This window comes from Opisthocomus hoazin, chromosome 6 (genome assembly GCF_030867145.1).
Source record: "Opisthocomus hoazin isolate bOpiHoa1 chromosome 6, bOpiHoa1.hap1, whole genome shotgun sequence".
NCBI classification, from domain to species: domain Eukaryota; kingdom Metazoa; phylum Chordata; class Aves; order Opisthocomiformes; family Opisthocomidae; genus Opisthocomus; species Opisthocomus hoazin.
Window position 1 is genome coordinate 49,472,977 of NC_134419.1, and position 244,553 is coordinate 49,717,529.

Here is a 244,553-nt window from a genome sequence, read left to right on the forward strand (position 1 = left end):
AAGTTTTGACCGCCAATATTCCTAAATTTTCCGCCTGCCTCCTTCACCAGGCCTCCCAGAGGAAGAAACCCGCGTAGTGGCTTTGAGTTGTGTTTATGTAGACAAAAGCCCCGCTCTGCAGTGGAGAAGCATCTTCGTCTGCCGCAGCCTCGTCACTAGCAGCTGGGCGCGCTGCCAGGGTGAAAGCCCGGCTGACAGATGCCAGCCCAGGCACGGCAAGGGCCTCGGCGCCTGGCTAGACGCAGGACGTGAAGACTCCAGTACGTTTCCCCAGTAGATAGCAGAAAGGCCTTTTTTTAAAAATAAGGAACAACAGCTGAAGCTTTTGTGTGTTTTTTTTGCCTGAACTTAAATGTACCAGCTACATTAATGCGTTTATTCTTAGAACAATTTGAAGCATAATTACTCCCCTGTGGTACAGGAAGAAAAAAAATAAAGCCAGCAGAGAGAAATTAAATCTCTTGTGCAAAGCTGAAGGGATAGGAAAGCCAGGAAATGAACTCAGATTTCCTGAGTCAGGCGTCATTGCTTTAACCACAGTCATCTTTTCTTTCAGTCATTCTCAGTTTCTAAGCATTAATGTAAACATCAACTGCATTCGTATAGATTTGATTTCCCCTACTTTGTTCATCAGAACGGCTTCACCATTCCCCCTGAAATTTCCTCCCAACTAACTTTCTTCTCTATTTCCTTCACAAAAGTAAAAGAAATTGTATTACAGACTCACTGGGAGGGTGAAACGATTTTACAGACTCACGGGGAAAGTCTTAAATTTCCCGCTGCCTTTCTGTAGGCACCGGCAGGTGTTTCTTCAACCCCAACACAAAGCAACTGTGGAGCGTCCATGGTGCGTCTCTAAGGCAGTTACCCAAATGCACAGGGAACGAGATCAAGGAACAAATGGTTCCCTGTCGTCATACTTTTCAGCTAGATCAGAGGACTAGCAGACCAGAGGACTAGCAGACACACAAGCAGTGTGCCCAGGTGGCCAAGGAGGCCAACAGCATCCTGGCTTGTATCAGGAGTAGCGTGGACAGCAGGAGTAGGTAGGTGATCATGCCCTTGTACTCGGCACTGATGAGGCCACACCTCAAATACTGTGTTCAGTTTTGCGCCCCTGACTACAAGAAGGACATTGAGGTGTTGGAGTGTGTCCAAAGAAGAGCAACGAGACTGGTGAAGGGTCTAGAGAACAAGTCTTATGAGGAACAGCTGAGGGAGCTGGGGCTGTTTAGTCTGGAGAAGAGGAGGCTGAGGGGGGACCTTATGGCTCTCTACAAATACCTGAAAGGAGGTTGTAGTGAGGCAGGTGTTGGTCTCTTCTCCCGACTAACCAGCAATAGGACTAGAGACAATGGCCTCAAGTTGTGTGAGGGGAGGTTTAGATTTGGTATTAGGAAAAATTTCTTTACTGAAAGAATGGTCAGGCATTGGAACAGGCTGCCCAGGGAGGTGGTGCAGTCCCCATCCCTGGAGGTGTTCAAAAAACATGTAGGTGTGGCACTTCAGGACATGGTTCAGCAGGCGTGGTGGTGTTGGGTTGATGATTGGACTTGATCTTAGAGGTCTTTTCCAACCTTAATGATTCTATGATTCTATGAGTCAGAATGCTTGTGACCAACACAAAGGAGGCACATAAGCTTTGTGTACTGACCTAGAAGTGGGGGTATAACTACCTTTTTTTAACTCCAGCTCATACTTTTGTTATCTGAACATGATTATGAAACAAAACTAAAAGAAAACTACATATATAAAAGAAGAAAACAACCTAGAGGTATTTTAGGATAGATTTGAGAGCCTCCACTACCAGTTTAGACGTTTAACAGATTTCCGCCATGCTTGTGTAGCCTCAAGATTAAGATCCAGTCTTTAGGCAGAACTCATAGTTCTTGAAAATAACTTCAAAAGTGGGAAGCATCACATACACAACTCTAGCTGCTGATTACTTAACTCAGAAGGCAGTCTTAAAAATCCTACTGACAGCCTACAGACTAAGATCAATGAAAACTCAGTACAGTTGAGTAAAAACATTAAAATATATTTGGCATCATATGGCTTATCCTTATGTAAACGTTGTTACAAAAGTTCCCATTTTAAATGTATGCTAATCCTAAACTGATTGATGTGGATAATTTGTGTTTTTGCTAATTTTGTTATTTAATAATATTTCAAAGACTACAATCCTTAAAATGTTTAACAAAGATGAAATGCAGCCTTTTTCGTTTGCATAGCTAGTGTCTTCCATTTTACAATATCACTACAGTTTTTAACCCTGAGATTTGCAGAAGTAATAATCTATTTATAATCAGTACACGATGCAGTGGATAATGTAGTAATAGAGCTATACCTATTAAGAAATAAAATGTAAAAGCAAAGAAAGCATATAGGAAAAGAATATATGCAGTAAGAGCATCACAGTTATGTGTTGGTTTTCATTTGGCTGCTCAAAGTTCAGCATTCATATGAATTCATCCACGGGGAAGACTGTCAGCATCACTCAGCAGCTGGCAGTGAAGAGCTGAACATGATCCTTCTGAGTCTTGTTCAAAAAGTATTTAGAAATGACGAAAGACACCTGGATGGAATGGTGACCGAAGATTTCTATGCGCTATTAGCACACAAATAAATGCAATATGCAGAGTGCAGTTGTTCAGTTACACCCCCACTGATGAGTCTGTACCTTGAACTGACAAGGCAGCTGAGACACACCAGTCTGATTCTAGGCAAACTTGGGGTTACTCTCTCTGCTAGGATTGCCAATAATTTTACCCGTCCTAACAATGGTTTGGTTATATGGTGTTTCACCAAAACTCTTCAAAATAAAATTCCTGCCTTGCATTACCTCCTCATCTGTTTCATTGTAACGCTTGTTATTTTACTTTAGAAGCTTGAAGGAGTGTACAAAATTACCTTCGTGAGCTAATAATTTTGTTTCTTTAGATACTGTTTTTACCAATGACAGATACTCTCTAATATGGTGAGAGACTATGTAAGAAACCTAAAACAGACAGAATTATAGATTAATCCCACATTCTCTTCATAGGGAAAATTCTCATTGGCTAGGGAATTATATGGAAAAAGTATATAGTAAATGAAAGTAGTAAATTAGATGCTTATGCATACTATAAGGAGGCATGAATGATTAAAATATGTGCTTTCATGAATTTAATTATCTACTTAGCAGTGCAGATAGATAGCAGAAAAGAAAACAGAGAGATCCTGCTCTGTGGCCGAACTTCACAGAGCTTGTGGCCATAGCAGCCTGAAGCGGTGAGGCTTTACACGCTGCGGGAGAGCTGAAAGAACAGCTTAGACCTTCACCCGGCAGATGCGGACCATGTTCCACCGCCCTGAGCTTGGTTCATCCCTCAGCCCAGTCAGATGTCCCTGCTGGCGGTGACCACGGGACAGTCCTTGGCTGAGCAGTTCGCAGAGGAGCTGTACGTTGTGCAGGATTCCAGCTTACCAGAACCCGGCACAGGGGATCCTTCCCGCTTGCTCAGACGAAATGCTAATTCATTCTCATTTACCTCATCCTAGAGAGGATCTTCTCAAGAGGAATCGTACATTTTCTGAGCCCTGATTCATAGCTGAAACAGACTGAAGAAAGGAATTAAACAGAGTGATATTGTTTCCATGAGTATGACTTCATATTTTTATATGCAAATAATTAATTTCAATTAACTTACAGACTTAAAGAAAAATACAGTCAGACTCTCCAGTAGTAAACAGCACTTTCAAAATACAGGTCAGGACTTTAAAAAGAGTTTTATTCCATGTATATATATGACCCTAATCTTTCCTGTCTGAACATGTGAAAGCATCAGAAGATAAAAAATGAAAGTTGAAATTCCATTTTTCAGTGATTAGATTACATTTCCAGTATTAAATGGCAGAGAAAAACAAAGAGCTCAAAGATGCAGATTAAAAGATGCAATTGCTTTTCCTCTTTTTGTGCACATGGCAGTAACGTGCACTGAGAAAAGAGCTGGCCTTATCCATAATTATGTATGTGACCAATCTAGCTCAATAATTAACTTAATTTTTCAGAGCTCCACAGGAACATCAAGGACAGTAGCACTACATGCTCAAAATCATAGTTGCTTGGAAACATCATGAAGTATTATCTCAGAAAATGTTTTATAATGATTTTTTTTTCTTTTATCCTTACTCCCTGCCTCCTTTATTATTAGCTGTAGTTACTCAGGAAGCAATGCTTATATATGTATGTGTTTATAAATAAAAATACATTTATATAAAATGTAACTTTGACATATACCCTGATATACACATATGTGTACATATATATGCGTATGTATGTGTGTGTATACATATATAAACAAAGCTGTTCTAGGCATTGGGAATCATCTGGAGAACCTAAGTGGATGATTAGATGATTCCTAAGTAGTGACCCTGGGCCACTGGAGATGCAGTTTGCACGGGTCACTCCTGAGTGTCCCTCCACGCAGGGCGGGTTAGCCCGTGGCAGCGTAGGCTGGAGAATGAGCTGCCAGCCTTCCTCCAAGGTCCTTCCTTAACACTGCATCTTTCTGGAAACTGTTTTCAAAGTCAGACATAGTTTAGTTGCAAGGAGCGGTAAGTACTGGCTTTCCTGTCGAGTAAAAAAGCTGGATTGTCACAAAGACAAAGTAGAAGTTTTATTCTTATAAGCTGGCACCTGCCTCTGATTCATGGACTTCTGAAGACATTATCCCAAGAGATTCTGACAGTTTCCTGAAATACTGGCACCAGAGATTCAATCACTGCTCTATCTAGTAAGGCACTTTGCAAGCTTCTGGTGTGCTTTTAAACCAGGAGATTCTGAAGGTGTTTTTCTCGGCATTAATGATGACTAACTGTAGATAGCAGCAAGTCTGAGAGAGAGAGACTGAACTGTTTTAGAAATGCAGGCGATAAATAATAATGGGTATGCTTTAGATGGTTGTCACAAGGCTCAAGGACACGTTCTAAACAGCATGACTCTGGCATTTTAATGGCTAAAAGTATGTCTTCAGTCTCCACTGTGAAACAGAAAATGCTGGCAGACAAAAAGTTACATGCAAAATTCTAAGTGAGTAAAACTGCTGCTCTTTCAGTCTCGCTAAAAAGATAGCTATGAAAAATATTTTGCGCTCTAGATCCTTTGAAATCAAGGAACTCCTGCTGCTCTGCAAACCTGAATGTATCCTCAGAATATGTTTTCATAGAGTTAAGGCTACTTCTAACTTGTTTTAAATCAACTGAGGTACAGAAAGGCGCCAGGATCAGACTGGCAAGCTAGTGGCAGAGACCAGGCTGGAATCCACCACTCCTCCCTGCCAGCGCAGTACGTTTAGGACTGAACCATGCGATGCCCTGTGTGAAACTCTATCCCATACCAAACTGATGTACAGAAAGACCATAAAATCCAATACACTGAGTGTAAGAAAGCTTTAACAGTAACAACTGCGAGTAAATTAAGACATATTTGCGGATATTCACCTAAATGTTGGTGGTTAAAACAAGAGGTTCTGAACAGAGGTTCAGAGTCTCAGAGGTGCAGAAAAAGAAGACAGCACAAACAAGCTGAAGGATCTCTCTTTACTGAGAAGGCAGTTAAGGTGCAGGACTAACTCATGCTCCAGTGATGGACATAAGGAAAGTATTATTAGATAAGCACTTAGAAAATGATAAACCTACAAAGAATGCACAGATAGGCGGATAAACTTTTAGGGAATGTCTGGCTTTCTTCCATCCTTTAATATAATTTTAAACTGCATATTTGATTGCAGACATTTTTTTAGATGTCTGTTGGGGTTTTTGTATGCTACATTTTTCTGATCCATTGCAATCCTTTTTCAAGCACAGTATGATACTCTGGCAACATGACTCTCTAAGTTGCAAGAAAAAAGCAAGGACAAATATTTTAGAAAATTCAATCAGTAATATAATGACATCTGCTGGGTTTGAATAGGGTGTCTATGGCTAAAGGAGGATCTTGGTGGAAATGGAATGTTCTTCTGAATAATTCACATATTAAAATGAGAATGGTGCTACCCGAACTATGGCTTTTCCAATGCATGCAATGACATCACAAAATCACAGCATCACAGAATGGTAGGGGTTGGAAGGGACGTCTGTGGGTCATCTAGTCCAACCCTCCTGCCGAAGCAGGGTCACCTACAGCAGGCTGCATGGGACCTTGTCCAGGTGGGTCTTGAATATCTCCAGAGAAGGAGACTCCACAACCTCCCTGGGCAGCCTGTTCTAGTGCTCTGTCACCCTCAGATGGAAGAAGTTCTTCCTCATGTTCAGACGGAACTTCCTGTGCTTCAGTTTGTGCCCATTGCCCCTTGTCCTGTCGCTGGGCACCACTGAAGAGCTTGGCCCCATCCTCCTGACACCCACCCTTCAGATATTTATAAGCGTTTCTACGGTCCCCTTGCAGCCTTCTCTTCTTCAGGCTGAACAAGCCCAGCTCCCTCAGCCTCTCCTCGTAGGAGAGATGTTCCAGTGTCCTCACCATCCTTGTAGCCCTCCGCTGGACTCTCTCCAGTAGCTCCTCATCTTTCTAGAATTGGGGAGCCCAGAACTGGACAGAGTACTCCAGATGGGGCCTCACTAGGGCAGTGTAGAGAGGAAGAAGAACCTCCCTCGACCTGCTGGCCACACTCCTCTTGATGCATCCCAGGGTGCCACTGGCCTTCTTGGCAGCCAGGGCACACTGCTGGCTCATGGTTAACCTGTCGTCCACCAGGACACCCAGGTCCCTGTCCGCAGAGCTGCTCTCCAGCAGGTCCGCCCCAAGCCTGTACTGGTGCATGGGGTTGTTCCTCCCCAGGTGCAGCACCCTGCACTTGCCCTTGTTGGACTTCATCAGGTTCCTCTCTGCCCAGCTCTTCAGCCTGTCCAGGTCTCGCTGAATGGCATCACAGCCTGCCGGTGTATCCACCGCTCCTCCCAGTTTTGTGTCACCAGCAAACTTGCTGAGGGTACACTCTAACTCTTCATCCAGGTCATTGGTGAAGAATAAGACCGGGCCAAGTACTGGCCCATGGGGAACACCACTAGTTACATGCATTTTGTTTATAGTATTTAATTCCTACTAAGACTCCAGATTCCACTGCCGTGTAAGTGACATACAATGTTAGATACCTTTGCATGGAATATGATTTTCTTTGTGTTCATCAGAAAACAGTTAAGGAAGAAAAGATCTCCTTTTGGAGTCAGAATTTCTAATCATAATTGGTTCAAGATACACTGTGGTATCCAGACGGAGAAGGGTTTTGGAGGCATTTTCATTATGAAAGGGATACCTTATTAGTCCTGTGAAAATCTTCAAAGATGACAACCCTCATTAATGTGAAAATTCAGCAACTGAAATTCTCTTACTGATTCCAAAATACTTCACAAGAGAGAAATTAGATGGGAAAAAAAGTTTTTATGCTAATTTTCTTCAGGACAGAATTCTTCACAGGTATAATCACCTAAATGAATAACTGTGCCCTTCATCCTGGCAGAGGCAGTGTGATAGTGTGCATTTAAAGGGATGTGTTTCAATACTAAGAAAAGAGTAGCATGTGCAGCTGATGCGTCTAAATCGTGAGCAATATTGCAGACTCTAGCTGAGAGATGAGCCTTAGTTTTCCCTGGAGTTGTGCTTCTCTTATAGTCCCAGTGTCCTGGAAGTCTTTTCCTTGTGGAAAACATAGAAGCAGCTGCAGATAAAAGTATTAAGCATTATTTCTCTAAAAGCAGATGAGCTGGAGTGGTATAAAGATGGGCAAAACCAGAGGGGAGTAAGAGATTAGAAAGAAGGGGAAAAAGAAAAATACAAAATCAGACATAAAAAGGTTTTCCAAATCAGAAGGAGAAGGCAACCCTGTTAGTCAGAGGAGATCAGGTCTCATGAAATATTGAAGACAGAAGTCAAAAAATTAGGCCTGCCGTTTTCCCCTGGAGTGGTGGAAGCCCCTACTTTGCACTTGCTGCACGCTGCTTCGAATTCCTGGTGGTAATACAGGGGTGTTCCCTAGCTAGATAGATGTGCAAGAGTATCACTGGGGAGACACAGTTACGGTCTCTGAAATTTTACACCTGAGGCCAATTTTAAGTGCTTAGCTAAATATACAGTTTGCATATTCAGTGAATGAATTAAAATGTATGGATTGGGTAGAAACGATGGCCCTTAGATCTGTTTTTTAGTTGGAGTTTATAGGTACATGTGAATCTCATGTAGTTTGTTAGTTGCTGAATGAATAGGTGCCATTTCACACATCGTGGAAGTCTGTTGTCATTTTAAGTGCAGAAATGCTTACCTGGCAACATTAATACATTAGTACCCAAGGTTACTGGCTTTTTTAGAAAGGCTTAAGCAAGGCTCTGCAGTCCTGTGACACTTCTAAGTTCGGTCCTCCTCCTCCAGGTGCACATAGTAGATTCAGTATCAGCTTGCGTAATATTTCAAATATAATTTAAATGAATGCATTCTATATGCTGATTTTCTGTAGGTTCATGGTGGATATGAAAACATTTACCATCCTCATAAGTTTTTGGCTTCAGCACAATGAATATACAGGATTGTTGCTTAAGTTAATGTGGTCCCATAAATACATTTTAAACATTAGGATTTTGGTTAATGGCGTGTTGGAAGACATTAACATTTTTCCTGCAACCCCAAAAGGTCTTTATTAAAAAAAAAGCACCTAATCTCTTACTACTGTTAGAGATCATAAAAATCACTCAGCTGCCTGCTTTCTTCATCAAGTCTTTGCACAAAAGTATGTTGAGAGCATCTTACAGAGGGGTCCACAGCTGATGGCAAACATCAACTCTAACAAGAAAAGTTAATTTGGAAGCAAAACAATGCACAAATATATTGATGGATCTTTTCAGATCTTTCCACAATTAATAATTCAGCGGAGGATGATTTGAGCCTCTTACAAATTTAGAAAGCTATGATGATAAAGGTACCGTATTAAGAAACCTGAAAATCAAAATCCTATATTTGTACATGAGTTAGAAACAGCTTTAAGGAATATATTGCACTGCCAGCATATTTCTTCTCTAAGCTAAGAATCCTCTTCAGAGGAAAAGACAGTTCAAGATCCGTGTCTAATTAGTCTATGGCCTTTCTGTCTAAACTACTAACATAACATTCAACTTTGTAGAATAAAGAGCACGTGGTCAGAAGACAGAAATATTGATAACCACTGGGAATACCAGTTTTCACTGGGAGTTTGATCACTGAGGACTAGACTAGGACTATCAAGCATACTCTGTTGCTCTTTTAATAGCCACCAGACCATATAGTCTGTCAGAAATAATACATCTTCTTCACTGAGATGTGACCCAGTTGGTGACTGTCAATTGAATCTCACTATGTTCCCTTTACTACTCCTTTGAGATAAAGATCCTATTATCCATTACCTCTGTCTTTGTAGAGCATGTAATTTCTTATGACATTTACTCATTCGAAAGCTAGTAACATGCTTAAAGCTCTATATTAGACTGTCTTCAGTCACTGCTAGGAGGGAACACTATAAGTCATCAACATGTACAGTAAACAGAATGAATAAAAACAGATTAATGAGTGTGGTTTTTACATTTGTTCTGCAACACTGAGTTCTGCAAAAAAATATATACAAGTCAGAAAAAATTTATCAAAATGCAGTCTACAGCAGAAGACTATATTTTGGTTGGCATGGTAAATTCTGTGCTGGTCAGTTTACAAATAAACTGGTGGGAAGAATGAGAAGGAAGGAATATACTGGAGATCTGTCTACAAAGATGTTTCTGTTCTTACTGGAGGGAAAAAATTATTATCACAGGTCTGGTACATTCTTGTTTGCATTTAAATTTAAGAATATAAACTGAATCCATATTTTGATTTTATGTTATTTTTATCATTGATTCTCCTGCCTTGATTTTTCCATCTCTTTATATATATAAAAATATATATCATATATATTTACATATATACCTTGCCAGCTTGTTCTTATAGGAATCAATTCAAGCACTCAGTCCTATTGGCTACTCGGAGACTTGGCAAATATAGACCGTCGCTGAGCCATTTCAGTCATTGCTTTTAACTGCTTTACAGGCCATCAGCTTATGGAAATACTGAGACAGAGTAAGGCATGTCTTGCTAATGCTGATTTTTTTAAAGTAAAAGATGGGAGGAGAAAAATAAGGCAGAGAAGAAAAAAGAGGTCTTCCCAGGTTTTGATTGCTGGTGGAGATGAGACAGCAATCTGAATATTCTTTATCTCTGGCTTAACTAATCTATGCATATCTCTGGATCGGGCCCAGCAACGATGCAGTTTTGAGGAGGGTGTGGGGGGAAGCAGGTGGACTTCTCCAAATCCCAAGGATACAAAAGATGGCAAAGATGACAGTAAAATTCTTTCCATCCTCCCAGGCTTTCTCCACAGCCACTTCCCACACTTTTTAATGACTTCGAAAAACAGAGAGAGCAGAGTCACTTCCCCATTACCCTGCCTGCTAGTTGTCTCTAATTGCCAGCACATCAATTATGATCCATTAATTTCTGGTTCCATTCCTCCCTTGTTTACCAGACATTATGTCAACCCAGTCCTCGGGTTGTATCAGTAGATGTTTTTGTTTTCATTAGTTCAAGCCACCCTCTCCACCATCTCTCCCAACAACCGTTGTTGCAGGCAAATAGGACATTTTATGAAATGTCTCTCACTTAAAAATCCAGCTTACAGTTTGGTTCAGCCACAGAAGACTTCAGCAATTACAAGAGAAAATCTAGTATGCGAGTGTCTCCTAAGAATTGATCATCTTCTCTCTATTTAAATGTTAACGCTAATAGCATTACAAATTCAAATTATCCTGCCCCCTAGACCTGTAATAACATTTAAGTAGGAAAAGTATTATGCTCTGCGTTCACTTTGACAACTGTCTCACTCCTGGGTGCTCCTGGTACCGAGAGTGTTTCCACAAGGGCAGTACTGGTTTTATTCACCCACTGTGTGCAGCACGTCAAGTCATTCTTTTCACATGATGTGCTAATTAAAATATAAACATGTAGTATGACAAGTTAGGTTCAAAAATCTCTGAAGGCCAGACATGCATACAGCAAATCAGCTGATAGTTTGTGCCCTCAACTATGACTTATTCCTATTCTCTTAAATTACATTCTGCCGGCTGATCAGTACATAAAGTAAATGGACAGCTGCAGCAGGGAGCAGACATTTTAATAGTAGAGTGCTGTCGACATGGCTGGCTGCCAAAGAACACATTGTTAAAGCAAGCAGCATAAAATGAAAAATTAAGATATTGGCACCAAGACCTACTGGTAAGAGCTGAGAGTCAGTAAAGGACATGGCAATAATCTAAACAGTTTTTTCCACTAGATTAAATTTAGGACAGGCAAAGCATCCTTGCTTTGGAGAAGTGTTCTGCAGTGCTGGGAACTGAGGCGAGTCTCAAACCAAACATAAAAAGCCCTGATGGCTGTCCTGGCCACCGCATCTTCTCTTCTTGGCCAATTGGCGCTTTGGTACAATCCTTCTTTAGTGCACCACTGTCGCAGCTGGACATGACACCACTCAGCTCAGTTCTGAGATCTACTTTGTCAGTAGGCAATACATATTTAATGTACATGCTTCATTTGATACTCCATTTTGTTTTGTTTATTTGGAAATCATCAACAATTTCTCGACATTGCCTTTTGCCTGAAACAGATGCAGAATAATAGCAACAAGGCAAAAAAATGTATTCAGATGCTCCTTCCTCAGTAGCTGCCACCATTATCACCAGTTAACATACATTGCATATGAAAATGATTTTGAGAAATTCTGTAGTTAAATGGCTGAGCATTCATTATTCAGGAAACTCCAAGCATATGATTGCACATCTCTTCCCCTGGGTACATACATTGTGCTCCAATCTTTACTTACTTATCATTAACTGAGAAGTCTTTTCTAACCTTAATGATTCTGTGATTGCATACTGTTATTCAAATAGTATAATGATTTTTTTTATTGCTGTCCTGTACAATGACTACAGTATAGCCTGTGATGTGTCTTTATTCCCCTGAGTAAGTCTATTGTCACTATGACCTGCTGCCTCTTTATTGACTCTTGACTTCTTTGCTTAAGTTGTGTTTTACTCCATAGATGCATTTAAATAGTTTGTCAGCATCTGTATACCATCCCTTCTTCTTTCCTCTCCAAGAAAGGAGAGTACTCCTTCCTTTGGAGCAACTTAGAGCTGAAGCAATTAAGCAAACAGCTACAAACTGAGATTACAAGACTCTTCAACAATGTCTTATAGGACCTAAGACTTAATATTACAGTATAATCCTAAACATTTTTTCGCTTGTTTGTTTACATGGAGTCTGCCTAGGAGTATTCCCAGAAGTCCCTGGAGACCACAGCTAAGAATTAAGAGGTGTCTTCTCGACCTGTGACTGTGGACAAGCAACAGGCAATCAGAGCTACAGATTTTATTATTTAGAATCATTTAGCCAAAACCAAAGGTATGAAATAAAGCCTGTATGTGTGCCAGGAAATCTTGTCAGCTCAACGCAGTGAGATTTTCTCTCTCAAAGCAGAGCCACTCTGAAATTTCTAAGGTGAATCATGAAGAGTGTCCTGTGAATTTTTATTATAAAGCAGGAGCATTACTCTTTCAATGATTTACAAAGTGAATCGGGACTGAGCCTGAACATGTTCAGCACAATATTCATTATTCATCCGTGTTAGTCGAGCACAGCTCAGCCTGCCCTGTGTTGCATTGGGCAACAAAGCAATGCGTCTGCGATTATCAGCAAAGGCAGAGCCAACCCCGCCGCGCGAGGTGATGAGCAGAGGGAGAGGGAAGGGGAGGTCTGCTGAACCACGTGATGGCAAACACGTCGCTGGACGTGGGAGTTTTTGTGCCACATCCAACCGTGCTCACGTGGGAGAAGGAGAGGTGGATGCCTCCCTCGGGTTTTATTCTTTCCTCTTCACCCCACCTAAATCCAGCATATTTACCTCTGGGTGCAGACTGTAATTGCTGCCTCATTGGACAGATTGCAATTCTTACACTTTAAGGTTAAGACTTTAATGTAAGGTGTTTGTCTGATCTTGCTTCAGATTGTTTTTAGACATCAGGAGTGAATTACTGTTATGAATAATGGTGCTTTCAGACATTTTGTATTAGGAAACTATGCAGAAGAGCTTGGGAAATATTACTGATTTCTATTCAGCAGCTTAATACAAGCAGATGAAACCAATGGAAAAAAATTAGCCTTTTTCACGTTACACATTTTAACAGGAAAGCATGTGGCGTTTGTATCATCATCTAATTTCTCTTATGCAAGTCATCTCAACAGGGTATGAAATGAAAAGTCATAGATTCATTCTCCTAAACTTCGTCCATTAAAGTTTCAGCTTGGATAGCCCTGTGTCTGACACCCTAATCACAAGGTGTATAAAAATGCAACCTCTGAGATACATAACCAGATATAGATGTTTTGTAACTGCATCCATATGGATTTTTGGGGCTTCTCCTTACTGGCCCTAATTGATTGTGACTGTCCACTCACTTTATTTGAGAGCAGTCAGAGAGCGTGGGTCAATTTCTCGTTGGAAGATTGAATTACATTTGCATTATGTTAATACAGGATGAAGAAACAGGCGGAATATAAGGAAAGGTTAAAATCCGGCACAGAAAAAATCAATCTGACTCAGCTTATGCAGGGCTTCCGTGTCTCAGGCTGTACCAATCAGGGCTGATACAAATACAGATATTAACCTTCCTTCCATTTTAAGCAGCATTATTAAAATGAACTGAAAAGTGGGACAACTTAGCAGCTTAATATCACTCCAACACAACGTGGAGACTAATCTCTAGTATCTTTATTTGGGACGCTCTATCTCTCGGTTCTCTGCCAAAGCACTTTGCCTCAGCCCCGTCTCAGCAAGGGAAGATCTAGGTCCTGGAGTGATTGAGGTCACTGGGGCAGCCAGCCCCAGCGAGGTAATCACAGGACTGCAAACCACAGGCGTTTGAGCCTGCCATAGCTGACAAACTCACAGCCGCTGCCTGACCCACACTGGGGCAGGGAGGAGACCCAGATAGACTCACAGCTGAGCCACCCATCGACACCGACAGCCCGGAGCCCCAAACAAACAGAATTTCTCAGTCATCCTCAGTCTCTTTGAGAGCAGGAGGCATTTTAAGCATTGTTTGTCACTAGGATCTCTGAACAGAAAAACACTGGTCATTAAGTGAATATATTATAAAGGCTAAAACAACAGATTCTTTTCTGAAGGTTGTACAGAGTAGGCTAAGTCTAATCGGGGGCTGAAGATTGAAGGCTAATATGAATAATCTTTATCCTAATACCTTCTACACATATTATTGTTGATAAAGTTGAGCTATCAATAAGAAAGGCAATTTTAAGGAAAGAAATTGAAACACAGGCATCAATCAGTGAAGCTGGAGTCAAATATAACAGTTACAACAATAATGAGTGCAATAAAAAACATCAATTTGCTGCATTTTGTAGAGATGAGACTCTCAGAGTAGTAAAAGTAATGTACATACTAAGTATGTTCAAGGTTAAAGTAACACCAAGGCTTGCTTACTCCAGTTCCTCTGCCTTCTGAAATCCTTTCTTAAATGTTAAGGCTTCAGTGACATCTGCTGTCGAAGACCTAGTTAATTAATTAGTTGTAATTTAGCAGATATTCCCCTCTATGTGAACACATCTTCCACCGAATTTCTGATATTTTATTCTATTTGTAAAGTTCCCTGCCACCAGGGAACCCTTTAATCTGACTAGAAAACCTCTTAGACTGAGCTCTGCTGTTGTTCTATTCATCCAACAAGCAGTTAAATCACTCTTGTTTTCTTCAAGCAACAGAAATTTACTTTCTGTCTTGCTCCTGCTCTCCCTTCCAATTTTAATGTGTGGAAATTGCATGAGCACGTGTTTAACTGCCAGTAAAGCTATTCCCTATGCATTCAAATCCGTCAGTAGAATGCCAAGATGAAGTTTATGATCAAAAAGCCACCACGACAAAAGGCTCTGGGTAAAACGATCCCAAAACTTAGTAAATTAGTGCTTCTGTGGTCTCACAATAGCTTTCAAGGAGGACTAGCAGAAAAGAGTACATTAAAGATGACCCTCATTAATTAATCTGTGGTTCCCTTTCGTGTGCGAGCTTAACGCTCCTGAGAACAGAACATAAAGGCCAACCGGCTCCTGTCAAGCCCCTAATCGAGACAGTTCGAGAAAGGCTCAAAGTAAGGCTAAGAGTCTGATTCTTCAGCTCAGAGCCGAGACAGAAGAATTCAGAATTAAACGCACTGCATTGCTCAGTTGACACCACCAGTTATGTGCTATGGTGATTACTATCCTGGATAGAAGGTGTTGTGTCAACATAATACTCCATTAACAAGATACAGTCGAGCAGGAAGCAGAATACTGCTGTTCAGTTGCATTTCTTTCTTCTCACTCTGGCAAAAAAATTATTTTCACATGAAAATTAATGGCCCACACTTCTGTGGTGCATTGCAGTTCAGGCTGCAGAGTTGGGGTCCAGAATTTTGCATCCTGGTTCTGCTGGAAAATTGCTGTATGAACTTGAGTAAGCTACAAAATCAAATCTTCAAAAGCATTCTACATTTCTGGGTGACCCACTTTAGTCACTGGAATTTTCTTGCAGAAGCGCCCGGCCCACCCAGAACAGTGCTGGAGGTGACTGGAACCTGAAAGTGTTTTCCACCCAAGAAGCCCTCTACCAAGCTCTGCCAAGCTGCTTGCCCAGACATGGAAGCATCGAGCATTACAGAGTCTCTTGGAAATACAGATCTTCTGTCCCATCTCGCCAAGGTTTCATGGTTGATATATTAATTCCCCAGTGTTTGGGCCCTATTTATTAGTATTACTAAAGTGTCAATGAATAAAAAACTAAAATATGATATAAAACCTAAACTACCAAAATCCAGACTCCTATCTTCTGTTGTTACTGAATATTAAACACGTGTCAACAGCACATTGTCCGAGTTTCTTGCAGTCAAGGCAAAAAGATACAGAACTGGGACATTTTTTATTTTAACACTTGAAACCCGTAGCAGGCAGTGACTTTTTAATTTTGTTTTGTTGAAATACTCAACATGTTCGAAGTCAGAGGTGAAGGAGGGCGGTAAAGAAGCCAAGGGGAAACCTGATATTGCCCCATCAAACTTTCAGTCCTCCACATCATTGTAAGCCAATGGAATTTAAACAGTTACCAAACATAAGACTGCATTATTTATTTCTAATCTTTTTTAAACTGTGGCTGTGACAGAAACATCCCTTCTCTTGAGCGTTTTGACCTTGGGTTACCTGTAGTAAACAGAACCAGTACAATTTAATGTTTTTTCTTCACTGGAAGGGATCCAGATCCAACTTTAGCAACTGTTTGTAGATTCTTAAGAGTTTCTGTACAGCTCCCTAGGCAGGGCAGGGTCCAAGGCTGTGAAAAATACTTGGCTGAGGAAGAGGGACCTCTCTACCAAAAAGAGGTAAGCATCAGCAATCCAGAAATTTAAAGAACTAAACTAAGTCATACAAAATCTATACTCCATTTTAGCCAATATTTTTAGGAGTAAATTGTTGTGCAATGTAGAATTAAATAAGAAAAAAAAAGAATTCTCTGTCTTTCCAAAATGTGTTTACAATGTACTTTGAAGTTGGATACATTATACATTGTTATTAAATTTTAAAACTGTGGTTGTCATAAGACTTTTTTTATCAACTAAAGAAAGCTGCTTTAATATGGAAAGCTTATTCCAATTATTTTTGGAATCAAAGCTGCACAAGTGTTGTACCAGTGAGAGGTTTCTCTTGCACAGAATAAGCAAATATTGTTCAGTTTGCATTTTGGACCTTTGCACTTCTTTAATGGAGTATTGGTCATATTTTTACTTATTTGTATTTCTGTTAGGTTTCTTGAATTATAAAAAAGCAAAAATTACAAAGTTGCCATATTTAAAAAAATTTAATACTACATTCTTTCACTAACATATAAAGTCTAATTAATAATACACTATTAGTAAATCTATTAGTAGTATTTAATACTGTGGTAAGTCCTATGATACATAACCTAAGAAATTCTCATCCACATTTAGACTTTATGACAGTCTTCCTTATCTGATTTATTTTTTCCATTCCAACACAAGTGGTATATGGATAATAATATATACCTCTTCTGAAATTAGTTTCCAGGAGAGAGATAACTAGAAATTTTAATTTTATTTGGAATACAGTGCTTCTATTTTGCATAAGCCCTCACTGCGCAATTGCGGTGCAAACATGATACCCAGAAATCCAAAGCTATGCTGAAAGCAAGAAGATCTGAATTTATTAATTAGAAGTTACAGAGTTCAGCCACTGTCAGAAGCTGGGAACAGCACGCTGCTAGAACTCGCTTTTCTCAGGGGTGCCTGGCTTCCTCTGCGGGACACGTTGCGTGGGGAAGGACGGGTTTGTGCTGAAGGCTTGCTGCTGCGAATAAAGTTCCTGCTGTCTGTTGCAGGGGATTGGTCTCCTGCTACTTGGAGTGCCAAGACTCTGAAAGAATGCCAAGAACTAAAATAACTGGGGGCAGGGGGTGCTTCAGGGTAGGTAGTAATTAGGCTGCTATATTTACTCAGGTAAAATTATGTTTTTACTAATTGAATTAACATCATTTTTTGAGCTAAGCAGCTGCAGGACTGATCTTCTTTTGAGCTTCCTGATACTCCAAATGAGGATACAAGTGCCTAAAAAACCCCATATTTCAGCTTATATGAAAGTTTCTTTATCAAATAACTTACAGTAAGTTTAAGTCAGGCTTTTGTATATATGTTCTTCCTGAAATAATTTCCATTAGAAATGAAGGACTTCATCCCTAAGTGAAGTATTTTAAACATGAAGGCTATGATTATCTCTAAGACCTTGACTGCTAATTGCACGTTTCAGTAAAAGAATGTTAAATACTTTAAGCTCGACTTGCAAAAGCTACTGCAAGACTGTAATGCACTTTAATACTCGCTTTCATTTCCTCAGGACCCAGCAGGACTCAAGCTGTGAGTACCTAGTGACAGTTCTTCATCATGTACCTGATCTCACGTCCTCTCACCGCTAGACACCCAAATCCCTGGGCTGCTTTATTCTTTGCTAAAAGCTTAGCAGAACCAGAGTGCCAATAGCACACCGTCCTCTGAAAGTTGTGAACAGGCGAAATATGGAGACGAGTAAAACTTTAAATACCCTGTTTTCTCCGGTCTGTTGTGAACCCTTTCTCGTATTTACCCGGCTGTTTTAGACATGCCTGCCCCCTTTCTGCATCTGCTGTAGCTCATGTGAAAAGCCTCCCTTCGCTTTTCCATTGCCTTGAAGTTATGCTCCAAAGCCTAAGCATCTCCCTTTAAATGGCTTAAACACACTTTTCTAGTCCTTAGACTTGCAAAAATGTCCAGAAATAGGAGATCAAAGGGGAAGCTAATATGTTGATACCTGTTCAAGTCTGAGACCACCCAAAACAGTCAGTTTGAGAAATGACAACTGCTGCATTCATCTGAATGGTTAGTTTTATTACTTACAAGTGAGTATAAAATAATGCTTAGCTAAAGTTTCCAGCTAACACATTTACGACAGCTTTGAGCTTCTTGCCCCACATTTGCAGATATTCAAAAAGCTGTGTCCTACTTGCATAATTCCACTATATTTGAGTGGTTTTAGTATGAAACTATGTAGCTCATAGGTAGCAATTGCTAGATAGAAACCTGAATGCCATCGTAGCGCTGGGAAATATGCTTGGATAAATTCCATTTAAGTTTCATTTGAGCTATGCAAGAATCTTAGAAACAGTAAAAACAACAACAGCCTGTAATGCAATTTCTTGTTAGCTCTTCATACTATGATTTGCAAACCCATGGATGTCCCTAAAGTAAGGCTGACCAGGAGATGGAGTTCAGATTTTAATGTATAGTCTACAACTCTCAGGCCAGACACGGGCAGTAGGTAGGCATCATCTTGGCACCAGTTCTGCCAGCGCGCCAAAATTTTCCCAAACATTACAATGACTCAAATGAACATTAAAGTGATTGCCCTCAAGAAGCCCAGTTCACTTCCATTTGCATGAAGTGACCAAAGTTTGAAGCACAACAGTCCTAGAAACACCCTTGAGCACATTTCTGTTAAAAGCTGGAAGGAACAGATGGCTTTTGAACCCCAATGCTATTGGCGCTGTCTGCATGATGAAGCACTGTGTCCTTGTTTGTACTGATTGGGGTCAAATCAGCTCTAGTCTTTAATTCACCCCAGCCACTGAGTATTTTTTCTAATTAGAATGTATGTCATTACCTGTTCCTATAGTAATGATAACCTACTGAACTCTAATGAATCAATCCCTTCTGCCTTCCTGTGCGTGTACTCAGCCATTTCACTGCTTGGAATCAAAAGAACTCACCGTGGCACAGAAGCTAGGAATCAGAGGCGCTGCTCCATGTATTGCCATGTAAATCGAGCGCAAATTGAGCAGTTATTCTGGGTTGCACTGCGATTTTCTGCAGAATTCTATTACCAAAGAGTTTGTAAGGTCATTCGTGTGAGAACCTTTGACAGCCTGCAGAGCCAAACACAAAATACAAAAGCCCAAACACCGTTCTTCAGCTGACAATTGATGGTCTTTTGTGAAGGACACAGACAAAGGGCACTGAACAGATGCATTCCATCTAAACACCAAATTTTAAGCTCTGGTAGGAGTTCATGTATTATAGATTGAATTCTGCTGACTTTGACACCTGGTTTAGATCAGAGGCATTTGAGCATCACCCCAACAGGTAACAGATGTTATCCTGGCAGCTGCTACAAGGCATTATTCAGGGCTCTTGCAGATCTGTTGATGTCCTGGAACACCAGTGCAACAGTTCATTTTATCCTACCAAAGATGCCTTCCAGGCAGGAGAGCCGTGGAAGGCCCGCGTGCCATGTGTTAAGCTCAAAAACAATTTAGAAACTGCTGTTTATTTAAAGAGGATTTAACTACTGATTCCAGCTCATTCTGCCATAGGCAGGAATGTTTTGCAGGAAAAGAGGACAACAGCAGTTAGATTAATAACATTGCATCAGGTTTAAAACCAGTTTTCACGGGTCTACAATTTGGGGGGGCAAAAGATTTGCTATATCCCCCGGCCCCCCCCATAATTGCACACATTCAATATACTTTATTGCCTTACATTTTTTCTCTTCATGCTTTTCTTCTTGCTTTCATGCCCAACTGCCTGTTACTTTGGTAAGACAAGGTGCGGAAAAAAGCTCAAGAACTAACAAAATCAATTGAGAATTGCTAGAAACAATTGTATGTGATACATGAACTGCCTGCAATGCGAGAGGCTGAATTCACCTGGGAGGTCAGACTCCCCGTGCAGGAAAGGCCTGCTTGCCCCCGCTGTTTTGAACTAGAGCATTCGCAGCAGCCAGCAATGTCAGAGTTTTAGGAAATATGGAGACCATGGCCATGTTTCTTCAACCCAAGCCACTGGCCCCACATTTACCTGCCTAAAGGGTGGCAAAGGAAGCATAAGCATCCTTCAGACAGATGCTTTTAAATTTTTGCCTCTAAGTAGTATTTTACTGTTAAACTGTACAGCAGCCATAGTTCAGCAGAGAAGCAACCTGAACTGGGAAAAAGATTCATAGACTGGGAAAATTTAGGCTGGCAAATTGCAATCCTTGTCCATTAACTCACAGCAGATCTCAGGCGTCTGGGTGAGTTACAGCAGAGCAGCAGAGCTGCACAGAAGTTGCTTAGCTGTGCATATCAACAGCGGCAGAAAGAATCTGCTTTGATCAGCCCCGTGAGACCTCTGGGGGAATATTCTCTTTCCTCACGAGGGTGTCCTTTGACGCACAGCCCAGTCACACTGGCAGAAAGATTTAATCTCTCAAGACTGGCTGCTCTGAGTTGGCCTGCAATTATACCAGTGGCTGAGAGGGAGGATTGATTCAATTGTTGCATTCTTTTGGCTGAAACAGATTTGTGCATATTATGTACAGCTTAAAAGTGGAAGAGATGTTTTGAATTCCGAGCTTTCCAAGTCTAGCATGAGCCACCCTAGGTACCTCTATCGTTTCCCAGAAGAAAGGCTTAGGAAAATTTGGCCTGACATGCAAGACATCTTCCGATCAAATTTTTATTGCTAGATTTTGGCAAGAAACTCAAATTTAATTTCCAGATTCAGATGTTTGCTTCTGAAGCATGAAGAACAAAAGCCTTGTCTCTGGATTTCTGCACTACCACTCAGTGATCTGCCAATAAAATACACATGCAGCAACAAACCCCAGGGATTTTGTCAGCATAAAACTGATGCAGAACAACTGGAAAACTGTAATGACAGATTCCACACCAAGTTCTCATTAAGGGATGCACCAGGGGTAGATTTCTATAGGGAAGGGTGTCAGACCAGTACTGTCCAGCAACCCACTGCCAGCTGGCCCGGAGGGTCTCCCAGGTGCCCCAAGCCAAATGGCACCAGGAACACCAGAGTGTCCCATTAGTATTAATTATCAAAATGTCAGGTTGCTCGCTAACAGCTTGGTAGACTGTTTTCTTTCTGGTCTGGAATTAGCACAAGGATTAGATGACAACTGCCAGCTTGGATGGAAAAGCAAGATTACGTGCTGTGTATCTGCGTATCATTTCAGGAGAAGGACTGTACAACGTGGTTGCCTGCAGTACCAAGGAGGGAGACAGAGTGGCCCGAAAGATCCTCTTCTAGCCTCATGCTCTTGTATCATGGGCTGGTCTGATTTGGGCCTGAAATACCATACTCTGTTAGCAAGGTTTTGATAGATCAAAAAAAGGATTAAATGGGTGTAATAGTCCATTAATGGAAGCATTTCGTTATTCCATCTGCACATAGGAGGCATGAGAGCGGAGACCTTATGAAAGAGCATAAGCAGTCTTCAGCAGGCAACATAAGCACAGATCTATAGCTTCACAGAAAGCTGGTCTAGAGAGGATTTTAGAGGTCATTTAGCAGTTTTGGGGGGATTAGCAGGAAAGACTCTCCAAAGTGCTCCTGACAGGGCCTGTGTCTGTGGAATTTGGTTCAGGCCCCCAGCAGCTGTAGTAGGATACAGAAGATGGGACCTGGGACAACCTTACTCCAGCATCTGAGCTGACTGATCCCTGGAGACAGTGCCCATCTGCAGGGTGAGCCTGTTAAATGGAAAAGTGCGATGTGACATCCAATCACGACATTACATCCCACAGCACAACTCCAGGCCAGGGCTTGGTGATGTCTCTTCACTTCTTACATGACTGAAAAGCGAGCTTAGCCTGGGACTTAAATATTATGTTACTCTTTTTCTTTCCTTTGCTTCTCTGAGAGTTTAAAAATGAGAATCTGTGATTAACTATTAACTACATTAAAAACCAGTTCTCGTAAATGTTCCTTAATGAAGTACCTTCATGTTCCTAGAATAATTATCTGTGACTTAAAATAAAATTTGACCCACACGTGGTTAATCATATTATGGAATCTCATTGTACTTGTATATCCATGTATTTATACTTCTCATATTTCTAAATAAAATCAACCTTTTGTGTAGGGCAGAAATCTTTTTCATATTGACTGTTTGATATCTTAATTAGGACAAATTCAAGCAGAGAATTACCACGTGGTATCAATACCATCTAAAAAAAAATTGAGATCTGAGCTTCATATCAATAGCTACAGTATCAGAAATAATATTAGAAAAGAAAAAGTGCTTAAGGAGACTTTTTCTAGAATGTCTAGATTTTCTTTAATTTTTTTTTCCCTAGGACTAAGCAAAATATGTAAAATCTTGAGTAATTTTTCATTAACAAGAATTAGAACGAATGCTTTGCAGCAATGTGTGGTTTCTCTAGATTTTAGTTTGGAAAAATATTAATGAGCTATTTCACTTTAACTGTTGTGGTAATTATTACACATATTATTTACTCTTGTTTATCAATGGTAATGCACCTATGCTTATGTGATATTTCTGCTACATTTTGACAGACATGTAGATGTAATGATTTAATTAAATTCTTTGCATTGCTTTACTGACTTGGGGCTTAGGATCACTAAACACTTTCCAGTCAATGGGATGCTTGACAGACAGCCATGCCATATAGCATGGAGTAAATCCAATTCAGTTACTCACTCTTGAGAAACAGCTTCAGGTTGCTTTTGACAAATATTCTGGCACCAGTAACTGAACTGATTACAATTCAGTCTGGAGGTCGGGATTTGCATGATATACTGTTTCAAGCTGTCAGAGCAGAATGGAAATAGCATTCAGGGTACGTCCTCGTGGTGTTAGAACATCAGTAACAGGAGTTGCTCTAATGCTCTACCTAAAACGTAGCCACTGAGCTACAATTTGCAAAGGAGCCTATGAAACTAAAATGTAGTAGAATAGGCCTATGAACACTTGCTGAAATTCTTTACAAAACTAAAGCTTTGGATAAAAAATGAGATCAGGAAATTTTCTGTAAAAGTGAGAAATCCTATCCCAGTTCCTCCCTTCCTCATTTCTAGAGAATTTGATATTTAGCCTTAAAGAGGAAGTGCTATTACACAATGGAGCTGCAAGTGTTAGCAATCACTTCTAGTGTCAGCATGGACAAACCCAGGAGCACACTTCTACTCCAAAGGCTTCAGTACCCATCAGCTTCGGCAATATTTCTGACCTTTCCCACAGCATCAACTCCAGCAAGGGTCTTTCTTTTCGCACTTTTCAATTAACATAGCTGCATATTAAGGTGCAAACAGAGCACAAGCTTTTCTTTCTCGGCCACAGCAATGGATGTCTACTGAAGGTCTAAACTATTCTTTACAGTAGTATTTCCTTATGCATGTGAAAACAGAGTTTTAGTGTACAAGGCCAAATTCTCAACTAGTAGGAAACGTAGCTCTCTCCCATGTAAACACACTGCAGACAGGCAGATTCTTTGCGGTTTCTTTGCCTAAGTTCAGAAGTGTTCTCCCACCCTCAGAGGCAGGGAAGCATGGGTGAAAAGATGACAAACAGTGAAAAACTTACACTAAGTGCTCACCAAGAGATGTTGGGCCAGGACCTGATCTCTCTTATCCTAATTATCACAGTACTCCTAGTACATGTTACGCGACCAGCAGGGGGGTTACCTGGTGTCAACATGGGTGATGCAGCAGCCAGCCTCTCGTCGGTCCCATTTCTGAAACGATGCACTTTTTGCTGTCTAGACAACAGCATTTACATGTGTGCTAGTGGAAAGATTGATCCCATGTGCCAAGTCCCCCCATCCAGCTCTGCGGTGTTGCCTGCTTGTTGTTCACCATCAGTGCATCTTTTTCCTAGCAGAAAACTCCTCTCATACCTTTATGGAGGGGAAAAAATTGTCCACGTGCTAAAGAAGAGCTAGGTATCAGCGCCACGTGGGTTAACTGAATGGGCCAGGGCATTGATTTGTCCGCAGTGATACAGCAGAAAGATGCACCGCAGGATGACACTGCAAAATGAGCAGTCGTCCCTTGAGGGATCCAAGAGGAATTTTCCTGGTATCTGAGCACCGCAGACAGGTGTCCTAAATACGTTTCAATGTGCTCATGAGACTGAAATGGACCTGTGTAAGGGCATCCAGCAAATTCTGCGGCAATAAACAAAATGTTTACCGCGCAAGTGAGATACAAGTTCAACTTGCAAACTCTACAGAATTTTCCTTATGTTTAATACAAGGGACAACAGGTACAGGACCTTGGTGGAAAATTAATCAAATCTTTTCCCCCTACCCCCTTCAGTCTGTGACAGCTTTCCCAGCTGCAGGCTGCATTCAGCTTAATTCCTGCCCGGTCAGATTCAGAAACCAGCTTCTCTTTTCCACTCTGACTTTTGCCTGTTGAATATAAACAGCTTGAAAATTCGAGAAGCTACCTAAACTTGTATCAATGAGTTAATCGTTCAGGCTTTCAGCTCTTACCGTCATCCTAATTATGGCAGTAATAAGACCAATCAGAACAGTAATAACAGCCATTTCTTCAAAGCTGTTATCTTGTGGCATCTGAAAATCTCCTTGACCTCAAATGAGAGCGCCTGGAAGGCAGGCTGCAGACAGGCAAGGACACGGCCACCCTCCGGGACATGGCCAGCTGCGCTGAACATGCACATCACCGCCGAACAGCAGGGGTCATTAATTTTTTTGTCTTGGCCATTTGTTATCATTCGGGCAGCTTCCAAGCCAGCACGGAAACAGGCTGCTGCTGCTAGAAGCCCAATCCTAACCACTTCAGCATATTATACACATTACTTTCTTCATCACGCTATGGGTGGGTGGGGTCCTTTCTGAGGTACCATGTTCAAGGAGAGCACAGGTTCGGTTCCAAAGTTTCCTCCTGGCCATGTAAAGAAAGAGGGAGGAGGGCAGTCGCTGCCTAGCAGCCCCAAGAGCTGGGAGCACTTTGAATGTACTGTTACCCTGTGAAGGCACTCAGCCTCTAACACATCACTTCCCAAGGCCACCGTGCAGATCTCGAGGGCTGGTGGAGCACAGAGCATTAGTGTTGCTTCAACCTAGGCCACAAAGCAGATTAATGCTGCAGCTAACCTATTTCTTCAAAGCACTGTTTATAGTTTAAGCCTGGCTGCCCGCACTACGGTGAATATGTCTCAGGATTAATTCTGCCCAGATGTATGTCAGTTTATGGGAGTTGCTTGTAAATGCCCAAAACCCAAATCCAGCCTATATAAAAGGGGAGAAAAAATTCCAGGCGAAAAGGAAAAACATGTTTCAGCAGTTAGCATGTCGAATGGAGTATGCTGTGCATCTGCTTTTGAGTTACTGCAATGACATTTGTAGCTAAATTGCCATATCTAAATGGTGATGCTGTAATTATAGTTTAGGAGCCTTTTCTATTCTGAATAGCCATTTTCTTCCTTTTATAACTGTCTCAAGCTGTATAACAGCCTGAAGTAGATCATGTAAGTTCTAGCCCAGATATACTAGATGAACAGCATAATCATTTTTAATTGGGTGAGCAGAAAAGTTTTATTTTAAAGTGCCCCATGCCACAGGCAGCTGCAGGTATGTGCGTCTACCTAATCAAGCTCTGCTGCTTCCCAGCTCATAAGCCTATTGATGGCAGTACCTAGAGATGCGAGATTAACACTTCCCACTGCATCCAAGCCCTTTCCCCTTGTGCACAGGCAGTCTTTAGGGCAGTATTGAATGACCTTTTGGATCTCAAAGAGCAGGAGCTGACGTAGGGCGTTTTTACAGTCTGCCTTACAAGCACGGCAGTACTGCAGAGCTGCTGAAAAAATGCTCTACTCTTGTTGGTTTGCTAGTGTATTCACTGGGGTACTGATGGGATGTGTCAGGTTTTGGAGATTTCTGGATGAGTCACTTCTCTATTCCATTTGCAAGTGCCTCAGGGACAGGGATTTTTTCCTTGAGTAACAACAGATAAGTTGCATCAATAACCTGGCACTGTCACAAGCTTCACCCGCAGAGGGATGCTAGGCTGTGCAAACCCTTGGCACACACGTGACATCCGAGTGCCCAAGCAGTCTTAGAATCTGCGTATCCTGAGATGGAGAATTCACCTGCCACGGCGGGGCCATGACCTGGGCTGTGTTTCACAGCCCCTCTGCCCTGCGGGCACGTGGGACTCACTGCTGGCCTGTGGAGAGCTTTGCCATGCAGGAGCTGGGGAAGTCCTGGGGTCAGGCCAGGGTGGCCGGATGGCAGCTTAGCGCTTGCCAGGTCCCTGGTCAGTCTGACACTATCCTGATGTTGTTAAGGCGTTATAAATCCTAAGATTTATAGGAGCTCTGCCTGCTGCTGTACAGACGTCGATCTTCTTCCCACCCTGGATGACTAACAACACGTGCTGGTGCAAGGCGCTGCTGTGGGGCCCTGCGGAGAGCCAACAGGTCAACCTCTCTGAGCTCTTGTGCTGGGAGACTTGTAAGGGCGGCCATGTGGCCACTGCACGATGAGAACAGCACCTGGAACCCATTCCCGCATTGCTTTCGGGAAGCCTGCTCATTGAGACGTACACGCTGATGTACTCTTCTATTGCTTGTCTTTTTCAGTCATTTCTTACAGCTCTGCTATAATTACAAGCCCTACCCATGCCTCCTGAAGTCAGCGGAACACTCCCACTGGAGTAGTTCCTTTGAAGTTTTTTTCCCATAGTCAATTTAGATTTGAATTAACATTACAAATTTTCTACTGTATTTATTTCATCGTAAGCCCTTTTATGCAGTTGAGTAATTAATTTCAATTCTCAATAGGGGCTTTCATTAAAGTATTGCTATTGTTGAAACCCTATTTTCACAAAAGAATGGAGTGTTCTTCTCTGGAAAGGTATTTAAACGGTTCCTTAATTTTAGATAAAGTTACAGTGGGATTGAAATTACTCATTATATACTATTCAATTTAAGTTTTACAATGTTTCCAGGCCCCTATCTAAAATGAAAATGAAGGCTAACTTTTTTCACAAGCTCATGCAGGAACTGCATTGTTTCTGGCTCCTTAGTAGCCACTTGTTTTCATCAGAATTCACATTGTACATAGATATTTATAATAAAATAATTTAACAAACTGATATGCTCTACTTAATAATTTCACATTTTAAACCAGATGTAAAGTACAGGTGACAGCCTACATTTTTTATTTATACATTGCCTCAGCAGCATGAGATTTAATTATTCTATTGAGTTTTATATAGACTTGAAATGTCTTTTGTTCCCTTTTTCTTACATGCCTATGAGGCACTAACCAGCGCTACAGCATTTTATGTACATGTATCAAAGACTGCAGGAAAACAGCATGCGAGATCCCAGTTCTCCAGGCTCCACATGGGGAAAGGAGCAGGGAGAAGAGGTTGCCACGTAAAACCTTTGTGCTTTGAAGCTGTTTTTACAAACCTGATTGTAATCCAGATTCTGCACAGCCAGTGCAGACTGGAACGAGCTTGGGGCATCTCAGCACCTACTCTGCTCGTTATATCCACTGGGGGGGTGGAGAACAGTAGTAGTTCAATGTACTGACCTCCACCCCACCTCCTGTATGCTGGGCTCAGAGGTGCCCAGTGCCTTAGGTGCAGCTCCAGGATGCCTCCCGCATAGGATGTTTTCCGTGCTATTTCCAAACCCTGTATTTGCTGCTAGATCAATGAGGGGGAGCTATTAAAAAAAAAAAAAAAAAAGCAACAACCCTACCATAATGTATGGAGCAGTCGACAGCAAGGACATTAACTGTCCCTGAGGGGAAAAAAAAGGACCCATTCCTGATGCTGGGCACTGCGAAGTCTGACCTCAGCTGCAGCAGCTGCAGTACCATCGCAGTCGGTCTGCTCTCAGGGCAGGCTCTTACTGAGGGCCCTCAGAGCCTTCAGCTCTTCTGTGAAGGGTTCTGCCTGGGGTTGGGGACGAAATACGGCGTGGTACAGGGTGCTGTATTGTGTAAAATGATACGGTGTCTGAGTTTTGACTGCATACCCTGAAGGCTGAGAGCACGGCCTGACCTCTCCCTGCACACGTGATGGTTGCTTTGCCCAGGGATAAGTCTACATGCTTATTATTTGTCTTCCTGTATTGCTTTTCAGAAGCAAGACATTTTTTTCCCGGAGAAAGAGTGGAACAGGTATTTATTCTATGAGAACAAACATGATTTTTCTGTTTGTGTTTTGAGAAGGAATAAAAGGGCAGCAGCAAACAGCAAAGCTTCAGATTCAATAAGCTACTTAAAGCAGCTGTGCTGATGCCTCCAGCCAGCAATGTGCTCATTTCAACAGCTGCATGGCATAAATAGAAGCCACTCACTCTTATCTCTCAACTAAATACAAGCCTATAGGCTTTAAGCCCTGTAAAAGTCCTGTACTGTTCCTTCAGGGGAAAGCAGTTGTTTCCTAATTGAAATGCCTCTAACCACATAAACAACAAGTTAAATCACCAGGAGACCTGCTGCAGCTTCCTCTTGGATACACACCGAGAGGCCCTGAGGTCTCTGCTGGGGGCGGAGCTAAGGGAACCTGACCCGCCTGCTTATCCCAGTATGGGCATTGTCCAGACTATTAAGAATTAAAAAAAATTACAGTTATTTAACTGAACGCTTAGCACGTTTCCTAAGCATCCGCAAGAATATTTCAAAAAGATACCGTTACAGCCATGACTTCCCGTGTTTACACTTTCTTGTTGTTTTAAGGGCATACCCAAGCCTCCCGCACACACTCTGAGGCGGACTGCCAGCAGCCGCTTGTACGCCGCAGGGGGCTGGCACGTTTCTCCAGTCTGTGAAACTTCTGGCTTTGGTGAAATCAGCGATTCCAGTGTCCCTCAGTGCAACGGGGCCAACGGAACCGCTTCACAGCCACGTGACTCATAGTCAGGGAAGCACAGCCAGCTCCCTCCAACACCAACCGCTGCCTCCGATAAACAGTTAGTGCCAGGTTTAGGGTCTGACAGAAAGGGACCGTGACTTGATTTTTCAGAAGCAACTGAAATTCCAGCATAAATTGTCTCACAGAGTCTTTAGCATTGCATTAACAAAGTAAAAAGCAAAACACCACTTCTAACACTTGCTTATTAAAAGTAATAAGCAAAATACTCCATCTGGAAAACAAATAGATATTGTCTAGAATGGTTTGCCTTCCTTTAAGTAAAATCTTTTAGACATAAGAAAAACATTTCCTAAATATAATTTACACTGTCATCTCCTCTGTCTCTTATAAATTGCATTTCAGTTTTTGTTAGTAAGGCTCATAGTTTATTGGATACCCAAATTTATATGATTTGGTTTTGAGAGTTTCCTGGTGAGGTGTACAGAAAAGAATAGATGCAAAATGTAGAAGTGATTATTGTGGAGTAATTGCTATTTCTTCCGAACGGAGCTGTTTAACAGCATGCACTGTAATAGATATTTATTGCATGTATGAACAGGGGTATTAGGTAGTACTTTAAGAGGACAGAGTCTGCAGTGCACCTGACACCACTTCTTCAATATAGAAATAAGTTACCCTGATTATACAAAAGATACATTCCAAGATGAGGAATTTTTCATGAGAAAAATGAATGTATGGCTTTGGGGGGCTTGCTTTCCATTATCTGCTGAATTAATGATATTTCAGAGTATTTAATGATGCCTTGCAATGAAAAGTGGAGGCATGAACTATGAAAGCTTCTTTTAATAGGAAAGTCCCAAGGGGCTGTTCACACATTCCCTTCTCAGAGCTGAAAAATGATCATTTATCTGTTGCTCTAAAAACTGATTGTGTTTTTTAAATTGAAAAATCATAGCAAAAATAGATATTACAAGTATTTCCCGATGCAGCCTTGTAATTAGCATCAACAGCTACTTAGTGCACTATGCTAATGATGTTACCCAAATACACGCAAATAATATGAAAAAGGATGGGGACGGGGCATGCATAGCCACCTTTACAGTACTGGGCAATTATCCAATTAGACTAGAAGATGCCTCTAGAACAATCCCTGCCTGGATGTTCAAGACAGCCAGGCGTTTTTAGAAATGTTACTGATAGTCTGGAAATATAACTTACTAGTAAAACTGCATGAATTTTAAGGCCAGAGCTGTAAGACCTCCCCACCTGGATCGGAAGTGAGAGGAAGCTGTTAGAGAGAAGGCTTTACCAGTAAGGAGAGCTGGTGAGACAGAAGTTTCAGGGGATTTGTAACAGGATAGCGAGCTTTTTACCCTTATGTCACTGCTGCAAATCCTGTCCAGATGGCAAATGAAAGTAACTAGAGGCCCTGGCAGCTGGCTAAATGGGTTTGTATTCTCAAACCAGTTTTAATGGGTGAAGTCTCTCCTCCAGACTCCAGGCACTACTGCAGGCGTGAGCACCTGCTTAGAGCAGGCATTCTTCCTTGACACACTGCAGTTAAAATCTCTAATTACCAGTGAAAAGCCCTTTAAGATACTGAAAAGTGTTCTGCAGTGCATGCAACAGATGCTCGATGGACCTCGCCACTCCATTAGCCCAGGATTTGAAATCACCACCAAGGCAAAACTCACCGATTGCTGTCGGTGCCACCATTTTGATTGATTCTAAGGAGAGCAGGACAGGACCACTTCATGTTTCAGCTCCACCTCCTCAGACAGCAGACCAGCTGTAAAGTCTAGTCCAAAGTGAAAAAACAAGACTGGAGGAGCAGTATCAATGACGGGGCTGTCTGCTAGGCTAGACACCATCGCTCCCTTCTCGTCCTGTGCTCCTGGCACATGAAAGCTTCTAGTGTTGCCAGCTGAACTTTGCCGACATACCAGGCACACACCAGGGCCCTCAGAGCGCTTTACAATGAATCTTTATTTTGTGTGTAGCTGTATTACACTGCACGTGAGAGTAAACGGCGCAGCTGTGAAGACTGATGGCAGACTGTATGCGTGGCTTTGCGTTGCTGTTTCCTGAGCGTACGGAGACACACGCAATTTCTGTCGCGGCATAGGAAGGGGTCATTTTCACTAGCCTTACTAATCCTGTATAAATAATGGTGAGAATCACCTACTGCAAGCTCCATTTATAGTTTAATTAACCTGCATCTGCTCCCAAGATCCAAAGGCAGAAAAATGTAGGTGAAATATTAAACGGTAGCTACCATTACGCTTTCAGGGCATGACACAGAGCTGCTGTCATACAGCTCTTACTGATTTTAGAGAGAATAATGTGGATTACATATTGTGTAAGGCTTTGAAAAATCTAGGACTTAGAAGAATCCATCTGACCTGGTCAGCATGTTGAGCAGTCAAGAGCAGTAGTGAACGCTTAGCACAAATAACTGAAGGAAAACAGGTTTAAAAATTATTGAAGTTCCTAATATGCACTTAGACATTTAAGTTGTATAGAGATCTCCGGAGAAACCTCTGAAAGACACAAAGAAAACTAGGAAATTCAACAGTTCTTCTAGAAAACTGTACAAGTCCTTAAAGAGGTATGTCACAACTTCATACATAATACAGCAGTACTATTAAGTAATCTCTAAATATCACCCAGTGACTCAAGGCCCCAGCTCTACAAATGGGTTTACGCAGAAGCTAAGCACCTCTGTTTTCAGAGTCAGAAAATGCCATAATCGTGCTGTTTTCTAAAGCAAGCACTCCATTACTACTTTTCACTTTGTTGAGCCACCTTTCAAACACAGGGCTGTTCTATGCCAGGCAGTGATACAACAGGGTGTAGATTAATCTTCCCAACTCATACCTTGATGTAGTATATCCAGGGAGGTTATGCTGCAAACAAGCAAAGGCAGTTATGGCTATAGATGTTCATATGGTAAACTCCTCTATTCTTCTTTACATGCCCATTTTATAAATAGTAGTGGGGTTTGTTTTTGTCCATTACTCTTGTGTTTTCCAGCTATCAGTTAGGAGGAGGTATAATACAGCCAAAAACCATTAAGCCTTTCTGTCTGCTAGAGACTTAAATCTAGTACAAAACAAGACATAAGTGACAGCGGTAAGCATAGGAGTACAAACCCAATAAAACCGCATTGCTCGTTGTGACAGGCAGCAATCTCAGCACACCAGCAGCTTTGTCTATCTCTTAAACCTCTTCATTTGTTGTTGAGACAGAGGACGGTTTGGAAGACATTCAGATGAAATTCACATGGACATTTTTAGTACAATTTTTATTAATATTTGTTACAGAAAGCCCAGAGAAATTTAAGAAATCTGTTGTACTGAAATGAAACAAAACAAGACTTTTGAAGCCAAAGGGGTGGTGAAAGTTGTTGCTGTGAGCCAGTCAGAAGCAAGGTTTGACATCTCACTGCCAAGGAATCAGAGGCACCAGACCGTGAAAGCAGTCGAGAGAGAGATCAATAACATCTCATGTGCTTAGAACAGAGAGAAGTGAGCGATGGGAAACTCAAAACAGACTTAAGACAAAGTCCTTGCCTTGGCGTGCCACAAGGATGCAGGAAGGTTTGCTAAGGATGGAGAGGAGCATACTACTGTAACAGAGATGTGAAAGGGTTACAGTCGGAGCAGGTGGTTTAGTGTGGATGAAAAGGAAGGACTGTATCCTTTACAGCTTTCATTCAAGGTCAGCTTGTGAAATACAGACCCCTTTTGGACATACGGACATTTTCAGAGGTCTAGATGATGTCCATACAGTGGATATCACCCTGAGTCACAGCAGGACAGTGGTGACTCCTGCAGTAGTCAGAAAGAAAGAGCTCAAAAACTGTGCGAAGGTAGACACTAACATGGTGCCAACAAGACTGGGCAAGACCTTCATTTGGAGGGAGGGGATAACCAAAGGAGAATGATGCTGAAGCATGCACATAAAGACAGCGGTTACCTGGGACTTTGCAGGCAAGATTTCCTGCAGCCAAGCTGCAGAGGAGGAAGAAAATGGGATCAAAACTCCTGTGATCTTTCCAGCAGCCTCTCAGACCATTAAAGAAAGATCTTCCAGCAGACGTTGCTGAAGGGCAGACAAAGGGCTAGATGACAGCATCACAGAAAGCAAAGGACAGTTTTTTAGAGGAAGAGCCCAGGGAGGGATGTGGAAGGCAGCTGACAGGCCCAGGAGGATGAAGAGGGTGTGCTTGATGAGCTCTGTGGGGAGAGAGGCTTTAGCAGCATGGGGAGAATTACTGGAGAAAAAAACAGAGCCCCAGGGCCAGGCTGGGAGGAAAGGGACTCCAGACAGCAAGGACAGACAGCAGTCACATTGCAGCAGTAAAGTGAGAGCAGGCAGAAATTGGAAAAGCAGGTGGAGATCATGGGTAGGTTTCTAAAGAACATTCTGTCACATTTTATGTTACCAGCTAGCAGATGCACGTTTCACATTGTCGAGGTTGAGTTGCAGCTTCTATTACAACACCTCGTTCACTCCCTCATCACTTTCTGACACAAATTCCATAAGGATTGTGATTTTCCGCCTTTGGTTGCAGCTTGGGAGGGTGAAAGGTGCAGAGTACTGAGTCTCAGCAAATGCATGGCACGCTTGTGGTTCCCCCCCGGCCCTGTACCACGTTTCTGCAGGTGCACATACACATTCATAATTTAACACACTGCATACACTATTGATAGCATACTGTTTGACAAATAACACGCAACAGAGAGGTGATATCGCAAGTCGTATGAGAAGCCATGGGGTCCATCTGGGCTTTGAACCTCAATTCTGCATTTCTGCACACGTGATTTCAATCTTACATTGCATTTCCTGGTAAATGCTTCATTGTCACTTTTGCTATTCGTATTAGCATCATATGTGCAAAATATGAAGACAAAAGGATAAATACATTTGTATATGAAATATACCTACAAAATATATTCTAACACTAGATGGAAGAAAGTATTTCCCAGATGCAACATAAAATTATTTTAGAATTCAAGCTGAAAAATGCCACCATTATTTCTTCCTAACCTGTTTTTTCTAACAATGTATTCTGGAAGTCCTGTTTTTTGCCTGGTAACAGTTGTATTTCACTTTTCCACATGTAGTTCCTCCCAGATGGGAACACAAGTTTGGACCGGATAAATTAACAAAATAACAATAACATATTTTCTTAAAAATATGACTGCGCGTCACAAATTTGCAGTGAAATATTAAAGTATTGACCTTTTTTTGCAGAGGGGAAAAAACTGCAATCCACGGGGATGTCACAGAATGAGCCAAAACAGTTGGGTCTGTTGCCTCCAGCCTGGCGTGCGGCCTCCCCATCCCAGGGCTCGGGATGCAGCCGGAGATGCTTGCTGCGACAGGCGACCACAGCGCGGGTGCTCTGCGGGGACGCAGCACCGTGGCGCAGGAGCACAGCAGCCCTGCCCAGGGGCAGCACACCGGCTCTGGTAACAGCTGAGAAGCCGCATGAGTTCACCAGTGCTGACCCTGTGCATAACCGCTGTAACAAACTACATAAATACCACATCAACTGGCCAGTACTGCTGTCCTCAGAGAAGGGCAACGAGGCTGGTGAGGGGTCTGGAGAACAAGTCTTATGAGGAGCAGCTGAGGGAGCTGGGGCTGTTTAGTCTGGAGAAGAGGAGGCTGAGGGGGGGACCTTATTGCTCTCTACAAGTACCTGAAAGGAGGTTGTAGTGAGGCAGGTGTTGGTCTCTTCTCCCAGGTAGCTAGCGATAGGACGAGAGGCAGTGGCCTCAAGTTGCATCAGGGGAGGTTTAGATTTGGTATTAGGAAAAATTTCTTTACTGAAAGAGTGATCAGGCATTGGAACAGGCTGTCCAGGGAGGTGGTGCAGTCCCCATGCCTGCAGGTGTTCAAAAGATGGGTAGATGTGGCACTTTGGGATATGGCTTCGTAGGCATGGTGATGTTGGGTAGATGGTTGGACCTGATGACCTTAGAGGCCTTTTCCAACCTATGATTCTATCATCCTCAGACCTGGGATGGCAGAGTAGGCGAGATTTCCCTGCTACAAGAAGCTGGCAAGGCCTGCAGCCCACTCCAGCGAATGACCCAAACATGTGATGCGCTCCGCGGGAGAGCATCTCTGCAGCTCCAGGCGTTCAGCAGCATTCGGTTCAGCAGCGTTCATCTCCGTACCCTCCCAGATGGGGACCTCTGAAACATTTATGTACTGAAACAGTGACTTACGCAGCGCAGCCACGCCTAGGGCTTACAGAAATAAGCAGCAGTAAGCAAGCAAGTGCAGAGCTGGTCTTTATCCAAGCCTGTGTAAAAAGCCTGTCTGAAAAGAGGTGGAGTAAGGGAGTCTAACACCCCTCCCAGTGCAGGACAGACAACATCTGTCAATGAGAGATGGATTACACTAGCTGTGACATAAAAGAAAGTGAAGTGGCCAGAGGGTAAAAGTAGTGGGTGAAAATTCCATGTTAATCTTAGAGAATGAACACTTTATATTGATGCTTTCAAGCACTAACTTTAGATATACATTCTTCAAAATGAATTCTTTTTTTTTTTTAATTATGAAATTACTTCATGATTGCTTTTATGCCTTTGTTTTTACTAAAAAACTAATTATTAGCATTTATTCATTTCTACAGAAGATGCCATCAAGGATGTGAAGCAACTTACATTGCTGAGTACTGAACAAAAATGGCAGTCATTTACATGGCTGACAACTTTTAAATTCAAATATTTTAACCATAAAACAAAGCAAATTTGCATAGCAAAGCAATTTGAGGATATGAGCGTTTCTAATTGTTTTTTATCTCTTATAGGCTTCTCCGTTATCAGAAATACAGCTTTGATCTTTAACTTTGAGCTCGGCCTGACAGCAAAAGGAAACTTTTTTCAATGTTAACCTTTCATTTGGTACCCTCTGCTGGCCAAAACAAGCACAGGCAGGGAAGCCAAACCCCCATACTCCAGTAATGAAAAAGATACTGAAAAACCATCAGTGACCTTCAGCAGAGATGACCTAATCTGTCACAGGGGAGAAAGCTAACAAGCACACTCAGCCCGAAGTAGAAAAATCAATACAACGCAATGCAATGCATCTCTCAAAGCCTAAGCAGATTTTCACAATGCAGGAAGTGTCACAAAGCGCTCTCAGATGTATCATCAGCTCTATTCACTTTCCGAGCATTAGCTTTTGTTAAAAATAAAATTTCTGCTTAGTCACCTGGAAGGAATGGTGAAAGCCTTAGGTATTTGTCTGCTCCTTCCTCCTCCTACTCAAGGAGGAATATATATGAATCACATCATAACCCAATCTTCCCTTCTTCTCCATTTTGACAGTGAAATCTTTGAGATATTTTCCAGTTGCTATTGTGTATGCAGGTTTCCTGCCATGAACTGTGTTGTCCACAGCTGGAGACACAGACGACAGCTGGGCAGGCTCTCCCTGCGACCCCTGAAGAGCTTTCCTTTGGGCAAGCTCTCGGGCACGGGCCCCATCTGAGCAGTGCCCAGGCTGCTGTCTTGGAGGCAGGCTGCTCTGTCTTCCCTGGCTGTTCTCACATTCAGTACACACGGTGCGACTGCACAGGGTACGTCTACTCCAGGTTTTGCCATCAGGTGACAGGAACCCCCTCTGCATAGCTGACTATGAGCAGACCAAAGAGTTATCCCTAATACAGCAGGCTTTGACGTGTCACAAAAATATGACAGAGGTAAACTCTGAGCAATTGCTCTCAGCTCAAAGTTCACTGCTGCTTTTCAAGCCCAGGAAGAAGCCTCCCCGCAGCTTGTATTGATCCGTGTACCCTAGGCTTTGCTTCTCCACACAAACTGCTAGCGTGACTGGCTTGACTCACAAGAGAGTCACCGAGCAAGCAGAGCAACACATTTTTCAGGCTCAGCTCCTGATCCAGGACTCCAGTGCAAGCTCACTGCTGGCGCTGGCAGCTGACACTGCAAAAGTGCCTGCTTTCCTTTGGAAATTACATCCCCAGCACAAACGTGTGAAGGTAAAGGCAGAGCTCTCCTCTTGCATTTTCTTCCCTGTTTCAGGAAAAAGCTCCGCATGCTCACAAAAAACAGCAAAGCTGTTGGACACTCATGTCAAATGATGGAATTCTGAAGTGCCTGTGTGCACTCACAGGCCAGCCCCAGGTCAGGATGGGGCCCGCAACCCAAACACCCTGAGGGAACCTGTCGCTGTGCAACGACACCAGAAAGCTCTGCCTCCTCAGCGATACGACATGCAATTCATTTTTGTCTGCAGCTTCTAAAAGCAAAGCCAAAAAACTTCATCATGCGTTAACCATCAGCACAGAGATAAGGAAAGGAGAAGATGAAAGCGTCATAGGGACATTTAACACAAAAAGACCAGCCTTGCTTATAACTTCTTCATGACCACATCAGGGAAGCATGTTATTGCCAAAAATGTTACACCATGGTCTAACCCTGTCAGACAGTGATTTTAAACTATGTCCTCATGATTAGGGTAAAACTCCTAAGATCTGGCTTTGGTTCCATATATAACCATGCTGGAAACAGTCATGGGACTGGCATTTTGTAGCAAAGTCATGACCTTAACAATTGCTCAAATCCAAAGCAACTTCTGGCTGAACTGGGCTCCTAGGAAAGAAAGAAAAAGGAGATGCCTTTACCAGCATCCGCAGGGACCTGAGCTGCACTGCCAGAGCCAGCAAAGTGCCTGAAAGAAGTCTCCATCAGCAGGGGAGAAGCTCCAGCAAGCAGCACAGTGGAGGTCTGTGGACCAGACCTGCATGAGCCCAGCTGAAATACGGCAGGGGCTCAGACAGGGAAGCGGTGCTTATCCTTCTCCAGGCTACTCAATCTCTGTTTAATAGCAACACAGCCACTTAAACTTCACAGGACGATTGCCACTCCCAAGTCATGTCTGTGCTGTAGTCCAGAGTATTCAGGCAAGGAATCAAGTCATAATAAAGTAGAAACAGAAGAGGGGTAGAACAATATTCTTCCTAACTATAGTTCATCAACTTAAAAAAAAAAAATCTATTTCAATAACAGGTTCATTGTAACAGCTTCTGGAGTTCCTTTCCAGCTGAAGTCCCTGGTTTCTCATGCACCTCCCAGGTTGTTGAGGACCAAATGTGGCATCAGATACAAGCACTCACATGCCCTGGCCTGCACTGTCCTGTCTTCTGTCCTGTATTTGCTAGTGACATGTCCTTTGTTTCACTTGTCACACAAAGTTTGCTAAGCAATGCACAGCAACATCCAAGCCCTTTCCCAAGTCATTCGTTAATCAGTTAACAGTTCTTCAGTACTCTTGCATGGTTTAAATTAATTGACTCTTCCCATTGGCATTATGTAGCATTTATTGATTCTGTCTTGAATTTGCCATTGGAAAGCACTGAAATCTGAAAGCTCCCTGGAGTTCCCATCATCTCCATCTTGCTTAACCTCAAAAAATGCTGTTCTTTGTGTATTGTGTAATTTAACCTAGGTCTTCAAAAAATCTTGAGTTATGTCATAATTAATGCAGCTTTGTGCTGAAATTTAGCAAGCTTTTCATTGCTTTGTCTTTTAACCTGTATGTAAACCAGAACATTGCTTTAATCCATAATAGCTTAGTACTTTAATAAGCTCTTAAGAGTGGTGTTGGCAACAGATTTCTTTTGAGATCACAAGTAAAGTATGCCTTTGTCCACTGTTTTGTTGGTGTACTTGGAGTTCAGCAAATTAGAGGAATGTGATTTCCTTTGAAGAAGCTATTATTCAACCAAGTGTATAGAAGGACTTTTGGAAAACTGTTTAACAACTGCTACTGCAGCCAAAATGCATGATGGTTGAAGTAAGACTCTGAACCTTTGTATCACTCTTGCTTTCTCACTTTTTCAAAAATAATTAGAATATGCCTAAACTTCCAGTATTACAACAATGCTTTGATTGTCTAAGTTTATGCCTTCTTTCCTATTTGGGAATATTGCAGTGGAGAATCCACACCTCAGAGCATAACAGAAACAAACAGATGTGGCCAGCAAGAGGTGAAAGAACATCATTATCTACACCTTCCCCTGGCATAGTGTGCTGAAGCATTTTTCTGCTAAATCTTAAAGTGAAAATCCCCTCCTGTTAAATACTAATGCACCATTTCTATAAATTGGGTGGGCAGAATGTTCCGCTTCCTTTTCCAAATGTACTTCTCTGTTTTGACTCTTAAATGCAATGCATTTGATTTCCAGGTGCATTACCTGAGGCCCAGGGGATGGGAAGGTGTCTCCTGAAGGTTGCATCTCTGGAGAACTCGCCCAGCCTTCTCTAAGTATGGTCAAAACCTGAAATAAAGTGCTGATGTTCGAGTGCTCAGCAGGCAGCAGTACCTCCTGGAGCTCCAAGTTTAACTAAAAGTACAACAGCAGGGAGCCTTCAGCTATACACTTCATACTTCCCACACAGCCACCCAGTTAGGTGCACGATGCTGGTGAACTAGACTGAAGTTACCCATCCTAGCAACACTGTATAGCAACTTAAAGTTTATGGATTGGATTCTCATCTCACTGATGAGTAGCTTTGGAGCAATGTAGGCCATAGGATGAGATATGAAGAACAAGCTGGTGAGTTGCTTGTTAGCGTGGTAACATGCAGGTGCTCCACAGAAGAGCCTGTTAAAAAAGCCTGGCTAGTACTAGCATGGATAACATTACTGGCAAACATTTGACACAGCCTAATTTAGGCTCACAGCTCATATTACTGTTGCTTTATATGAAAACTAAGCAGCCATTAGCCACGCTTGCTTAAAGCAATTCACACATTATTAGCTACCATACACAAGGACGGTATTCCCAATTTGCAGCTCTAGAAGTTTGCCTATCTCTGTAGGTATTTGTGTACTCCTCATTCCTCCGAGATGCTTGGACGCTGTAAACATTAACGACTTACCTCTCCCACTCCTGGGAGAGGCCTGCTGTTTCTGTGGAACAGATGCTCTGAGATCAGATTTGCCCAAGGTCATTCAGAGGGACAGTGGAGAACTAAAATATTTTTCAAGTCTTAATTCAGCCTCAGCTAGGAAGCTTTTTAGCCTACACCGGAGAGGAAAAACTGAAAGATTAAACCTTGAGAACTATTCCAAACAATAAGGCAAAGTATCACATTCAAGCACAGATGACCTCCCTTTTGGCCCTGTTGAACCAGATTCATGAACTTTCAGACCAACTTTTCTCTAACAGCAGAAGAGCAAATATTATATTCTTGGCCAAACTTGTGTACTGTTAATGTATTTTAGTCACACAAAATCCAGCCTAGAACTGATGTCCCTTAAACTCTAATCTCTCCTACACATTTGTGCAGATAAAAAGCAGGACCAATGTTTTCTAGCACTATTTGTTATTTGAACCTAAGCAGGTGAGAAGCAGAAAAGGAGAGCAGAGGAAGGAGTGGGAAAGGAATCAAGGAAATGCATGAGAAAGAAATACTAATCGAAAAGTATGAATGGCCTAAGAATACTGTGCTTTTTCCTCCTCCTGTCTATTTCTCCTCCATCACTTACTTGCCTTCCAAACACCAATTCTGTTACTTTCTGCTTCGTTCCTGGCACTGGCAAGCCTAAGCATTCCCAAATTGAAAGTCAGGCCCTCAGAATTACTTGATTGACTTACAGATCACACAGATCTTGAAAATAGCACCCCTGCAGTGTGCTTGCAGAGTTCATTTCTTCACACATAGCACATGCCCACAAGGAGCCTACTGTAACAGCTGATACACTAAATACTATTAGAGAAAGAGCTTCTTACTAGCTCTCTTCTGCCCTGACAGACCAGACTGCGGCCAACTATCTAAACCAATGTGCTAGAGAGATTTGCATTTAAACTCAGACCTTAAAAGGACAGGCATGCTTACCTATACTAAGCCCTGTACTCTGCTTTCTGATTTTCAAGCTATTAGGATTTGCTCAGATCATGTTTCTCTACCATCATATGGGCTTTTTTCTTTTTTACACAGAAGCTGTAAATAAAACGCATGAGAATTAAAAAGAAAGCCAGAGTTAGCAATTCTCTGGCTTTCTTTCAAAAGTCAGCTTACTTTAATTGATATTTTGCTCAGAGGCATGTTGCAAACACTTGGGGCATTGCAGTGTTCCCACAATTCTTCAAAGAGAGCAAGTCTATTATTTGCAATCCATTTTCCATCCTCTGAGTCCCATGACACAGATGGAAACAAGAAGGTTAACCTGGATGAGTGGATCAGCTGTTTGGTAGATGGCTCAGAGACCTGGTACGGGGATTTTACATAAGTAGCAAATCCCTAAAACATTCTGTTAGCATGGGAATCAAATAAACAACCCCTGCTAGGACCGCTAGGTCAACCAAGCACACACCTGGAATTTCAGTCCACAAGGTAGATTTGTTTTACATATATTTAATTATCTCATAACTAGAAGGCTATAAAATTATCTGGTTGATACACTATAGTTAAAACACATAGCAGTCCATGGGCTCCCAGAAACCAGCCATTTTAAGCGCCAGCAGCACAAAGCAAAGAAAAACCACATGGAACAAGAGTTATTTAGTAGCCAGGAAACAAGAAGGTTATTAAAATTGTTAATTGGTTATTAAAATTCACCTGGACAATGTCCTGTGCAGCCTGCTGTAGGTGACCCTGCTTCAGGAGGGGGGTTGGACTAGATGACCCACAGAGGTCCCTTCCAAACCCTACCATTCTGTGATTCTGTGATTGTGAAGGAGACCTTTAATTACTTGCAGCAGTTGTGGGAAACATTACCAGTTACATCTCTATAATAGATTTAAATTTACAAGTCATCACTGGAATGCTGTAATCAATCCTGAATTTGTTTTGCAAGTCAGTTCAAAGAAAAGTTTAAATATGGAAACAAATATTGTGCCTTTTCTATGGAAAGAAGAGAATATTTTTTATTTCTACCTGCTTCACATTTCCAGCAGATTATCTTTAAAAAATGCTTTTAAAATACAGCTGCAATCATCAGGCTTGAGAGGTATTACAGAACATGGAACCACGCAAAGGGATTAACTCCTAATATCATCCGGCTGAACAGCATGAGCTCATCTGGGCTTAACCTTCTGAGTCCATTCCATTTGTAGGACCGAAGCAAAAACAATAAATCACAGCTAACAAGCAGGCAATTTTTATTTTAAACATTAAGAAGGATGGATGACTTCCCTCACATCTCCATTAAAGAACCAAATTTTTCCTGGAGAGGGCATATTTATCTGCTCATGGCTGCTACATTCACATTATGCCAGGCAAATAATTCATAAGGGATCATCTGACACAGCACATCCCTTGGAGCTCACAGATTGGCCATGACCATGCTGTATTTTTCTCCAATTCATTTGCTGATGCAGAACAAGGAGCACAGGGCTGGCAGGTGGAGTGCAATTGCCAGCTGGCACATGGGCTTGGGCACAGATCCTTGCCTGGCCCAAAGAAGAGGGAAGTTCATCAAACTGGTTGCAGCGTACAGTGGAGAATGAAACCCATCTCACTTGTAATTTGGCTTTTCTATTCAGAAATGTATTACTGGACCCAAAATTATGCTGGAGACCTGCTCCAGGTAGGCCTGCTCAGAGCAGATAGATGGGAACAGCCCGTGGGCTGCAATGAGCCTCAAACAGGGAGGAGGAGGCCCCACAGGAATCAATCTGTGTGGGTAATTTGCCAGTGAAGGGAGGGTGGAATACCAGGTAAAAGGCAATTCCAGTGGCTCAGGGTATAAATTTCCTCAGTGAATCTTTAACTAGAAAGTCAGAGAATGGTTTGAGTTGGAAGGAAACACTATAGATCGTCTAGTTTCAACTGTGTTGCCATGGACAGGGACAACTTCCACTAGACCAGGCTGCTCAAAGCCTCATCCAGCCTGGCCTTGAACACTGCCAGGGAGGGGGCAGCCACAGCTTCTCTGGGCAGTCTGAGGAACTCAAAAAGGTCCAAACTGTTCCCTCTTTACCCTGCCTGCAACCAAGCTGATAAAGTGAACAAGAAAAAAAAAAGGGACAGTGGGGCTTAGGAAACCTTTGTGTTTGGTAGAGAAACAGAGCAGTACCAGTGGAATGTCTAAGAAAGCTCTTTGTAGTTTTCCTGTGATTTTTGACCGTAACCTCTGTCCATTATCCATGCCTGGAAGGTCTCAGTCCTCATCATCCAGCTAGAGTTAAGTGGGAACTTCGCAGAAGTGAGACTCCAGACTCCAGCAAAGCAGGACATAGGAAGCAGGACATGCCAGTACTCATTTCTGTGCACTGCTGGGCAGTCTTTGGGTATCCCGTCCCCTGAGGTAGCTGCACTGCAACCCTGGAAGGGCACAGAGGGAGACGCTTCGAAACACTTTGCTGTCCATCCTACAGGGAGGTGTAACACAGGACTGACCGAGCAAAATGGAGCTCTCCCTCCCAAAATCCCCCATCTCCACATCTGAGAGCAGCCTTCCTGCTCCCAAGTGCCCTCCAGTAATCCCTGCCTGTAGAACCTCAGCAATAATAGCAAGCCCAGGCTCCAGTGCCCCGTATTGGCACCATGCTGCTGTTGAGCCGCCCAGCATCAGCCCTGGCTGCCTAGCTGCCTGCCTCAGCCTGGTAGGGCTGGCAGAGGGCAGACACCTTTCTGGGCCCTCTGGTACCTCTTGGCCCTAAGAAGATTTTAGCAAACGAGCGTAATGATGTCAGTGGGGAAAAGGAATTAGTCCTCAGAGCCAAGCGCAGACTTAGTGCACAATTTCATTGCTTTCAGTAGTGGTGAGCCAGCTGGCTGCCAGGCTCTGAAAGAAGAATAAGTCTGCCCCTTTAATCCCCTTTGCCCTTTCAAAAGGCTGGTTCTAGAAAAATTAGTGGCCAGTGCAGTCAAACACTGAGTGAAGGGAAGGCTGTCAGATGGATGAGGTGTACCAGAGGCAACAGAGGAGCACCAAAACAGATGCTGAACCAAGCCTTGTGGGTAGGATTATACAAATTGAGCTGCCCTGGCAGTCTCTCTGCTCACCTTTAGCTGAGAAGAAGACTCACTGCTTTTAAAAAAAAACAAACAAAAAAAAAACCCAAAACAGAAAGACACTTTCAACTTCAGTTTCTAAGCTTCCCCAGCACGTTCCCCTGCTGCACAGCCAGGAGGGCTGCAGGGGAAGGGCTAGGCAGGGCAGCATGACTGCACGTCCACGTTTCAAGCTCATCTGGGTGGGAAGGCTGCAGCATGGTTGCTTTTTGGCATAACTACCTAACCTCCCCAATTATTTTTCTTAGTCCATCCTGAGTGACGCTTCTTTTGGCACCTTATGCATCCTGCTTGTACTTCGTTTTGAAATGAAAGCTCCCTTGGGAAGCACCATGGCATAGCCAGCCTGAGCCATCCAGGACCAACCCAGTCCAAGTGATAACAGTTGAATCTAATTAACCATTTACAGCATGTGTGACTTATTGCATAAGGCAATTAAAAAGAAGCAGAATTCAAACTGTGACACACATCATGGCACAGCAAATAAAACATTTCTGATTTGGGGGGCATGCTCACACCTCCGCACAGCAACTCCAGCTGCATCGAGGAGGTCATGCTCTCCACCCGGCACTGTCCTTCCTCTGCAACGCTTTTCACTACAGGCTTCATGAGAGCCAAACTCTTTTCAGTGGTGCCCAGTGACAGGACAAGGGGCAATGGGCACAAACTGAAGCACAGGAAGTTCCGTCTGAACATGAGGAAGAACAGCTTCCCTCTGAGGGTGACGGAGCACTGGAACAGGCTGCCCAGGGAGGTTGTGGAGTCCCCTTCTCTGGAGATATTCAAGACCCACCTGGACAAGGTCCTGTGCAGCCTGCTGTAGGTGACCCTGCTTCGGCAGGAGGGTTGGACTAGATGACCCACAGACGTCCCTTCCAACCCCAAACATTCTGTGATTCTTTCAAACATTTATCCTTTAATTATAAACCTCAATGAATAATTATGCAATTTTTACTGATTAAGCCAATTTGACTGTTTGGGATGATTCAAATAGGCCACACGATGTTAATTCTCATGAGGGATGAATGCACAAACACTTTTGATGTGAATATCCATCCATGGAATTTGAATTGCAAATATTCATGTGCAGCTATGACATGCACTGGTTCAAAAAACTTTTCTAGAATGAACAGCTACAAGTTTATAGGAGGAATCCTGGAACAGTCTGAACAGGCCTGAAATGAAGAAGGGAGGAGAAGGTAAATTAAGAGTCTAGTCCCCATTCAGAGGTGTTATTGCACTCACAGCTGATATGTGGCAGTATTTTCCTCCCTTCCAAACAACGCTGAATAGGTCCATGCAGAAACACTATCTCACTTCAAGAAAACTTCAAAGGCAACAACCAAAAGGGGCATCTGCCTTCAGTTAAGAGCCAGGACTCTGGCCCTTCACTCCCAATCCCAAAGTACATACCCAAAATAAGAAGCATACAACCAATAAAGTAAGGCGATTTAGGAATAGGATTCCCAAAAAATAAAAAACAGATAGAGACTTGTTGAGCACTTATCAAATGATTCAAATTCACCTGCAGGACCACTGCTTGCAGAGTTTGTGCACAGTTGCTGCAAAATTACCTTCAGCTGAGGTAATGTGGCAAGTCAAATATCAAATTTAACTGCTCTTTTGCTCTGACCAAGGCAGTGCATCTGCTGTGTGGAACTCTATTGTTAGCTTTCACTGTTGATCGCACTGGAAATGGTGAGTGTCTGAGAGCAGAGGCTGGCTCTAGCCCTTTTGGGAAAACAGCCTGCCAAGGTCATTGACCCTGTCTGCATCCCTCCTGCCTGTTATTTATGTCGCCTGCCACCCCGACAAGAAACGCTAACACACCAAGGCCAGGCAGCAGACTCCAGATCAGCTCTCGGTGTGCTTCTCACCGCGCGTCTGTGCCAAGCTGTGGGTGACAAAGAAGCAGCATTCACACACCTGCTGGGCTGGCTCCTGAAGCGCGTGCCGGGGTGCTGCTGAACAAGAACAGCTTTGGGGAATTAGCTGGAAAGGCAGATTCGAAACGGATGCCTCCAGCTACTGCCACACACTCGCAGGTGGACACCTTTTCCACTTCTGAGCTGGAAGAGCACCCAGCACAGCTGTAGTCATGATGGCTAAACTACGTATTTGATTTTTGTTTTCTTGCTTTACCTAAAGAATTGTTAAATTCCCCTATTTTCCCTCAACCATCAAACTGCGACCCAGCAGTCTGCCAGATAACAGGCATCCAGCAATGAGAAACAGTAAATCCACAGAAGCAGAATCAATTTCCTCTTTACCATTAAGAGGAGTCAGACCAAAAGCTGACCACAACTGCTGAGACACACGGGGCACAGCTCCTAGCCACAGAATAGTTACAGAGCCTCATCTCCCCCTGCCTCACATCAACAGCTCTCCAAAGCCACGTGCAGTGCTCCTGGACAGTGCCTGGTTGATTGCAAGTGCGAAGGATGCTGCAACTGTAAACCTGGTTCTGCTTTACAAGTCTTACTGGAGGTACTGCAGTAAGTCAGTGCAAAATCCACCTTGCAGAGCCCTCAGCCGTCCTCATGTTTATACTTTGTTAATAGAGAGGAATTTCTTTCCAGAGCTTTGAGTTGTAAGAATATAACTCTCAGCACTAGAGATTGCCCCAGATGGCCCTTTAGCGCTTCTTCCGGGATCGGGAAGCAGCGAGGGCCAGCTGTTCCCCAAGGGACAGGGAGGGAGGGAGGCACAGTGGCAGGGCTGTCAGGACAGGCACCTTACCAGTCAGGACCCCACCCCACAGCACCTGAGCAAGGCAAGCTGGAGACAGCAACCTAGGTCAGACAGCTTCGTGGTGATGAGGAAGATCCTCAGTTATACCAGCCCATAGGTCTGCAGCAGCAGGGTCCACAGCTCATGGCTGAGCTGGAGACCAGCACTTACACAAGCCAGCTCTGGCCAAAGCTGGGGGGCCCTCGGCTGGGCTTAAATGGAGCTCGTGGGCCTGTGGGCAGGGGTTCTGGGTGGAGCCCCAGGTGAGGTTGGTCAGGGCTGGCCGTTAAGGCCTATTGGTGGGACAGGTAAGGACTAGTTTCTCTACAAAAGGTGGCAGTTTGGTATCCAGCAGAAAAAGTGAACTATCCAGAGACTTTGTGTGTCTTTCTGTAATATAGCTGGTACTGACTTGAGATTGTTGGAGTGCCTCAGAACAGCACCAATAGAGAGATAATAGCAGAACACACCAAGCTGTCTAACATGCTGATTTGTCCTTATCTCCTGGTGCAGTGTGACTGTTCTCTGCTCTAAAAATTAAGTGAATATTGATGAAAGTTATTCATTGGCAGCTCTGCAGATAGATAACCTGTGTCCATCCAGAGAGCAGCCACTGAAAATAAAGACGTGACAAATATAATGTCAATAGATGCAGCAAGACAGTGACAATTCTTCTCCCACGCTGTCAGGAAGAAACTGCTCTGTAGGGTGGTTTCATCTCCACACAGAGTGTAAGCAGTGTGCTTGCTTAGGTTTTAGTCACTCAGTGCAATGAGACTGAATAGCCTCAGTACCTAAAAGGCACTTTCAAAACTATTTAAAGTGTTTATATAAGGTGATCCTTTCAGATCTCTCAGGGTAAGAAAGATTTCCATCCAGTTTGCGTAACCTTCTTGTGCCCTTTCCCATTCCTGGTGTGGCAGCAGGTTCCGCACAGCCTCTGACGGTGCTGGTGAGGCATTTGTACACTGTCCTGGTCAAAAGTACCCAAACCTGATTATAATGAGAGGTATATTGGGGGAGGAAGGGAGAGACACCAAGATGGATCTCTCACCTGGAGAACAGGACTTACACCATTTCACAGAGGACAGTCATAACTCTCAATCACATTAGTAGATCCCAAAGTTACCTAGAGTTGAAAAGCTCCATATTCCATTACCAGAGATCAGGAAAGCGAGATGCCCTGTAATTTAGCCCCTCACACAGTGGCATTTTGTCTCCTACTTGAATACTCTGGATGCTTAGAAAAGTGCTATTAACTCTTCGGAATGATGCTAAAATACCGGCAAGTTGCAGTTTCAAATACGTATTGATTTTTTAACGATACTGTTATTCACCTTGTAGATCAATGCTTCCCTCTGTGGATTTATACTTTTATTAACCTGCATTCTTTTAGAGAGATTATTTTGTCATAGTTCTTCAAGGTATTATAAAAAAATAAATGGAATGGTATTAAAATAAACCCCAGCCATTATTGTCAGCTATTACTACTGAGGACAAGTACTCATCTGACTAACTGCGTCTTCCTCTGTTACCAAAACGGCCCAGAGGTCCATCAACTTGTCCTGAGCTAAAAGAATGCCTTTCAGGTCCTCATCAGGAACTCAATGAACCCCAGGCAACACTCAACCATTCTTCTACTGCTGACTTCAGAACTGGAGGGAAGAATGAAGTATTGGGAACCTGAGGCCCGCATTTAAGACTTACAGTGCAGTGTGCACTCAAGCATGCTCAAAATAGGGATCTTACTCATGATCAGGTTGCTTATCCGAGGTCAGAAAAAAGACATAAGAGTTGAGGACTTGTTTGGAAACACGCAGCAAAGAAATTTAGGACTTCAGTAGAGGTCAGGTCAGGAAATTGAGGACTATTTTTTTTTTAGTACCACCTGACTTTTGAATGGCAGCAGTGTGGTGTAACAGTGAATCAATAACGAGAATAAATGATGAAAACCTAAATGGGCTCTCAACATCAAGCTGTGCCGTACAAATCTGTCCACCAGACCATCTCAGATAACACGTCTCAGATAACATTGATAAATGCCCTGAGACAAACCATAGGCAGGAGTAGATTAACTGATTATCATTCCTTTCAGAATGCATCCACTGCTTGTAAATGTCAGCCTTAAGGAAACAGCCTTGCCTCCTACTTAATCTGCTCGCTACTGAAAATCAGATCAGCAGCTGTACTTTTCCCAGTTGTGACTCCCCACAGAAGTGCACGGTTCACGGCACTCTGGGTCCCAGCTAGATCCTTGCCCCACCCTGCTCCATTGAGCAGTGCAGAAAGGACAAGAGGATCACGATCTGCAAACAGAGAACAGTTGACTCAAATGTAGGAGGAGCTACATGCTCACATACTTGAACTCTTAAGACTAATTCTTGAGGGAAACAGGCAGCCTGTGCTCTCATTTACGTTCACTCTGTGAAACAAGTGGCATCACCAAGCGTGCAAGTTCTCACTCCTGCCTAAAGACAGGATTTTTTTCCCTCAGTGGAGAAAAAAAGCATGCTTCCCAGAGGCTCCAGGGCTGGAGACAGAAGTATGAGGAATTCCTCCCTGAACTCCTTAGTGGAGAATTATTTGTTGCATACTATATATTTTCTCAGGGATGCCTGGATGGAGCTGATATCCCTGTTTAAACTGGAAGTAGTATTATTTCATTCTACTATATTTATTCTTGCTTCTAATTGTGACAATGTATCTATCATCCCTAGCATGGCTCCTTTCTAGCATTATAAATACACGTGTTCTTCAATCTGCAAGAGCGCTGGACAGGTAGATCACATATTATAAATTAAATTTCCATTCATAAAAGTTCCCTCTTTCCTCATACCTGTGACAGAGGCACAAGAGTCATGCTGTCTCATATTTTGCCCTTGGTTAGTGGCAGCTCTGCAAGGAGAGAATCTCTTCTTCCTAAAATACAAAGACACAGTGGGTAAGGTGAGAGTCTAGGCTAAAATCTTTCGAATGACAGGCTAGAGAAGCAAGTACCAAATTTGTCACCAAGTAGTACTGCTAGCGTCCAAAAAGCCTATATGCTCTTCCCTTCTATTTTAATGAGCTGCTTCAGTTTAAAGAGATTTCCCACATAGGAGGGGTTTCCCTCTGGCCACCTCTCTGTGTCTCACAGGGACTTCTCCCCATGAGGCGTACCTCCACCTCTGGTGCAATACTGGCTTGAGATAAGTCTCACATCTGACATTGCCTCCCACCACCTGGGTTCCCATCACTACACTGTATGTCCTACTCCTCTGAACAGAAAATGCTTGTAGAGCTGTGCTGGGAGCCAAGAGAAGGGCCCAGCTGCAAATAACCCCACTGGAAGGGTGCACCCCACAGGGCCGGGAATGGCTCTCCCCATTGGCATGGGCGAAGCACAAGGGTTGTCACTGAAGAAATGTGCATGTCGCAGAATGATTTTGCTTCTAAAGTATAAGAAGTTGTTCAAGCTGACATAGTGGATAGACCTGATCATAGTCTTTTCTTACTGTTTTAGTTCTTTAAGTGCATGTTAAATACAAAGACAGTCTCCACAGTGAAGTACAGAGAATTGTATGTGTGGGCTCACCCTACAGAGCACCCAGAGCCACCGGAGCTTGAGCCTTCTCCCTCAGAAAACTTCTCCTCGCTTCAGGGTGTTACATCCAAGGCTTGTCAGTCAAGCCCTCATCATTGCCTGACTCTCTTAAAGTCCCATTAGGGGCTGATTTCAAGTGTTAAAGCCGAATCTGATTGAATCACCTTCTGCCCAAAGTAGCAGGGAAACATACTGTCTCAGGACTCTGAAGGTCAGAGGCCTAATGTGTGCTGCAGACACTATATACATCACAACACAATTAAGAAGCTGATAGACCATCTTTCACAGGTGCCTGCTGTCCATTACCGATGGACAGAAATAGAGCTAATGTCTCCACACAGGAGTCATCAATCGGCTTTAAGATATGTTTGACGGCAAAATTTTCAGGGGCAGCAAAACCTGTCAAATTTCAGCCTAACTTCCCTACATATGGTTCAGAAATTGGTATTTTAATAGAGGGAAAATATAAGCTGCTTTAGCCAAGCTATGACTATTATAAGTTATGCTTTTATGTTGCTTGAAACTATTGCTATTATTTCCAGATGGTTATTTAGTTGTTTTCATTTTTGGCACCTAGAACAGTTTGTGTTTTTGCCAGGGCTTGCAAACGTTTCTCAAACTTTCTTTGATCTTCCGGACGCTGGGTTTAGTAAGAAGGCAAAAGTATTGTATTTCCCACTGAACAGAAAGGGCAGCCCAAAGACACACACCTGTCCAGAATGACAGACTGAGTTAATTGTGGAGACAAAATTAGAAATAGGGAGAAAACTGGAAACCCCAGTACCGTACTGAATGTTCTTCATGGGGAAGTGTCATCTTCACAGATGGCATTGCCGGGAATCACGGTCAGGACCGACCAAGGCTGTCTGTTCCCGTGTGCCAGGCACAGAGGCCACCCAAAGCACACTCAACTCAGTGAAATGGCTTCCAGTGATGGGTATGAAACTAAATGAAATTAATTGGGGTGAGAACACGTAGGGAGAGTAGGCAAGTGGAAAAATAAGAGACAGGGCTCAAAGGAAATGTAACCAACAAAGTACCATGTGTGACTTGTCTTCCTCTGTTTTGACCAGCTAATATTATGCCATCCCATTTTTCCTATCCAGTTGCCCATCGAAGGAAAAGCCTGGGGAGGACATCTAGGAGAAAGCAGGCTTTTTCTCTTTTTAGCAAATAAAACACGATCAGCAACAAAAGCCAAAACAGTTTTTCGTTAGACAGACGACCTCTATGAGAGTACCTTAAAAGCATGTGCAGTTTGAAGCCTTTGCACCTGCATATTTAACTGCTGAGATATATCATTGCTTCTGTAATAAAATGAGGGCACTTCCCTCACGAGCGCTCAGACTCCATCAGCCAAAACACCCTGACAGCAGCTGAGCTCTGGATCCGCAGCAGCTCGGCCAGAGTTGGTGACTTTACAGAGTACCTCCAGGAGGAAGAAGAGTTTTATCCACTTTCAGAGACGGCTCTTCGCTTGTCTTGCAAACTGCATTTGACATTCAACCAACTTATCCTACAGGAGCAGCTTCCACTCATTTTCCTCGCTGTTTAGCTGGAAAGAGTGTGGACATGCCAGCAGAGTGCAGGCCTTCAGCTAGCAGGGGCGGTCAGGGAGGTAAGGTAAGACTACCGAGCCACTCTGCCACCAAAAACCTCTTTGCAGACCGGTGGGGGGAGCTCAGAGGGAGCAGGTTTTTCACCAAGGTATCACTGCAATCTCTTTCTCTGAGCATTAATATAATCTGCACCTGTGCTCTCTCTGCATCGATTTTAGGCATTGCTGGCCAAGAACAAAGCTGCTCCCCAGGGTCAAGCTCAGCCTCTGTGAAAACGCTCAGCCTGCTCCTCGAGCGGCACGATGCTGCGAGCGGTTTGCTGGTCATCACCCAGCACACGGGCCTGGCACCTTTCCACTGCACCGTGGTACGCGGCGCGGACTTACATCCCTCAGGCTTTCCAAATACCAAAGGTTGCTGCAGTCTCAGATCCTCCTGCGGGAGCTGCCAACATGGAAAAGGGGGTTTTGGGAAGTGGAAAATCTCAGGGAAATATCTTATGTGGAAAGTTAATAGGCAGATACTCTCGAAACAGCTTGGAGAAATGGTCACACATATTTCATTTTAATAAGCGGAAAATATGTGGTCAGACTGCCAGATTTGTCAGTCTCCTTTATGCATTAAGCAGCTATATAGGGATGACAAAATTGTGGGGGGTTTCTATCTCAAAGATGAGGGGCCCACCTCTGCTTAAGCTGTGCTGTTTGTGGCATTAATCATTTTTTAATTGGCTTTTTAAACTGTGCAATTACAAGCACATTCCTGGCACCTTTCTATGCCAGAGTGGGTTGTCTGGGCCGAAGGCTGAGCTTCATAACCGCTCAACCCCGTGCAGAACTTCACTGGCAGGAGAAGCCTTGTTAATAATTCATGCGCAACGCTTGCGGATTGAGGCCCTCCAGCACTTTTACTGTTGTTGTGAAGAATGGAAAAAAGGGTTCGCTCTGTAAAGGTGTGACATTTATATTAAAAAACCAACAAAACCTTGAAAATACTTCGTTGGCTTGTTCATAAGAGCCCAATGGAGCTAACTTAATCATGTGCTCTGAAGTTCATAGAGCTCATGTGTGGGCTTCCGAAACCCAGGAATAAAGCCAGCTCAGCCCAAACAATGTCTCATTTGTCTTGACCATTGAGACCGCTGACTTTCCTTAGCTGCCTGTTAGATTTCACGTCTTCACACGAGTGCAATGTGCATTCCCTAGTTCAGCTTCCTTCTGCGGCTGGATCAGATCGGCATGTTGGAGTGTGAAGGTGAATTTAATTTCCTTGTGGTCTTGTAGTTGAAATATGGTGGCAGAGAGACATTATTCCTTTGAATGCATTTCCCCGACAACATCCTTTGTATTTCTGAGTAGATCCTTTGAGGGAAATCTGCTTTCTTTCCCCACCTTTCTCCCACAACTCTCTTTTAGCATCTTTCTCTGAACCAAGAAGCTTTATGTGATTTTTTCCCTGCCATGAGATAAAGAAGTCAGGTGCATACTGCAGTGAAAAAATATTTCTCATCAATTAACAGAAGTCCCCTGCTGACAGCAGTGTAACCACTCAGCTAGTATGATAAAGATGCTCATCAGAGGTGGTTATGAAGAGATTAATTCCCTTAGGAATTGAGTGTAACTTCCCTGACATTAGTGCTGGGAGCAGTTTTGCTTAGAAAGGTACTCTCCCAGAGTAAACTTTTGTCAGCATTTGGTTGCCCAGCAGTTGCTTGTTCTGTGTTAAAAGTTCAGTTTCTCTGATTCTTCCCCTATTCCCCTGTGAAATGGCGATTTATTAGCATACATCAGAAATACAGATCTGGGATACCATATGTCAGGAGACCACCCCAGAAGCCAGGTGAGGGGGGACACGTTTTTATTTGTTGGCCTATGGAGTGCCAGGTTGCAGAAACTAATCAGACAGATCACATGTTCACGCATGTTGCTCCAGACAAGAAAATCTGATAAACCTGCATTGTAAAAATGGAAATAGAAGAGCAGCTCCTCCCACCTCAGCGCCCAGCCTTTAGAGGCAATGACCTGGAGCTAAAATGGTGTGGCTGTTCCTGCTCCCTCCTCTGCCTGACCTCTGGCGCTCTGTTTGCCAGCTCGTTCCCTTTGCTCCTCAGATGGCAGCTCTCCTCTCTTCCCTGCTGCCCCTCTCCGTGTCGCAGGGAGCAGCACCCACGCTGCCCCTGCCATCTGGAGCAGCATCACTACTGCCCTGCACCTAGCTGAATTCAAAGAGAAGCAGGGAGTTGGTCTCGGGAATAGACATTTCCTGACCCTGCCTTATGACTTCAAATGCGGCGTCTGCTGGGACAGTTAAACATCTGAAGCTCTGCTCCTTTTTCCTTCCACAAGTTGAACAGCTGCCTGCTATTTACCCTATGGCCCACCATATCTTGAAATGATGCCTTTCTGCTACAGCCGACTCGCACTGTAGCTTCCTTCTAGGGTGGCCCCTTCGGCATCAGGAACATCCCACCCCTGGCCCAGTCCCAATCCTGTGTCTTCAGAGCAATGAAATGTGTGTCTTTTCCTATATGGAAGAGTCAGACATGGCCCCTCTCACTCTGTGAGTTGAGAGAGTTGTGTGTGAAACAACAGCCAGAATAATGAGTTCTCAGCAGCCTGGGGGACAGACAGCACCGAGACACGAACAGCCCTCTGCATGAAGGGTTCAGGGCAGGGAAGGTCAAAACCTAACGTTTTTGCTTCCTGTTGCACAGGGTGGGCTGTTCTGATGGATAACCTGTTTTACGACTAATGAACTCCAGCAACAAGTAATTTCTAATCATTGCTTAAGGAAAGTATGAAAAAAAGTAAATTGACATGCAATCCAGACGAACTTACAGATGCCAAGGCTCTGGCAATATTGCAACGTTAGGTAACTTATTCTTAGTATCAGTCCTAATATTAGACAGACATAAATTAGAATCAAGCCTGACCCAAACCAAGAACAATTCTGTGCAGGGAAAGAACAAGGCATTAAAATAAGTTCACAGAAGCTCATAGATAGAGAAGGAAAGCTCAAGAATTTCAGATGATCAACAACTCTTTGAGAACCTGTTCTTCAGACCTTCAAGAAAACTTCAGCTTGAAATGGTTTGGCATCACATTACCAGAACCCCCAGAGGCAAACTGGACATAAGAGCAAGAAGCTAGGGCGCTGCCAGCGAGAGGGGCTGGCAGTGCGGGCCATCGCTTATGGGCCAGGCTTCTCAGACCACTCGGGGCTGAAGCAGTCTTACTCTGAGCAGCTTCCTGGAAAGCTGTTCACTGATAGGAAGCAGTAACAAGGTGGCAAAATTTCATTTCACAATGAAATCTACTGGGAAGACTCTAAGAAATGGCCACCAGCCAAGTGGTAAAATAAATGAGGCCAGCCCAGCGTCAAGTAAATCACAGAACCACAGAATGGTAGGGGTTGGAAGGGAACTCTGTGGGTCATCTAGTCCAACCCTCCTGCCGAAGCAGGGTCACCTACAGTAGGCTGCACAGGACCTTGTCCAGGCAGGTCTTGAATATCTCCAGAGAAGGAGACTCCACAACCTCCCTGGGCCGCCTGTTCCAGGGCTCCGTCACCCTCAGAGGGAAGAAGTTCTTCCTCATGTTCAGACGGAACTTCCTGTGCTTCAGTTTGTGCCCATTGCCCCTTGTCCTGTCACTGGGCACCACTGAAAAGAGTCTGGCCCCATCCTTCTGACACCCACCCTTCAGATATTTATAAGCATTTATAAGGTCCCCTCTCAGCCTTCTCTTCTTCAGGCTGAACAAGCCCAGCTCCCTCAGCCTCTCCTCGTAGGGGAGATGCTCCAGTCCCCTCACCATCCTTGTAGCCCTCCGCTGGACTCTCTCCAGCAGCTCTTCATCTTTCTTGAACTGGGGAGCCCAGAACTGGACAGAGTACTCCAGATGAGGCCTCACCAGGGCAGTGTAGAGGGGAAGGAGAACCTCCCTCGACCTGCTGGCCACACTCCTCCTAATGCACCCCAGGATTCCATTGGCTTTCTTGGCAGCCAGGGCACACTGCTGGCTCATGGTTAACCTGTCATCTACCAGGACACCCAGGTCCCTCTCCGCAAAGCTGCTCTCCAGCAGGTCCACCCCAAGCCTGTACTGGTGCATGAGGTTGTTCCTCCCCAGGTGCAGGACCCTGCACTTGCCTTTGTTGAACCTCATCACGTTCCTCTCTGCCCAACTTTCCAGCCTGTTGAGGTCATGCTGAATGGCAGCACAGCCTGCCGGTGTATCCACCGCTCCTCCCAGTTTGGTGTCATCAGCAAACTTGCTGAGGGTACATTTTAACTCTTCATCCAGGTCGTTGATGAAAAAATCTAAAAAGCTGGACAACACTAGAGCTAATCAAATGTCATAAACAGTGTTTTAACACCAACCAAGTCTAACATGTAAGTGGCTGTGTCAGCAAAAGGAGAATACAGGAGTAGTCCCATGTGAGCTTGTGGCTGAGCTTTCTTTGCACACATTTGCCTCCGATTCGGTGCAAACCCAGTCCTAGTAAGCATTGTGTAAAGGGTATAATTTCCCCAAACCCTCTGTGGTCCTGCCTATAGAGTGCCATCACCACTTCTCATAGGGCTCTCCAGAGGCCTGTCCACGAGTCCAGGAACCTGCCCATGGAAACTAGAGGTCACTTGAACACAGCAGAGGCACAGAAAGGGCAATATCTCTTATCCCTGCTCCAGATATCTCATATAATCTTGCATAATGAATGTGCCATTAGAGCTGTCTCAGTTTTCCCTAGTTCCCCCTTGCATTGCAGAAGCATTGTGGGGTGATTTGGTGGAGTCCTTCCTTGAGGACAGAAGTGAAGCCACATGGTTCTGGAGTCAGGACATAGTCACAGTTTCTACTCAGACCATGCTGAGATTCTAATGGACAACTTGCAACCTGCAGAACATGGGGGCCAAACATCTGCCACAGGAAAGAGGGAGCACGAGGTAAATGAGCTGAAAGTATTGCAAAGGAAACACCTCTTCCACCCAAAGGCTGCGCGGTGCTCAGTTGCTGCAGTTAGAAACTGCCTGGAAGCGTAGATGATAATGTTATGCCAGATCCTGTGCAGAAGCAGAGAGATTCATTCCATTTCATTATGAAACGATACCAAGCACCATAAAGTGTCAGCTTTCAAGTTCATAATTTATAAATTAAGTGTAAATAGCCCATATTCCGAGCTCCTCTCCAGCCGCTCATTTATCCTTCCCCTGTGAAAAATTAATGACTCTATAAAATAGCTTGTAAATTTAGAGCAGTCATGGGTTTTTTTAAAATCAACAGTGTGATTTTCCTAGAGACCCTGAAGCATTTGCTGGCTCCAGCCACTGCTGCTAATCACTGGTCTTAGGTGTAGTACTATGCTGCAGCAAAGGTTTTCCACCTCCTGCTAAGATTCCTGCTGAAGACCCGTGCCAGAGACAAGATAAAGCCCTCTGTGGTTATTAGGCTGTCCTAGTACAGCAATCCTTGCTTTCAGCATCCTGGCAGACTGCTTCCTTCAGGGGGTGCTTGAGGACTTCACGTCTTATCCAAGACATCAAGAGAAGAATTAGTGAGACAATTTTTATAAACAAATTTTCTAAGTGGAAAATTCACCCCAGGCAAAACTTTTGGTCTGTGGGAAGGAAAAGGAGCAGAACCAGATCAGTGAGCTCTGTATTTTCTCTAAGACGATATCCTAAGGGACTTTTCCACTGTTTTGTGACCTTTGGGGCTTGCCTCTGGACAAAAAGCTGTGCTGGTCATTTTGCAAGGCCCTCTGCAACTTTGCAAGGACCTGTATTCCCGGCCACTGGTGGGTGCATCTACCATCCCCATGTAAAGATTGGAGAGGAATTAGAAGACAACCAGAGGGCAGCAGGAGATGGGTGGGCTAAGGAACGGACTGGGGCAGGCACAACGCTCCAGATGTTGGAGTTGTGAAGAACCACAGCACAGGAGTGCAGGGAACAGGCAGCAGACTGGTCCAGGGGTGCCCATGGGGGTGTGAAGGCAGCTCTCCATGCAGCTGGACATGCCCCCGCCTGCCTCCATTCTCTTCTACCATCTCTGGGGACTTTGCTCAACACCCAAATAAATGCCCGTGAAGCCCATTCAAAACCAAAGACGTTTCTACACAAGAACTCTGTGTCAAAATGAATTGTTGCTTGCTGTTCTCTCCTTGGCCAGGGGTGTGGAAGAGGAGACAGGATTTCACAGCTGCTGGGGCATCATAGCAGGGGACGATCTGTATCACAAAGGAGGGTGATATCAAGAGATTCAGGTCAGTTGGTCGTAGTATGAGCTTCATGATTTGCTGTTAATTTTTATACTTGTGCTTAACATTTGGAGGGATTTACTCAATAAAGAACTTTGGCTAAAAAAAAAGTTTCACACAAACTCTTATTGTTAAGTTCTTTCATGAAATATCTAGTTCTATTCAATTGGACAGAAAAAAACACATTAGAGTAAACAAAGCACAGAGATTATCTTCCCCCTTCTGTATACTTATGTACAAATATGTTTTATATTCCTTGCTCTAGACAGTCTAATTCTGACTATCACAAACAGCAAGTTGCAGTGACGATTTACGACAGAAGTGGCAGATTTTATTAGATGTAATGTTAACTTATTCATTAAATTCTTACAATCAAACATTAAAATGGATACTGTTCCTCTGGGGACAAGATGGAGAGACAAACATAATAACTTTATCTCTGTTGCATGTAAAATACTTGTAATTGAGCAGAAAGCCTGATCCCAAATGCTTAAAAATATAAGGCCTGGGCAGCAAATGTGATTGAATTTCTTCTAATATAATCATTTTGCTCCATATGTGGCCCCCAATCTGTTTAGGATTGTTAAAATTCCTGGGTATTGTAGTGCCTTCCCCAGAGAATGCTGGGAAGAGCTACGGACAGCCTGGACCAGATGGGATGCCAGTGACTCCAGCCAGCAAAGGCAGAAAAGAGGACAGTGGTTAACTCCTCCTCTGCCGGTCATCATGGAGGAGGTCCGAATGGGAAAACTAATGCAGACTGCTTTCCAATACTGTAAAAGGCAGTTTATAGTTTAAAGCTCCTGGGAGCAAACTGCTGCAGCCCATGGGGACAAACAAAGCAAGGACTGATAAACACATCCTTCTGAAAAATTGTTCGGTGGAAATTTTGGTTGCTTGCAAATTCCGCTGAGTTTTGTGAAGGCAGGAGGGCTCCCAGGAGACCCAGAGGGAAGCGAAATGCTGTAAATGAAACCAGCACCTACAAGATGAAAGGCCTCTAGGTTAGATCGAGGGTGCTTTTAAAAAGCTTGTGGAGTAGCGCAGAATCAGAGAGCCTCCCTCCAGATGCGTGAAATTTGGCAGGCCCGAGCTTGATTTAAGAGCCAGAGTCTGGCTGCTCAGCATTCCCTGCCCTCTCTAACTTCTCACTGTAAGGAGTTAAACTGGCATTTGAGAACCTCTGCCATAGGAAACACTTGGATGTTCCTTGTCCACCAGGATGGATTAGTTCTATTTATAAGACCTTAATCCTTTGGCGTATAAAACAAACAACACTGTAGCTAAAGACAAAATATAGGATTACCCTATCAAAATGGCACACTGATTAGGGACAATGCCACTTCTTTCCTTCCTCCGACATTCTCAGCTGAGATATCCAGCCGCTTTTAGCCAAGCTGCAAAGCTCACCTTATTATTCCATACCTCTCCAAACTGATATGCTGCTTTGATAGCTTGAAGGGAATTTTGTAGGTGTTTTCTATTTAACAAGACTTAACCTAAAATCCTGAAAGCCTAGGGGTATGGTAAATGGAAAAGGAAATTCAAATAGCAGTTCAGGACCTTCATTATGTTTTCCTGTTTAATTTATAAAGAAGCTGTTAGTGTAATACTGACTTCTGGCTGGGGAACTTGAAGATTTTCCTGTTGCACTGAATTTACACTTGTGGAGGAACAAATTCTGTCAAAAAAATGAGAAATTTTCCCATAAAGTTGGATATAGTAACCTCAGAAGCAATCTCTCACATCCCATGAGATCAGAGCTTGCACAGGAAATGTTCCCTACATCACATCTATTATTTCTCAACAGATTGCTCTGACTAATTACAATCGTTCTTACAAATACAGAATACAAAGATCGCGAAAGGTAATTGTGTGTCCCCAATATTTAGATTGTTGCTTACTAGAAGACCCTTAAAGGCTATCTTTAGTTTCCACAGCATCAGCAAAAGATCATTTTCAAGTGTAAAGGTGCCACCATCTTATCCTGGAGAGGGACTGCTAAGTAAAAAACTGGTGTAATTTCAGTAGCTACAGCAATTATCACTATACAATTCCCTGGAGAACTTCTCAGCACAGACATGCTATAACAGGGGATATGGATCCAAAGTGTAGAAGGCCACAGGCTTTTTATCCTACAGAACCAAAATGTACTGTCAGGACAACCCACCAGCTCCATAACAACCTATTCCTATGCTCTCACCTGGGTACACGCTACGGGAAAATTTTAAGTCTGCTTTTGACTTACCAGCAATTCCCCATCTCTCCTGCTTATTAATGCCTCTGAATAGGAACAGACTAGGGCTTTTCTTATCAAACAGTCCTTCGAGTACTTGTGCATTGCCAGGATTTGACAAAACCTGGAAAAAACAGCAGCAGATGCCCCACTACAGTACCCTCGATAGGTTTTAAGTGCCAGACTTTTGCTTAGGCTCATCTTTCACAGCTTCAAAGGAAAGCGTGATTCTTTCTGGAGCCCAGCTGCGTGTCTAAGAAGATATTTTTTGAGCAATAATACTAACCAGAAGTATGTTAACTTCTCAAGGACATATTAGCTCCGGTAGTTGTCAAGCAATGGTTTGGACAATCTCTCCACTTGGGAGGGGATTTTTACAGAAATTTGTGCCCCCGTTTCCATAGCCATAAGGACAAGTCAGAAGTTAGATTCTTTGGCCAAGAGGAATAGATTGTAGCTTGCAGCTATGGAAAATGCAAAATGTATTTGGATGCTATAATTCCCCCTGCAGATCTGGTATGGAACACATCTGAAAATGTCAAACATCCAGAGCTAATTCCATTCAGGGCTATGAACATAGTTTATAAGTGCTAATTAGTTAAGAAGGCATTTTGCAGGCGGATAGGCATCTGGGAGCCAAATACTAACAATTTCAACTCAGTTGTTCATAGGATATATGTGTGCATGTGTAAAAGACAGAAAAGGAGAATATTACTTGTCTCATAACTGGAAGATTAGATTTCTATTTCTTCATGCATTTTTGATATGCTTACAGAGTTTCATGAAACAGAACTCCCTGGGCAGGACTGGCAGCGTAGGGAACTTGTCTGGGTTTGGGTGATGGCCGGGGTTGCAGCCAGGGCCTGACCCAGCTGGGCAGCGGATGGGAAGACCGTGCAGTCCTGTTACCGCTCTCCCGTGTGTCAGCGATGGGGGGCACTACAGGTCTCTTGGCCCTCCACACAGATACTGTTTCCCAATGAAGGTGACCTGACCATCTCAAAGGTAGGCTGCCGGCGCAGCGGAATTGCCTCATCAGAAATACACGTGGTCAATTTTTTGCATCCCCCTTGCCAAGTACAAAATGGTGCAGTACAGTTATTGGAGGGGTGCGGTGTGGGGTGAGATGGGGCCAGCTGCGCAGCCCCGAGAGGCACTCTGAGCATCCTTTCACAAGGCATGCTACGAAAGAGCAACCAGTCACTGCGGGCAGGGAGTACTGTGGGACAGTGTGCTGTTAGGAGTGCTGCCAGGGCTGTGGGATGCTCCTCTGGCTTGCAAAATCCCTCATCTGAATATGGAAACTGGGGCTGCAGCTCCAGAAAGTACATATCTGAAGCGCCTTTGAGAGCTTCAAGCTAAATCCCCTGTGATCTGACTTCTGCCTCCCATTTCAACAAACCTCCTTTGTGTTTATCGTTACTGATCTTTTAGTGGAGCTACCACATAACAGAGTATAAATCAAGTCTCTGGCATCAAAGGTGGTCATCTCTTGGATTTGTGAAAGGTTGTGATACCAACAGGGTTGGGACAAAAGCAGGATCTCCAAACAGCCCTCCTGAAGTCACTGACTCAGCTCCAAGGCGCAGCAGAGCCTGCTCGTTACCGACTACATTCTTCTAGTGAGAAGTCTGTTGTATCAATTTTGTGCCAAATCAACGATTTGATTTATCCCTATTGTAACTCCACTGATTTCAGTCAAGCTATATGAGTCATGAATTTAGCTCTTAACTTTCTCCATAGAGAATACTGCTTTTTCCTTTGATACTGATTCAGGGAACCTCTAAATTTACGAACATGCACCCGGCTCCAGCAAAGCATCTAAGTACACATATGTGGGAAGTATGCAAGAAATTGTAGCGAGAGGAACTGGACTACTTCCATACTTAAACTGTTTTTTCAGTCTCTTTCACCTGACATCCTTCCTCATATTTTATTCAGTGGGAGACAGAGTGCTCCTTCAAGCATTTGGCTTAACACAGCCAAAGTGATGGCCAATGGAAAGATTCCCATTGCCTTCCCTGGAAGCTGAACTGTTCCGTGAATAATGGCTTGTCTCGATGGCAATGGGAAGGTTCAGGGAGGATGAGACAGTGAGTCCATCCCTTCTATAACAAACACGTCTACTATGTCAGTATTGACTAGGTATTTTACCAGACATGAGTGATGTCTGCTCCTGAGTCCTGCCCGAAGAGCTTCCCACTTGACAAAACTGGTTACCTCCTTATAATTCTCCCTGCTTACTTCTGCCCGTGAGTCCCTCTAAATCTCAGCAAAAACACACCGTAGTACCTACACTTATACTATGGCCAATATTTTTTCTCTCGTGGCCTGTTTTCAGTGCACATTTTTTGATACACCTCATCTGACCTGCATTTCCCTTTTCCAGACCTGCTCCGGGAAATTACTGGACTTTGCATCACCTTTTTCTCATCCTTCTCTTTCATTAGGGGATCAGTTTGCTTCTGGCTAGGTGCTTATACTTTCCTTAGTTTCCATGTCTGTTACCCAGAGAGTACCTGTTCCGGATTTCACACCGGAATGACAATTTGTCTGAAGGATCCTATTTTCTATTTACCCTACTTTTGCTAGTTGTCTAGCATACATCTCGCAATGTCCTTTCCTAGCTTGACAGTGTCAATACTGTGATCGTATAGGGCCTATATCAAGGCTCCCACACACTGTCCCTTTTTTAAAAGCCCAGTTGCTCAGCAAAATTTTCTGCCAGTCAGTTTTTAGCAAACCTTTGATGAACAGCATCATCATTATTTCTGCCATCTTCTGCAATGAGACTAAACACACAGTAAATATTTCTTTCCATTACATCAGCTGATAAACAAATTTATATCTTCATAAGGATCTGCTACGCAGAATCTGTCAAAGCCTCTTTCTACTTCTCCCTCACTTGCCTCTCTTCTTAGCAAACTTTTCATCTTGGAAAGCTTAAATAATACATCTTCAGATCCAGGGGGACACTGGTAAAGGGTTACTGCGAGTCACTCTCTTCAAACACCGAACAAGAGACTTATTTTAAAAAAATAAATAAATAAAAGGCCTAACCTCCCTACTATAGTCTGTCTTTAATCCCTGCGAAGTGCCTGCCTAGAAGCTCATGCAGGTGTGTCTGCGGCTTGCCTTGCTGAGCAGACTTGAAGCAGCTGAGTGCACATCCCCGCAGGGACAACCCCAGAGCTCCTTTCCCCATATCTCAGGCCCAGAGGCCAAGGAGCACAAGCAGCAGCAAGCTAATCCCAGCCATACACCGCTCTCGCTCAGCAGGAGCAGGCCCTTTGAGGACCATGGCTTTGCTGCAAGCACTTTGTAGCCCCATTGGCAGAAGCAATTGTTTGCGCTTGCTGCGTGCCATTTCCCATGCACCCTTTTCCTGCCCGCTCCCTCAGCCACAATACTTTCACACTAGAAATATTCCTCCAGCCCATACGCGCTTGGAGTTTCTTTCTTGCACAGCCTCCACCAGCCAAGAAATCTCAGCTCTATTCAGTAGATTCCTGACAGTCTTCAAAGGATTGCTAATTCCAGTCTACTTAAAAAATGCAGAGCATTCCCTCCCTTCCATCTTTTCTGCCTCCCTTTCTGTGAGCCAGTCAGCACCTCTTGGGCCATAAAAACCATGCCAGAAACACGGTACACCTGAAAGTACCTGAAACTACCATGGTGCTGTGGGCAAGAAGACCGCACGCTCCATGGAAGGGCCATCAAGCTACTAATGCAAAACTAGTTTTCCGGAGGAGACTGGTATGCCCCCGGCTGGCTTGCATTAAGGGCTAACAAGGGTTAACACAGCATTTGTTCTCTCCATCTCACCCCCTCCTCCTCACTGTGCATTTCTGTCAAAGACCCACTCTCTGACCAGCCACCGCTGGGATTAGGCAGCTCTAGCAGCCTGGCTGACACTCTGTGCAGGAGCAACATCCCGCTGGCTGGAGGCAGCACGCTCCGGTGTGCTCCGCAGCCCTCCAGCAGGAACTCTAGAACCAAGAGAGCAACAGTCGGAACTTTGAACATTTCAAAATTAATGCAAGTTTAAAATAACCTTTGAAAACATCCAACTTAAGAAAATACCAAAACTCCGAGGTGATTTTTTTTTTTTGTTTCTTTTCTTGACAGACTGCAAGCGTTTTAGTTACTATGTCTGTTCAGGAGCCATATGGAAAAATCAGTTCTGTCCTGTTAAACTGGTTGCACAGTTTTGGTTTTCATCTGTCTACAGAGATCTGAAAAGTCTATGTTTTTTTATTTTATGCTTTTTTGGCAAAGAAAGCAAGTGTTCTGGGGATCATCTGGCCAAGAACACAATAGGTAAGCAGAGTATTTTTTGTGTAACATATTTCCAAGAGTCTGAGAGTGTACTGTTTGTGTAATTGAGTGAAATCAGCCTTTAGGATGATGTTCTCTTTGGGATAAGCCGATTATAGGTTGGTTGGTTGCTTGGTTTGTTTGTTTTCCTGGACAAGAAAAGCTGAGCTGCCGTGGTGTCAGTGTGGTTTGCAAGATCCTGACATTTAAGCAGCAGAAAGACGAAAGACTTTTTTGGTTTTTTTCTCCCTAATCCTCTCTGAAGCACAAAGAAACTCAGATTTCACTGTCAAAGGTAAACCAAAATATTTGGGGTTATATTTTGAATCTGTAAACTATAGTTATACTGCAAGAATAACAAAGTGGCAAAGTGGTGACTCAGTCATAAGGAAAGCTCTGTTATAAGAACATTAAAAATGGAATTTATTTAATAATCTTAACTATTCTTTCAACTTGTTCAGATGGTTGTTTAATCTTGAATTCAGGCAGGTGCTAAACATATTACAAAGAGGAAGAGAATATCCTAACTTTATTAGGATGTTAAGTAGGACATTCAGATGAGCTGGTAGTGATAATTTCAATGATGATCTCACTAATACTAAAGATTGAATTAGTTTGGGAATTACATATTAAAACAAATTTTGTATATAAAAATCTACAAAAGTATTCAATACTACATTTAAATGTGCATATTTGAAATGGATTTATAAAGGAACTGGTCATTTTATAAAGTCATTTTAATTGTCATGGACGGCAGGTCTGTTGAATTGCAGATATTTTGACTGCCTAAGACCTTCTGCACATTTACAGGCACCATGAGGAAAGGGCTGATCTCAGAAGCAAGTTAAAATTACAAAGGGTATCTTTTACGCTCTCTTCTATCATTAGCCAACAATCAGATTTAACCAGGATCTTTACTCCTTGCTGCTTGTAAGATGAAATAAACTACTTTTTCCTCAAAAAAGGGATCTTGCTCACAGAGCTCCCTCTGCTTTCCAAGTCCCTGAGCTACAGCTGGCACCTGTATTAAAGGTCTATGCCCTTCTTTCTTCTCCCTTTTTGCCCTTTCCACGTTTGCACTTCCCTCTTTCTGAAACTGGATGTGGCAGACAAAAATGTAAGGATAATCTATAACCTCACATAGTATACTGTCAACATTTCTTGCCCTAACTGGAGTCTCCTATCTGTGTAGCTCTGTAATGTACACAGCATAGTTTAAATAATGTCAGCATTTGCAGAGATTATTTTTGGGACTGTTTGTGTACATTTCTTTCATAGATTCTAAGCTGATAACAAAGCCTCCTGGCAAAAGGAAGGGGCATACATGATTTTTTAAAGTCTCTAATCAGAGGGACTACAACAGAGCTGTTACAGTTCCAACAAGCAGCAAACGCAGAGATGGGCTGGAAGTGATGCAGGTGTGAAAGCAATACAAAAAATCTCAGAATGATTTATCCAGCTGCCCTATAGCAATAAAGCCTTCTTCCAAATAAGATACACAAAAAGCTTAAAATCTCCTCAGTATCAGTTGAGGCATTCTTATCCAGGATCGTCCACTTTTCGTCAAACAGTATCTTACACTGCTCTGAATAAGTTGTTCTGATTCTACAGTAAAAGGATTAAATAAAACTTAAGTGATTTCTGACAGAACAGCAGCAGCAGCAGTGTTTGGGATATAGTGACCTCCTGTGAGTTTGAAAGTGACAGTTCTATTACAAATAACCCAGCCTTGAAATATAGCAAATGAACATTATATAAACTAGAAAAAATATTTTAAATTCTCCACTCATTTTGTCAGCAGTGGAAAGGTTTTTTTTGATAACTGTCTTGTGATATTGCACTTGTGCTACATTGACTATATTTTTCTAGAATAAAAGACTTCATAGCAGCTTGTGCCATTAAAGCTTTGCAGAGATCCTCTGTGAGATATTTCTCCGTGAACTTTAAGCAATTTAGAAAAATGGAGACTAGAACTGTTTGAATGCCTAGCTTGCAGTGATTATGATAAACACCAGCAAAGGTACAAAAAGAGAAGGTCACTGACTATTTTCTCCCCCAAGGCAGCACTTTCGATTCACTTCTGCCATCTCACTTTGCAGTACTGAAGATGTCCTGGTTCTGGTTTTATCTGCCTCTCCATCTCCTCATGGTGGCTTGCTTGTGTCACTCCATAAAAGCACCCACCACCAGTTCCCAACAGAGCTTCAAGACCGATCTCTTAAATTTCTACAACTCCCTGATACTTGCTGATGGTAAGGAAACTACAATTCACCTGCTGAAGGATATACCTAAAAGGTAAGAGCAAACCAGTCACTCCTATTCTCAGATACTACCCTATGACACTGGTAGCTGTGCGCTACCTGTACAAGTCAAGAATTTCTATGCATCTGCAGAGCTCTATCAGCATCTGTTGAATTTCTAAAGAAATGCCCCGTTGTGCTGTCAAGCTCAAGTGCTCAGAATCTGGAACAAGGCTCTGAGATGAAGCATAGATTCACACAGGCATTTCAGGCAGCTTTCTGTGGTGTTTGCCAGAGCAGCAGCAGAGCTGATACAGAACGGGTGGGCTCCAACAGCAAAGAACTGTGTCACATTAACAGCCTGGCTTCAGAACTGCAGAGACACATCAGCCGTCCTACATTCACTGTAAAATACAAGAATACCTAGCAAATTAACTGTCCCCAAAATCAATAGACTATCTGCACAGATATCTTATCAGAAAGACTTCTGCCAGTGTCCTGCATGCTAGAAGTGTTTTTGATGAATGGCACTAAAGCTTGCCAAGATAAAAAGTACTTTGCATGCAGAAACTCCACAGATTCTTCACTTCCCCAACATATCTGAAAAGTTTTCGGCCATATCTAGACATGTAGGTGATATAGATATTACAACTAGCACTGCATGTTGGGTACAAAAGACTGATCTGCTGGTTTGGGAAGAGGTGCACTTCAAGGGGTTTAATGAGACTCCACTTGGGACAGTGACCAACAGACACAGATTTTGACACACACCCGAGCAGAGCGGTCATGGAGCAGAGAGTGAGCCAGATGGTTCAGTTTTGATATGCATTGCGCCGAAACTGGAGCATGGCACATGTTATACAATGTGACCACGCTCACAAGAGTGAAAACAGGACCTCTGCTTGTAAAGGCAAATCGGTATTGAAATCTCAAATAAAAGTGAATTTTGCTATGCTTTTGTTGCTTAATGTTAAGATTGCAATTAGGAAGCAATACCCCCTTAAGTTTAGCATGATCAGGTAAGAACCTTATGAACCCCAGAATCATCCAAACAAGAAACCAAGAGATGGCAAGGTTTGGCTTAGAGTAAAAGACTCAAGAATGTGGAACTGTTTCCAGTGAAGCTTGACTCTGGCCCAGTAGCCATATGCTGAAAGTAAGCCAGACCTCTAGACTGACATGGTCTATCCACAATGACAAGGCTTGCCTCACTAATGAGCAGAAAAACCCTTGAATAGCCTTCATTTAACTGCATAGTGATAAACCCAAGTCCAAGCATTTCTATGGCTGTATACAGTCCATATACACCAAAACAACAGAAATAAACAGAAGACCAAAGGAGTGAGACAGGACGCTGGGCTGCTTTAAATCAGAAATCAAAACCAATGTCGCTTTGTACTCCTCACACACAGCAGCCTCTGTCATGAAGGCTAGTAGGTTAGAACTGGCCTGGATTAAACTGCCATTGACATCTGATAATGTTCAGGACTGGCTAAAATCATTCTGTTGCATCCACTTCATCTGACACCCAGGAAGACCTAGATATGCTAGCACATGTAAGGGAGGATAGGCTCAAAGAGCTTTCACTGAACTCCAGTCAGGAAATCCTGGGAAAAAACATATCAAATTCCTCAGAGTTAGCCAGCGGGTGGTTATCTAGAAGGCAGTGGGTTTAATCACATTCATCATCCAAAATAACCAGGTAAGTACTGAGATAGGATATTCATCTGAAGTAAAATTTAGTGGAAAAATATTGTCAATGGTAAGTGGATAAAACTTCCAGTAAATATTTGTGAATTAGGAAAAAACCACAGCATGTGTTCTTCCCAAAGCTGAAGATCTCAGACATTCACCATCCCCTGCTGTTGTTGCACCTCAAAGGGGAGCAGCCATTTCTACCCACAGTGGAGTGACCCGCATCAGAATGGCCGACTACAAGGTGCCTCAGGCAGACTTGAATTTCCTGTCACTTTCCTTCTGGTTTTAACCCACATACACAGGTACTACTTTGTTTTGGAGGAAGGCAGAGCCCTTGCACCTTTCACGATAACAGTGACCCCCTGTGATGTTCCCATCGAATGGAGCATACTTGTGCAAAAGGCCTCAGCAAGTTTCCTTGGAAAAGCAGCACGAGGTAAGACCTCCAGTCTGCCTGAGCAGCGACAGAGGAAGCAGAAGTTACTCATGAGGAGCCGCGTTACAGGAAATTCCCCACAAACTTAAACATCTCGCGCTTCCCTCTTCTGCAAACTGCCACGGGCTAAAGAGCGCATCCCTGGCTCCATGGGAGAAACATGGGACCCCATGGGATTTTGCCAGAAACCAAAATAAATTAAGGATTACATGTGAAAAAGTCTAAATCAGAGGTTAATATTTGGGAACAACCCTGGCTCTTCAGGGCTCCACACACAGAGATCAGCTTCATAAGCTGTTTGTACTGGCCCAAACTTTCCTCTCCTGCCCCAGTTCTTTTTCTGTGGCTTAAGCCACTTGAACCAGTCATTTTGCTCCCCAAAGCAATGCAGAAAATATTTAGTTGCTTATTTTTCTAGCAATACCATCTACCATGGCAGTGTGCATTATGCTGCCTTTAGCCTAAGAGGAAGTTCCATTCTCTTTCATGATTTTTTGAACTTATTTTTCAAACTACAATCTGAAAGCTGCCATTAACAAGTTCTTACCTGTCAGGCAGGTACACCTGACTGAGGAAGTCAAATAATGTTTCTCTGAAGTGATAAATTTTCCCTCTTCATAGGAGAGAATGGCACACAACTAAACCAAAGACGACTTCTTTCGTAAAGCGTGAGTTTCCTTGAAATAAAGTACCCAGAGATAGCCATTGAAAGAAGAAAATTTTAGATGCATCAGGCACGATACAAGTCAAATTTTGCAAGTTGTGGTTTTATTATAGTCTTTTTGAAAAATATAATTCTGCAACTGCACTACTAAAATAAAAGCTACTCAAATTTTGTTTAAATAAATTGCCAGTAGCAATAAGTATTTTTAGTTATAATTATTGTTTCCAGGAAGAAAACAGGATGTTCCCTGACATATGAATGATAAAATCTATGCAATGTGCTTTATTTCACATCTGTTAAAACAAAAGTTACAAGTCTGCTTTTTGCCTGCAGGTGATCATGAGATACAAGAGGTCTCAAAATCTCAGAAGGCTCCAAGCATGGTGTCCACCATTTTTAACTACAAGGGAAATTCTGTAGAGACTTACATGGGTATGTCTTCTCATTCTGCCCTTTACATGCTAGAGTTCTTATCCACTGAGCGAGACACACACATTACAGTGTACTTAACAACTAACGCTACATCTGGACACCTCTATCCAGAACTACCAATGGATCCCCGCATAGATGTTATTGGCATTGGGCATACAACAGTGACTCTGACCTGGAAACACAGTCCTTCTGTCTTGCAACATAGAGAAAACATCCAGTACTGTCTTCTAGTTAATGAAAAGCACAACTATAAGAGCTTATGTGCTGCTGAGACAGCAATCAGGTCCTCTGGAATGAAACTGCCGCCTACGTTAGCTTTGTCTCTCTCTCCATACCTTCTTGAACCCCAGCAGGTGATGATATTGTCCAACAGTGAACTGAGCATCATCAACAAAGCGAGTAGTGGGGAAGTCAGGCAGATATGCATGGGTATAAAGAACACTTACACAGTGCCCAATCTCAGTCCCAGCACTCAGTATTACTTTGATGTTTTTGTTGTCAATCTCCTCACAAATGCCAGCGCTGCTTATACTGGGACATTTGCAAGAACTCTGGAAGAACCTGAACCTAAGGTGATGGAGCTGAAAGATGGGAAAGTGATTCAGGTTGTCCTGGATGGGAAAAAACATAAATTCTACAGTCTGCAGTACCAGGCAAGGCATAAAAAAATACAATTCACCTTTCAGTTGTGTCGTGGCCAAGTACGGGTTCACATAACAAAGAATGGTAAAACAGTGGCATTGGAGAACATCTCAGGGCTGAGATATTTCTCACTGAAGGGAAAGCTGCTGGACACGTATTTGGTGCAGCTGAGGTCCACAGAGGAGTCTAATTCTTCTGTGAAAGTACAGGTGTCCCCCCATTTCCATAAGCCCTTATTCCCACTTCTTCCAGAGAGCTTAAAAATCAAGTCCTTCAGTAAACTGAGGACCTGCAACTCTGTCACCATTGCCTGGCTAGGAACACAAGAGGAGAGCAAGTACTGTGTGTACAAGAAACAGATTGAAGAAGATCAAGTCTGGGTGGAACTGCGGAACATGGACAGGTGCTCTGGACCTGAATCTCGGCACAAGTCAGAGAAAGTGCTGTGCAAGTATTTCTACGATATAAATCTCCAGCGAGCTGTCACCACAGAGACCATCAAAGGGCTGGATGTGGGAACGCTTTACTTGTTTGATGTTTATCTCTTTGGGCCATCTGGCATCTCCATCAGGTATCACAGCAAAGTTGTGAAGACCAGAAAAAAATGTTGAAGGTTTTTGAAGAAATGTTTTGAAGTGAGTGAATGAAGACTACTATCAAAGTCTATGCCAATCCATGCCATAGCCCATGCAGTTTAAAATATGCCAACTCACAAAAAATTTAAAGCCGTGAGATTCTACGGAGGAAACATCTTAGTTGTCTTGATCATTATGCTTACTTTTGCATCTTCTCTCGTGTAAGAGTTCTTTTTTCCCCTCAGCTGTCTCATTCAGACATCAAAAACAGACCCGTGAAACAAATCCATGTGCATGGAAATAAAATACCCAAAATGGCACCCGTGAGAAACAGATTGGTTACCTAAAATGCTTCTGAAATCCAATCCAGAAGTGATGGGAAATGCCTTCTCAAGCAGCACACATCATTATACTCAAGTCCCAGAGTTTTTCACTTGGTGTAGCTCCATCACCTAATGAGGAACAGAGAGATCTCACAAGTCAAGCTGCTCTTGAGAAACTGAACTTCCCCGCTGCTTGAATATGGATGGAGACACAAAGAAATTTTAAAAAGCAGTGGAACTGGTATAAAGCTCCACACCTTGATCAAAGCAGGCTGAAACACATCTTCCCTTACTACCTGCATGTTTGCTTGGCTTTCATTTCTATAGAGAAACTGTGTTTGGTTAGAAACAAGCAAAATTGACGCCAGCAACTGGTTCTGGAACCAGCTTTTCTGGGGAGTATACAAATACACTGCTGTGCTGCTGCCCATTGAGGACATCAGCAAGTGAGGAAACTTGCCATGGAAAGGAAGTTTTTATCTATAGTCTCTGATATCAAGCCTATGTCCATCAGCATGTGACACCTGAGTGTAACATACTCACTCTTTACATCCTTAACCCAGTCTATATTAATGAATGCATTGCTTTAGGAAAAATTAAATGTGATTTTCCTATCAAATATCATGGAGGGAGCATATTTGTAGTAAAAATCCTGACAAACACTTATTTAGTTGTCTTGTTTTCTTGATCACCCTCCTTAGATGATAGGAGACATAATATAAAAAAAATTGAAAAAAATCTGAAGTCTTCATAAAAACCCCTTACACTCAATTTCAGCTATCATCAGAAAATATTTTGCACAGAGGCTGTCTGGAATTTACATATACAGAGATATGATAGATTCACTGACCCAGAGGTTGCCAGAGAAATCTTGCCTGCTGTAATTCTTTTTACCCCACAATTGCACTAAGCAAAGATACAAATGATTAAGTCCGTTATTGTATATTTCAGAAGTTTGTGTGCAATTCAGGGTCATCAAGGTTCTAGTTTACTCTGAATAATTACTACCTCCAAGCATGCTTGGAGGCGCTTGGTAAGGACTGAGCCCACCCTCTGTGCATACACAAAGGATCATGTGCTTCCTGCTCCTGAGACTTTATAGCGTTGTGCTCCCTGTATGGTGCTCGCTACACATTAGCGGACTCATTACTCGCAGAAGAAGGGTTCTTGCCTTTTCATGGGATCAGCTGCAATATCTGGGCTTTGGCTAGGCTTCACATTCCTGCAGGCACTGCTCTGTATTGAGCTGTGCCATGGCAGGAGCCGTGTGCTCCGTGGCCTCCTTCCCACACTCTGCGGGCCTTTCGGCTAATTACAGGGGCTGTCAGCTGCACCGCCTGCTTTCCAAGGCAAGCCTTCACTTCATTTTGCCAAAAATAGTCTGAGCTCAAAGAGAAACAGAGGTCATCTCCACTTGGAAATCTTCACGTTTTCATCTGCCTTCCTCCTCAATTTCAGGCATTTATATTCTGGATGAACATCACTTACATGCCCTCCAAAAGACTGTAATAACAACCATAATAATAATAGAGGAGGAACAGGAAGATCTGTTTAACTGCACATATAACATATTCTTAATCCACTGCCCTCAGCCTGTCAGAGCATTAACCCTTGCATTTGCCCTCTGTACACAAATGCCACAAAAATGTCATTAGAAGAGGAAGATGCCTTGGCACCTTGCCTGATACCAGTGCCTCTACTGAAGTATATCTTTCACAACAAAACTGGCTTTAGACCTCTCAGCACAACCTTGGTTTAGGGCTGTAGCCAAGAGTTCTGAGGAAGGGATAGAATCAGTCTGGGAGAGGGCAGGGGGGTGAGCAGTCAGAGGTGACACGTGAGCAAAGTCTTGGTGTAGCACTGAGGTGACTGACAGTTAATCAGAATGTGTATGGAAAGAAGCGCAGCTTTGGAGGGTCAGCAGATATTTCAGGGGGACTTTGAGAAGACCCAAGAGATTCTCTTCCTCCCAGCTTCACCAGCTCCCTTCACATCTCCCCAGCTGTTGCCACGTGCAGAGGACTGGCTGAGGCAGAGACCAGCAAGTTCCAAAGACCACAGCTTAGTGCTCCTGCAGCCCAGGCTGTGACACAAGCAGAGCAGTGACTAGCTGGTGCTAGTCCTTCAACTCACGGGAGGAGCTGCCACTCACACACACCAGTCCCTCTGTCAAAGGCCCCTGTGCACGGGAGGGAGAGCTCAGCTACAGAGAGGAATATGCTGCTCTGCCAAAACCGATTGCCTCTACTATAAGCAGAGCAGGCAACCTACCCTCCAGGTAGCAGCCCACTTCGCTTATGTGTGCAACCAGCCATGGTCTGCAATACCGACCCCAGGAACAGCAGGCACTATTCCTCTCCATTGATCTTTCCACTGTGATTCTGCCTGCACACACCAGATCACAAACCTGTTTTCAATTCACTCATGCTCATACCCTGCTTATGAGGTAGCTTTTGGGTGCACTGGATTTTAAGCGGGGTGTCACTTTGCTGCTGACTGCTGTCCTGAGAGTGAAGTTTCGGAGGTTTATCCACAACAAAACCAAAGGTGCTGTGTTACACCATTGGTGCTCTTCCTACCCCCACCAACTGCTCATGTGCACAGCTCCCTCTCTTCAACACTTGGAAGCCCTTCTCTTTCAAAGCTGTTTGGCACTTTTCTGTCTTCTCCCCCTCCCATTTGACTAGTGCTTGCCTACTGCAGTCTGACCATAAACATTTCCCAAGCCACACTTGCCTCCTCCTTTTTCTATGTGCTTTCTGCATCTTCTTTGCTGAACTTCTAAGGAAACTCAGTTCCTTCAGTCCAGCCTGTCCTAAACTGTCATCAGCTCTTTCTATCTGCTCCCCATCCCTGCTGAATCTGAGTCATATAGGAAGTGCAGACAGACATCTTAACAAAGAACATTTCAAGAGCAATGTTTTGCTTTTGTGGATCATTTAAAGCAAGCCCTCAACATTGTTACCAGACCAAATTATTTTTCCTAGTGTTCAGTGGTGGGTCCCAGCTTTTGTGTGCTTCCAGATATTGTACCTCATGTCCTGTCACAGCTGAGATCAAACTCTGAGGCCACGCATCTCTTCCCAGCGTCTTTACAGAATTATTCCCATTGCTAAGCCCCCCCTCCATGTGGGAAGTAGAGGTCAGGGGTACCAAAACCAGAGAGGGCAAGTAATAAGAGAAAACAGGTTACATATCCACATCTCCTTCCCCTGTGGGCTCAACCTCACAAATCACCATTTGCATCCTGGAAATGAGGTGCCAGTGTCTGAAACAGTGAAATAACAAAGAACAGGGTTCTAAGTTTGCCACTGTGCGTGCCTGGAAGGCACAAAACAGTACAGCAAGGGGCTCTTCAGCATCACTGCCCAGTATTTCGTACAACTGCTACTGCTGGAAATTTTGAAATGTAACTGAAGACAGTAATAATTGCTCATTTAAGTTATACACTTTAAAAGATACTGCTACCTAAAACCAATGTAGAGGTTTCTGACAGCGGGTTCAAGGATTGATGACATTTATGAGTTAATATTTAACTGACATTGAGAATCATCTATTTTGTCATTGCTTTTTCCTCCTGTATTTATCAGCCCATTTATTCATTTCCTATTACTTTGAGTTTCCTAACAACCGTAAATACCCTTCAAAGCAGATCTGGTAGTCTTTTAGAAATTATTCCCTATCGGCCCACAAATACATTCATGGACACATTCACAGCTTTGAGCATTTTTTTTTTTTTTTTTTTAATTTCATCTTCGTATGTTTTTTTTTTTCTGGCTAATGCCTACCCACTCGGAAGACTTGCTTCTAGCTTAAGCAACAAGTTAAAAATAGTCTTGCTATTTTGGCCCCAGGTACTGGACTGATCTCCTGCTCACTAATTGTTTTCAAAGACACAGAGCTGGTGTGTTTGTTTACAGATATACATATCACCCCCATTGTGGGCTTTATTATTAGTTGTTGTTGCCTTTTGGTAAGCAGAGTTTGTGAACCATGGACACTGCAGTTAAACATCCTGGCTTTGCACAAGGCTTAAAATCTAATTTTAAAGTCAAATAATATTAGCACTGACAGGAAGTACAAACCAGTGACCCCAAAATGCCAAAGGCTTTCAGGTGCTGTTAGAGCAACTGAAGCTCTCTGGCATTTAGAGAAAAATGGATGACTTGGCCGCTGAACACTCATTCAGTGAAATAACAAACCCAGGCAAAACAAAACAGATTATTGTATCTTTGGGGATGAAGGTGAACAAAGACGCATGACTGCTCACTGTTACCTATTTTGCACATGCTGGATTGAGAAATCAGTGTAACAAAGCACAGACAGGTGAATGCGCTGCTCTTGCAAAACAACTGCTATTTCCTGGGCAAGTCTGTCAAGCAACATTCAGAAATAGCATTGTAAAAATCAGCTAAATTGACTAGAAGAGGCAAACAGTAAATACATCACATTCTTGCATTGCATGCGTCTGCAAAAAAACATGATACAACTCGAGGATGAGCCTGGAGGAAACTGGGCTAACAACCACTGCTGGCATGAGCTGCCATCGCTCCAGCAGATGCCCAGCAATGGCTGAGCATCCCAGGCAGCAGATGAAACACCGGGCTGCCAGCATGAGAGGGCAGCGGCAGCTGTATGAGAAGCCGAAGGAGCTTACTTGATAAGGCTTATCAGGAGCAAATATTTCAGCAAATTTAACAAGCCAAGCATCTCGCTGATAAGATTAAGGCAGAACAGACAGAAGAAAAATCCAAGGAGCTTACATTTTATTTTCATTTACTCTTTCGCGTGTTCCAAGTTCATTTTTTCTCCTGTTTGTTTAAAATTAAAGAGCATAAAAAGTGACAGCCAAGAACTGAAAAGACAGGCACTTACTGGAAGGACTGTAACACTACAGCATCACAGAATGGTCGGGGTTGGAAGGGATCTCTTTAGGTCATCTGGTCCAACCCCCCTGTCAAAGCAGGGTCACCTACAGCAGGCTGCACAGGACCGCGTCCTGGCAGGTTTTGAATATCTCCAGAGAAGGAGACTCCACAACCTCCCTGGGCAGCCTGTTCCAGTGCTCCGTCACCCTCAGAGGGAAGAAGTTCTTCCTCATGTTCAGACGGAACTTCCTGTGCCTCAGTTTGTGCCCATTGCCCCTTGTCCTGTCACTGGGCACCACTGAAAAGAGTCTGGCCCCATCCTTCTGACACCAACCCTTGAGATATTTATAAACATTTCTACAGTCCCCTCTCAGCCTTCTCTTCTTCAGGCTGAACAAGCCCAGCTCCCTCAGCCTCTCCTCATAGGAGAGATGCTCCAGTCCCCTCATCATCCTTGTAGCCCTTTGGTGGACTCTCTCCAGTAGCTCCTCATCTTTCTAGAACTGGGGAGCCCAGAACCGGACACAGTACTCCAGAGCAGAGGGGAAGGAGAACCTCCCTCAGCCTGCTGGTCATAATCCTCTTAAAGCACCCTAGAACACCATTGGCTTTCTTGGCAACAGGGGCACACTGCTGGCTCATGGTTAACTTGTTCACCAGCACTCCCAGTCACAGATTTGATGAGATCAAAGTGGGGATTTTTAGTTCAGACACAGTCTGCCCAGCAAGTCATGATCCCAGGCACACCCCTGACAGCTCTGTATCTTCTCCCATAGTGCTGTTGCCCTGATGGGGATTCTCTGGAACACTGCTTCCCTGTCTCACTGACAACACTTAGCAGCGACTTACCTCCCACCAGAGCTGGATGTCCCACCAATACTCTGGGACACAGGCAACAGACCCCAGTTTGTCAGGGTTCGTTCTTCAGTGATTTTGGTCACTGATTTTGTGGCCTCCACAAGAGAATGAGGATTTGCTTACAGGGACTAAAAGCCATCCCAGGACACACTGTCCTATACTGCTCTGCTCTGAGAAAGGTTCTCTGCAATGCTACTCCTCTGTCTCAAACTTATGTGAGCAAGAATAGCCTTCCCCCAGCTCACAGCAGGGTAGAGCGAGGAGGTAAGCACCAGAAAGTGCTGTTTCTTTTTGCAGGTATTGGTGTCAGTGACACAGCAGATGTTCCAAGAAGGTGACCTGGGAGGTCAGTTTAAAAGGGTTGTTTTAGACTCCTACGATAATTTGCTCTGAAAGCAGACCCAACAAGGAAAGGAGACCTTCAGAGGCCAGGGTGGGAGCAGTAAAGCATGAAGAATCTGAAGGTAATGAAGTAAAATTTGAGTTTGTTAGAAGCTTCTAAGAAAAGGAAGGGCCCATGCTGGATCCACATTTTGCATACAGCTCCCATTTTTGTAAGATGCCTACTACTCAGAAAGCCTTTTCGCCTGGACAGAGATTTCTCCAGAATGACATTCATTGTCAGCAGGGCTCTGCAGAAACCCTAATAAAGGCTGCCAGTGGGATATATCAGTCCTGGCCCTTCCTGCAGCATTTTCCAGGCACCAGCACCACAGCAGTAACCGTGATATCAATCACTTTCTCATTCTCTTTCCAGCAGAAGGAAGATTGTGCTTGACTGAGCCTCACTACTGATTCATTTCTGTCTCCGAGATTCAGTGCTAGCATATAAACCCACTAAACCCGTGGTATTCCTGTAGCTTGTGACTCACATGAATAGGAGAACTCAGCATGCAGCATGTTCTCTGTATCAAGACCATGACTCTAAGGAAATGCTCAATCTGACTCTTGTCTAGAGACCTCTGACAATAACTACACGCAGCACACTTAAGGAAATGTGCTGTAAGACCTGGATTTCAAATCTAACAGATCAGCTACATTACCCACCCCCAACCCCCCACCAACCACAACATGGACTTGAAGCAAGTAGGCAAAGTCTAGCTCTTCTGCTTTTCACTTACTTCTGGGAGGCATAGGTCAAAACCAGCCTGGCAACACTCAGAGTGGTACTATACAGCACAGTTGAGGGCGTACCATTGTTGAGAAAACCATGCAATTTGAAGATGGGAAGTACCTGCGTGGACCCCCACACTTTCTGTGGAGGCATGAGGAGCCTGGCGATGGCTTTAAACAGGTTAAACGCACCTCCACTATGAGCTTAGGGCATGTTCTGTATCTTCTAAAGCCACAGACAGAATCACTAGAAATTTTAAGGTCAGCTATTTGAGTGGATCTCTCAGTCACAGGAGAGCAGAAAAGCAACTTTCCTGCCATGTCCCAGTGGAAAGTTTCACAGGTATACCTCTGAGAAACGGCCAAGGAGCACAGCTAGCAACTTGACTGCTTTCCTAGGCCTCACTAACAAGATAAAGAGGATTCAAGGCCATTGAGAATGAGTGCCATCTGGTTGGAAAATTATTTGAAGTCAACAATTCTGCATGCGAATAACTGTCAGCATTATGATATATTAAGTACATTTGCCAGGTGTATAGGTGGAAATCTGTAAGGCCTCTTCCTGAACCAATCTTCATTTTCACAAAACCTATGCTCCAAACAACTTCATATGAAGTTGTACAGTGGTATCTACAGACATCGAGTCATCCCTGAACAAGGTGTGCTTTAGTCGCTACAAAGGTAGGGAGCTAAAGCTCTCTCCACACACTCACAAGGATCCTTAACAAAGCCCGCTGGACTTGTCTTGGAAGAAATTAGCCATGAGCAGGGACTCGATAAACTTGTCATAAAACATAACTCAGAAGAGGTTTCAGAAATTTAAGAGAAGTACAAAGCAAACTGAAAAGAGTGGATGGGTCAGAGTCAAGTTTTCCATAGCTTCAGGAACTAACGAAGCTGCCAAGAACATGCACAGTATTGCTGGCTCTCACTGTGTTTCCGGGATGCTTGCAATATTGTGATAAGGTTAGTAGTGTGGGACAAGCAGAACTATTGCTATTCACTGCAGTTGTGCAAATGGTTCATCTCCTAATGTGTTACCCACTTGACCCCTATAATTAGGGATTTAATTCCTTCACCTTTTCCCATTCTTGATATATAGAAAGAAGTTGTATGTGTGAGCTACTTGGTTTAACGGTATCTCCATGTCATGACTTGAGGCCAGTTTCATGACTTTTAAACATTTGGAGTTGACAGTACCCATGACTGAATTGTCAGCTGCAGATTCACAAAGGACCATGAAAGCAAGAACAGTTTGGTTACGTTGACAATCAGAAGGCCTCATGATGCTTATTGTATATGGTGGAAAGTTTTAACTGGGAGGATTCTTTGGCCTTTTCCCATATAGAAGAAAAATCCCAACCAAGGAAGGAACCAGTATTAAGCACTACTGTCAGTGACCAGTGCCTTTGAGGACAACAGCCATCCACCCATACAGAAGGATTCCTTTCTTTACCTACAACTCAAAAAAGAAAACACAATTTTATTATTGGGTTGACCTAAAAAAAAAAAAATTCATGGACTTATGAAATCAGCTGCCTGAATACAAGTGGGCCAAAACCTCTGGATCTGTAATGTGGCACAGTCCTCAAACCCAGATTTCCAAAAGTATGTAATGCCAGTTTCCCAGCTCAGACAGAGAACCCACAAATTGGCTAGACCATCAGAACTGCTTTGCACATATTATCTCTTATTGGGACAAAATCTGTTAAAATCCGTCCATAACTCAATGAAACCACAACACTTACATCTGCAAACCGTTTGGCCCATAATATTTTCCTCCCTAGTCATGCTTATGCAAAGGCAAAAATGCTACTTTTATAGCAACTATTTTACCCATGTTATTCACATGTACCGATGCTTAACTTTCTAGAATACCTGGGGAAAAGAAGAAAGGTGGCAGTTTTTTGTCCCAGAATTAATTTAGTTAGCTACAAAGAAAGTTACTTCTAACCCCAAAATACAACTATAGCAAAAAACCAGACAGTTTCACTTTGAAATAAAATTTGTTTAAAAGTGGTATCAGAACTCCTATTCATGCAAATAGGTTTTGTTTGCAAGGGTAGTTATGCTTGAAGAAAGGACTCAAAGATAGAATCAAAAGGTGATTCAGAACATGCAAAACACCTGTAAATCTATAGTTCAAAACAGGACATGAGTGGAAATCCGGAGCTCACTTGTGTTGGGGAGTCAGTTCTGACTAGAATAACTGACAATTACGCTATTTAATAGCATTTTGAGTTTCAGAGATTGGCAACAAACACAATATTTCAGGTATTTGGATAAAACTGTTCCTTGTCTCTAGGGTATTACTGTTTATGTGCTTCAACTCTATTAATTCCATCTTAATCAGGTATTCAGAAAATGTGTGATAGCAGAATTGATCAGTCAAAACATACTGAACATTCTTTTCCAGAGGATTGAGAAATAATTCACTTAAGTAGTTCTTTTGCAACATCCTTTGGCTACACTGTTCCTCCCACAAGCTTCTTACAAGGATAAAGAATCACTTCTATTATTGTTCCCCTACAGTTGCTTTTCTCTGCAGACTTTAGCAAAATATTTGCATATATTTTTACTTCATTTAGAGCAGGAAGTTACTTTCCCTCCCCCCCCCCATAACAGAGCAGTTCCCCACCCACTCCTCAAGAAAAGTATGCAAATTGTCACAGCAAGGCACAAAGACATCCAATGGTAAAACTCTAAGCATGCTCATGTCCCACTGCTAAAGCAGATTTAAAAGGTAAGCAAAGAGAATAAAAAAACATAATGGAAAGACCAAATCTTAGGTGTATGAGAAGGAAACTAGAAAGAATTACCTACAGCTTTTGCACAGGAAGGAGCAGATCCACGTCTCAAGAGTTACTTTGAGCAGGTAAAGGGACTGGCTTCCAGGCTATCATTCGTCTACAAGAACCTGACCCCCTTCAAGTGTCTCCGACTTTGTAGCACTTCTAGATCTGTTTTGGCTCGCAGCCTTTTCCGCCTCATACCATCCCTCACCTGCTGCAGGGGGTCCCTTTGCATCATGCCGTCTGCCCTGCGGAGCGCGTTCGCTGTAGAGCTACCAACTGTGCAGATAGATAGCACAACTGCTCTCAGACACCCAGAGGCTATGAAGACTGTGCAAAGCGAGTGGCATTACTGGCATGCATCCATACTGTATTTCCCACATTCAGAGAGACATCTTTCTGCTTGCTGGAAATCACACATGACCAAATTGCAGCATTATGGCAAAAATACAGACAAAAAAAAAATCTAAACACAGCCCTAGGATCCCTATCTGAAACTTTCTATTCCCAGCGGAATAAGGGTGAACAGCATAGTGAGTTTTTCATTTGACCTTTTACAAAATTATGGGTTACTTTCAGAATGCAGCTTTAAGTTCTCGCTGGTTTGGTTCAGGCTTATATCCAAACCTTTTAAAAACCAGTTCAGTTAAAACAGTTAAAGGAAGTAGTATAGGGTTTACTGTACTTTTTCCTTTAACAGTGAATCGTTTTGACTGGAAGCAATTTGGATCAGAAGCCATTTTTTATTATATGCACATTCAGGCCACAGAACTAATAATAGTGCAATAATAAATGTGGTGGGTACTCATTATTTTATACTTTAACTGAATAATTTTACCATTAGGTGGCACCAGAGAATATTTTAACATTAATATGAAGGACCACTGGAACTGTAATCTGGAACAGTCTTAAAGCAGATGTAGCCACTAAATTTAAAAAGTCATCTTTGCTATGCATACGCACACTTTAATTACTTGACTATAAGTGATAGCTTTACATAGCTCAGAATGCACGTTACAGCTAAATCTATGATTTATTAGCAAGTTTTTTTCTATTCCTAATCACACATAAGTATTTAATGTGAAATTGCCATACAGTTTGATTTAACTGAGATGAATGGCTTTGTAGTGTTTTATTTGTCTTACTGGAAAGAGAAATATATCTCTGCCCAGACAATTCCAAATGTAGGCTATTAAAAAAGACCCTTTCAAGAGTCCCTGTGCATATCTGGTACAATTCCAGCTAGGTCTATGACTAACTTACCAGCTAATGAGCTCTTTTCTATTTATGAATAATACTCTTAAGAATAGTAAGGCAGGACATAAGCAGTAGCCATATGTTTCTTCTCGAATTCCAGCTAGACAAATGACCTGAAAATAGCTGTTGCAAGAACTTTGAAAACATATGGCTAAGTAGAGGGAATTTGTTAACTTCTTGTGTCAGATCCAAGAGTTTCCAATTATCAACAAAAGATGGCATACCAACCCAATTACTCCTGATATATTCCAGTCAAGACAGATTCCACGTAACCATAGCTGCGTGGGTGCATGTAGTTTGAAAAAACAGGAATTACTGAAAATTTAGTGTAAATAAAAAAAGTAGACCTTCTACATATCACATCCAGACAAATGCGTCCCAGTGTGCTGAATGTGCTTTCAACAGGAAGCAAGAATTCTTAGGCATTCTACCAACATTGATTTCAAGCCATCATAAACCATTAGAGGTACATTTACTTTCCAGCATTACAGAAAACTCCTGCAACAACTTGTTTATTTCATTTGTCAGAGTGGAAAAAAAATACATGTTTCTTACATAAGATAACAAAAATGTACCAAATATTTTTTTTTTTTAAATTATTAATTGCAGATTGCTTTAGGACAACATCCTTGTAGTGCTGGATAAACATGAGGCTACAATTAATAGTCAGAACACTGGTACGTTATGCACATTACTGATACTTCTGACTAAGCAACTGAGCCTGGTCCCATGCTCTTATTCACAGGAGTACTCAGACCCAGTAGAGTCTGTAGACATAGTATGTTTTCATACCATGCCTTAAACAAAGAATCTCTAGGTAGTCTACTTGACAGCTAGATGGAAAAATAATGATATATTCACAACATGAACCAGAATTCACAGAACCACTAAGGAAAAAACATGAGGAACACATCTGTAAACTACAAAATATTTCATATTCACACTGTAAAATTTAGTACATCTTCAGAGCTATATAAACTATCAAGGATTATTCCCACTGTACTATGTCAGTGTGTCAATCCAGGTCAATGACAGTATATTCTTCACTAGGCATTTCTCTGGGTTAATTTTTGTCCTAATCACACATTTGTCTTGCAAGGAAGACATAAGTCCACAGGTCACTTTGCGCTGCATTTACATTTGAATTCAGCATGTTGAGAGGCACTGCTTAGGTCCTTCATATTTAGCTTCCAACTACTGCAACTGGTAGCAAAACATACCAAGTGACAATTATCCATAGGCAAGCCAATTACTGAGATGGTTGCCTTTTGATCAGTCACAGCCCTGCAGTCACTTCTCAGATGTAGGTCCCCTTGGGTCAAGTTGTGCAATCCCTACCAGAGCAGAATTCACTTACTGCACTGCAGACCTCTGGCTTTGCTCTAGTGGGAACACAGCCTGACCAAAGACTGCCAGAACATCCCTAACAGGCCACTTGCTGAGGAAAAAATCCTGAAAGAAATCATGCCACTGGTGGGGTGAGAGGAAAAAGCCCCACAGAGCCTGAGAACCTCTTCATCTTCCTTAGGATTTCCAGCCAAACAAGTTGAGTGTGAGGGAGGCTGGTCCGTTCCAACCAAAGTAAACAAAATTCATGGAAAATGATCCCTAAATACTTAGAACAGACTAAACTTTAAAATAACTGCATGTACAAAAGTTTCTAGGCGTCTAGAAATTCAGTCTTATCCTAATGGCTCATTTTTCATTTTCATGAAACTGAAAAATCACCCATTTCACTAACCCCTCATTTATTGTATTGACTTTAAGAGTCTACCTGAGCTGTCAGTGTAAAAAACAGGCAGATTTTTTAAAACACAACTCTTGTCTAGTTAATGTGTCATAAGGAAGAAAAAAAATAGAGGTGAAAAATCCTATTCCGTACCTGCCTAAATTTATCTTTAGCTACAGTAGGAAGATTCAAAAAACCCTAAAGAACATTCTGAAATTTGGTACCTCCATGCTATCCGAGTGTAGAGGACTGATGTATTTCTCCCAAACGCAAGATAAAAAAAACAAACTGTTGTTCCTTATCAGAGCAAATAATATCTGGCATTGTTCATCGGAATTTCCAATATTAACCCACCTGTAAACCAAAGAAAACATTTTCTCATAGCTCAGGAATCACAGTGCCATGGCAGCTCATTTGTAAGACACAGGAATGTTTCTTGTGAAACTTAATCTGGTATGAGCACATGGAGGTTTTTCAATGATTAGCTATTGTTTTATCAGCTCCATGATACAAAAAGAGGAGTTTTCACCAGAATGTTACCAGTGTCTAACTGGCAATGCTTCCTTACCACCAGAATAAATATTAGTAGCCAATAAATTTTCCTAAGTGTCCTTATACACCTTCTTTCCTAGTAAAATATGGGGAAAAAGTATTCAGAGGACCGTGCCATGAATCAAAATACCTACTTCTAAGTCAGCAATAATCCACCTGCCAAAACACTAGTCCCCATTGCACAATATGCTCCACTTGTCAACCTTGGGCTCTCTCAGACTTCCATATAGCAATAGTCTCATATATATTTTCATATCCTCCTTTTTGTGCTATTAATTTTGTTTGGGACTGTACTGTCTCCCTCAGTCGCATTGTTTCACATGCCATAGCTTAAAGTAAGCAACTCCATTCCAGCACCACACTTCAGCAGACACATGGATTCAATGATGTAAGTCAGCCTACTGATTTTGGTGAACCTATTTGTATGCATAAAGTCAGCCTTAAGCACCACAGTGAACAATGGCCTTTCTTTATAATCTCATATATTGTCAAGAATTATCTAGCTATCTTAATGTCAAGAAATGTATGTGCAATCAATCAGCTTTAGCTATTTCAGAAAAGCTCTGTCCATGTTTTTCATGGCATTAGCTAAACATTGATGTCGCAGTACCACAGCATGCCTGCCCCTGGGATCTGAGTGCTGCTCACCCTCCCTCCTGAGGGACAGGGTATTACAGGTCAGTCTTTTGACTACTACACCCTCAAAGGGCATTCAAGAAGTCTTTCTCTACATCAATGTTCAGAGTCACTGCAGTAACTCTACGTCCACCAGTGGATTATTTGTCTGTTGTACTCTATTTCTGGGCTGTTTCTATGGATAATGATTATGCATCTTTCATCTGCTCTCACCTCCAGACCTACGTGCCCTTTGCTGCTCCAGCACTATTCAGTTTGTTATACAGAACGAGTTCAGGAAGGGTACAGATTAGTCAAGTGAGCTTCATTTAGCACGCAGCATCTGTGCAGAAGCCCTTGCATTGCAGTATTACATCCCATAAATGACAGCTCCCATCTCCCTGCTTTCTTACATCACTCTCCGAAATTGTACTGCTCTTCACTAACTCCACCAGTGATTTCTTGCACATGATGGCTGTATGGAAGGGCACTGCTTTTTTCAGTTGGAATCACTGCTGCACCTCTTATAATTAATTTGGTTCAATGGTCTGAACCAGTAGTTTTGTACTAGATATTAAAAGATTTGTTTATTTTAAATATCCTGACAGAGTCAGATAAGACACACTCAGCCCATTTTAGTATAAAATGCATAACATTCTTAGAGCAAAACGTGCTAAACTCCCACAACTATTTAAGTTAATAATTACAAGGCCTTCCCCCATGGTTAACCAAGTCAAGTTAGCAATTCATCTCATTTAAAAGTGTACATACTAGGACAAAAAGGGAATGAAAGACTTAAATTATTTTGCACTTCATCCATGCATAGCTCTGTATTATAACTGCATACAAAAGTGCAATATGCATCCAGAGAAATAAGATATTGCTACATATTTTGGTGGTTGTGACAGAGTGCAGCAAAGCACATACCTTGAAGCCATCCAAGCCTCTCAGTGCCCCTCGAATTGCTACAGAAGACATACCTGCATATCTGAAACTACTCTGGTGACTGCATCAGTTCAGACATTATGGCATTCACTCAGAATACAAGCAGACTTGTACATGTAAAAATACATTTGCAAAACTATTTGTATTTTATACCACCTGTACAGTCCATGGTAACTTGTGTCTGGCAGTCCTAGCCAGTCACTACTCCGAACAGTGCTTGAAAAGCAGATTGGCTTTAATACCAATATTGTTTGCAGCTTTGCAGAAAGACTAAACCATAGGAGAAATCAGCAAGTGGAAAAAGTATTTCCAGGAGGCACAAAAAGAAACGAGGTGCTTGATTTCTATTGTAAAAGAATCTAAATTAGCTGCCCAACTCCATCGGTCTTCTGAGAATTTTTTTTTTTTTTTTTTTACCAGCTACATCCAGAAAGACAATAAACCCAGCAGTCTCCAGTTTAGCATCTTAGAAAGTAGATCCATCTCTGCTGCTGTCAGAAAGTTGCTCAGCAGAAAAAACAATGTTAGTGTGGTCAACCTTACAAGAGATGACTATTCACTTGATACCAGCCAATAGCAACATGTAGCTCCAGGGCACAGACTAGTTGCTGCCTCCATTAGACAAACAACGTTTTCATGCCAAACCTAACTCTGTCCCCATGCCCCCCATCTATAGGAATCAAAGCATTATGCAGAGCAAGAGAGAAGCAGCTCCAGTTATCACAGCAGAGGTGCCGTATTTCCCAAAGGCGATAATTACTCCATGCAGGTGATATACCGGGGACCATCTTTAAAAAAAGAGAAAAAACCATGCACTATTAACCTCATGAAAACATGACATACAAAAGAAATACAAAAGTGCAGCACCAAATCTGAAACCAGCAAAAAGTGGGAGACTGGAAAGATAACCAAAGATGATACTACAGCAAATTATTAGTAAGTGATTTTTGAACAATTAGGACAATAAGAATGGCCAGATTAGTCAAGGATATGTCACAGCTTCAACAGGCAGATGCAATGTATAATAATCATAAAATAAGCCTTTAACAAAGCTCCACATAACATCCTTATAAATAAACTAGAAAATTGTGATCTGGACTAAGTTTCTAGAAGAAGAACATACAACAGTTTGAAATACAAATTCAGAAAGAGCCCTCAGTAAGAAAATAGAATTGTAGACTTAATAGAGGTGGAAGGCCATCAAAACCAGTCCTATGGTCAAAGCAGGGCCAACTAGATCAGGTTGCTTGCAGCCTTGCCCAGTCAAGCTCTGGTACCTCCAAGGATGGAAATAACACACTCTCCCTGTGCAAACTGTTCCAATATCTGACCACCCTTAAGGTGATTGTGTTCTAAATAAAATCTGTTCAGGACGTTGTGTGCTAACCTGTGTCCACTACCTCCACCCTATTCATCATCTGACTACTCTTTTAAAAAAAAGAATGGCTATCAATCAGGCAACCCTGCTATCTGGAGGCACAGTAACACTAAAGACTGTGCTGTGGGCAATACCAGTTGTTCCAGAAAAATACCATTAATTGTATTGGAAATAAATATTAAATTATGGCTTTAACTATTTCAGATTAATTCTTTGTTGACATACAATCACAGCAATTACAGGGGAAGCCTAGGTTTGGCTTTACTATTTGTAGCTCATTCATGCAGTAAGATACCAAGCATTCCTATATAATTAGTCATGCTAATAATTGTGTTTAGAGGTATTTTTAATAGCAATACAAACATTAGCCCCAAAGTCATCAAAATATAGGATTTTTAGACTGTTCTTTGGCCAAGAAAGGTTGGACCAGATGATCCTTGAGCTTCCCTCCAACCTGATATTCTATGATTAGCAAATTAAGAGTCAGGTATTTATTACGCAAACGCTTCATGGGATTACCAAAGAGTATTTGTTACACTAAGAACTCTGGATCAAATCTTTATCTGTAATACGTGCAAACTCCTGTACTCCAACATGTCTGTGTAAAAACGTCTGAGAGCAAAATGTACTCTTATGTCCACTGAAGTTCTTGGCCATTTACAGTCACTAACCTGATAAAACACTATTACAGACTTGTTTTAGGAATGTAATTCAGTCATTTCAGTGCTTCCTGTCTCTGCCTCTGTGGACTAGTAAACTTGACTTCAACAGTTTGGTTATATTAACCTAGCTTTTCTTGCCATTACTATGATGTTTTTCTTTCTTCTGAGTACTATGAGTCATTTCCTTAAATCTTTGCTGGTTTGGCTACAGTCTTTTGGATAGTAGGAACGGCCAATGCTCCTCTTCTACTTCTGGTTTTAATTCCACTGTGTGCTAGAACCATTTCTCTATTACTTTGGTTTTATCTAAGGTATTTTTGTTGAAATAATTAGATTTTCACCTGATAGAAGCCATCTAAGCTCAGCTGTCAGCATAGCTTCTTTGAAGCCATATAAGTTTACAGTTGTTGAGGATCTGAGCTTTATGTTCTATTACCATTCTGGTAAAGCCCTTGCAGATGACTAGGTGTTTGCTATGTGCTTAAAAATACAGCTGTACCGCTCCATTCTTTCATTCCTCAGTTTAGACTGAGGGAATAGAAAGAAACCTTTATGTCTAAGTATGTAAAGTCTTCTGATGCATTTTGATGACTCAGGTAGCCCTGTCTGTATTCCTAAGCCTTAGGCAGAGGAAAATACACAAAAAAGGAACAAGAACATTAATAAAAGAAATTTTTGACCTCATGAATGTGAACTTTTTTTAATTCATCAATTTCCCTAGTGGATCACACATAGAACCCAAGACAATTCTTAATAAATAAATCCGGATGGAGAATACAGGTTTCCTGAAAGGTATAGCTCAAAAGGATAGGTCCAAAAGACACCAGGCAAAAGTGGCTTGCATGATCTCTGAATCACTTGGACTCAAGACTGTTATCACCACTGAAATGGTTCTTGTGATAGTGGACTTTAAAAGACTCCATAAAATTGTAAGACACCAAATGGCATGCCACAGTAAGTTTCGGTTTCACCAAAGTGTTATACAGATAAGGAAAAGAAAAAAGGGTGACTACTGAAGATATCTCTGTATAAGGCCAATATACTGACAAACAGGGTACTCTGGCCTCTAATAATGCTCCTACTAGCACCAACAGGAATGGTGCTTGTTTCCAGTGTCAGGAGCCATCCATAGTTGCAAAGCCAGGCTCACTCCTTCTCCCCATGTTTTAGATCATGGCTGCGTTTGCCTCAGACAGAAACACACTGGAAAAACTAGGGCTACTCTCTTCCCAGTCATGGCCCATGTGTAATACATGCATTAAAATAAACTAGTTTTAACAAAAATTTAATCACGCAATAGCTCTTCACCCTTGAAAGACCCAACACTGCAAAAAGGAAGAAATTTTCCCCTCACTCAGTCCCAAATTAGATATTAAAACAATCAAATTACACAGCATATAATGAAGTACGAGATCTGAAAGAGAAGACAACAAGACTGTTTTCATTCATCCTTACAATGCAGTTTGTACAGCCTGGCTATTGCTTTATACATAGCTATATTTAACATTCAGAGACATATGCTGAAATTAAGCTAATAGCTATACAAACAGGGAACAGAAAGTTTTGAGAAACTCTGCCTGTTCTAAATTGCTATGGCAAAACTAAGCTTCTGTAGTGCAGTGCAGAAAATATCACGCAAGAGAAAGATTATTTCAACTATCAGCTTCCTTGTGCTTATGATGAGGCAGCTTTCCTGCCTCTTAGTGAGTACTTACATGTCTTCTCATAAGGACAAGAAGTTTTTTGCTCCTCCAGCCAGTTCTGTGTTAAAGTTCATGGACACTTTGTCTCCCTTCCTTTACCAGAGGTCGTATGTTTATTTTGTCTTTGAAAACAGAACAAGAAGTTCTGCAGGAATCATGCAAAACCAAAGACATCAAAGCTACTAAGAGTATTAGAAAAAGAATGAAATTGAATAAAAACTAAGGGAAGGTCTTTTCAAGACTGCCTTTTTTCCCTGCAGCTCTATGATCCAATGAAATATTAGGACTGCTCAAGTCAACAGATTATTTTAGATAAGACAAACTAAACACATTATTCTATTGCTAAAGGGAAAGGGAAGTTAAAAGCCTCTTTTTTTTATATGACTTTTCACCCCCTATATTTTGTTCAGCTACTTACACCTGCATAAAGTAGACATCAGCATTACTTTGGCAACAAATTATTGGAAATTATGAAGTAGTTGCATTTGATGCTGTAGGAATAAGCAACTACGCAGAGTAAAGGGTATTGGAAAAACAGTTGCCCAGAGTCCAGATCTCAGCTTATAAGGATCTCTTTCTTTTTTCTGATACCTAGAAAACCACGGCCATATCACCTTGTGTTGCTGAAAAGCCCACTATAAAACTCAGTATAGTTCCATTAGCATCACCTCTAAAATTCCAGTCACAATTAAACAATTTAAGTTTGTAGTATTGACACTTACCTACTTGGGAGTTCGGCTCCTTTTGAGAGCTCAAGGACAGCCGGTTGATAAGGGGCATTCCTGCAATGATAGGGAAGTTCCTACCAGGGAGCAGCAAGGGCAGGCCTGCTGCACAAGGCAGGAACAGAGGACAACAGTGCCTCACCACCCCAATGCAATTCCACAGTATCTCAACAGATCAGGAAGAGATGAGTCGGTGATAAATCACCAAGACCCATCCAGGGAGTCCATGAAAGAACAACAAGAGATAGGACAGGAAACCACCTACCTACAACACAGACCCGATGTTCAACCAAGCCAGAGACAGGACAAGAGACTAAGCTCCAGCACAGCTCAAACCAGAAACATGTGCTCGGGACCAAGCTTAAAGGAGCTCCTGGGACCATGGGTGGAGAGTGTAGGTGGGACCCCAGGTGAGGCTGGTCAGGGAAATTAAAGCCTATTAGGGCACTCAGAGCCCTGACAGTGAAAGAGTGTGGCTACGGAGGACTGACAGATGAGTAGCTGTGTGGAATAAAAGCAAGCATGTTTTAATTACTAAATCTATCTAGCGTTTTTTTTTACAGAATAGTGACTCACAAAGCGCAAGTAATTTTTTGGTAGTGAAATCAAGTATTAGGGTTCTATGAGAAAACCAAAAAAAATCCCCAAATCACTTTTTTTTTTTATTTTTGGCAGGTAACCAAAGGCTGATGTTATCAGCTATTAGCCTTTATTACTGAAGTGGAAATGCACGAGTTATACCAGCCATTTTACACAATATGAAAACCTTGAGTAACCAAGGGTGCCTGTGTAGTGTAAAGGAGAATCTTTCTTCGCTGAGGAACTATTATAATAATTTGGTAAATCTTATTTGCTGATATAAATGGAAGAATACATTTTAACAATGTGTCATTGTTAAATGCAGTATTTTAGCTATGAAGGATGCTGAGAATGTACACTACATCTACAAATAACAGCAAACCAAATATGATCAGAATATTATTAATAAAGAAGGGCAATTCATTTAGAACCTGACTCCAGAAAACACTTTATCATATCTGTAGTTTTATTTCTATTGATTCAGTAATATAGAGGAAAACTGTTTAATTATATGTTTGACTTTGAGTGAAGGATTAACTCCCCTCAGTCGTAAAGTTATATCAGAAATTATTTTAGATACCCTCTCACTCCTTTAATAAAGACACTATTTCCTGCCTGCCACTTCAAACCTATTAGAGTGAAATAGAAGGAATGTGAAATACCTAAAACATCACCTGTGAAGAGTGCAGCGGCAAGAAGGGAGTTTCAGAACAGGAATCATTTTTCTTAATCCAGGAGTATTGTTTTCCAGTGGCTTCTAAAGGAGTGAGAGAGATAGTCTCTCCTTCTTCTGAGAGCCAAAAGAGACAGGTTGCACTCTTGTCAGAAATTGCCACTGCAATTTCCAAAAGTGAAAATTCCTGGATCTCTGAGTCTCGTACATTTGTTTCTAATTCTCCTAATGTTTCAGCAAAGACAAGGTTGACAAAGTCCGTCTGTTGAAAAGTCTTCCAGAGATTAAGATGTTTAAAACTGCGTGGCTGTAATAAAGAACTGTGTATATATAAGGTTATACAGCACATTGAATGTTGCCAAATGTTAACACTTTGTGTGCGATCAGTTATAAGCCTAGATCTTACGGTTTTCTGTCAGGTTCACCAAGGCTGCACTTATTTCCCTGCTCGTGCTCACAACCGTTAACAGCTTTCCTTAAAATTCTTTAGTGATGGGTGAGGTACCATAAAACAGAAAAAGGTCAAATATAGTGACTGTCTTCAAAAAAGCCAAGAAAAGAAAGAAGAAATTTCAACCTAGTCAGTTTAACTTCAGCTCCCAAAAATATTTTGGGGAAAAAAAGTATCACATAAATTGGAACAGGTAACTGGAACAGGTAACTTAGTAAGAAGATCTATACACAGCCAGTATAGATCTGGCAAGAATAAATCCTATCAGACAACTGTGCTGCTATGCTAGACCAGGAACTTCTGCAGGTAGGGGAGTAGCAGCAAAGGTCATAGCTCAGGACTTGAGCAGAGTTTAAACCCTATTTCGTGTAACGTTTGCATAAAGTACAGCAAAAATTGTCAGTTGATGACATAAAAATGGGTGAATAAGCATCTCCACACAGCATTGTTACGATTGTTTCTCTGTCAAAATGGAAGGATGTCTCAAATAGGACTGTGATACTCTCTTGTGGGCCCACATCTGTTCCGTGTTTCATTGATGATCCAGAGGAGGAAACTGAAAGTATGCTTCTTAGAGACATGAAAAATAAAACTGCAGAAATACAGCATTAGCAAAGAGATGTTAAAAAGTCAGGAAAACAGTCTTTAAGATAAACAGGATGAAATTCAATAGGGACAAGACCAGGAGACTATGCTGAGCAAGAGTAACCTGCACCAAAAATACACAACAAAGAACAATTAGTAGTTTTTTCAGAAAAGCACCTAGGGATTGTAGCACAACAAAGAACAATTAGTCAGTAGTTTTTTCAGAAAAGCACCTAGGGATTGTAGCACATCAACACAAGCCAGTAACGTCATGCCACAGAGACAGCATAAGCACGACACAGAGATGAACAACCAGGAGTATAGGCTGTGAGACACCTGATAAGATCATGCAGTTCTGTTCAGCACTGGTAAGGCCTCAGCTGGGGTACTCCCTCCAGTTCTGTGCTTTGTATTTTGAGCAGGATGTAGGCTATTGTGGAAAGAGTTTGTTGGACAACAACAAGAAACACGACCTCTGAGAATGAGCTGCAAGACTTAGCAGTGACTAGCTTAATGGAGAGAACACTTCAGGATCGATCAATGTTTGACAAAAGTATTCACAAGCATCAAAGTTTGATACAAAGAAGAAATAATCCATTCACCGTGTCCACGGTGGACAGGACAAGAACTAGTGGCTTTAAGTTGCAGCAATAACAATTCAAGTTACTTATTAAGGGGAAAAACTACTTCTTGATGGTAAGTGAAGCACAGGAATTTCCTGGAGAGGTCATGGAGACCTCATCATTAGAAATTGTAAAGGAGTGCATAAACAAATATCTGTCAGGAATGAACTCAGCATAGTTAGGAGATGAACTAGATGACCTTTTTGAGAGCTCATTCAATCTTTTTTTATGGTCCCATGATTCAGTATAGCTAAAAAGATGTTTCAGAATATCTCTGCTCTTACAGTTAAAAAAAATAATTTATCTTGGGAATTTCTAGGGGTGGAAAAGTTTTTCGAACAGCTGTTGAGGACTTTTTATTTATTTGCTGGTGGGCCTTAAGTGCGCAGTACTTTTGTACGCAGTAGGCCACATTATACTGTTCTGAGAAATTGGAGTTAATGGGACCTGCTTGGGGAATATGGCACAACATCATGAAAGACAAAATATTATGGGCTCTTACTTCTGCAAAATAGATGAATGCAATAAAGCCTTTCAAAACACCACCAGCATTAATTTTCACCAATAAACCTCTCCGAAACAACTAAAACCAAATGTAGCACTTTCCCTAGAAAAGCATTTCCAGATACCACAAATCATTAAAGATTCTGTACACCTCCTTCTCTTTCCCCACCCTCACTTTGCAGCTTTCTGAGCTGGTCTTTTTGCACATGGCTTCCACCTCAGAAAAATACAGACAACAGCACTTTGCTTCACAGTGGTGTTGTGAAGTAGATAAATTCGAGATCAAGAAAAATAAATACAAGCTCTGGAATACAGACCGTTCTGTATTCATGATAAGTTACATTGCGTCACTCTTGCATTTATAGATAACTTCTCGCGCTCATGGAGTGCCAAGACAGCCAGCCATCAGCTTGGCGCTTGGGCAGCAGCTCTAAGGCTCAGCTGAAGACATCTGATGGTGCTCTCTGAGGGGTGACGAGCGCTGCTCGTCCACAGCCCCAACGGCAGACCCACATTCTTCGCAGAAGAGATCCTATACCACTCTCACTTTGGGGAGTTTATGCAGTCCCAAAGAGATGTGACTTATTACAGCAGATCAACCAATTCATAAATCTCCTTTAAATTCATAGGATCCAGCTCATCCCAATGAATATTGTACCATAGACCTTGCATATAGGCTGAGTGTGGGAATAAAACACTTTCCTATTCAGTTATGCTTTTCCTGAGATTTGCAGACATTATGGTGTGTGCGGTGAGGAAAAAAGACCAGGATGAAAAAAGAGGAAGAGAATGTAGCAAAATAGCCATGGTATGCCAAAATGAGAAAGATTCTGTTATTCTTTTCTTTGATCAAGCTACTGGCCACAGAAAAATGGCCAACATACATTATATACGCCAAAGTCAGCTTCAGCTGATGTTCTTTCTAGCCATTTGATCTTTTATCTGCCAATTTCCACCCATTTTCCCCAATCGTATCCACATTTAATATTATTTTAGCCATTAAAAATGTGGTTTTCTCCTTAGTTCAAGTTTTCTGTGTAACAGACATTTTATTCTTCCACTGCAATATATTGGAAAAATAAAATGTCTTGTATGTATACTACCAGTAATAACCCCTAATCACTAAAACTCTTTCTTTTTTTGACCATTTATATGGATTTAATCAGGAAATCAAAGAGTTTACTTCTTATTTTTAGTCTAAAACCACACCATGAAAGGGTTATTTTCAATGCATAAAAACTAAACTCGGTACATAATTATTTTTTAAGAGATCTTTCATTTATTACATTGTTTATGGGGCTGCTGAAAAAAAATACTGCAGAGTTCAACCATAGCTAAGTGGTGAGAAAGAAGGTTTCTGTGGTTATATTGCAGGAACTGATAAAACCCAAGGAAAGGGACCTCCTACACTGAGAATCTCTGATTGTAAATCTCGCTGGTTTATGAGTGGAAAACACCCAAAGAATAGTTTTGCTTGGAGGTGCTAAGCACCTGTAGCTGCTGTGGGCCATAATAGGCACTGTCAACACTCTCAACTTCTGAACATTTGGATTGTGTAACTCACTGGTCCTGGCATCTAGGAGACAGACAACTCTAGCTGGTGCTGATCTGGGTGAGGCAGCAGACTGCTGAATTTCAGACCATTTTGATACAGACAATGTCCACTTTCCCGTCTGGAAAAAAAAAAAAAAAAAAGGTGGTTGATAACTGTAAACTTCCAAACTGGGAAGAAAAATTTCAGTTTTGACTCAGGCTGCCCTGCACACCTGAAGTATTATCATGCTACAAGCAAACTATTGAGACCAATGGAGATGCGCTGTTTTCATGACATATAGTCATATTCTGTTCCATTGTTTTTTACTTCAGCTATTTCCCATGGTCATGAGAATTATCAGAGGGTCTTGTGAGCAGTACGCTGCCTGCAAGCCACTGGCTGGCATCCACGGAGGTTGTGGGACCACCAACAGAGTTAAACGCCACAACTGGATACTAGATGTTTCCACTGAGTGCCTCCCTCGCTGCACATAGAGTTCAGTAGTAATGCAACCACGGGTGTTGCAGAATTCACTCTGTCATGGCGCTAAGTGGGAAATACTCCGTAAAGACTCAGTAAGCCAGAATCTGAACCTCTGTAAAAATGACTGAGTATTGCAGCTGGACACAGTGCAGTTCCCATCTACCCGGAGTATCAGCGCAGCTCCTGGCGAATTTTAACACGGTCCTCCAAGCTGATGTTAACCATGAGGTGAGTAACCATCACCTAAGTCAGCTGTAATTTTTGTCTTGCTTCCCAGCGTGCGTACAGCAACCTGGTTTGGCCATCACCAACGCACGGCCGCTCCAGTCCTGGAGAAGACAGACGGACAGGCGTCTGCAGTGCCACAGGTGAGATGTGATGCTCTCAAGGTGGAACACCTCATGGGATTCCAGGCACGGCGCTGCTGGAGTGTCTCGCAGCAGGCTGCTTTTTCAACGGAAAGTGCCGATTAATAGAAACTGAAAGCTTTTGTTGGAGTGTGCGATGTGCGGTGTAACTTTTCTGTCAGGAGGGATTTCTCAGACTGGGGAGAGATGAGCTGGCGGGCATCGGGGAGACCCGAAGAGTGAAGGGTGTGTGCAGGCCTCACCCTTGCCTCCCCACCTTGGGCAGCCAGCCTTTGGGCAGCCATCGGCCTCCGGGCAGCGGGCCCGGCTGCGGGAACAGACCCTCACGCCGATGCTTCCTCTACCCCAGTGCCTGCTTTCGGGCTCGGACCACTCGTCAAGCGGCACGAACGTGACAATGCTGGAAGGTGAGTGGTGCCGAACCCGGTTTCTTGCGGCGCAGCGGCGCAAGGCTCTTCGCCTTCCCGAGGCTTCGTGCAGAAAAGCCGCCGAGCTGGGAGCCAGGGCCCTCCTCGCCATGAGGGGGTTCGTCAGCCTCGCCGAGCGAACAGCTCGCCTGCTTCTCCCTCATGCACTGGAACGTTTCGGGGGCGACAGGCAGGGCCCGCTGGCCAGGGCCGCCACCCCGCCCGCCGCGTACTTCCCCCGGCCCCGCGCCATCGCTGCCGACCCTCCCTGAGGCGGCGGAGGCGGGACGGCTGCGGGGGCCCTCACGGCGGGGCCTGCCCCAAGCCCGGGGAGCCCCGTGGGCTGGGCAGGGCTGCCGCGGCGCCCCCCGACCCGGCTGACAGAGACCTCTCGGGACCCCGAGGCGGAGGCGGTGCCGGCGGGGGCGGCACTTCCCCTCCCCTCCCATCCGCTCCCCTCCCCTCCCTGCCTCCCTCCCCGCCCTCCTCCCGCCGCGCCGCGCCGCTGCCCCCTCCTCCCGGGCCGCGGCCGGGGATATCCCCGGCCCCTCCCCGGCGGGCCGGCGGCGGCCCAATGGAGGCGGAGATGCTGTGCGGGCTGCGGGCGGGCTGGGGGCGCCGCCGAGCCGCGGACGCCGCCGGCCCGGGGCCGCGCGCACTCGGCGGGGAGCCGGCGGCAGAGGCGGGCGGCGGCGCCGGGGCCGGGAGCCTGGCGGGCGGCGGCTGGGATGAGCCGGGGGGGCGGCTGTGGGGCCAGATAGCGTCCCGCGGGGAGGCGGCCGAGTGGGGCTCGGAGCGGCGGCGGGGTCCGCCCGGCAGCGCCATGGCGGCGCAGCGCGACCCGCTGAGCGGGTACCTGCAGCAGCCGCTCTCCGACCCGGGCTCCAACAGCGAGCGCAGCACCGACTCGCCCGTGCCCGGCTCCGAGGAGGACTCGGCCGGCCCGCCGCGGCCCCTGCACAGCCCCGAGTGGGGCGAGGAGCGATTCCGGGTGGACAGGAAGAAACTGGAGGCCATGCTCCAAGGTGAGGGCGGGGAGAGGCGACGGCGGTCCCGGGGGCGCGGGGCGGCGGCGGCCCGGGAGGGGAGGGGGGGGATCCTCCTGTCAGCCCCTCCGGCGCCGCAGAGGAGCGGCTCCGGGGCGGCGGGAGCCCCGCGGGCCGCTCCCGGGCTCCGTCGTGGCCTCCCCGGCGGGGTCCTGCGGGGGGAGGAGGCCCCCCGTCTCCCCCCGGAGTGGAGCACCCCCGGGTCGTCCGATGCCGCTCGGGGCCGGGCCCGGCGTGGCGAGTGGCGCCGGTGCCCGGCCCCGCCGGGGCTCCTCCCGCAGCGGCAGCCGGCGAGCTGCGAGGCTGCGGCTTTGGAGGTCGAGGTCCCTCAGAAATCCCTTTTTAAAAAGCGTGACCTCCCCGCTCTGGCAGGGCGGTTCGGGTTCCCGGCTTTCGAGGAACAGGGAGCCGCTGCAGCCGGGCGGCCCGGCCGGAGGAGTCCGGGAGAGCTGACAGCGGCAGCCGCTGCCCCGGGACTTGCTCGGCCGTCGGCTCTGCTTGCTTGCTGCTTCTTTATTTTTTTTCTTCTTGAGACTACATATTTGTCCCAGTGTGTTTTGAATTATCTCTAACTCTCAGTGCGAGTTACGTGGGCAGCTTCTGACAGCGTAGTGCAGGAGCAGCGGTTGCTGGTTTCGTTGCTGAAGAGCAGGTAAAAGGCTTTAAACCCGCTGAGAAGGTTGGGGAGTGGGGTCATTCCGCCGGGAAGAGCCCCCGAGAGCAGAGGTGAGTTTCAGGTCTCGCGTTGTCAAACCTCAGGGCATGTTAACATCACCAAGGAAAGATGGTGGCAGTTTGGAGAAGCTACTCTGTCCTCTGGGACTACTGTTTTGTAAACATTTAGTGTTACACTTAACATGGTAACTCAAGTGTTTACGTACATTTCTAAAACAACTACACCCCTGAAAAACAGGTCGCTGTTGCCGGTGTGGGGTCTCACTGGCTCACTGGAAGCCGTGGGTGCTGGCTGCTGGGCCAGCCCCTGTCAGAGCACCTGCCCCCTCCAGCCACGGGAGGCTGCCGGGGCGGCTGAGGTGGGCTGGACACCGAAGAGCTGCGGGTTGACTCGGTGGCTACAATGGTTGGAATTTTTTTAATTGAGATTCCCTCTCCTGGGGGTGAGTTAATCTTTAATCAGTTAATAGTTTAGTGCTGGTAGAAAGATCTCATTATTTAATGCGGTAAAGAGAAAGGAATTCAGAGAAACAGAAGCCTCTTAAGCGGCAACAACTGTTTATAAAGATACGCTCATCAAAATTCTCTTCAAACCAAAAACACGTGGGTATTGAAAAGAAAAAGTAGTTCTGTGTATGAAGTGGTAGGAAGAAGGGCTGAAAGTTACAAAGTGCTGTAAGGAGATTGAAGGTGCCTTAACGTTTTCCTCTAACAGCAAAATAAATTTCCATTATCTCATCCCACACACAGTCCTTCCTTCTACTGCCTGAGGTAGTAAGCATGCGAGAGTAAACAAAGCTGCTAAGCAGAATCCAAATACTGTGTAGGTTGTGTCATCCACTAGTAGCCAGTGTCAAAATGTGAGATTTTTTTGTTTGCTCCTTTTAAAATATTTTTTTCATTTCTTCGTAAGAGCGTAGTAAAAAGCGTGTGGTTGGTAGAGTACAGGGACTATATGCAAACAGAATGCTGCCTGCTTCTTGATGAGAGGTTGCTGTGTGTCCAGTCTAGAATACACATGCTTCAGGTGATGGCTGAAGGACTTTTTGCATCAGATAGTTGTCCTTCTTGTGAAGAAAAGTATGGGCTGGACTCAGTAATAAGTGTTTGGGGTTTTTTTTTTGGTGAAAACGTAAATTTTCTGGCTTGCTGGCAATGAAAAACTGCTTACTAGGAAACGTGAGGCAAACATGATAGTTCTTTCTGTAAGAAAACTGTGAACTGGACATTAAACATTATCGTTTTCATTGAGTTTCCTCTCTCTGCCTTACAGGTTTTTATCTCATCTCTTGACTTCCTACAAGATAGGTTTTACTTACTCTTTTCTTGTAAGAGAGTACCTCAAGCACGGAGTAGCTCTGTCAGGGTGTCACAAAGAGCATCATGAACCCAGATCTGTAACTGGTACCCGGAAATTCAGAGTCAGTTCTACTGTTGATTACAAGCCAAAGTTGACTTTATTTTTTAACCTGTTCGCCCCCTCCCCCCTATTTTGTTTTTTTGTTTGGCCATTTTTTGGGCGTGGAGACTTTGACTCTCGCTGGGAAAGGAACAATGGAAAGGAAGCAGTGTGCCATCTCCAGAAAGTAACTTTTGTTAGACAGTTCATAGAGTAGTGCTTCCTATGGTTTCGAATACAAGATCCTTCACTGGAAGTTCATAAAATATGCAGAAATTGCATCGTGGAAAGGAAACATCTCTGTAGTCTTAAGTGATGATGACCAAATTTCTGCTTTCAAGAAGACACCTTTTTTTTTTAATTTTCTTTTTTAATTCAAGCTGGTGTAGGTACAGCTTCTTGTTCATATTAGATGCTAAATGGCTTTAATATTGCTTTTACCAGCTGCTAGAGAGCATGTTTACACTTGTGAAAGTTACTTTTTAAATGATTTAAAAACTTGTGTTTTCTTCTAGTGATCACCATAGCTTTCTTGTATTATGGGAAAGTGAGAATACATCATCTTTAGTTCAGTTGTCTTTAAAGCCAAGTTTGAAACAGCATCTGTTGAAGAAACCTGTCAGGAAATGTTCTCATTCTTGCTTGGGGAGCCCCTATTTTTTTGCTGTCAACATCTGTTGTTTACTGTACTAATGCTGAAATGTAAAAAACAATCGGGTACGAAGAGTATGAAGAAGCCCAGCGTTCCACTCTGTGCTGCTGTTACTGGTGCATTCTGTGATTGCATTGCTGAATGTTACATGCTTTTCTGCCATGGTTATTTTCATCTTTCCTGCACTTTGTATTTTGTGGGTAGTTTCTTGGGGGACAACACTGCCTTCAGTGAGACTCACCTGGGCATAGCAGACTGTGTAGCACTTGGGGGGGACTGGGGTACCTCAGATACAGAGTCCACAGCTGGAGTGAGTGCTGTAGCAAGACACTGGGTACCTCGCTCTCAAAAAAGAGTTGATGTGGCTCACTTGCTACCAGTTGTATCTGAAGCAGAAAGCAAATTTGAATTGAGGGGTCAGAACATACTGATAGATTTGAGTGCTACAGGTATTTTTTTTTTTTCTGTTTTGAAATAATTGTTTTGGTATTTTTGGTGTTTCGGTGTTTGGTTCTGAATAGCCTTAAGATAAATACATTAAATGAAAGGTAGAGGGAGCTTCTCTGAGAGCTTTGTTTTTCTGTTTGGAATACCAGAAAATGCAAAAGCTGTGGTAAAAACTTTGAACATAAGGATAGTTATTTTCTTGTTGTGTCCAAATTTTTGTATGACTGTTTTATTACTTGCTTACAGATGACTGGAATAATGTTCCGTAAACAAATCTCAGTCTGTGTAGTGGGGTGTAAGCCATTTTATGCTGCATGTCTTCATCAGAATTTGTTGGTGAACAGATCTCTTTAGAGTAAACTTTAAATAAAGCAAATTTGAATAAAACTGAACAGCTATTCTTTTCAGCAGTGACAGAAGATGATATTTCATAGTAGCCCTATTAATTATAGCTGCTCTGCACTAAATTCTGGTGAACGCTCAGGTGACTTAATGCTGTGGAATGATTTGGTGAATGAATGTTTGAGTGCCTGTTACCATAGCAACTGATCATTATGACAGAAAAAGCTGTCCAGAAAGTATAATCTAACGGCTAATGTCGCAGCCATCAATAGACTTAGCCAAGTTGACCATGCACCTTCAAAAAAAAAAAAAAAAAAAAACCCCACCAAAAAAAACCCCCAAACAAACAAAAAACCACCACAAAACAAAAAACCAGAAACAACCAAAAAAATCCCAAACCAACAAAAAACCCAAACATCAAAGTGGCAACGTGGTGTTTTGTCTTGCATGGTGTCTTATTCTTTGCTACAAAGCGTTATGCCAGTGTTGGATTTCACATAATCCTTTTTCTGTGTTGTGTTCTTTAACAGACATTGGGGATTTTAGATGGGATGTATGTACAGCACATGCTTAATGGTTAGTGACCTTATAACTCACATCACATAATAGTACTTGCATAAAAAACCAAATCCATGTCATTGTTTTTTTAAGAAGAGTTTAACTCTAGCAGTGGTGTGGGTGCCGTATTACATACGGCTTTTACTTTGAAAAAGCAACTGTGTGCCTGTTGGAATTCAGCTTTTCTCTGTTCTGTTTTGGCTTTTTATGCATCATCTTTCAGTTTGGGGACTCTTGAGGTAATTTTAATTTGGGGATCTAGAGGCTTTTTATGGTGGTTTTGTGTTTTGGCTTTTTTTTGTCATGAGGTAATTCAGCATTTGTCTTGGCTATTAGTAACCAGACACATGAAGAAAAGCACAGACCTACGTACTTGGGGAACTCTGAAGGGGGCTCAGCACCACAAGCACCCTGTTTGCTGTTTAGCTCATCTTCCAGAGCAGGCTGTGTTGATACCAAGTGGAAATCTTGGAAAACAGCAGTGCCCTGTGCCGACTGTCGTTAGTGCCTTCTTGTGTTAACTGCAGTAGGTCAGAACTTACAGGAATCATGTCAGTCTTAATTTATGTAGTGTAGACTTGATTTTTCAAAATAATAAAGGATAACTCATTACTTTTCAGATAGTAAGGATAAATGTACTCTAATTCAAATTCAGTGTGAACAGTGCAAGCAGCTCACTTGACTGCCTTTGCATAGCTCTCCCTCTTGCCGTTGCAGCATTGGGTGGGCACTCCCTGTCCTGCCCCCACAGTTTTGGTGCACTTTGGGTGTCTTGGCGAGCTGGAAAAATGCTCAACTAGTAATTTTTCACCAAAAGAAGTCCTACTTTTCTTAGATGGAAGTGACATAAATACCTAGAGAACTTTTTTTCACAATTTAATCTAGGTGAAACTTATTTAATATAAATCTACTGAAAATTAATTGTTAATTCCTTTGCCTAAAGGTCATCCTTGAGGCCGTTGCCCAATCCAAAGACTTTAGTTATGCAATGCCTAGTTCTGATGCTTGGATGATAACCAATTTGTTTTGTTTGCTGATCCATCAGGTGAGACGCACTGTATTTAAACAACTATATTTCCCCTACTTAATGCATAACTATGTGGGAAAGTGTACTTTTAATACTTCTGTTAGACTTCTCCACAAGTTTGTTTCAACTACAGAGGATGATAAATCGCTGTTTCAAGCAAAGTTTGGGGGGAGTGGGGGGAAAGAAAACCACTTGTATTTGAATGCTCTAAAGAAGATGGAGATGTTCTAGGAAACCTGGGCCTCTGCTGAGACTTTCCTACAAGCAATAGTTTTATTAGAGGCTCGACCCTGAAAACGTGAATTAATAGATTTTGAGTTAGCTGCTTAATAGGCAGTTGTAACTGATATAGAGTGGTCCTCACTGTGATGGTTTCTGTGTGGGGATTGTAAGCTCCATGTTAAATTTACGTTGGTTTTTTATGTTTAAATGGCTAAGCAGGAATTACTACTTCTCTTCTGGATTTTATTTTTGGTGTGTGATGGTGGCAGAAATCTGTATAATAAAACTAAATGTACTGTAATCCTCCAAATAACTAGCGTACCTTGCTTCCAACTGAAGTTAAAAATACTCAGAATGCTGTTGATTTATACTCCTGTTGGAACTTTGAGATGTGAACTATGTCTTTTCTTTGACGAGATTCTCACTGAAATTCCTTTTCAAAATCTTTACTTCAGTAGGTCCCAAAGACAGTTTCTTTTCCTAGAGAAAGAAAATGGGGTTTTTTTCTACTAAATTGTGAGATTTCTGTTGGTGTCTTTTTTTTTTTTTTTTTTTTTTTGTTCCTTATAATGTATTAGCATAACCTGGACAAGGACATAGTTGTGGGGAAACTGGAACCTTTCTAATAGCATTTACATTTGGTGTTTAACTTGTGTGTAGCAGAAAAAAAAATTCAAGTTCTTTGTCAGGTTCTCAAATCCCAAAAGTGCTGAATAGTCTATTTCTGCAAAAATAAATATATGAAATGAATTTGTGTGACTTGTAGTTTAAAAATGTTCTTGCATTCCGTTGTTAACAATTGTAATAATACCACTTTCTCAAGTTTCAGTGTTTTTTAAGTAGTACAACGGACTATCATGGTTTGGCATGAGCTGCTAAGTTAAGTATTGCTGGCTTGCACATTCCTGTTGGTTATATTGTAATCTTTACCTCGGTTGGAAAATATGTCCTATTTTGAGTACTTATTTCAGGCTCTTGGCTTTATGCCCGTCAAACAATGAAACATGCTAGTTTTCTTTAATTTCAGGCCTCTGTGTTGAAGAACTAACACCTTCGTAAATTTTTTTTTTACAGTAGTATCCCTTACTGTGAAGACTGAGTAGTGACTTTAATGAACTTTGAGCGTAAAACCTAATACCACTACATGGGAGTTGGGGTTCAGATAGCTTGTTAATTGTGTGTACTTCTTGTAGCTGAAGGAATGAGTACTTCTTGAGGATTTCTTCTTTAAGACGCTACCTGTTAATCAGTGGAAGTTTTTTGAAAATAATTCTGGCTTAAGCAACTAAGGACATTCCTTGAACAGATCTGTAACTTCTGTTCAGTATCTATGTTTATAACTAGGCTTTCTTGTCTCTGGTTCAGATCAGTATGACTGTATTGCATGCAGCAATGCAACTCTTCATGTTTCAGTGCCTTTTATAGCTGATTTATGGAAAGATGTCTACAGTGATATCATCTTTACTGGAACAGGAATACAGAATTTTCAAAAAGATTATTTCCTGTTAAAGGTTCATCAACATTGTGAGGGAATGCTCGTGTGATATCAACTGTCTGCCAGCTTGCTGTGTGTGTGGAGCTATTGGAGGAACTGTAGTCCTCATAGAAAACATAGACCTGTATAATTTCTGCTGTTATCTCTTTAGCCAGTAGTCTGAGGACTCTTGAGTATTCAAAAAGTTCTCGCATATTTATACATAAAAGTGTAGTTTTTGGATGTGAGGGGGAAAGCTCTGGATGCCTATGCAAGAAGAGATGGGTGTGATGGCTAGGGGCTTTAAAACAATTGCAGAACAGAGGTAACACTCAATGTCTGAATGGGTACATCACTTGCCTGGTAGCATAACTACGTTTAATTTTTCTGCTGCAAACCAGAGTTCACGGAGCGGTTGATGGGCATGTAGCAACATTGGTCTGCCCTAGTCCTTATCCTGGCTGTGTTACTCCAGTGTAATAGAAACCAGGGCATAGAAACTGGGAAGGCACGCAGTAGGTATGTGCCTGCAGGAGAAGGTCTCATACCTTTTCTGGGAGATCCATCTGAGTGAATACCTCCCTGAAGTGCCTGATGCACAGCCCCTGGGGGTGCTGGTTGACAGCCAGCTGAATGTGAGCCAGCAGTGTGCCCAGGTGGCCAAGAAGACCAACGGCACCCTGGCTTGTATCAGGAATAGTGTGGCCAGCAGGAGTAGGGAGATGATCATGCCTCTGTACTGGTAAGGCTGCATCTCAAGTACTGTGTTCAGTTTTGGGCCCCTCACTACAAGAAGGACATTGAGATGTTGGAGCGTGTCCAGAGAAGGGCAATGAGGCTGGTGAGGGGTCTGGAGAACAAGTCTTAGGAGGAATAGCTGAGGGAACTGGGGCTGTTTAGTCTGGAGAAGAGGAGGCTGAGGGGGGACCTTATTGGTCTCTACAAATACCTGAAAGGAGGTTGTAGTGAGGCAGGTGTTGGTCTCTTCTCGCAAGTAACCAGCAATAGGACTAGAGGCAATGGCCTCAAGTTGCATCAGGGGAAGTTTAAATTGGATATTAGGAAAAATTTCTTTACTGAAAGAATGATCAGGCATTGGAACAGGCTGCCCAGGAAAGTGGTGCAGTCCCCATCCCTGGAGGTGTTCAAAAAAATGTGTAGACGTGGCACTTCGGGATATGGTTTAGCAGGCATGGTGATGTTGGGTAGATGGTTGGACTTGATGATCTTAGAGGTCTTTTCCAACCTTAATGATTCTATGATTCTGTGCTAATGCAGGCAGTGTGGATGTCATACGGGTAGAACTGGAGGTCTGCATGCAGTCAGAGGGCTATAGTCTTCCTGAGGTTGGAGAGGTGTGGTGGGTTAGCACTTGGGACTGGAGTCCTTCAATGACTGGATACAGGCTCTTTATGCTGGACAGGCTGGGATGTGGAGGAGGAGGTGTTGCCCTTTTATGTGAGAGCAGTGGGGTTGCATGCCTTGGGTGATGAGCCAGTTGAGGGTGCATGGGTCAGCATTATTGGGTAGATCAGTCTGTGTGGTGTTAGGGGTGTCTGCTGCAGACCATCTGATTAGGAAGAAGTAGCAGATGAGGCCTTCTTCAAACAATTGGAAGAAGCCTCATGTTTGCATGCCTTGGTTCCCATGGAGGACAACCACCCTGCTGTCTGCCAGAGGAACAGCGCAGCAAGGCGCAAGCTGTGTAGGAGGCTTCTGGAGTGCATTTGTGTCAACTTCCAAACGTAGGTGATCAAGGAGGTGACAACAGGAGGTGCTCTGCTGGACTTTGTATTTGCAAGCAAGGAAAAACTGGTCAGAGATGTGAAGATGGAGGACAGCCAATCGGAGGGACCTCAACAGACTGGAGAAATGGGCCAACAGGAAAGTCATGAAGTTCAATAGAAGGAAACATGAAGTTCTGCACCAGGGGAAGAATTACCCCATGTACTGTCAGAGGTTTGGGCCTGCCACGCTGGAGACCAGCGTCCCAGAAAAGGACCTGAGGGTCCTGATGGACAGTGTCATCATGAGCAAGCCTGCAGTGTGGTGTTGTGACAAAGCAGCCCAGCAGTATTCTGGGCTGCATGAGGAAGAGCGTTGCCAGTAGGTTGAGGGTCGTGATCCTTGCTCGTTATTCAGCCCTGGTGAGACACTTCAGGAGTGCTGTGTCTAGACCTGGGTTCCCCAGTACAAGAGAGACATGGGCATACTGGAACAAGTCCAGCAAAGGGCCACAAAGCTGTTGAGGGACTGGAGCATCTGACGTATGAGGATAGATTGAGTCATCAGGGACTGTTTAGCTTTAATCTTGAGAAGAGAAGGCACAGGAAAGACCTTATTAATTCTGTGTATGTGTGTTGGGGGCATAAGCAGATGGAGCCAGACTCTTCAGTGGTGCCTAAGGATAGGACAAGAGACAGAATTTCATTTTATAATTTTTCTCCTTTTTCTGAAAAGGAAACGATCCATAAATTCTGGAGACTTGCCACTTCTGTGGTGTTCAGTGCTGAAGTAAGAACACTAATTTCTCTCTTTTGGAGAGTGAAGGAATCAAAGGATTCTTAACTACAAAGCTTAATGTTAATTTTACATTTTCAATTGTCGAGTTAAAATATTAAATCTAGTATTGGACTGTAATATTAGAGCATAATATTTATTGATGTTATGCATTAATAAGACTATAAATACACATTTTTAAGTAAACGCTTGATCAGATACCAGTATTAAAAATGGCACTTTGCATCCTGAACTGTATTTCAGGGTTGATAAAATTGTGACTGATTATAGGGGTCAGTTTGCCTTCCGCAGGGCAGTGAGAAACATCTGCTGGGGAAAAAATGATCTGTACATCCTACCTTTAAAAGTCCTGGTAGGATTTAGAGGGTTATTTTGAACTTTGGTTTTCTTACTCCTAATTATTGATGCTTTTTAGAGTCATGTCAGTGAAAGTTAAAATACTGATGGAGCAGTCAAAAGTATTTTAGGTTGCCTTTGCATTTTTAAGCTGTGATTCTCTTGAACAGGTAGAAAATCACTAATACTTCTAAAATTTTTATTCTCGTTCTGTTTGTTTGGTGTGGCTACTTCTGTTGTTTTGACACTTACCACTTTATAATTTATAGTGGCTCCTAAATATAGGCTGATCATCACCTTACAAGTCATTGTTCACCATTTTTATAGTTTTATCAAAATATTTTTGTTGTGTGGGATGCAGTTTCACGAGCCAGTTGGTGACCACTGGCCTCTGCCTGGGAACTGGTGTTCCACAATGAACGGAGAAGATCAAAATGTGGGGTAGTTGACCTCTTCTTCCTTATACCTGCTTTTTATCTTTATTTTGACCCTTGCATCATCCTTGTGCCAAGGCTGTATCCTGTCTTATTTCCTTAAATAGCTGCCTATGTACCCAAGGTCTGTGGTGTGCAAGGACCGGGTCCAGTGAGTGCGGGCTGAGCTGCAGCCGGTGCCTGGGGTGGGTGCTGGTGCCCACGTCCCCGCAGCCCTGGGGAAATGGTGGCCAGGACGGGCAGCTGCTGCCAGGGCAGGTTGTGGTAAGCACATTCTTCTAGCCTGTTCTCGTCCCCAGGAGAGGTGTGTGGGTGCTGTGTTTGGCCGCAGAGTGCAGCCTTCTTGGAGGTGCTCTGGCTCCTGGGAGCGTGACCGGGGGGTCCCTGGTGGGAAGGGGACCTGCAGTCTGGCTGGGCGAGTTGGGATGCAGGTCTGCTGTGGCAGTGGTTGAGCACAGCTGCTTTGCTGCCTTCAAACAGCTTTTCAAACCATCATCAGACAAGGGTATAACTATCTCTAGTTAGTGTGTGCGTGCTTCTTGGCTGCTTGAGCTTAAACTGAGGCATCAGGGTTCACTTACAGGAACTGGACAAACTAACTGGGGGTTCAGTGGCCAAGCAGTGGGAGCTGGCTGCGGGTTGGGGTGGCCTCGCTGGTTCAAGTGGTGTAGTGCATGGGCTCCCTGCTGTGGCTTACACTATCTCCTGCTGAGCTTCACGTTCTTACTGATGGCACGTTGGCAAGTTGTGAAAACGGGTCTTCCTAATGCAGATTGGATTGGAGCGCAGTTGTGTTACCTCTATTGCTTGGATTCTGTTGTGTAAACCGCAGAAAAACTTGTTGCTCAGCGTGTCCTTCTTGGAGGTCTCTTCCTTGCACATGTGAGTGAGAACAAACAGGGGATAACTTGTTCTTTAGGTTTCTGTTCTGTGAAGTGTGAAGGGTTTTTAAAAAATGTTTATGAAGGTATCACTTGTGATGAGAAAGACAATAATAGAAGGCCCGAGATTTCCAGTCATTCTGACTACCTCCCACATGGCCAGCTGTCAGCAGCTGTGTCTTTTGAATCTGGCTTCTTGAGATCAACAGTTTTATAAATGCTGTGGAATAAAGCTACTATTTTTGATGGTTAGATTTTTTGTTTTAAGTTGTCCAGGTTGATATGCCCTAGAACTTTAAAGATCAGATTTTTGACTCATTTCATTAGAGGTTAAGGACTATTTGAGCACACTGTGGTCACTTGAGGAGGTCACTTGCCAGGACACACACATTCTGCTATCAGCTGAAGATTTTTTGAAGATGTCGTTAGCACCTGAGAAGCGACACCTGTGTATGTAGTTAAGTGTTTTGGCTGTTATGCCATCTCTAGAGAGGTACAAATGCAGCCTGAAATGTTACTGGACTAGGAGCAATCTCTTCTATTGATCTGCCTTGAGATCTTGATTAAATTGGTTTTCTTTTCCCAGTCTTATTTGACTGTTGAGCCTTTTCCCAGAGGTAGGAAGCTGGTCAGTGCAGTGCCAGCTGCAATGCGTCCTCTAATTCCCTGTTCCCGTGCAATTCCAGTACTTCTCTGGTGTGAAAGGGTTGCAATCAACCTTGTGAAAAATACACCTTCTGTAGAAAACTTGATAAACTTGTATGGAGAAGCATTGTCTTAATTATTAATTTAAGAAAATAGTGGTTTCCCATTCCTCTTTTGGTTTTTTTGCCTATGGGGAACATGTGTAGATGCAAGTGAAGCATGAGCCATCCAGTTTCCATTTGCTAAACTTCTGTGCAGGCCAGGCCTGGGAGGTTTTGCGGACTCTTGGTTCCATTTTCTGCTAAAACTGTGGTATAAATCAGGTCAGTAAGAATTGTTTTCGAGGAAAAAGAAGCAGTGATCTTTGCTTATAGGGTTATTGTGAGGCTTGGAGTATGTAGATGCTGAAGAAATTCTTTGTAATACTGTGGCTTTTATAGGTACTTTCCCCCCCGTCCCGCAGAAAGGTTTTTCTGATTTTTTTTTTTTTTTTTTTTTCCTGTGGGCATGCCCAAAATTTTATTTAAGAATCTATGGGATGGTAATTTTTTCAGGTTTTTCAGTCCTTCTCTAAAGCTTTTTAACTTGCAAAGATAGCTTCTGTTTAAGGCTTATAAGGCCACAGGATGTTTTTGCTCTAGATGCTAGAATATTACAGAGCTTTTGAAAGGAAAAATTATAAATAAAAAGGAGTGCCAAGGAAAGAATAAATGAAACCTCATTCCAGATCATTCAAATGAAATAAGTATGTAATTTGAATATGGATGTGAAAAAACTGTGCTGTGTTATTTCTCACTTACTTGGTACGAAGTATCTGTAAAAGCTAGATGCATTGCCCATACTGCCAATGAGATGCCTAGCAGAACAACACCCAGATGCCGTTCTGCTGCTTGTGGAACAGCTCAGATCATGGGCCTCATCTGATTAAAGGAATTACGGTATTTTTCCTTGTGAGGAAAACTTGCAACGCTTTTACAATGAAGTTCAAATAAACGGTTTACACTGTAACACATCCAAAAATCAGCATTAAGCAAGTAAATCTGGCCTGAAAGAAACAATGGTAATAGATAATTAAAGGTAGACATTACTAATGTTAATGATTTATCCTTTTTTAAAAAAAGTGCCATTTCAGTCTGCTTGAACGTATGATATACATGTGATTTTTTTCTTAATGTAATACACGCATACACAGTCTGTTTTATGATCTTCCTGTTATATTAGTATCTTGCTATATACAGTTTTAAAATTTTTCATTGTATTGATATTCTAAGGTTTCATGGTGAGGTTACCGGATATTCCAAATTTTTAAATATATTTTCACCACCTCCTTTTTTGTTTTTAAAATATTTTCTAATTCTATGCAGAGGTGATGATACTTTTTTGATTTTAAGCAAAGCCTGGTGTTAGGAATCCATATTGCCACTCTGCATTAGTGGTTTAAACGAATCTTTAAAATTGCCTTTTTCCCTATTGCCAATTACTATGAGTGAACGGAGGGCTTTGATTACATCTATTTTTATTGGCTCTGTTCTGTTCTGACTGTGCTTGCAATAAATTTATGGCAGTTGAATATATGATATTGGTAACTTAAGACTAAGCATCTTGAGAAATGTAAAAAATGAAACCTGTAATTCCAAAATAAATATTTAGTCAAATAATTGACATAGTGAAGCATTTTCGTGTTACGGAAGGCTTTAGCAGATTGATGTCTTCTGAAGATACTCCCCAAGACCTTTATGAATTGATAACTGAATTGATTGAAGGAATATAAGCTATGATTCAGTGAACTTGTTGCAGTGTAATTAAATCAGAAACTATGTTGTAAGGTAGTTTTACTGTGCACAACATTATGCTGTGCTACAAAAGCCAAGATGAGTGAGAAGTTAATCACTTGATGAAAAAAATCCATGTTTAAAATAATATCTGTGTGTGTTTAATACATATATTTAAATAACAAATATGTATATGTATTTGTGCGTAATTCAAGTGAGGGATATATATGCTAGTTGTATGTACTGTGACAGGAAGTACTTCACTTCATCACGGCCTGCTTCAGAGAATGTAAGACTTGGTCTCAGTTTTCTGAGTGTCTTAAGTACATCCATGGGTGAGAAATGCTATAGAATGGCGAAATATTAAATCGTGTTAAATGACCTTTGTTTATATGCAGTTAGAGCAGTTAAAATAGCATTGATTTAAAGAATCTGGTTATGAAATACTTTTTTAAAATTTTGTTTTATATAATGGAAAATAATCTTGGTACTTTTTTTTAGTAAAACTTACGTAAGTGCTGTTTTTCCTTAGTAAATTTACTTCTAGCATATGTGTAAAATAGTGGATAAGAGAGAATCTGTTTGTAATCTATTCCATGTGCAGACATAGTGAATAAATTTGATCAAATCTTTAGACCTTTATAAGCAATTCCTTTCTGAAATACAGACATATCCTGGAGAATTCTCTCTCTCTCTGTGTAAGATATTACCATTGTTAGAGTCCAGAATACGTGCATTCTCAACATGTGTGAAATTTTGTAATGCCCTAAACAAATGAACATGTAAGGATGTTTTCTGGGTTGCTTAGCAGCAGTCAGGTTTTTTACTTTCAGTGGCCTTCAGTGACATCTTAAGTTATTCACAGATTTGGCAGAAATGAAAAAGTCATTCCAGTCTTTGAAACATGAGGAATCGTTTAAGCCGTGAAAAAAAGTGGGGTTGGCTTATTGTAAAATTTTGTTTATATTTAAACATTTACAAAACTTTATAAACTGTGTTCTTGTAAATGTTTGGGGAAAGTGAGTGCTAGAAGAGTATTTTGTTGGATGTTAAGTATAGTTTTAGGTGACTTAATGCCTGAAAGGCACAAACATTGATTACAGATCAATTGTATCCAAATTAAGTTTTTTTTTTGAATTGGTGTATATCTAGCTGGAAGTATATTTTCTTTATTTCTATATAGACCTGAGTATTGTTAGCAGTGTATTGAGTTGAGCATATAATTCAAACCAACTAAAATGTAAAATATTAAATATACTTTTTTCCTTATGGGATATCAAATGCATATTTACAAGAATCTTTTAATGGGGTGGGTCTCCTGTATCGCTGCAGAGCTGGTGTTGGCACTGCCTTCCACTCTGGCTTGACTAGCCAGCAGAGACTTTGAGACTGGTTTTAATAAATGTTAAAGGGTTACATGCTGTCAGCTTCCTGCTGCGGCTCCCCGCTGGCTTAGGGTGCTTTCGGTGTCCCCCTTCCCTGCCATCTTCTTTCTATGTGCACAAGCAAAAGGAGTGTTCATCCTCCCAGCAGAGTAGTGGTTTGGGTCTAGCAGGAGCGCGCTGCTGGAGCGCATAAGTCGTGGGAGAAGCGAGTGACTGAGCTAAAGGAAAGATTTACAGAGCCACCCGTGCAGGTTAGCCAGACCAGAGTTTTAGTAGAACGGTGTAAAGGCCAAGTTTTTCAGACGGATAGGAAAGATTTTTGAAGTAGGAAATCTTGGGACTCGAGAGGCAAATGGAGACGTGACTAAGAGGATTACAAAAGTCCAGTAGCTTTGGACATGCGCAGGAAGGCTCTCCCTGTGCATCGCGCAGCGGCCAGACGTGCTGTTCCGAGAGGAGCTGCTCTCGGTGCTTCTGTTCGGCTTCTCTTCCACTCTCTTTCTGTCCGTACTCTGTTGCGAGAGCAGGGGAGGAGAAACCACTCACTGGCTCTGTTCTGCCTCCTTCCCGCAGTGTGATGAATCGAGATCCGTTGGAGCACATTTTGGCATTTTTGCAGCTGGTACCCAGACTCGGTGCTGCCGCCGCTTCGTGAGAGCGGGCTAAGGGCAGGCGCAGGGAGCTGGGGACCTACAGGGGCCAGGTGAACATTCAGGTTTCTTCTCTCTTCTCTTACCCTGCCCTTTCAGAGGGTGTAGAGCTTTTGGTGTAAATACTTTTCTACTTACCTACCCAGACTTGCCCTCTTTCCATGTGAGGTGTTGAGTAGGGAGATCTGGCACATGTCAGAAGAGAGCTAATTTGGTAATTTTATATTCTGCAAAGGAGTTTAGCGTCAGCAGAAGTTAAAATATTATAGTCTCCTCTAGTGCTAAAATAGAAAAATCTTTCATTGTACTCTCTTCTAATTCCCAAATGATGTAGCCTTCTTAACAGCCCTTCTCTTGGGCTCTGTCTCTTTAATTCAGGTTCAGAAATACAGAGGCCATTCACCGTTTTAGGTAGTCCACGAGTTAAACCTTATTGAATGTGAAGGGATGGTATTCCAACGTTTTTGAGAACAGAAGAAGAGGTGAAGAGGCTTGTTTAGGATGAAGACATCTTTCTAGGCAAGTTATTATGTAACTTTTAATTCAGTTTTTCTAATAGTCTCTAATGACTTTAGTATTTTCTTCCTCAAATGGCCGTTACTGCCCCAGATGGACTGCAGGTCCAAACTAGTATGTTACCAGCTTCTTTTGCTCAAATACAGACTGTTTTGTGACTTTCTGGCAGACACTAGTTAATTACTGTAAAGTAGAGTTTGGCAGCTGACTGAGCATCCACACTGAATACATTAGGGATTGGTACTTGTGCTAGCTCCCTCATGCTGTTTTTCTAGCAATGTAAGTTTAGTTTTCTTTTCTGGTGAAACCTCTCTAATCTGTGATCAAGTGGGCTTATGCAGGCACAGTTAGAGCTGGTAAACATTTCACTTTGACAGCATAGACAACAAAAGCCAATTTGTTTTTTTTCTAAAATTGTTTTTTCTGACACCTTCAATTGGGTGATTATTTTTCAGCAAGTCACAGAAAAGATTTGTGTCAATTTCTGCAAATTGGTTTTGCCAAGATTGTGGGTTCATAGTAGCCAAACTGTCTCATGATTTCAGGGTAGCAACTTACAGAGCTGAGAAGTATTTTATGGTTAAAGCTAGTTGAGCTGTAATAGGAAACCCCAAATCAACCAAAATCAAAACAAAAGAAAAAAATGCAAACAGGAAATACTGCTTTTTTGGCAGTCTTAATAATAATGGCTTATGAACTCTAGAAATGGGGTAGACCATCTAAACTTTCACCTCTGTTAATTCTAGAGGGGGTTTTTTTATTATGCATTATTGAGATTTGCAAAGACTTTCAGAATCTCATGAGCTTTTCTGACTTTCACCCTGGCCGTTGCAATGTTATTTCCTCTTATGTCAAGACAGCTTTGGGAGCTTTGCTGTGTCTATGGAAAAAGAATAATTCATAAACTTACGTGCTTGCCCTTGTAGAACAATCTACTAGTCTCCATACAACTTAGTTAGTCCTAATTATGTGCACTGCGTCATTGTTTTTAGTAATGTGCCAAAAAAAGCAAAGAATAGCCAAATTCTGATTTTTAAGGGACAGCTGAAATAGTTGAAGTAGCACTGGTAAAACCATCATGAAGGAAGAAGCTTGAAAGCATAAATTAAGTGATGAAGTCATGGTTTGTGTAGTAGAAAAGTACTGTCAGTAGACAGTACTGTCATGTTTAGTAGATAGTGGAACTGTATCAAGTGTGAAGACTGGAGCCACATCTGATGTGTCGTAGTTGTATTGTTGCATGCAGCTGATGGTTTCACTGTTGTAATATTTTGAGCTCAAGAATAAGTAGTACTGATGATAAGTATTGTCTTTAGAATGCGGCCAAATAAATAGTGTTTATTGTTTATAGATTTTTTTGTTAGGATAGTTGAATTTCAGTATTAGGAGATAGTATTCTGAACCTTGGGTTTCTGTGGGTATGTGGACTTAAGTGTTTTTTCAACTGTAAAAATAGGCTTGATATAAAATCACTCGGAGTCTCAGCTAGCTGAGAAACTGGAAAAATTCCTACAGATTAATTGCAACTCTAGGAAGACTCAGTTAAATAAAGTCAATAGTAGGAGGCTTTGCTTGATACTTATCATGTGCAGGTAGGACTGTGTTTGCCATTTTTCTGAACTAAGCATGATGTAGTTGTATGCTTCTTATTCTAAGTGCACATTTTCACTTTGGGGGGGATTTTTCTGAACTTAAAATGCTCATATTCTCTGCTGTCTGTTGCATCTGCAGTGTGACAGCAGAGCTGAGCATCTGCTCCGCTGCTTGAGTTCTCTCTGCGGTGACTTGTTCTCTTCCTTTCTCAATGCTTTTGTGATTGAAGAGTACTGAACAAGGACTCCTTTAAGATTTCAAGAGCTGGTACTTATGCAAATACCTCATGTCTGGAAAGGGAAGTTTCCAGTAAGATACATTTGCAAGAAAGCTTTACTAGTATAATTTGCAGTATTATTAACCTTCTTCCTCTTCAAGTGCAGTCTTCTGCAGCCTGGAGATACTGTTTACTCTGCTTAAAGTCTCATGAAACATGAGCTTTCCAAATATTCAACAGAGGAACTGGAGCAGCAAGTCCTCAGTTTTCCCTTTCTGCTAACCCATTTTAACTGCACAAAGAACGTACTTTTTATGTAAGCTGCTTTGCACTGCGCGAAGCTATAGTTCACATTGTGGAACATCTTGAAGTCTATATTATTGTAATGGAAGAGGAATGTTAGGAATCTTTTGTGGACAACATATTTTTTGCCTCAGAGCTTTCTGTGTCCTTGCTTTGGATGGTGAAGAGCAGTGACTGTAATTGCTTGTTTAATTTTTCTGTTGCTTAGTGTCAGGCATTTTCTGATGCAAGGGATCTATGGTCTATCCTCTCCTTCCTGTCTTGGAGGAGCAGGGGGAAAATTGTAGGGTTGGCAATTTTAGATAAGACACATATCCTTAAACTTCCTGTTTTCAGCTGGTGGCTCACCCCTGCTTTTTGGTCGTTTGGTTTGGTTTTTGTTTTTTGGGGGGTTCCCCCCTCCCCCTCTTCTGGACAATGTAGTGGCGTTATTCAGCATTACACTAGTTCTTGCAAACCTGTGAGAATACTGACCTGGCTTGCTTCGTCCTGAGTCGCTATGTGTTAATGAGAAGGCTGAAATAGATGCAAAGGTCTCAATATATTGAGAAGACATAATTTTAAGAGGATTGTCAGTGGAGTTTTCTTTTTCTTAAACTACAAGAGACAGAAGCATTAGAGGGTCAAGTTAACTCGCAGAAGCTCCTAGAAGTGTAAATCGGACCCAACATGTGAAAGACTTCTTTTGTGAGGGCTGTATAAAGCCTAGAGGCAGTAACGGGGGACATAAAAATTTCAGGTTTTTCTGCGGTTGTGATAGTTGCCTGTATGCCTTGCAGTTTGGTGTTGAAAAATCATGTGGCTTAAAATAGTCACCAGAAAAAAAGTGAGATTGAGTCATAATGTGTCTGCCTTTTAGGTAAACTGTATACTTTTTGATGGGGGTTTTAAATTCCTGCAATTCATTGCTTATCACTTTCTTGTATTACTCTCTTAATACAGACTTTGATGGAGAAGGAAATCCTAAAGCAATTTTTTTCATTATTTATTAATTGGATCTGATTAGGAACTAGAGCAAGGCATTGTTACCTTTTTTTAAAATCAATTAACTGGTGTTTAGGGGAGACAGTAGCCAAATACTAGCACAAAAGCAGTGTTGACCAATCTGTACTCCAGGGTGGTGGTGGTGGTTGTTTTTCAATGAAATATAAAACGGAGATCCCCTTGGCTGTCAAGTGGCAAAGGTGCCGTTGTATTTGTCCTCTCCAGCAAAAGTGAGTACTGAAGGTTTGGCTTATTGTTAATTCTGTTGAACATAAAGTGCTGATATTATTCCTTTTTGGCTGAAGATAATACTGATGACTATTCCAAACAAGCATATAGTTATTTTTTTTTTATTGATGAGTAACATATCTCCTTCACAGAAGCCTGACCCCAGTACATGCTTGTTTGGAAATGCTGACTTTGAGCTTCTTTACCCTACTCTCAGTTGGACTGTATTTCTTTAGAAAGGTTTGCAGTTCAAAGACCCTTGCCTGTTTAAAACAAAACTGTTGTTGGAATAGAAATTACACATTCATGCGGTGTTCATGTTTTCCCACATATCAGCTACAGATATGGTTATTGTAAACTAAAAATAATTTATTTGTATAATTGTATTGAAAGTAATTTGTATGTATATGCTCACTTGTGTTTTACATTGTATTAGTCAGATGTAGTTAGGTACTTCTCAGGAGCAAATGTGGCTCCACAAATAAAGGAGTCCTTTTTCTCATATTACATACTTTTATCATTCCTAGCTAGAGCTACGCTCAAGAACAATCTCTTTTACTGTTCCCTGATTAAGGCTGTTTGCTGTGCTTCTTTTAAAAAGACTTTTGCATAATATGTTTCCTTTTGCCAGGCTTACTTGATATTTAAGTTGATGTTTTAGGCTAGTTATTTCTTGGCCTATATTAAAAATACTTTATCAATACTTATGTACCTGTTAAATAAAAGCATGCTTGCCTGTAGTTAACAATCTAAAGTTATCTGCTGCCATAGCAATCTGATCTTTATAATGTTCTTGGATAACACTTTGTTAATGCTTTTTTGTCCAGAAACTGGCTGTGGTTTTGGTTTTATTCGCTATCAAGTCCTTAGAGGGACATTATGCTCTCTCATTATAAAATATATCTTGAAAAAAAAATGCTAAGGCTTTTGTACTAAGTCAACTCAACTTCAACAGTTATATCTGGATGTGTGCCTTAATTATTTAATTATGATTAATCCAGAGAACACAAGTTGGCAGGTAACAGGGCAAATAACAAGATTTTAAAATAGACTTGATTTTTCTCATTGGTTCACTGCCATTCCTTCCAAATCAGTGAGATTTCAATTTCACTTAGAAAGCTAGTGTTTTGGCAAAAGCTTTATGCAGACATGAAACACATGGACAATATTTACAAAAACTGGGATATTTTGTAAGTACAACATGTTGAGAGATGTTAGACGATGTTCGGTCCGTAGTGCTTTATGCTGATAGGTGGTAATGGCATTCTGTGTTTAGTGATAAAGAATTACGATTTTTTTGTATTTGTCACCCCATTAATTAAAATCTACTCTAATTTGAAGGAGCTATAAGCCTTATCAGTTATTCTGCAGTGTATTGCAGGCTGAGTATTTCTTAGAGGAGTAGGGTGGTATGCTGCCTGAGTGAAGAGGCACTTACCACGGTACTTCAGACTCTGTAAGGTTTTTTTTCTTTAGTACTGGCTATGCATGCAAAAGCAAACGTAAACACAGACTTTAAGGGCACTGTTTGTGCTGGTAAATGTCATGTTGGGATGTGCTAAATGCTTACCATGATGCTTACCATCATTTCGTCATGAATTGTGAGATGTGCCTTGCGCTGATCAGCAGGCACTTAAAAACAGCAATAAATACTAGGTCATGTTCAAGGTTGTTCATAAATGTGCATTATAATGTTTTAAAACTTTCAGCTACAGATTAGGTTTGATATTTGACATAACATAAAAGAAAAAAGCATATTTAAGTCAACTTGTACTGAAAGCATCTGAGTTGAATAATACCAAACAGAAATGGTAAAATATTATTCCTGAAAACAGCATTACACTGAATCAGCTGCACTAACATCTTGCTACTTAATACTGTTCTTGTTTGCAAAAATACAGTATTTCTTGAGCTAAAGCTCCCACACAGGAACTGGAGGCAGAAGTAGGCCAAATATTAGTTTCTTAGTCTTCATCGTTTGTTTTTCTAGGTCTTGGCAGAAGTCGCACATTCTTTGTTTTAATTTTTAACTTCCCCAGTCTTGACATTTTATATCCTTTATGTTTACAAGTTTCTTTCCAGATTGTTTTACATGAACTTAAAGGGGTTTGTATTGTATCAGGTCTTCTAAGCAGAACTTTCTTGAGTCTTAAAAGTGGAAAGGGGGAACATTAATTTCAGAAATACTCAAGGTTACTAGATAAATGAGTTGTGTAGCTCACAGTTGTGTAGACCACAGAACAATGCTTTCTTGTTTACTTGTGATCATCAATTTATCTTAAGCATTTCCTGTACTGCATCACAAGGTTGTGTTTTGTAGAATTTCTCTGGCTTACGTATTTCTTTTAAACAACAGTTCTAGAAACAGGTTTTTGTCCATAAAAATACAAATTAGCTAGCAGGGAGCTAGATACTAGTCTTTGAGGTCATACATTGTTGGTAATGATTTGCCTGTGTGTAAAAAGAGGAGTCTTAGGATTTGAGAAACACATTTTGGGCCTGTTTGTATAGGCCATGTAACTTGAAAACAACTCTCCACTTCCTGACTGTTTCTTAAATGCCTTGCTCAGTTTAATAAAATTTGAATAAAAGGTTCACCAGTCCACAAAGGCTGGCTTTCAAATCTTGTTACACATACTTGTCAGTGATGTTTATTTAGAATTAGTCTTGATACCCATGGGCGTTTTGCATTATTCTCTTTGACTGCTTAAACCTATTCGAGATTTCAATCCTCTGCAGGATTGCTTCCTGAATACTGAGAAGTGTGAATGAGGGTTTTTCACGTCTTACAAGTGTAGCAGTTCAAAGGTGTTGCCAGAACTTTGTAGTCTCTGAGGAGCTTTTCCGCTGCCCTATGGCAGGACCTTGCCTCTAGGGTGTGGAAATCGCAAGGAGTCTTACGGTTAATAAATCTGGCATTTGAAAGACCCACCTGTTAGGAGGGATGAGGTGGGGGGAGCTTTGTATTCCTATACATTTCCCATGTAGCCAAAATACATAATTTGGAAATCAAGAAAAACTGACTTGAGCATGTTTGTGTGTATGAAAGTGTGGCCCCAAAAAGCATGTAGGGTTTGACGGTTGAGCTATAAAGTTGGTGATAATCTTTGTTCCTATAGTATGTTCATATATTTTTGTTTGTTCAAGTAGTGCAAACTTTGCATCCTTAACTAATTTTTGTCATCTTGAGGTTAGCCTAAGTTTGGGAATAGTCCCCATTGGAAGATGGCTAACAGCCTAGATGACTTCTTTAACGTGAATGGGGTACCTGAAGTTCACAAGGATTTCCTACCACTCTGCAAACATTTTATAGATGATTTGCTTTGAAAAATGTGTTGTAATAAAAAGATACTCTATCAGAGTAAGTGCAGAATTTCTTCTGGAGCTGCATTTTTTCTTCAGAAGAAGGCGGCTTTCTCCTGGTGCCAATTTAGAGCAATTTTTTTTCTGGATATGTGTTGTCTGTGTCTCAGTCCAGGACGATGTGTATCCACAGCTTTGCCTTGGTGAAGAAGCAGGGAGGATTTCCCGAATGGAGTGATTTAACTTAGTAGGTAAAAGTAATGTAATTATTTCAATTTAATTTTGTCAGACTCTCTAAAATAAGAATGCTTTTGCTTGTCTTAAGCTAGCGGCCCTCTTTTCTGGTAAACAGTCCACAACACTAGAGTAAAAGCTAATAAATTATGCTTAACAGCTAATGCAGTCCACACCTTCTAACATTGCATGATTTGAGCCGGTATGGATGCTAGACTCCTGGCTAAATTACCACTGCAGTGTAAACCAGTGCAGGTTTTTATCTTACTGTAAACTGTATCTAGAAATCCTAATTATACAACACAGTGTTCTTTTGTCACTCTCTGTGTATGTATGTTTTTATTTATATGCATACACATAATCATTTAATGCTTTGGCAGCTGTGTATAGCACTTGTGTTTTTTAATATGGGAACTGTTCATAAGAAAAAAAAATAATGTAGATGTTGAAAATGTGGACATGAAAACAGCTGTGAAAATAAAACTTTTTTACCTTTACCAGAGAGGTCTAGACTTCTGTTGTGCTTTGATCTTCTTACCTAAACAATTACTTAATTTCCTTAGTTTCTTAAAAGCAGAAAAGTCTTGGTGTTGTGAGTAAACTTGAGTTCAGCAAAGTAACTTATACTGCTGTGTTTTTGTGTTGATATGTCATTTGGATTCCTTGCCTGTCTAATGTATGGGAAAATCAGTGACAGATTAGTGCACAGTTTGTGGTGATGCATAGCTCTAAGCGTGCTGTATGGGTAAGTTTCTCGTTTCCTCTACCCTCCACCTTTTGGGGAGATCCATCCTACTCTCTTCTTTACCCAACTATTTTGCGACTTCCACACTCATGTTGTTTGCTCTGTGTTTTGCAATGCACAGAAATAATTGTATTTATTCTTGAGTGAAACAGATGAACTTCTTTTATTCAAATGTTATCTAGATTATGGTGATATCTAAGAATAAGCCAAACTGGGACAATTTTTTCTGTCTTTAAAGCTGTAAACAGTATGGCTTCAGACATACAATGCATTGCTGGTAGTTAAGTTACATTGTAAAATGATTTTTACCTTCTGTGTTAAAGTATAAGGTTTTATATTCTCTCAATTTTTTTAGTTAACTAAATACTTCAAGGCCTTGCTGCAGCGGTTATGCATGTACTTATTTAAATCTGTTAATATCATATGCTTTTCTTCTTGACTTTTGTAACTTTTTGTCCTTTGCTGCCTTATACTAGTTTATAGCCCGGTTATGCTTTTCGTGAAGTATCTAAGTGGGTTTACATTTTTCTGCGTGTAAACTTTGACTTCATTTTTTTTTTTTTCCTGAAGGAGGAGTAAAAGATACAAAAAAGATCTGATTTAGTTTTAGCAAATACTCAAAGCAACAGTTAATATCAAGTGGTCACTACTTCAGTAGTAGTGCCAGTAGTGTAACACGTTGTAAATTTAATCTAGAGGAGTGACTCTCAATCTTGCCCTGAACTGGAAATTAGTTATTGTAAATTTAACAGCCCTCTTCTAGAATTCCTCTATAGTCACATCCCTTACCTCCTAGAATTGGAGTATACTAAAAATAGGACTAAATTGGAATTGATTAATACTTAAAATATCGATGAAGGCATTTTATGCTTCTGTATGAAATTAACTCTTATAGGCTTGTAATATATATATTGGGTAACTAACAGAACTTATTTTCATGATGCCAATTACAGCTATTACCGTAGGAATTGAGCACTGGACCTGAGTACTAAATATTTTGTAAAGAGACTGGAGATGTGAAGCATAAAGAATAAAAGGATCTGTGAATGGTATGTGGGAAAGAATTTACATCTGAGGTGATCCATCAGTTTTCAAACTGATGAACACAAAATAGAGAAAGGCAGACATTCAGATTGCTCTGGTTAAGGGAAAACTGATGCCAAGGAGCCTGGATGTGTGGATTTGTGAGTGTGGCCTTTTTCATAGGAGGTGTTACCAGCAGTGCAGATGTGCAGAAACAGGAGCTCCCATGCCTAGAAAAGGATTCATGATGTGAATCCTTTCAAAACTCTGAGGCTGTTTTTCTCTGGTTTTTTTTTTCCTTTTTTTATTCTAGTAAAGTGACAGACATTAAAAGTAGGTGGTTTTTGAACAGAAAAAGGGGACAGTTTGTGTTTTGTTTTCCAGATACTCTAATGGCATCCAGGAAGCGGGAGAGTGTGAAGTTGGTTTTTAGAAGAGAAAGGCACCCCTTAATTCCAAATAATGTTTTTTTGTCCCTGTCCATGTGTATTTACAGACTTTTGTTCAGCATAATGGTTCCAGATACGCAGTGTCTTGTTACTGTTTGAAAAAGGCTTTTTTTTTTTTCCTTGTAGCTCAGTGTGTAACCTGCATTGCAACAGACTTAAACTGGTTTCCTGTATAAAGCTTTGTCTTTGACTTAATCTTGGCTTCTCTCCTGTAACTCCACATCTGTGAATGACTCATAACAAGCAGGGCCATCAGAAAAATATTGTGTACATTTTTATCCAAATCTGTAGAGCCTTTGTTTCTAATCTTTTTACAGCCTTGCTACATTCTTCCCTCGCATGTAATGAATCATATGGTATCTGTACACATACCTGACAAGAAAAGTGGTTATGCATTGAGAGAAAGTTGAATGCTAAACAAATAGAAAGAATATCCCCAGCCATCAATCTGCTGAGAGCAGAGCTTTTGTAGTTGGCAGTTATCCTGTGTCAGCCCCTGAGGAACTTCTGATATTATGATTCTTTCCCCCTGTAAACAGCAAATTCTGTTAAATGGATGCTCCGGCTTGGGGGCAGAGTTGGATCTGTCAGACACTGGCAGCAAGAGAGGTTCTGCCTCCTGAGGCACTCGGGGGCTTTTCCTGAGCCTTCACAGCACCCAGTGATTCAAGAAGCCAGCCCTATGCAGAGATTTTTAGAAAATTCCAAGACTTGCTTTTCTTTTGTTTATCTTTACTGTTATGTGGATGTTTTTACTCATTTCCAGATGTGTGACAGCATGGGGGCACCTCAAGGCAGCTGTCCTGTCTCTTCTGGAGCATTTATAGTGGCTAGGCTGCAGGGAGGAGGAAAAACACCAGAGTCTAAGATGTGCCCTTGTTTTCTGTCTTTTCCTCTCGTTAAATATCTTCGTAGGTAAACAACTGTCCCCAAATTCAGTGTGAGTTAAGTGCATGTCAGCTCATACACCAAGAGCAATAAGGGGGTCAGCTGAGGTAGGCAAGATGAAAGTGTGGCTGGAATGGCTTAACCCTACCGCATTGTTTTGATCTCTTCCCTGGTGTCAGGGAGTAAGCATATAGTAATGGAAAAGTTGGTTACTGGCATAAATAGCTTCTCATTTCTGTAATGAGAAGTATTTTATAACAGCAGTGGGTCCAATGGGATACTGGTGAGGTTTTCCTACAGCTACCAGAGCAGCCCTTCTCTAGCTGTCTCCCAAAACTACCTCTCTTAACATCAATTCCCTCAACCCATGATCCTATCTAGACTGTTTAATGTGGGAGAAGCGCTCGCTGGCCTTAGGGCTGGCTGCTGGCGGCTGCTGTCAGTTTTGTGCCTGCAAGGGGTTTAGAACAAATTAATACAATGTGAAAATTGTTCCTGGCCAGCCTATCATTTTGACCACAGCTTCCCAAATTTCCTGAAAAATTAAAATGCAAAAAAGGCCTGTTTGAAGGAAGGGAGACAATTAACCAAGTCCTCCAATAAAACAGTAAAAGCCAAACCACCTCATCTTTCCTCTCCACATCTCAGTAGAAGTGACACTTTGTGGCATGTGACTCCCCTTTGCATCTTTCTGGAGGGCAGCTTGGCCAAGGAGTGCAGGAAGACTGAGGACATGGATGCTTTATTCTTAAATATTTAGGTAGCAGAAGTGTTTTATGAACACTAGAATGAATCATTCTCTTCCCTTTTGAGTACTATATCCAGTATATTTTCAAAACTGTGGGGAAATACTGAGGTGAGCTACAGTGCATGAATGTACTTAATATAACATTTTAATCAGGTTTCACTCATGCTAATAGCCACGGATCTTAATAAAGCTGTCTGGTTGTAATGGACAGTGTTTAAGAGTTTCCCTTTTTAAAAAGTGATTATCAGTAGCACAGATAGAAATTGTTTCTGTCTTACGAGAAACTAGAAATAGGTTGTTAAACTCGGCTATTACAATATTTAGATGCTGAAAAGCTGTCTTCATCCATTGATTAAAATGAAGAAAAATGTTGCTTATTAAAAAATCTGATGATAGTACTCTGGGAACTCTTGGTGAAAAATTGTCAAAAGTTAGATCTCTGTTCTTGGAAAGAAACCTTTGCAAAGCAAACATCAGTTTCCCTACACCAAGTATGTTCTCTAACTTTGTATAGTATATCTGGAACATAGTGTTATTTACGTCCTGGTGTTAAAAAAATAATTAAAATTATAACTTTTAAAATTTAATTTATGAATGCTTACAGTAAAGCGCCAACTATTCTTCTTGTTTCAAAAAAGATCAATTATCTTTTATGACCAGCAGCCCTCTATTTGGGATGCCTTGTCTTGAATTCTTCCTTTGAATTCTCATCTCCTTTCCTAGAGCCTGGAAGCAGGCTACGCTTTCTGCATGGATATTCTCCTGTAATTTTAACCTTTTACAATACATTTAAAGTGCTTACGAACTTGAAATGGAATCTTTGCATTAGCTTGAGACTTCTTATGCTTTAAGGAAAAAAAAAACTTCACTGAGGTGAAGTTGTTCCTGTTCTGTTTTTTTTTTCTTTTTTTTTAATTTTTTTAGCTAAGGAATTTCCAACAAGCCCTCTGCTGCTCCCAGAAGCAGGGCCATTGATTTAATTCCTGTTAGTCACTGAAGCCAAGAACTCAGAAGGGTTTTTTGAAGAAAAGTGTAGAATACATAGTGGCTTCCAAAGAGAGTCTTTACTCTTTGGTTTTTCAGGTCATGGTTGAGCAACTGAGTATCCTAAGGGAAAAGAGGCTTTGATTTCAACCTAGAATTTGACAGTGAGAAATACACAGGTGAGAACAGGCTCTAGAAATGCTAGCATCTAACTAAAGAAGTTGGTAAGAGTTTCAATGAAGGAGGAGGAAGTTGAAAACTTCAGCTAGAAACATCAGCTGGCATATCAACTGTAGGAAGCAGCAGAAGTGCTTGAATGCATCTGAAGGGTGATGTAGGAGACTTCCAGCAATATTTTACCCAGTATGCTGAGGCACAGAGTAGAAGAATTGACTTGCGCAGTGGTGGGATAGACTGCCAGTAATCATTTTTACTTTTTGGCCTCTTCCTATATATGACTGCAGTTCTACTATAGCAATCCTAATCAGGCTGTGAAGAGGTTTTGTTACTGGGATTTCCATATGCAAGGAAAGAGAAGCAAAGCAGTAGAGATGACAGCATGTTTGGGTTTTTAATGGTGAGCAAGTGTCAGTCTGAGGCAGCTAATAGAATAGCTTTAATCAGGTAACACAGTGTTAACAGCTAGTCAGTCTTCTGGGCTTAGCTCTTCATAACTGGCAGGAAGCAAAGCATTCACTTCATTCTCTTAATTAAAACCCTCAATCTTGTGCCATGCGCTTGACTGCGCTCCCCACCGTGTAAGGAAGCGCCTGTGGTTGTGCACATGAGCTAGACCCATGTGTGCCTTTCAAAGAAGAGATTTCTAACAAGCAAAAAGGGGCTCCTGAAACAACCCCATCTTCACAGCCTGCTTTCAAGCTGTGACTTGGCTATAAAAATAAATAAATAAACAGACTTTCTCTGTGCAGAGACTTGGCAGACAGCTTTTTCTCTAGAGATAAATTTGTTTTACAAAATTAGAAAAATCTGTTGGTATATATCTAAAATTTACAGTTATGTATTAAATTATTGGTTCTGGAAGGACTCTTATAGTTATGCAATTCTAAAAATATTGATGTAGGGGGAGAAAAATTGACAAGGCAAGTAGCCTTCAGTGTAAATCAATGATTTTTCTTTTTTTTTTTCCCCAAGTGATGCTATTAATCACCAAATCCATGGAGTCCTTAAGGAAACTAGAAGCAGATCTCTAGGAATATTTGTTCAAAATCAATGTCTTTTTGGTCTTTAGAGTGTATATCGTTTTTTTCCTGCATTCTTTCTTGGCAATGTGTGCAGAGGTAGTGGAAGTAAGCATAGCTTGTTTTAAGCTTTCCCTTTTTCTCTGCATTGTTGTCTTTATTCATCGCAAATGATGGATGGCTGAACCTAAGGATTTTGGTTGTAGGATGGTTTTAGTTATTTGCCAACAATCTTAATTTTAATATAGTATGCAGGGAAGAAAAGGTTATTGGAAAGTAAGTAGTATGTGAATATGCCTGTATAGTCTTCGTGATTCTGTATTGAAGAGCAGATGTGGACTTAAGGGGAGAAGGAAGAATATGAACATTTTACCAGTCTGTATTTACACGCGCATTCAGGCGACACAAGCCTTGATCCAAGAAACCTCATCCAGCTAGTAAGTAGTCCGAGAAGAGGCCGTAGACGCTGGACTTGCAGGGGGCTCGTAGATGCTGTATTTCAACAGCAGGATAAAAGTAGCCTATATGCAGTCTGCTTTTTTCCCTGGAATTAGTCACGTCTGTCAGAAGTTATAGCACATCTGGCCTCTTTATGGATAGTTTAGTAGCTTGCGTATCAAGTTCCTCCTAACAGAAGGAGATACGGTGGAACCCACCCAAAAATGTCCAGATATTTAACAGTCTATTTATTGTCAGTTACTGAGCATGCTGAAATTCTTCCAATTCTTCTTTGGCTGCTCTACCAGAAGAAGAATGCTCCCATGTAAACGTTTTAAGTTTGTATCATGGATGTCTTTTTGTCTGCATTGTTTTCAATTTTTTCCCTAACTTCTTAATAAATGTGACGCTCTTATTTTCACCTTCAGTCCAAGAGCCCTTTTGTCACAGAATGTGTAGACATTGAGTGGTTTTTTTTAATATGACAGATATCATCTAGGTCCCGACTTCACAAATTTGTCAGCATGGTATATGGATAGGTACATTTTTGCTAGTTTAATTGGTTGTTGATTGTGCCAGTAACTTCTGGAGTATTTTGGGGTTTGTCTCCCTTTGCTCACCCCCCTGTTCTGATACTTCCAGTTGACTTTGTAGCTTTACTGTGATCTGTCTATGGTGAGCATCCTTGAGAGCTGAAGTTTGCTTTATATATGAATTTAAGAAAATCTGAATGACTGATTCTCGTTCGTTGACTGTGGGAAAACTTGGTCATATTTATGAAGCCAGTTGAGACCCTAAAATACTGAGACTGATGATATGCATAACAGGTTACTTCATGAAGGTTGTTATAATAAGTAAAGTGAGAAGAATATGTAACTTATGTTATTGAAAAGCCAAATGAGAAGTGATACTGAAGATTGTTATGCAGAATTCCTGTTTGTTTAGGCCTTGTTACTTTTTTGCCAGACCCTTTTATTTTAGCTGCGTTGTCGATCTAACTTCTTAGTTTCTAAGCTGAAAACTGGAAGCGAGACTAGCTTTGTAATTACAAGAAAAATGGAAAATTGTTTTGTTTGGATTTCAACAAATTCAACTTAAGATCAGATTTTTTCTTTTAACAATGTGTGCTCTATCATTTTGTTCCTAAAAGCATATTTTCAGCAATTTGGCTCAACTCTGTGGCCTATGGGGGTGGAATTCTTTATCTTGGCTTGATATAGGCAAGCTTTCAGAGGATGTATGGGTTAGTGTCTGACTTTGTGCACCAGAAGACATAATCTTTTTGTCAGGTGGTTTCTGATTCAGTGAAAAGAGTTTTTGGCTGGGTTGGGTTTTTTTGTGTATGATAACCAGCATGGTAACTTCTGACAGATAGCTCGGGCTTTCAATATGAATAACTGTCTTTTTGATTTAGAAAATAATAATAAATAAAAAAATCCTAGTTATATAGCTAGCATGTTTCTGTGGCAGTTCCAGAAAAACCAAATCTAACATGAGGACAATCTCAGCATGATTGTTTATTCTTGCTCATTCAGTGGATAGGAAAGGTAAAGGATAATTGATTACTTACCTTCAGGTGTATTATTCTATAGCTTCTTGAAATCCTGTTAAGTTGACTTGTCTTGCCAAAATTAAAGTAATATCTAGTTATCTCTCCTGTTAATAAGTGTTTTGATGCAAGGATTGGTTTTGTTTCGTCATAGCTAAAACCTGAAGATCAGAGCATGCTTTTGTGTTCTCTTATAAATGTTTGTCAGTGCAGATAGAAGAAGTTTTGATACTAACCAACATAAAGGCAAATTCACAAACATCTATTACATTGTGTTTTCAATAATAATTTCAAGAGTTTAGAAAATGAGACACAAAGCTGATGTGCAAGAGCAACACAGTTACAATAATACACTTAAATAAGACTTAGTGTATTCAGTTCAGTTCCTGTAAAATATGGCCTGTATTGTAACAATTTTTTTCATAATTAAAATAACATTTGAAGTAAAAGTTCAAATTCATTTTTCCATGTGAACTTAGAAGAAATTACGATTTAGCTTTTTCATGATTTGGTGATTAAGTAGACAAGTGGTGTACTTCATGGGTACCGTAATAGTTAACACCTGTTTCAACTGTTTTATGTTTGCATTGGATGGAACTTGTGCAATCCAATATATCTTGAAAAGCTAAAACCTGATATAAAATATTTCACGGTATGGAAGAAATTATAACAAACAGAGTACAGCTTAAAATATAAAATGCTTATTATGCACATTTACATAGTCTTTCGTCTGTATTTCTGAAACCAAAGTTACCATTTTGTGTAAAAATAATCATGATTTTTGTGAAGGTCAGTTAAATTATTATTCGATACCATAAAATAAATAATGTTTCTAAGAACACAGTATTTCCTGAGTAGCTGAGGTTGGCAGAAATGAATAGATTTGTCAGTCAGAAGTCAGTACACTGCATTAATTACCATTCAGTTTGTGGCTTCTGTCATATCTGCTCTTGGCCGGGGGCTGTTCGCAGAAGGGTGGAGCGGTCTCCAAAGGCAGGTGACAAGGGGTGGTTTCCCAGAGCTTGTCTGGAAACCGTGTCAGAGCACTGGTGCCTTCCTGTTTCTCATTAGAGATGCTGATAAACAGTTGTCATCGTACACATTTAGTTGAGTTCCAGGAGTACTTTCATTGACTTGGTAGCACTTCTGCTGTAAAATGTGTTGTTAGAAAGTCAGCTGCTTTTTTCCTGCTTGGGTCATGTTTGTGGTGCCTGGTCCTGCTGGCAGAGGAGCCTGTGGTTCTGGAGAAGACGTACAAAAAGATCATTTTGTCTGCCTCTGCTTCCTGAACCTGTGGTTGCCCAAACACCTTCAGCGGGTGTACACCAGAGCCGCCAGCTAAGCGAGCCCCAAAGGTCTCCTTCCGTCCACCCTGCCCAGCTGAGGAAGACCAAGGGGCTATTACCGTAAATGCTGCATTTTCTACCAAGTATAAAGCTTGACTGGTCCCCACATTGACTGCACAAAGTTGTGCCATCAAATGAAGATCAGCACAAGGTGGAAGTGAGCAGCAAAGGCTTTTTCTTTTGGTGGGCAAAAGCCTTCTTATAAAAGAAAAGTCTGTCTGTCTTCCCCAAGTAAGTACTTGGACTTGTCTCTTAAAGACATTCTCACAGCAGTTGAGGATAGCAGGGCTCTAGTGACGTGCATCTGTAGGAAGAACACTCTAAAAGTGTTTTTTAATCATTATTTGAAGTGGAATTTGGCAAGCCATTGAATAACTGAACTGCACTTGCTGACATAGTGTTTCCTAAATCGGGATTAATGATGGTAACTTAATAAGCGTAGACATTAGTGTCACTTCTTAATGTTGCGTGTTACTGGTATGGTGTTTTGAAATCATTAACTCTGTTTCAAAGTCAGAAGATGGAAAGCTTGGTCCATTAAAATCTGAAAGCTTGTTTCCAAGTCAGTGATCAGATGGGCTCTGTTGTGCCTTCCATGCATCACAGGTACGGCACTGCCGGCTCCCTCTGCCTCCTGCAAAAGGCTTGTTCTCTTGGGTGTTTCAGAACTTGGAAATTTACTGGTTTTGAAGAAAGCTCGGTTTCATATTAAAATTTTAATTACTATTAGTAAGATGACTAAAATAATCTGCCAGGGTACATCTGTCAGGTGTAAAGTTTGGGAGCTTCTCAATATGGTATTTCTAGAATGAGGTTTGTTTTGGAGGGTCGGGGTTAATACTCTTGATTTGTTTAGGAAGAAGTTGAGCTTAGGACACAGTGACCTAGCAGACTTTTTTCTTAAAAACAAATTAACATTTGTTTTTATCTCAGTTTATCTGATTTGAGGTAAATCTCAATGACTTACTAAGTTGCAGCACCTTGTACTGAACACTGTAAATGGTTTCCACTTTTAATGACTTCTGAATAAATTTCATAACTTTGGAATGCTTGTCGTGCTCATTTACCCACAAAACATGCTGGCTTTGTCTTCTTGTTTGAACAAAATCTGTTTAGCCTTTCAATTATGAAAGAAATGGATAAATTTCCCTTGTGTTTGGCTACTCTTACTGTTTTCAGAAGTGCTAGAACTGTCTTTGCCTGCTTTGGAGAGGAAGAACGGCTTCAAGATAATTTCATGTGAATACTAAATGTTTCACACAGATATTGGAAACTTTGTTAAATGTAGGTACTTAGTTTGAACATAAACATAGACTTAAAAGTGTGCAATTGTGGGTAGCATCCCAAAGTTCTACTGATGAAATTTAATTTTTCCTAACTGCTATTTCTCCTCATAGAAATAAGAATGCAAATTTCAGGAAATTAAGTAAAATAAGAGTAAGCCAGTATAATTGGTACAAAGAGTTAAATCAAGAGGAGGGAGGGCAAGAGCAGGAAATAGCTGGAGAAAAGCTAACCTAAAAGGAAATGCAATACACTGCTTCACATAGCTTATCTTCAAATTTGTAGGCATTTTTTTCTTTTATAGTGGAAGCTATTATCCTAAGTGTAACCCTGTACTTTAAGCCACGATTCTGAGCATCTTATTTTTTATTCAGTGCATAATGGAGATGGTAGTGACTAGATCACCTTAAGATACAAAAATTGTTTCATATGAAAAATGATCAGAGGCATACTTCTTCATGGATTAAATAGTGCTGCATCATGGAGACAAAGTGACAAAATACTAATACATTGCAGTATGTTTTTAATCGTTTGAACAACTGCTTTAAGGTGTAGAGACCTTAAACTTCAGTGTCTTTTCCAAAAAACACCATACAGTCTTCCCTGCCTATCATGAGACCTGACAAATGGGTTATTCTGAAACATCCTATGTGCTGAAAAGCTGTAGTGAAACACCATATCTTCATAGTATGGCATAACAGCTAAAACCACTGATTATTAACTAAAGGTGTTTCTAAAGTGCTACTTGCTCCAGCTTCACTATTCTCTATGATGTTTTTTTTATGGGAATCCAGTTTAGGATGTTCTCATGCCCTTTTCTTCCTTACTTCAGCCATGCTTGTTGGAGTCCGTTTGTTGTGCCATACAGTTGTTGTTGGGGCCAAGATGTAAATCACGTCACCAGAATGATTCAGCTTAAAAATAAACCTGTGATAAAAAGCTTGGAATTTGCTTTGTCAGCATTCTGCTTAAATGCCCTGCAGAGCATCACTGCTATTATCTAAGCCATCTCGTGTTTGTATTCACTTTAGAAATCATGTGTTTGCAGCTGGAACAAGATCTGTCTTTTCTCAGAACTGCAGCTTCAGCCTCACATCTGTCATGTTCTCATCACCAGTTTCTCCTGTACCCTCTGATTAAAAGCACGTTGGTCCCATGTTTCACTTGAAATAGTGCGGTGGTACTCATTTCCCAAAAGTGTTTCATAGCTATTCCCGAGTTAATGGAAAAATTGTAAATCAACATGCATCTATGAAGTGGCTGCTGTCAAAAGAAAGTTGTGTTTTTCTGCTAGTATCTGTAGCTTGTAAATCTGAACAAATTAAATCTTCCCCACTTGTTTCCTCTGCTTCCGGAAAACCTTGTTCTGGTGAAACTCGCACTGTTTTACTCTGCTCTTGCAGGCACTTGCAGGTTTTGAGGGTGAGTGAGGAGGGCTTTGCTTGCTTCCCAGACCTGTGAAATTGGGGAGTCTGGAATTGCTCTGCAGCAAGGTGACAGCTTGACAGGCTTCATTCGCTGCCTCTGCTCTGACTGCACTGGAGTTAAATAACGTCAGCTTCTGAACTGTATTAGATAAAACCCTGTAGTGTACACTTTCTCCACGGTATTTAAGTGTTGTTACTGATATTTGGAGAAGCCTATTTCACATGTAGTGGCATTGCTTCCTCTGAGGTAGAAAAAGTAGCCTCGTGCCTCTAGCCTGTATCCACTTGGGCTTGCGTTAACTGAATTAATGTTAACTTAAGAGTTTGGGATTGCTTGTGTCATTGGAAGAGTGGGGAAAACTAAGTGCCTGAAAAAGAGTTTTGAAGCCAGGGTGATGGGGTGAGCTAGAGGTTGTGTTGTACATGAGAAATACAGAGAAATCACACTAACAATGCATTTCTTCAGCAATCCAGTAACATTCAGGAAATTTTTTTTTGCATTTGGAGCTCTATTTGGAGGCATCCCTTTCTCTAGGGAAAAGAAAATTATCCTTTTCATAATTAGCTTGACCTGCTGTGTTTTGACTTGGTTGCTAGGTCTCGGGTTGCAACACAGATAAGCTACAACATAAGCTATATGCAGTTGTATCATTTTAAATGTAAATTAAATACACAGTTATGGGTTTGAAATACATGTGGGAGGATCCAGGCCCTAATCCAGGTCTTGCTCTTGAAATAACTGAATTATATGATCGCTTCTTCTAAGTTTCCAAGCTGTGTTCTACAATGGTGTTTTGTTCTGCCATTGTGGTGTCGTCTGCAATGTTTTTGAAAAGCACTCTGAAGGCCCCCTACTTCGTTTACAGCCTATGTGTATTTAGTTATTATTCACGCTTCCTTTTTCTCAGTGTTTCCTTTTATGTAAATACAAATGTCCCAGAGTGACCAGTACAGGCCTAGAGCACAGGGAGCATTTCCGTGTGCTGGCACGTGTTCCTCTGGCGATGCCTGTTCTCCCTGCTCGCCCTCCCTGAAGCTGAGGTCCAGGGCCCCCCAGCGCTGAGCCCCTTGTACAGAGTCAGCTGGCTCTGCAGGAGGGGTCTGTTGGATGGGAGGAGGAGGCTAACGATCTCCGTTGTCTCTTCCCCAAATAGGATTGGTGTGAAGAGTGATTTCTGAAGGTGTTTCTCTTCATAAAGTCAAGATACTCACCTTTCAGACTTGGATTTCTTAGGCTGAGAGGGTGTAGATCTATTCAGTTTTCCCTGCTTCCCATAGTTGCCAGGCCCTACCAGTAGCCATGTTTAGTGCCACTTTTAGCTTCGAGTCATCTTCCTGGAACATTGCTCTCAAATTTTCAAACGTGCTCATGCCTCTGGCTTGTACAAAGGCACCATTTCCAGTGGAAGTATCTAGGGCTGCCTCTTGGTTTTCATCTGCTTTGAATGGAGTAGCTCATAAACATTGGCTGGTGGAAAAAGTACCTGTTGCAAAATTTCACTGGATAACAAGCAGTTGATAAAGGAGTATTTAACAGCACTAATAAGTGTTTAGATTTGTGGTGCTTTCTCAGGCTCAATAAACCACATAGCAGTAGCTCTATATTTCACCTCAATATGAAAAAATAGCATAATAGAGGAAAAATATTTTTAACATTATGCTGGCTTACCGTAATGCTTATTCTTGTTTTGATTCTAACTTTTAATCTTGATATAGTAGATTTGTGTACTCCTGGCTTTCTTTTGATCCTCCTGTTGGTAGAATTACGTTGCAAAGTATGCAGTGTGAATATATCTTTAGTCTTACATGACCATATTTACTTTGTAACTAAAATATATATCAATATATTATAGCTCTAGTATGCAAATACAAACATCTGGTTGAACTCCATCCTTACCAGCTGACTTGCAGAAGGCTCTTCAGGTATTAGTCAGTTGTTGACAAATGTTTATTGTATGAGAAAATTACTGCAAGTTATAATTTCACAGTAGCATGTCCTCATTGATAGTTTCTATGTGTAAACCTGTAAATTTTCTCCTATGTATTTAGTAACTAGATCCTACTTTTCATTTACAGCTGCTGCAGAGGGCAAAGGGAAAAGTGGGGAAGACTTTTTTCAGAAGGTAAGAAAGATATTTTAATGTTATAACATCACTTGATTAGAGGAAAAAATATGCCCATTGCTCATTCATGAGGTCAACCAATTAAATGTGCAGTTTCCACTGTATTGATCAAATTTTTAAAAGTGCTTTTGTCATTTAATGTGTCTGCTAGCCATCAGTTGAGCATGGAATGTGAGAAATATGTTCTTTGGTGTATGCTGCTCTCATTCATGCCCAACAACTTAATTATTCTTCAACTGAAAATGCCAAAATATGCATTATGAAAGTTTATTTTGCTTAATAGCAGGGGGCTCATCTAAGAAGATGTTGTGAGGCGGTCTTAAGGTTTTTTAGATAAATGCTGCATCCTGTTATTAAAAAACTGATGTGAAACTTATTGTGATATCGTTGAAAGCATAAATATTTGGTTGAGAAATGCAAAGGCCTTTTAAGAAAGAAATGCACAATCCACAGAGTGATTCAGTAAAGTTTGTGGTTAGACGGAGGCACGGAAGGGCTGGAAAAAATAGTCCTGCAGCAACTAAACTACAAAGGGAAACATGGTCAAGAGTAATGACTTAGAAATTACTTTTGCAAAACATTTTTTTCCAAGAATTATGTGTAAAAATGTTATTTATGAGTTATGTTAATGAAGATCTGCATGCAGTATGCTAATAAAAATTATGAGCTGTTTTGTCTTTCTGTACTATACAGAAGACAGTGTAAATTTTCATGCTCCATACTGAAATACCTTGAAACTCATGTTTGACTGGTTGTCCATTAAACAGATATTTTGCTGTGTTTTCCATGTTTTCTTCATGTCTGTAAGTGGTACTTCTAAAAGGTCTCTTTTTAGATGTGAAAGAATACTTTATCCTGCACGTAGCTGTCAGATGCTTTGAGGGCTGTTGGGGAGGAATACGTTTACTGCCAAAACGTTTGGGGAAGTATTTTATGGGAGTCTTCAGATTATGTTGCTCTTGACTGATGAGAGTTACTTTTCTGAACGTGGTGCTTGTGCTTAACTCTCTAATATTAATGTGTACAGAGAAGAATGTGTCAATAGTTCTTCCTTAGGATTTTATTAAAATGCATGGGATTTTTTACTTGCTCCAACAGAGCTAAGCCATAGTAATGTATACTTCACTCTACACGTGACTCATTTTACAACACAGTATTTTCTCACACTTGTATAAATCTGCTCATAATTCTTGAAGCAGTAGATAAAGTATTTCCTCTGTGTAGGATCAAGTAGGGTATATGACAGGTGTATTTGAAGACTTGATTATTTAATGTAGATATGATGTACCTTACAATTATATAGTTAGTAATATAATAGGAAAAAATACTGTTTTGAATTTAATAAAGCCAAATGTGTTAGAACTTGAAGTATGTGAATAGGAGTACTCTACTTATCCATGTTGATAACAGATGTAGTGGCTAATTTGGCATTAATGTGTTGTCATATGTGTGCATAATTATTATATAGCCATGGTGTGAATGCTGCAATAGGTTTAAAGCTGCTTCATTTTGACCGGCATTCTTCTTACAGTCCCATCAACTCTATAGGTCAGATCACTGAAGTTTCTAAGTACATACACACGATACTATAGCTAATAAAAACAGATGGAAACTATCTTCTTTGAGAGTTTTCTTCTGTAAAAAAAAAAATTTTTGGACAGTTGCTCATAGCTTACTCACTGTCTCTGTCTGTGCGATTTCCTTTTATCAGGGTTAAGCGTTTTCCTTTTGCATGTGAAAAGGATAAGGCAGAGTTTCTGGAGGTAAAATCAAGACTCTTTTCATGTGTTTCAGGTTGTGTAGTGAGGAAGAAGGTGATTTGTAGCTTTAGAAACACATTGCAAACTAAGGCAGCAAGATACTTTCAGAGACAATATGAATTCGAAGCTATAGGATATGCATTTTTTTAAATGGTTTTGAAAATGAGACTCTCTTCACAGTGGTGTTGGCAGGCTTTTGTGTGGAACAGGGAGGGGAAGTGCACCATTTAAAAGGCACATGAAGAACTGAGGGTGTAATTTGCATAAATAATACCATGTATAGTATTTTGTGCCAAATTCTGCCCTCAGTGTGCTGAAATTATTGTTGCGTGGAAGGGCTATGCGAGGTGAAAGAAGTTTTCATATGAATGCTGAAATGCCAGAAGTAACAAGGCAAAGATTCAAGAAGGTCATTCCCTGTGTCACGACGTGCAGACCAAAAGGCAGATGAGAGGAGACGGGTGCTGAGGGGAGTGAGACAATGCTGACTTCTGGCCAATGGCTCAGTAAGTGGCTGCTGGGTCTCGCTTGGTGGCTGGTCAATGGGGGACAGCCCTCAGTTCTGTATTAGCTGTCCTCGGGAGGAACAGAAGTTGCTCATATGCTCCCTGAGCTGGGCTCAAAGTCAGGGACTCAGCCTGGGTTCTTAGGCTACATATAGCGTGCTCTAATGAATCTGTCATGCTTTTAAAGAAAGCTGAGTTAATACAAGCTTTTGGTGCTAAACAGTCTTTTACTGGTCTTCAAACATGTGGACAAGCAGTATTACTTTCTTGAATTTTCTTAATCAAGCAGACTCTCAGTGCACATGAATTGGTCCTATCAACTTTTAACTTATGAAGTTTAATAATAAAAATTTAAATATCAAACTGCATTATTTCACTGAGCATTTTTAGCAGAAACAAGCACATGTTCTGCAGTTGCCGGTGGAGTTACAGAATAAGCCCCGGTTCTTGGTTACAAGGGACAAATTAAGCTAATCTTTCTGCCCTGGCATGGCGTGGAAAATCAAGTGGTGATGTGCCCCTTCCTCTGCTTCTGATTTAAAGTGAATAGTAGGTAAACATTTTTTGGTAGTGGCACTTTAAAAAAAGCTGAAGACTTTATCATACTCTCTTCTAGTATTTCCAAGTTTTAGTACTGCTTCAAAGGGGGGGAAACCTATCATAGTCTAATTTGGATTTTTCAAAACCACTGGGAGCTGCTAATAATTTAGCAAGAAACACGTAAGTAATGGCATAGCTTTCTCTCTAGAGCTCTCCGATCTGCTGTTCAGTGACAGGTAGTCTTAAATAAATGTGGACTGGTTTGTTGTTGTGTTACATACTATTTATGTAAAAGATCCTTGTGGACCTTGCTCTACATATTATTGTCCTAATTTATTCCGTGAGAGTAATACATAATACGAAGTTATTACTTGTTCTTGATTCAAAGCCCATTTTCAGTTGATGGTGGAATTTTTCCATTGAGTTCCATAACATCTGGTTCACGCCTCATAGGCAAGCAAAGCCCTTCTCAGACAAAGCCAGGACATTGTTCCAAGGAACATATAATTTATGTAGCACTATAGATATGCATGGCACTGTTATATAAAATGTAAGAAGGTGGTGGGTCTCTGCCCTGAAGAGTTCATAATTCAAAACAGATGAGGGTCGACTGTGTGGCCAGAGGAGAACTTAATGCATCATTTCTGTTTGCTTTTAGCTCTTGCCTCATCAAGTCTTTTTTTTTTTTTTTTTTTTTTTCTTTTCATAAACACTTGGAAATCTTAGTGCTGATGATGACCTTTCATTCTAAATTTTCTCAGGGCAAGAGTGTACATCTAGCCTTATCACAGGACTGTCAACAGTAAGATGGGCGATAGGTGAAGGTTGTGGGTTTAGTAGAAGTTGGATGGAGTTCTTGGACTGCATGTGCAGAAGGTAGTGGCTGGAAATGGTGCACACGTGGTGCTCTGCCCAAGAGCTTGACTCTAGGTCAGATGTAAGCTGCTCGTTTCAGCATAGTTCAGTGTGGATGTGTGTAGTCATGGGCGTTTGAAGTATTTCTGATGGGGCTCCTCAGCTCTTCCTTTCCTGGCTTTCAGGGGTCAATTTGCAGAATTTGGTTTTGTGGAAAGCACAATATACTACCAGCCAGCTGTAACTTGTGGGTTTGATTGTTTCTGAATGTTTGAGATTATTTAGGTTTTGTGGGTTGGTGGGGTTTTTTTGTGATTTTTTTTTTTTTTTTTTTTTTTTTTTATCAAAGAGTTTGTAAGAACATATTCATTTGTGCTGTTGCAGATACTTAGGGTTTTTTGCTATATCGCTGGATTTAGGCAAAATGTGTGTTTAAATGCTCGTGCTTCTCCTGACTGCAGACTCTGTTACTCCCTGAAGGGGATGTAATCTTGCTTGTGTGAAGATGCAAATTGACAAATGTTGCGTGTGTGTACCAAAATCTCTTCTGTTAATTTTTATGAACTTAGTGTAAAGGAAGACTGGGGTTTTCATTTTTTGTTTTCCTTCCTGTCCTTACATGTAACATGTTTAATCTGTAGCGTCTTATTTTATTAAATGAGTAGCACCTTAAAAGATACTGAGGCCATTTTGGAAGCAATATTTGGTGAAACCGTCCTTTAAAATGAGTTGCTCTTCCAGTATAGATATTGGAAACGGTAGCAGTAAGAGATTTTGGAAAAACAAAAACAAAAATTGCAATTATTTGAAGACGTGAAAAATAGGTGTATCGAATTGCATCTTTAATCACCTTTCTATTAAATTTCTCTTCTGTGTGTGGTAGTTATTAATAAATGCACATTACCTTTTATTTGTTTAGGAGGCTCTGGCAGCAGAGGCACTAAGGAAGCTGCCTCAAGCCTGTTTGTTTAGCTAAGACAGTTAAAGAGCTTATTTTGCAACATCCTGTATTTTCACTCCTGTCTTTGAAAAATGTTTGTTAGGTTGATCTGGGGCAAACCTTGTTACTTTTGCATAATTATTATGTGTGAATATATTGATACAGTGTTTATGTATACAAGAATGCTGTTGTAAGTACAGGTAGCATATGCTGATACAAATAAGTTTAACCTAAGTTACATTTTTCTGTCTGCAGTAGGTCAGGCTGAAAGTTGGGTGGTCTTTTTAATCTGTGAACATGAAGAGTGTAGGTAGAGCTTCAAATGTGAATGGCTTAGGGCATTTTCAGGCATAAAAGAATATTAATCATTGACTTCAGACTAAGATGTCCCAGGCTGATTACTATCCATGTTCAGCACTAACTTCTGAAGGGCTTTCCATGTGTCTTCATCCATGACTTCTCTTGAACTGCCTATTTGTAATTATAGTTTCCCTAAGGCTATACTCCTGTTTCTGATGGCAACCACTCAGCTATCAGTTTCTTCCAGTGCTGTTTATCTTGCTATTGAGACATAGTGAGTTCATGGTTATTTATACATTATCGTGAGTTTTGTCTCTGTTTCAACCACAGGAGGAGTTCTGAACTGCGGAACCTGGTTCCACGCTTTCCGCTTTTCCTGGATAGAAATCTGCGTTAGCATTAAAATAACCTCTTGATGTAGAGTTTGGCTCATATGTGACAAGGATATATTAAGGCCATACATTTCCAGAATGTGCTTGAAATGCCCAGCTGTGCTAGGCTGTGATGGGAACACTGGCATGCGCTTCTCACTTACATCGAGCTTCCTCTCATTTAACTTCCCAGGAAGAGGAAGCGACTGCTTGGAGTGAGTGGTATGGATTAGAGAATTGAAAGAATGTCAGTGGCAGTCAACATTTGCAGGAAATTTTGAGATTGAGAGGTTTGTCTCCCTTTTGGAAAAACCACACCCAGTGGAAAGGAGGAGACTGTTTCGGTTGGATCAGTTTCTCTAGAAAGGTAAATCAAGTATGCTTACTTAACTTTTTGCATAGCTCAGGCAGAGCAAAGTGGTGGGAAGGCTTCATTCTTTTCGAAAACTGCATTCATCATGTCTCTAGTATAGCAATCATTCTGTTAAGTGCATGGAGTAATTACACTGTCTTGGTTTTTTTTTTTGTCGTCTTGAGTTTCTTCTGTGTTGCTTCTGATACAATGGGGACAATCTTGAGAGTTTACCTGTAATATGAAAGTGCTCTCTGATGCTCAGGTAGAAGTCTTAAAACAGTAACTGTCCTTGCTGAGTTGCTTGTGAACAATTCCCTTGGCCACAAAGAGTGGGGATTTTGATCCTGTAATATTATACTGAGTGATTCTCTGCATCACTGCTTGGAGCTGTATCTGAGTTCCAAGTGAATCAGAGTTTTAGTGGGTGATAAAGTTCCATTTTATGCCACCTTATTTCTATATTTAACATTTTGTGCAAGATCTCTTGCATTGTAAAGCAACAGAGAAGGAGCAATTTGTCACCACAGTCTCTATTGAGATGCTTAATCCTTTTCACTGTGAAAGTTAAATCCTGTCTTAAAATAGAGGAGGGATTTTGATACTCACATTCTTGTACTCTCCTTTCCCTCTGAAAAAAAATGAGGAAAGAGGAGGTCAGTGTAAGAACAATACAAATTAGTAATATGCACTGGGTTCGTGATTTGTAGGGTGGACAGTTGCTGCTTCTGCTTTTGGAGAGAAGACTTGACTGCATATTGGTGTTTCTAACGATGTGCTGTGGGGGCTTCACTGTTAAGTAATATTTTTTTCTTAGATAGATTTCCCCTGTTCTCTATTACTTGTGTAGAATTCATTAATGCTGTACACAGATACATTTGTAGCTTTTTTCATGCTTACATATTCCCTTTACATTTTTGGCTATACTTTGTCATTTATTTAAAATCAAGGTATTACCTCAGACCTTTTATTGGTATTTCTATTGAGGATGAGCAAAACATTCAAGTCAAGTAAAGGAATGGCTTTATTCCTCCATAGGTAAGGGCATTTGACTGATAGAATTTTCTTCTCACTTAAGTTTGTTTGCTTTATTTGTAAATTAAATACTAAGTTCTGTAAACGTTATTGTTTCAGAAGGTTCACTTAGTGCAGTTTTTGGACACAGCAACAATACTGCAATATTTGCTTGCTTAAACAAGACCCTTGTTTTAAGAATGATTTTTTTTTTTTTCCCCCAGTGCATTTCGATTAAAATGAAGGTTAAAAAAAAAAAATGTAGTGTGTGTGTGCATGCATGCATATGTCCTCTTCCCTTCCAAGCTAAAAATGCCTCAATGGAGAGGAAACAATATAAACTCCAAAGCCATGTACACATTGGTAGTTTTACCCAATTCTCTTTTTACTGATTTAGAGCTTTTATTTATAGCCTGAAAGTTTGAGTTGTAAAGCTGATGTTGTTTACTCTGCCTTTATTAGCTTTACATGTAATCTGTTAATTAGTTTTTTAAGTATTAACAGCTGATATCTGTTGATCACAACTATGAATAAATGAATACATTGCCTATGGTATTAATGTTGTCCTCCTAATTTTAGCTTCAATACCTCTTCATCGTGCACACGCTTGCCTCAATTCTTGATCAAGTCATTAGGAATAGCTGTGAATAAACAAATTTACCATCTTCACTAGGTAATCTGGGCTAGGATATAGTCCTTGACAGCAAACAGCCTGCTTGCTTCTTTGTCAAAGTCTCAAAGTCTGTACATGCAGACCACAGAATTATTGGTCATGAGAAGTTGGAGGAAAGCATGGTAGTATTTTGCTTAGATTGATATGAATCTGTGTAGAAGTATGTGAATGGGAAACGGACAACACACACACGCAACAGGGCTTGGCATAGGAATCCATTGCTATACCCCAAATGTAGGCCAGACTTGCAAAAGAGCTATGTATTTGCACCAAGCTTTGGGCTAAGTTTTGTCATCTCCCCTTTTTTAACTTTGTACATGCCCTGTATTTCCTCGCCAAACCCAGTAGTCCTTGCTGGTGTGCCACTGATGTGTTCTGGCTCTGGCATAGCAAGTGCTGAGTCTGGCCTCACCAGTTTGAGACGCTGAATGCACACTGTCAGTTCCTGAGTAACTTGACACAATTTGTTTTTGTGTCTTGTTCTTCCTTCCCATCCTTGTTCTTCCTCTGCTTTCTCCTTCCCTCCAACCCAAAAAAACAACAAATCATTAAATATAATACTTCTCCTGATTCCAGCTACACCCATTGCTCTGTTCTTGCTGCCAAAACTCATGTTCAGGGCTTAGTCATGCTCTTGAATACTGCTGCTTCACCACTTCGCCATTTGAAGAAGAAACAGGTATCAGCCTATGTAGGATTTTACTTGTCTACCGTGACCCTTCAGCTCAGTCTTCTCCTACTTATATAGAATTTTTTTAATTTTCATGCAAGTGGTACTCCATGTTTCGAATAAAATGCAAGAGTAAACTTCTTTATATTAAATGCGTTCCTCCTGAGGGATCCACACTAATACAACTTCTCTGAAAGCAGAAGATGCAAGATGAACATTTTAAGGCTGTGAAACAAAATATTCAGAGACTGGCGAAATTTATGTGTGTGCATTTTTGCTAAGTATCCCAAGGTCTGATTTTAAAATTGTCACATCACCATTTGGTTAATGCTGAATTAGATTGTACATGTAATGGTTTCATTTGCTAAAATGAAATGCTCATTTGAATGTTAAAAATTTTTAACAAGTGAAATTTGCAATATTGAATGTTGGCGCTTTTTTGTGAGAGTTAGGAAATTGAATAACTAATCCCTCTGCCCTGGTACTTTTGCCTGGTTAATTACAAGCAGATTTTTACATCAAAACTGTGACTGTGTTTGAACTTAATTTGTCTGTGGTGTCTTAGAAAGAAAAATGGTTTTGTCAAAATTAAGATAAAATTACTAATCAACTAGAACTTCAAACTTTTAAATATTCTGTGCAGAGCCTCAGCTTTTATTATGGTTCTTAAAGCTGTGTTCAGAATTCAAGCTTATGTTTTTCATGTTCAGTTTGATTTAATTTGATTTAGAAATACTTGTTGAGTTGCCTGTTCACTTTTTGTGGCTTTTTTGTTGAGTTGAAGCAGTTAGAGTACTTGATTTATGAAAACTGGGTATTTTAGCAGAAAGTGTTGGCATTAAGTGCAGCCTCTGTGCATTTGCAAATGAGGGTGGTTAACGACCTGTATCTGTTTTAAAATGAGTATTTGTGTCTACTAACAAGCCATTTTACAGATGTTGCTGAGGTTAAGGCAGTACTACATATCAGTTTTATATTAACCAATTTCAGTACTTCAGATTGTTCTAGGTGTAAAGGAAAATGAACAGGCACAAAATGAGGATGCTGTTCATCTTGTGGTAAGATAAATCTGATCAGACCCCTCTGATATATCTCATAGTATTTTCAGTTAACTACTGAATCATTTTTTTTTTTATCCTGAAGCATATTTTAGGTAGTATTTGGAAAAAACAAATGCTTAAAAAAATCTGTATCACATGATGGATGACAGTTAGTAAAGTTCCATCTCATTTTTGTGCCCTATTTGTAAGAAACCTAGTTTTGGAGTTGGTTTGATGCTTTAAAAATAGATATATCTGACTTGTTACAGCCTTTGTATTTAAAGCTCACTGTCATTCAAGACCATACTTACAAAACTTTCAAAGTTATTTCATCTTAAGGTTATTCAACCAGCACTGTGATTTAATCTCACTGCCTAGGTACCTTCCATTTTATCCTTTAAACTGTGTGCTCCCTCTGAATAACTAAGCAATTAGAATGTGCCTGCAGAAGAGCAAAAAGGTATACGGTAGGATTTAGAAATCAGTTGTACTGGGAGAGGTCAGGGTGGGTGTTGATGGCAGGAATCTTTCGATCTACCTGCAGAGCTTAGTGGAAATCAACACATTTGGCTTGCTTTCTGCACCCACAACAGCAACTGCTTGACTGTTTTGCATCTGCAAAAAGAGTTAGTTTTTATGACAGTGAAACTATCTTCCCATTAACATGTTTATAGAGAAACATGTTTGCAAAGTTTTGAAAGGCCTTTCCTGTGGTACTACTTTTTCTTCTACTGTTCATATTCCTGAATTTCACTGTTTTCTCTGCTGTCTTGCACAGTAGCTTTCACCTTTGTCTTCTGTAAAATTGATGGAACACATTTTCTTGAGGATTGTGGAAAAATGGTTCTCAGAAAACTGTCCCATTAAAACTGGGGATGGATACAGTGATGTAACAAAACAATTGGTCATCTTCAGCAGCTGTGAATGAAATATTTCTTCAGTACGAGTTATCTTCCATAAACTTACCAATCTATAGTAACATAAAGAATTGCTGTGTTTTCTTTAACCTAATGGAGATTCAACTTCAAAAGAAGGTTACCAAACATCTACTTAAGAATTTGTATTATTGTGACCTTTATGTAAATACTTTTTGTAATCCTCTCTATCCTTCCCTGTCCTCGTTCTACCCCCACACATGGGATTTTCTCCTCTGCAGCAATTTTTTAACTGTACACATTTACACTGGGAAGCACTTGTTTCTTGGTAATATGTGTTGGGGGTTGCTTCTGGCTCCAAGTGCTTTATAAGTTCTTATGTCAGTGGAGAAAGGGATATTTATTGATGCTTTGTTAAAATGGAGATGAGGGGCTGTCTTGAACTTGCAGATGCGATCAGATCAGAAGATCCAGGTGGTCATGTTGGCAATAATAATTCTCTAGAGCTGCACTTAGATCTGCTGCTCCAAGGTGTGCTCGTGGAATATACGTGAACAGAGTCTGTCCTGCATTTCGAGTCCTTCCTCAGTATCTACTTGATGGACAACTTAATCCTTGCAATTTATTTTTCTGGAGGAGGAGAGGACTACTGACGCAGCTCAGCTGTCTATATTTTGTATCATCCTTCAGTGTGTGTGTTGTTGTTTTTCTGTTTCACATTAGTTTCCACTTCTTTCCCCATTTGTTTTTTCTCTTGACTCGTTACATTAGCATTGCATCAGACTTTTTTTCATTTTTAAACTTCATACTGCTTGGAAAAATTGCATCTTATTTGATCATAACTTTTTGCCTTTCTGGAAAGTGATTGTATACTAAGAAATGTTCTCTCTGTGAGATGTACAAATGCAGGGTTGAGAATGATGTGAAGACTCTAGAGATACTTCAGAATATAATTTGGGCCCTGTCTTGATTGTGTGCTTTGTGGTAAATTTTTTAGCCTGCATGTAGAGCCAGTTTCTGAGTAAAAATGTAGATCTGGAAGGATATAATTATTTTTCCCTGTACTGTCCTTTTTTGCTTTGTTGCTTAACCTGTGGAAGGAGAAGGACCTGCCCTCAATACCCTAGAGGGAACTTGGATCATTTTTAGAAGGGTTATGTTAGAAGAATCACTGCTTGGTTCCCTGCCCTGCTTCTCATCCACCTCTGTGTTTTTTTTCTGCCTCAGAGACAATAATGACTTTTCTTTTCATGGATATGATTACCTGTAGTTATTGAGCTTAATTTTCTTTTGTATGATTTACCGAACCGGTCTGCTCCCACCATTTTTACCATGAACTCTTGTAAGAGGTAGCTTTGCCTCCGGCCTTGAGAATGATGCTAGAGGTTCCCCTTGTGAGGGAAAGGATTTTTGAAACTTATTTCTTGGTGCCAAATTAAAATGGAGGTTAGTTGCTGTCATTATTTCCACTTACTGAAATTTTAGATCCTTGTTTACAATGTATTCTGGGTTTTGTTGAAGTGTTGTGGGTTTGTTTTGAGCTAAAATACTTTATGCAGGATATTCAGCTTTGAGCATTTGTCACCAGGTGCTCGGACAGGATTTGCAATCTGCTTACAAGAAATGGAGCATAGTCCCTAAAATAATCCAAGTAGCAAAGAGGTTAGGTGCGCTCTGAGGGTTTGCATTGTTTGACAGTTGAAAATAAGGTACTGTTGCAGTACTTCACCTGTTTAAATGTCTAGTGCTGTTGACGTTGTTGACCTAAACCTAGGTGGTTTTGTTAAGTTTTAACCTGCGTAGAGGAAAACCTAGGAAAACTCTTTGAACACAACCTCAGCTGTTCAAAACATGACATGGACAGATAAATAGAAATACCAGTGGACATACAATTTCATTGCTTTCTAGGGTTGAAAAATGAAAAATTCAGGGTATCTACAAAGCTTAGTATTGTGTATTAAAAAATCTTAAATATACATTAAGATAAGGTTTTTAACATCTCTGCTTATTCATTGTGTAAGTACTTTACATCTTAAAGCTGTGTGTATATCTTCTGTTGTACTGAGCAAGGCTAAACTGAGGAATTTAATTCCTCACACTGAAGGAGAGGGTTTTTCCATTGATGAAATAATGTGGCTGCTTTTGGCAGTTATGCTTTCAGTTTTCGGAGTTACTTTTGTCATTTTGGTTGGAATGAGCTTGTTGAGCTCAAGCTGAGAAAACCAACTGCAGAAACCCGCTGGCAGATGCAGGTTTCTCTCTCTTTTTTCTTTTTTCTTTTTTTTGTGTGTTTTTTTTTTTTCTTTTTTTACACCATGGAAAAGAACTCACGCAGAAATGGTCAAGATTCATGAATCCCAAAGGTGGGAAGATCAGGAATGATAATTTCCTAATAACACTAACTATAACGAATACTACTGCCAGTCAATGTGCTTGTTTTAAATGAAGAAAGGTCTGTTTGATAGGTGGTTCTTTCATCTACTGCCTGTAAAATACTTCCTTTGAATTCTGAAATGCTCTTGGGCTTTTGTGGAGTTTTGGTTGGTTGTTTTTTTGCATTTAGGACATTCCAGCTTCCATCCAAAATCAGCTAAACAAAAATTACAACGTAAGGAAAAATAACATCTTACTGTCTTAATGTAAGAACTCTCCAAAGCGCTTAAACTATAAATTTTTCCAGCTGGAATACAAGGAAGCCAAAAGCTTTTCCTCCAGCTGCCTTACAGCTAGAGGGTTTTTTCATGAAGGCCCAGTGATTTGCAACTAGAGCCAGTTTTTTCAGGGTCAGGGCAGAGTCTTATTTGTTTTGTTGGTATATTCCAGTGTCTTGTGTCATCTTCTGTATGTTCTCCACTGAGAACAGCTTACATATTTGGGCTACATAAACACCACAATTTCTCTCGGGGAAATGGGAGGAAGGGAAGATGTAGATAAATTGTTTCTTAGGGTTTCCTGCATTTTGAGAAGTAGCAGCATGAGATTGTTTATTATGCAATTAAATCTTACTGCAAAATGTGCTTGCTCCTTCTTTCGGTCAGTTGGTCCTTCAAGGCGAGAGGAGTACTGACTGGTATAAACTCTATCAATTATTTTATGTGAAAAGAAGGGAAGCCTAAGCAGAGGTGCTGTTCTGCAGTCTAGATGGTCATGAACTCTGATTCAGTCATCCCTAGGCTGAATTTCCTCTAAATATTTTGTAATTAATTACAGTAACAATTAAAATACATTAATATATCTACATGGCTTGTACAGCGAGTTCCAGTTTCTGTTTTGTCCATTTGAGAGTAGTACGGCTGCTTTCGGGGTATGTGGCATAACACTGAGTTTTCACTAATAAAATTATTCCATTGCAACGTGCAGTTGAGTGATTTGTGGAATGATTCCAAATTTGTTTCAGGAAAAGAAATAAAGTCTTGGCACTCAAAGTTGCCTGGGTTAAAAGGGTAAAACAGAACTAAAAGCTGATGCAGCAGTGATCTGTGCTATGCAGAGTTTTGTGGTCGCACAGTTTTCAACATTGTGTTTACCTTCAAGTTTAACAGCTATAGTCAAAACTCAGTTTCTTGTTTTCTACGGCTTTGACACTCCTGCTATTTCTGTAAATACAGTACATAAATAATAAAGTAAATACAATAGTTAAAAAAGCAAGTGATATAGTTTAAACTCATCTTAAGGGTTCCTATGAAAGCCCTGATTTCTCAGAAAAAAACAGAAATTACTTTCTGTTGCAAACTTTCTTAGTCAGTTAAAATCCTCAAATTGTTTTACAGGCAAGATAAACTGTTTTCCCTGGTGCAAAAATAAGTGCTGCAGCAAAAACTATTTTATTTTTTCCAGTATAATACGTGGTTTTCAAAATTGTGGAAAAGATGATTATTGCAATCAGCTTGGAATTTATGATAAAAGTTTACTGCTTGGAGTTGAAAGCTAGCACATACTCTGAGCATTTTTATACTTCAATAAATGCACTTAACTTAAATGCATCCAGACCTTTTTTTTTTTTGCCTAACTGCCTAAGACAGGAGATAAACTGTCTTTGTAGCGACGAAACTGAGTCTTCTTTTTGGTCTAATGTGGTAATTTTTGGCACTGTGTTCTCCAACGAGCTTAAGGATATTAGGTAGCCAAATCTCAGTGGCTGGCAGTTGGACTTCTTTTCCTTTGAAGATCTCATATGCATCTTTCTCGTATATCCCCAGAATGTGTGCATCTGTGCAGTTGTGGGCTTTCGTTTTGTTTTGGTTTAGCATGAGAAAAATGGGGAGGATTTAATTTCTTTAAAACAAGTGTCTCCAAACTTCATTGAAAGGGTAAAGGACTGATGGGATGCACCACTTGTCTGGAATGACATTCATTCACTCCTGTTCTGTCTTCTCTCTTGTGATTCCCTTTATGCTGGATCTTCTTTAACTCAGTACTCCACCGTTCTTTGTTTTAGCAGCTCCCTTCTCCTTTTAGATAATGCTTTCCTATTTTCTGCGTGCTTCATTGCCTGTTGCACAATGAAGAACAATCTTGGCCCAAAGCCCTCTATCAGACACAAGTGAATTCTTTGAAATAGTTTTTTTTCACATCTGGATTGGAATATTGTGAAAAGTATGTGTATGTTGCTGATAGAATTTCACCCTCCTGGAAATGTCTTATTTCAGCTGTAACTTATTATCCAATAGTTGCTGAAACCAAAAATATCATATAATGAAGTCTGGCTGACACTTTCAGTTTTTCCATATGGTGTACTAATCTGGAAGTTGTGGTGTCCTAGGGATTTGGATGCAGAAGATAAGAATTAAGAATTGTTAGAGAAGTCTGCCTTAGTTCTGAATTATACTATTATGGAAAATTTGATATTGTAGCTGTTTTCTTAATGCATTCATTCTCTTCTTGCAAGTGGCCTTGTTAATTATTTTGGAATTTGATTTTTTTTATTATTGCTTATGCTTGTTGTAGGTGACTAGAAGTACTAAAATGTACTGGTTTGCTTGATTCCCCCTGCCCCCACCAGTTTTGGTGAGCTGACTTTTTTGAATAGTGTCTGCTTTTTGTGTATTGTAATTCTCATTTGTGTCACCAATCAAAAGTACACAATTTTTTGTTTTAGTCCTTCTGTGGAAATAAAACAAATATTCTTTATACAGGAAGAACCAGACTTTGAGAGTTGCCATCTGAAAAGCTGTCTCTTTCTTTTCCTGCCTCTTTCCTACATGGAGCAATCAAGTATTCTTTCAGTGCTTCTGATTTAGGTTTTTACTAGTTTACAGCCTAAGTTTACAGTGAGCATTTGCTTACTTGCTACCATTTTATGTATTAAATAATCTTCTTAGTACTTATTACCTCCCTTTTTGGCAAAAGTATTTTTGCATAGACTCACTAACTAAAATAGTATGAGCCAGCAGATCCAGGGAAGTGGTTATTCCTGCCCGCTCAGCTACTGTGAGGCTGCGTATGGATTACCTTTTCCAGTTACGTCCCCCTCAGCCCAGGAGACATCCTGACAAGCGGGAGTGACTCAAGTGGACAATCACTGGGTTGGTCAAGGGCCTGAAACAGCTGATGTACAAAGGGAAGCTGAGAGCAGGGTTTGCTCAGCATGGAGGAGGTAAGGTGAAAGAGGGATCTAATAACAGTCTTCAGCTACCCTATGGGTGGTTAGAAGGTATACCCAGTCAGGCTTCTCCTGAAAGTGCACAGGTAACAACGGCCAAAAGTTGAGCAAAGGAAAAGTCATAGAATTGTTTGGGTTGGAATGAACCTTTAAAGAATCACCCAGTTCCAACCCCCCTGCCATGGACAGGGACATCTTCCACGAGACCAGGTTGCTCAGAGCTCCGTCCAACCTGGCCTTGAACAAACACTTCCAGGGAGGGGGCAGCCACAGCTTCTCTGGGCAACCTGTTCCAATGCCTCACCACCCTCACAGTAAAGAACTTCTTCCTTATACCTAATTTAAGTCAAACAGATGTGAGAAATTATTTTCTTAGTGAAAGTGGCCACACACTGGAATAAGTATGCGAAGAGACTGTAGAATCTCCAGCCTTGGAGGTAATGAGAGCTTGATGGGCAAGGCGCTGACAGCAACCTGACCTAACTTTGTAGTTGGCACTGCTCTGAGCATGAGGTTGGACTTCAATGACTTCCGGAGGTCCCTTTCTTCCAAACTTGTTCTGTGATTCTGGGATCCCTTCTAATTAACATTAGTCAAGCTGAGCAAACTGATGGCTCTTAATCTCTTTTATAAGCTACTGAAATTTTCAAAGCAATGAGGACCGTTTTACTTGTTACTGTACAAAATCTTGTCCATGTGTGAGCAGAACTGGACAACTTGTTCCAGGTGAAAATTCATCAGAACCTTCTATGATCAACAACTCTATTAAAAATAAAAAGCCTTGTCTGATGCAGCCTAACATGATATTTGTTTAACAGATGGATTTTCTTGGGATCCTACAATCATCTTGTCATGGGCACATCTTTCTCATTTCTTAAGGTCCTCATAATGATGAGTTACTCTCTTCTTACTCATGATGATCAGATACTCTCATCTCTCAAGTGTGATGGGAGGTATGATCTCATCATACTTATTGATGAGATCTCAATATAAAAGAAGTTCTTTAGTTCCAATAGTCAGGCCCAGCATTTCTTAGAACTGAATTTCAGTTCTTATATACGAAGTCTTTGGTGTCATTCAGTTCCTTCTGTTCCAAATGTGTTAGTGATGCACCGTAACTCTGTGCCAGTATTAAATTTCAGTATAATAAAGCTATGGCTAGTGGACTTATTCAGCAAAACAAAGGCGGCAGCAGAATGAGTCTGCATGGAGCCAAATGACACTACAGATTTCAAAGTGGAATTGTGAGTGTGTGCATTTTGAACTCTGGATAGGCTTACAAGGAAAAGTTGCTTTTGCATAAAAGTGAGGCAAACAAAAATACCAAACCTGTGAAGGCAAACAGACGTATCTTGAATTATGGACAGTCAAAACGACTTGATTTAAATTTGATAGGCTTTACTTAGAAGGCATTTTAAGATAACTAAAGAAATATTTTAATTGGAGTGTAAAGCTTTGAAATTCCCACTGAGATGAACCTAGTGCGTGCTGTAGCTAGTAGTGGTCATGTGAACTTCATGGAAACTGTTAAGCGTCTTTCTTTTATCTTTGTTTTCTGTTGAATTGGCAGAACTGAGCTCCACCTATCACCAGACAAAAACTCTTCTCAAGAAAACCAGAAAATTAGTTAATGACTTGTGCTATTTAGAAATAATGATGGTCAACAGATGTAGAAATGGTAAACATCATCTTTTCCAAAAATGATCTTTTGTCTTTGTAGGAGAACAGTAAAAACTGAATTTTTCATAAATGCTTTGTTTTTAACAGATTATGGAAGAAACAAATACACAGATTGCTTGGCCATCAAAGTTGAAGATTGGAGCAAAATCGAAAAAAGGTATTTTGTTTTGTTCTTTATGTGGGGTGGAATTAGTTTTTAGAGTAATAAAACCACAGAATAAACAATTCTGTCTTTAGAGTCACCATCTCAATAGTGTACACCTGAAATATTTTTATTTCAGTCTGCTGTTTTTATAAGAATTTCATGTTGAAGTTCTCATCTTTAGATAGGTATGACGTACAAACCCATTTTCAGTAGCTTGCACTTCTGCAAGTACTTTATCAATACTGTTGTACTTGCTGTCTTTAGTGTGTGTGCTTTCTTCTGTACAATTCTACCTCTAATCTGAATATTTCTTTATTTTACAGCAGCCAAAGCCAGTTAGTCTTTGTGGCAGCATTGTAGATTAGTGGGTGTTCTGTGGAGTTTTTTGTTTGTTTTTATAAAGTAGAAAGATAAGTGTTGGTCAAGCGCGGTTAGAACAATGCATACTCACTGTGTCCCTGACAGAGGCAGTCTGCATGCTTTTTTGGTTTCTTTGAGAAACCTAAGTAGAGCTGTTTCTTAGGAATGGCCAGTATGATGTGTTTTAAATTATGCTTCTTGTGGAAGCACAGCCTATTAATGTGAACCAAGTATACAATCTGGAACATCTCTTTTTGAAATAAGCCTTCTCATTCTTTTCTTAAAGAATCGTAGCTGTGACTGAATGAAAGTAATACTGAATTCCTCTTCTGGAGGAAAAATGAAATTGGGAGTGATTTTTAACATTGCACATGTTTCTGTTCAGGCTGATAGATATCAAAACCCAAGAAAGTGGAGTTCAAATATTTTCTCTGTGTGTTCTACTTAGAATGTATATGTGGAGATGTGGGCTAGTCTTTGTTTACGAAGAAGGTCTCATGGGAAGAAAAATAATCTCTTTAGGAAGGTGCAGGATTAATAACATTTTTATGGTGTAAAGTGAGATTCAGTCTCTGAGGTACTTTCCCATATGGTATTGAAGTACAAATTGACTTTTTTCTTTTTCCCCACTTGCATGGAAAAAGAATCCCTCTTGAGAGGGGAAAAATGGGTAAGGAATTCAGATTGGAAAAAAAATGCAGTGACAGGGTCTCTGTGCAAACCTGTGCTCTACCTGTGGTATTCTGTGTACTTTCTGCCTCAGGTGCTATGAATTGATACACAGCTAAAGCTCCTCAGGAATCTGAGGCTTTTGAGGGCAGAAAAGTAGTAGTAAAACAGTACCTGCACTTGTTTTCTTTCAAATTTAAATGAGCCTGGTTCTGTAGATGAAAAGCATGGATGAAAGGCCGTGAAGAGAGGAGTAAGAGAGGTGGGTGGCTGGGATTCTGGATTGGTACTTAGAGATGCAGCTTTATATGTTGATTAGTTTAACCGCTGTGTTAGTGACCTCAAAGAGAAGGTAATGTTAGATTTGTAGCGAAGCTCTAGCAATGTATGGAATGAATTTGAATACTAGAGGAAATAACGCATCTAAAAGTTATAAGCTGATAATAAAACTAAAAATTGAGGGGAGGGAAAGCATAATACAGCTGGGCATACTGAGTGCATCTGCAGTGGGAATTATTACCCTGGAAAGTCTTTATGCCAGAAGACACCTCAGGTAGTGATGGGCTGCAAACTAGGTGTCTTAGAAATATGCTGTACTATTAAGGAAAAAGTGTTTCAAATGCCTGCAGACTGCATGGTAGCTCTAGAGTTAAGACTTTTAGTCTTTGGCCAGCTTTGCTCTGGAAAGTTGTGTGTATACGTACACCTAAGGCAGTAAATTACAGTATGTGTACGAAGAACCCCTTAGCCTAGAGGTTTCATTTCTTGTGAAATAGTTTATGTATTCTGTTTCCACTTGATATCAATTGTTTGCAATTCTGTAACTTTCCATTTGCAGCTACAGCAGCTGTTTATATAGGGAAAATATTCTAAGTGTTTAACGTAGTCTAGGTTCACGTAATGACATGTTGTGATTGAGAGGAGAGTCTGCAACAAATAACTGGCTGTCTCTCTGGGGTTTTGAACTCAGAACACGCTATCGTTCCCTGTCTCCCTGGCTGGGAACTGAGTGCCTGATAAGCAGTCGTTCACTGAGGGGGAAGCAGTCACAGATGGACAGTCTGCCACCCCAGCCCTACACTGTACCCTATCGTAATCAAGTGATACAATTTTTTCACGTAATTTTGCAGTATAGCTTGCCTGCAATTTTGGCAGCATCACATTCTTTGGATGTGTGTTGTGGCCTTTGGTGATTCACAGCTTTCTTCCCAAAATGTGAGGGGAAAAACAGTCACTAGGAAGACATCTCTAGCTGTGCTGTTGTTTCTCTTGCATTGTTAGTCTATCATGAAACATTTTGGGCTTAATGTAGTGCCCTTCTTACTGCTTTTGTGAGTTTTTAATTCGAGATTATTAATACCAAATCAATAAGGACAGAGTACATATTTTTCTTCTAATTACAACATATAGGTATTGAGATTTGCAGACAAGTTGTACATGAGAATGTACAGCAAGGTTTTAATATTAAGTTCTGTACAAGAACCAGAATCTTTTTCTGATCTTATGGAAAAAAAATAATGTGAAAATAAAGTACTAAGAGTAGATGACCTGCAAGCTGCTAAATTCTTTTTCTGTGTTATGCTGATTACAGCTTTTAAATTGATGATTGCAAAATACTGTATATTGAGTATCATAATGGTGATTCATTAACTCAAAGTTGATAAATATTTTCTGAAAACTGAATTGCAAAATGCTGATGCCAGGATTCAGCATTATGCAGAACTTTAACAATTTGCTAAGTAAAACTTCTTGTTTACTGTGAAATTGCTAAAATACCTCTTTGCGAAGGCTAGAATTCAAAAATCAATTATCAACTCTCAACGCTTTCATAAAGACCAAACCAGGAATTTCCTGGCTTTAATAAGCACCAGATGCTGCAGTCTTGCTCTAGTGATGAGGGGTGATAAGGGTTAAAGTATTTTGAAATACATGTTTAGAAAACACATGAACAGATATAAATCTTCCAGTAGCATCTTTAAGCAAGCCATTCATTCAGGCTGACAAAGAGATCCCATAACGCTAAGGCTTTGGAGAGGGAAGAGAAACCATTTAAAGGACTTCTGTAATGGCTGAAGTAATGAAGCAGTCGGCACTGGCATGGTCTGCTCTGCTTTGCATGGGTGCCAAAGAGTTCAGGGCGTGTGTGTGTGTGTGTATATATATATACACACATATATATATAGTCAGATGCTGTAGTTCCACAGACACTTTCAAAGCAGGCATAAGCTAATGTTTTTTACTCTATCCTATCCCCAAATAGTGTCCTGTCCTTTCGTGTTGTTGTTGTCCCAGCCCTTTCTGCTACGCTGTCGCTGGTGCTTATATCATGATGCAGGGGATCAGTCTGGCTTAAAACAAACCTTGGATGATTTTTACCATGGGAGAGAGTTGTTTTTTTTATGTGCATTTGCTAACTGTTTTAACCCTGGCTGTTTTAACCCAAACTGTGTCCTCAGTCTGCTTCACCATATCGTTGTATGAATCTGTAATGCTTAATGCATTGGGAGCGGGTGAACACCGTATTATTCAGCACCAGTGCTTCTTGATGGCAATTTAAGGTGCTTTTTAGGAAATGGGTATATATGAGTTTAGATTTCACCTGTATTCCTCATTCTTTTTCTTTCCTTCTTTTAATTTCCCCATCCCCTTTTTACAGGAGCATGCCTTTGTACTTCAACAGCTGTAAAGAATTTACGGGGATGTGTGTGCTCAGAATGCAGAAAGTCTCGAAATAGCATTTGGGTAACAACCAGCGTAAGAATCATTTCAGCTCCTGGAAACTTGGTGGCTCTGGGCAGGAATTCGTTCAGAGAGTTGGAGCAGGGAAAATTTTGGGCAGTTGAAGGAAGTGGTAAGGAAAAATGCAAAGTAAATTGAGCTTACAGAGCAGGGATAAATCTGGGGTCTCTTTCACTGTTCACTTTGAAGAAGGGCTGCTTTTACTAAATTTCTGCTGTTCTTTCTTCCTGTTCTTCCCATATTTCCATTCCTCTTCTGTTTTCTCCAGATTACAATCTCCAGCTCTTCTTCATCTGTGTCATATGTTGAAGTTACCCACTTGTTTCTTTCTTTTCTTTCTTGAGGTGCTCTTACTTCATTTCACCTGTTCTTTCATTTGCTGTTTCTGGTTTTGGGGTTTGTTTGGGCTTTGTTTTTTTGCTTTTTCTTTGCGTTTTTCTGTTTTTCCCCTCTTATTACCAGTGCATTTGAAGTTGGTTAGGAAAACAATAAATCTAGTCCGTGTTCTGTTTGTGTAGTTTTTTCCCTCATCTGATTTTTCTTTTTACTGCTTCTTTCATCTTCTTTTCTAAAAATCAAGCTTCAGTAACTTTTTAAATTTAAACTAGTTTCTAGTATCAAACCATTTACTACATGCTATTATTTCTTATCACATCTCAAAGGCAAGTAAAATACATAGCATATCAAATTCGTATCTAAGGGGAATGGCAGGAGGGGAGGAAACACAGTGGCACTGAAGGCAGCAGAAGGAAGACAGCAATAACTGGAAATGGGCACTGCTGGCATTCATTGCCTGACAACTTGGTTTCACACTTTTTCCTTAAACTTTGCCTTTTGCAAGCTGTCTTGTAAGCAGCGTCCAGTATTTCCTTCTTTGCATCTTAAGCTGCTCAGACAATATGCAAAATAAAGTTTCAACTTTAATCCTATATTTGAGGCATATAGTACTGTGAGACTTCAAGCAAACTAGTAAAATATTGCTCTCATTTATTGCAGTGTTGTTTAGACACAAGGGAAGACCTTTGCATGTTCCAGGAGGCCATATAATAAAAGCTAAAGACTTACTTTATGTGAAGAGAAATGTCACTGCATGGTGAACTTAAGGCCAAACTTGCATGCAAGTTGCTGCCTTAGATATCAGGAGTAAGCTAAACTGCAATGTCTGTTTGTTGCTTCAGACCTTATGTCAGCTTTCAGTTGTTTCCCAATATTGTAATAAAAGGTGGAGTTTACGTTTTGAGGGGAGGAAGGGAGGGAGAGAAGAGAGAAGCTGTGGTGTCAGGCTGTGCAGCCTTATGAATGTGTGCAAGTACAGTGCTGGGTTATTTGCTCTTTTCAAGTAGGTTTTCTGATGAAACTCCAGTCGGATTTCTTTTTGTCTTTAAATTGAGAAAATTAAGTATTGCTATTTTCTCAACATCTTTAAAAAGAGTGAAAACTGCTTTTGATGCAAAATCCCTAGCAGTAAAATATCATACGTGGAACAGTGGTTAACATAAGAGCAGTTCAGCATCATACTTGCCAGATTTGTGTCCTATGTGCAAACACTTAATAATTTACACATGTGTACCATGGAGAGATTACATCATTTGTCAAAACATAAATGCATCTCTGGCTGTTATGCAGTATTGATTTCCATATTGGAACTAAGCCGAATCCCACAGTTGTACAAGGAGAGACTGCCTTTCCCAAGTAGAAATTTCAGAGAAACACATGGCAAAAAAACCTATGGATAACAACTCAAATTGTTTGTTCCAATGTGTTAATGGATGCAAGTGAGACATTGTCAATGGTCATGTTCAAACATAGTATTTTATGATGAAATGTCAGTGAAAATGGAAGAATTAATAACCCTGTGTAGCATCATTCTGTGAAAATTGTGTGAGCTTTAAACAGCATCATAACCTCTTTTAGTACGTCTGGAGGCCTCTGGGTTCTCCCTCCCCTCAAAAAAACCCACCAAAAGCCACAACCCCCAACCCCCCCCCCAAACCAAAACACCTCGAAGCAAAGCAACGAACCTAATGAGGCAGCAGGTGAGAAACTTCGAGTACTGTGAAGGAGTCTGTGTGGCACAAAGACGTTTTGGCCTTCATTTCAGGAGATTGTCTCATTGCATTGATGTCATTTTGTAATAAATGCAAAGTTTAGAGAAATGAGTAGATTTCTCTGCTTTCAATTACCGCTGGGATTGCTGGAATACCAAACGGATGTCAGTATATGCTACTGAACTTTAAGTTGCATATTTAATCTTTTTCAAAATACTAAGTGACTTGGTGCGCTTCAGAGGCTGGCATGTTTGCAAAGTGCAGTTATATAATCTGAAATTTTCCCCAAGAAACTGTCCAAGTCTGAGTTTAGTCAAACAAGCGTAAAAGTAACTAACTAAAAATTGGCCAATAGTTTAGGCTATTTACTGCTTTGTCTTATATAACTTCTAGTTGAAACCTGTAGACTGTTTCCAGCAGTTTGTCATCTGCAAGACTGAAGACCTTGTAATTCAAATATAAAATACTATGCTGTATATGTGTGTGTGTATGCGTATAGAACAATGATTGTTAGGATTGTTTTATTTTTAAAGTCTTCAGTGTGTTCCTTTCTCAGGTGTTACATGTACATGTTATCCCTACTTAATATAGTTGCAGCCATAACACATCATCTTAGTTCTCTGTTTACCTTAAATGACTTCGTTATTCTAATCTGAAGAGCTGTGTTTCTTTTTTCCTTTTTCACAATGCATGTATATTATACCTGCTTTAAATTTTATTTTGATTTTGTTGAAAAGTAATTTGGAACTAGCCCTATTGTGGAAAAATTACAGTTGTTGGCAACACAGCATGTATGAATTACCCCTGTTGAGCTTGGAGATCTTTACCTTCTCATTTTGATTGTGGGCATGGAGGTAGTGTTTCTTGTTTGATTCGCTCTTTTTGGATTGAAAGAAAACAACTGCCCCAAGAAACCAAAAACCAACTAATGAACGAAAGAGCAAACAAACCCCACAACCTCCCCACAATCCAAAACCTCGTACAGGGCTATGAAAACCTATTGATTTGAACAGCAAGACCTCTTTTATTATAAATTCCGTGCTTGTGGATTGCTTTCAACAATGGTTACATTCGGTACAATATCATAAGCCCATTTCTAAAAGTGTCCCTAGAAGTGAAGGGTAAGGAGGAATTACTTGTTTTGTTGGTTTTAATAATTCATCTACATGTAAAAAACTGGTGTTTCAAAAAATGACCAGATGGAAATATCTAACCTATTTTGGTACTCTGTTAAACTAAGGAGTCAATCATGTCAGGCTAGCCTGGTTGTACATGAACCTCTTTGCTGTTGTACAATGTAGTGAGGGAGTATGATATCAGCTTTCTTATATTTGAACTAATGAATTCTTCATGGAGAAGATCAGTATAGTCTGGAAAGTTAAAATAAGTGTATGTGTGAAGGTGTGCATGTATTTATGTATATAGTGGAGGAAAATAAGCAACTCTCTTCTGTGAGTATGGGCACTGAGGTTAAGAATATTCCCAGACTTCTTTATATAGATTTAGACAGTTTATGACCTCAGCCTGAACAGAGGGATGTTTCAAATCAATTGGTATGTATTGTATACACTTTGCTTGGCAAATTGAGAATTAAATTTAAGGACAGGAGGAAGGGGAGTTTTCATCTGCGTATAAACTTGAGCTACTGCATCAGTGTGTGGGGGTACTTTTTTGGAGGTTTTTTCACCTTCAAAAGGAATTAAAGGTTGTATATTTCAGAGATGGTTTAAGTTCCATGAAAACACTTTCTTACAAAGGCTAGATTTCTTAATTACACTTGATTTGGTCTTAAATATTTGACTATAAAAGTGAATCCTGCTACTTTTCTAAAGAATATGACCATGTGAACTGTTTGTTAAAAGTCTTCATGTGTGTAAGTTCTAGAAGTCCTCCTATGATGTCATTCACTTCTGAAATGACAGTCTCTTCATTTATAACCATCTATAACCTCTGAAACTGTGTGAAAATGGTGTGGCGAGTAATGGGAAACAAAGCTTAACGTGCTGGAATTGCTTGTATGCTTTCCAGTACCTATCTGTGTAGCTAATTTGTCAGTCTTTAAGCTTAAGAAAAATGCTCCTTACTGTAAATTATTGTAAAAGGAGTTTATAGTTTGTGTTTCTGTAAATGCAGTAATGCATTGAGTTTTTTTTGGCGTGGTAGTCTTAAATGCTAAGCCAGCCTCACCTGAGAAGGTCACACAGCATCACAAGACTACCGGATACTTTAGACTTGTTAACGAAATAAGTACTGTAACGGTAATTTTTCATTGTTTTGGTCAACTTTTTGTTCTTTACCTAGTTTCATCTTTGTATACTATTTGTAGTTACAATAATTGTAGCTTGTGCTGTTAGCACAAAAAACCCACAACAAATAGAGTGGAAGAGGGTAAACATGGGATATAATCAACTGATTTTCCTACCTGAAATTTAGTGCTATGAATAGCTGCTTAATTGGCTTAGAGCCTTAAACTTCACTTTAGAAAAGGGGAGGGAAAGAAGAAACTAATCATGCTCTTGGAGACCTGCAGTGGTATATGGAGCTTCTTGATAAACTAGCTTCTAATCCACTAAGAAGCTTCTGAAAATTGTGCCAACTGTCCTGCAAGGCTGTACCCTAACTCTGGTAGGAACTGAAAACATATGGAATGATGTCCACTTCTGAACCACAGCCTGTTCTATCACCTTTAACTAGGGTTGTAAAGTGATGCAGGAAAGAGAGCACCTAAGCCTCTGAAGTGCTTAGATGCTTAAGTGCTTAAAAACAAAGGTCACTTTTGTATTGGGTCATGACGAAGTTTTAATTTCTGTTGTCTCAGCGTTGGTTTCAGTGCAGATGAATGGAAATATGGGTTCAAATTGCCCAATGTCATGCTGCTGCTTACAAAGAAAATAACACACGGTATACTAGCTGGAACTCTGCCAGCAGCTCTGTCACTGCTCTCTATCCAAGGATTGGTTTAGACTCTCGCAGTGCTGTTGGGCACCTTCCCTTGTTCGTGTGGGTCACTGCCTTTACAGGGCAAGGGAAATAGTCCCCTGTCAATAACCGATCAGGGAGGAGGTGGTGATTTGATGACTGTGCCATAGGAACATGTTCCCTCAGGAGAGGAGCACTCTGCCTGGATACACGTAGCTCAGCAAAAAGGAGCTAGACGATGAGCTGTTGAAGTTACTCCACACGTAACAGGATCCTAGTGCATCAGTTTGAGACAGCTTCATACAACAGCAGTCAGGGCAATTGTTTTTGATCAGCATAGCCCTAGGACAACCTTATTCTGTATTTTGCAAATAACGGTGAAGCTGTGCTCGATTGTGCGATTTCCAAGTACTCCTAAAGGGAAGACTAGTAACTACTTCTGCTAGAAGTGAAATCAGGAGAGGCAGAGCTGTTTTCACAGCTGCTAAACCGCACAGTTTTGTGGTCTTATCTCTTGCCTTACTTCATGCTTAAGGTCTGTCCCTCTGTCTCCATAGCTACCTGCTAGGCAGCTCAGCCCTTCAGCCTGGCATGCCCTGGTGTCAGACCTGCTGATGGAGAGGGCATTCAAGGCCACTGGTTTATAGAGGCGTGGGCGCTCGTCAGCAGAATTTTTCTTAAAGCTATTCAGTTTTGGTTCCCAAGGTACAAAGTTGTAGGTCTGACTTTATACCAGTTCAGTAAAGTTTTTTCTTAAAAGGTCTTGGAGTTTAAATGCCTTTTCCTTGTTGGTGCCCGTGACAACAGAACCATTGGTTCGGGTATTCAGTGTCAGTTCTCTGAGTGGAGCAAAATTCCTTTGCAGCTTTTATTTGACCTCACTAGAAACAAGAAAAAAGATTCATCCTGTTATGCAATTGTCTAGCTGATGACTGTGTGTGTAAGTAGAGGGTTTTTTAAATTACACTTGTATCTTAGAAGCACATGAATATTACAACAGTATGTTTCTGCATATTGAAGGTAGTCGTGTCTGGCGATGGAGGATGTTCTGTAATGTTTCTTGAAATGCTAAGGAGATTTGAGGGGGAATAAGTGATCTTTTTTTTATATCTGCAGTTGCTTCATAAAATAAAATTTCAGTCAGATGTGGTACGTGATCTGGGGAATAGCAATTTTTTTTCTGCTCCTTAGAATGGCATTAAACTTATTTTTGTGCTTGAGGTTTCTATAGAAAAACTAATGCTATTTTGTATTTCTCCATAGGTAAAAATGGATTAACTTGATCAGTGGGGCATTTTATGTAGCTTATTTAAATCATGCAACTTAGGTGAAATAAAACTGAACAGTTGCATAATCTGAAATGCAGAATACCTTGATTTTGGAAGTTCTTTAAAAGATGGAGAAGTATTCGCTCAGTTACTTTATGCCTTTCTCTAATTATGCTAGACTGTAGCTTGTGTCCTCTGAATTGCTTAAAGTTGGTTTATCTGACTTGATCTTGCTCTGATCTAAATCAAACGGGTATTCTCAAAAGATACAAAAGTACAAAAATGCATTAGTAGCCTGCATCATCAGTGATAATCATCAGAACAGAGAAAATGATGATCTGGTTTTTCCTATCAATCAGTTACGTATTTTAGCCTGTCAGGCTTTAGAATGCAGCTCTCGGGGAGCTGGCAGTAATCTGCTTCTAATGTTGTGTGGTATCTGCTTGTTAACTGCTACCACTCATTAATACTTTTTTCAAGAAGGAATTATTCATACTCTTTAGGGTTTTTCATAAGAGAAGATAAACTCCTGGTGTCAAATGTCGGTTGATGCCCATAGTATGTTTTTGTTGTTTGTTTTTAAGTGTGTGCTTTTTTTCCTGGGTTTGGTTCAAAAAGCATTAAGAAAGGGGAAGTGTTATGTTTCATCTTTTCTTAAATATAACTCACTCCTTCTTCTGTGTGTTTAAATCATAGTGGTTCGGAAGGTTTCATGGATGTTGAGAGGTTCTTTGTGCCAATCTAATGCTTTATTGTATGTAAGTGTTTGACGCTAATATGAAAAACTTTATGGCAAGCATAGTTGAAGATGCTAATTTAAACACATCAGGTATGCATTAAGCATGGGTCAGTGAATGGTAATGATGTGCTAAGTTAGTAAACTGATGATGCAAACTTTTGTTTTCACTTGGAACAAAAATGACTTGAGTGGAGGAGACCAGCACCCCAAAACAGCTTTCAAGAGCATGGAGAAACTAGCACACGTAGCAGAAATCCACCCAAAGATCTAGTGACAGATTTTAAAAAAAAAAAAAAAAAAAAAAAAATCATACACCCACCAGTATTACTGGGGGGAACACTACACTTTTATACTCTGAAGGAATAATAGCTAATGTCTGATGTTCTGTAGCTGATAAAAAAATTTTTATAGTCATTCCAGTTTCTAAACACTGTGTTTTTGTAACTTCCATCCAAAGACTAATCTTCCCCAAAGAAAGCCAGTGCCTCACCTGATGCTCCAGGCTTTCCTGCTGACAGCAGCACTTGCAGGTGGGGCTGGCTACTTCATTCCCCTCTTCAAATCTTTGCAACTCCTATAAACTGTCTAGAATTACAGTGTAAATGAGTATCATCCTGTCTCTGCAAGTCTCTTTTGTGTTATAAATGAAATTCTGCTTTTTTTTAAATTGCTTTGATTTCAAACATTCTTTATACTATGCATTCTAAATATAGATAGAGTCTGTGCCAAAGACCAAGTGCAAACATACAAAACCATCATTGATAGAAAGTCTCTTTAATGACTTCCTCTGGAAACTATAATTTGAATCATATGGTTTTTCTGGAGTAGCAGTAGGAGGGAATATCTGAAAAATAACTATAATGTGGTTTTCAGAAGTTTAAGCTTTTCATCTGTACAAACTCAACTTTGTATAAACTGTGCTAGTCATTTTATTCCTTGATTATTTGGCAAGACTAACATTTCCTGTAAAGCAAGTCAGATCTAAAGAAAACAAAATCCAGGGCATGAATAGTGTTCTTGTGATATATTTTTTTTGTGTGTGTGTGTGTCCCGATTTTTAGCAGTTACAAAATAATTGTTATTTTATGGTGAATGCTTGTCAAGAACTCTGGTAGCCTGTAGTTTTGGCTCTGTGGCAGCAAATGAAGCTGCCATTGGTGTGGTTTGGTGAGACTGATACTGTGTGGTGATGTTAATCAGCCAAGGCTAGTCACTGGGGACTGGTAGCAACATATACTCCCTGTGGTAACTCCTGTGAAAGGGAAAGGCAAATGGTCTCTTGTTCATGGGAGGAAAGCTGTGGGAAAGGAAAAAAAATTGGGAATGAAGTAGAATGGGGGAAGCAAGAGACACGGAGAGGAAAGGAGACTGATGAAGAGACTGGACAGTTGGAAAGAATCACAGAATGTTCGGGATTGGAAGGGACCTCTGTGGGTCATCTAGTCCAACCCCCCTGCCGAAGCAGGGTCACCTACAGCAGGCTGCACAGGACCTTGTCCAGGCGGGTCTTGAATATCTCCAGAGGTAGATGGGATTCAGCAAATGACTGCCGGGAAACATGAGGCTAGAGTGGGTCTTAGGGAGATGAGGCTTTTGAAAGAGCAGAATAATAGAGTAAATGACAAAGATGATATACAGATAATGGAAAAACAGATGGGAGGTGGAAAAAGGAAGATGCGGGGGAAGGACTGGGCAGAAATGTATATACTGGAAAGTGGAGAGGAGGGTTACAGTGCAGAGTTCATAGGTGTCTGACACAGAGTTTCAGTGCATATCATAGCCTTGGAAAGAAGATCAGACACAATTCTGAAGTTTCTCCTTGATGACTGGCCTGGGGAAAAGCTGGTAAACACCACTGTGTTTGTGCAGAAGTTCGTTACTGTCCTAGACTAGAGATTAAATAACTAGTGTGTTGCTATTCTCATCTCTAATATCTTTGTGCTACTTCCATAAAGATGCAATTTAGATGACTGCAATTTCAATTTGTTAAACATTTAACAGATGTCTCGTCTTGCATCAAAACATATGTATGATTTAAAATACTGGGAATGCAAAAAGTTAACTAGTCCCTGGGAGTTGAGGATATTGGCACTTTCTCCTAAAAGTCACAGAACAGAATCAGAATATACGCAAGTAAAGCACGATGGCAATAACAAGGATTAAATTTGAGTGCAACTGTCATCCAGCTTATTAGATTTGTGTCCAGTGCAATGTCAAATAATGTAAACTGCTTGGTTTCACAACGCTGGAGGAGACTAATAGCCAAGAAAGTAAGCTGAGAAAATACTGGGCTGCAGGAAAATGCAAGCTGTCTTGTAGAACTTGCTTAAAATATTGCAATGCCAAACAGTTCCCACCAAGATTTTTAGCAATAAATTTATGGAGTTATACTAAGCTATACATGTGCAAAATACATTCCTCTGTATATTTCTCATCTCCTGTTTCTGTTGTAATGGAGTGCAGTGAGAACTTAAGCTCACTTCAGCTTTCCTGCCTGTGGGTACTGTCATGAGGAGAACAGCAAACATGAATTGGCTTGCTTATAGATACACATTTGGTCGCTTCAAAGAAATCCAAACTTTCAGAAAGAGCGTACACTTTTGGGGAGGGGGAAAAAAAAAAAACACTGAAAATGGCTGTTTGGGTGCTGTGTTTGTTGTTTTCTGCTTGCAGGAAATGTGCCTGAAACCTAAGGAGGTCTGGTGACTTCCCATCCTTGAAATGCCTGAAAGATAGCATCTTTCCTTCTGCTAGACATTCTGATGTACTGCCCCATACTGGGCAGTGTTTTCTTTAACAATTAATCAATGGGATAGTATGTATTTGTAAAATTTGCAGCTGGCATCAAGTTGACAAAGAACATAATTCATGCTCAGATTGGAGAAATGATGCAAAATTAGTAACAGTTCAGTAGTGGTAACTTAACACAGGCTGCTTGAAGAGGAAAGATCAGGTGCACGGATTAAACAGACGCTGGAGTGTGATGTGGTATCCCAGAATAAAGCAAACTGGGATGTATATTCTGGCTCATTGTTTGTAAATAAAAGAAATTTGTTTTGTGCAACATAGTACTGCTGAGGTTTCACCTCTGAAAACATACCTGTTACCAGCGCTGGTCTTAAGAGTTGGGACAATTTGGAGAAAGTCCAGGGGGAAGCAAAGGAGAGGCTTTGACAACAAGAATTAGGAAGATGTTTAAACAAATGTAGTTATATATCATGAAAAAAACCAATGAAGGCTATGTGGGAATAGGAAAAAGATGATTGTTATCAGTGTCTACTTCGGACAGGATTAAAAGTAAATATTTTGCTTCTTCCTCTTTTGCTGTTTTGGTAAATAAAACTTCAACTGCAGTCATCACTGACTTCAGCAGCAGCTGAAAATGAATGCCTGGTAACTTATATTTGAGTGCCTAAATTTAGGTTCCTAAATCTGTATCTGCAAGCGGTGTCCTTTGCTGTTCTCTTCTTGTCTGCTGGCAGGGAAAAGAGGTGAGCACAGAGCCAGGCAGAGAGTTGGTGCCAGGGAGGGGGGCATTCCTCATCGGTGAGACTGCAGAATGCTTGGCTTTTTTTTAGTTCCTGTCACTTTTCCTGCCACAATCCCAACTATGGGTAGTTGTATTATTTCACAACCAGTATTCTGCCCTTAGCAGTGCCCAGATATTTAAAGCCAAGTGGTGAATATTGTGCTGTCCCAGCCAGTTTTGCTAGTGTATGGCAGGGGACCCAGACTTGTGTCTTTTCAACCAGGGGTGTTCTGTGCAGCAGCTCCTCTGTGCCTGCCCTGGCCTTTCACTGCCTTACTAGGTGGAGGAAAGCTGGTCGGGTACCGAGGAAGTGTTTGGAGTAGATCAGAGTGAGTGGTGCTAAAGAGCCATACGACAGCTCTGCGTGCCCACGCTTCACCACCCGCTGAAGCAGAGGAGAAGGAAGCTGCAGGGCAAGCAGCTCTCGTTTTCGCACCGAGCTGAAAGGGCCAGGCTCTGGAATGGCTGTGAGAGGGCAGAGTTTGCTTTTTAAACCTACTTCGCCTCTCCAAAGGACAGTGGGGCTCTACAGGGTTGGATGAGTAAATTGGGATTTGTGGGAGATGGAGGGTTTGTATTTGTGCCATTGAAGAGTTGTTCTGAATCACCCTAATCGTACAGCTTTTCTCTTCTTTTGTTTTTTTTGTTGTCATGGGCAGGCTGAAGTTCATCTAGACAGTGAGGTATGTAAGACCGTAGCCGCTAATCAAAGTATTGACATAATCCTATGCCCAGCATTGATATTCAGGAGTTAAACTGGCGTGGTGGCGTATGGGGAGTGCTAGGTCATATTTCTGAGTTTCTCTCAAGCAGCGTCTTTTTTTTGTAAGTCGTGTGTTTGCAGGTAACTTTTGAAGTGACTGTTGTGCCTGGTAGTAGCGGTAAACAAAAACAAGTATTTGCAAAAATTCATTATTTAATTCTGGTTGAAATTTGTCAGAGCAAAATCAGTTGAAAGCAACTTTTTGAATACTACATAAATTTATTATTGATTGACTTAACAATTTTTACTTTTTTTACTATACTTGTGAGCTAGAATTTGACTTTGACTTTTCTACATTTAATAGAAAATTTGTCTCCTCCCACAAATAGACAACTGAACTGTGGGGACAATTTTCAGCTGTCTTATGCTGTTTGTCCACAGCTGTGGCTCTGTTTTCCTGGTTTAAATTGATGGGACATGATGGATTTGTATGAGATACTGGAAGGGAGCTGTAATTTTTTTTTTTTTGCTACAGCGGAAACAATTCGTGGAAAACTAAACAGGAAATTTTTTTTACTTTAAACTGTGAATATAGAACTTGAAACAAACATGACTGCTGAGTTTCTCAGCACCTCAGATGAAACACCACTGCCACCCTTTTTCTAAGCAGACAGATTCTCTACCTGAAGGCCCAAATCTCCTGTACCGCACTGTCTTCTAGTCTAGTTTTTCTCTAATTTGCCAAGATCGACAATATTTGCATATTAGCAACCTGAAATGCTTGCATGCACACAAAATATCCAGTGTCTCTTTTGTGAGTGGTTGCTCTCCTCAGGCTGAGATACAAAGCTGGAAAAGTTCAGCTGTTTTCTGCATTTATGATGTCTGGCTTATGAATATATCGGGGAAAAGAATCTTTGTGATTTTAATATTCGATTTAATTTGTGCAGCCAATATTTTAGTATTCCAGGTATTCACCTTAAGTACTCACTGCTAAGCTTCCTAATTAACCTACAGGCTACCCATTGCAGTTTCTTAACTATTGCTTATCTTAATGCAAGTATGTAAATGGTAAATATTTTCTGTAATGTGTTGCTAAGGCAATCAATACATGATTGATTTAAATCTTTAAAGCAAGTCTCTTGCTGACATTGTGTTTATTGTTTGGAATGCCAGATGAATTATGGCATGTATTGCAGTCACTGTATTATGAGCTACATCTGCTTTTTGTTAACTGTCTCTGTAAATGAGAAACTGTCAGGGCATACTATTTCTCGCATTCTGAAGAAAAATTCCCTGAACTCTGTATCTGTGTACTTTAAGAATTAATGAACCGTTGTGTTTAGATCACAAGTTCATTTATTTCTTTTGTTTGTGGAGGAGCTGACCCAAGCATAGATGGCTCCTCCCTGTTTTGCAATAAATAAATGAACAGAAGAGACTGTCCCAGGCCATTCGAAACTTGGCCGCAGGAGTTCGTATTGGTTCTCTTCGATCTGAGTGGTTAGACACGCACAAATCCACAGCATCCCTTGTGCCAGCAGCTGGCAGCAAATACTTCATTTACTGGAGTTATTTAAGTGAGCCTCCAGATTGCCACCAGTTCAGAAACCAGCTAGATCAATTAATTCTCCCCGCTTTGCATGCAGTGTAGGTGACAGCTGAGAAAGCTGTTAGTCACATTAGCTTGAGCCTGTTAACTAGTTTGCGGTTAACTTGTTGATTATTCTGCACTCTCTGTGCGTGTGCCTAAAGCAACAATTGCTCATTCTGCACAAAAACGTAAAATCATTAATTTATATTGGCTCAGAGAAAAATACAATATGTTTATGTTCCCATTTCGGAATGACTTAAGGAAAGAAATTCTAAGTAGTGAAGGAGCCAGCAGGTGGGCATGGTACTTCAAGTGAATTTCAGCAGAGTGATTTGAACTGTGTTCATTCCTGTAAGAAGAGCAAGAACAAAGTTTTGGACTTTTCTGTTTTTGATGAGAGCTTGCTGTACTTGCCATGAAGAACACCAGTTTGCTTATGCTCAGAGATAAGGGAGAGCCAAAGTACAAACATGGTTGTAATATGAAGGGAATTATCAAGGGGCTCGGCATCCAGTGAGAGTGCTTGGCAGTAACTGTAGCAAAAACTGAAATGTCACACCCTGGAATGTAGAAATATAAATTCTTATCATTGTAATTAAATTGGGAGTACAAATTTGTCATAACCTTTCAGGGAAAATTGGAATTAGCTGATGTACTGGGTTTGGATTTTTAGGAGCTTCTAGCCATTAGGAGATACCTTGCAATGTGCTCCATACTGCATTCACGTGTAAACTAGGTGTTAAATTAGAGACTGACAAAGTCTTTCCTTCTGTGATCCCAATCTTTCTATTTAAATTCAATTCTGGGGCACACAAAAAGCAATTTATCAGAATGACTGCTGCAATTCACATTACACAGATGCTCAACAGGCTGTCAGTTTTCTGGAGGTGAGTTTTGCTAGTGGTCTAATACTGGAGAGAAACAGGGGACAGAAGACGTGCAGGGAAGAATCATCCGAGAACAGCTCAGGGGTGATATCCTGATTTAAAAGGCAACACTTGACATCTTTCAGGTGTTTGTTTTAAGCATATCACAGAGAAATTACTCTTAGAGGAGCAATGTAGGTAGTATGTTGTTTACTTGCTGTGAACCCCTCCCTGAAGAATAAAGCAGAAGCTTTGAAGTAGTGGTCTTCAGGTGATGAAGGTTCACTTCCCAGATCAGTTGCAAACTGCCTGTCATTCAGGACAAAATCATTTAATACCTGTGAATAAGAATAACCTTGTAATATAAGATATATAACTGTTATAGTGCTGTATGAATATTACTGTGCTAAGCCAAGAAGTGGTAGATGATTATATGATTAAAATGTGTAATTCAGTATTGACATCAAAAATCACTTGTATAAAAGCATCTTGAAGTCTTCAACAGTCAGAAATAATTTCCACTAGATGACTAATTTTTGTTCTTGTTAGGTACATCACAAATGAATTTAGAAGAAAGATGGAAACACTGCTTCCCCTATCTGCCTATTTGCTTTTTTCTTCCTGGAGACTACAGCCTGCACAGCAGTGACGCATAGAGAAAGCTATTGTATTGCTGTGCTGGATGTGGAGAAAAAAAAAAAAACAAAACACCACCTTGTGCATGATAACAGTCACAGCAATTCTGAGTCAAATTTCATACACTTAATATTGTCATAACTTCAAAATATGTATTGATATCTAACATTTCCAATTTCAAACCCAAGATATAGAAATGTAATGTATGTGACTTTCTGTATCAAAAAGAAAAAGACTACTGCCTTTATAGCCTCAGAAAGAGTTAAGGAAGTTTTTCTTCTGTAGTATCTATCTACCGTAAGCAATGTTATTTGTATCTGATAGATGAAAAGACAAAATAGGCAGTGAATATTTTCTGATTGCACTTAAGTTCTCTTTCCTAAGAGACTACTAAGCCTTTAAATCAGTATTAGGCTGTGGAGTGTTGGACTAGAGTTATACTGGATTGTCAGCGCTGTAAGAAAACCCCTGTCTTGTGCTGCTGTGAGTCCTCATGCCGGTGTCGGTCTGCATGCTCTGTGTACTAACTCCACACAGATAGCTGAGGTGGATACATTATGCATTAGGATTTATCAGCAATAAGCCAGTGACTTTTCAAAATACACAGGTGTTACTTTTATAATAAGTAAGAAAAAGTAAGTACTGTAAATAACGTATTTCAAGATGAGTAACAAAAGGCCTGTTAGAGCTCTAAACTCAGTCTTTAACAATAGTTCCCTATAATGGAAGTGGTAAAACCATCTAATGGGGCTTTTTATGCTTGGTCTTATTTGCTCATATCTTACTGTTGACAATGCAGTGGCCAGAAACATCTCTCTGCCATCTGCCAGTTGGTCATGGATAACCATTCGTATTCCCAGATGGTAACTATTCCTGCTGTTTGGCTTCCAGCCCCAGCAGGCACCAGTCTGTTCCGCAGAGCTCCTGCTCCAGCTTTGGAGCTGCTTGTTGCTCTGCCTCCAGTATTAGCTCATGGGAACCTGCTTGTCATCTCCTGCCCTTGCAGAGGCTGTTTGCTGACGGGGATCTCGCTGGGGTGCTCCGCTGCTCCTCTGTGGGGAGTTGCGTCTTTGCACCGTGTTCATCGTGCTTCACATCTTTTCTCCACAGCTGATGAAGTGCTTGATGGTGTGTGTCTATAGCGGCTATGCTTGGGTTGGGGTGGGAGGCCTAGAGGTACTCTCTGAAAGGCAAATACACTTACAGTGCATGATCTGACTATGCCTTGCTGTAACTTGAAGTAAGAATCATTTTCATGTACTTCATGTAGCTGTTGCTACTTGGTTAGTTCTCAAGAAGACAGTGCAGATGTTTCTTTATTGGACTTTTCATTTTTCTCAGTATCTAAAACACTAACCAATCAAAAAAAAACCTAAAAAAAAAACCTCCAAACAAATCAAAAAACTTGTTCGCCATGTTCATCAGGAACACAGCTGAAATAAGAACTGCTAAAAATATAATAATCCAGGAAAGGGAAACTTTTCTGGGAAGAATTGATTTCACTCTGTAGAAGTGTGATACCAAAGCAAAGAATAGAGTATTTGTAGTTGTAACAAAAATCTTAGTTTAGCTGTCATTGGCTGTAGTCGCCAGGTGTCTGATGGCCCATCGAGGACCATCTGTTTCCATCTTTCTGAAAACATTTCATTTCATACCGATGCTCAGGAGGGCAGCTCTGTTTGTCCTGTTCACTCAGGTGGGTGTAGTGCAGTAGTCTAATGAAAACTCGCTGCATCCTCCTGTGCTAACCACAGAATTAATACTTTCCAATTGCTGCATAAAATTCAGCTCACAGTGGGATGCAGGCAGAGCGAGAAGACGTTATAGGGCAGAGCAGTAACTGGGAAGCATGAATATGCAAAGTAAGCGTAGCTGGATGTGGATGTGGGAGAACTTGCAAAGAAGGTTGAGCCTGAGGCCATGCATTTAGATCATGAGTCAGATGTTATGATGTTTTTTATTTAGTGAAACACAGCCACAATGACTTTTTTGCAAATGTGTGTGTAAGAAACTAAAATTATCTCGAGGCTTATGCATCAAAATTGTAACCTTGAATATGAGCCTCTGTGCGGTGAAGATATAATGGCGTTATTTTTGATAGGAATGTTGTGGGTTGTTTTGTAAGTCCTCTGTTAAGTTGGTCTTATAATACTACAGCTTTTTTTTCTTCCCTTTATTTCTTTTTTTCTTTCCCAGGCATTGTGGTTCTGTGTTTGTGCTTTGAGGTACAATGGCAACAGACATTGAAGTAATGAGCTGTGAATTCATTGGTTCCATGCTGAAAAAATAAGACATAACAGACTTTGTGTCCTGCTGAGAGATTGCCTTGCTTTGGGTGACTGCTTAGGCCACAGGCTGAAGAACAACTGTCCAAGAAGTAGCAGAATTGCAGCATGGCGTGTGCCTTTTAGTGTCTGAATGCGTTTATGAAATGTCCCTAATGATCTCCTTTAGAAAAAGTCAAATAAGGAATTTAAGCTAATTATGGTGGCAAGAAACTGAAATTGTGTAACTGAAATGGAGTCTCCGGGTGATTACAATTAATTCCTTCTCATTTCTTCTTTTCAGGTTTTCTTCTTCTCCACCTTGGCCTTCTCCCTTCAAATCCGGTCACTTTTCTGTTTAATTTGTCATACGTTCTGCTATCTCTTCCTTATCTTTCCTCTTTGCTTATGCTTTAAGAGAAGTCTTTTCAACTTTATTTGCTCTGTCACTGGGTCCGAAATCCAGTCATCAGTAGTTTATCTCTCCAAAAATAATAAGTTGTACAGGTAATCAATTTTTTTTTTTAAAGCTTATCTGATGTTTCTGGGTAACTTTCTCTTAATTCTGGGCATGCTGAACATTAATTTTCAGTGTTCTGCTGGGATGTTTCAAGGCTGGTAAGAGACCCAAATGTGGCATTCAGCTGTGATTCGATGCAGAAGCGCACCTCACTGTTTCCTTTCATTTGTGAGGCTACATCACTTTAAGTAGGCGTTTTATTTAAAGTAGCCTGTTATAGGTTTTAAAGTTTTCTTTTGAACTACACTATGAAATCTTTGACAAACAAGATTCTTTGCTCTACTAAATGTGGTACAGCATTTCTTTGATTTTGTGTATGTGTGCAAGGCTGGTGTTTTACCCAGTCGCTGCTTCTTGAATATCTGTGTGTGTGTATGTGTATATACATGTATCTTTATAAATTGTGGAGAGGAGTAAGGAGGGGATAGTAGGCTTCACCGTCATGCGGTTGTTACAGTGCAGAAGTGAAGAGCAGTGCTCCGATATTTCGTGCTCCTCCAGTGACTACATAACAGGAACCAAAATGTAAAACGATCAAATGGTTGCATGTAAACTGCTTTCCCTGGAGCTGTGGCAGAATCACAGAATCACAGAATGGTAGGGGTTGGAAGGGACCTCAAAGCAGCAGTGCAGCAAGAATTTACTTTTTCTCAGCTTCCTTCTCATATTCCGAGTAGAACAGAAGTTTTTTGAAAGATGATTTGGAGTTTGATGCTGATAAGAGGGAAAGTTATAAGTCAGGAACTTCTGAGAAGACCGAGTCTTTGCAGTGTGTGCGTGCGTATAGGCAGTGCCTCTAGCTCTTCCCAAGGATGTTTTGTAAACAGCTGTTTGTCCACAACAAATAGATCCCCTAGAATGCCCAAAACCTCAGGATATGTCTGCTCTGAAGGTACTGTTAATTACTGTCAGCCCATGTTTTGGGCTATTTAGCTAGTTGAAATCTCGTTCACAAGATGATGATGCTGCAATCTCATTGAAACTACAAAAAAGCCCCACACCCTAAACCCAAAACAAAAACCCCTATGTCCTTGAACGATACGTCTGAGGATACACAAGGAATCTGCAGTAGGAAATGGCCCATTGCATTCTGCATTAATGCATGAGTAGCATTTTTTTCCTTTTGTTGTTTCAATACTGGGAGGTGAAATAAGTGCACTGAGGTGCGCTGGACAGAGGGTGAGAATTCTTTTAAACTGATAAGGCAACAGCAAGATGTGCCCGTGTGATGAATTTATTTTCTTATTCAGTCAAGTTACTTAGCATATGCCCTTAATCATGAGCATTTGCTGCATGCTTTTAGCTTTAATGTTGCTTCTCCATGGGAATAGATTGAGCCTATTTCGCGTCTGTCTTGACTGTCATCAGTCCATCTAGTTTGGTTGGTGAATGTCCGCTCTAACAACTGTACACACAGTACTTCCTAATTTATTTAAAAGCACTAAATCATTTCAATTCAGTTATCCCTTTTCTTGTATTAGTAGTAAGTCCTGCCTGACCTTTTTTGTTTAGTTCATTTGTTTTATAGACCTCTTCCTGTTGTAGGGTCAATAATGTACTCTCTCATCCAGTTGAGAACATACCAACTTACATGTGCTCATTTGGCTTTCTCTCTTTATTTTGACTTCTCGTATAGTTTAGTGTGGTTGTGCTAGTAATTTTGGAGCAGATGTTTTCATAACTTGTCCTTAAAACTGCTAGGTCTCTTTTGTCTTTGTTTTTCTTTGGCTTAATTTCAGTAATACTCATGGGCTATTCAGATCCTAATCAGCTACTTCTTAAGAATGACTGTCATATGCCCTGGTGTTGCCCAGTTGTCTAGCTATTTTTAGAGTAGTGGCATTTCTGTAACTGAAGTCTCTTAATCCAGTAAACAAATTAGACGCATAGCTGTGGTCCGAACAGCTTGCCCAGACATTAAGTGTAATGTCTGATTTGCAGGAGAGGTCTACACAGTTAAGTGTCTAATTATTTAAAATACTTCTTGCCTGGCAAAAGTTAGTGTAGATGCATTTGCACTGGCACATTTTTGCTTGCAGGAATTTTATTTTGTTTACTGAAATGTTACACACAATAGTAGCAAAAAAGCTGGAGGCTTGCTGGTATGGCTGTGGACAAAGACCAAGGAGGTGGAAACTCCGCCAAAGTGTGCAGTGGGGAATATGAGGATAGGAGCAATAAAAGGCCACTTCAAGGCAGGAGTCTGGCAAAATGAAGACTGCTGGGAAAAATTTCCAGCATTTGCTGTTGTGTAACTTAAGCTTTCTATTTTGTGTAAATATTCCCCTATGCTTGGGGGCTGGGGAGGGAAGGAATCTGTTAAATTTATCTTTTCCATTCTTAGGGAAAAAGATACTGCCCATCAACATGGATTAAAAGATAGATTACTACACAATGAAATGGTTTATATTTTGCAAGACACTACTCATGCTGTTTCTTATGAGTCGAAATCTTTTCCAGTTTCTGATACTACACTTATATTTAAAACATTAGAGCCTTTTATGCTTTTAGCATGCAGACTTCTTCTGAAGCCTTTGTTCTGTGTTTGCAAATAGTTTTTAAAGCTCTTCGTTCATGGTAGGCATCTGTTCTTTGCTCTCATTCCAGCTTTGTTTAAAGTATACTAACAGTTGTGTTCAAAAGCTTTAAAAAAAAAAAAAAAGCCAGGGAATGGTACTTTTTTTCCATTAAAATAGGTACAGAAACCAGTATTCCTCAGGGATGAAGTATGGCGTAACATCTCGGTGATCTGATCCAGTGGTCATCTGGACAAAACCGGCTTTGTTATGGTCCCAGGGGCAGCAAGAGCCATTGCTATTGGAATCAGTTGGTCAGTGGGTGCTCTCGTTGCAGTTAAGGCTGTGTGCAGGTGCTGTGCTTAATCCGGTCAGTCTAGATACTGACTGGAGGGTGACTTTATGCTTATCTGCACTGACAATACTATGCCTACGTTACACCTGCTATACCTTTATGCCTAACAGTCCTCTTCACGCTTTTAAGAGTGCCATTTATCTTGGTGTGGACTTTGTCTGTTGAGAGTGCATTGCTACAGTCACACCCTGAAGGTATTTCGAATGTTAAATGTAGAGCTTTAGCTAAGAAATATTTTTCTCTTAGTACTAAGGCAAGGTAGAAAACTTTTTCTAAATTAAGAAATGTAACTTTAAATCCATGGAATAAATAATTGCACCAGAAAAATGGGTGGTGGGGAGAAGTTTTATGGTCAGCCCTGTGTAATGTAAATACAATAGCAAGCAGACATCGCTTGTCATATACAAGCACCAAACCCCTAAGTTTGTGGTGCCAAGAAGTAACAAATTGCCTGGAACCATTTTCAAAGTATTTGGCTCCCTGTTGGTGGCAACAGCTTCAGAAAACATCTGGAAAGCTGAAGTCGACTGTTTTACTCACTCCCTTGTATTGATCCACAAAGACCTTACGTGATCATTCCATTGCTGCTCAGATAGAAATCCTGAAAACAATTGTCAGACGCTGTTTGGCTTCAGTCTTTTCCACAAAACAGTTCAGAATAACCAGAAAGCTGAAACTGAGGGTAAATGCTGATTCCATTAGTGACAGGTTTTGTCTATTTAGCAGACAGTTGCTTGAGGTCAAATGCAGCCTGATCTGCACTGAGCTTCCAAGAAGTTTGGGAGAAGCTTGCCTTTTGGTTATCTCCTGGTAAATCTGTCTATGGTATAGTGTTATAAAACAGAAAAAGAAAGTCCTTTTACTTTGAAAATATGTAATTTAGCCAGGAAAAAAACAGGCAGCTTCTCTAGCTCATTTTTCTTAATGATTGGTCAAATCGGCGTATTTAGGGTTGGGCTTAGAAAAGAAGTTGGTGTAATGATAGGTGATTTGATTAGTGTATATGGACCTTCCCTGGGAAACACCATTGAACGGTGAGGGTTCTTTAATCTCGAGGGGAGGAAAGGTAGAACCAGAACCAGTGAGCCTAAGTGCAGACCATGGCACAAATCTGGGAGGGTGAAACTGATGAACCATTAGAATAGGCAGTTTTCCACTTTTCCACACTTTCCAGAGGAACTGCAATGCAAACAAACTAATTGATTCCATGGAGAGGCATATTTAAGAAACTGAAGAGTCTGTAATATACAGAAAATCAGTTTATATGAGCTAATTGCCTCCCTGAATGTTTAAGTAGTTCCTGAAGTTATCTGTTTGTTCGTTGGTTCAGTATCATTTGGGTACCCGTTGGTTTTCCTGCAGATCATACATCATTTCAATGTACTTTCAACTCCCGCAAAGCCAGTTCAAAGAACTCAAACTCTGTTAGTTGCAAGAAATTCTTCTTATGCAACATTTTGATGTGGATGTCATATCTAGGTTGTGTTTTCTTGAAGGAAAGAGTGAGTGAGTCTCTGAGGAAGAATTCTGTTAACTGAAAAATGAGTTGCTTCATATTCATTACCGACCACTGTGTCATTGAGAAGTCAAGTAAGGAGAGGGTACTTAAGAACAATTTTGAAAGATTTCATAGCATATTTTAGAATTGTCACTGGTGTCAGTGGATTTTTTTTTTAATTTTTTTTTTGCTTTGTGGATTCTTGTTTGCTTATGTTTTTAAAGTGAGTAATTGGGCTTTTTTTCCTCTAAAAAGAACAAAGAAAGGTTATGTAGAAATACAGGATTTTTTTTGCTGACGCTGTTAGCATCAACAAAAAAGAGGAGTCCATTTGAGATGAGAAATAGAAAAAAATAAGTATTCTAAAATAAATTTTCACCCATGACTAAACAAATAGTAGTATGGAATGGTAGTAATCTTCTTTGGTACTAATAGGATGCCAGACTTGATTTCAGATATTTTGTGACCAGATGTGTATTAAAATATTATGTTTACAGATATGTGAAAAGGAACCCCAAAGTGATGGTGGTCTGATGTTTTTCCTGGTTGCCTCTAAAGAGCACTTGGAGCATACACAGTGTGCTAGAATCTGCTGCTGGGAATTTCTGCGTGCGACATCCACTTCAAATATCATTCACAGCTTAAACACATTAGAACCACATGGCTTACTGTCAACTTAAAAGAAAAGTTGCCCTTAAGACTGTTTTGGTGGGGTGGGGTTTTTTTCAGTTCGTTCCATTGAGAAAGGGTGAAACAGCAGAATTTTGGAGCTTTTGTAGATTCTATGCGCATGCCGTGTTTTTGCGACTACAGTTTTTCCATTTTTAAAAATGAAATATATCTGCTTCTCAGAAATCAAAATGCTGCATTTTGCCTGACTTTCATGAAACTTGGCAGTGAATCCTATGTTCCTTCAACATTTCTGTATCCCCAGCTGAATGTCCTCAGAACTTCCCAGTGGTAAACACTAGAGGTTTTTTTATTGTTGAAATGAAACGAATATCCAGGCATGGCTTAAACAGCTTCAGTTTGTAATTGAATACAACAGGTTTACAATCTGAAATTGTATTATTTGGCATTTCTTTAGTAGTGATTTCAGTCACTGAGATGATGGGAAAGGCAGATATGTTGTGTTACGGCTGTGTTTTCTCCTGCTATTGAGAGTATATTTACATTTATATACCCTAAGATGTATGTATAAGTCTAGCATAATGAATTAGATTAATTCATTAACCAGAAGAGGGTTTAGAATGTGGGAGGTTTTTCTTGAGAACAGTTCATCCCATCACAGGAGAAAAAGCACTGTTACACTGCAGAAGGGCAGAGGACTCACGAACTGGGGAAAGAGAAATAGAAAAATCATATCCTTGTTTCTAATACTTAGAAATTTGGGTGGTAATTAGGGATTTTTACTGTTAGTTTTAATTGAACTTGTATGTAATGTTCTGACAGTAACTTTGCGTTGTGGCACTTTATGCTTCCGGACACCAGATGGTGCTGCTAAACTATCTCATGTGTAATTTTCACACTTTTTTGAGTAACTGATAATTGATCTAGTTCCATAGTCAATTCTATACCTTCTGACCAGGTGGGTGTTCCAGCTCAGCATAACGTCTTCTGCTGTTTAAGGACAGTGTTCTGAAAATTGTGATGTAAACTGAAGTGTGTTGTAGAATCAATATTTTAAATGTCACTGGGCAAGAACTGTCCTCAGCTGGTGTTCCTCCTGAGCATATAGCTTAGTAGCAAATCTTCATTTATGTGCTTGACACTGCAAAGATTTTATTTATTATTCAGCTGTCATTTAAATTTGGTTGGATAACTTCAACCAGAACACTTCTGGTGGAGGCACTTATTGCCAAGTTAAAACTGCAAAGGATAGTTACAGAGACCAATTAAATATAATGAAGTGATAATGAGAGTGGATTTGAGTTTTTCGTGGGTTATTTTTTTAGACATTGTGTATGTTAAGCTTGAGTAAGGCTGTCACAAAAACTTTCAGTTGTCCTCTTAATAATTGTTTGAGAAGAAATGATGGCTTAGCTGTGTAATTGCATTGCAGACAATGTTTTTAATACTGGACAGTGTTTTTAAGTGATGCACATTTGGCATTTGATTTCTATTTATTTTAATTAGGTTATCACATTTAATAAACTCATCTGGTAATCCTGACTGTGGCCCTGAAGGGATGGAATGATACACTTGGTTTTTAGCTGAATGCCAAAGATTGGTGGTACAGTTCATTGCTAAACTATAAATGATGGATTCAAATTTATTTTAGTAGTGAGGAAATTTTGGATAGATATTTTACTGTATTTTTCTAAAGTCTTTATTTCTTTTACAGATCCCCATATTAAAGTGTCTGGAAAGAAGGAAAATGTTAAAGAAGCGAAAGAGAGGATCATGTCTGTCTTGGACACAAAAGTAAGAACTTATTTAGAATGACAGCTTAACCCCTAATTTTGTGGTGACGTTGATCTCTTTCAATGGACTTTATTTAAACAGAAGGTATTTATGGATGCTCCAAAGCAAAGCCTCTGATATATTCCTTCTGGATATTGCTATTTGGTGTATACACACATATTTAAACAAGCAACTAGAAAATACTTGCCTAAAATACTTCTTTCCAGATCTGAACTATATAGAAATAACATTTCCAGCCATATGGCTAAAAGCATGCATAGTTTGTTCGTTGCATTGGGTTTTTTACTTTAAAATCTGAAATACAGCTTCACTGCAAACAGTATTTTATACAGCCACTTCAGAAAACCTAAAATTTTGTTTTTGTTTGAAATTCAATTTTAGGAGCACTTATGCAGTTTTGGTTTTAGCTGTTACTGCATTCTTATACTCTGAAACATTAGGACCAGAATTTCTAAAGCATCTAGATTTTGGCCAGGGGTCTCATGAGTTCATCAGATTTTCTCTTCATCCAATAGCGAGTTGTTTGAGGCAGTGTATATGGCTTCTGCATAGCTGCATGCCAACTTTCTGATTCTCTACACAGATCACCAGAATTAACACTCCAGTGATAAGCACATTTTTTTGAACAACGGTTAACAACATTATGATGGACTGTTAACAGTATAGCTTTTAAGAAGAGCTGCAGGCAGTGGTTGTATATTTTAAAAAATGATGTACCAAAAAAAATTGGTATGTTTGTTAAAGGAAGAAAAAATTCTGTTATTTTAGGTCCCCCTGGCTTTGTGATTTGCTAAAGTCTTCATTGCATGATCCTTTCAGTTCAGACAGGGGGGTGTGACTGTAGTTGAAAGAACACAGGAATTAAAATAAATTAGAATGGATAGCAATAAGACATTTAAATCACAGTTGATAAAAGCTAGGGCACCTTTAAAAGCCTTCAATGTTTTTTGAAGATGTGTCTTTGGAGTAATTATTTCCATGTTATTTCCTCATTGGAAAGAAAATGTGAATGGTTTAACATCTAACTATGTTCCATATTAAAAACATCTTACTTGAGTTAGAAGTTAAGTGTCTGCAAAAATACTTTGGAAATACAATTTTGACTGTCATTCTTGAGGTTCTGCTGTGAACAAATCTAATCATGGGTGCTTGATTTCCAGAGCAATCGGGTAACCTTGAAGATGGATGTTTCACATACTGAACATTCTCATGTGATAGGTAAAGGTGGCAATAATATTAAAAAGGTGATGGAGGAAACAGGATGTCATATCCATTTTCCAGACTCAAATAGAAATAATCAAGCAGAGAAAAGCAATCAAGTAAGTATTGTTTATTATTTTAACTCATTTATACTGTAATTCTGGAGAGTATGAAACATTTCTGAAGTTCTTTCATCAGTGTGGATTTTTTGGGGACAGGTGAGTTCATATTCAGGGAAATAGATTTTTGGTATTTACACTCTGTGGAAAGCACAAGACCTCCTAAGTGAGCAAATCCTTAAAAGCAGATGGAAACAATTTGTGATGGCTCATGAATCAGTCTAATTTTTTCAGCTAAAATTATTTTGAGTATATGTAAGTCAACAACTTAGCATGAATGGTAGAGAAACAGTATGAAAAGCACTGCTTTTGTAAGGCTTTTTTTCCAAGTTCAACACCTGACTTAGCATGTCGATTAAGTTTTTGGTGCTTTTGGTTTACGGTCTAACTTAGTTGAAAACTAAACTTGATGGAGAGCTAGAAAAACTGAATGTACTGTTGTAAGAGTTCGTCTTTATTAGAATAAGTCATTGAACCTGAATTGTACATCTTTTGTAATGCTAATATTACTGGAATGTTTACTTTGAAGCTTTTCATCACCATATTTAGAATTCCCGTCTGTGCGTCCTAGTGACTGCTGAGCAAAATACAGTAATTTCAAAATGTTCAAGAAATCCTGCTGTTGTTGAATATTAGCACTGAGCACTTGTATACAGTGGTAATTCCATTATTTGATCCAAACAGCTGTATTGTTTGATGTATCAATTTTTTTTCTAGTTACTTAAGCCAATGTAACCTAAGATACTGTAATATTCATAGATTATTTTTTTAAGCTGGTTTAAGTTTTCAGCTGCAGTTTAGAGAGTGCTTAGGAAGTCACCAGGTATGAAATTTAAGTGTTGATTTTTAAAAAAAAATTCTTTTTTAAAAAAAACACAGGTACCTGAATAACTCTTCCAATGCCTCACTTGAACATGTGATGCTATGTTTTCTGTATTCTTGCTCTTCCAGGTGTCTATTGCAGGACAGCCAGCTGGAGTGGAGTCGGCAAGAGTTAGAATTCGGGTAATAGTCTATTTCAGTATAGTGTTCCCTTGAAAACACCTGAAAGGAAAAATACTGTAGTTTTGAGACCCCTAGGGTTGTCTGGCTCTGTCTAATGACAGCAGAAATATAGGAACAATGTGAGTATCCATAAGAGTAAAATATAAAAGGTACTATAAAAAGTGGTTCACGTTTTGACCAAACTTTTCACTAGCCAAAGGTGGATCTTGAACATGAAGTCGAAAGTATAAGCATGATGTAAAGTATCCCATACTGTGTCAAAAATTTCATCTTACATTACCCTCCACAGATGGCCTGGAGAAGCTCAGGCATCCTGTGTGAATCTATGACTCAGGAAAGGCGATTGCTGCCTTTTTACCTTCGATTATTTTCATGTGTGATTTCTGTAAATAACTGGGTGGAATTCAGTTCCATTCTCCACATGTAGTACTTTTGTATCTTTATCTTCTAGTTTTGATTTGTATGTGTATTTTGGCATGAATAATAATAAATCTAATACCTTGTGAAGACTCTTTCATAGTTGTTGTAGTCAGGTCTGTCACACAACCTTGGTCTTGACAGTCATGAAAGAACTTGATGTTTGCATAGTTTTGTAGCTGTCTTTCAAAGCTCCAATTAATCCATGACAGAAGAGAGACTTCTCTAGGAAGTTTTACAAATATTAACCTGTTTGTAGGTCTGTGTGGATGAGGGTGGGAAATTACCTGGCTTTATTATTGCTACAGAGTTGCAAAAGATCCTCCTATTTTACAAAACAAACAAAAAGGCCATGCAAAACAAAAAACTTGTGTGTCCCTGGAACAATCGGTGCCTTTTTCCTACTCAAGATATGATAATATTTTTATTAATGAACCCTAGGCAAATGATATACTATGTCAGTTTATTCATCACTGACCGATGTCATGATTCAGTAATAACATTGTTCTAGTTGTAGTGAGTATGATTTTTGTTTTCAACATTTGCTCTTCAATGTTGTTGTAGGAGCTGCTTCCATTGGTACTCATGTTTGAATTGCCTATTGCTGGAATTCTCCAACCAATCCCAGATCCTAATTCTCCCACAATTCAGCATATATCTCAGACGTATAATATTTCAGTTTCCTTTAAACAACGCTCTCGAATGTATGGTGCTACAGTCATTGTCAGAGGGTCACAAAATAACACTAGTGCTGTGAAGGTAATGTGTCTTTTAGATAGGTTTCTGCAGGTCATAAATATATTCATAGCTTAGATACTTAAGAACTATATTAATGTTACATTCTACCTCATCAGTACATGTTATTATCGTATAATCACTTTTGAAGCCCGGGGGTTTGGTTGTTTAAACTTAACTGGTATAGGTGAGGTTTAAAAATGTGTAGAAAATAGTTTTAAGTTTAGGATTTAGCATTGTTTGTTCTAAGCTTTCAATCTTTTTTGTTGCTTGCACACCTGTTCAGGTTTCCAGCAATTCTGGAATATGTGCTAATCTTACCCATCTTTTAATTAAAAATTAAAAAGAACCCCAACCCACCAAAAAATCCAACACCTGCATTTTGTTTTGCTTTGATCTTCTCAGCGTGCACTTAAAACTATGACCTTGAAAGTTGCCCTAACAGTCAATAAAACTGGTCTTGCGAAACCAGGACTGGGAGATGTGAATTTGACAGTCAAGTAGGGGAACTGCCATGAGCCTATTTATCTTAATAAAAGAAAAAAGTTCCCTTGTTAACAACTGGCAGTGTGACAGATCGGTATGGTCTCAGACGGGTGTATCTCAAGCCTGTAAGAACATCTTAGGCCAAAATTGAAAGCCAAATTTTGCAAGTATACCTACCCAAATAAATCCCTGTCAACTTTCTTATTGCTGTATGTGGGCGCAGAAGGTCTCTTGGGACCAAACCATTTGACATGGTCTTACTGCCTTTTGCAATGCAATTAAACACTGCATTTGGTCATAAAATGGGAATAGTAGGTAGAGTTTAGTCCATCTGTTACCTTTAACAAATCAATTGGGTTTTTAAACAAAACAGAATTTTCTTTATCTTGAATGTGGAATGCATGACAAGTACAGAAACAGTCTGACATGTCGCTCTGTATGCCTGGGAGCACTGTTTCACCGCTTCCTTGCGTTTCCGCCGCAGGAAGGAACAGCCATGCTTTTGGAACACCTAGCTGGGAGCCTGGCCTCCGCGATCCCTGTGAGCACACAACTTGACATTGCAGCACAGCATCATCTCTTTATGATGGGTCGGAACGGCAGCAACATCAAGCATATCATGCAGAGGACTGGTGCTCAGATCCACTTCCCTGACCCTAGTAACCCACAGAAGAAATCCACTGTCTACCTCCAGGGCACAATTGAGTCTGTCTGTCTTGCCAGGCAATATCTCATGGTAAATACTTTGTGAAGCTTGCTTGAAAAAAATGCCAGATTGTAGAAAATGTGCTCATTCTGTGTGTATTTATGGGTCAAATGTAAGTTAGCCTTAGAGAGCAAGGATTGCTACTCACATTGCAAAAAGCTGATTCTGTTGAGTGCTCTGTTTTTGTCAGTTTTGTGAGTGTTTGTAGTTACCAGAGGTTACAAATAGATATCATGATTTGAAAAATGACCTTGGTGATATAAATGCAACACAAACAGTTTCAACTCTACTCTTGAGTAGAAGGTGGATTTTTGGAGGGTTTTGTTGTTGTTCTGTTACCATAAAATCCTTGTTTATTGATTTCATTGTTTTTAAATAGATTTTATTCAAAATTGTGTTTTGGCCAAGTTTACTTTGTGGAGTTAAGCTGTGTTTGTCAGTCTTCCTGAAGTCAAAATATTCAAGATGCCTTGATTTAACTTTCCTTAAGTTAAAATGAATTTAGGTTTGGGATGTACTGTGTAGTTGTAGGTGATGCGGTTGAGAAGTGCTGTTTAAATATAAAATAATATTGCACCAGTGATCTGAGGAATAAATACTCCAATTTGCTGCTATTCTGAGGCAAAAGCAGGAAACTGATGAAAGACGACCACTTTCTTGAATGTATCTTACTGTGACTTTTTTCTGATACATGCAATACTATGTTTTCTTTATTGTGAATCTAAATTCACAAAAAATAGGGTTTGTTTTTCACTGACTTTGTGCCCTCTGTTCCTGTTGTCTTATGAGAAGTAGCAATCTAATGATTTCTAGATCTCCTGTGATCGTTGAGTTTTTTTGTTGTTTCTTGAGTTTGGGCTTTTTAGGGACGCTTTTTTTTACTTACAGTTTTAGTATTTCAAGTGTTTCAGAGATGTCATCCACATCACCTGAAAACACTTGTCTAGCTCATCTGGGACAGAGGAAAAGAAAGGTAAAAGCTAAGACGGAGGCAGTGGTGACTTACAGAGAAATTTTTTCAGAATTGTGTTTCCTTATCTGAAGCATAGTTTAATGTGAGCCACTGGAGTACGTGAGTCCTGCTATCGATTCCTGACAGTATTCTGTTCCAATTTAATAGGTGGTAGTGGTTTCTGAATTTGAATCCTCCGGATACCTCCTAAGTCTGTATAAACAGCTAATGTGGGGTGTGTACATGCTGGTTGGAATGTCAAATGTTCAACAAACTGTTCCACCCTTTCACCACCAAACTGGGTGTACAGAATCCCAGGGTGAAAAGATACACCTGTGTTCTTGTGTATAAGGAAATGGCTTTACTTAAAATGTCGTCCTTGCTATTTTTTCTGAACTTACTGTACCACGATGTACATGTGTTACAATCTCTGTATTTCAGTTTATTGCTAACATTTTTTGGGAACAGGGTGGGTTATAAGTTTGAATAATTTTTGCATCTCGTCTTTTCAGGGTTGCCTTCCTCTTGTGCTCATGTTTGATATGAAGGAAGAAATTGAAGTAGAACCACAATTTATAACACAGCTAATGGAGCAGTTAGATGTCTTCATAAGCATTAAGCCAAAGCCAAAGCAACCTAGCAAGGTTGGTGAAAAGCTAATATATTCTTTTTAGGCTTTCATGACAACTTTTCAGAACTGATGAGTTGACGTGTCAACTCCTCCTTCCTAACTTAATGGATCATAAACTTGTAAAAGGCATATATATTTTCTGCTTGAAATATCAATTTAAATGTTACAAAAGCTTTCCTTTCTGGTAATTTGGCTTTCATTAAATATTTCACAATACAGATATTAGCTTTCATATAGAATATACTGATAAAAGAAATAAATCATGAAGAGACAAACTGTATCTGACTAGAGCTACTCTTGATATGTGTTTAAAGAAATTCATCTTAAATTGCAGTTCCCCTCATAACAGCAGTGTTCTTTAGCAATCAGAATTAAACAAAAAAAAAAAAAAAAACCCGACCAAAAAATACAAATATGACTATGAGAAAAGTTTGACTGTTCTACACAAGATGTTGAAGAGAACCACAAGAAACAGAATTACAAAATACTGCTAATGGGAGGTGTTCATTGTAAAATACTCAGGCGAGTATGGATAGGCGACTCTCACAGTTATCTGCATTGTTGTATACAATGCCATAACAGAGAAAACATTCAAAATACTAAATGAACATTCCGTTGTGTCAGTAAGTAAGCTGCTCTGTGTAGGCATATATAAAATCAATACAAAGAAACATCATGTACAGAATGTATGAGAAACAAATAATAGGGTTTTAAAATTTAATTTTCCAGGCACTTGTTACCTTATTGTCAGACAGCTATAAACTTAATAGCTGAATTTAGTATGAACAGCTTTTGTCTACTTCAAGGCACAGACCACTGATAAGAGAGGATTTCTTAATTACCGCTTCACTTCTCTAGATCTTGGGGCATTTAAGATTTGGTATACCAAATAGCACTATAGGTACAATAATAATTGTTTTTCTCAGATAGAAAGGTCTTCTATCACTCTCGTCAAGTGCAGACAAAATCCCTAAACTTACCAGTAAGGCTGCTTAATTTGAATACTTGCTAACGGACTTTATCTCATGCTGTCTCACACTTCTGTGTTACTGATGGCCATGAAGGAGTATTAAGAAGAGTTGTGTGTGTTGCAGATCCGTGTTATGTAGTTGTGTTACTCATTGGTTTTCCTTTTCTGTTGGTTTTTGTTTTCTTTCCCTACAGTCTGTGATTGTAAAAAGTGTTGAACGAAATGCCTTAAATATGTATGAGGCACGGAAATGTCTCCTGGGACTTGAAAGCAGTGGAGTCGCCATAGCATCAAATCCCTCTGCTGTCTCGTGCCCTGTTGGTCTGTCTTGTCCTGGTTTGGATATCTTGTCCTCAGCAGGACTAGGACTCACTGGGCTTGGTATGCATTAAATTCTATAGATATCTATGTATTTTTTCTAGATGTATATTTGTTTGAAACATAATTCACATGTACTAGAAAAAAAGGACCAGATGTGTGTTTTGCATAAGGAATTGTGTTAAAGCATTAGAGAATCCCAGTAGCATCTGGCCTTTCAAGGGCTGCTCGCTGTAAAACTTCCTGCAAGGCTTTCATAGTCAGTGGTGTGACTCATCTCTGTTGAAAATCCTCCAGAAGCTTGCAAACCACTCTGCTGAAAGTGAAAGGGCGGGAAACGCAGGTGAAGTAGGACCTCTGTAGTGGAGGGGTGCATATGCTACTAGTTTAGACCTTACTTATCAGTGTGAAATTTAGGACAGAACTGTGTAAGCTTTCTATCTTAGTGTAATTTTATAGAAGCAGCAAGTAGTCCAGAGTGGAATTACCGTTTTCTTTTCAAGCTGTGCAAATATCCGATTATCAGAAATATAGAGAAAACCAAGGAGTCCCAGAAGAGTTTAGTGACAAATCTTGACACTAATTCTTGAAAGTCGGGAGCTCTCACATGAGCACCATGCTCCCTTGCGCCCTGCCCTGCAGAGTGCTGCGCAGGTCCACATCACCCGCTTACCTGCGGGTCGCACAGGGACAAGTGTTTGTGCTGTTTGGCTGTGGTTTTTAATGCTGCTTTTGTTGCCATTCTTGTCCTGCCTGCACTTTGGGGTGTTTTTTTTAGCTCTTTAGAGTATAGTGATGAACAACTTTGTGAATGCTCTTACGTCAAGAGCTGGTTTGAGGGAGCACTTTGGGAATAAGCAATGCGTTTGGGGGATGATTTGCTGTCAGTATTGAAGAAGCAAAAAGGAATTGAATAGTTCTTAGTGTGGAAGTAATGGCACATGCATTCGAGCTTCTGAGAAACAGGTTATTGGCTGAAATGAAAGTAAGGTTGTGCAGCATGGTTGCTTTCTTGTCTCTGATGCTTCTTTGAAACAAGCTGAAAGAAGCAATAGAGGGGGTGCAAAGGGATGGTGGGGCTGAGAAGCAGCTGGTGCAGACTCTTTGTTATGACAATAGGTAGAGTCCAGCAGAAGGACATAAAAGATGCTCCAGTTCTTCTTGGATGTAGGAGTCCCAGTTTAAGAACAAGCTTTCTTAATGTGCTCTGTGTGTCAAGCTAATAGCAGGTTTAATGTTAAAATTTGTTTGTAAAGCATATGCTGGTGCCATTCAGTGGGGGTTTGTTTGTTTGTTTTTAATTGGTAATTTTTGTGAAAAAAGTTTTTCTGTAAGTCTTAGCTAAATCACTTCCATGATTTTTTGCAGGCCTTTTAGGTCCAACAGCCCTGTCAGTCAACACCTCAACTGCTCCAAACTCTCTGTTGAATGCCCTTAATAGCTCTGTGAGTCCCTTGCAGAGTCCAAGTTCAGGCACGCCTAGTCCCACATTATGGGCAACATCTCTTGCTAACGCAAATGCCACAGGTTGGTAGAAGTTAAACATGAATTAAGTGAACTGTGCAACGCAAACTCATTAGAATGACAGTTGAAAAGTCCAGAATCCTTCATTCTTTAAAGCTTTAAGAATTCTTAAATTTGTCTTAACACAGATGAATAAATACCCAAATTTAAGATTATAACTTAACATAAACTTATGACATGCTGTCACATGCAATGTTTTGATTTGTTTTATATAGAAATCTATGTTAACCTACAAAGTAATGGTTAGATAAAGCATTACGTTTTTGGCAAGCAATTCTGATGGAAACTTGTTTAGTGATATATCAAAGCTATGTAAAGATGGAGATTTATATAAAGTACTATAATGCCTGAGAAATGAGAAACTTAATCAGATCGTGACTGAATTTCATTACAGGTTTTTCTGCTATTCCACACCTGATGATACCATCTACCGCCCAAGCAACCTTAACTAGTATTCTGTTGTCTGGAGTACCTAATTATAGTCAGAACACTCCATCTCCACCTCCAGGCTTGACTCCTGTAGAAGTCCATGTTAACGGCATGCAATCAGAGAGTAAAAAATGTTCGCCTTCTTTAAATGGTCATGTAAAGGTAAGTGATATTATCTCTGGAAAACCAGATCTGTTTGTAATAGACCTTTACTAAGAAAAGCGGAGAGAGGAAACCAACTAGTAGATTCTTAAAGCTGCTAAGGTTGGAAATAGAACACTGGTGTTTTCAAAATATGACTTAAAGATGTTTGAATGTTCCGTTTTTCAGTATTGTTCTGCTATATCAGGAATGGATTTCTTGTTCTCCTGCACAGATAGAAAAAGGAAATTCTTTCAATATTTCCTAAGCATAAGAATCACTTTTGTGATTTTTTGACAATCATTTCAGACCTCAAATATCAAGTATGCTGCACTGTCTGCCACATCACTAGGAGAAAATGTGTTGAGCACAAACCACAGTGATCCGGTAAGACAAACAAGTAATCACAGTGCCTCAGAACAAGTAGCTGCCAAGTCAAATAGCGCGGAAGGTAAGATTTGGCCCTTCATTCTTTGGTCTGGTGGTGTTACAGTTCATGAAACAAAAATGTAAATATATTGCCTGTGCGTTGGTTTTGCAGCCACGTTGAAGGAAAATGTGGCCGAATCTCCTAGATTCCTTGTCAAAGAAAGTAAATAGAAGTTGTAGTATCTGAGCTCTACTGTTGATAGAAACACCTTAAGTCAATGTAAAAGTGCTTTTAACATTTTATTTATTCACAAAGAGCAGAGGGAAATATTCCATGAAAATTGTAGTGTGTTTTACAGAAGCTTAACTTCATTGCTTAAAACAATCTATGCTCATTTAAACAATGTTATATTTTTGTTCTTTAATGAAAGGAAAGAATTAATGCCTTTTAGAAAGTTATAGTAGAAAATTATGTGTAGAGGAAACCTAGATGACCCTGGCAGACAGAATTTATTTGTGTGTTTTATAGCAGCATTTCAGTTATGCTGCCTTTTAGAAGATAAAGGAACTAATGAACTGTTCCTGTCATCCTTGGAGGGAGGGGAAGCCAGTTCCACTTCAGACTTGAGCAAATATGTGTGAATGCCTTGTTTCAGCTGCAAATACTGATCAATAAGGAGATGCTGTTTTATTAAGTGTTGTGGTCATTTGAAATGCTGATTTGATTAAAAGATACATTGCCCAATTAAGGTGACAAATATTTGTAAAAACACATTCTAAATATATTCGAACATTAAGTGGGGAGCTTTTATTCCAGCAAAAGTTATCTGAACACCTGACAAGGTTTATTAAAGCTGGATATAAAATTGCATTTGTTCAAAATACTTCTGATTGTCAGTCTTCAGATTTAATATTAATTAATATTAATTAAAATATTTTTTAAATAAGATAATACTTAGTGTGTCTACTATATATGTGAATATTAACACCTTTTTTGTTCATTTGAACTTACATTTCTGACTTCTTAACCTTGACCAAGTTATCCCTGAAGACTACAATAATTTCGTAAGGAGGAAGAGCAGGTTTTGTTCTACAGTTGTCATTCCTTCAGTAAGTTCACTAGAACATGAGAGGTTTTGTTTAGCTATTCTCTTTACTGGTCTTGCAGGTTGCAATGATGCTTTTGTAGAAGTGGGCATGCCAAGAAGTCCGTCCCATTCAGCAAATACCAGTGATCTGAAGCAGATGATGAGCTCTTCAAAACAGGCCTGTGCTAAGAGACAAACAGTTGAATTACTGCAAGGCACCAAGAACTCTCACTTACAGTAAGCTGAATGTACAAATACAGATTAATGGAACTTGTGCCATGCAAAAATACTGAACATGTTTTTGTAGGTAGAAGGGGTGGTTTAGTCATAAGATACTCAAAAAAGTGATTTAAATTGGGTTTGATTTTTAATCGCATTGGGCATTAATATACTCCCTGGTTTCTCTGATAATTGCATGCTTTGAATGGTTTTTTGTACATCCTAAGTATTTTTCTTTGGTTTGAAAAAGAAATTACTTTCCTCTCCTGCAAACATGTGGGGATTTTTTTAAGAGGAACTTTCATTGTCTGTTTCTAAAGGATATATTTTTGCACTTTCCTTTTTTGATTTGAGAACAATTCCTAACTGACAGCCTTTTTGTGCGTACCTAAGGCTGTTTTCTTCTTAGAAAAAGGATATTCAGAACAAAACAGCATGTTCTCAAACACTTGTCTCAATGATTTCTTGTTTGTTTGGTTTTTCTAATGAGCCAGCAGTGGGAAAGGCTCTTTTGAGTCATAATATGTCTTGGCAACACAGGTTTTGTGCTTAACGCAATGTTTTGTCCGATCTGCTTTAAATAGTGATTTCACTGTTCCTTTTGGGAACTGTTTTATCATCACTCTTTTGAGATGCGTATTTTCTCTTACCTCATTTATTTACACTGTTAAAGCTATGATATGTCTTTTGTTAATTCTGCTCTCTTAGTTTAGAAAACCACGGATTCCTGCTAACCAGACTTAGTTGTTTGTATGTCAGTCGGTTGTGTGTATGTCTTTGTTGAGGATATAGTGCTCGTAGTTTCCTTAGGGCTTTTTTTGGGGATAGAGCAGCTAAAACACAATCACTTTGCTGTGAAGTAGGAGTTTATACTCTTCTAGAGTAGGCATAAAATGTGGCTGGTTTTTAGAAAGGAAAGATTACATTCAGGTGCTTTGGCATGTAGGACTGCAATTATTGAAGCTTTAAAAGCACATAGGACCTGTGTTAACTTTCTTAGTCCTCAGTATGTGTCTGTCTTTATCCTACTGCTATCAGTCTGTTAGAACTGCTGGCCTGAGCGAGGCTGAATGGTATGAAGTCACGCTGTGTAGGGGTTGCCTGTGATAGTTCCAGATACCAGACAGCTCAGATCTGAATCTATAAACTGTGCCTCATACTTGATAATATAGAAAGCAGCATGCTTTGTTTCACTGGCAGAGAAACAGGTAAAGGAAAGCTGAGACTTTGGAAATATTGCTAAAAACACAGAGATGTTTGTCTACTGGCATTTCTTGAACTTTGCTGCCAGACTTCTCAGGGTAAAGCTCAGTTATCAAAATTGAGTTGAATGTTCACTGCTGGTGAAAAAGACGACTGGAGTTAATACTGACTTTGCTCCCGCAGTACCGCAGAGAGGCTGCTCTCAGATGCAGAGTTAAGTGCTTCTGAAAATCCCGTGGCTGATAAAAAGGCTCCTGGAAGTGAACGGGCAGCAGAGCGAGCGGCAGCTGCCCAGCAGAACTCTGAAAGAGCACGTCTAGCTCCGCAGCCGTCATATGTAAATATACAGGTATGTTTCCCTGAATAAACCCAAATCTAGAACAAAACTTGATAACTGCAAAGTGAAATTACTACAGAATGCGAAGGTGACTGACTAGTAGACTGACTTGCTGTTATTTCAGTAAAAGCATTTCCCAACAAAGTCGTTAACCCTTTCAGCTGCAGAGTGGCTTGTCAACTAAAAATCATGAAGACAAAAGAGCCCTTATGCTTCTGTTGAGTAAGAAAAATTTAAGTACAGAATAAATTGGATGGCTATATTGGTCTACACAAGCATAACTTGTGTGTAAAAAAAATAAATAAAAAATCTGATATCGTTGCTTTGAGAAGAGAGAATTATATCTACAAAAGACATATTACAATTCTTCATAAGCAGTGTCAACAGTTCTATAGCTTCAGGTTCATATACAGGGGGATTTACTGGAGTAACTACACTGGTTTTGCTTTACAAATATGAATCTGTACTTATATTCCTTTTTTCACTACACTGTTTCTACTTGGTTAACTGCAGCCTACTACTATACTATAAACTACTTCCATGTTGTTGTAAATCTCCCCAAAGAGAGAGAACTCTTTGCCTGTCTGTCAAGCAGTAGTAACAGAGTAGTTTTCAGTGTAGACCTATCAGTGTCTGGGCATACCTAGACTGCATGGAGCAGTGGAACAAGATTAAGGTTACTGTTTTGCAGCCCTTTTCTGTAGTTATTCCTCTAGTTATTTCAAGTAGTGAATTTAACGCTTCAGGCCAACTACTGCATTTTTGCAGTTTTGTGTGTGCTTAGACTTGCTAGTTCGTAGTTCATAGAAGTGTAACTTATTTTACCAGGGATATTTACATTTCAAACATTCGATTCTCATAGGTAGTGCAAATACAAGGGTTTTTTTAATTCTCTCAGATCTGAAGTTCTTTTCCTTTCACAAGATGAGTGCATGGGGAAGAACTAAACTTGAAAAATTATTAAAAATAACTGTGGTGCCTAGATTTGCTAAGATAATGTTATCTTTTTTATATTGTTGAAGAACATTTTGAATGCCAAGAACAGATGGTTAAGGAAGAGAAACTATGCTTGAAAAATGGCTTAATAAAGAAAAATTCTGACGAAACAGTTTGTAAATACTGCTGCAGGCTCACTCAAATGGATATTGGATAGTTATTTAAAATGTTATCTGTGTTTCAGCGAATGCTTTAAGTAACTAAGGCTCTAACCGGACTACTGTCAAATTATTGTGCAGTACTTCAGGTTTCTCCTATATGTATTCACTGGCTGCTTTCAAAACCTTTTTTTTTTACAAAGAGCTGAGTACTGGAATGACATTTAGTTAGAATGGCAATTAAGCTATCTTCTACATGTTTAATTTTTAGGCATTTGACTATGAACAGAAGAAGCTACTAGCAACAAAAGGTATGTGGATAAAGTGTCTTCTGAAAAGTTTGTTAGTACACGACTGAAAGAATTTTCTGAAGTTTCGGTTTTGTAATTAGATTTTTAATCAAAAGTAAAGCTGCTAGTGCAACATTTGTCTATTAGTTTTCATTTTCCAAAAATTTCTTACTACCAGTATAGTATAAAATACAGTATAAACTCCTTGCAGATGGGATGCTCCTTGTATGAGTATATCCATATGCCAGTGTTCCATCTTGTTTTCAGAGACTTCATAGCGGCAATACTTCGTTTTATTTTGATGCAAATTAAACGTAAAGGTGTTTGTCATATTGGCAAAGTTGCTTCTTATTTCAGGGATAAATTAAGTCACAAAATTGGTAAGAGTCTTAACCATGTCTGTCTTTAAAAATAAATCAAATACCTCCACACCAAAAGAAAACCAGAAATCCCTCTTTTTGAAACAGATATGGCTTCCTTGCAGCCTTGTAGGGTTTAACTGTCTTCTGACAGACAGAGTAAACTGCCTTAAGGAAGGCTAGGATTCAGGCTGTGTAGCAAGCAGAGGTGTTTAGAATTTACTGTTTGGTGGGTTGGAGTCTGTTAGCATACATGACTTCAGGAATATCGTCTCCGTACCTTTACTAACGTTAAGATTTACTGATTTGTCTCTATTTTTTCAGCTATGTTAAAGAAGCCAGTTGTAACAGAAGTGCGAACTCCAACAAATACATGGAGTGGTTTGGGGTTCTCTAAATCTATGCCTGCAGAAACGATCAAGGAACTAAGAAGAGCGAATCACGTATCGTACAAGCCATCTATGACAACTACATACGAGGTATAAAAAAAACTGTAGTGGAAATTTATTTCTAGTGAAGGATACAGTTGTCTCTCTTGAGAAATGTCTGTAACTTGTAAAAAGAAGTCTTACAGATAAGATTTTTAGCTTTCCTCTTAGCATTCTAAATATTTTTTCGTGGTGAAAAATGTTTCTTACCTAAATATTAAGGCATATGGAGTATGTTCAACCCAACACACGGAATTATATCTGCTTTATAAATCTTACTCTAGCTTTATAGAAGTCTGCTCCTGAGAATATATTTGTTTAAAGAAACTTAAAACAACTTATGGGACCATATGTCTCAATAGTTGTAGACAAGTGGTAGAAGTTTTGTAACCTAATTAAAACAGTATTTATATAACAGAAACTATATAATGTGAATCACTGCATGGTGGAGCAGAATGTTAGAACAAGAAATGTCTGCAGCTCATCTTATCTTCTCTTGACAACGGTGTAGAACTGCAAGAGCTTTCTCTATCTGCACTATTCACTGGGCCCAGAAATTTCCCAGGGAGGAGGCAGCCGTAGGGTCCAGCAAGTCTCTTCAGAATCACACCATGGGAATCTTGCAGGGAATTTGTATTCCTTTCTTTTCAAAGGCATTCTGAATTTGTTTTTTAATGTGTTTCCTTGCTGTACTCTTTCCCAACTTCCATAGAGACACCTTTTTCTTTATTTCTGTCCTACTTATATAAAATGTAAATAGTATGTGTTTTCAGGCCTGGAACTTCATACAGCTTTTCCCTAGGATATACCTATCTGAATGTAAAAGAAATACTCAACTGTTGTAAAAATGTGTCTTGGTGTTCCCCACTTGACATGTGAACTTTCTGTGTCATTCAATTACGTGTAATAGCTCTGGATACATGTAACTGCAGGGGGACAAAAGGCTAGAACCAAAATCTGTGATTTTTTTTTTAAACATATTTTTTATATTGATTGAGGTGGGATAGGGTTTTCCCCCAGACCATGGTGCACTGCTATGAGTCTCTAAGCAGGCATGTCATTCTAACCAAGAACACTGTGTCTTAGTCGCTCGGAGTCTGCTCATGTGCAAACCACAGGCTTATCTCTCTCCTGTGAAATGATAGCGTGTTATGACTCCTGTTTTCAGTTGTTTGATGTGAACTATTGTGGGAACATCTGGGGAAGCTAAAATGCTTGGATTCCTTGTATCCTCCTATTTATCGGTTTTCAACAGCATTTGTATTAGAGGCAGTACCACCACGCTGCTTCCATACACGTGCACATTTGAGAATCATGAGCTGAAGTCTTTGAAGTGATGTAGTATTGGTATTATAGTCCAATGTCTGGGAAGTTAATTTGGAAATAAGCTCACCAAACATATTTCATCTCCACTATGGTATTTTACTGTGTATTCAGTATTCTGGAAACATTGGATGACATCTTTTTTACTTCACAACTCTTAGCCATGACTATGATCTAACATAGTGTAGACACTCTGTCTCTTCTTGCTCTTCTGTAAGACCTGAAGTCAATTCTGGCCTTTCTTCATTTGTTGAGTCTCCTAACCATAGTTCACATCTTCTCAATTTTACCAATGACAAGGAGCTTTTGCCTTTCTTCTTCAGTGGTGTCAATGTTCCTGAGCAGTAGAAAAGTCTGCTGCCTCCTAAGTGACACTTTTCAACTGGAATTTGATGCAAGTGTGTAGAATTAAATTGTTGGTTTGGTTCCACAATTCTTAGTTCATGTAAGTGTGTGGTATCAGTAATGCCCATCTGTTTTTGGGTACATCCCAACCCAATTCCGTACTTAACTGTGCTTTCAGGGAATACTGTTGCCTTACTTTGAAACGTTCTGACCCAGAGTGATGAGAGTTGATAATTAGTAATTTACAGGAATATGAAAATTATTTTTAAAAAACCCTGCAAATTCACAAACTATTGCAGAAATGTAGTTGTATTGTGTACAATATTGTCAAGTATTGTGTACTTGATCCACTTACCTTCAGACAGACGTTCTGTTACGTTCTCTTCGCCATGAAGGGACGTAGATGATAGACTGCTTTGTTTGGAATTTGTGTGGGAATTTGATACTGTGGAATGTTTTGGAAACAAACTTGGAAATATGGAGCAATTTATTTTGAAGCATGTCTTAAATAACTTCTGCTTAAAATCTGTAAACTGCATATGTTTTAAACACACCTGCTGTTTTTGTGTCCGGTTGCAATTATTTGACTGTTGATCAGTTGCCAGAAGAATGTTTGCAAGCATTAAAAGCTGCTTTTTTTGACTGAGCTGCTTCGAAGAAAATGTCTGAGTCACAATGAAACTTCTGTTTTCTGCCCAAATTTTCTTTTTGTGATATGCAGGGTTCATCGATGTCTCTCTCACGGTCCAACAGTCGGGAGCACCTGGGAAGTGGCAGTGAATCTGATAACTGGAGAGACCGTAATGGGCTTGGACCCACAGCTCATAACGAATTTGTGTCCTCAATTGGCAGCCCCAAACGGAAACAAAACAAATCAGGTTAATAATTTCTTAAGATCTGATTTTTAAAAAAGTAACATTGATATCAATGAATATGTATTTTGTTTCCTAACACTGCTAGGGATTTAAATTACAAACACCTTTAAAATATGCTTTTTACAAATTGAAAAGTGAAAGCATATGCAAGATTGTGTCACCTGATATACAAATAATAGTCCAAAAGGAAAACTTTTAAGAAATTTTTTTTAAATGCAAGATATTCTTGCTGAAAGGTCTTTGCTGTCTTGGAAGGGATTTTCCAAACTGTACTGAAAACAGACTTCTATAAAAACTTATTTCTAGACCACCATCATTCTGCTCTGTTATTGATGCGACAACAGCCAGGTCTTTATTGGGCTGTTTGCTCACTGGGGCTGAAGTCATAATCTGTGCTGATCTTGAATTTTAAAGCATGATTCTCTTTATGGTGATAAAAGAAAACTGTCCATATGTTTGGCGCAGCCTAGCACATGATTTTAAACACGGGTTTCTGTGGATACAGGATGTAAATTTTGTAATTATTTCTTAAACAATGTTTGGAACTTACAAATTAAATTTTTTTTCAGTTGAACTCTTTAAAACTTAATTTAATTTTTTAGTAACTTAATGTATGCCTTTCTGAAAGAGTGAAAAATGGAGGTAGAGAATACTGATCCATACTAACTGCGTTACGGGGAAATAACTACTATGGTTGGTTTTACTTTTTTCGTTGCATTTTTTGTGTATAGATGAATAAAACCTAAATCCCAAATTCGCTGCCAAGTACACAGGTAGTAAAAGTTGGACATCCGAAGAAAGGCTAGCTTCAGTTAGAGAAAATATTCATGGTTAGTATACTTGTAATTATTCATGATTTGAAAAAGCACAGTAGTTCAGCCATAAATGGCTGCATGCCATATTCTAAGTACACACAGAACAAAAGAGACGAAAAGTTTATCTTTGAAAGCAAACTATTGATGTTTCCCAGTTAATTGTGCGAAAATGGAAGCTTGAGGTTAATCAAAATAAATAAGGATTAAAAATGTGTTTACACATGCATTAGAAGAAAATTAGAAATGTGAGTATGTTGGTGGTGGGAAAAACTGTTCTACAGCAGCTGTAGCTTTCCCAGAGAATGAAATGTGTGGAGGAGGGATGAAAGAAATAGATAAGAGCTGGCTGGACAAATGTATGTACCTTAATGTATTGGTGCCGGAGTACTAAAATCTAAGTCTTCATTGACACAATTGCATAGTAGTGTTGAATGTCTTCTTTTTAAGATAATGTTTCAGACTGCACCAGTAAGAAGTAGTTCTTAATACTCAGTTTTCGATACATGACCTTGCATCATCTGCCCAGTGGGTAGGATCATGAATTTCTCTTTGGGTATTTTTAGTGTTGTCTTACTCTGATAGTGAAGAAATTGAGGCACCACCTTGTAAAGTCTAAAAAACAACTTAGTTATTGCTTCATTTGTCAAATTAATGTTCTCATTTTCAACCTTGAACGTTTTACTCTATTTTAAAAGTCCTTTCCAGAATGGAGCTGCAGCTGATAGAAGATCTCCAAATTCTGTAAATCCAATCTGAAATGCTTCTAACTAGTTTGTGCCCAGAAAATAAGAAATGTAGCATACGCAGTTGTGAAAAATAGTGAGGAGGCCACACAGAAGTCTCTGGGGCAATCATAATTTTATTCACCTGGGAAAGTATCCTTTACCTTCTGCAAGTCTCTTGCACATTTGGTGTTACTCTTTCCTGTGTCTGTATTAGGGGAGGGAGCACTCATACTGGCCCCATCTACACAAATGCCTGATGCTCTCCCTGGGAGCTATCCTTTTCTTATGCAGCATGAGGAAAAATAACTATGAACTATGTGATTACATACTACCAGTATGCACACACAAAGGAAAGGGATTGAACTGCTAAATCAGTTTTCTTGGGTTTTTAAGAACCTCACCCTGGAAACTTTTTTTGTTTTAAAGATATACCTTTTAGGAATATAATTTAGGTGTATAGGGAGCACGTTTCCAGTTTTAGTCTTTTATAAAACTATTGTATTTTTTTGTCTGTATTCTACTAAAATAATAGCCAAATCATGTGGCTACTATGTTGTTCCTTTACCAGGAATTGCTCCAGCATGGTTTTCTCCCCATCCAGACCAAAAAGGGCTGGTTACATGTGTGTGTGATGATATTTTCCAAAATACTCACTGGAGGAAAGAGGAGAGGGCTTAAGAGGAGGAAGAGCAACAGAATCTTACAGCTCTTTCCCCTGTATGAGTTCCTGACTTGTATCTACGTGACAGTTTACATAATGTGATTTTATTGCTTAAAAGTTTTACCCAGGTATCTTTCTATAGGAAGCAAACACTGGAACTTAACTAACAAAAACTTTACTTTATGCTGTTCATTCTCTCAGACCACTGAGAGGCTTTTTTTGCTGGATAGTAAAGATTTAAATATTTTCTTAATTGAATGATCTAAGTGAATGCAATGTTGATGTGAAGGAAAATGGTGTGCTTCTGCGATGTGACTAAAAAGTGCACTTCTTGCCTTTCAGCTGAACACTATCTCAGTAGCAGTAACTACATGGACTGCATTTCCTCGCTGACAGGAAGCAATGGCTGTAACCTCAACAGTTTGTTTAAGGGATCCGATCTGCCTGAGCTGTTCAGCAAACTTGGTTTGGGCAAATACACAGACGTGTTCCAACAGCAAGAGGTTAGTGTTCCTCTGAAAGACCCTTTTGTGTCTGTAGCATATTTTCCAGCAATAGTTGTTCTGTCTCTTGACCAAAGACACTAAGAAGTCTCACTTTGACAGTATTTTCAAGAGCTATTCTTTCAAAGCTGTTGCACATATTTCAATTTCCAGCTAGTCAGCCTGGACATGGGTACTGTGTTGTCCTTCACATTCGATTTATACTTAACAAAAAATTAAACTTGGTGATGTTTTGGGGTTTTTTATTCAAGGAAGTTGAAACATTGGCTCCTACTTGTAAACTAGGATGCTAACTAGGATTTAATAGCTTTATGTATAGGTTATGGAAATCCAGTCTGCATTCAGTAGTAACGTCTTGTCACGGCTGATGCTGGGGTCATGTATATCCATCCTTCCCCTCTTTCCCTGTGTGCCAGTTGACTTCCTTTGATCCGCTCCCCGCAGGGAGATATGGTCAGTCATCTGTGTGAACTATCCACCTCTGCACCAATTAATCTCAGTTTAGTCCAAGTGGCAGTATTTCATATCCATAGAATACTGTATAGGTAGATTCAACTTGGTTATCTGCAGACAGTTTATTCTGGTGACAGATTTAACTGTGTTGCAAAAGTGCAGTGAGCCTAGCTGCAAGACTTACTGGATTAGACACAGAGCCCCTGAGCTTGTTCTGAAAGCACTGTAGTTGTGTGGGGGAAGTTGTATGTGTCACATTGCTGGAACTGAGTGTACTAGGGAGCAAAAGAGATGTCCATGTGAGTTGTATCTGCACCTCATGTGGTACAGGGGAAGGACCACAGCTGGATTTGGCATCTATCTGTATTCTGGACCCATATGTCTGCTTTGCATCTCTGTCAGCAGTGACGTCTGCACCAGTTGCTGGTCTTGGATTTGCACCTGCATGTTTTCTCCTAACAGACCAGGCAAAGTGGGTTTTTCAGATGGCCATGTCATTAAGAGAACCGTGCACGTGTTCATGAAGACCAAACTTCCAGAGGACCATCCATTATGTCACAAGACTTGCTCTGGTGTGTCAATATTTAGCTTCAGACTTGTTTCCACGAGAGGAAAACTGCGCACACCAGGGGCACATTCTAGTGTGTGCTACACTATTCTAAGGGTAGACGTGAGGCCAATTTGTACCATCTCCTGTGCACTAAATCACTCGTGTGTGCACTCACAGAACCGTCCCGGGTCCGCTGAAGTGTATTGCTGCTGTCTCAATGTCTCTGCCAGCTTTTCTCATCTCTCTGTAATCATGCTGCTTAAGTGCTGTGGGGGAATTTTATTCATGTGCAGTATTGCTTAAAAGTGCTTAGGAACTGGCTGCACCTGAGCTAATGAACCGGGTTTGGATTGCAAGGCACTGACCGGTGTGTGGTAGACACCAGCATGAGGTTGCCTGTAACCAGTTTGAATGTGGCAAGGTCAATCCTCAATCTGAGCGAATAAATCCAGCTGTGCCTCAGTTCTGTGTACAGTTCCTCAGGTTTATCTCCTCTGTACTCCCCTACATGTTCCATAATACCCATAGTATCCACTCATTAATCCTTTCCTTTTATCTTAGCCACTCTCCTAAAAAGGAAAGATGGCTGTGTTGGTTCCTAACTCTAAAGATGGCTTTTGTTTGACAGGTGGGTTTTTGGGTTGTTTTTTCCTCCCTCGAGAATTGCTGATTATGTGGGAGATGAGCCAAATAGTTTTGCCAGAGTGAAAACTAAACAATTTTCCATGTTTCTGCTAATTGTATTGGGAGCGAGAAAACCACAAACATATATGGTTGCACACACTCTGGAATGCTATGAAACACGCAGCGCTCTAACTCAAATGTGTCACCAGAAGTTGGGCAATCATCCTCTGCTAACCTGCTGTAGTCTGAAGCGCCTGCCAGATCTACAGTTGCACGTACCTGGCTAGTCCCAAGTACATCATAGCAATTGCAGTGAAAACTCAAAATCTCAAGTCACAAATAAAGAAGATTAATTGATCTTCTGTGCTTTTCTAGAATTGCTTGCTTTTTAGCTTCTCTTTATCTGTCAGAAATGCAGAGTAGCAAATTGAGCAATTGTGTGAAGAAGCAGTTGGAAAGCAATGACTGGCATTTACATGCAAAGAATAGGTTGGCAGAGTAACTGTAAAATGCAGTAGGAAAAAAAACGACTGAAGGTGTTCTGAACCACACTTATGGCTTAATACTTTTGAGGAGAGACTTGTTTTGCATAGTTTTCCTGTTTCTTTTTACTCTAGATTGATCTGCAGACATTCCTTACTCTTACTGATCAAGATTTGAAAGAGTTAGGAATTACCACTTTTGGTGCCAGAAGAAAAATGCTGCTTGCAATCTCAGGTAAATAACACAGATTAGCATTTGTTGATTTTAAGTATTGTTTGTATTCTATTTACTTGATTTGTGTGTTTATAGTTTACAAAGGATCTTGGAAAGACTGAAAAGTAAGAATCTAGTCCATGGAGGTCATATTGGCTTGCGCCTTATCAGAAGGCTCTCAGAACCACCCTTTACACATTTTCACATTGACGAATAAGATTCCGGCTGCATAGTTCTGTGTCCCCTTGTAGAGTTGGTACTTGGTAGAAAGTTTGTTTCACGGCAGATTGTGAACTTTGGTTTATGTCACAGAACTGTGGGCGCTAGAAGCTCTGGGACTGCAGGCTCTGCAGAGTCTGAATGGCACTACATACTGCTTGGAGCTGGCGTTTTTTGGCTTTTGGTTGCCTGTCCTCCACTGTATTGATCAGCAGAGCAATCATCCTGCTGGGAGACACTCCCTGGGTTTTGGGGGGGCTTTCGTTTTGGTTTCTTTTTTTGCTTGTTTGTTTTCAAGGCCAGTTGTTTCTGCAAAATGTAGAGGTTTGAAAATAAACTTGTAACTCTTATTTGGAATTTTTCCAACCCACTTTAAAAGATTGTCTTGTATGCTACACAAAGAAAGATGAAGGCCAAGTATAATTTCTTAGTGTTGTAGTATATAATGTCTACCTAGATTTTTTGTAATCATAATAAATAGCAGGAGATTTCATATTACATTCTCTAGGCAATGCATCTGTATCAGGTGCTTCATTGTAACACTGGATCATTTTTCTCATGATTTGCATCCCTTCTACCAATGCCATTCATGAATGGTTTTTATGAATTTTAAATGGTGGCATAAAGAGGTTAAAATGCAATGTACTTAGATTTTACGACTGCTACTGAACTATGTAATCCTTTGGTAATTTGTATCTGTCATGGAGTTTATTTACAACAATAGAAAAGTGGGGAAAGGGGAAACATTTTGTATGAGCATTTGCTAATACAAGCTTAGGGTGCGTGTTTGAAGGAGAGGTGAGCATCTGTGTTTTCTAAAAGTCCTTATTAAAATACTGCTTCAGTGTTCTGTTTAAAATAAAGGATTGTGCATTGAGAAATGATCAAGTTGCTCACAAGCTTTTCTGTCGTCTCAGTTTACACTGCATGGTTGTGCTGCAGCCGTACATTCTGTGCGCCTGTACCTTCAGGAAGATTACAGCCTTGGAGTATTATAACAGAACCTTTTTAAAGCGTTTCAGCGGTGGCAATTTGATCATCTAAATCAATATCACAAAATATTCTTTACTCCATACTGTATCAGTGCCAACTAAGAATTGCTCCAAATAATTGCCTGCATCCCAAGCAGCCACTATGAGTCTTAACCTGGCACTCTTACTGTCCTGTTGAACCATTAAATTGAATGAGTACCTCACAGACATTTTCAGTTCATACTGTTCTGTCTAAAGTATTTTGTTTGCTTAAATAGAAGTTTTGCTTTTGGTTTAGATCAAAATATTAAAATTAATTTCTGATGAGATATTTTTGTGTGTGTGTGTGTGTGACCTCTATAGAACTGAACAAAAACCGAAGAAAGCTGTTTGACCCGTCAAACATACGTGCCTCATTCCTGGAAGGTGGAGCTAGTGGAAGACTGCCACGTCAGTATCATTCGGACATTGCTAGTGTCAGCGGGCGCTGGTAGCAGTAAGTTGTGGCTCAGAAAGTCAGCTGTAAAGATGGACATGGCAATCCTGTGGACAGCCTTCACTGCACACCACCCTCTGCACTTTGGGAGTTTGGGTGTCAAGGACCAAAGCATTTTGTCTGCACAATACTGTGCCAAAAAAAAAAAAAAAGAAAAAACACATTTTGTCTGTTGTCTTTGAAAACACCAAATGTGGGTTACGTTTTACTCATGTAGATTGAACAGAATTTGCAATAATAATAATATAGGGTTCTTTGTTTAGTATTTTATTACCTATAACTATAATGTATGCACTGAATTTTTACTTTGTTGAATGAAGGAAGAATGAAGAGCTGGGATGCCAGAGAGCATAGATTTTGGTTTTATCAAGATGGAATTTTCTGGTACTGCTTAAAATAATTATTGAGGTCTTTCTGCACTTTACATGTTCTGATTTCTTGTCCTGTGGAAATTTATTTCTCTTTCATTTCCAAATCAATTTTTATATTGGCACTAATCAAATTTTTTTCAGGTGTTCCTGCATTCAGTCACATCTCACTATAATGGTACTAGAAACTGGTTCTTATGCAGACTTTTCCCTCTCTCTGTCTCCCCAGTAGTTATCTGAAGAGATTGTTCCAAAATCAAGCCACTTGGTAGTGGACCAGTCCTATTACGCTCTCATGAAGCAGTCTAATGCTGCTTGCAATACTACTCACTGTAACAGATGCAATGAAAGACCAAAATGGACCTTGCAATATTAACCATTTGCAGTCATCATATTTAACTGCTGCCTGTTATGCTAAAACTGTTTTTAATGGTTGTCTCAAAGCAAAGGGCTATTTTTAGTACCCCGCCACTAAAGGACACTTATTTATATCAGACTTTTATTTTTAGATTCTGTACACCTACAATACGCAAAAGATTAAACTGATCTACTGCAGATTTATGGTAGAGAATGAAAGGCATTCATCGAACTAGAGCTCTGGGCTGTCAGTTTGATTAAACAGACAACTAATCTAATATGACAAGACAGCACTGTTGCCATTTAATAAATGACACATACTACTTACATGACTATGCATGCAGCAATTAAGCGACCTACATAAAATAGGTGTGATAGCATCTGTTTTGTTCAGTCTAGATTTGTAATTGTCAGCTGCAGAAGTGTTTAAAACTCTGGAGATGAACTATTTCTGAAACAAGTTATGTTCAACAGAAAGAGTCCATATTGTAAGTGGCTAGAGCTAACTATTGCATTCTTATACTGTGAAAGTCCAAATAATTTGGCAATATTATTCCTCTGTCTTTACAGATGTCTTGTTATGGGTTTATGAAGGGTTCTGACATAATGAAGGAATTCATAAAGTGCCTCTTTCTGCAATGCAATATGAAGTTTCCAAGCATTAATTTGTTGAAAAGCATTCCCATAAGAAGTGAGTTACCTCTACTGTAATGTATTATTTATGTTCAGTGGACAAGCCTTTTGAGATGGACATAAACCACTGTCAAGTGCTCTTACAGAAGGCATTAGAATAACATTTACAGTAGTTGGTTTTTATGCAAAAATGGGTGAGAAATAGTTTTCACACTTTCAATGGATAATTTCTTTTAAGTTGAGAATACGAAATGATGTATAGAGAAATTTGCACACACAAAGGGAATTTAAAGAAACTATTACTTGAGGGCATAGATGTTCAAGCAATAATGCAAAGTCTTGTTGCGGTTAGCAAAAAATAACTGCTCAGTACTCATTTCAGCCATATCTACTTAATGGTGTATAGCTGGGTGACTTCCCCTGTAGATTGAGTAGCAGTTAGCTTCCTCTGGTTTTGAAATTGTACTAGAGATCTGAATGGCTAAAACTGCATCTTGTACGCACGCAGTTGTTCACATCAAAGTTACTGGGCTCAAATGCCAAAAGTCAGTATCCACATATCTATGAGATATTTGTGTGTGCGTGTGTTACACGGGCAAGAGCAACTTCATGAAAACCCTTGTGGAAGCCACAACTTCTAATTTTAAAACTATATTACACTTGTCCTTACTTCTAAGCATGTAGATAGCTCCATTCACGTGGACTACTTACGTACTTACAGATAAGCTGTCATTTAAATGTTTGCATTTGCAAGACCAGTGTTTGCAAATCAAATTGTATTCAGTTGTGTTAATTTTTAAAAATATTTTAAATGAAATAAATAGTCAGCAACACTTTGTACAGAATTTTCTGCAGCCCCTTCTTGCCTATTTTGCCTAAACTTAAAAGCATCAAAAAACGTTTACACTCTTAGTCTTTCATAAGTACATGCTATGTATCTAGACAGTACTATACTCAGAAACTAATTTTATTACAGTATTAAGTTGATGTGGTCTTTTGCTGAGCAGTGCTTATATCATCCACACCAAAGTGAAGAATTTCCCATTAACGATGTTATTTTTCAATAGGGCTTCACACAAAAAAAGAACACACTGGAAGAAAAAAATTTCTCACTTATTTTGATTCCACAAAGGGAATATGACAGTACAGTGTACCGTATTGTTAGTGTTGTATTATGCACAAATATTTGACTTGCTACATAAAAATGTTAGTTTTAAATCTGTGCCTTAATAGTGACCAGTTATCTGTAAATATAGAGCAGATACAGATTGTATTTTTGTGGGTTGTGTCCTTTTAGTGATTTTTTTAAAATAAAAGATGAAATTAAGACATTAAAACTGGGAATTTTCAAAACTAATCAATGTTGCATAAAATAAATTTATATAACTCCCTTGTATTCTGATTGGTTAATGAAGTATTTTTTATAAGACCCAGTTCCAGGGGTGCTTGCTTGTTAATAAAATATAAAAAGCAGTAATTGACGTAATTGCATCATGTTTCTTTTACCTGCTAGTGCTCTGTGTGTTTTACTATTCTTTTTATATCACCAGCAGTGTGTTTGGCTTTTAAATGAGCATGCTTCTTTGAGATACTTCTACTTTAAAAATGAATATGAAAGCAGTTAAATTATCGCAGGTTCAATTCCTAGCAGCTTTTAATGGTTTGGCTTACATGAGTCTTATTCTTTCTTTGGTCTTCCTGTTTCAATGAATACGTATGTTTTGGTGTGGTGAGCAGGACTGTTGTCTGTGATCTTTCATGATGGTCATTATCACTTCCAGTGTAGAAACAGAAAAAAACAACAGGGATTCTTTGTTTGGGATGCTGGCCACGCAAGCAGCCGGAATCTAGCGAGAGGCATAGCTTTTACACTGAGGTGAGGCATACATAATGTTACACCAGTCTTCTCTGTTCGCTTGACATGTAGCCATACAAGTTTAGTATTACTTGCCTCATTGAGTGCCTTCAGGCATTTCATTATTCCAGCCTAATGTGTTTTCTTTGTTAACTACTTTGTATCCACAGGTCTTCACTTAAATGACAGTATTCCTGGCTCACTGACTTTTTAAAAATCTGTGAGCTATTTTTCTGAATCCCTGCCGGGAATTGCAGGTGTGGGAGCAAGTCTGGGAAGGGGACAGATCAGCAAACTCTTCTGTTTAAGACAACTGTAGGGTATGGTGCTGAGTACCAACTCACAAGGCATTGGCAGAAACTACATGGAAATTGCACAGGAGGGTGGACTTGCAAATTGCACGGAGTTTCTGGTGCCTGAGCAATGGTGAACTACAGAGACCTGAAAGAAGATAGTTTCCTTTGTGGACTGTTTCTTTGAGAATATATTGGTTCTAGTGGACCACCATGTGGCTTCAATCAACGGAGTGGTAAATATGGTGTGGGAAAGAGGAGGAACGGTGATGGAGCATCAGAGCTATATGGCCGCTCTCCTTGCGGTGTGAGCAATGTTCCCAGCAGCTGGCATGGCACAGCGTGAACAGGATTGCTCCCTGAACAAAGAGGCTTTGCTGTCCAGGTGCTCATCACCTCTCTTTGCCACCAGTCAGAAGAGCAAAACTGGTGATTTCCAGTCTGAAGATGTCTACTAAGAATTGTTGCAAATACACAAGAGAAGAGATGGATTCTCCACGCTGTGTGAAGGTTAACAGTGAGACATCTGTCCTTATTGTTTGACCCCACTCCAATCAAACACTTGGTGGAGTACACTTATTTTTCCAAAGCCCTGGAAAACATGGTTACAAAAGGTGTATGAGTACTGTTGCAGGCTGGTCAGGAAAGGTGTGGTAGGCGAGGATATTCAGAAATCTGTGCTTGTACTGTGAAGTAAGCCGAGAAGTATTTGATTCCAGACAAGTCTGGACACTGCTGGAGCCACCTTTAATACTTGAAGAACTGGCTTACTTTGTGTCACAGGCATCTGAGCAAAAGAAAGGCTTGGCTTTTATTTGGAGTTGCTGCAAAGTCCTTGAGGATTTGAGAAGACAGAAAAGTAAATGGAGAAGTCTAGAAATTTTTGCAATATGCATCATTGGTGTTTACAAAATTTTAGACAGCTTCTCTGAAAGTGGAGAACTGTAAAGATGTGTAGGCAGCTAGGGAAAGTGTTTACAGAATACCTGAAATGACTAACAGATAAATGAGCTATTATTTTGAATTGGGAGCACCTGAAAAGCACCACACAAACTCATGCTTTTCGTATAAATTACCTTTATTTTTCTTCTGGCTTAAGATACTGTCTGCGGCATTTCTGCATCTGAAAACTTACTCCACAAATTAGAAGAGGCTTTTTGCCAATTATGATTCGACATTGTATTGAGGAAAATTAGAGTTTTATCTTTGTTTCCTATGCTACAGACATACAGAAGTTCGTGTAGAGTGTTCCTGATTTTCATTATTTACATTATTTACTTGATGGGAGGTCCCAGACAACTGGAGGCTTGCCAATGTGATGCCCATCTACAAGAAGGGCCAGGAGGAGGATCCTGGGAACTACAGGTATGTGAGCCTGACCTCAGTGCCGAGGAAGGTTATGGAGCGATCTATCTTGAATGTACTCACTGCGCATGTACAGGACAGCCAGAGGATCAGGCCCAGCCAGCATGGGTTCATGAAAGGCAGGTCCTGCTTGACCAACCTGATCTCCTTCTATGACCAGGTGACCCACCTAGTGGATGAGGGAAAGGCTGTGGATGTTATTTACCTGGACTTTAGTAAAGCCTTTGATATTGTCTTTCACAGCATTCTCCTAGAGAAGCTTGTGGCTTAGGTAGGTGTACTTTTCACTGAATAAAGAACTGGCTGAATGCCAAGCCCAGAGAGTTGTGGTGAATGGAGTTAAATTCAGTTGGTGGCCAGTCACGAATGGCGTTCTCCAGGGCTCAATTCTGGGGCCAGTCTTGTTTAATGTCTTCATCAATGATCTGGATGAGGGGATTGAGTGCTCCCTCAGTAACTTTGCAGATGATACAAAATTGGGCAGGAGTGTCAATCTGCTCGAGGGTAGGAAGGCTGTGCAGAGGGATCTGGACAGACTGGATCAATGAGCTGAGATCAACTGTATGAGTTTCAACAAGGCAAAAGGCCAGGTCCTGCACTTCGGTCACACCAACCCCATGCAGTGCTACAGGCTTGGGGATGAGTGGCTGGAAAGCTGCTAAGCAGAAAAGGATCTTGGCGTGTTGGTTGACAGATGGCTGAACATGAGCCAGCAGTGTGCCCAGGTGGCCAAGAAGGCCAATGGCATCCTGACTTGTATCAGGAATAATGTGGCCAGCAGGAGTAGGGAGGTGATTGTGCCACTGTACTCAGCACTGGTGAGGCTGCACCTGGAGTACTGTGTTCAGTTTTGGGCCCCTCACTGCAAGAAGGATATTGAGGTGCTGGAGCATGTCCAGAGAAGAGCAACGAGGCTGGTGAAGGGTCTAGAGAACAAGTGTTCTGAGGAGCAGCTGAGGGAGCTGGGGCTGTTTAGTCTGGAGAAGAGGAGGCTGAGGGGGGGACCTTATTGCTTTCTACAAGTACCTGAAAGGAGGTTGTAGCGAGGCAGGTTTTGGTCTCTTCTCCCAGGTAACTAGCGATAGGATGAGAAGTAATGGCCTCAAGTTGCATTACAGGAGGTTCAGATTGGATATTAGGAGAAAATTCATTACTGAAAGAGTTGTGAAGCGTTGGAACAGGCTGCCCAAGGAGGTGGTGGATTCACCATCCCTGGAGATGTTAAAAAAATGTGTATATGTGGCACTTGAGGATATGGTTTAGCAGGCATGGTGGTGTTGGGTGGATGGTTGGACTTGATGATTGTAGCGGTCTTTTCCAACCTTAATGATTCTATGATTTTGTGAATCAACAAAGTAAATTTTATAAATTATATACATTTTGTAAATCATGCAGGCTCAACAGAAGTCAGCAGCGTGCCCTGGCAGCTAAGAGGGCATACCACATCACAGGATGCATCAAATGCAGTAGAACCAGCTGGTCAAAAGAGGTGATTGTCCCGTTGTATTTGGTGTTGGTGTGGCCTCAGCTTGAATACTGTCTGTGGTTCTGGACCTTCCACAATTTAGGAAGGATGTTAAAGTCCTCAAATGCGTCCAGAGGAAGGATGTTAAGGTCCTTGAATGCGTCCAGAGGAGAGCGGTAAAGCTGGTGAAAGGGTTGGAAGGCATGTCCTATGAGGAGCAACTGAGGACTTTGGGCTTGTCTAGTTTGGAGAAAAGGAGGCTGAGGGATGATCTCATTGCTCTCTGCAGCTTCCTGAGGAGAGAGAGTGGAGAGGAAGGTGCTGATCTCTTCTCCCTGGGATCCAGTGGTAGGACGTGTGGGAATGGTTCAAAGCCGTGCCGGGGGAGGCTTACAGTGGACATTAGGAAACATTTCTTTACCAAGAGGGTGGTCAAACACTGGAATCGGCTTCTAGAGAGGTGGTTGATGCCTCAAGGCTGTCAGTGTTTGAGAGGCATTTGGGCAATGCCCTTAATAACATGCTTTAACTTTTGGTCAGCTCTAAAGTGGTTGGGCAGTTGGACTTAGAGGATTGTTTTAGGTCCCTTCCAACTGAAATATTCTATTCAATAAATCAAAATAAAGTAGTAGAATAGTCATATTTGCCAATTTTTAATATTGATGCAACTATTAGGAGGAGCTAATGGTTGTTAATCAGATTATTTTTTTCTTCGCGCTTTGAAGAAAGTATACTATTAAAGAATAGACTCAGGTGTTAACAAACTACTTATTGTAATACAGTTCAATAGCAGAACAACCATAAGGAAGAGCAAAACCAATGAACTCATAACTTCTCATCAAAAAGCAAGTTTTCAGCCTTGAAGGAAAAAAATTGTTTGAAAACTCATGTTGTTTGTTGATTTATTTTTAAAAAATAGTCCTGAAAATACTCTGAAATTCTTGGAATTATATGTAAATTTATTTACAGTGTATTGTTTTGTTATTCCCAGTACTCTTTAGAATATCTTGAGCTATAGTTATGAGAACTATTCTGTTAATTTCTTTTGTCATTGAGTTGAATCAGAGTAGATATGAATTATGCTGGGAAATGAAGATGCTTGGTTATGAAGATGCAGAAACTTATACGCTAGTCAAAGCATCATCTAGTGTCAAGTTTCTCCACTCTTCTGACAAGGAAGATTTGGGCAATATTTACTCTACTGAGAAATGCAGAACGATTCCAGATGTTAGATGAAAATATGAAGATGAATACATTGTGATGGAAATTACCTAGTTTGTGCCAAAGATGTGTTGCAACTTCATGGAGACTAACGGATGGAAAAAGCAAAACACAATATGAGAAAAAGAACCCATCGTATATAATGAAGTAGAAATTTGTCACTTCTAACAATGGGTGATGAATGTTTTAAGAAATAATGTTGCCACTAATGTAATAACCCCGGGACCATGAATTGATACGGATGTTGTTACACTTTTTTGCTATGATAAAGATCAGTTCATCTATGAAGGACAGAAGATTTGAAGAGGCCTGAAATGCACATGGCACTGAGTTATGGTTCCCAAAATTTAAAACAATCCACATAAAATACAATCTCATGCTGTATATGGATCATATAAAAGAGAAGTGGAAAAGATGTAAGATTTGGGAGGGGGAAGGATGAGTGCTTCAGTAGATGGTAAATCTTGCCGCATGTGAATGTGCTAAGGGAAAAGGAAGATGGAACACAGGAATGAATACATTTCAAAGCAGAAGAATATTCAAGTTCAGATACAACAAAACATTCACAACCTCTTCCTCTAGCAGGAGTCTTTCCACCATGCAGTAGAACAGTTTTTGATTTCTTGAGTACACCTCTATTTTCACGCCTAAGCTCACCTCAGTGTGAAGTTGCTATTGCACGGCACCAAAAAGATCCCTACTCTGAACTAGCTTGAATGTAGCATTGGATGCTTAGCAAGGACAGTTCAGTACTAAAAATGCTGATCCTTTTGGTACTGAAAGATACTTTTTTATGTAGTCCAGCATCTAGAAATCAGTACAAACAAGCTAATGTGGTAAGAAGCAAAACTGCTGAGAGATTTGAATCTTGCTTGGAAACTGGATAGGAGACAACTAGCTAACTAATCCCATAGGCCAATAGATATTTTTATGCAGCTACATTAAAATTGTCTTTGTCCAAGCAGTGTTTCCCCTTGCATCAAATGATGACAATAGCCAGAAAGCTGGAATGCTGAAGGCATCTGTCACATAGGAAGGCTCCTCCTGAGCATGCCTCCAGCACTGGTTTATCTTCCATCTTGACTGAAAGTGGTTGCAGATGCTCCACTGTGACTCAGTGCTTTCTTTCCATTATACTTTTGGACTCCAAATGCTAGAAAGAGCTTGTTTTTAAAATTTGCATGCAGTTTCATGAGCTTTTTGCTTGCACAAGCACAACATTCACTTCTTCTCCTAGGAGTGATTAATGTGGAGAGTATCCAGAACTGCTAGCGTGGATGAGAGCTTTGAAGGATATTTTTTGAGAGATTTAAAAGTCATGACTGGAGACTGGAAATAACACTTCTGGCAGTGCTGCCCTTTTTGGCTGCTGGTGGTGTCTGCTCACCTCCCCTAAATCTTGGCTCTCCCACACTTGGCCCCAGTTTCTGCTCTCTTCTGGTGAGCAGTTGAGGTTCAAACAAATGCTATTGGGAAGTTTTGATCATTTTAAATTTTCCAGCAGATCTGTGTTTCCTTTGCTTTTTGTGTTGGACTTAAAAACTACGGCAGTGGAGGTACAGATGCTAGTGGTCATCACTAGCCAGTGTGAGTAATGAAATTTGTAAGCACAACATAAACAGTACACTGTGATTACAAGGCCAGTTTAGATGAGGGCAGAATTTCTTCAGATGGGCAGTTGTTCATGAAAAATAAGTAAAGGAAACATTTATTTACTTGTTTGGTTCAATTGTGTTATACATTCATAGAAAGGAGCATTTGTCCTTTTGCATGGTGTTCTTACTACAGTTTAAAAATGATTATGCAAAGAGACTCCACAGAACACTTCCTGTAACCAATAATAAATACATAATTATTCATAGACAGAAGGATTCTTTTATGTCTGCACATTTCCTCATTAACATTAGCTACTGGAGTACAACAGCACATTTCTTCCTTGCTTCCTATCTGTCTAATATATCTGCTGGGGCCAATGGCCAGTGTATCCATGTTCTTGGGTTGCATGTTAATATGTGGTTAATTCTCTGGCCTGGAGCTGCTGCCAAGACAAGGCAATGAAATCCCGAAAATGGAATCGCTTATGATCTATTTCTGAGCGCATCTTCTCACTGTGTACATGTCAGAATCTACGAGAGAATTTCTGAACTGAACAGATACAATGGTCTGCCGAAAACTTTGAAACCCAGTACTTTCAAGTCCTTGTTGCTTAACTGTTGCGTGCTGAATTTGTAAGCTTCAAGACAGTTTACATCTGGTTCTGTTTGTCCAATCATTTTCAAGTTCAAGTTTTTTGTGATTATCTTATCTGGCATAAAATGGTCATTAAATCAGATACTGTATGAAAATGTATTGTCTTTTTAAAGCTGTACTACAAATTGAATACTGGAAGGGCTTTGGTCTGTTTGGAGTTTAAGTGAAATTTTATGGGCATTTCAAAATTTGTGTGTATACATAAAAACCTAGAATGTTATGACAAAGAATCACTGAGACTCTGTCCCTTCCACCTCCCTTCCCAAAACCAAGTAACAGTTCAGTGTTTCATCTTAAAGAATTTTGGCAGGAGACAAATGAAGTTCTTTGTGGTTCCCAATGGCAGATCATTTTGTGATAAACATTCTGGTGTGTTTTCATGTGTGTTTTCAACATGGGAGGTGCATGAACATATCAAAAAGACGTTGAAAGCTTTCTTGCTTGACCTCTAACTCTTCACCAAGTCAGTTTTTCCGTTGTCTTGTATCTAGGAAAGTTGTTGTGTGTTTAAGCACAGAAGAGATCCACAGTAGAGCAATACCTACTTCCTCCATGCATGCTGTGATCTTGCCTCCATTTTTTGAAAACAGGTTCTCCAGACTTCTAGAGCTGGTAATACATTGTAAGAAATGTCTAGCTGCTACATGTTCACCTACTCAGAGATGAGAAACCTGCGCTCCATGATGAACTGGCTCTGAGTTTGTCCACCCAAGGGAACCAATTTATGCCCGTGTTTCATGCTCAAGCATGAAAAGGCAGAACTCCCAAGAGAGTATAAATTTTCAGGTCTTCCTTTTCCCATAAAAGCTGTCTCTTGCTAAACTGCTGTGAAAGTAGCGTTCTTTCATTTCTTCTTAAGTGGAGTGGACTGCCCCTCTTAGGTAGTTCTTTGTCAAAACGAATGTTACGGTCTATCTCCTGGCAGCTACTCAAGTCTTCTTAAAACTGAGTTTTAGTCCATGGGGACCGATAACTGAAACCAATAGTGGTAAATGCTTGCTTAATAATTTATTTTCCTTTTGCAGCATTCACAACTTTCATTATGTAACATCCTAATGAAGAACTCTTCCAGCACCATTTTCTTCTTATCTGCAAGTTATAATATTGCCATGTTATAAACAAAGTGAGGAGTTGGATGGTCAAAGGTTAACATGAACAGCTATTAGAAAAACTGTGGATGAAAGTGTCCGTATGTGACTTTGGGAAGAGCTGCTGCAATAGGTCTTGAAGGAACAGAAAATATTGCAAACCTTTGCTTTGCTGTTGCTTATTAGCTGGAGTGGTAAAGATTAATGATTAGAGGAGGAAACCAATTGTGTGGTGCACTGGGCATTTTTGGGAGCTTTATCGAGTGAAAATGGGCGAAGGGAGCATCTGCTTGCACCTTCTAAGAAACATCACCAAATCACTGCTCTGAAGAGAGAGAAATAATGTTTCATGCATGTTTTTAACATCTCAAGTACTGAGCCTAATTTGATAGATGGGTGTTCATACCTTTACAGAGAAGGTGTTTGAAAGTTTTCAGTTAAAGAACAACAGAAAAATCCACTTTCTCCATTTTCAGTGATTTGCAAATCTTTTGCAGATGTTAGGTGTTCCAAGCAAAAAGTCTAACCTTTAGATAAAATCAGAATCTGTTTCCAGCTACTTCTTAACAGGTCATATAAATTAAATGAAATCATAGCTCAAATTTCCACAAGGAGATACTTAGGTTGCAATAAAGTCATGCTCTGATTTTTGACCATGCAAGTTAGCTAGATGGAGTTCCATATATCTTTTACCGAAGGTTTTTGGGTCTCTGTAACCTGTTCTCCAGCCTTTCCAAGCGCTGCCATTTAGTTATTCAGCATCTCTTCTGAAAGGAGAGCACCAGACATGGATGTGTTGTTACTGCAGCAGCATGAGCTGCATGAGCAATTCTCTAGCTTGGCAGTGGCACGGGGGTGCTTGATCCCAGATTGGTGGAATCCCTTCCCACCCTCAAATATTCTGAATATTGAGGTTGACTGAAAACTGGAATATAGTCCCCTGGCTTTTTTTCTTTTTTCTCTCCATTGTTTCAAATTTGAAAGACAAGCGGGATTTTTGTTTTGTTTTGTTTTTTAATAGAGGCAAAATCTCGAAAGGTTGTCATACTTTGCTGTGTAGGTGGGTGCTACCACCGCTCCGTGCCTGTGCTCTGCCCGCTGCCCTGCCAGGCTGTGGGGGCTGGTGCAGGGGCCAGTGGCCCTGAGCAGCGCCCGGGGAGCAGGCGGTGGGGCTCGGCGGGGGTCGGGGCTGACCTTCTGTGCAGGCAGAATTGGAAAAAGAAGCTGTTTTTCAGAAGTTCAGTCAGCTCTGAGTGCAGCTTTGCCCTTTACTTGTGTGAATGCAGGAGGGGCTCTCCGTCCACTAGCACCGGGCAGATCCTGATCGGTTGATGCGCCTCCCCGCCCGCCCTTTCCAGTGTTTCCCAACAGTCTGCCCGGGTCACAGTCCCGAGCTGGGTATCTCACAGGACACTGCTACCAACAGGTTTTGTTCCTTCGATTGGTACAAAGTGGCCAAGACGTGCCCTGCACCCCTGTAGCGGGTGGGCTGTGGTGGATGTCAGGCACCTGCCCAGCTCCTCTCTCCATCCCCCTCCTCAGCAGGGCAGGGGAGAAAATGAGGTGACACAGCTCATGGGTGGCAGTAAGGACAGGGACATCCTTCACTGGTTGCTGTCACAGGTGAAACAGACTCCACTGGGGGAGAATTAATTGCATTTCTCAAGAAACAAAGACAAATTAACCACTCCACCTCGGCCTCCTTCACTCCCCACTCCTCGGACTCTCCCCTTGCAGCAGGGTTTTCCCGCCTCTCGCCGTGTCCCCTGAGGTGCCACCCATGGGGCTGGCAGAGCTGGCTGGAACCAGCCGTGTCCCGCCCGGGGCAGCCCCAAGCTCTCCTCACAGAGACCCTTCAGCCCTGCTGCTGCCCCAAATCCCTCCTTGTCCCGTCGGAGCTCCCTCTCCTGAGGGTGGGCATGGAAGCAGCTCTGACACAGAAGATGGTGCCACCAGTCATGGCATCGCCTTCAGCCAGAGAGAGATGGTGCCTGCCGCTGCCTCTCCCGCCTGCCTCAGTACCTTCAGGCTGGGGAGCTGAGGCCGGTTGTGCTGGTTTAACGCACAAAGGTAAGGACGTCCCAGCTGTGGGGAACCGTTTGGGAGTGGTGGTTTTGGTGCATAATGAAGTGCACCTGGAGGGGCTGCTGGTGAGTGCCCTGCATCCAGGTGAGGGCTATTGCTGGTGACGAGCTGACCCGAGCCCTTCCTTCCCGGGCACTGGCCACACCAGGGTGGGTTGGGGTTGTGAGTGGTGTGTGAGAATCAGATGCTTCTGTTGCTACTAGTTCTTGCCTGAGTTACCCTGAAGCAAGGAATGCTAGCCCTGAGGAGCAGCGAGAGGCGAGGCAGGAGGAGCGGTACACCAGGAGCACCCTCAAAGGTAAGCCCTCTTTTTAAACCCCATAGAGAAGTCGATTGTAAAGCTGCCTGTGGCACAGCTGGAGCCAGGCAGTGTGTTCCCTCTCTTCACTGTCTGTTACGTGCGTGATGGGGTGCTTCATAGCAGGGGCTTGGGTCCGCTGTGCCTGTAGGCAATACGTTGTCCATGTGCTGGGCTGTCCTAGAAGCCTTCAGTGTCTGGCTTCGTGGCTGAGTGTTGATGCTTGTATTTGGGCCACAGAAGGATCGTAGAGGATGTTTTAGTCTCTAAAAGCTTGTTTTCCTGTGTTCTAAAATGCTTCTTTGTAGCCAGGCGTATTTTGAAGTGCTTATCTAGCATCATCCAGGGCTTTGTTTGTGAGGTGTGGGTGTAAATACTTACGTTAAATAGTTGTACCCTGAGGAAGGACCCCTCCACTGCTGCGTGCTCGGTCTCCGGCTCTGGGTGCTGCATGGGCAGAGACAGTGTGTGTCTGTGTCTGACACTGCGTGGCTTTAAATCGCGTTCCAGTGCGATAAGTTATGTGATGAATTCAGGGCTTGGCTTTGGGAGAGAGCCATGTGTTACTCACACAGGTTAAAAGTCACCCACATCACAGTTTGAAAAAAAATATTTTTGTAAGAAATAAGTTTACGATAGACTGTTGAATATATTTAGTTATTTAATATCCATACAAATCTGTCCTTGCATCTTTGTTCCCTAATCTGTGCTAATCTGTTATGTTTGTGTGAATACAAAAATAATGAAAAAGTAGTCATGATTCAAATCAACAATATTTTTAAACATCTAATAAGGGAATTGCTTTCCAGTTAGAGTCACTGATATTTTTGTGAGGCATGGGAGTAAAGGGAGTAGCAGATGGCAAAAATTTCCAGCAACAGGCAGCGTGACATCTAAGGAGAGCTTTCCCAGCACCCCTGCTGTAGTAGCAGAAGGAGAGATTGGCGAGTAGGGAGGACGTTAGTTTTATAGTGTGCAGTGCTTCGAAAGACGGGCTTTGCTGGGTGAGCTGGGGTTGGCAGAGCTGAGCACGCTGCAGCAGCCAGGGCTGAGGGAAGAGTAACAAATGCTAGGAAAGGGGATGCCAAAGGCACTGCAAAAGTGTAGCAAAACTCCTAATAGTGTTTTGAGGTTTTCCTTGCTTTTGACCTTTTACGAGTTTTTCCAAGGCAAAATATCAGAGTTGTGGCTTTCCATCAACCTGTGCGTGCAGAGAAAGGCATTTTGGCATTTTGTAAACCTCTGCAAAGCATGCAGAAACTTCAAAAACCTTTCTGTTGTTTCTGGGACAAATCGAACTTAAATGTCTGAGCACATCATTTAGCAAGCGCAGATAACAGCTATTTACCTATCAGAAGTGTTTCAAATAATGTTTAATTGTGCTAGAAAATGAACCCACCTTTCTCCTGCTACAAGTTTGATGTTTCAGAGCTGGTAGAAAATGAGTTTTGTGAAAGCTTCTAGGTTAGTTCTCATTTTACATCGTGCATTACCTTACCCTATTATGTTTTCTTGCAACTTAGTTTCACTTAACCCATGCAAAATGATAAAAATTTACCATCTCTTTATAAGCAATCTTCGTAGAACAGATATTTGGAATTGCAGTTCCAGTGGTCAGATTATTACGTGAAAATCTTCACTTTGAGCTTGTGTTGAGTAGGTTATTATTTTTAGGGGCTTTAAAATAATCTCCTGATCTAGTTGAAGATGTCTCTGCTTGTTTGAGTGGTGTTGGACTTGGATGACCTTTAAAGGTCCCTTCCAACCCAAATCATTCTATGATATCCTTAACAACTAAGAAGCACAAATGAAAAGACTCCCAAACAACTTAGTTTAAAAATTGAGGTCTCCTAATGCAGCTGTAGAGAAGTGTGCTGGGGCTTCACGGTTGCTTTAGTGTGGTGCAGTGAGAAAAAGTGTGCATCCGCTGTGCTGTTAGACTGGTATATGGGAGGCTAAAGAGTTTCAGGTGTCAGAGGAGCACAAGGACAGTTGCAGCTCAAATTTGGGTCAGAAGCAATAAAAGAAATGTCCCTGTGGGTGTCATTGATTAATCACTAAAGTGAAAGATTTTTCTTCCTTTGTATGTAAAGCTACAGTAGGTTAAAATTGCACTCTGGTGGGTTGCTAGCACAACATGCTTGTATCTAGCTGAAGCTTTGTCTGAGGACAGTGACCTGTGAATTGTATTTTAAAATCTGCCAAAGAGCTTGGAGGTGCCTAGAGGCACTGTCCAGACTCATCGGGAATCATGAAGCAGCTGTATTTCATAAGAGTCTGGAAACTCGCTGGGTGACCGCCTCACAAAACAACATTGTTCTGGCTGACATGATAAACTTCGTTAGGTCAATGTAGCTACACATACTAAAGAATTTAAAACAGACTTTTACAAGATTACAGAAAAAAATCGCATGCTTACAGGCCTTATAACTAGTGGAGCCTGAGGAAAATTACCTAGTGCTTATTAAACTTTCTTCCATCCTCTGAATTCTGTAGTCAACAACACTGACGTACTTCGGCTATTACTCTTCTGCTTTTTAACCAGAGAAGATAAGTTAAATGTTTTTGCAGTTTAGACATTTCAGTACTAAATACCTCTATTTTATACAGTTTATGGAATTGCAGAAACTTCCACTTCATTTTTTTTATTTGAGCATATGATTTATGTAATTCAGGAAGGCAGGCAGAAGACTTGAGATGAGCTTAGGGAGCCAATGACTAATGTTTTATTTCTGTGAAAATTGTATTCTAATTGGGAAGCTGCTTTTTGAGAAGTCGCAGGGAGTTGGTGGTGACAGTGTTCTTTGGAGATTATTTATCCCTGCTCTTTTCAGTGGTTATTATTGAATCAAATGTAGTACTGGAAATCGGAGATTTAGTGCATCTCCTGTTATTTGCACAAAAGTTTAAGGCAGATTAAGCGTGTTGGTAAAGGTTGATTGCAGGAATTAAAATAAGCATGTGTGTGTTTTTTTATATTCCTTTTTAACTGTAGAAAGGTATTTTTTGCATGCATCTGAATGTGGCATTTTAATGTAGGTTTCTATAACTTTTTGTCTTGTTTTAAATTGGGAGGTTAGCTGGTGGTTCAACTTTAGAGGTTTTGAAGTTGTAGAGAGGAAGATCTTCCTGGTAAATAAATGAGAAACATATTTGTGCTCCTCAAGCAGTGGAAATAGGAGAGGTAAAACCTTTATTACTGCAGTGTGCTGCACAAATACTTCAATGTATGTAGTAAAAAAAAAGCAATTTTGTAAAGCCCTGCTTGGTCGAAGCAGACAATGGCATACCTGGCAGTGGCTGTGCTGGGGTAGGTCAATGTCCGTCCGGTCCAGGACTGCTGCCAAGAGCCGTGATTATTCCCTAGGATCTCCTCTTGGGCTCCAGCAGATTACTCGGAGGCTTCTACACAACAGGCTCAGCTTCATTTTCATAGTTATGTTGAGAACGTGGAAAAAAGGTCCACCGTTTAATTTTTTAAGTGTCTTTTTTTTTTTTTTTTTTGCGAGTGCATGTGAGGAGCAGCCCAACGCCCTTTCTGGGGTGTCTGTACCTCTCTGCCCACTTTGCAGGTAGGGATATATTTCCATTGCTGCTGCAATATTAACCTAGTCTCTTTATACTCATGGCTTCTTGAGATGTTTGGTGTTTTTTCAATGTTTGAAAGTGTTAACATCTCTTCGAGATCTACCCTAATATTGCCTGAGTAAAATACATGGATGAACGTAGTGGGGAGGGGGGCAATGCTGTCTATATGTTCCTACATTGTCCATGAAGTGAGAAAGGGGTGAAACAAACTCTTCCGTGCCTCAGGCCAGGCTCGTTCCTCAGTAATCATAGAATCATAGAAAGTTTTGGGTCGGAAGGGACCCCTAGAGGTCATCTAGTCCAACTCCCCTGCAGCGAGCAGGGACACCACTAACTAGATCAGGTTGTTCAGAGCCCTGTCCAACCTGGTCTTGAATGTTTCCAGGGATGGGGCCTCCACTACCTCTCTGGGCAACCCATTCCAGTGTTTCACCACCCTCATTGTAAAGCATTTCTTCCTTATATCTAGCCTAAACCTACCCTGTTTTAGTTTAAAACCATTACCCCTCTTCCTGTCACTGCTGTCTCTACTAAAAAGATTGTCCCCATCTTTCCTATAGGCTCCCTTTAAGTACTGAAAGGCTGCAATCAGGTCTCCCCGCAGCCTTCTCTTCCTCAGGCTGAACAAGCCCAACTCTCTCAGCCTGTCCTCATAGGAGAGGTGCTCCAGCCCTCGGATCATTTTTGTAGCCCTCCTTTGGACCCACTCCAACAGTTCCATGTCCTTCTTGTGCTGAGGGCTCCAGAGCTGAACGCAGTACTCCAGGTGAGGTCTCACCAGAGCAGAGTAGAGGGGCAGAATCACCTCTCTCAACCTGCTGGCCACGCTTCTCCTGATGCAGCCCAGGACACGGTTGGCCCTCTGGGCTGCCAGCGCACATTGCTGGCTCATGTCCAGCCTTTCGTCTATCAGTTCCCCCAAGTCCCTCTCAGCAGAGCTGCTCTCGATCCTTTCATCCCCCACCCTGTATTGATAGTGGGGATTACCCCGACCCAGGTGTAGCACCTTGCACTTGGCCTTGTTGAACCTCGTGAGGTTCACACAGGCCTACCTCTCCAGCTTGTCCAGGTCCCTCTGGGTGGCATCCCATCCTTCTGGTGTCTCGACCGTACCACTCAGCTTGGTGTCATCTGCAAACTTGCTGAGGGTACACTCGATGTCGCTGTCCATGTCATTGATGAATATATTGAACAGCACCGGTCCCAGTACGGACCCCTGAGGGACTCCACTCGTCACTGGTCTCCATCTGGACACTGAGCCGTTGACCACTACCCTTTGGCTGCGACCATCCAACCAATTCCTTATTCACCAAACGGTCCACCCATCAAGTCCATGGCTCTCCAATTTGGAGAGAAGGATGTTGTGGGGGACCGTGTCAAAGGCTTTACAAAAATCCAGATAGATGACATCCATAGGTTTTCCCTTGTCCACCCTTGTTGTTACACCATCATAGAAAGCCACTAGGTTGGTGAGGCAGGACTTGCCCTTGGTGAAGCCATGCTGGCTGTCTCGAATCACCTCCCTGGCCTCCGTGTGCCTTAGCATATCTTCTAGGAGGATCTGTTCCATGATCTTCCCAGGCACAGAGGTGAGGCTGACAGATCGGTAGTTCCCAGGGTCTTCCTTTCTACCCTTTTTGAAAAGGGGCACAATGTTTCCCTTTTTCCAGTCACTGGGAACTTCCCCTGACTGCCATGACTTTTCAAATATCATGGAGAGTGGCTTGGCAACTACGTCAACCATCAGGACTCTGGGATGCATCTCATCAGGTCCCATGGACTTCTGTACATTTAGGTTCTGCAGGAGGTCCCGAACCTGGTCTTCACTTACAGCTGGAGGGATTTTACCCTCCTGGTCTCCTTCATGCCATTCATTGACTCAGGAGGGGTGAGGAGAGAGGTTGCCAGTGAAGACTGAGGCAAAAAAGTTGTTGAGTACCTCAGCTTTCTCCTCATCTGCTGTTGCCAGTTCGCCAGTCTCGCTCATGAGCGGGGGTACTCTTTCTTTGACCATCTTTTTCTGGCTGACATACCTGTAGAAGCCCTTCTTGTTATTTTTCGCATCCCTTGCCAAGTTCAGCTCCAGCTGTGCCTTGGCCTTCCTGACCCCATCCCTACACAACTGGGCAGCTTCCCTATACTCTTCCTAGGAAGCCAGTCCCTGCTTCCACTGCCTGTGCAGTTCCCTCTTCTTCCTTAGTTTGACCAGCATCTCTTGCCTCAGCCATGCTGGTCTCTTTCCTTCTCTGCCCGACTTCTTACACTTGGGGATCGAGAGCTCTTGCACTCTGTGGAATACATCCTTAAAGACCTGCCAGCTCTGTTCTGTTCCCCTGTCCCTGAGGACCCCCAAGGAGTCCTTCTGACTATCTCCTTGAAGAGCTGGAAATTTGCCCTCCTAAAATTTAGGGTCCTGACTATGCTCTTCGTTATTCCCATTTCCTTCCGTAGCATTAGTTCCACCAGCGCGTGGTCGCTGCAGCCCAGGCTACCTCCGATCTTGACATCCCCAACAAGCTCACTCGCATTGGTGACTACCAGGTCTAGTATCGCATCCCCTCGGGTAGGGGTGCTTATTACCTGGCTTAAGAAGTTGTCTTCAATGCATTCTAGGAACCTGCTGGATTGCCTATAGCTTGCCGTGTTGCTTTTCCAGCAGATGTCGGGGTGGTTGAAGTCCCCCAGTAGGACAAGAGCCTGCGAGCGCGAAGCCTCCTGGAGTTGGAGGAAGAACGCTTCGTCTGTCAGCTCCTCTTGATCTGGCGGCCTGTAGTAGACACCAACCACTAGGTTCCCTTTGTTGCCTCTCTCTCCGATTCTTACCCATAAGCTTTCGACCTGCTCATGGCTATTCAGGGACAGCTCTTCACTCTGTAGTGTTTTCTTGATGTAAAGGGCAACACCCCCGCCCCTCCTTCCTCGCCTGTCCCTTCTGAACAGCCTGTAGCCATCAAGAGCCACATTCCAGTCATGGGATTCATCCCACCAAGTTTCCGTGATGGCAATCAGGTCATAGCTTTCCAGCAGCACGACTGCTTCCAACTCCTCCTGTTTGTTTCCCATGCTGCGTGCGTTTGTATAGAGGCATTTCATCTGAGCTGTCGGCCTTGTTACCTTCATAGCAGAGCACTCCTTTTTTCCCTTGAGGTGCTTCATGGGTATTTTCTTGTTGGCACCTGATACCTCAGGCACCTCCACCTCCCCTCGGCAAGACTTCCACATTGCTGCAGTGTCCCTCACTTGCTGCTGGGAAACGGGTTGAGGGCTCCTACTAGCCCCCCATCCCTCTAACCATTGTGTATCCTCCCCTAACCTGTCGCTGGCAAGCCTGATAGGTTCCCCTTCCCCCTTCACCTCTAGTTTAAAGCCCTGTCAATGAGCCCCGCAAGCTTTTGGGCAAAGATCCTCTTCCCCCTTTGAGAAAGCTGGTCCCCATTTGATGCCAGCAAGCTTATACAGGTTGCAATGCTCTCCCCATGAGTGATGCTGTCTTGCTATGATGCTGAGATAATGTTGTTCTTTTTCTTTTTTTTTTTTTAGAAGAAAAATGCTGGTTTTCTTATTAAACTCTACAAGTTTTCCTTCAAGTTCTCTAAGAAATCTCCAGAGCTTACCCTTCCCAGCCAACACTGCCCTTGATTTGCAGTTGAACCCTGTGGGATGAAGTCATCAGGAGAAAGTTCTTGTTTTCCTGTATCTGTTTTTCTACACAGCCTTGTAGCTCTATTAATTTCACCAGAGTAGGCATGTGTTTTAAGTTTGATGTATTATGTTAGGAAATCCTCCCACAGCACAGACCTTTCTAAATATTGTTTGTTGACTTACGGGAACAAGGTCATTCCTGTTGCTCCACACTGGCCTTCGGAAGCGGGCTGACATTTGTGTGTGGCAGCCACATGCTCTGGGAGACCGGGACAGCTCAGGTCCCCTTCCTGTGTGCAGAGTCAAATGAATAACAACAGCAAAACAAGAAAGCTGGTGTCTGAGAGGGGCTGTTCTGTGTTAAAATGCATGGCAAGACAGCTCTGAAGAGGCATCACCTTTATTAAAAGGAGGTGTTTGCAGCCAGGAGGTTCCCGAGAGCCTCGCACACAAACATCTAGGGGACAGGCGGTATGTCCGTATCTGTCAGCCTGCCTGAAAGAATCGGGGCAGGAGCATCCGACTAAAAAACAAACAGGCACCAACTTCCTTTCATCCTAATCCCCATGCACCAGAAAAGAAGTGAAAAACGAGGAGGGGGTGGGGGAAGTATTTGGCATCTCCCTGAGGAATGCAATAATCCCAAACGTGGTGTGAGAGCACTTTGCGATCACACACTGGCATCCGCTCCCCGTGGTTGCTGCCAGTTTCCTTCCCACGCTTGCTCCGTCTCGGATGTAATGCGAGTCTGGATGCTGCACAGTTAATCAACTGCAGGAAAATTAACGTTTTGGAGACTGTTCTTCTGTTGCGAGGTGCTTGCTGTTTAACAAAACGCAGCATGCTGTCACGTATCGCATACTTACACGACCCTGCTGGCTGCCTGCTCTTGGGTTTTGGTTTTGGCTGGGGTTTAGCATTTCTCGGTGTTGAATTTCTCTCTTCTGTTGCCATTGCCGAGGGGACGATGGGCTGCACTGCGCTGGGGAAGGCAGCTGAATCCTGGCCCCAACTGGCCTGCGTTTTCTCCAGGACAGCACACCCTCAAGAGAGCGGTGTCCTGTTGTCCCTGGGTACCTGCGTGCAACTGGGAGAAACATTCACAATGTGGAAATTGCATTTTGAACGGTCCCTGTGAGACTATTGTGGGGAGAGGATGATGGAGAGGAGGTGAAGGGCCATCTGCTAAGGGGTGCACAGGTGTTTCTTGTGCTGATTTCTGTGCAAATAAGAGGCTGCAAAGCTTTTTGCTAACAATGGCATTAAGCCTGCAGGTATGGAGCCAAAATGGCTTCCCATAGCAGACACTTTCTCCCTTGAGGATGAGGATCCTTGCACAGTGTGGGGAGGCTTTCCAAAAAGAGCTTGACAGCAGTGGCGGGGTTGTTACTGTGAGGGCAGTGCTGTGGGGCAAACAGGCCAGCCATGGAGAAGAGAGCAGAGGAGGTCTGCACGCAAATCCAGCACCTTAGCTTTTCCACACCTGACAGTGGACAGGACCCTGGCACATGAAAACCAACCCATCCCTAAAAAAACCTTGAAGTCATTCTTTTGTTATGATGAAATAGAGGAAAAATATTTGCTATGAAAAATAATTCCTTTGAGATGCACGTGAAGTGTTTTGCCATCTACTGCCGAGAGTTTGGATAACAATAGTGCTGTCTCCTTCCCGTGAGGGTGATTTAGGGAGGAGTGTGTAAGTGGTGTATGTAAATCCCACGTCAGCAGTATGTGCCTGTGGGATGTGTTGTTGCCCAACACGGCCTGATACATGGCCTCCGTGCTCTGGCCCAGCTCATGTTTTGCTCTGGAAGGGCTCAGTTTGCTCTATCCCACTGGTCAATAAATGTGTACAACTGCTGTTGTTTTCTTTTGCTTGAGCTTTAGCTTTGCTTCACTTTTATCACTTAAATAAATGTATGGAATGTGATAAAGAATAAAACAATACGTGTCCTGTGATGTAATATCCAAAAGAGACTGCAAACAATACACCCTGACTCTTGAGGAGGACTTTTCATGTTGGCTTTGCTCAGATAGAAATCTCCATCACCTTACCTTTGTCTCAGTCATTTGAATACTGTATTTTCCAGCTCCATGACATTTGTCAAATGTAACAGTAATCCTGTTTGCTCATTTGCGGTTTCTTACAGGGCTTGGCAGCTCTGCCAGCCATCCTTCTCTCGGGCACTGATCTCTGTCTTGGTAAAACACTCACCAATTCTGCATTGGAAATGTAATGGACTGAATTTGCTCTCATGAAAGGTTTTCTTCTTTTCTTTTCCTGGTATGTGGAGTGATTTTAGGAGCATAAGGAAAAAAATATTCCTGTAGCATATCATTTCATTGACCTTCACCTTCAGATCAGTCCTTTTTGTGCACACTGGGGGAATGACCAGAGGAGCTCTTGCCAGCCCAAAAGAAGGGTTGATGTTGAGCAGCTGGGGCAGTGCGGGCAGTGCGTTGCACCCTGGGGTTATGCTCACAGACCAGAAAAGGAAGCCACAGCTCAGAAAACAGCAGAGGCAAGTGGCTGGAAGAGGTATGCGATTTTAGGCTTGTCCAGAAAAAACTGAGGTAAGTTTTTAGAGGAATAATTGAGCGAAAGGAAATCGCTCGCCTCCCACCCATCGCACGCACGCAGGCAGGCAGATGCAGGGAGGGGTGGCCAGACAGAGGCAGAGGAGGGGGGATGCTTTATACTGACACAGCAACGGCATTGTCTGGAGAGCAGCAGAGACTTTGTCACTGTTTCAAAATAAACAGACAACTTTGGACACAGGAGAAAATACAGCAGCTCCTCAAGACGCTGACCACTGCCGTCAGCAGAGCTGCACTCTCTCACCACAGGAAGATCAAAGCTTTACACCATTTTTAGTTGACGGCTGTAGAGAGAAACTCTGTTTTCTGGCATTGGTTTGCTGGCCAGGCAAGAAAGGAGCCTCCGGGGTCCCAGCTACTGCCCAGCTGGGTCTGTTCAGCCCCTGGGGGCCACTTGCCTTGCCAGACAAAAGAATCAAGATGCCTCTGAGGAAGGACAGCGTATGACCTCTTGCTCCTATGCTCTAGCAGAAAAATCACTATAAAGTCACTACAGTTACTTCTACCATTAAGGAACAAATGGAAAAAGAACGACATGGGAAAAATTTTAATTGTTAGGGTGTTGACCTTTCCTCACCAATGACACAGTCCCGGCACACATTGGCTCCTGTTAGGGAGCCAAATACAGTCCCAGTTCAATTTGAGTTCTTATGTTTTGTTTTATTAGGTACTTCTCTATCTTAATATTTGCCCTAGGTGCCTCTCTAAAGTCCTGTCACTAAGGCAGATGTTATTGCAGCCAGCTGAGAGGTGCAGGATCTTGCTCGTGTTCCCATAAGCTTGGCAGGGCTGCTCCTGCCTTGGGAAAATGCTCCATAGCGCTCCTCCTCAGCAGTGCTGGTCTGTGACAGCTTCCTTGGTGGTGGGTGCTGAGAAGACTTGTCCATGTGTGGCCTTTCTCAAATCAAGGCTCCTCACTGAGCCAGCTTGCTGCTCTGTTTATTGATAAAATGTAAATTTTGCACTGTATCTCCGCTGTGCTCGAGCTCTCCCCTCCACCTCTATTCTCCAGCAGACTGGGACTGACCAGGGTCTGTTATATTATTGATTTTTTTTTTAATTATTTTTCATCACAAGGCTGCAGGCAGAGTATTTCTGACAGCACCTCAACAGGTGCGGAAGGTGTTGTGTTTGCAGGGCCAGCCTATCTGCAGGGGAAAGGGCTGACATGAGAGGGGAAGGGTAGCACCCGTCGAGTGCCTGATAAAAACACACGCATGGGTTTATCAGTGGGGCTGTCTTGGCCTCTGACCGCAGAAACTTGGAGTTTTCAGAATCTGAGAAAACCTACACCACTTCTCATTCTGCTCCAAGAAAAATATTCTGCTGCTGCAGTGTGCAGTAGGGGCTGGGTTTGTTCAGCACCTAAATAAAGACAAGGGAGAAGTGAATTGTTTGGCACATCATAAAGCATATTGTTTTCAAAGAATTTGACCCCAGATTGTTCGGGCCATGCAAGGGTCTGTTTCCCTTTGACCATTATATCCTATCTACCTAACACTGCGATCACACTTCTAGTATTTGTCTGTCTGATTAATTTGTAATGGGCCTGGGACTTCTGTAGCTAGGACTGCAGTGCTGTGTGCTCATGCTCTCCACTTTTGAGTCGGAAGTAACTACAGCTTTGCAAAGCATTTGATCTAGATCTGGACATGAAATTCAGCATTTCAGTTTTTTGCAGCCTATCAGGATACACAGAGCACAACACTGATGCAGGATTTTAACTGACTTGGAGTTGAGACCATCTGAGAGGTCAATCTGTGAGCTCTCCGAAATGTTTTCAGCTCCAGCTGCATCCCAGGGCTGTAAATGGAAGTTGTGACTCACGGACAGTGCAGCAACAAGAGCCGTAACCTGCAGGCTTTATAGCTTACAGCAAGTGACAGAGGGGCAGGCAAGAGCTTCCAGTGGCTTTTGTGTCCCCAGCAAATACAAAGTTTTGATCCTAGGATGGTGTGGGACAGCTAAGGTCAAAAAGAGAAGACTTTCCCTGCCACTCTCCTCTCCTCCTTTCTTTGTGCCCTTCCTGTGTGCCGTCATATCTGATATATTGCAGAAGTGCGAGGCAGAGTTTTTGTTACGGGATCTGGGTATTTTGTTAAGGCACAGAGGCTACCAGGACCACACGGCTGCTGTTCACCTGGGAGCGGGGCAAATCCTCCACTGCTCTTTAAATCCTGTGGTGCAATAGGTCTACTTCCAGCATTTACAGCACGAAGAAAGATTAAAAACTGGGACCTCTTCAAGCATTTATTCAAGTCCTTCCAGCAAAAGTCAAACACATGCTTCCTTCCTTCTTACAACCCTACCACAACAGTTGGGGCTCCCCATACAATAAAAGGCAAATTAGTTCACCCGGTCCCAGGGAACACCCTTATATAAATAAAATAACCCCCACCTTGTTAGTTTTAATGTATCTCATATGCCACTTACACCACTGTTTTCCCTGCCTTCCTGGTGGCCTTCTCGCAACACAAATTTGCCTGAAAATAAACAAGACAAACTGTGTGACTAATGGTTGTACAGATGAGGGTGTTTTTTCTGCAAAGCAGGAAAGTTTAAAAAAAAAAAAAAAAAAAAAATCTGTTCTTGGTGCCTCTGCTTAGGTGTGAACCTTGCCAGACGGCTTTTGAACCATGTAGGCGCTTAATTCCCAGAAAAAGCAGGATTTGTCTCCACAGTAATGAACGCTCTTTTTTCAGAAGATGTTGGTACTGCAAGATAAGAGGGTTTTCTCATCCCAGTGAGCATTTCCATTGCTTTATCCTTATCATAAAGTAACCTAAGAGGCAACAGAATGAAATTTAGTGTAATAAATTGATGCATTTAGTAAGTTACCAAAAGTCTTTTATATTTTAAAAAAAGAAACAACCCAAAACCTAAACCAAACCACTCCTAGTAAATCCAAGAGTGGCTTGAATTTTTTTTCCTCCCTTCAGCTCAATCTCAGCTTCCCTGTGTCGGTTCCCAAAGCAATTTGATCAGCGCATGTTTGGAGAATTACAGCTTGACTAAACCATTGATATGAAATTTCAGCACCCTGTATGTTACTGCTGCTTACAAAATGATTTTGAACTAATAGACATTGCAGAACCATGACTGGTGGTTTCTGTTGGTTGGATTTTTTAATGGAGACCCTTCAAATTAGCATGCATGCGAACTTGTATGATGTTTTGAAATTAAAATGAAATGAAACTTGGTAACTGGGGTTCACAGAAGCTTTTCTCTGCTTAAAATCTCTGCTAAATGTCTTTCATTAGTTTCTGTCTATGTACGAGCTGGGAATGGGCTCTTCCTACGCAGATTTTTTGCCTGAGATGCAATATCAACTAAATATTTGCATTTGCCTTTCAATCAGAGTCACTTAGATTCAGCAGCCTGATTAACTGTGATTACTTGTTCCTCACACAACTATTTTAAAGATGCTAGGCCCTGTAAAGACAGAGCAGGTTCTGAGAGGGGTTTTTGATCTATAGAGTAAGGATGTGAGGAACTTATATCTGGTTATGCAGACCTCAGTGGTGCCTTTTGTTGGCATTGCGCTTGCTGCAGGTGCGCCTGTGCTTTCTGCCCTAGCCCCGAGCAGCAGCAGCTCCTGAGCAGACATGCGCTTGCTAGCCGCTAAACTTACTTGCTTCTAAAGCAAACATGCTTTGGTGGACCTGCATCCAACGCGGTATCACTGTAAGGGTATTGCTGGGCGGGAGTCGGTGTAAGCCATGGTGCAGGATCCAGTGCTGGGGGCATCTCTCGACCCGTCGCTGAGAGCAATAGTGGTGGTGTTTGTGAAGCCTCAGAGCACCTCTGAGGTTTGAGATCTCTACTTGCTTGAGATTTTTGTGAATTGTGTACTGCAGCAATATGTTAATCTCACAGCGTCTAAAAACATTTTCTGTTAACAATGAAAACACGTTGGTCTTTGAGGGAAACTTGCCCCACCTCCAGAAATTATGTCAAGGATGGAACAAATTCCTTGTTATCAGCCAGGACAGTTTCATTGCCATTCATAGTATAGCTGAGAGTACAAAATGCTGTGTTTCATCAGGACTTTGATATAAGCTTCTATAGTGCATTTTCCTTCTTTTGAAATCTTCTGCGTAATTGAAATTGCACAAGTCTTTTTTGTAAAAAGGAAAAAAAACAACAACTCTGCAAACAAAAACTAAATGTGAATATTGTACAAACTCTTTTTCACATGCAAAAAAGTTTCTGATCTATCTGGTTTTTATCCAATATTCCCATATTTTGGGAAGCTTTCATGGACCTGATGCCACATTCCTGCATGCACTAGGAAGAAATGATATCTCTAGGATAAGGAATAAGCGATTTAGAGATGTCTTAACAGCAGTGGTTTTTCTGTTCTGATGAAAGCCCATTAGAGGTATGCTTGGGGAAAAAAAAAAAGTTTTGAACACTTTAAAATGTGCTGGTTTACATACAGTATTAAAAGCTTTGGAGAAAGAAGTGAGTGAAATTTATTTTGTCAACAAAGCCAAGCTCACCAAGGTACAATTCCCACAGTGGAGGGAGTTGATGGCCACAGCCGTGGTGGCTGCCGTGTCCCCGGTGGAGGGGGTCAGGGAGGCTGTGGCTGCCCGGAGGAGCCCCTTTGCCTTCCTCCTCCTTGCTGGCCAGGATTACTGGGGAAAACCCTCCCAGGAGGGTGAATTGCTTTTGTGATAGTCCCCACTGTAACACTTGCACAGAGCAGAAGTCCTGCCCTTAACAGAAAGGCCCTTTCCCTGAAATGAGGAAAGTAGTCCAAAGTCCCCTATGACTTTGGACCCTGTGGGTATGGGACAGCACTGAAGGAGTTTGGGAGATGGAGGGCTGCAGTGGTCCAGAGTGATAGTTTCCAGCCAAGGATTCATCTGGGTGAGGAGGAGATGGTTCAGGGAAGGAAAGAGGGCGTTTGCTATCCACATTTCTGTGATGAAGGTGCTGCAAATTCCTATTATGCTGTCGATGTGCTGTGAATCAGGTATCAAAGGCTTTGGAGCATAGGTGGGGAACACAAAACCCGTTGTCAAGAGCAGAATTGCATGACTTCACTCAGGAACAATCTTTGTGTTAAATGCATATTAACACCCTGAATCTCAAATGGCATATAAGCCAGGACAAGCCTTTCTCATACCCATAGAAGATACATTTTGAAGTTAGGGGGCAAAAAACATAGCATTTATTTCCCATTTATCTGTTTCTGTGTTTCCCCATTTTCTTTGAGGCAGAAAATAAAGTCTTTAACTGCCAAAAATAAACAGAGCTTCTGTGACTCTGATAGGAAACCTGTTCTCATGGAATTGTCAATCCTTATCCAGCTCGAGCACCGACTCGGCTGTAGTTCAACAATAAACCAGTCTCCAGGTGTTTGGGGCTGGTAGTAATGGCTGAGTTCACCCATTTGTTCTCTGATTATATGCCTTTTGGGCTGCAGAGTGTTCTTTGACAGACAGACAAATATTGGCAACGTGACTGCTGACTGTGTGGTTGATGACAGCCACATGGGCTCAAACTCATAAATCCATTTTTCAGAGATATGCGTGTGTATGTACTAGAGAAAGTGTTAGACCTTGGATACACAAATCGGCAAAATTCAGCAACGTTAGCTGGTGACCTTGGATACACAAATCATTAAAATAAGGCAACAGTAGCTGCCCAGTTTCTGAGTTACTTAGCGTTAGTGTCACCCTGTGCACTGGGATGTAATTTGCTGTCTGCTGTCACAGCCACATCGTCTTTGCTGCCACTAGCTTTGAAGATTGACACAGTACCAGTTAGATTCCCTGTTTCCCAGATGCATTAGCGTAGCCAGTGTCCCACACAAACCTTGCTTCATTAGCTCTGACATCCTGAGGCGTCTCTCATTTTCTGCAGCTTCTTGGGTATTTAGCGCTGTCTCTACTTGAAAACAGAAGCTTCTCTCAACTTAGCTTTTCAGGTCCTTTATGCTGAGTCAAAAGGACTGAATCTTGCTCTGTTGAAGCTCTGGTAGATGCTAGGAGGGATTCAGTTTACAAGTACACTTTTTTTCTGAAGCTCTGTGGCCTGCTTTGTATCAATTTAACTGCATTTCGGAGCAAGCCAACTTAATTAATAGCTTCCCTCAGGATAACAAACAGCAGTATATCAGATTTCTTACTGAAATCCATAAACCTTAAATTTTCTTCAGTTCATTTCTTTAGTCTTTAACTTTTTCAGTTGCTTTTAAAAAAATACAATCAAGCTTGTTTGGTAATATTTTTCTTTAATGAACATATGTTGTTTGATCATCAAGATGTGAGTCACCTTGACCTTGTTTTCAATTAGCATTTCATGCTCAGAAATAAAGAAGATGCCACATCATCTGTTGAAAATCCGCTTTTCTTGTGAGACTTTGGAAATTTTAATTCTGAGTTGCCAAATAACCTGTTTTTCTCACTCCTCACCGACAGCCCTCTGTCAAGGAGCCTACTAAGCAGGGCAGGGTTACCCTTAGACTCCGTAACAATAATGATTTACTGCTGAAAAATATTCTGCTCCAGTTTTCCTCTCCGCTGTTGCTATGCCAGCAGTTTCCTAGATCAGGCAGGCTTCATCTTTTTTTTTTTTTTTTTTTAACCTCACAGTTATGAAGACATCTAAGGGTTTGATAGTGTTTCCATTTCCGTCTGTGAAAATTGTGCTGCTGAGGTGGAGGGGAGAGAGTAGGGCTGGGTGTACGGGTTGTGTTGATGGCTGCACCGATGAGCTGAGGGTGCTCTCGCAGAAGCACTCAGGATGCAACCGACTGCAAAGCCGAGGCCTAGTTAAAAAGGTAGGGCTAGGATGCAGAATTTAGGTTTCTTAGGAAGTGGGACAGCTTTTGGAGTAAGTGTACACAAGAAAGATGGGCTTCACCTAAGCCAAGCGTGGTTGGTTATAGTTATTCAGGCAGTGTTATACATCGCCAAGGTTTCTATGCTTTCCCCCTCCCCCCCGAAACTGGAAAAGCAATTGTGCATGGAAGAAGCACACATCTGGGTGCCATATCACAAGCAGATGAAGTAATGAAAATAATGTACTCCAGGAATAAAAATGATAGTATAATAAAATTTGTGAAGGAATAACAATGAATATTACAAGTAAATAGCCGATGATAATCACAGCACATAAAAACAGGCAAGATACAAATGTAGAAGCATTTTATACATAAATGCTACAGGTCTAAACAAAAAAACCCTACTGTGCATGAAAATAAATGGCTGGTTTAAATCAGAATATAGGTATAAAAGATATGTCAAAAGATTAGTAGAAGTAGTGAAATGCTGTAATAAAAAGAAACAAACCATACAGATGTGGCAGCTCCCACCGTAAGAAGTCATATTCCCCAATCTATTGGGTTTTTTCAGGTGTTGTCAAGAACAAAACTCCCTTCTACATAGTGTCTTTGGATGTGTAGAAAATTTATGATAAATGCTTCAGCACATGTTCCTATAGATACTAAACTGTTATAGGAAAAGAAGGATTTTTTTTTTTCATGGATTAATAACTATAAATAAACGAAGTGGAAAAAAGAGAGGGACAAATGGCCAGTTGTCACATGGGAGGAAGGTCTCTACTGAGAATCCAGAGCAATCTGCTGTTCAATGAACTCATAGCTATGTGGGAAAACACATGACTAGTGAGTGACAAAGTTTGCTGGCAAATCATTTGGGATGGTTCAAACAGATGTTAGCCTTACGCAGGGTGGTGGGAATGTGGCTCTTAAAATTATGAGCAGCTACATGAGAAAACGGCAGGGACTTTGTATTGATAGAAGCTGAATTTTAAGTTCAATAGTGATAGGAAACAGCTCCAATGGTGCTAGTCTAGGGATGGGCTCCAAATGAGGTATTACCTTTTTTGGAAACTGTTGGTAGGGTCATTATGAAAATTTCTCTGAAAGTGTTTGCTCAGTGCCACTAATGAATATATCTGATGAAGTTTGCCTCCCTCATGACCACCAGTAGGGTTTTACCTGTAAGACGTGTCTTGTTTCAAATCAAGGATCCTCCTCTTGCTATCTTGTATTAAGTAAATAAAGTGCATTATCTATCACTTTCACTTCCCAGTTTAATCCTCTGGTATTTGGGAGTGTGGGGGGTGTGTGCGCATTCCTGTTTTTAAAACATACTATCTTGTTTCAGGTACAGCCTAGTCTCTAGTGTAAAGTTTTTGCTCTGAATTTTCTCAAAAGCTTTCTGACAGTATTTTCTTTTTATCAATTTGTACTGAGTTTTCTTAATGTTAGAAACTTTTGCTTCCTCTACATCAGGGATTTTTTTAATTTAGTGGAGATCTAGCACGGGTTAGGATTTTATACAGTTGAGGTTATCTATACTTTGCAAACTTGATGGTATTTGTAGATTTTTCTTGAAAGAATTTGTCTTTTCGTTTCATAGACACTAGTTATCTATAGTACATATTCACAGCTGCTTCTGTTTGCTCAGTTTTCTCTTGACATTAGTAGGCTTGGATGCAGTTTGAGAATTATACGGGAAACAGTTATTTAATAAGAAGAGTAAACTGATTTCATAAAAGTTTAATTTCTGAAGGATTAGGTCTTTATGAGGTTTTATTAAGAATTTGACTGCATGGTGTTTAAAATAAACTTTTCTTAAATAATCAGAAAAGAACCTTCTGGTATGAAAGTCTTTTGAAATCTCCTTTCTGATTTTCACCATTTAAGTGTTTTTAAAACTACATTTTAGTTTTTCCAGCATTATAACACGGACATGAATATTTAAATTGTGTTTGGACTGGTGACCAGAGCAGAAGCTATTGCAGAAGAGTCTCTTGCGTTCACTAACTTGAGAATTGTATAGCAAAATAATCGAAATATGGTTAATCTCCATCTTCCTTTTCGGGATCATTACACACAGAGCGAAATTCACTGCCCCCACATTCAAGCTCACTTTTGCTAACCCAAACTGCTGGGCGGGTGAAATTTATCTCCTCAAGGAACTGCTTTTTGGGATGCGTGCCCAAGAGCAGCCGACCAGGTGCCTGAGAAGTGGGGCCCACCACAGCGTAGAGAGCACGAGGGAGTAGAGTGTTTGCTTAATGAAATTTAAGCAGTAAAATGAACTGTAAAACAGTTTTTCATGATTGAATGAAGGGCCTATTTGCATATAGAAGTATTCATATTCAAATGTATTTCATACAGAAATATTACACAACATACCATCTTTTCCTTCTTACTGCTGAGATACTCATTCAGCAGATTTGTTTCCTGCAAATTTGCTCACTCTGTTGACCACACAGATGTATTTGCTATTCTGCACTGAGCTGATCCACAGTAAAAAAACCCTCAGAGGGTTTTTCACTGGAGTCACTTTTCATTAATGCTTTGCTGATAATAAATTCAGGAAGGTGGAAAGAAATAAGTCATTTATTATTTCATTTGAAGAAGTCACTTAGGATTAATAAGACTATTCTTTTTTCATGGAAAGTGTAATAGCTGACCTTTAAAAGAATGGGTTTATTGTTCTGACAAGATATTGAAGTCCATTTTTAAAAGAAAATATTTTTTATAAGCTTCACATTCTTAAATAAGAAAATATAAATTTCTCGTGGTTACTTATGCCTCACCACTGAAAAGACTTTAATAGGAAGAAAGATTAGATCTGTTCCTCTCTTCTTCCCCCCATCCACTCCAAGTCTGGTACAACTATGAATGCAAGTGGTAAATGGGATATTTTAGAAACGAGTGTTTCTTGGTTGCATTGGAGCTCAACAAAGTTTTCGAATCTAGAACACAAATACAGAATTTTTGCTATATGTTAATTGCTAATTATTTAGACCCAAGCTGAAGGATGGTTGCAACTGTCACAAATACTTTCTTTAATGTTTTTTAAAATGAAATCTTTTAGAATGTATATACTTCTGAGAATCACATTGGTTCTGTTGCATTACAGACAACTCTTCAGAAAGATAAACTCAGTATCCTGCAGCAATTAATTTTCCTTTAATTAAGAAAGTAATATATTGTCCTATTTTATCACCTGCTTCCATCTGGAGTATGTCCCAATATTGCCCCCATTGCCTGCTGGCTCCAGAAAACACAGGAAGGAAAGAAAATGCCTTTTCCCGCACATTTGTTGCACAAACAGAGGCTCTTGTAGGTGGTGGGTCTGTAACCCTGTTGTGAAGAACCCTGTTTTGTCAAGCCCGGGGAGCGATGCGCTTCCCCGCCTTGGCCTGTGTTTCTCACTTTCTCCCTCTCTGTGCTGCCAGCTCCTGAGTTGCAGTTCTTTAAAAGAAAGGAACAGCAATTTCTGCAAGGAGATGATGATTGGCAGTAAAACTGTTCCTTGGAAAAAGCAGCTGGACATGAATGGAAATGGCTCCAGCATCAGAGGAAGCACGCTGCCACATCCTCCCAAAGCCTAAAACAAAGGAGAACAAATGCTTTAGAAGAAGTACAGAACTGTGTATAACAAATCCCACCCTCATCATGCTGCTCATAGAGGCAGTGAGAGCCCTGCTTCCCTCCCAGCTCTCTTTCTCCATTCATAGCCGAAGGTTCTTGCATGGAGGTTTTCAGTCCCACTGTAGCAGAGCTGTGGAGCTCCCTAGACGCTGAGAGCTCCCCTTTCTCCTCAACTTTGCCCCACATGAACTTTGGTGACTTAATAGGAGATATTTCTTATTTCCATTGGTGTAAATAAAGGGCTCAGCAATATAAATGCTAATTTTAGCCTCCCAATGAAAGGCTTATAATGAACCGCTATGTACTTTCTACCTCTGGACTCTATGGATCTACAGGAAGAGCAAAGATGAGCCTGGGGGCGGGGGGAGAAACATCAAAAGAAAATCTTTTATTTCCTGAATGCTCCCTCTTCTTGGCACCGATATGACACTGATCATCTGCTGTCCCTGTGGTCTGTGACTTTTGACCCAGTGTTTGATAGTGCACAGAAGTCTTGCCAAGAGGGCACGTGGTCTCTCTTTGTGCCTGGAAAGTACCTAATGCTTTTGAGGTAGTAGGCTATCAAGCAAGTAAGAGTTTATCTGTCTGGAGACCTGTGCAGCCGTCTCATTTCAGGCTCCTACTTAACCTCTGTTGTTTGTTTTACCTACCCAGAGAGGAGCCCAACCCCACAATTTCTCTGGCACCACCCTTTCAAGCTGGCTGATCTGTGTATATTTTTTTACTTATGTGTGTGTGTGTAAGTATGTATTAGTTTTGGGTAAGCTAACGCAATTGTGAGAACTTTTCTTTTTTTTTTTTTTTATTGCCATTGGCAGAGTTTGAAACCATTTGAAATGCAGCCACATTGGCTTGCGCTCTGTAAGCAACAGGGGGAAGGTATCAGCATCTGCCAAATGGAAAAGGATAAAACTGGTGTAATGATATGTTGCAATCACGCTGCAAAACCTACCACAGTAAATTACTGGTGTAACAACCTCCTTCCTGTTGCGAAAGGCTCCAGCCCAGGCTTTCTTATGTCTCTCTTCTTGACATTTCAGTTCTTGAGAGAAAGTTAGCTCTGAGACCCTTAGCACTGAGTAACTGCTAAGCTTCTTAGAGGGCAAACTGAAAGGCACAGATGGAGGCCGAGAGGGACAGGTGCCTGATTTTGGGCTGGGTAATGCTGCCGGACGTGAGTGCATCAGTCCGTGGCGGCTGACCTATGCTGTTGTGGGCAAGGCTTCATCTGGTTTGTTGGTCTTGCTGTGTGGAGCCTTTCTCCCCCTGTTTGCTTGCTGCTGGTTGGTATCGGTGTTTGTAGGTCACTTGAAATTTTCGTGGCGTTGCCTGCACAACCCAGCTTCTGGGATGCTCTGCCCTGTGCCTGCAGCAGCGGTTCAGCCAGGCTCAGTGGCCCAGGGGGAGCGTTGCCCTCTGGGGTGTCCTGTGGGAAATGAGCTGCAGCTCCTGCTTTCGTCCATCCCAGATGCATCTCCTCTCCACAGACATTACGCTGTGTTTGGCACAGAGTCGTGTTATGTTAGCACTGAATGAAGGAGCGAAAAGGGAGAGAGCCAGAAAACCCAATTACTGTCCTGGTTTCAGAGCGATCCTCCGAAGGGGAGTGGAGAAGGTGACAGCCTCAGTGTGGGAAAGTTTTCAGGCTGCTCTCTAAGTTGTTTATGTTCTGTGAAGAGAGTGGTTTGGGTCTCCTGAATCCAAATGCATGTTTGAGAAAGAATTATTCATCTGCTTAGCGGTAGAAGGAAAGAAAGCCTCCTCTTCAAGGGGAAAGCAATGAGATCCTGGTGGTTTCAGAGGTGTAAGGTGACAGCTCTTTGACAGTGCTTTCCAGAAAAGCATTGTACAAAACTTCCTCTGATGGTTAGTGCTAAAACAGGAAAACATTGTGAGGAACTCAGAGCTGCCTTGTACTTAAAATGTGCAAACCACCCACTGTGATCTCGGATCCAGGCTGTCAGACCGGTAACCAGGGAGGCATCTCTTCCCAGGGGTTTCACATCCTGCTGGTAAGATGTACGATGAGTATTGAGGATGCTAGGAATTAGAGAGAGACAAAAATTGAGAGTCCTTGAAAGCTGAGTGGAATGGAAACTCACTTTTCTCAAGGCTGATGAACAATAGGGCTCCCAGCACCCCGTGCTTGTGTGCGTGCTTAGCTGGGTGCTGCTTCAGCTGGTCTTGGGCTTTCCACAGCTGACCCTGCTGTGCTGTTTCCCCCTTTTCCCCTGAACATGAATGAACTCCTCCTAATTTCTCTTCTGTGGTGTTTATACAATTAAATTTTCCTTTCTTTTTTTTTTTTTTTCAAATGTTCATTATCTTCTTGTACTTGAAGTTCACCACCACATCCTTGGACTCCCCAAGTCCCCAACCTCTGCTTCTTCCAATAATAATAATAATAATAAAACCTGAAAAGACTCGTTTTGTCCTCTTTACAGCTACAACAAAATGGATGTAGATTTAGCTGTGCTTTTCCCCTCAGATATCTGGCAGCGCTCCCTTTCTCTCTCTCCAAGTCCTCCCTGTGAGGAATGAGCACAGCTGATCACGGGGATAAGGATCAGCTCAGGGGAGCATGTGCTGGCCAGGGAAATTTTTTCCCTTCGATGCCTGTTGCTCCCCACCTCTGATGTCTCACGCGCATTTCACATTTCACATTCTCCGAACCCGGAGTCATCTGAAGTCACAGGCCAGAAGCAGCTTCTCTCCCCGGGCTGCGCAGACCAGATCACCCCAAGGGGATTTTCCCTTGTTAAAGTCGCCAGCAAAATATTTTGCATGGCTTAAGCTGAGGTATCAAACTATTTCCCGGCTATGGCCAGTCTGAACCAAAGACTGTTGTGAAGAAATGTTGTATGTTACACTAATGTGAGTGGTCAAGAAAAGCCCCAAATAAAAGCTTCGATTTAGACCGGATCCAGTTGGCCAATTTCTTTCTTTTTCTTTTCTCTAGTGAGTTTAACTAGACTTTCTCTCTTAAAATGAAGTCTGATATTTACGGGAGTTTCTCATTCTCTATAAATCTATGAATTATATTTTTGTGTGAACAGACTAAATGCTACGTATAAACCGCATGCAACAGATAAGTTGCACTATGTTTAAAAGAAGTGGATTTTTTTACAGGACAGAAGTGGGTGTATCTCATTCTTTCATGCACTGCATGCTCTCTATGGAAAATCCATAAAACAAAATGGGAAATAAGAAACCATTTCCCTGCTGCTGGTGTAAAGTGACAGAGAGGACGAAGTTTCTGAATATAATGGGTCAAGCAAAAATATCTCCCTGACTTCTCAAAAGAAAACTGAACAAGTCAGAAATCCTGCATACCAGTGGAATCAGTTTGGGCTACTTGGTTCAGTTTCGCATCAAGGGAGTTTGGTTGTATTACTTGTGATATTAAATGCTCTTGGCTATAAGTACCTTTAATCACGAATGTCACAGAGCTTCGGTAATTATTCAAAGTGGAAAACAAAGGGAACAGAGCATGGTTTGGGGTTAGACTGGAAAGGGATAGCACATCTTGGGCGTGGGGTTCAGTTTTAGTGCTGTGAGAACCAGGCATGTGGAAAAGGAGAGTGGCTGGAGGCAAGCTGGTCTCTCGCTGCTTGAGGAGAGTATTTCTGCTTCTTCAGTAGTGCCAAAAGTCAGCTTCTGACCTTCATTGCTGCAAAGAGAATGTGTTGGGAAGCACAGTGAGGGTGGTTGCTACCACCCCGCGTGTTCATGGTGGGTAGCGAGCAAGCGAGGTGCCTGGGCACTGCTCGTCCCATACCACCTTGAATGGAGGCTGCTTTTGCTCCTGTCCCATCCGTCACTCCTTGAAGAACCTCTGAGAAGTCCAGCTGGCAGCGAAGGTGGAGAGAAAGGCCAGGCGCTGCTGCCCCATCACCCTGTATTGCTTTAATCCCGTCACAGCAAGGACAATCATGGCAATGAATGGCCCATGGAAACATGTAATTCACTGCAGCTGAAAGCTGCCTCACCAAAGGGATTTAGTTTATTATTTCTGTGTGTTGCTCCAATAACACTGGCTGTCAGGCCTGTATTTGGTGAATGAGGATCTGAGCTCTAGGAAGCTGTTTTGTTGCTGTCACAGCTAATGGCTTGTCAGAGTTTCCAAGGTAATTCTGATATTTCAGGAGATCAGTTTCTTGATTGTTTCAAAATGCACTGGGCTTAGCCCTGCATCAGCCTAAGGAATATCCTTCTTTATATAACCTTATCTTTGGAGCATGTGAAGCAATTTTGCTTGCTTACTTTGCTTTTTTACAGCTTTTTTGAGCAGGTCTGCAGCCTGCCGTAGGATTTATCTCTGTTCTTCTCCTGCTTGTTGCCCACTGAAGGGATGGGCAGAGCTGTGGCTGGATGAGCACTCCCTGATGAGATGTCCTTGCCAGATGTGACTCCCCCATCAGCTGCAGGAGAAAAAGTGGCATTTTTACTCTGCTGGACCACTAGGTGGGGAAATTGTATTTACAGTTTTAGGTTGCAAAATGGATCCTGGCAGCCAGGCTGGAGCTCTTGATAGTAATGAAGCGTATCAAGCCTGTTATCTGCAAGAAGTGCGTGGTGATGACTCAGACTTTGTCCACCTCTTCGGCAGAGATGCCACAGCTTCTCTGCAAGGAGGCAGGCTCTGCTGAGCCATGCTGGGGCCTGATGTGCTTTTGGGGATGTACTCTGCAAAACTGACCTTTACCAATGTCCCCTCCTTTCAAGGTTTCTTTGGTGTGGGGCAGCAGAGGGGTTACTCCCTGACTACCTAAGGATGCAGAGTAAAAAAAAAAAAAAGGCAGAATGCCAGTCACAGTGATGATTTTCCTTGCTGCAGGGTGTGAATGATGGGATCACACCCTGTTGCAGTGCTTTTGACTCAATGTTACAGTAATTCAATAACAACTTTCTCTATGCAGTGCTACTTACAGAGCAAATGTGCCTTCTGCTAAGGCATGTGAAGTTTTTCAGGCTTTCTATGGATAATATAACTTTGAAAAGCAGTTTTATTTCTCTGAAGGTATTGCTGTACTATTTTGGGGAGGTTATTTAAAGCGGCACAAGCATCACAGTCTGATAGCAGCTATAAAAATGCACACCTCTACCTGCACAGTCAGGGAAATGAGCCATACCATGAAAAGTTACCTTCACGCTACCATGACCGAGTTCATGCAGCTCTCTGTTCCCAGCTCTCCCTGCCAGTCTCTGTGGGGCGCAGGATCTGCATGGGACTGAGGCCTCTTCCTCACTGCATCGCTACTGCACTCACAGTGATGGGTCTTGTTGTAGCTGATGGATGCTTTTGTGAAAGCTCAGTTACCCAAAATCAATGTCAGCGCAGAAAGAAGCCCCAGGAATGTGTTTAAATAAGCACACCTGCATGTCTTTGGCACTTGGAGCTACTGTAAATAGCTTAGCCAAAAATATGGATAAGAGTTTATATCCTTTCAAATATCACTGCCAAGCAAATAGAGAGCCTAATGTTTTTGCAGAAATTGTGTGCTTTTTCTGCATATGCCTTATTAGAGAAATAATGTCTTCGGGTTGGAGTCTGGAAGTGAGAAATATTAAGGGAAGAAGATGCCTGCGAGCAATAGTTACAATCTTTTGGGTGATTTCAGTTAGCTGTTAAGGAAGACATGTTATGTTTAACCAGATTTGCCACTAGGACTCTACACTTGACTGAGGAAACTGTAGAGAGTCCTTTACTTCCATGCCTTTGGTTAGAAGAAGTCTCTGTCATGTACCACAGTGTGCTTGGGGATGAATAATTTGTGGAAGTTTTCCCCTTCTGATTTATAGAAATATTTACATAAGGGAAACACAGGCTCCTCACGAACTGAGAAAGTCCTGGCACAGGAGCAGCAACGCAGTGTGTGCTCAGGGGAGCCAAGGTGCTTGGGTAGCAGCAAATCTTCTGTGCCATGGAATAGAGGTAATCTTTCTATTTCATGAAGTCATCCGCTTTTGTGTTTTTATCTACAGATCTTAAAATGATTCACACAGGATATAACTAGGATTATTTCCATCTTAAATATGAGGAAACAGAGTGCATGTGCACACACAGAGGAACAGAGCCTCTCCCTCGCCTCCCCAACCTGTGAGTCTACTTCAAATGGGATAAATGCATATTCCCAGGACGCTTCAGTGACAGGAGGTAGAGGCAAACCTTCTCCGGGGCACCTGCCCTGATTTTATGATCGGAAGATCTTCCTGAGTCTATTGAGTCTTCATCTTCTGACATGTAATAGTATGGCATGGCAGGTTGCACTGCTAAGTCCCTTCAAATAAGAAAT

At 41.1% G+C, this 244,553-nt stretch overlaps 2 protein-coding genes across 7 annotated transcripts; both read left to right on the forward strand.

Moving 5' to 3' along the window:
- Positions 1-64,947: 64,947 nt before the first annotated feature.
- Positions 64,948-72,600, forward strand: LOC104329937 (protein NDNF). The gene is made up of 4 exons (XM_009935092.2): positions 64,948-65,019; positions 67,116-67,311; positions 69,257-69,390; positions 70,388-72,600. Exons 2-4 carry the CDS (start codon positions 67,124-67,126, stop codon positions 71,737-71,739), a joined length of 1,674 nt encoding a protein of 557 aa, XP_009933394.2. The 5' UTR covers positions 64,948-65,019; positions 67,116-67,123; the 3' UTR covers positions 71,740-72,600.
- Positions 72,601-98,194: 25,594 nt separating this feature from the next.
- BICC1 (BicC family RNA binding protein 1) lies at positions 98,195-207,519 on the forward strand. Of its 6 annotated transcripts, XM_075423046.1 has the most exons (22): positions 98,212-98,455; positions 135,430-135,476; positions 152,742-152,811; positions 180,367-180,446; positions 181,607-181,765; positions 182,717-182,770; positions 183,752-183,946; positions 184,893-185,144; positions 186,579-186,710; positions 187,862-188,048; positions 189,354-189,512; positions 189,904-190,100; positions 190,389-190,530; positions 191,617-191,773; positions 193,142-193,307; positions 194,661-194,700; positions 195,363-195,517; positions 197,856-198,012; positions 200,553-200,713; positions 202,958-203,057; positions 204,590-204,676; positions 206,018-207,519. In XM_075423046.1, the coding sequence occupies exons 1-22, from the start codon at positions 98,254-98,256 to the stop codon at positions 206,047-206,049; spliced, it is 2,931 nt and encodes a 976-aa protein (XP_075279161.1). In that variant the 5' UTR covers positions 98,212-98,253; the 3' UTR covers positions 206,050-207,519. The 6 variants fall into 6 exon arrangements, with proteins under 6 accessions (XP_075279160.1, XP_075279161.1, XP_075279162.1 ...); XM_075423045.1 differs by having other exon boundaries at positions 98,195-98,455; positions 204,590-207,519; XM_075423050.1 differs by lacking the exons at positions 98,212-98,455; positions 135,430-135,476; positions 152,742-152,811 and adding exons at positions 167,478-167,612; positions 167,730-167,753; positions 173,438-173,640 and having other exon boundaries at positions 204,590-207,519.
- Positions 207,520-244,553: the final 37,034 nt, after the last annotated feature.

Bases quoted from the DNA above. Each gene is read 5' to 3' on its own strand.
- LOC104329937 (XM_009935092.2), top strand. From the start codon at position 67,124: ATGTCCTGGTTCTGGTTTTATCTGCCTCTCCATCTCCTCATGGTGGCT. The intron at 67,312-69,256 runs GTAAGAGCAAAC...CCACATACACAG, and splicing joins CTGAAGGATATACCTAAAAG to GTACTACTTTGTTTTGGAGG. The intron at 69,391-70,387 runs GTAAGACCTCCA...TTTTGCCTGCAG, and splicing joins CCTTGGAAAAGCAGCACGAG to GTGATCATGAGATACAAGAG.
- BICC1 (XM_075423045.1), top strand. From the start codon at position 98,254: ATGGCGGCGCAGCGCGACCCGCTGAGCGGGTACCTGCAGCAGCCGCTC. The intron at 189,513-189,903 runs GTTGGTAGAAGT...ATTTCATTACAG, and splicing joins TGCTAACGCAAATGCCACAG to GTTTTTCTGCTATTCCACAC. The intron at 200,714-202,957 runs GTTAGTGTTCCT...TTTTTACTCTAG, and splicing joins ACGTGTTCCAACAGCAAGAG to ATTGATCTGCAGACATTCCT.